The 270,030-nt window shown below is 45.4% G+C and overlaps 4 protein-coding genes across 12 annotated transcripts; 2 read left to right on the forward strand and 2 right to left on the reverse strand.

Annotated features, from left to right (window-relative positions):
• Positions 1 to 414: 414 nt before the first annotated feature.
• bet1l (Bet1 golgi vesicular membrane trafficking protein-like) lies at positions 415 to 38,053 on the forward strand. 4 transcript variants are annotated; one of them, XM_078220822.1, is made up of 5 exons: positions 453 to 500; positions 18,574 to 18,848; positions 30,017 to 30,108; positions 33,685 to 33,741; positions 35,651 to 38,053. In XM_078220822.1, the coding sequence occupies exons 3-5, from the start codon at positions 30,043 to 30,045 to the stop codon at positions 35,816 to 35,818; spliced, it is 291 nt and encodes a 96-aa protein (XP_078076948.1). In that variant the 5' UTR covers positions 453 to 500; positions 18,574 to 18,848; positions 30,017 to 30,042; the 3' UTR covers positions 35,819 to 38,053. The 4 variants fall into 4 exon arrangements, with proteins under 4 accessions (XP_078076946.1, XP_078076948.1, XP_078076947.1 ...); XM_078220821.1 differs by lacking the exon at positions 18,574 to 18,848 and adding an exon at positions 9,821 to 9,924 and having other exon boundaries at positions 454 to 500; XM_078220823.1 differs by lacking the exon at positions 18,574 to 18,848 and adding an exon at positions 25,933 to 26,020 and having other exon boundaries at positions 462 to 500.
• Positions 38,054 to 38,782: 729 nt separating this feature from the next.
• On the reverse strand, positions 38,783 to 63,849 carry LOC144498920 (ciliary microtubule associated protein 1A-like). 2 transcript variants are annotated; one of them, XM_078220825.1, is made up of 8 exons: positions 63,721 to 63,849; positions 52,100 to 52,303; positions 49,915 to 50,016; positions 49,070 to 49,191; positions 46,258 to 46,398; positions 43,541 to 44,010; positions 41,751 to 43,402; positions 38,783 to 41,706 (listed from the first exon to the last, which is right to left on the reverse strand). In XM_078220825.1, exons 1-6 carry the CDS (start codon positions 63,827 to 63,829, stop codon positions 43,921 to 43,923), a joined length of 768 nt encoding a protein of 255 aa, XP_078076951.1. In that variant the 5' UTR covers positions 63,830 to 63,849; the 3' UTR covers positions 38,783 to 41,706; positions 41,751 to 43,402; positions 43,541 to 43,920. The 2 variants fall into 2 exon arrangements, with proteins under 2 accessions (XP_078076951.1, XP_078076950.1); XM_078220824.1 differs by having other exon boundaries at positions 38,783 to 43,402.
• A 21,372-nt stretch (positions 63,850 to 85,221) lies between these two features.
• On the forward strand, positions 85,222 to 167,858 carry LOC144498921 (deformed epidermal autoregulatory factor 1 homolog). 4 transcript variants are annotated; one of them, XM_078220827.1, is made up of 14 exons: positions 85,224 to 85,492; positions 99,956 to 100,050; positions 117,326 to 117,455; positions 120,525 to 120,671; positions 121,432 to 121,571; positions 130,459 to 130,524; positions 133,023 to 133,149; positions 134,618 to 134,746; positions 152,619 to 152,771; positions 152,926 to 153,072; positions 153,334 to 153,587; positions 155,712 to 155,789; positions 162,968 to 163,057; positions 165,863 to 167,858. In XM_078220827.1, exons 1-14 carry the CDS (start codon positions 85,375 to 85,377, stop codon positions 165,965 to 165,967), a joined length of 1,779 nt encoding a protein of 592 aa, XP_078076953.1. In that variant the 5' UTR covers positions 85,224 to 85,374; the 3' UTR covers positions 165,968 to 167,858. The 4 variants fall into 4 exon arrangements, with proteins under 4 accessions (XP_078076955.1, XP_078076953.1, XP_078076954.1 ...); XM_078220828.1 differs by having other exon boundaries at positions 85,264 to 85,492; positions 152,926 to 153,048; XM_078220830.1 differs by lacking the exon at positions 117,326 to 117,455 and having other exon boundaries at positions 85,482 to 85,492.
• A 2,449-nt stretch (positions 167,859 to 170,307) lies between these two features.
• On the reverse strand, positions 170,308 to 218,909 carry LOC144499189 (D(4) dopamine receptor-like). 2 transcript variants are annotated; one of them, XM_078221291.1, is made up of 5 exons: positions 218,870 to 218,909; positions 212,757 to 212,944; positions 205,351 to 205,463; positions 188,553 to 189,127; positions 170,308 to 170,510 (listed from the first exon to the last, which is right to left on the reverse strand). In XM_078221291.1, exons 1-5 carry the CDS (start codon positions 218,907 to 218,909, stop codon positions 170,308 to 170,310), a joined length of 1,119 nt encoding a protein of 372 aa, XP_078077417.1. The 2 variants fall into 2 exon arrangements, with proteins under 2 accessions (XP_078077417.1, XP_078077416.1); XM_078221290.1 differs by lacking the exon at positions 218,870 to 218,909 and having other exon boundaries at positions 212,757 to 212,990.
• Positions 218,910 to 270,030: the final 51,121 nt, after the last annotated feature.

A 270,030-nucleotide genomic window follows, 5' to 3' on the forward strand; every position in this document is an offset into this window, starting at 1 on the left:
TGATTGACAGGAAGCCCCACCCTGAGGATATCCCCGCCCTATAATTTGATTGACAGGAAGCCCGCTCAACGGTTTGATTGCGGGAATCACGCCCCCATAGTTTGATTGACAGGAGGCTCCTCCCCACAGTGACGGGAAGCCTCGCCTCCATAGTTTGATTGACAGGAAACGTGGCCCCATGGTTTGATTGATAGTAAGCCCCACCCCCACAGTGACAGGAAGCTCCTCCCCTATCGTTTGACTGACATGAAGCCCCTCCCCCATTGTGTGATTGACAGGTAGCCACTCCCCCATTGTGTGATTGACATGAAGCCCCTCCCCCATTGTGTGATTGAGACAGGAAGCTCCTCCCCCATTGTGTGATTGACAGAAGCCCCTCTCCCATTGTGTGATTGACATGAAGCCCCTCCCCCATTGTGTGATTGACAGGAAGCCCCTCCCACCCTGGACGTGGCCTTCCCCCGGATCCAGCGGCGCAGAAATGGCGGAGAGAAACCGAGGTGAGTGAGAGAGAGAGGGGGGCTTGGTCCAGGGAATAGGGCCCGGGAGAAGCCGGGTCCTCGGGGAGAGTCGGGCTAGGGGAGCGGGGTCCCGGGCTGGGAGAAGCCGGCCCCCGGGGACTGGCAGTAAGTGTTGTCCAGGTGCTGAAGGCCGGTGTGTTTATTGTCCAGGCGCTGGGTGAGAGAATCCCGGATACCGAATAATCCTCCCGGATTGTGAGAAGGTCCTTTAAATACATTCATCAGCTGATAAATATAGACACAGAGTATAAACTACTGAAATTAAACCCTAAATCAGGCACTGTTTGGGCCCCAGTTGGGATATTGATGACATTGTGTTTATGCTGCACTGGTGACTCCTCTCTTCCATTCTATAAATTTTAAAGTTTATTTATTAGTCACAAGTAGGTTTACATTAACACTGCAATGAAGTTACTGTGAAAATCCCCTAGTCACCACACTCCGGCGCCTGTTCGGGTACACTGAGGGAGAATTTAACATAGCCAATGCACCCAACCAGCACGTCTTTCAGACTGCGGGAGGAAACCGGAGCACCCGGAGGAAACCCACACAGACACGGAGAGAAGGTGCAGACTCTGCACAGACAGTGACCCAAGCCGGGAATCGAATGCGAGTCCCTGGCTGCTGTAAGGCAGCAATGCTAACCACTGTGCCACCATGCATCCGTTTCCTTGTCCTGCATTTGTTTGTCTAGTTTCTCCTTAAATGAATCTATATTATTTGGCTTCAACCATTCCCTGTGGTAATGAGTTCCACTTCTCATCACTCATTGAGGAAATAAGTTTCTTCTGAATTCCTTATTGGATTTCTTGGTGACTATCTTACATTGATCTCCAAATAGGTTTTCCCCACAATAGGAATCTTTCTCTTTGAATCCACTCTTATCAAACCTTCCATAATTTTAAAAGCCTATATTAGGTCTCACCTCGGCTTTTTTGAGTAAAAGGAGGCCCAGCTTGTTAATTTTTTCTTTGTAATAATTTTCTTTTTGGTATTTTTGTCTTCTCTGCGCTTTCTTCAGTGTCTCTCCAGTATATCCCTTTTGTAATTTTGCAACCAAAAGTGTGTGGTCCAACCAAGGTTTGTTCCAGGTTAAGCATGTTGAAATTTCCCTACTTTTCAATCCTATCCTTCTAGAAATAAAACCCTGTGCTCGGTTTACATTTCTATGACCTTCCTCACTTGTGGAACATTTAATGATTGGTGTATTTCAAGATCCCTTTATTTCTCTACCACTTAGACTTGCATCTTCCAGATAAGGGACCTCTCTATTTCTACATCCACAATGCATTACCTCTCATTGATCTGTGTTGAATTTTATTTGTCAATTATTTGCTCATTTCCCCTCGTTGATGTGTGTTGAATTTTATTTGTCAATTATTTGCTCATTCTGCAAGTTTATTAATGTCCTTCTATAATTTGTTGCAGTCCTCCTCAGTATTGACTATTCCATCTATTTTCTCCTGACCTAAAATGTGTGAATTTGGAAATTATATTTTTAATTCCAAAGTCTGTATCATTAATGAAAGCTGGGAACAACAGTGGTCGCAACACAAATCCTTGGGAACACCACTTCCCACGTTCTGTCACCTTGAATCTCTCTTTTGTCAGGTAGCAAGCTCTAAGAGGGTATTGGTGACCATGGACTCCCTTGTGTTGGTCCATGAATTTACTTGGCCTTCTGCAGGCTCGAGGACTCTTCCACTCTTAATGCCTGCCATGAGCATATTAGAAGGACTCAACAAATTAATGCTGCCAAACAGGTTGAGCATCACAAATGTATCTTCCTTGACAACCAAGTTTCAGAATGGGACTTGAGCCTGGGTCCTCGGGCTCAGAGGCAGGGACACTACGCACTGCACCACAAGTCCTCCCACTCTGAATTACTAGATTGGTTTAGAAATAAGTCATGATATACATAGTAAGAATTCTATTCCATCATCCCCTTTACCGAGCCCTTCAGTAAACTATCAGGGTAATTGAAATTAGCTCATGATTATTCTGTGTTTTTTACTCTATTCTCTATTTTGTCTGTATATTTCTTCCGTCTCCCTTCTTCTATTAGCTGGTCTGTACAGCACAGATATTAGTGATCAATCCTTGTTATCTTTGTCCATATGGATTCTGTTTGTGTTTTGTTGATAGCTGTGTCCCTTTTATCTACTGCCATAATGTTATTCCAAATCAATACGGCGTCTCAGTTTCGCCAGATTCCTGCTCTATTTTTCTGTATATGCCCAGCAATATTTAGTTCGCAGTCTTGATTTAACTGTTCCTCACCAACCCCCACACCCCTGTCCAGACATTTTAACTAATTTTTAATTTACCGTCTTTTTAGACTCCTGTTCTATAGCTACTTATTTCATCACCATCTTCCTTACTTTATTCTTTCCTATGCGCTTCTACTCTATTATGTTTACATTAAGGCTGATTACATTTCTTGTAGATCTCCCCCTGTTTTTCTAGTTTTAAAGCCTTTGTCATCACCCTATTTACCCTTTACACCAGGACACTGATCCCATTGTAGCTCAGATGTCCATTTCATCAGTACAGCTCCTTCCTGTCCATTGTCAGTGTACCATGAAAAGGAACCCCTCTTTCCCACATTGGCTGTTTATCCACATATTAGTTAGGTGGGTTATTAGAATGGGACAAAAGATGAGGGTCTTCAATCACCGGGCCTTGGGCTCCTTCATGATCAACCGGCAGAACCTGGAGGGCCAGAGCCACCCGGCCGCTACCCCCAAAGCCCCGAGAGGGTGGGGGGGTGGGTGGGGGGCAGCCAGCCGCAGTGGAGAGCGGCCGCCGGGCCCAGAGCCAGGATGAAGAGTAGCCCGGCCTCGGTGAAGAAGAAGAAACCGTGAGAAGGCCGGAAGAAGGGAGCCGGCGGCAGGCGGAGGAAAAGTGCCAAAGCCACCGGCGTCCTGAAGCTTTGGAAAGCGGGCAAGGAGCTGGCACCAGGAGGGGATCTGGCCATCAGATAGGAAGGCGAAGAAGAGGCGGCAGCAACAGAGAGAAATCAAGGGAACAATCGGGTGGCAAAAAGACAAAACTGTGAAGGAGGAAAAATGAAGAAGGCAAAATTGTTTCCTCTGGTGGAGGGTTGGTAGTCATGATGTGGAGATGCCGGCGTTGGACTGGGGTGAACACAGTAAGAAGTCTCACAACACCAGGTTAGACAACAGAGCCCACTGGGTTGGTAACCAGAGGAAACAGATTTTAGATAACAGTGAAAAAACATTGGTAGAATGAGGAAACATAGTGGGCGGGATTTTCCAGTTCACCCACCTGAGACCAGAAATTCCCGTCCAGGGTCAACAAACCCTTAAATGATCCACCAAATTTTCTGGTTCCACCTGTTACGATTCCCATGGCAGGCGGGACTAGACTATTCACTCTGTTGTCTCTGCTGCAAGGGTGATGATTTGGAATGTGCTACCTGAAAGGATAATGGATGTAAATACAGGTAGTATTGAGGAAGCAGGGGGGCTACAGAAGGACTTGGACAGGTTAGGAGAGTGGGCAAAAAAGTGGCAGATGGAATACAATGTGGAAAAGGTTATGCACTTCGGAAGGAGGAATGGAGGCATAGACTATTTTCTAAATGGGAAAATGCTTAGGAATTCATTGTTCAAGATTTTTTTAAGGTTAACGGTGCAGGTTCAGTCGGCAGTTAGGAAGGCAAATGCAATGTTAGCATTCATGTCGAGAAGGCTAGAATACAAGAGCGGGTCTGTGCTTCTGAGGCTGTATAAGGCTCTGGTCAGACCCCATTTGGAGTATTGTGAGCAGTCTTCGGCCCCATATCTAAGGAAGGATGTGCTGGCCTTGGAAAGGGTCCAGAGGAAGTTCACAAGAATGATCCCTGGAATGAAGAGGTTGTCATATGATGAACGGTTGAGGACTCTGGGTCTGTACTCGTTGGAGTTTAGAAGGATATGGGGGGATCTTATTGAAACTTACAGGATACTGCGAGGCCTGGATAGAGTGGACGTAGAGAGGATGTTTCCACTAGTAGGAAAAACTAGAACCAGAGAGCACAACCTCAGGTTAAAGGAATGATCCTTTAAAACAGAAATGAGGAGGAATTTCTTCAGTCAGAGAGTGGTGAATCTGTGAAGCTCTTTGCTGCAGAATCTGTGAAGCTCTTTGCTGCAGAAGCTGTGGAGGCCAGGTCATTGAGTGTCTTTAAGACAGAGATAGATAGGTTCTTGATTAATAAGGGGATATGGGGTAATGGGAAAAAGGTAGGAGAACGGGGATGAGAAAAATATCAGCCATGATTGAATGGCGGAGCAGACTCGATGGGCCAAGTGGCCTTATTCTGATCCTATGTCTTGTGGTCTTATGGTCTAAATTCAATAATTTTTAAATCCAAAGTGCTGTGAATCTGTGGAATCCCCTGCCCAGTGAAGCAGTTGAGGCTACCTCATTGAATGTTTTTAAGGCAAGGATAGATACATTTTTGAATAGTAAAGCAATTAAGGGTTATGGTGAGCGGGCGGGTAAATGGAGCCAAGTCCATGAAAAGATCAGTCATGATCTTATTGAATGGCGGAGCCAGTGCAAGGGGCCAAATGGCCCACTCCTGTTCCTAGCTCTTATGTTCTTATTTGGCCCATCGAGCCTGCACCGACACCAATCCCAACCAGATCATTTCCCCGTAACCTCTTGTATTTACCCTGTTAATCTCCCTGACACTAACAGGCAATTTACCATGGCAAATCCACCTGACCTGCACATCTTTGTAGTGTGGGAGGAAACCGGAGCACCTGGAGGAAATCCACGCAAACACGGGGAGAACGTGCAAACTCCACGCATACAGTGACCTGAGGCCAGAATTGAACCTGGGCCCCTGATGCTGTGAGGCAGCAGTGCTAACCACTGTGCCACCGTGCTGGCAAACATGTGTGACACTTTATTAAATGCCTTTGGAAGTCCATATGCACCACATCAACCACATTACCTTTATCAGCCTTCTCGTGACAGAAGTGGCAATTTTCTTTAATTATTGCACATTTGTTCAAGCATTTAGTTGTTCTGGATTATCATTTCCAAAAGCTTTCCCACCACCAAGGTTCAAAATATAGGTTAAATATAAAAACAACATACTATACATGGGGGGACGGCGCTGAATGAGCAATAAGGAGGGGAAGAGCAGGTATAGATGGGATAGCGAAAATGGGTAAAGAGAACGAGATGGAGAAATGGGGTGGATGGAGTATGAAGGGGGGAATAATTATTCATGAGCAGAGGGAAGGAAAAATAGATGGAGAAAAAATGGGTGAGGGCAGAAAAAGAGGAAGGATAAATGGTAAGAGCTTAGCATAGAGAAGGGTGCTATAGGAAACTTAGCCAAAGGTGCCGGGGGGAAGGGGCAAGGGGTGTTGAGTGCGCTTAGAGGCAGAAACTGGAGGGGCAGAAAAGGTAATTTTTGGGACACAAAGGAAGTAGCCCTGCAATACTTCAATGCTTGTCTCAGCAGGTTATATCATTTACAATCCACTCGCATCCAAATTAATTTGAAATATGTCACTTCATATGACCTTTGTTTGTTTTATTTATTCTGAATTAATTGCTTCAAATTTTCTGAGCAGAATAACCTTGTTTTAATAGAGATTGATTTTGGACATACAGTTGTGTTAATGTGTAATGAGTAGATCTGTTTACTTGTATGATTTGATTGTGTCAACGTGGCAGCCTAGCCCGAGTGTTCCTGCACTTTCAGACACTAATTGCAACTGTTTGCACAAAGTTTGCTTAACTTCAGCATCGGAAAAGACAAGTATTTCTGAAACATGTTTCACACTCTCGGGAGATTCCTTGGCATTTTAGACCCCAGAATGTGCTTCTGAAATGTCATTTTTGAAAGGTGGAGAAAACAGCAGACAATTTGCCAGCTTCCATAAACAGTCGTGCAATAATGACCAGATAATTTTTTTGTGATGTTTTTTGAGGAATATATAATTGGGGAAATGACAGTTAACAGCTCCCCGTGGTCATCTTCATCTTGTGCTGTGGAATCGATTACCAATCTAAAAGGACCTTGGTTTAATTCTCATCTGAAAGATTGCACCTAAAATATTCCAGCATGATGTTCCCTCATGACAGGTCCCTAAAGATACAGTGCTCCCTCATGACAGTATCGCACTGCCTTGCAATGGCCCCTCCCAATAGCACAGCACTCCCTCGCAAAGGACCCTCCGGTATTCCATTGGACAGAATTAAATAATAAGTTATTAGAGCTTGTAATAAAGGCTTTGCAATTATTTTCATAAGCTGAGTTTGTAGAATGCGCTTGTGATAGTGTCATTAGACCAATTAAGGATAAAGCTCTTTTACACCTCGTGTTGTGCAATGAGGCAGCGTTAATTAGTAAACTTGTAGTAAAAGATCTGCTAGAAATAGTGATCATTACACAATTGAATTCCATAGTGTTTAAAAGTGGCATATGCCATTCACAAAACAATTTTAAAGCCAATTAAGGGGTATGGGGGGAGAGCTGGCTTGGTTGAATTGACAAATTTGCTGATAAATAAACTGAAATATTAAAAGTCTTCATCAAAAATACATTCCATTGATAAACAAAAACTCAGCCAAGCAATGGCCATCCTTGGCTTGCTAAGGAAGTTAAGAACAGTTGTAGATCAATAGAAGAAGCTTATTATGTTGCAAAGAATCATCGTAAGGATTTAAGAATGTTTTGGAAACCAGCAAAGGATCGCCAAAAAGTTGTTGATAAGGGGAAATATATATTTAAGAGTAAGCTAGTCAGGAGTATCAAAACAGATTGTAGAGGCTTTTACAAGTGTTGTAAAAAGTAGTGGCCAAAATACACATTGGTCCCTTAGAGGCAGAGACGAGAGAAGGAAATGGCAGCGACATTGAACAAATATTTAGTGTCTGTGTTCATGATAGAAGGCACAATTTGCAAGCAGAAATTGTAGGAGTATTAAGAGTGAGGAAACTTAAGGTGATTAATATTTACAGAGAATGAACTGGAGAAACTTAAGTGACTAAAATCTGATAAATCTTAGCATGTGATCTTCATTTTAGGATTCTAAAAGCTGCAGCGATAGTAGGTGCACTGGCTATGATTTTCCAAAATTCCCTCAATTCTAGAATGGTCCCAGCAGATCAGAAGTTAGCAATTGTGACCCTGCTATTCAAGAGAACTACAGGCCTGTTAACCTGACATCAGTCATTGGGAAATTGCTGGAATCTATCATTAAGGAAGTCTTAACAATACGCTTAGAAAATCATAGTATGATCAGACAAAGTCAACATGGTTTTACAAAAGGGAAATTGTACTTAACAGATTTATTAGAGCTTTCGGAGGATGTAACTAACAGGGTCTATAAAGGGAAATCAGTAAAGACAGTGTACTTGGATTTCCAATGGGTCTTCGCTAAGGTGCCACAGAAAAGGTTAATATGCAAGCTAAGGGCTTGTGGAATTTGATATAATGTATTAGCATGGCTAGAGATTAGTTAACGGGTGCGAAGCAAAGAGCTGAGAGAAATAGGACATTTTCAAGTTGGCAGGTTAGTGGAATGTCATAAGGATCAGTGCTGGGGCCTCAACTATTTATAATCTATGTTAATTACTTGAGAGTCAGTGAGATCAGTTGGCTAGATGGTTAGCGCATAGTTCTGAAAAATGCCAGCAGCGCAGGTTTGATTCCCGTTCCGGCTGAGGCAGACTTGGAACCACCTTCTTTGCCCTGCCTCAAGTATGGAAGGCTGTGGCAAACAACCACTGACAAAAATTGCATTCAAACAACTCAGGATAAAGTATCAGCAGGCAATGAGCCAAGCACCTGCCTTCAGGCAGAGTGCACATAAATGAATGAATTAGTGACTTAGACAAAGAGACAGAGTTATGTATCTAAGTTTGCTGACAATTACAGTATAAAGTTAGGTGGCAATGCAAGTTGTCAGGAGGACACGAGAGGTGTGTTTTATGGTAGCTGGAGGCTCTGCGCCGTTTGCTGATGGTGGGATCTTATGGTTTTCAACAGTTTTCTGTTGAATGCACCCCTTGCCGCTGGGAAACCCGTGATGGGCGTGCGCTGTTGGTGGGACCGTGAGATCCCGCCAGCATGAACAGCAGCAGGAATTTGCAGATTGTGTGCAGTTTTGGTCACCTTATTGAAGGAAGGATATGCATTGGAGGCTGAGCAGCAAAGGTTCACTAGCTTGCCCCTATGATTTGAGAGTTGTCCTATGATGAAAGGATGAGTAAATTGGGTCTGTCTTCTCTGGAGTTTAGTTGAAGGAGAGGTGATCATGTTGAAATATATAGGAGTTTGATGACGCTGACAGGGTAGTCATTAAGAGGTTGCCTGGGGAATCTGGAGTGAATGAGCAGCCTTGGGATAAGGGGCCATTCGTTCAGAACTAAGATGAGAAATTTCTTCACACAAAAGGTTGTGAATCTTTTAAAGTAAAGTAAAAGTAAAGTTTATTTATTAGTCACAAGTAAGGCTTACATTAACACTGCAATGACGTTACTGTGAAATTCCCCAAGTTGCCACACTCCAGCACTTGTTTGGATTAATGCCCCTAACCAGCATGTCTTTCAGAATGTGGGAGAAAACCAGAATACCCGGAGGAAACCCACGCAGACACGGGGAGGATGTGTAAACTCCATACAGACACTGACCCAAACTGGGAATCGAACCCGGGTCCCTGGTGCTGTGAAGGAGCAGTGCTACCCACTGTGCTACCGTGCCGCCCTTTGGAATTCTCTACCTCAGAGGGCTGTGGGTGCTCTATCATTGAATATATTTAAGGCTGAGATAGACAGGTTTTTGGTGCCTCAGAGAATCTAAGGATATGAAGAGTAATATGAGAAGATCAACCATGATCATGTTGAATGACAGAGCTGGCTTGCAGGTTGTATGATCTATTCATGCTTCTATCTCATGTTCAGTGCCATCACCTATCAGTGGGCTACCCCCATCAGTACCCACTCCCTCAGGACTGGACTGGGAGTGTCAACCTGGACTATGGGCTCAAGAGTTTGCTATGGAACTCTAATACACAATCTTTTGAATAAGGTGAGAGTGACGCTCGCTGATCCTTGGCTGACCATAGATGTCAGACGTAATGATAAAAAGAAGAATGGCCATTGTTTTGAAAGTAGCATTGTGTTTATAACAAACGGAATGAATATTACATGCTTCAATATTGATTCCACTCAAAGCTGCACTGCTGCCAACTTTTATTAGTCCTTCATGTTTTTAAAATCACCGAGCTCAGTAGTTTCACATCTATCTTGTTTCACATTCCCTCCAGGCCCAGATCTCATTTGGAGGGGATGTGTGGTGACATTCCTGGGCTTCCTCTGAGATCCTGTCCGACACTACTTGCAGAGCCTGCAGTGAGCATGTTGGCTTGAGGCAGGTGTGCTTGGTGCACAGGATCACTTATATACTCCAGACAGTGCATTCAGAAAGTAATTTCCAAATGAATAACCTATGAAGGGAATGGGAGAGAAGTGAAACGGGAGCCTTCAGCCAGACTCACCTGCGTTGCTCACTCTTGACAGAGAGGCAAAGGATTGGCTGTGAATCAGCCATGTTCACGGGTAGGTACCCCCGTAACATTCGCACTGCCATGGGCATCCACTCAGTATTTGAGTCCTGGTGTTTGGGTCGTGGTGAGATGTTGCGGGTGCGAAAGGCAGAACTGGAGAAAAGGTAGGAATTTCTTTTATAGAGTGAGTTGCTACTATCTGGAATACTCTGCCAGTAAAAGCAGATTTAATTATTTTCAAAAGGGAATTGGATAAACTCTTGAAGGGAGAACATTTGCAAGAATGTAGGAAAGAGCAATGGAGAAGGGCTATTGGCTGTAAACAGAGCTGTTTCAGAGTTCAGTTAAGAGTTTATGGAGAGCTGAAGCAATCAGCCTTTGATCAGTTTTCAGATTTACCAGCTAACCATGCAAATTAACTCAACAACTGAGCAATAAAGATGCATAGAAGACAGACAGATATGGTTTCCAAAATCCTGATTACTGTCTTCCTCCTCCTCCTCCTCATAAGGAAAATTAGCACACATTAATGGTAATTTTTCCAAATCTAATTCCCTTTGACAATTTGCAGATTTTTTTTCAGTAAAGCGTTGGCAGAAAGTTCCATATTCAAACTATACTCCACGTTTAAATAACAGCTTTTCTCACCACTGATTCTTAAATTTGGTTACTGTCTCATTGCCTTGGAGATATTATGTCACTGGTTACCTTATAACTTGAATCAGTCTGAAGCTAATAACATGATCGTGTTGGACACTGAAACACTTTTGTCAGCAACAAGTGTTCTCCTGGCTTCAGTAAGGATTGGCAACTTCATATTAATTTGTGCTGTGGCTATACAGAGTTTCACACACGGACTAGCTCAAGTAGAAAGCGGAGACTTTAATCCTAACAATTATCCTGGACTGCACCAAAATTTCAGAGTTGAAAGGACACTGTGTGATCACATCACATTATACCACCTCATTATTTATTTTTTCTCCAGAAGTAACCAATGCATTTTAGCTGAAAGTTGGTGGGAGTGCAGGATTCTGCGATTTATAATCTATACGTACGTTGTAATAGATGAGGTGGAGTTAATCAGTTAGCGTATTTGTGGTGCAAATAATCTCTGCTTTAAGAGACCATGATACAGTCTTCACAGATCAGTTTGGAACGCCCATAATTATTGTAGAGAGAGTGTTTTCTGTTGCTCAGTGACCAGGGAGTAAATGTAATTACACACAAGGTAATTCTCTCCATTGCCCTGCTTGAATAATTTAGCGAGGAGACAGTGATAATTGAACTTGGTATCCTGTTATGAACGATGGGAACGCTGCAGCTGATGCCCAAGAGCATTGACGGTGTCTGATTTAGTTGTGATCTGATGGAAGATTACTTTTGATTATTAGTCTCACTTTTCTTTCCCTGACGCACAGCATCGTGTGTGCTAGCCAGTGGCTGTCTTCATTCCATTCCCCCAAGGCAGCTTGTGGCAGTGCGAGCATGCGGGCTGCTAATTTTGCAACAGACTGACAGGCTGAAATAGCTGCACAACTGACAGTTCCTTACTTGTCAAAGTCCAGGTCAGGGGGCGGCACGGTGGCACAGTGGTTAGCACTGTTGTCTCACAGCGCCAGGGACCCGGGTTCAATTCCCAGCTTGGGTCAGTGTCTGTGTGCAGTCTGCACGTTCTTCCCGTGTCTGCGTGGGTTTCCTCCGGGTGCTCTGGTTTCCTCCCACAGTCGTGAAAGACGTGCTGGTTCGGTGCATTGACCCGAACAGGCGCCGGACTGTGGCAACTTCATTGCAGTGTTAATGTAAGTCTTTCTTGTGACCAGTAAATAAACTTCACTTGACAAGCAAAAACCATGCTTGTTATGCTTATTTAGAAAGACTGAGGGAGGACAAAGATGGGTGGGTTATTTGGGATGGATTAGAGCAGGAAAAGACAGCACAATGATTGGGAACAGAGTAAGACTGAGGGGTAAAGTTGTAAATATAGGGGCAGAGAGAGATGCCACATGCAGCAGAAACCCACTTCAGAGAGGAATGAGAGCCTAAGAAATCGTAATAGGAGTTGTCTACTCTGCCTCTCGAGCCTATTCTTGATTGTTCAGATTTCTCTGTAAATGAATGAGAAGAAACTCTGATAACTCAGAATGATTAATAATAGCAATATCAGTGTTCTCCCACAGAGGGCACCAGCTTCTTGCCTGCCTGTCTCCAACAACTATAAATGTCTAACTCAAGTTAGAATAACACAGCTAATCAAGCCTTATCTCAGCTCCCACACTGTGCTCACACCTTGGATGTAAAAGATCCCGTTACACTATTTCAGAGAGATGCAGTAAAGTTCACCCCGGTGATCTGGCCAATATTTATCCCTCAACTAATACCACTCAAAACAAAATTACTCCTTGCAAAGATGAAAGAATTGAGGACAAAAAAAGACTAGATCACTGCCCTATCCAGCTCAGATAAAGCAATCCCTCCATTGGTCAATCACTTGTAGATCACTTTGTCTCCAACATTCTTCTGTTAATAACGCAGTAGGAAATTCAGTGTGATTATAAACTCCTGCAAAGAATAGCTGGATGAACAGCTGTTCCATTCCACCTTGAATATGGAATCTGCTTGAACCATCTCAGTCCATCTTGCAGCTCAACTCGACCCTATTTAGCAACGGTGACTGTTGGGCACGACCCCCTTGTGTACAGGTGCAAGAGAGTGGAGAGAGACAATGAAGAAGCCTTCTATAGGGCAGACCTCTGTGTTCTCCGTATTTTCTGTTTTTACCTGAGATGTGGTTCTCAAACTGCATTCTGTACTCCAGATGAGTTCTCACTAAAGTCTCTGTATAACTGCGGCATCACTTCTGCCACTTGGTGTTCTAACTCCCTTGAAATAAATAAATTCCAGCAGCCTTTTTGATTACTTTTTGTACCAGTGCATGTATTTTTAGTGATTTGTGCACTCGGACACCCAAATCACTTTACTCTTCCACATCTCCTAATCATTTGCCATTAGGAAAGCATTCCAATGTCTTTCGTAGATCCAGAGTGCAGGATCTCACTCTTTCCCACAATCTACCACAACTTTTCTGACTCAATTGATTTTATCTTCTGTCCAATTATAACTTCCTTCTCACATCTGCACAGCTTAATGTGCCTTCTAACTTAGTATCATGCGTAAACTTGGATATATAACTCTCCTTTCATCCAAGATTGCCAAGTTTTGCCAGTTATCCCCACTCTCATTTTGCCAACTTATTACCAATTTGTGATATTAGATTACCTCCAATTCCAAGAACTCTCATTATTTTGAATAACTCTTTGTCATTAATCACTTTCCTTCTGGAAGCCCCGTAGACACTGCCCTGTCCACCATGTTCGTGAAAAAATTCAACATGATTAATCAGACATTTCCAGCCTGATAGAAATCCATGCTGATCAGGCTGTCATTGTTTTAAATGCTCAGTTACTTCAGATTCCAATAGCTACACTTTGTTTCCTTCCTCTTTCTTCTTTGGCAGCCTTCCATCTTGTGAGATGAAGGTTTGTGCCTTTGTGGTCAACTGTGTTAAACATTGTGTGGTCTGGTTCAGGGGCTCCACTATGTATGGCTCCCTCCCTCACTTAAATAATGGAATGATGCTTGCAATTTTCCCACCTGTTTTTTTTTAATGCAGAAAAATGGGAATGTCACTTCCAGGAGATTTATCTAAAGTACCATTACAGTATTTTCTTACTCTTTTTACTTGACTAAATCTATGAGATTCCACCTCCTTAACTTATTTTTAGGCTTCCTCTTCCTCTATTAAAACAGATGCAAAGCACTCATTTAACAAGTCTTTATTGTCTATTAACCTTCTCAGTCCCATCTCAGCCACCCTTTGGTTACCTCAAGACTCGACTATTCCAGCACACACTTGTCCAGCCTTCCATCCTCCATAACCTGAATTTAACCAATACTCTGCTATCTGTGACCTAACTCACACCAAGTCCTGTATACTGACCATACCTGTGCTCATTGACCTGCATTGTCTCCTGGACTGGCAGTGCCTCAATTTGCTTTCAAATCCTTCATGGCCTTGCCATCTCCCTATCTTTAATTTCTTCCAGCACTCCTGATTTTAATTGCCCCACATTGGAAGCTATGTCCTCTGCTTTCTAGGCCCCAAGCTCTGAAATTCCCTCTCAAACACCTCTGCCTGTATCTCTCCTGCTTTAAAATACTCATTAGATTTGACCTACCTATTTGACCAATCTTTTGGTTATTTGGCTCAATGTCACATTTTGTTTGATAATGCTCCTGTGCAGTGACTTGCAATGTTTTCAAAGAATGATAGAATAGAATCCTTACAGGGCAGAAGGAGGCCATTCGGCCCATCGAGTCTGCACCGAACGCAACCCCACTCAAGCTCTATTCCCAAAACCGCACAAATTTACCCTGCTAATCCCCTGACACTAGGGTCAATTTAGCATGGCCAATCAACCGCACATCTTTGGACTGTAGGAGGAAACCGGAGCACCCGAAGGAAACCCACGCAGACATGGAGAGAATGTGCAAACTCCACACAGACAGTGATCCGAGGCCGGAGTTGAACCCGGGTCCCTGGCACTGTGAGACAGCAGTGCTAATCATTATGTCACCCATTTATAAATGTGTTGGTGCTATCTAAATAGAGTATATGATACAAACTTCTGCTGTGAGTTTTGATATCACTTGCAAGCTTGTCCTTGCCCCTCCTTATTTTCTTTGTATCCCTCCATTGTCTTTTGTAGTGATTGTAGTCCATTGCATTTCTACTTCTGTAAGTCTTTTCTTTACACTTAATACTGTCTCTACCTTGTTTGTTGACCATGGTTGCCCAGCTACGTGAGTTAAGCTTCTACCTTTGAGAGGCAAATACTGGTTTTGAATTGGACCTAATGATCCTTCAATGTGTGCCACGTTTTACAGGTTCACTCATTAACAGGTCAGCTCAGCTTGCTGTAGGCAATTTATTTCTCACCCTTCAGAATTTGCTATTCTTGTATTTGGGCCCGTTGAAATTTTGAAGACTAATCTTTATATTCTTGTTGCAAACAGTAATAAGGGTTATGGAGTAAAGTTGGTAAATTAAAGTGGAGCACAAATTAACCATGTTCTAATTGAATACAGAACAGAACTAAGGGACTGAATGGCCTCTTCCTAGTCTTTGCCTTTTCTCACTGTCCTTGATCCTGATTGGTGCTCAGTAATTCTTTGACTCATGAGTGAACTGCAAATTCCTTGAAGTGAAACAGGCTTGCACTGAGGGTGTGGTGTGACCTGGCCACATTAATGGTGCATCTCTGTGTGGACAAGTGCATCAGTGGAACAGATTGGTCAGGAAAACCGGCCTCTACCTTATCATTCCCAAGAACAGAAACATAGAAAATTGAAGCAGGAGTTGGCCATTTAGCTCTTCGAGCCTGCTCCATCATTCATTTTGATCATGGCTGATCATATTCAATACCCTGATCCCGCCTTTTCCCCATATCGCTTGATCCCTTTATACCCAAGAGCTACATCTAATTTCTTCTCAAAATCACAACGTTTTGGCCTCAACTACTTTCTGTGATAGTGAATTCCACGCATTCACCACTGTCTGGGTGATGAAATTTCTCCTCACCTCAGCCCTAAATGTTTACCCCTTACCATCAAACTATGATCACTAGTTCTGGACTCTTCTTCTTTCATCCCCCCCGCCTCAATTGGGAACATTCTTTCTGAATCTACCCAGTCTAATCCTGCTAGAATTTTATAAGTTTCTATGAGATCCCCTCTCAATCTTCTAAACTGAATATAATCCTAACCGACTTAGCCTCTTCTCATATGATAGATCTGTCATCTGTCCATACCAGGCAACGTCCTGGTAAATCTTTTCTGTACCCTCTCCAAAGCCTCCACATCCTTCTGGTAGTGTGGCAACCAGAATTGAACACTATGTTCCAAGTGCGGCCTAACTAAGGTTCTATAAAGCTGCAACATGACTCGCCAATTTTAAAACTCAATTCCCCGACCAATGAAGGCAAGCATTCCATATGCTTTCTTGACTACCTTCTCCACCTGCATTGCCACTTTCAGTGACCTGTGTACCTGTATACCCAGATCCCTCTGCCTGTCAATACTCTTAAGGGTTCTGCTATTTACTAAATACTTCCTATCTGTATTAGACCTTCCTAAATGTATTACCTCATATTGTCCGGATTAAACTCCATCTGCCATCTCTCTGCCCAAGTCTCCAACCAATCTATATCTTGCTGTATCCTCTGAAGGTCCTCATTGCTATCCGCAAATCCACCAACCTTTGTGTCATCCGCAAGCTTACTAATCAAACCAGTTATATTTTCCTCCAAATCATTTATATATATATTAGAAACAGCAAAGGTCCCAGCACTGATCCCTGAGGAACACTACTTGTCACAGCCCTCCATTCAGAAACACACCCTTCCACTGCTATCTCTGACAGTTGACGAGCAGTGATTAGTGGAGTACCGCAGGGAACCGTGCTAGGACCCCAACTATTCACATTATATATTAATGATTTGGAAGAGGGAACTGAATATATTATTTCCAAATTTACAGATGATACAAAGTTGGGTGGGAGAGTAAGCTGTGACGAGGATGCAGAGATGCTTCAGCGTGATTTGGACGGACTGAGTGACCAGGCGTATGCATGGCAGACATAGTAATATGGATAAATGTGAGGTTATCCATTTTGGTAACAATAATAGGAAGGCAGATTATTATTTGAATGGGTGTAAATTGAGAGAGGTGGATACTCAGCCAGACCTTGGTGTCCTCGTGCATCAGTCACTGAAAGTAAATGCGCGGGTAGAGCAGGCAGTAAAGAAGCAAATGGTATGCTGGCCTTCATAGTGAGAGGATTGGCGTATAGGAAGAGGGATGTTTTGCTGCAATTGTATAGGGCGTTGGTGAGGCCACACCTGGAACATTGTGTGCAGTTTTGGTGTCCTTATCTGAGAAAGGATGTTCTTGCTATAAGAGGGAGTGCAACAAAGATTTACCAAGCTGATTCCTGGGGCAAGGTTTGAAGGAGATGTACGAGGCAAGTTTTTTTTACCCAGAAGGTGGTGGGTGCCTGGAAATCGCTGCCGGGGGAGGTAGTGGAAGCGGATACGGTAGTGACTGTTAAGGGGAGTCTTGACAAGTACATGAATAGGATGAGAATGGAGGGATATGGTCCCCAAAAGGGTAGGGAGTTTTAGTTAAGTTGAGCAGCATGGTCAGTGCAGGCTTGGAGGGCCAATGGGCCTGTTCCTGTGCTGTAATTTATTTTGTTCTTTGCCTGTGGGTCAATCCACAGAACATGGACTGCAGCGATTCAAGAAGGCAGCTCACCACCACCTTCTCAAGGGCACTAGGGATGGGCAATAAATGCTGACCAGCCGGCGACGCTCATGTCCCACAAATGAATTTTTAAAATCGGAAAAAGACCCATTTATATCAAATGTTTGCTTCCTATCTGCTAACCAGCTTTTTATCCTTCTCGACACTATCTGCAATTCCATGCGCTTTAACTTACTTTAACTGGTCTGTTATGTGAGACCTTGTTGAAAGTCTTCTGAAAGTCTAAGTAAACCACATCCACCGGTGCTCCTTGGTCAACTCTACTAGTTATATCCTCGAAGAATTCCAATAGATTAATAAAACATGATTTGCCCTTTGTAGATCTATGCTGACCTTGTCTGATTAAACTACTGCTTTCCAAATGCTGTGCTATAAAATCCTTGATAATGGACGCTATAGCAAGTTCCCCAGTATTGACATTAGGCCCACAGGTCTATAGTTCCCTGTTTTCTCTCTGCCTCCCTTTTTGAAGAGCGGGCTTACATTAACTACCCTCCGATTTGTAGGAACCAGTCCAGAGCCCAAAGAATTTTGGAAAATGACCACCAATGGATCTACTATTTCCAGGGAATTTTATTGTTCTAGTCACCAATATCATGCTCTGCTCAGTCAGTGGCTTTCTTCCAAGGCATTTTGTTAGAGAATAGGAACGGTTTGCATAACTAAAATAGCACCACAGTGCAGCAAGACTGAGAGACAGGAAATATCACAAATGTAGATGTGGCCTGTACTGCTTGAAGATTTCAATGGGATTGCTATTTATTTACGATTAGGAAAACAACAAAACATTATTCTGGATTAGTTAGCAGGTAAGAATATGTTTATTGGGGTTTGTATTCAAGGGAAGTCTGAGGATTGGGGCCTGTATTGAAAAGTGTCTGAGCTTAGGACGTGTGTTGAAGAGGAGGCTGAAGATTGGAGCCTATATCGAAGAAGAGGCAAGGATCATAGGAAGTTTATGGCACAGAAAAAGGCCTCTTGGACAATCATGGCTGTGATGGTTGAAAAATGAGCCACCTAGTCTAATCCCACTTTCCAACATTTTGGTCTGTAGCGCTGCATGTCACTGTGCTTAGATGCATGTCCAGACACCTTTTAAATCAGTTTGGGGTTTTCCTCCACCATCATTTCAGGCAGTGAGTTGAGGAGGAGGCATGAAGAGGACATTCAGGATCAGGCCTGCGTTAAAGAGGAGAGGCTGAGGATCGGGGTCCGCGTTGGAGAGGCTGAAGATCGAGGTCCGCGTTGGAGAGGCTGAAGATTGGGGTCCGCGTTGAAGAGGAAGCTGAGGATCAGGGTCTGCGTTGTAGAGAAGGCTAAGGATCGGGGTCTGCGTTGAAGAGGAGGCTGAGGATCGGAGCCTTTCCTGGCTTCAGTCTAACGTCAGTTGCAGTGTTTGATCCATCAGGTGAATCTTTGGACAGATTTGTAATGTTTCTCTGGGCGTTGGAAAAATAAACTGGACAGGGTGACTGCATTTGCTCGGAGCTGATCCTCTGGATTGTTAAAGAAAGACAGACAGTCCATGATGTAAGGGTGGATCCTTTCAGGAAAGTCTTTGATAAGTTGTTGTGAAATCACCCTTAGGAACTCCATGTAGTTCAATGTGCACTCGCCTAAATATTTTGTAATCGTTGAAGCTGCCTTGGGTGTAAAAATGAGGGGGACAACCAAATACAGTGTCAACTTGCAAGACTTTGAAACGTCCTCGCTATTTCCATCTAGGTGTAGTAACAAGCGAACTAGGTTGGAATGGGTTTGTCGGCACATATATGATTTGGGATCTCGAGTTCCACATTTGGCCAAGCTCCCGAATACCCGAAACGCCTCAGCCCTTACTTTATCACAGGTAAATTCAAAGAATGGTTTCATCCCACTGAGGATTTTGATTAGAAAAGGTTTGATAGTACTTGCTTTCAACAGATTCAAGTATATACCAAGGCAGGAGAGCACCTCAAACATTAATATCTCGTTGTCGTGCTCCTTGGATCCCATCATACAAATGAGCGAACAGAGCACTTGGTGAGAATATTTTTCGACGCAGTGAGAAGCTCCAGTTGTGACGTTATCCAGTCCCCTGATGGACAATAACTGAAGGACAGTAGAAGAATTTGCCAGACATTGAAGCAATTTGCTCATCAGGGCATCTGTGAGTTCCAGCTGTGAAACCAATGGAGATCTTAAAAGCTCTCCAAAGAATGCAGCCACTGTAACTTTCTGACACTCTTGTAGGGTGGGGATGAATTCCATGAGCTCACCTACAATCCCAGTCAAACTAGCACCAGCGAAACTGCTCATTGCTTTGGCCAACTGGACAACCCCCATGTGGCACTTTTGTAGATCCATCATTTGGTTCCAGCCTCCATTTTCCATCATGCAATTTAGCACTTTCTGATTCCCTGTCCGATCTAGCAAGTCCATTAGGGTCTCTGCACATTTTATACACATGTCTCCACTTCTAGTTGTTTGAGGCTGGACTGCAAATCCCATCTGCATCGCTTCAGAATTAGGAATAAAAACTTTGGGCAGGTGAACGTTGACAGAGGAGTTGAGATGGATGAGCAGAGTGCTGAATAACTGTGGAAACAATTTGGTTACGGCCTGTGCTGATTCAGGTGTGTTTATCATCTGCGACAAAGCGCAGAGAGCAGCCAGCATTTGGAGAGTCGGGTAGGGTGTCATAATCTCGCTAATGGGATAGGTTTTCTTCTCCCCAGATTGTAAATGTTTGTTCAGTGTGTCCAGAAGAGCTTTCATCGTACTAGGAGCACATTCTGTATGCTCAGCTAATGATTTCCACACATCAGTGGTGTATTTGTCTAAAGGGACAGGGAAAGTAAGGAGACATGATACAATTGCTGTTGTATTGTGCTCAGCCAGAATAGCGATACTCCGCAAAACTGAAAGTTTTACCTCTCTGCCAGGACTTAACTGCAGTTGACCCCTCAATGCTTGCAGTAAATCAGGGACCTCCTTCTGAAGTTCACTGCCATGCTTTTTAATGATGGTTTTAATGAGGATAGCAGCTGCACTGGAACAGCTGGGGAGTTGGTCAGACAGTCCGTTGAAGGCCATGATTAGAAGGTTGCCCAACTGATCATGGGGCAAATACGTTGAAATGACCTCTGTGATCTGGCAGCATGTTTGAAGGAGGACTGAAGTGTCAGGATTAACTAACTCTTCACTGATTGATTTCAGAACCTCTAGCTGCTCCTTATTGTGATCCCGATTGGCGCCTTCATGGGATAACTGAATGTTCAAAATGATGTACAAACTGTCCGTGGCCATCTGTCCAATGGATAGTGACGGGTCTACACAGCGTGGCATTAACCGTCCGATCAAATTCCCCATGTTACTTAATGGCACTGCATTACTGGCATCAAGTTTCTTCAAGTAATATTTCAGCAGTGTTAGAGTCATGTCCATAGCTCTCTCTCGTTCATAGTCCTTTGTTGAAATGATCCACTCTTCAAGCTGTTTAAACATAGCCTGTAGACCTTCAGAAGAAAGGTCCTGAAGTAATATTTGCTTTAGAAGCTCTTGCAGGGCAGTGATGGTTTGGATATAAAGTGTTATGATCTCTTTGTTGCTATCTGTGGCTTTGTTCTTGTCCAGTTTTGAAGGTAGAATGCCAAAAGTACTGGTCAGGCAGATATGAATTAATTGGGAGGTGTCCATTTGGTTTGATTCAGTGTGTAATTGTACAAGATGAAGACAGGCATTCATGGCTAACTGTCGAACAGGGCTGTCCAGCAGCTCTTGTGGTTCAGCCTTAATAAGATCTTGCATGTAGGTTAACAGCTCTCTCTTTCTAACAGAGTTGAAGGGAACACTCTTGTGACTTGAGTGTAGGGATTTGGCTATCATTGTTATGGCCTTTATTAGGCTGAGCTTTAGTGTGAAATCCTTAGGTTTGGCCTTTGTGCCATATTCACATGTAATGAATTGACTAACAGCTGGCAGAATATGGGTCTCAATTTTGGACAGCACTTGTTCTTCAGGTGCGTAGAGCGCCATGTTCCCATAGCACAGAATTAGTGTGCTCTTAGCTTGATCTAGATCTATATCAGGCTTGCTCCTATGTATATTAAAGAAACTGTCAGCACACCTAATTATGTTAGAATTAGCAAACTCCTCCAGACTACTGAGGGTCTCGCTGAAGTGGGTCATGGCACAGAAACCAATGGCAGTGGCTGCTCCCTCTCTCTCTGCACTCTCATTGTGCTGCACATTCAGCAATATTTGGTGAAGTTCCTCTTTTATGTTCTTACTGCGGACCTGACTGAGTGCTATCCCAAGAGCTTTATAAAGAAAACCCTTTTCCTGTGGGGAACAATTGTTTTTATCAATCTGTTGACACAGTTCGTCACAGAGTTGACTCGTCCATTCCTCGTCATCAATTATATTCAGTGTTTTGGACAGGAACAGCAACAGCTTCTCTTCCCATTCTTGCTCAAGTACAGACTCCACTGAATTATCTTGTAATTGGTCAACTAATGCTGGAAGTTCCTCGTCCCAGCCACACCCTATTGCTGGGTGGATATTAAAGCTCAAGACTTGCAATAGCCTCAGTGCTGCGGCTCCTCGGCTTCCTCCTTGAGAAGGGCAACAAGACACAAGGAGGAGCCGGGCCAGCAGTGCCTGGGCTTTAGGGAGACTGGTATCCCCATTGGGAAAGGTAAGGGAAAACCTTTCACTGCTGCCTTGCAATTTCTTCTTCCCCAGGTGTGCTAAACAGTTACAGATTGTTGTTAAAGCTTTGGTATACTGAGTGATAATGACACACTCCAATAAGAATGGCCAGAGAACATCCTCCATCGTCACAATATTTGTGATCATAAACATCACTGTTTCACAGACTGTGACTAAATCTTCATCTGTTACCTGCTCCTCTTGATAATTGGTTAGTACTGGTGTGACTGAATCAATGGATGCAGCACACTGTCGGATGAGGAATTCTACCATTGCTTTTCCTTCTTCTGGCTCAAGGTAACCATGCTGGGCCAGGGCACATATTACCTGGGCAACTATCTTCTTCTCCTGGTTGGTGCAATTATCCAGCAGCATTGGTTTTATAGCAGCCACAATCTGAGCCTTCTTCCCCTCTAAGTGTGAGGACACTGAGCTGATGAGGTGTCTCAGTATACTGAGAGTTCCCACTCTTATTTGCTCTTCTGTATTCTCTAACTTGGGTAAGAGGAAGTCCACCAATGTGTCTGCGTAAGTTGGGGCCAGAGCTGTGAAGCAGCGAAGGATCTCATTCTGGTTCTTCATGGCAAGATGGTTGTTAGGCTCCACTGAATGACACATCTGCTGGTGGAGATTGTTAAGAAGAATGTCCAGCTGTGCTTTCAACCTAGGGTACCTCATCTCAATGGCAGCTACCAGTAACCGCCGTAGACACTCTGTGATGGAAAAATGCCCAGGATGTTTCTTGTAGAGAGACAGGATGCCTGGAATTATTCTGGGAAGTTCTTTCTCTAACCTATCTTTGGGTAGCAGAGAACTGACATAGCCTAGAGCTTCCACTGTATGGATGTTCAATTTAGAGGGCTCCTTCTCAAGCCACACCTTGAAGAACAAACTATAGAGAGTGCTAATCTCAGAGGAGAAAGACTCTTTAGTCACTGTAGGGTCTGAAGCATTCTCCACATTTTCCAGGTACATCAGGATACTCTTACTAAAATTTCCCAGTGCTGCAGCAAATACAACTTTCAGCTCATCCTGTTTGACTCCAAAGAGAACTGGAATCATCATCCCTATAATAGATTTAAGAAAAGGCACCATGACGTATACGTTTTCTGTGGACATTTTACTCAAGGTCTTCACCATGTACGCATGTGGAAGACGCCCTTCCTTGAAATTCTCCATCATCAGTTGGACAACTTGATCCATAAACCTGAAGCTCATGGTAACCAGGAGATTGCTTGCAGCTTCCTGGCTATCAGTCTGTACTCCTGTTGACTTAGTGATCCACAGTGCAGCCAAAGAAATAACTTTCTGCGCTAGAGCTTCACTAATTTGATCATGAGTTTTTTTAATAATCTCTGCCATGCTGTCCAGTATTACAGCCGCCTGTGGGGCCATCAGTGTGGTGTGATGGGACAGATAGTCATGACAGACCCTTAACACTACCTCTGGGTGGTGATACCCCAGCGTGTGAAGACTACCCAGTATTTTCTGCTGAGAATCCTCATCTTCCTCAGTGGCCATCTTCACGAGGCTAGTTGAGAATAATTTCACGTTGCGATACATTTTAGAAATCCTTACACAGACTGAGACTCTAAAAGCTGAAATTCCTCCGTTCAGTACTCTAAAGATGATTAATGGTCTCTAACTAAAGATGAGACTTGACACGTTCACTTCAGCCTTCTGATGTACTGTATTTTACTTTAAGTTCTAATTAGTGTTTTTTTTTTTAAGAAACTTTTTAATCAAGTATTTTGCGGCTAATTGTCACTTAATGAAAATAATTGTTCACTCAATCTGATATGTGACTTCCTTCAATTTTGTCTCTCTTTTTGTCTAACAGGTTTTTTCTTTGATGATTAATGATGCTCCTTTGCTGTATTAATTTTTCCGGCAGTGATCTTCTGGGTTATTTTAACATTCTCTCTCTGGCTGTCTTGTGTATAAATGAACAATGTGTACCTCTTTGTTGTGTTTTGCCACTTATCTGTGTTGTCACGGTTTTCATTGTGATGCCAGATGACACAATCCTTCATTTGTGATGTAGAGTTTTGAATGGCGGCAGTTTAAGGTGGATGGGGGTGCTAGGTAGGCGTTAGTGATCTAGACATGAGATGCAAACCATTTTGACAAGGCAACCATCCTAACCCTTAGAAGCCATGTTGGATTGTGTTCCCAGTGGAAGTCCTATTGCACCAAACTCTTAAGAGTACTGGAGACAAAATATGGTGCTACGGAACAGACAGTTCTCGTAAAATGCCCAAAAACTAACTTGGATGTTTGCAATGGCATGAAATTAGAAATAAAAGATCTGACCTACCTAACCGTTCACTAGTTAGAATGTAAACGCATAATTCCAGCCCCTGACAGTGAGGGGCCTTCACCTTGGTAGGATAGTCTCAAAGAATATGGAGTGGGTCAGATGCCATTTTCATCTGGCGAGAATGTTCCTAAAGTTTTTATTTGTGCATTCACAGTGATAGAACTGTGGAAGTTGTTGTGCTATTAGAATGTATAAAATGGAATCCCAAGTTTGAGTCCAGGAATAGAAAGACTTGTATTTATTTAGCACCTGCTCCAGCACATCTCAAAGCACTGTATATCCAATGGAATTCTTTTAAAGTGTAGTCACATTTTGTAATGTAGGAAACACAGCAGTGGATTTACCTATAAGCAAACTCCCACAAATTGCAATGCCGATAATCTATTTTGGATCTTTTTTAGGGCTACATATTGGTCAGAACACTGGGAGAACACCCTTGATTCTTTTTGCATAATGTTATGGAATGTTTTACATCTACCTAGTAAGGTAGATGTGACCATGGTTCAGTGTCTCATTGGAAAGGTGGTACATCAGACAGTGCAGCAGAAAGTCAAAGTAGAATATAGGCTCAAGACTTGAGTGAGAATTGAACCCACAATTTTCAGACTCAGAGTGAGCTCAGACCTGAGCTCTGCCTGATATTTTACAGAGGAGAACAAAGGGCTTATTTCCTCTGTTATTCCGCCCCCCCCCCCCCCCTCCATCCCCCAATACCAAATGTGCCACATGGCTCTTTCAAACTACCAATATTTCTACATTTATTGATCCACTGGAGAACTTACCGACCTTGACACACTTATCCCACTAAAAACCATTTCACTTTCTCGTCTCTGGCATTCCTCTAGTCAAGCCCTACCTTTCATCCTTCAGATCCAAGGGGAATTTAAACTACCTGGCACACTACTGGTTTAGCCCATCTGGCTGGACCGGGCAATTCTATTTCTCCCCTTGGATTGGGAATATTGGGGTCTTGGAAATCCCCCATTTACATTTTTCTTTCTGACCTTCAGACCCAAAAAACTAACTTTTTAAAAGCAAAATCACAGTTTGAAAGCCCACCAGAAAACCACAAAGATACCTGAGTGCCCGGAACAACAGCTCCAACTCACAGCAACTGTGTCCCGATTTCTTGTTAAAGTCTGTCAATCATGAAGCTGCCCAAAGGTCTTTTCCCACTCTCCCTAACTGTCATTTTTTTTTCCAACCTTAACTATTAGTTAAACTGATACTTGCTGAGAGCAGGAACTAAAAGCAGAACAGTGGTTGGAGGAGTAGCAGGTACAGGAAAGACAGAACTGCTCCAGAAGCTGGTTGCTTCAGATCCTCCAATCGCAGGTTCCCCCTCTCTGGATTTTGCTACTCTGCCAGTGACACAGAGTGTGATTGGAGGAGCAGCAAGGGGCGGGAGAGAGAGAGAACCTGTGAACGGAGCAGCTGGAACAGTTAATTTGAACGATCCTGTTGGCCATCTTTCTTTCAGGTTGCTCTGAACGATTGGTGACAACATCCTCCAGGAGACTGAGGAGAAGCAGCAGAAATTGAAAGAACAGGAGTAGGGGCCTCCACCGGTAAGGAGGTTGGAGCAGGTCCAGGGGAGCTGTCACTTAGCCAGGTACCAGCTAGACCCAGCTGTCATCCACAGCATGGGGAACAGAAAAGGACTAACTTGGTACTTACCCCAAGTAAGCTAAGGCAGGGCTAGTCTGACTGACTTCCTAAATTGCATACTGCTTTAATTTTCCCATGGAGTTAATTGCTAATGGGTGCAAAATCGACAATGGCATGATGATAACTGTAAGGCAAGGTGTCCAGGAAATTGGGCTTCCGGACGCTCCACAAAATTTCATAGCCAGGCATGTTTTAAATTGGTTTCACAGTTGCAGCCAGTTAAATTGAACTGTTGGTCTGTCAGGCAGGCAGGTAACAGGAGAATGGAATGGAGGTGAGTTAGGCACTTTTTGGGAGGAGTGTGGAAATTGAACATTTTGACAACTGGAGTGAGTTGGGCACCTGACATTCGGGAGCAGAGGCAATAAGTTGAGAGTTGGAGGAATTGAATGTTAGACATTGGGGGTCGGAATGACCATTTGGACCAAAAACTAGTTGCTGGTGGTGTGGAACTATGCATCAGTTCAGTGCCTTTAGAAGAGGATTAAAGGAGGAAGTTCCGTAATGATAGAAACACTCCACACAATACGGGTTATTTCTATTTTTTGAAGCATTAATATAATTCCAAGCAATGTTTTCCCTTTTTTTAACCTTAAAGTTTACTGTTTTTTTTAACTATCTTAACAGTCTCGATGTTACATGAGATGTAAATGGTAAAATGGTATTATAGACTGCATTTATAAGCCACTTAAAGTTGCATCAAATTTCATTATTTCAAACATATAATTGATAATGGGAATCAGTAGCTTTAATTTAGCTTTTTCTGGACAGTTAAAATGATGCCTACTTTTACATATTTTCTTAAATGGGAAGAGAGGTTTGTGTGACTGTGGTGTGGTGGGGTGTGGTAGAAGGGCTGATTACAACGTATGTGGGGGGGTGTGGAAAGGAGAGGGACTTCACTGAGTCTTCTGTCATCATAGAACATGGAGAGTTTGGCTGAACCTACATGTGTATATAACATTTTTAAAAATTAAAAACAAATTTTCATATTTCTGTGATGTATTATTCTATTTTGATCAATAATATTTGAACTTTAATTATATATTAAATGTTACTGTGCTGTTTTTTGGGAGTTTTATTTTGGCTGCTGTCTAGGATCATGTTAATTTTCAACTTTTTTTAATGTATTCCTTCACGGACATCTGATCATCGCTGGCAAGGCCAGCTTTTATTGCCCATGCGAATGTGGTGGTGACTTCAAATGGGGTCACATTGGAAAATAGTTTGCAAGGCAATGCCATAGACTTCACATGTACATAATCCAGCAAGATCATGTTCTGTTGTTAGTATCGACTTCATCCTGCAGTACATGCACAAACTGCATTGAATTCTGAAATGCTCAGATCACTTTGGTGATTTGATACAAATGCATTGAGGCACTGTGTTGATAGTAATAGAAGGTAAACAAAGGGAAAACTAATGTTCTACCAATTTGAAATCTAATAATTTCACCTGTTGGAAATAACTTAGAAGCACTTGCATTTGACTACAAATCAAAGTGCTATAATCGCATGATTCCTTATCGCAAGAAAAACATTTTTGGCTTTGGCCACTCATTCTTGGTACTATATCCACTTCTTCGTCAGCCTCTTAACTGTTGCATCATATTGTCTGATTCCTCAGATTTAGTGATAGCTGATTAATAGTACTCTCTATTTTTCTCTTTCTTTTCTTTGCCTGGATTCACTTTGCTTTCTCATTTTCACTTCCTTGCTGGTGGCTTTAGACTCTGCTTTGTCCATTTTAGAAGTCCAAGATCCTCTTCGCTGTCTTGTCGCAAACTGCGGCAAGGATGTATCCTGTGTTACGTCAACAAGATGAAGGTGTTTGAGCCAAAGACATTATCTTGTGGATTTAACACAGTGATGTAGTACCTGTGTGACTTGGATGTTGTGGCGTTGTTAGTTTTCACCAATCTACTGGGTTATTTCATTTAATAGTGGTCAGTGAAACCTTGACCCTGTGGAATGTTTTAAGTACCAATCTCAGTTAATGTAATGTGGTACAACGTTTAAAAAAATATACAATGGCTCTCTTCTCTTATGGAGGCATGGATTAACGTGGAGCACAGTGATAAAGGAGCTGGCCTGTACCTTGCCCAAACACCTATTTATGCATGAACAGGTACGGTCTGAGTAATTTGAGACATGACGTGTGGTGTGTAGAGTGAGCTTGAGAGGAGCAGGTGACTGTGGATTTCAGGTTCCCAAAGTTCTCCACTGGTAGTTTTCCTCACACCATGTCCGAGTCTGCTGCTGACCTATTGACAGAGATCGGTTGCTGTGAATAATTAATAACTCCATTATTGTTGGATCATGTGACTACCAGGATGGCAGAAGGTGAACTAGGTGAACCTGGATTTTTTTTTGTGTGGAAAATCCTGTGGACTTGGGCAATGAGTTTACGTCAAGTATTTGATTAAAGGACACAATATAACTGAAGTTCACAGATTGACTCGTAATTGAGAACAGGTACCTCAACCAATTAGGTTCATTTCCCCTTCCCTCAATAGTCCAGGAACACCTGAGGGTAATTATAGTAGACAGGGCTATAGGTAAAGGGCAAGGTCATGGGACGGATTTTATAGCCAACAATGGGCTGAATGGCAGCCTCCTGTGGTCCTGTAAGATTTTATGATTTCTGCTGTCACCCTAAGATCAGCTTACTACATTCAGATACTTTCTTAAGATACTTATTTCCGTGTAGGCTATTTCAGTCTTTATTTTCTGAAGTATTCGTACTCTCAGCAATTTGCTGCATCTCTTTCTTATAATCTTGTAAAATAAATCTGATTTCGTTTTTCCTCTGGATAGAACAATCAGATGGTGGGGTTTTAACCACTTTTTGGCAGACAATGTGTTGGCCATTTCACTGTGGTGGGTCATCCATTATTCCCATTGCAGTCTATCCCATTCTCAGTACACACAAAGGATCAGATTTTAGTTCCTGACAGACTTGGTTTGCAGATGGAAACACTATTTTTGCCATAAACACGATTTCAAAGCAAGTTGAATTGCAACTCCTACACAAGCTGACATTTCTTAGAATCATACAAAACAGAAGGCTATTTACATTGTGTTAGGCAGTCTCGTCAAAGCAAAAAGATGAACAAGGCAGCTGCCCTGCTGCTCTTGTCTACAATTAAGAAAGTAATAAAATCTCCTTGGCCATCATTAGCTGGAATCCCCAACATGTTTCATTCTAACTGTATCCTTCAAAATTTAGTTCTCCTGAGATCTATGTTGTGGCACGAACCCTCTGTGATTAGTACTGTCAGCTTCTGCCTCATTAACTTTGGTGCTGAATCATTGTTTAACATTGTGCTTTCCCTGATTATTCAGTTGGGTATCTTTCAAGTAATGAGCATGTTGGGAACTGCATGTATACAGATATCCAGTAGTTCTTCCTTAACAGCTGGGTAATGAGGTACTTTAAGAAGAATATGCTGATAGGATGAGATGAAGTAAGGTGAAAGGATGTTAATATGGAGCATCAACACTGGCACAGACCCGTCGGACCATATGGCTAGTTTCTGGTCTCTATGTCATTAATTGTCATCAATAAGCGATCAGATCTGACCAGACACGAGATTCGAGGCAGAAATAGAGATGCTGTGGAAGCAAGGAGGGACTTGAATTTATACAGCAACTTCAAATCTCCTCAGGATATCCCAAAGTGCTTTACAGCTAATAAGTTACTTGAAATATGGACACTGTTTATAGCCAGACCTGGCAGCCGGTCTACACACAGCAAGACAGCAAAGAGAAGTGAGATAACGGAGAGGAATCAGTGTTAGCTGGGACACTGTTCAGGGTTAGCAGGGTCTCTAAAATCCATCCAACTGATCTGCAACCTGTACTCACATGCTTGTCATTTATTTTTGTTTCTCCCAGGCCTCGGTTCAAGTGCAGTGGACCAAATGCTCGATGAAGAAAATAAGCGAATGGCAGATAACTTGTCCAGCAAAGTGTCCCGGCTCAAATCGGTTCGTCACATTTCAATTTCTCATTTGTAAAGCCTCGTCTCAAAATCATCCTTAACTTTAATTTTATCTTTTAAAAATAATTTAGATAGTTACATGGGTACGATGGGTATAGAGGGATATGGGCCAAATGCGGGCAATTGGGATTAGCTTAGGGTTTTTTTTTAAAAAAGGGCGGCATGGACAAGTTGGGCCAAAGGGCCTGTTTCCATGCTGTAAACCTCTACGATTCTATGACTCTAAATTTAAAATGCTGGGCTTCCCTTCCCCTCATGGTCACATTAACCAATATCAATTGAACAATCTTGATCTGGAATTGTCATGCTAATTAACAGAACAAAGCAAACTTGTGTTTGGTGAAGCTCTTTCAAAAATAACCCAAACCTGGTTTCTAAAATGCTGCAGCGCAATAATCCTGAAAGCCCTCATTAGATTCAGCTGAGCAGACTAATCGGTGCCTGGGGGATCATGAATCAACTTCTTTAAAAACATGTGATGGTTATTATTCATCAATTTGTTTGATTAGCAAATGATGGATTTCGGGGATAACTAATAGCTAATGGAGCAGTTTAGATGTTGATCCATATTTTCGCTGGAATAATCATTACAATAATGATAATGAGATCCTCCGGAATAAGTTAAAGATACGATTCCAAAACAACAGGCTCTGAGGTGCGGCCTATCTGTTCCAATCAAATGCAAGAAAGATTAGTTCACGGAAAATTTAATATGTTAGCAAAAAAACAACAAGTTCTATTAATGTAGCAGATTGAACACAAGAAAATGTCACTAGGTACTTCACACCAATATGAGCAAACTGAATAAAAAAGTGAGGAGGCTAGTATGGGGAGATCAAAAGACTGGTCAGTGTGTTGGGGAGTGGGTTTAACTTGAGAGAGGGAGATGGAGAGACTTCAGGAGGAAATTCTATAGAGCAGCCCTTGTTAGTAAAGCCATGGCTGTCAGTGGTGGAATGAAAGGATTGGGGGTGCACGAGGCCAGAGTCAGAGGTACAAAGATCAAGTCTGGTTGTGTTAAAGACATGGAAGGGTTTGAATGGCAGGTGAGCTGAGTTAGGGGCCTGTTTTTAAAATTTATTTATTAGTCACAAGTAAGGCTTACATTAACACTGCAATGAAGTTATGTGAAATTCCCCTAGTCGCCACAGTCCGGCGCCTGTTCGTCTTTCAGCATGTGGGAGGAAACCGGAGGAAACCCATGCAGACATGGGGAGAACGTGCAGACTCCGCACAGACAGTGACCCAAGCCGGGAATCGAACACCAGTCCCTGGCGCTGTGAAGCAGCAGTACTAACCACTGTGCCACCATGCCTGTTTATCAGGATAGGGTGGGAAAGTGAGTTGATGTAGATAATCAGCCATGCTCTTACTGGATGGCAGAGCAGGCTCAATTTTATTGGGAATGAACTTGGAAATAGGTGATTTTGTGATGGACAAGATTTGGAAGCTAGAAACATAACTTGCGAATGAATAACTAATGATGCAATACAGTAAGTGGTGGTTGGGGAGAGGGATGGAATAGGTGAGCATGGTATAATTTGATGGGGATAAAGACAATATGTCAGTACAGAGTGAACACCGCATTGTCAGTGTGCCAGTGCAGCGGGAACGCCGCACTGTCAGTGCGCCAGTGCAGCGGGAACGCCGCATTGTCAGTGCGCCAGTGCAGCGGGAACGCCGCACTATCAGTGTGTCAGTGCAGCGGGAACGCCGCACTGTCAGTGTGTCAGTGCAGCGGGAACGCCGCACTGTCAGTGCAGCAGGAACAACGCACTGTCAGTGTGTCAGTGCAGCGGGAATGCCGCACTGTCAGTGCGTCAGTGCAGCGGGAACGCCGCACTGTCAGTGCAGCAGGAACAACGCACTCAGTGCAGCGGGAATGCCGCACTGTCAGTGCAGCGGGAACACCGCACTGTCAGTGCGTCAGTGCAGCGGGAACGCCGCACTGTCAGTGCGTCGGTGCAGTGGGAACGCCGCACTGTCAGTGCGTCGGTGCAGCGGGAACGCCGCACTGTCAGTGCGTCGGTGCAGCGGGAACGCCGCACTGTCAGTGCGTCGGTGCAGCGGGAACGCCGCACTGTCAGTGCGTCGGTGCAGCGGGAACGCCGCACTGTCAGTGCGTCGGTGCAGCGGGAACGCCGCACTGTCAGTGCGTCGGTGCAGCGGGAACGCCGCACTGTCAGTGCGTCGGTGCAGCGGGAACGCCGCACTGTCAGTGCGTCGGTGCAGCGGGAACGCCGCACTGTCAGTGCGTCGGTGCAGCGGGAACGCCGCACTGTCAGTGCGTCGGTGCAGCGGGAACGCCGCACTGTTGCAGGGTCAGTAAAGTTTTGTTTTTCTCAGAATTTAGTTAGAAGTTAATATTTATAGAAGGATGGATGTTGGGCAAGCAGTCTGGCAGCACTGAGGCAGTGGGTGTGGATCATAAAAGTGCCCCTGTGAAAGCTGAGCCATGCCTAAGAATAATATACCCTAGAGGAAACGTAGATGAGGAAGTGGGGCTGTGATGGATCTTTGGGGTCCTGCTGAGGCACCAGACTGAAATAAAGCAATTGACCAAGATGCTCTGGCTGTGTTGGACTGCATCAGAGGGCAGTCCCTAGTAGCTAGACAACAGGAACAGTGTTGGAGGTGATAAATGTGGTCAAATTTGTTGAAAGCTGCAGAGAGGTTGAGGAAAGATGATGCATCATAGTCAGAATGATGATTGTGACTTTCAGGGTGAATGTGAAAGCCGTTTTGAGCAAAGCCCTACAGAATGTTTTAAAGAAGGTACCTTTCACAGCCTCAATAAGTCTCAAACAACTTTAAAGCCAAAGAAGTACGAATGAGGTATAGTCACTGTCACCCTCAGTATTGCCCATCTGATGGTGTGGTCCTACCTCAGTACAGTCCCTCCAGCCATGCTGCACTCCCTCAGTACAGCCCCTCCAAATGTACTGTACTCCCTTAGTACTGACCCTACAACAGTGCGGCATTCCCGCTGTGCTGACGTTCTGACAGTGCAGCGTTTCCGCTGTACTGATGCTTTGACGGTGCGGTGTTCCTGCTGTACTGACGCTTGACGGTGTGCCGTTCCCGCAGTGATGTCCTGACACTGCAGCATTCTCGCTGTGCTGGTGTTCTGAGTGTGCAGCATTCCAGCCGTGCTGAGGCTCTGACAATGTGGCATTCCAGCTGTGCTGAGGTTCTGACAGTGCAACGTTCCAGCTGTGCCGACGCTCTGGCAGTGTGCCACTCCAACTGAACGGAGTCTGATAACATGGTGTTCCGGCTGTACTGACCTTCCAACAGTGCCATGCTCCCTCAATACTGACCCTCTGATAGTAAGGTTGTTCCCTCTGTCATGCACTGGTGTCACTGTCAAAATATGGGGCATGAATCCAGGACTTTCTGAAGAGAACATGTGACCACTTAACCATGGCGGACACCCATTGTGCATTGTAATTTGCAGTAATTGCAGATTTCTATCCTTGGATTTTATGATCCTCAGTGGTCTTGGTCCATGTAGGTTGTTCTGTTTTGTACCTTGTCAATTTTAATAATTTTTTTTAAGCAGATTGCTCTGGATATTGACCAGGAAGCAGATGATCAGAATAGATATCTGGATGGCATGGTGAGTATACAGCTTCATTGATTTTTTTTCGAAAGGGAAAATATCCACATTATTTTAATTAGCAAACTTGACAAAGCACTTGGAGATGGGATAAATGGATTAGTGAGAGGTGATCAGGCTCGGGTTTTGAAAACCTGTCAGTTGCAGACGGACTGGAAGATTGACTGTGTTAAGAGGATGTGTTGTTTTGAGAAAGGAAAGGATATGTTGAGGTCAGAGATACTTCACTGACTTCAACTGTGATGAAATGAATCAGGCAGCAACGCAAGTGCATAAATGTATGATCATCACCAAGAGGACAGAAGACGTTAGATGTCTTTCTTACATATGGTTATTAAGTCACTCTGGGAGAAGCAGGATCCAGCACAGTTCTTAAATGTAATGTGGATAAATATTTGGAAAGGAACATTTTCAAAGGTTATGGGGATAGGTACAGGAGAAAGGGACTAAGGAAGTAGTTCTTTCAGAGAACAAGTGAGTGCTTTTCTGGTTGACAGATGGTAACTAGTGGCATGCCGCAGGGATCGGTACTGGGGCCTCAGCTATTTACCATTTATATAGACGATCTGGAGGAGGGGACTGAGTGTAGGGTAACAAAGTTTGCAGACGATACAAAGATAAGTGGAAAAGTGAATCGTGTGGAGGGCGTAGAAGGTCTGCAGAGAGATTTGGACAGGCTGAGTGAGTGGGCGAGGATCTGGCAGATGGAGTATAACGTTGACAAATGCGAGGTTATTCACTTTGGAGGAAATAATAGCAAATTGGATTATTATCTAAATGGAAAAAAATTGCAACATGCTACTGTGCAAAGGGACCTGGGGGTCCTTGTGCATGAGACGCAAAAATCCAGTCTGCAGGTGCAACAGGTGATCAAGAAGGCAAATGGGATGTTGGCCTATATCGCAAGGGGGATAGAATATAAAAGCAGAGATGTCTTGCTGCATCTGTACAGGGCATTGGTGAAGCCGCAGCTGGAATACTGTGTGCAGTATTGGTCCCCTTATTTGCAGAAGGATATATTGGCCTTGGAGGGAGTGCAGAGAAGGTTCACCAGGTTGATACCAGAGATGAGGGGTGTTGATTATGAGGAGAGACTGAGCAGATTGGGTTTGTATTCGTTAGAATTTAGAAGGCTGAGGGGGGATCTTATAGAGACCTATAAGATAATGAAGGGGCTGGATAGGGTAGAGGTGGAGAGATTCTTTCCACTTAGAAAGGAAGCTAGAACTAGAGGGCACAGCCTCAAAATATAGGGGGCTCAGTTTAGGACAGAGTTGAGGAGGAACTTCTTCTCTCAGAGGGTGGTGAATCTCTGGAATTCTCTGCCCACTGAAGTAGTGGAGGCTACCTCGTTGAATATGTTTAAATCACGGATATATGGATTCCTGATCGGTAAGGGAATTAGGGGTTATAGGGATCAGGCTGATAAGTGGAACTGATCCACTTCAGATCAGCCATGATCTTATTGAATGGCGGGGCAGGCTCGAGAGGCGAGATGGCCGACTCCTGCTCCTATTTCTTATGTTCTTATGTTCTAAGTAGCCTACTTCTGTGTTGTAGTATTTAAGGAGACAGGGTGCTCAGTAGTATGGAGGAAAGCTGCCTGTGTTGGCATCAATTAAAGAGAGGATGGGGAAGTGAAGCTGAGTGAGTGAGAGATCAATCAGAAGAGAGAGGGGGAGAGAGCGAGAGACCGATCGAAAGTGAGAACGAGAGATCGATGAGGTCAGAGATGATTGGTGACAGAGGGTATGTCTTGTCTAATCATGTACTTAACACCTTGCCAGGGTATGAGTGCACTGAAGCCTCAGAAAGGGAGACATTGTTCCAATCTAGATTTGGTTTGAATTATTTAAATGTTCGAAGTTTGTCTTTTTAATATTGAAGGATCTTTTTAATTTTGTGCCAGGATTCTGATTTTATGAGTGCTACTGGACTTTTGACAGGCAGTGTGAAGAGATTTTCCACGATGGTGAAATCTGGCAAGGACAATAAGAAGTTGCTGTGCTACATGTCTGTTGGACTGGTCCTTCTTTTCTTCATCTTGTACTACCTTGTCACCAGAATTCAGACTTGATCTGTTTACAATCACGCAGTGTGATAAGGACATGTCCATTGACTGGAAAATACTTGCCAAGCTTCACCGGGACACAGCTGAGAAGGCTGACTGCTCTCACCTTTGCACCAAAGTTTTTACCTACAGTAAGTCTTCAAGAGGTTCCCTTAATTAGCCTGGGAATCAGTGATGAAGATGCACTTTATGGGATTGGTAAGGGAACATGATTTTACATGACACTATTAACCTTGTGCTGTTTCATATACAGTGCAGAAAATGGACCAATCTCCAGTGAGTTTTGTGCAATAATAAGCCTGTATTAGAGCCCCAATCAATCCCTCGAGGTAAGAGAAGGATAAATCGGGGCTCCCACATTTTCAAATAAATTCTTAACAAAAGGACAACTTTAGATTTATTCATGACATAATTTTAATTTTTCAAAGGATGTTTTGTAAGATTAGTTCCCAAAATGGTGATAATTGGATTAGTTCCCAAAATGGTGACAATTTACTGATTTAATCTTTTGAGTTAAAGGACTTAGTTTCCAAAATTCATTTTTTGTTGCTTAACTTAACAATAGTGAAGTATGATAATTTTGAATCGTAATATTTTCCTCATAATAAATACTGATCACCTGAACTGTTTTCAATTGTGATTGTGTGTGCAATTGATTTTCCATTTGGCTTACCTTCCTTGCATTGTTCAGTTGCTTGTGCTGACAACTGTGACATTGTTGCGTCCCTTGCCCAACAGCCATGCGTGAGCTTAGTATTGGCTTTATTGTACTCCCTCAAGGGAATTTTATTACTTCATTCACTAAGGAGACCAGAACTGTACACAATCCGCCACGTGTTCTCTAACCAAGGCCTTATACAATTGTTGTAAGACTTGTTTGCTCTTGTATTCCAATCCCTTTGTGATAAATGCTGACATATCTCTGCTTTGCTAATTGCTTGCTCTGCCTTTAGATTAATTTTGTGATTGTGTACAAAGTCCCTCTAATTAACAACTTCCATGGCGCTCATAATTTAAGAAATGCTCTGGTTTTCTACCTTCCTTACCAACACTGATAACTTCATGCATTATATTCTGTGTCATGTTCTTGCCCATTTGTTTAACCTATCCAGATCCCTTTAAAGTCTCTGCACCCTCCTCATTTTCTTTCCCACCTAACTTTTTATCGTTTGCAAACTTAGGAATACACTTACACTCAGCCCCTTCACCTAAGTCATTGACATAGATTGTAAATAACAGGCCCAAAATTTGATCTGTGCAGTATCCCACAAGTTATAATCTGCCAACCTGAAATTACCCATTTATATCTACTCTTACTGTTAACTGTTACCATCCCTATAGAGACTGAACTTTTTAAAAAAGAAATATGAATTTCCCAGTGACCAACACACAGAATCACACAACAAGGTTTCATGTTTTAAGACTTTACTGTAACAAGCAAACTAAAAATCAGCATCATTTAAGTGTTACTTAGGAGGCAACTAATACACAAAACTACAGAAAAGGTATTCCCTATTAATTTCCTAATGCAATCAAAATACCCATGCCATATTTAGACATTATATTGCACTCTCAGTAGAAATGTAGTCTCATGTCTAAAGTCCCCAAGCTCTTCCTGGTTTTAACAGGATCTGTCATCCCTGTCCCACCAGGGTAAATCCTCCTGGGTACTTTTAAACAAGGTTGCCTTCCTTCATTCTTCTGAGTATACTAAAGTAGACATTTTTAAAAATTAATTTGTTGGTCATGGACATCGCTTGCTGGCCAGCATTTATTACCCATCCCTAGTTGCCCTTGAGAAGGTGGCGGTGAGCTGCTGTAGCAAGGCACCCACTGACAACCACTGTTCCCTCTAAGCTGTGCAACAGTCCATCAAGTACAGCACACATCCTGATGCTTAAATGAGATTTACTGCCACTCCAGCTCATGATCAAAAAAAAAACTGGAAAACTCCCCCATGATAGGAAATTAAAGGATGAGAACAAAGCCCAGTATGATTAACCAGGGGATTTAATACCTAAAATCCACTCGTTCGTTCCTGGAGCCCAAAACTATGTGAGCACTTGTCTTTCCTATGGCCGGTTCATCTATCCTTCTGCTTGTCTTCCCTCCTGCTCACCAGTTCCCTCACCAACTCTCCCACTCATCACTACCTTCCCTGACCGTCCCACTCACTGTGCCTGCCTCTCATTCCCTTGTTCAATTACTCCCTCTCAACAAACCTCTTCTGGTCCCTCGCTCACAATGAGGGTTCGGGAGAGAGAAGTGGTGAGAGGGCGGGATGGCAAGGGTGGCAGTGAGCAGGGAGGATTGGGGAGGGAAGCAGGAGAAAGGCAATGAGTAGATGAATGAAGAGGGAGGCAGTGCGCAGAATAGAGGGTTGGGGACTTTAAACATGAGACTACATTTCTACTGAGAGTGCAATATAATGTCTAAATATGGCATGGGTATTTTGATTGCATTAGGAAATTAATAGGGAATACCTTTTCTGTGGTTTTGTGTATTAGTTGCCTCCTAAGTAACACTTAAATGATGCTGATTTTTAGTTTGCTTGTTACAGTAAAGTCTTAAAACATGAAACCTTGTTGTGTGATTCTGTGTGTTGGTCACTGGGAAATTCATATTTCTTTTTTAAAAAGTTGTCTCTATAGGGACGGCAACAGTTAACAGTAAGAGTAGATATAAATGGGTGATAAGAGGCAGTGACTGGGAGGGTTGGGGATGGAAGCAGTGAGTAGAGGAGAGGGACGAGAGGGACTAGCTGGGGCAAATGCATGGGTTATGGGGATGGGGCCTGGGTGGGATTGTGGTTGGTGCGGACTCGATGGGCCAAATGGCCTCCTCCTGCACTGTACGATTCCATGAAGCAGTAAGCAGGAGAGAGGTGACTAGTGGGAGGGGCAGTGAGAGAGATGATGAGCAGGGGAGAGGCAACAAGCATGAGGGTTGAGGAGGGAAGGGTTGCTGAGGTCTTTAAGCCTTCCATTTTGTTCTTATAACAAACTTGGCCAGCACTTAGCACAGCACTGACTCTGAAGCCAGGCTGGCTGCGATGCTTTTGGAAATGGGCTGCTTTAACTTTTTTCAGCACTAAAGCTTTTTAAAACTGCTCCTGACTTGGAACTGATCTTGCTCATTCCCGCTAGGTCCTTTGACTCTGCACTCTGTATTTACAGTAAACCTCATGAGCTCTTATGGAGCTCCCATCTCTACAGTGGAATCTTTCAGTTTCCAATTCTGCAATGGAGCTTCTTTCAGGCAATCTCTCTCTGTGCCTTTACTTCAGGTGCTTTTAATCAGGTCAGAATTCTGTTCCTTTAGTTTCCTAGCATTTGAGTTGCTGCTGCAGTTTCTGAAGTTCTATGTTCTCCCATTCACTGCCACCATGCTGCATGTTCAAGAGGTCTCAGGAGGAGGTTCTGAGTCTTGTGTGGTTGAACATTAACAGTTTGTTGATAATACATAACTGTGTATAAATGCAGGGTATAACCCAAGCTATGAACTAACTCCATGCTTGCTTTCACACAGCTCTCTTGACAAGTTCGCAACTGACTCCAGTCTCAGGTCACATGTGTCTCTCTACCTCACGCTATGGCGGTACTGTTTTAAAGACCCTTGCTAGCCCAGCTACCCTTGGACTACAGTGGTTCTCCCTATTCACCCTGCCCGTAACGCCCTCAATATACTCTTAGCAGATTTGTCAAACATAATTTCCCTTTTATAAATCTTTGTTAACTCTGTCCAATCATGTGATTTTCTGTGTGGTCTTGACATTGATTATTTTCTCTCCCTCCTGAACTTGAGCATTACATTTGCTATGCTTCAATTCACAAGGAGTTTTCTAGAACCCCCAGAATTCTGGAAGATCAAAACCAATGCATCCTCTATCTCTGCAGCCACTTGTTTTAAAAACCCTTGGGTGAAGGTCATAAGTTCCCCATTACGTTCTTCATTGTCGCTAGGTCCCTTGGTTTCCCACTATTTCTGGAATTCTTTCGTGCCTTCTGCCATGAATGTTGTTTAGCCACAGTTGGACCACTTTTCCCATAGCGTTCGGATTTCTTAACAGCTGCAAATTATGAATTACTTCTTTAAATGTTTGCCATTGCATATCTGCTGCCATCTTTTAATCTAGCTTTCCAGTTTACCATAGTTATGTGGTTGCTTGTGTGACATTACGAGTGGGCTATGTTGCTATTACAGAGAGCTGCATGGACTCAACTGACTGAATGGCCCCCTGTGCTGTAACTATTCTGATTCTACAAGGAATTGCATTCCTTGTGACTATGACTTAATTTCCTAAGACATTGTTATTTCAGATGTTTAGTTTTGAAGTTTATCAAATATTTGGGAGTTCAGAATTGAATGAAACATTTTCTCTTGCATACAAAAACATCTGGCCATTGACTTAACTATCCTAGATTTATCACGCATACAATAGAAGCAGTTCTCCCTCCTGCTCACTCTGATCCTTGTCAATTGACAATCTGTTGTCATCAGCAGCAGCACCACTCCCACATTGTTTCTATCCATGGTGTAGGAGATGGACCTCTGGGTGCGCTGAGCATTGGTTCAGGCTGCACATGAACACTAGGATGTTGGGAGACTGGCACTTGTGTTGGGATTCTCCTTTTCCATGAAACACTAGAGGCAATGGGTGGTTCAGACATTGATCCCCATCGCATTGCTGAGAGGTGGGGGAGTGGGCTGTGAATGAGGAGCATTGGCGCTGTGGGGAGGAATCTTGGGGCTGTAATGGAGATCTTGCCGCTGCCTGTATTTTAAGAACTCTCAGTGGTCCCAATGATGGTCCGAAGTAAAAGGAAGCAGATGATTGGTGCACCAAGTTGTATCTTGATTAATTTGATAGTTTGCTGCTGAATTGTGCTTCAAAAATCAAATAATTTAATACAAATATATACACATGGATTATTACAGAGAATTAAGCTCAGCTATGAAGCATTATAACTGAAGATTGCTTCAGAATCATTGATAGCTTATACTACCGTTTTTCGGTGGTATCTTTAACATTGAAGAGGTCACAATATCCTTGTATAGTAAAGAATCAGCTTGCATTTGTATAGCAGCTTGAAAAAACATCCTCTTGATATCTATTTATCACCTTAAATATTCCAGAGCCCTCGATGCTCAGCCACCCTCTAGGAAACTCTCTGGCCCAAACAATCTTCTATGTGTTCAGCCCTCCTCTTGTTCCTCTTTCTCTCCTACATCCTCTCTGATTAATAGAAACTCTCCAGCTCTGAAGTCCCTCACCCCAAATGAACCCTACAACCTTATCCATCCTGAGAATGTTCCGCTCCTTTGACTTTAGTACCTGTCCCCACCCTATCCTAATCTTAGTGACATAACTTTATGCTCTGGATTCCTTCATCTATACTTATCAGCCTGTCTATCTTTTAAAAGTGTTATCGAATCCCCACGGGTTGACCAACCTCCCAGTCGCCCCTGAATCTGTCCCTTCCTGTTTTGTGTTTCCTAAACTCTGTTTAGGGACAGCACAGTGGTTAGCACTGTTGCCTCACAGCGCCAGGGACCTGGGTTCCATTCTGGCCTTGGGTGACTGTGGAGTTTGCACATTCTCCCCGTGTCTGCGTGAGTGTCCTCTGGGTGCTCTGGTTTCCTCCCACAGTCCAACGATGTGCAGGTTAAGTGGATTAGCCATGTTAAATTGACTCTTGGTGTCAGGGGATTAGCAGGGTAAATACATGGGGGTTACAGGGATAGGTCCTGGGTGGGATTGTTGTTGGTGCAGCCTTGATGGGCCAAATGGCCTCCTTCTGCACTGTAGGGATTCTAGGATTCTATGTTCAGTTTCATTCACAATTCCCCTGGGGGAGCAGGATCTGGGCTACTGTTAGCATTAACCAAAGAAGCTTAACTGGTCCAGCCTTATCAACATCAGGCTGGACCAGTTAACCTAGTTACAGGAAGGATGTAAATAAGATTGAAAGAGTGCAGAGAAGGTTCACAAGGATGTTGCCGGGACTTGAGAAGCTGAGTTACAGAGAGAGATTGAATAGGTTGGGACTTTATTCCCTGGAGCGTAGAAGATTGAGGGGAGATTTGATAGAGGTGTATAAGATTTTGATGGGTATAGATAGAGTGAATGCAAGCAGGCTTTTTCCGCTGAGGCTAGGGGAGAAAAAAACCAGAGGGCATGGGTTAAGGGTGAAAGGAGAAAAGTTTAAAGGGAATATTAGGGGGGGCTTCTTCACACACAGAGTGGTGGGAGTGTGGAATGAGCTGCCGGATAAAGTGGTAAATGCGGGGTCACTTTTAACATTTAAGAAAAACTTGGACGGGTTCATGGATGAGAGGGGTGTGGAGGGATATGGTCCAAGTGCAGGTCAGTGGGACTAGGCATAAAATGGTTCGGCACAGACAAGAAGGGCCAAAAGGCCTGTTTCTGAGCTGTAATTTTCTATGGTTCTATAACTACAAGCCTCTGATATGCCAGTGGCAGACAAAGCTGGTGTCATATCTATAATGAGAGCTTTGGGCTTGCTGTTTGTTATCAAGCAGAGTCTTGTAATATCCATCACTGCCTTGTGAATTAACAGTTCTGGTCTCAATGCTGTTTTTATCAGATTTTCCTCTCTGGGACAATTTACATATCACTGCCTTCAAACCCACAAAAAAATAAATAAATGAGACAAAATATCTTACTAAATGATTTATTAAATAGCTCAAAGTACAATTAAACTATTCCTTTAATTCAGGGGTTTAATCTTACATTTGCAACCCAATACATTGCAGCTACCCAGAATAGAACTCTAGCAAATATTCTGACTGGTTTGATCTCAGTGAATGAACTTTGGGAGAAATCTTTAGACCAATGCAACTTGTGTTGATGTGTTAACTGAAATGTTGTTGCCTGAGAAATTGCAGTTTACCTTTACAGTGTTATTCTATTCTTTTTGGGGCAGTGCTGGATAATAATTTTTCTTGGACTAATTCACAGCCATTGAAGGCTGGAGCTCAGGCCCACTTTGGTTCAAAGGCCTCCGTGTGTGACCAGTGACAGACTACTCTGTGTGTCCTTTGCTTGGCTTGCCTGGCTGTGAGTTTGATCGAACTGGCGTTCATGGCTATTCTTCCCCTTTACTTGCTCACAGGAAGAAAGAAACATATATTCTGACTTCCATACAGTGAGCATCCGGGAGCTTTAAAACCTAACAATTTAAAAGTAAAATACTGCACGTACTGGAATTTTGAAATAAAAACAGAAAATGCTGGAAATACTTAACGTGTCAAGCAGTATCTATGTTTCACTCTCCAGAGTTAACCTTTCACATTGATGACTTTGGACGAAAGACCACGCACCTGAAACCTTTACCTAATTTATTGCAGTTCTTGATCCTAACATTTATTTGCCTTCTGTGAGAAAACATCCGACGATACTTTGCAGCACACAGCGATGCGACTGAAAGTTGGAGATGAATATATGTGTATCACGGACATGCACCCACTCCCATCACCGTGTGGAGAAATTATAGACACGCACTCGTCCCATCATCATGTGAGAGTATCACAGATATAGACCCATGTCCCATCACCATGCAAGGAAATCTCAGACCCATGTCCCATCAGTGTGTGGTGGGGACCACAGACCCATGTCCCATCACTGTGTGGTGGGGACCACAGACCCATGTCCCATCACTGTGTGGTGGGGACCACAGACCCATGTCCCATCACTGTGGTGGGGACCACAGACCCATGTCCCATCACTGTGTGGTGGGGACCACAGACCCATGTCCCATCACTGTGTGGTGGGGACCACAGACCCATCTACGTCCTACCACCAAGTGTGAAAATCTCTGAAATCCATGTCCCATCATTCTTGTTGGGGGATTCATAGGCACAGACCCCATTACCTGCTGGCTGATTTTTTTTAAAAAAATACATCACCTGGGATAAAAATACATCACCTGGGATGATTTCCACAGTAAGTTTGAAATATTAGACAGAAGCACAGCAACTTCTTAAATGATTCAGAAAAAAAAATCAAAGCAAAGGAACTTCAATCAGAAAATGGCAAATTGCATACACGTTTAAAACATCTTCTAAGTAACGAGGAATTTATGATGTTACACAGCATTGACGATTACTGGTGCCAGGTACTCTGAATGCCTGATGCCAAAGGAGAAAGCAGGAGCTATTTTGCGATTCACTACAACCTGTGTGTGAGTCAGAGAGAGGCATTGTAGTCAATTTCAGGCAAGTAAAATTAGCATTTCAACATTATTGTTAGTTTCATTATGAATAATTAAAAACAATAAGGATATTTAACTTTTTTACACAGACATGGTCTCAAAATATAAAGTGAATTAAAATGGCACTGCTTTACCAATCTCTGAAAACTGTTCAGTTTCTCACAAATTGCCTTTCAGACAGTATTTACGGTATAGGAGCAAGCCATTCTGTCCAATTGGTCTTTGCTGACATTTCTGATCCCTCACTCTTTTATAAATGCAGAGTTTATTTGGTAGGTAGCCTGTGTAGGGAAGCAGTCTGTGCATACACATTACCAAATGCTATACTCGCTTTGCACACTCAACGCTGCCCTGCGTTCGGTGCTCCCATCAAAAAATATAAATAGCAGACCAATGTATTTGAAAATCTCCAGCTGAACCAGTCACTTCTGAGACAGAGCTTGAGTACAACAGAAGATGCTTCAGATCATCATTTCCGACAGATTTATGTATATTTTCTAATGAATGTTTTTAAAATTAATTTCTTTGCAGAATCTTCAGATCCCTTAAACGACACCTGGGGCTTTCGGGAAATGAATGGGATTGCAGAACACAATCCCAAAAACACAGATGGAGACCTCTGTGATAAATATAAACACTTAACTAGTTTCAATCAATCGTGGAATGTAATTCCAAAACCACAAGTGCTTTCGGAATCCTAGTTATCGTGTATTCCAGATTGTCTAATTCTGAGTTTTATAAATTTGGCCTGCTTTTAATTTCTCGAGCTTTGGTTTGTAGAGTCTATGTTCTCCATTAGTTCCATTTAACATTAACTGGCAATACAGCATAAATTCCAATGTGCTATTTATTGTCATTGAGAATTGTGCAGGATTCACTCAGTGGCACAATTGCACACTTGGTCACTTATAAAGTATTTTGTTCCAAGTAAAACCAAGAACACCATTGCAGTGGTGGGCATTTAGAGCAATAGAACATTACAGTGAAACCTGTCAGCTCCTGCACAAATAATAGTATCTTTCAATTCTTCCCTTATGCATTTTATAGAATCATAGAATCCCTACAGTGCAGAAGGAAGCCATTCGGCCCATCGAGTCTGCACCGACCACAATCCCACCCAGGCCCTATCCTGTAACCCCTCATATTCACCCTGCTAATCCCCCTGACACTAGGGTTAATTTAGCATAGCCAATCAACCTAACTCGCACATCTTTGGTCTGTGGGAGGAAACTGGAGCACCTGGAGGCAACCCACCCAGACATGTTGAGAACTCCACACAGACAGTGACCCGAAGCCAGAATTGAACCTGGGTCCCTGGCACTGTGAGGCAGCAGTGTGAACGACAGAAAGTGCTGGAAATACGATTTAAATATTTTACTTGTGGAGCGAATGCTTGCTACTGAATCTGCTTCTGACTGACACTGAGGGCTCTTTCCTGTGATCTTGTGTGTGGAGATTAAGGAATGCCCAATGGCATCTACTTTAATACTATCTATTTGTCCTTCCACCCTGCTTCAAGAAATTGCTATGTAATTTTATTTTCACCAAATCAGTGCAGGATGAATAAGGCAGATTCTCCACGGTCCATGTGAACTGAGTGTGGAATGGCTGAAGAGAGAATAACCAAACCTGGTTCTGCAACAACTGTTTTTCTTGTTGGTACTAATTTTGTTTTTTTTAAAAACTTCCAAGACTGTTAGAATTCATCACAGGTTCTACATTTTCATTGTTACTGCTATTGCTGTTTTCCCGTCACAACCGAATTTAAACCTATGTTAAGTGATGTAACACGGAATAAGTCTTGAACGCATTACCATCGGTAATTAACCTCCATTGATATAGCCCGCTTGAGGTCGTGAAACTTCCCAAAACACTTTGCAGGAGCATTATTAAACAAAATTTGATACTAAGGCACTCGAGGAGATATTAGGACAGGTGCGGTCCAAGAGATGGATTTAAAAGAGCATCCTAAAGGAAGGAAGAGAGAAGCGGGCAAGTGTGGGGGAGGGAATTCCAAAGCTTAGGCACAGCCATCAATAGTGGAGTGTAAAACAAGTGAATAAAGTTGAGGCATTATTTGAACTACGTAGATGAGCAAGCACAGGGGTGATAGGGGAATGGGATTTGGTGTAAGTTGGCAGCAGAGTTTTGGATGAGCATAACAACCACACTGAGTAGGTCAGACAATTCTGGGGCATTCATATTTATTACCTTCTCTGGATTGTGACTCCCAGGCCCTGGTTTCCTTGTTGCATCACCAGGCAGCTGGTTCCTGCCTATTATGCTGTACTGAGGAGGTTTGTACTTGTATGTATTGGGATTGATAACTTTATATGCACCGGGTCCTGGAGTCTGAGGGGGAAAAAAAATCAAAATAGTATTTTGAAAAGGTCTCTTGACCCTATCCTCTACCAACATTCACTTCTGAGTGTGTCCCATGTAAAAGATGCACTGCAACAACTCACCAAGCCTCCTTCAGTAGCACCTTCCAAACAGCTAGGTTAACAAGGGCATATGACACATGGAAACACCATCATCTGCAAGTTTCCTTCCAAGTCACACACTATCCTGACTTGGAACTATATCACTGTTCCATCACTGTCACTGGGTCAAAAACCTGGAATTCACATCACATGGACTGCAGTTGTTCAAGAAGGTGGCTCACTACCTCTATCTCTGGGACAGTGAGGGATGGGCAATAAATGCTGGTGTTGCCAGCAATGCTCAATTCAATTAACAAATACATTTTAAATAATGTTATAGAGGTTTACAGAATGGAAACAGGGCCTTCGACCCAACTTGCCCATGCTGCCCAGTCTTTATCGCTAAGCTAGTCCCAATTGCCCACATTTGACCCATATCCCTCTATACCCATCTTACCCATGTAACTATCTAAATGCTTTTTAAAAGACAAAATTGTACCCGCCTCTACTACTGCCTCTGGCAGCTCGTTCCAGACACTCACCACCCTCTGTGTGAAAAAATTGCCCCTCCATACCCTTTCGTATCTCTCCCCTCTCACCTTAAACCTATGCCCTCTAGTTTTAGACTCCCATGTTGTCTTAATTGCGATGAAATTCCACACTCTTTGTAGAATGGACCAATCATAAAATTCAATAATTAATTCAAAAACAGATGTCTTTTAAGGTGCCAGTTGTAGCTCTCTGGGTAGCACTCATGCTTTTCAGAAAGAAAGCTATCTCCCCATGAGAACTGGTAGACAATCCACCATTCTCATAGCACACAACAGAACTGGGTTGCCTGGGTTGAAGCAGACCACAATCTCCACTCATCCATCCAGAATTTTGGAAAGTGAATTCCTGTCAGTGATGGCTCAGACAGCGCTAAAATACTTGTTCAAGGTCTCTGCCATTTTTTGTTTCCCCATTATGAATTTACCAGTCTCACCCCTAAGGGTTACTTTATCAACTCTCTTCCTTCTTATGTACTTACAGAAACTTTCACTGTCTGTCTTTATATTTGTTGCTGGTTATCTCTTTCACTCCAATTTCTTCCTTTTTTAGTCATCCTCTGCTGGTTTCAAAAATGTTCCCAATCTTCTGGTCTACCAATAATTTTTGCAGCATTACACATCTTTCTTTTCAATTTGATACCATGCTTAACTTCCTTAGTAAGCCATGGATGGTGCATTCTTGTAGCATCTTTCTTTCTCAAAGGAATACATATTTTTGCTGAGACTTATGGAATATCTCATTAAATATCTGCCATTGCTTCTCTACTGGCTTACTTTTTAACCTATTTTTGTCATTCTACTTCAGCCAATTCTGTCCTGTAATTGATCTAACTGAAGTTTAAGATACTAGTTTCAGACCACAATTTCTCACCCCCAAAACTGAATGGGAAATTCTATAATGTTATGATCACTCTTACCTAGAGGATTATTTTTTATGAGGTTATTAATCCTATCTCATTACACATTACTGTTGTAGAGCGTTGGATACAATTTGGTAGTCTTAAAGAAGTCCTCATAGCCTTAAGTAGGTGAACTGTAAGATAACAGCCATGGCTCAGTGCTGTCAGCTACCTGTTCTGTGTCAGTGTTTCTCTTCCCTTACTTCTTCAGCAGTGTCCTGGAAAGGACTGAATGATGACCTTGGGATGGAATGGTGAGACCTGTACAGGATGGGTTGGCTTGCCTCATTATCTGTAGAGAAGGACTGAAACGCGCCAGGCACTTTACCGTGTGTTGAGGCACTGGTATAGAATCTGTGGCCCATCACATAATGGCACAATAATATACATTATGTGATGCCAAAACCTTATCCACCGTGTGCAACAATCTCCAAAGTTACACATCTGTCACTTTGTAGTTTCAGAGCATTCTCACATATGGTGTCCAGTGCTTTTCTATGTTCCAGGCTCCATGTCAACCAGTTTAAGACTGGTTCAGGGCAGGACCTCGTAATATCATTTCATGATTGAACTGTATGTTGTGATGTGATGGCAACACCATCACCTCCAAGCCACATGCCATCCTGATTTGAAATTATATCACTGTTTCTTCACTGTTAATGGCTAAATATCCTAGAAGTCCCTCCCTAACAGCACTGTGGATGTACCTACATCACATGGACTGCAGTGGCTCAAGAAGGTGACTCCCCACCACCTTCTTAGTAGCAATAAGGGATGGGCAGTGCCTTGCCAGCGATAATCACATCCTGAGAACATATGAACTGGAAGAGGCCAACTGGCCCATCAAGCCTGTCATCAATGCGATCGTGACTGATCTATATCCTAACTCCATATACATGTCTTTGCCTCATATCTTGCTAAACTTGTATTCAAATAACATGGGGGGGAACCATTTGGTTTTTATGTGTGTGAACTTATACAGTTGGGAGCTTTGTGATCCCCCAAACCCAGAGTGGGTCTGTGCTGATACAAGTTTCTTTGGGAATTATAGAGCTGAGATTGCTGCTGGCAGACCAAGACACTCACACCAATAGTAACACATGTTACCGAGGCAAAAGTGCTGTTCGGAGCAGGTGTAGACAGATGTTACCTTCTGGAAGTCCTCATGAAAACTGCCAACTTTATTTCGTCCACTGAGTGAGAAATTGGCGGAGGAGGATTTGTTAACAACGTTCGGGCCTAGTACGGAAGGCAGCAGGTAGGCCGCTGGACCTGGAACAAGAAACAATCAAGACCCTGTTCATTGTCGGATTTGCTCTAGAGAAGAATTTATATAATAAGAAATTCTGCTGTGACATAATGATAAAATCTAACAAAAGTTGTCAGCAAATTAATCCGTTTCCATGGCAATTATATGCATGATGTGGAGACAGACAGACAGAGGTGTTATTCCTGTGAGAATCCACACTACTAAGTGACTCCATAAGACCATAAGACCATAAGACATAGGAGCGGAAGTAAGGCCATTCGGCCCATCGAGTCCACTCCACCATTCAATCATGGTTGATTTCAACTCCATTTACCCGCTCTCTCCCCATAGCCCTTAATTCCTCGAGAAATCAAGAATTTATCAATTTCTGTCTTGAAGACGCTCAACGTCTCGGCCTCCACAGCCCTCTGTGGCAATGAATTCCACAGACCCACCACTCTCTGGCTGAAGAAATTTCTCCTCATCTCTGTTCTAAAGTGACTCCCTTTTATTCTAAGGCTGTGCCCCCGCGTCCTAGTCTCCCCTGTTAATGGAAACAACTTCCCTACGTCCATCCTATCTAAGCCGTTCATTATCTTGTAAGTTTCTATCAGATCTCCCCTCAACCTCCTAAACTCCAATGAATATAATCCCACGATCCTCAGACGTTCATCGTATGTCAGGCCTACCATTCCTGGGATCATCCGTCCTGTTAATGGCGAACAAGACAAATAAAGTGACCGCACCTGGTGACCGGTCAGTCCTGAAACCTTGTGTCCTCCCGGCAATGGAAAATGAAGGAGACGCACTGAAGGCTGACTTCCCAGCCTTCTCCGGAGAATATGTACCTGTACAGAGACCAGACATGACAACATTCAACTCCTGCCAAAAATATAATTCCATTATTTATTATTTAACCGATGCAAATTCCTGAAGCAAAGCTCATTTGCTGAGTTTAAAGGGATTAGCCTGCCACTTAGTCTGTAGAGGGAACACTCCTCAGTAACGTGCAGCATTGTTTGTGCCTCTCCACAAATGAATTATCATTCCGTTGATACAGTTGGAGTCAGACCCAACGGCAGACAGTACTATAATGCGAGGGAGTCAGATGGGGTAAAGTCTGTGAAAGAGTGGGGTGTTGGATGGGTTAAGGTTGTGTGTGTTGAAAGGATGGAGAGTCGGGTAGGGTACTATGTGTGATTCATTTATTCATTCATGGGAAATGGGTGTCACTGGCTGGCCAGCATTTATTGCCCATCCCTAGTCGCCCTTGAGTGGCTTGCTAGGCCATTTCAGAGGGCAGTTGAGAGTCAACCACATTGCTGTGGCTCTGGAGTCATATGTAAGCCAGACCAGGTAAGGACGGCAGAGTTCCTTCACTAAAGGACATTAGTGAAGCAGTTGGGTTTTTCTGACAATGGTTTCATGGTCATCAGTAATTCCAGACATTTTTTATTGAATTCAAATTCCACCATCTGCCGTGGAGGGATTCGAACCTGGGTCCCTAGAACATTAGCTGAGTTTCTGGATTAATAGTCTAATGATAATACCACTAGGCCATCACCTTGGATGGGTCACAATGTGCGTGAGAAAGGGGAGTTACATACTGGAATGTGATTTACTGCGATACATTTTGGAGATGTGTGCCGCTTGGGTTTTATATTGAAATGAAACATTGTTTTTCGTTTCTTATGTTAAAAATGCGTTAATTATGAAATATAAGAGCGCCTAAAATTAAACATTAAAACATTCAGCATTTTTAGTGGGCTGGAAACTCTGGCTGCGATTCTCCCATTGCGAGCTGCAACTTTTCTGGCGGGTCGCAGTGGGAGATGCGCGTTGCCGGCCTTGTACCGGGACTTGCGCATGCGCCGGGAATGCATTGCACATCTCCCAGAGCCGGCGAACAGCCGCCGGTCAGACCACGCTGGAAACCGGCGGGAAGGCAGGTAAGTAGTTTGAATCTTTTTTAAATGTACCTTAAATATGTTTAGCAGATCATTATCAGGAACTTGCAGGTCCCGATCGAATCTCCCACCCCGCCAGGAGTACTTCATTCCGACGGGGTTTAGAGTGGCTCCCCACGTTTGGGAAACCAGCGGGAGACTCCGCCGGAATGAAGGGGGGCAATCAGGGGCCGCCCCCATGGGGTCGGGCAGCAGGGGGTGGTATCCCCTGGGCATGGGCACTCTGACAGTGCCAGCCTGTACTCCCTGGCACGGCCCAAGGGGAAAAGCGCCCATGCCCAGGGGACACCTTGGCATTGCCCATCGGGCATTGGGCAGTGCCAAGGAGGCGGGGCCTATTGTGGGCATGGCCTAGGGGCAATCGATGGGGGTGGGGTGTCCCATTGCCACTCTGCAGACAGGATCGGTCTGTGTTGGAGGGAGGGCAGTGATTGGGGCGGGCGAGCTGGGGGCAGTGGTCTGCTGGGTGAGGGAGGAGGGTCAGACCTCGGGGGGAGGTCAGCAGAGTCTGCCGGGGTGAGTGGGGTGGAGGGATCGCCACTGCTGGGAAGAGTGGGCTGTGCATGGGGGTGCTCCGGGATGGGGGTGGAATCAGGGCTGGCCCGGGAATTGTTGTGGCGGCCGCGATCGGGCCGTGGGGGGGGGCTGGAGGGGCAGCATTACGGTGGTCCCGGGCTGGCCAGCGAGTGGGCGTGAATGAGCCCCACACCCTGGGTTTTTAGTGATATTCACGGCTGGGACCTCTGCAGTGCACAGAATGTGGAGATTCAGGTGAGAAGCTGAACTGAGAAAACAGTTGGGATCTAGAACAGTTTTCCTGCCAATTCAGTGCTTTTGGGAGAATCGCAGCCTCTGTCTCATGTTCTACTCACACTGGCCTTATCATTCACTCTGCACAATCAATTATTTTCAAGCTGTTTAAAATCCTGCAACATGATCATATTCATGCTTCACTCTTGATTACCTGGACCCGGGGTCTGGAATGGATTGAGGTCCTTCGGCCTGCCGTAGAGGGAGTAGGCTGGTGTCCCGTCTTTGCCTCTCCTGGTGAGCAGTGACGGGATGAGGTAGGCTGGACCCGGTGAGCTGTCCATTGTGAATCTGGCATGTGTCACTCCAAAGCTGTATGCTGGAGACTTGTACTTGGTCGCATCATGCTGGATGAAACCTGGACAAGTAAGTATCGATAATATCAGAGACTGGTTGCTGGGAATAGAGAGAGAAAGTGAAGGGTGGAAAGTGAAGAGACAGTGAGGCAGGATGAATGGGAAGAGTGGAGGAGAGGTGGGGTGGAGGGAGACAGAGTGAAGAGCATGGAGGTAGAGAGAAAGGGTTTTAATGATACGATGAACAAGCTGGTTGCAGGGCGGCATGGTAGCACAGTGGTTAGCACTGCTGCCTCACAACGCCAGGGAGCCAGGTTCGATTCCCAGCTTGAGTCACTGTCTGTGTGGAGTTTGCACGATCTCCCACAGTCCAAAGATGTGCAGGTTCAGTGAAATGGTCATGCTAAATTCTCCCTTAGTGTATCCAAACAGGTGCCGTGGTGTGGCGACTAGGGGATTTTCACAGTAACTTCATTGCAGTGTGAATGTAAGCCTACTTATGACGCTAATAAATAAACTTTACTGTGGTGTATCTGATCCACTTCTCAATTGTCATTCTGCTCTATCTGCTACGAGACATTAACTGGGTGTTTCACAGCACTATGCACCTAGTGGATGAATGGATCACTTAACCTTTACAATGCCATGGTGGATTTATTCCCTGAATACGTTAACATTTTCAATCAGTTAGATTTTATTCCCATTGAAATCAATAATAATAAAAATGGAGACATATAAAGGGGATGTTGATTTACTATCATCCACATTCCACTCTTGCACATAATCATAATACGTGTTGTCCAAATAAAGTCATCTTCTTCAGTCCTCTGCCCGAAGGCACATCACTGCCTCCACCATTGGTAGAGCAAGGATGTTGGTTCCAAATCTGTAGTAGAGGGGTCTGATACCTGAAAGGTTAATGTGGGACGAAGTACAGTACTGCCCACACAATGATGTAAGAAGACACCTAACCGAGAGACAGGGTCAGCCTGGAGATGGATGCAGTTGGGTTAAGACTCAGCTCCATATCTGTACCTTCTACTGTACACATGTACATAATTATGAATTGTTAATAAACACTTGCTGTTAACCTACTCAGACTACTTCATGGTGTCCAAAGTAGGATTCTTTAAAATTCACACCAGCCAGAACAGGGTTTGAACTCTGTGCTGTTGCACCAATCTGATTCATTTCAGCCATCCAGCCCCTCAAGAGGTCCAAGTCACTGCAACTACATGCACATTGTAGCCTGGAGCTATGGTTAGTGATGATAGAGGCTCCAATTTTCTTTCCATCACATGTCTGACCAAGAATCTTCCCACTCTTACCATCTGCCCTATGTTGGTTGATACAAATTAATACTGGTTTGGCCGTGTTATAAACACACTTTTAAGTTAAAGTAAAAATTATTTATTAGTCACAAGTAAGGCTTACATTAACACTGTAATGAAATTCCCCGAGTCGCCACACTCCAGCGCCTGTTCGGGTCAATGCATCTAACCAGCACATCTTTCAGACTGTGGAGCACCCGGAGGAAACCCACGCAGACACGGGGAGAATGTACAGAGTCCACACAGACAGTGACCCAAGCCGGGAATTGAACCCGGGTCCCTGGCGCTGTGAGGCACCAGTGCTAACCACTGTACCACCGTGCCGCCCCATTTCCTTGGCCATCAAGTCCATGAGTGGGACTTGAACCTGGAGTTTTTAGCTGAGAGACAGGAGCACAACCAACTCCACCACATGACCTCCTTTCAACTAAACAGGAGGTGTTAAATGCTCATAACAACATGTTAACATTAGAATTTTTAAGAGTGCATTCATCATTTTGTGTTTTCTTTTGGTTCAGCTGATCTCCAAATCAATGTTTAAGAGTTGAATGAGTATTTTGCAGCAAAATTTGTCACATTCCTGGAGATGTGACTATATCACTGATATCCGATTCCAGGTCAATCTTTATTTGAGTTGCCATGATGTGGAGAAGCTGGTGTTGGACTGGGGTAAACACAGTAAGAAGTCTCGCAACACCAGGTTAAAGTCCAACAGGTTTATTTGGAATCACGAGCTTTCAGAGCACTGCTCCTTCATCAGGTAAGTCACTCACCTGATGAAGGAGCAGTGCTCCCAAAGCTCGTGATACCAGATAAACCTGTTGGACTTTAACCTGGTGTTGTGAGATGACTTACTTTATCTGATTTGAACATTGGTGACACAAAACATGGTGTATTTGTCCTCGAAACAGAGTCATAGGAGAGTCTCATAACAAAAAGTGACCATGATAAGTGAAAAGAGAGACGAGCAGAGAAGAGTGATGCTATATCCACAACATAATAGTTTAACACTAGACAGAAGTAGATAATAAGAGGAAAACATTTAGAATTTTTACCATCAATCCTTTTGATCTTTGATATTAGTAACTGTATCTTTCGTTTCCTCCATTGTTTAAACTAATAACTATACTCTCCATCCGATGCAGTTCCTATCTCTCACAATGCTCAATGGGCAGGATTTTCCAAAGTGATAGGAAGCCCCGTCGCTGAGGTTAAGTTTAAGTTGCATGGCTGCTGACTTTCTCAGCCTCCTTCAGCCGTGCCTTCTTCCTAAGGCTTATTGGCCTCCTCATTCTACCCACTGGGAACAGAACCTTTCTCCATTCCCTTGTCCCCTGCAGAAGCACTTCCAGGAGGACATAATGAAACTTTGGAGTCACCCTTCCTCTGACTCTAGCCATTCTGGCTCAACCTCCCTTGTTCTGTGTCCGTTCCGATGCACTCTGTGTGTGCAGCCTGTATGAAGGCTGCCGACTGCACTTTAAACATGCCACCTTCCTTTGACATGCTGGAACTTACTCTGCCCGCCAGCTGTTACTGACCAGCTCCCCTGCTGCCAAACATTAATTAGCTGTCGCCGGAAAATGCCCGAATATGTCCTACCACCCACCCATGCGACTGCATGGATTTGACCTCATCATTGAGACATCCTCTCATAGAATCATAGAATCACTACAGTGCAGAAGGAGGCCATTCGGCCCATCGAGTCTGCGCCGACCACAATCCCACCCAGGCCCTATTCCCCCTGTTAATCCCCGACACTAGGTCAATTTAGTGTGGCCAATCAACCTAACCCACATATCTTTGGACTACTCAATTAGAAAGATTCTGCCCATGAACAGCAGGAGGCTATCTAGCCTGTTATTTCTCTTTGAAAATAATCCCACTAAGCACTCTCCCCTCCTCTTGCTCCTTCCTCATAGTCCTATATTTTCTTTTCCTTTTCAAGTACTTAACCAACTTTGCTTTCAAAGTTACCAAGAAATCTGTTTCCACTGCCCTTTCAGACAGTGCATTCCAGATCATAACAACCCCCTGTGTAAAAATATTTCTCCTCATCTCCCCCACGGCCTTTGCCAATTACCCTGGATCTGTGACCCCGGTTACCAACCTTCCTGCCTGCCACTGGAAACAGTTTCTCCCCAGTAATTCTATAGAAAATGGGAAATATAACAAAATCTGTTCAAGAGGTGGTTTTTCTATTTTACAATGGATCAGCTTCAACCAATCGAGGTTGACTGGCTTAAATAACGTACTGGGATAAACACAGTTGCTGCATCACAATCGGATCCATAAATCTGTCCCATAAGGATGTGTAATCACCATGTTGAATAGGAGCTTTTGTCAGTATCCTGAGTGAGCTCCCAAAGGAGGTGATTAGTGACTCTTTACACAGAGATGCAGTCATCACTCAGTAACAGACTGCCAGCTATATAAGTGTGTCCTGGAGAGATTCTTTCCTTGACTCTTCACATCTCTTTTAACCCCCACATCCCCTTTACTTAGAATCCATAGAATCCCTACAATGCAAAAGGAGGCCATTCGGCCCATCGAGCCTGCTCCGAGCACAAGCCCACCCAAGCCCTATCCCCTCAACCACACTTATTTACCCTGTTAATCCCCCCAACACTAAGGGCAATTTAACATGGCCAATCAACCTAACCTGCACATCTTTGGGCTATGGGAGCAAACCGGAGCACCTGGAGGAAACCCATGCAGACACGGGGAGAATGTGCAAAGTCCACACAGACAGTGACCCGAGGCCGGAATTGAACCTGGGTCCCTGGTGCTAACCACTGTGCCAGCCTCTCTGAAATTCGAATAGTAGGTTCTTATTCAGTCTGTTAAATTGCACACAGTTGTAATGAGATTTGCTGATTTTGTTCAAGCATGATCGATTGCATGATATCTCAGGTTAAAGTTTTTCTTGTTAGTCACAAGTAGGCTTACATTAACACTGCAATGAAGTTATTGTGAAAATCCTCTGGGCACCACACTCTGGTGCCTGTTCGGGTATACTGAGAGAGAATTTAGCATGGCCAATCCACCTAACCAGCACGTCTTTCCGACTGTGGAAGGAAACCGGAGCACCCGGAGGAAACCCATGCAGACAGGGGGAGAATGTGCAAACTCCATACAGACAGTCACCCAAGCCGGGAATCGAACCCGGGTCCTTGGTGCTGTGAAGCAGCAGTGCTAACCACTGTGCCGCTCATTATGTGTTAACTGGATTTGCAGCAATTTCCATTCTCTTGGATCGTAAATCTCATTCTTGCTTCCCATGTGTTGATGAGCCTTCCAGCAAAGGGGAAAACTTGACGTTTGAAGAATGCTGTGCAAATCTATGTCCCAACATGCCACAGCCCAGTTTATTGCATCTCCTAAATTATCCCAAGTGTTTTGCACAGCAACTGGCACTTATACAGCTCATTTAACAAAGTAAAATGTCCCAATCCATCTCAAGGGAGTGTTATCAAACTGAGCCACATGAGCAGATATTAGGACAGGTGACTAAAAGCTTGGCTAAATTGTAAGGACTGTCAAAGGGCGAGAGAGATAGAGGGGCTCTAATGGTAGAGCAACTAACGGCGTGGATACTAAAGAGGCCAAAATTGAAGGAGTACAGAGATTTGTGAGGGTTGTTGGACTGGAGGAGGTTATAGAGACAGGGAATTGTGAAGGAAATAAGTGAATAAATAGCTGGAATTCACATGTATTTAAGATATTATACTTTAGAATTGAGTAAGTGGACACATATTCAGGTATAGCCTTTTTTTAACCAAAGCCTTAAAGCATATACATGGGCAGCACGAACTGACAGCTTTAATCTCAACAGGTGTTAAATAGACGTCTGTACCACGCATCAAGTAACATCAGGGCCTTTCAAGTTCTCTTCACTCCAAGGAAAGATAAGAAAATGTTCTAAAGACATTCTTAAAGGAACCTTCAAAGCTTTTATGTAGGTGTTGTCTCTCCTTATCACTTCTGAAGCATTTACCTCAGAAAATTAAAAAGACTTTAAAAAATCTATTCCTCTATTAAAAGTTTAAAAAAACTTGTAAAAAATAAAAATAATTGGAGGGAAACAGGAAAGGTATTAAGAATATATTTGAGAACACGATGAGCATATATCAGGCCCACAGCGTGGATAATAAAACCACTTTAATGATTAAGTGACAGTGAATAATAAGGACACAGGTAAGAGAAGGACGTAATCCAAGAGATGACACCACTTGCTGCTAAAGAATGGTGTAATCTGGTTTAGAAAGGTATAACTCTTCCAGTTTCCCTTCAAAAAAATCAGGAATTTTTTTTTAAATACTTTTCCAATTCAATCAAATCAAATCCAATTCAGAGTCTCAACAAGTTGAGACATTTCAGATCCAGGCTGACAAGACAGGACGGGAGACCAAAACCACCCTGTCCTGGGCCTGATCTACATGAGTCAAGCTGATTGGAGAAGGGGGAGGTTCCTCCTCCAAGACTTGAGCTCATTTGCATCTTAGCCAAAAGGCCGAGATGCCGCTTTTAAAAAATCAGGAATACTGCAGAAAGGTACTGCGAGCACCCCCTCATTTCTCCGGTTGTCAAGGGGCTGGATATCAGAAAGCAGACAGCTTTTGTGTCCAGCTGCCCGACAACTGATTCACTCGGGGATTAATGTAAAACATCACTTTGAGTATTGATGGGTATTCTTAAATTGAAATTAGCTGTGGCATTGTATTTTCAAAGTTTTATTGGATTTTTGCATTAGAACTAAGGCTATGTTTTTTTATCTTTGTGATGTATTTATCCACTTTGAAGTGGATTACATATTAAATAGTTCGGTAATAAATTTGTAAATTGGTAAAACATAATGTCTCTTGTACTCTTCTGCATGCAGTAGGAGAACCCATCTCTCTTGTATTTTCTTAAAGTAGGAAGATACAATTTTTAAAATGAGACCCACGGACCCTTATAATATCCAGGTAGTTATAACATGGCCAACAAATTATTTAACAGGCTATAAGGGAAAAGGTAATATCTCTCGATAGTTGTTTTCCTTGAAGAATGATGTAGGTCACCTTCTCAGAATCAAAATAAGCGTTTGTGTGAAGTTGCTGCCTTGAACTCAGGTGAGGGTGATTGTTGAGGGAGTATTCCAGATCTAGGGTAGTGTATATTTGGGGCTAGAGTTATAATTCACTTCAGAGGGACAAGATTATGGATGTTGAGGATTAGAATTTTAAAGCCAAACATTTACTATAGGCATGAAATCTATGGAGGTCAACAGGCACAGGCCTAATGGTGGAATGAAACGGGAGCATATAATCCAAGCTGATACTTTAGTTCAGTACTGAAGGCATGCTACACTCTCAGGAGGGGCAGAGGTAAAGGACTGCCTCGCTGTCAGAGGAGCAGTATTGACGAAGCACTGCCCTGTCGGAGGGGGCAGTACTGAGGGTGTACTGCACTGTCAGAGGGGCAGTACTGAGGGTGTACTGAACCATTGGAGGAGGCAGCACACACAGAGCCCTGCACTGTCAGATGGCAGCACTATCCGGAGAGGCAGTATTGAGGGAGCACTGCACTGCCAGATTGTTAGTACCAAGGCTGTGTTGCACTCTCAGAAGGCAGTAGCGAGGAACTTCTACACTGTTAGAGGGCAGTAGGGAGGGAGCACTGCACTGTCAGAGGAGCAGTACTAATGGAGCACTGTGTTGTCAGAGAGCAATAGAAAGCGAGCATTGCACTGTTGAATGAGATGTTGGAGCGTTGCAGCTTAAGGATTGCTGCACTGTCAGCAGGACAATGGTTAGATAGCACTGCACTGCCAGGGAGGCAGTACTGAGAGAGTGCTGCACTATTGAATGAGATGTTGAACAAGGCCCCGTCTGCCCTCTCAGATGGCAGTAAAAGGCCCTGTGGCACTTTTTGAAGGAGGACAGAGGGTTCCTCCCCAGAATCCTGAACAATCTTTATAACACACCTAAAAACAGAAACAAAAACAGAAAATGCTGGAAATTCTCAGCAGGTCTGACAGCATCTGTGGAGAGAGAATAGAGATGATGTTTTGAGACAGGATCCAGGATTCTTTCAAGAACAGTTTGTTATAAATCAGTTGTGTGAAGGAATTAAAGATGATTTTACTAATGAGAGAGGGAACCATGTCCATTGTCATAGTACCTTTTCAGTATCAGACTGAGGGTGTGGGAGCCATACAGTTCAAACCGCACTGTGGGTTAAAGAATCTGTCTGGACACTGATGAATAAACATTGTCAAAGGGAGTGAAGAGCTATGCAGTGAAGCAATCATGCTTTCTACTCCTTATTCCTCACACCGATCTGCAGGAATTCGGGCCAGCGCTCCTGATGTTTGTTGCTGAGGTTTAATTATTATCCATACTGAAAATTGTCACTTGGAGCTAAATACTTTTGACTATATTTTCACAGGATGTGGGTGTTGCTTGCTCGGCCTGCATTTATTACCCATTCCTAATTGCCCTTGAGAAGGTGAATACGAGCCTTCTTTGTGAACCCGCTGCCGTTTGTGTGGTGTGGGTACACCCATAGTGCTGTTAGGAAGGAAGTTCCAGGATTTTGACCCAGCGACAGTGAAGGAATGGCAATATATTTCCAAGTCAGGATGATGTGTTGCTTGCAAGGAAATTTGAAGGGGGTGGTGTCCCCATGCACCTGCTGCCCTTGGCCTTCTTGGTGGTAGAGTTTGTGGGTTTGGAAGGTGGTGTCAAAAGAGCTTTGCTAAGTTGTTGCAGTATATTTTGGTACACACTGCTGCCACTGTGCATAGATGGTAGAGGGAGAAAATGCTTATTGTAGTGGATGGGGCGCCAATCAAGTTGGTAGCTTTGTGAAGCTTCTTGAGTATTAGAATCATAGAATCCCTACAGTGCAGAAAATAGCCATTCAGCCCTTCAAAACTGCACTGAACAACAATCCCACCCGTCCCTATCCCTGTAACCCCGTGTATTTACACTGCTAATCCTCGCAACACTAAGGGGCAATTTAGCATAGCCAATCCACCTAACCTGCACATCTTTGGACTATGGGAGGAACACAGTAAGAGTTTTAACAACACCAGGTTAAAGTCCAACAGGTTTATTTGGTAGCAAACACCATTAGCTATGGGAGGAAACCAGAGCACCCGGAAGAAACCCACGCAGACACGGGGAGAACGTGCAAACTCCACACAGACAGTCACCGGAGGCTGGAATTGAACCCGGGTCCCTGTGAGGCAGCAGTGCTAACCACTGTGCCACCATGCCACAATATACTGGATGGGTTATGATCAGCTGCTTTCACTTTGTTGGGAAGTTCAAAAGTCCAAGACTTGGTCATTCACAATGCCGAAACCAGGCATTATAATCCATAAGTAAGAACGTGCTTGAATTCTATGAAGAGGCTGAAGCATTGTAGGAGTGTGGTTGTACGGTAATCCATTCTGCATAAAAATATATGGGGCAATATTGAATGGAGGTTGTTGGAGCTGCACTCATCTAAGCAAGTGGGGAGTATTCCACCGCACTCCTGACTTGAGCCTTGTATATGGTGATCAAACTTTGGGAAGTCAGGAAGTGAGTTAATCACCACAGTATTCCTAGACTTTGACATGCTCTTGTAGACACAGTGGGGCCGATTCTGCCAGCAGCGCAGTGAGCCAGGAGACTCAAGTGGAGGCCGTTTAGCAGGCTTCCCGCTGGGCGAGACTGCCTTCACAAGTCTCCAAGCACCTGATTTTCGGCGGCGTCAGCTCCATGCCAGAAATTGGCACAGAGCTGTATAATTTATTTAAATGCTAATTTTAATATCGTTTCCATGTAATTAGCAGGCTCAGGACTGAAGTCTCCGGGCCTGTTAGCATCCCCCCCCCCCCCCCCCACACACCACCCCGCCCCCCCACCCATCAGGAATGATTCACTCCAGCGGGGTTTGCAATAGCTCCCCACTAACAGGGTGCTGCAGCTCGACCCTGCTGGAGTGAAGGGAGGCCATCGAGGCCCCCCAGGTTGTCGGTGGTAAGGAGGGTGCCAGCTAGGCATTGCCAGCTTGGCCCCCTGGCACTGCCCAAGGGCCAAAGTGGCAACTGGACATCGGGCAGTGCCAAGGGGGTGGGGCCTTATGGGGGCAGGAGGGGTCCCGCTGCCACTCTGCAGTTGGGCTAGGTGACAGAGGGATGGAGGCCAGCAACCGGGACTGGCCTTCAGGCGTGGGGTGGGGGTAGGGGGTCGGCCTGCCGGGGCAGCGATGCAGGGTCGCGGGGCTGGCCAGCGATCGGGAGGCCGGCAGTGTGGGAAAAGGCAATATCTTTTAATGGTTGGTTTCCTTGGGGGAGATGTATGTTCATCTCTCGGCGCTGACAGATCGGCGCACGCGCAATGGCCCACTCAGCGCCGGCCTCTCCAGCGGGAAACGCCCCGCCCACTGATTTTCAACGTGAATCATGCTGGTGCACTCTGCAGTGCAGACTGTGGGAGATGCAGTTTGAAAATCACACTCAAAAAACCAGCGTGTTTCACTCCAGTTTTTACGCGAATTCGACACTCTGAATTTTTTTGGGAGAGTCCCACCCAGTATTTATATAGCACAGTCGGTATGACTTGGTGATCGGTTACATGATTGATTGGAGTTTAATTATACACTGTTGAGTTGGTCTTAAAGCACGCTGAGGAATCCAGAGGAGGCCATTGTTAACAAGTCTCATTGTAATTTAATCAATGTGGTTCAGTGCCTGGCATCGAGATGCCTGAGTCACAAACCTTGTTCCAGCACCAAAGCACCTGGGTGAGGCTGGTACTGGAGCGCTGGAGTGCAAGCTGAATAAACTCACCGTTGCTCTGGAGATTAGGTAAAGAGCAGGAAGCTCTCCCTATGCCCTGGCCAACGTTCTTCCCTCAATCATTACCACTCAAAACAAGACAAACAAACAATTTGTATTTGTATAGCGCCTGTAATGCAATAAAATGGCACGGGAGCTTCACAGGATCAGAACCAGACAGAATTTAACACTGAGCTACATGAGGCGATATTGGGACAGGTGGCTAAAAGCTTGATGAGAGGTAGGAGCATCTTAAACTAGGAAAGAGGGGCAGAGAGGTTTCAGAGTCATAGAAACCCTACAGTGCAGAAGGAGGCCATTTGGCCCATCGAGTCTGCACCGACTCTCCGACAGAGCATCCCACCCAGGCCCCTTAACCCCACAGGTGTTTAATCCACTAATCCTCTTAACCACATCCTCGGACACTAAGGAGCAATTTAGCATGGCCAATCCACCTAGCGTGCACATCTTGTGGGAGGAAGCCAAAGCAGCCGGGGGATGGAAAGGAGCAGTCATTATTTTGATTTCTGCTCATATAATCTCACAATATCTTCTAACACTAATTGCTCTTTGAGACTTGCTGAGGCTGGAACTAGAGTTCCATAAATGCAAGTCCTTTTCCAATAGAGAAGGTATGAACTACTCGGATTTCACCCTGGCCAGGAGCACGGTGACTTTTTCACTGTGCACTGTCCCGGACTGACACACGGTACAGTATATTAAATAAAAACATGTAGCAGTAAGATTATTTATTACCACTCAAAAAAACCTCACATTAATTTCCTACTCAGCTCATCTTTGCTTTTGTTTCCTTCTCTCTCTTAGGAACCTCAACCCAGCTCTCAATCTATTTATTTGTCACAAGTAGGCTTACATTAACACTGCAATGAAGTTACTGTGAAAATCCCCGAGGTGCCACACTCCGGCACCTGTTCGGGTACACTGAGGGAGAATTTAGCAAGGCCAATGCACCTAAGCAGCACGTCTTTCGGACAGTGGGAGGAAACCCGGAGCAAACCCATGCAGACACGGGGAGAACGTGCAGACTCCACATAGGAGTCAAGCTGGGAATCGAACTCAGGTCCCTGGCGCTGTGAGGCAGCCGTGCTAACCACTGTGCCAATGTGCCACCTGGACTGTAGAATGGGAGTGTTAGCTGCCAGCACCAGTCTGAATTTCTTTTCCTGGAGCGCCTACAGCGCCGTCTCTGCTAAGTTGCTAAGCTTCTGAAATAAAGCTGGGCGCAGCACTGCAGCTTGCAGATAATGTGCCGTTGGGATGGTCCGTGGGCTGGAGCAGCTCTCAGCTGGAGGTTGTGTGTTTTAGCACCTACCTGTGGAGCCCGGGAGTCCATACTTGGGCCCGGGGCTTCTATAGAAAGCTGCAATCGGTCCTCTGGGCCGATGTGGTCTCCAGTTTCCTGTCCACACCCCGTCACCCATCGCTGCAGCTTAAACTGACAGGACCTTCAGGAGAGAAACGATTTATCACTAATTCAACAAAGCCACAAGATTCACACAGGACATAGCAAAAATACAAGGGAAGCAATGTGGGTTAGAGAATAAAAATGATCTCAATGCGATATCTGTCCATTAATGTGTATTTCAGAGATTTGAGAAAGGCTCTGGGTTTGCAAAGGACAATGTGGATTGGGGAGGAGAGGCAGTGGGTTTGGGCGGGGAGAGGCAGCGGGTTTGCGGGGGAGAGGCAGTGGGTTCGGGGGGGAGAGGCAGCGGGTTTGGGGTGTGAGAGGCAGTGGGTTCGGGGGGGAGAGGCAGCAGGTTTGGGGGGGAGAGGCAGTGGGTTTGGGCGGGGAGAGGCAGCGGGTTTGGGGGGAGAGGCAGTGGGTTCGGGGGGGAGAGGCAGTGGCTTCGGGGGGGAGAGGCAGCGGGTTTGGGGTGTGAGAGGCAGTGGGTTTGGGAGGTGAGAGGCAGTGGGTTTGGTGGGGGGAGAGGCAGTGGGTTTGGGGGAGGAGAGGCAGTGGGTTTTGGGGGAGGAGAGGCAGTGGATTTTGGGGGAGGAGAGGCAGTGGGTTTTGTGGGGGGAGAGGCAGTGGGTTTGGGGGGGAGAGGCAGAGGGTTTAGGGGAGAGGCAGTGGGTTTGGGGGAGGAGAGGCAGTGGGTTTTGGGGGGGGGGAGAGGCAGTGGGTTCGGGGGGAGAGACACTGGGTTTGGGGGGGAGAGGCAGTGGGTTTGGGGGGGGGAGAGGCAGTGGGCTTGGGGGGGAGAGGCAGTGGATTTGGGGGGGAGAGGCAGTGGGTTGGGGGGAGAGGCAGTGGGTTTGGGGGGGGGAGAGGCAGTGGGTTTGGGGGGGGGGAGAGGCAGTGGGTTTGGGGGGGGGAGAGGCAGTGGGCTTGGGGGGGAGAGGCAGTGGATTTGGGGGGGAGAGGCAGTGGGTTGGGGGGAGAGGCAGTGGGTTTGGGGGGAGAGGCAGCGGGTTTGGGGAAGAGACAGTGGGCTGGGGGGGAGAGGCAGTGGGTTGGGGAAGGGGCGGTGGTTGGGGAAGGGGCAGTGGGTTGGGGGGAGAGGCAATGGGTTTGGGGAAGAGACAGTGGGTTGGGGGGAGAGGCAGTGGGTTGGGGGAAGGGGCGGTGCGTTGGGGGAAGGGGCAGTGGGTTGGGGGGAGAGGCAGTGGCTTGGGGAACAGACAGTGCTTCATGTTCTTACCGACGGTATATTGTGGCGCTGCCCGAGACTCGGAGCCGTGTCCCGTGGAGGCTCTCTGATCTCTGAGTTCAAATTAAATCCAACAAACAAACTCTGCCTTGAACTTCCCATCTCCATGGAGACTGTATACAATCTCCATAGCAATCCTCTCCACCCCAGGATACAGCAACAACTCCGGGGATTACTCCGAATGGGCGCCGCTCGGCGGCTGTAACTCTGGTTTAGAATCCGGATCGGCTCCGGCCCCGAGAGTTGGAAGCAGTGCCGGTCCCAGGAGTTACTCCGGATTAGCCTGGACTTCAGCAGCTTATTCCAAATCAGAGTCGGGCCCCGGAGTGAATCTGTCCGCGGCTCCAGACAAATCCACTGTCCATGGAGTGTGTTTGGGGATCTGGAGAAGGGCCGGTGTCTCTCTGATATATTGTGTATGTGTGAGACCTGATCTCTTAAAAAACTTAGAATCACAGACTCATACAGTACAGAAGGGGGCCATTCGGTCCATCACATGTTGGCTCTTTTGAAAGAGAATGTGTTCTAATTATTTATTTCTATTTGTGCCCCCAGTTCATCTATCTTAATTCGAACGCTTCATGTATTCCAATAAAGAGGCTTTCATTTTATTGTTGTTCTTACTTGCATGAACCTTATTCGTTGTTACCACGAAACCCTTTGTCCCTTCTCGTCTTCTCTGCTATAGACACTGCTTGTGTTTACCCAAATGCCTCCAAACAGGCTAGATTATAACTAGATCTGCTATAAATGCAGTTATAATGTTTACTTCCCCTCAAGAGCCCCTAATACATTACAAGAATCTTGAAAGCCTACTTGCTTAGTGATTTAATAACATCAGGAATAACCATATGCTCCTTGTCCTACAGATGGTTCTCAACTCCACTTGATCCAAGCTGACCTCTTCCAGCTAACTACTTGTTTCCTGTAAGCAAAACACCCACAAGCCCATCTCCATGTAATGTGGCAAACGTTCCAGGTGTTCTGAACAGAAGTGGATACTTACCCCTTTAATGAATAATTTATACCTTTAACTTTATATAATTGCTCTCTTTCCAGACTCACTGATCCTACCAAAATTTCCAAGACAGATCATCCAAGGTTTAAGGTGCTCCCCCCACCCCCCTTTCTAACTTATTGAATAAACACAGGTAACCACTTCACTGTAATTAACTCAGTGCTTGATGATTTGCATTTACATTGCGCTTACCTGTTTTTTATCTACATTAAGAATTCCAATCTCAAACCGCAAGTTATTTTCTGAAACATGAATTATGAAATTAGGTATTCACAACACAAGGCACAAGTCAGGAGTGTGATGGAATACTCTCCACTGGCCTGGATGAGTGCAGCTCCAAAAACACTCAAGAAGTTCGACAACATCCTATTTAAAGCAGCCCAGTTGATTAGCACCCGTTCATCTCCTTAAATATTCATTCCTTCCATGAATGGCCTGGAGTGTGCACCATCTACAAAATGCACAGCATCATTTCACCATCGACAAAATGCACTGCATCATTTCACCAAGGCTCCTTCAACAGTACCTTCCAAACCTGTGATCCCTACCACCTAGAGGAACAAGATAGTAGATGCATGGGAACACATGAATCTGCTGCATTGTCATTCTAGATGTAGTAGTCTTGTGTTTGCAGGGTGCTGTCTAAGGACTCTTGGTGAGTTCTTGCAATGCATCTTGTAGACGGTAAACATTCCAGGCACTTTGTGCCATTCATGGAAGGAATGAACATTTAAGGTGATGGATGGGTGCTAATCAACTGGGCTGCTTTAGGTAGGATGATGTTGAACCTCTTGCGTGTTGTTGGAGCTGTACTCATTCCGGGCAAGTGGAGAACATTCCATCATGCTCTTGACTTGTGTCTTGTAGATGGTTGACTGAATTAAAACTGCTATAAAAATACAAGAAGTGGTTGATAAATCTTCTTGTTGACTGGGCATCTACAGATGAAAGATTACAATCTGGCAGGTGGGTTTTAGATGATTCTTATCTTCCCTAATAACTAAGTCAGTCAGAAACATAGAAACTAGAAGCAGGAGTAGGCCATTTGGCCCTTCAAGCCTGCTCCACCATTCATTTTGATCGTGGCTGATCATCGAATTCAATATCCTGACCCCCCTTCCTTTGGCTTCTAGGGCTATATCTAATTTCTTCTTGAAATGTTTTTGCCTCAACTACATTCTGTGATAGTGAATTCCACACATTCACCACCCTCTGGGTGAAGAAATTTCTCCTCACCTCATTTCTAAAAGGTTTACCCCTTATCCTCAAACTATGACCCCCAGTTTTACACTCCCCCACCATTGGGAACATTCTTTCTGAATCTACTCTATCTAACCCTGTTAGAATTTTATAAGTTTCTATGAGATCCCTTCTCACTCTCCTAAACTCCAATGAATATAATCCTAAATGATTTTGTCTCTCCTCATATGACAGACCTGTCACCCCACAGATCAGCCTGGTAAACTTTTGCTGTACTCCCTTTATAGCAAGGACATCCTTCCTCAGATAAGGACACCAAACCGCACACCATACTCCAGGTGTGGCCTCACCAACGTCCTATACAATTGCACCAAAACATCCCCATCCCTATATACAAATCCGCTTACTATGAAGGCCAACATACCATTTGCCTTCTTTGCTGTCTGCTGTATCTACGCGCTTACTTTCAGCGACTGATGCACGAGGACATCAAGGTCTCGTTGAGTATCCAGCTCTCTCAATTTACACCCATTCAAGTAATAATCTGTCTTCCTATTATTGCTACCAAAGTGGATAACCTCACATTTATCCGCATTATATTGCATCTGCGATGCATATGACCACACACAGCCTATCCAAATCACACTGCAGCATCTCTGCATCCTCCACACAGCTCACCCTCCCACCCAACTTTGTATCATCTACAAATTTGGAGATAATACATTCAGTTCCCTCTTCCAAATCATTAATATATAATGTGAACAGTTGTGGTCCTAGCACAGATCCCTGCGGAACCCCACTAGTCACTGACTGACAATCAGAAAAAGACCCACTTATGCCAACTCTTTGTTTCCAATCTGCTAAACAGCTTTCTATCCATCGCAAGACATTACCTACAATCCCATGTGCTTCAACTTTACACAGTAGTCTGTTACGTGAGACCTTGTCATAAGCCTTCTGAAAGTCTAAATAAACCACATCCACTGGTTCTCCTCGGTCAACTCTACCAGTTACATCCTCAAAGAATTCAATAGATTTGTCAAGCATGATATCCCTTTTGTAAATCCATGCTGACTTTGTCTGACTATATCACTATCTTCCAAATGCTGAGTTATGAAATCCTTGGTAATGGACTCTAGCAACTTCGCCAGTACTGACGTTAGGCTCACAGGTCTATAGTTCCCCGTTTTCTCTCTACCTCCCTTTTTGAATAGTGGGCTTACGTTAGCTACCCTCCAATCTGTAGGAACAAGTCCAGAATTCAAAGAATTTTGGAAAACAACCACCAATGGATCGACTATTTCCAGGGCCACTTCCTTAAGTCCTCTGGGATGAAGATTATCAGGACCTGGAGATTTATCCACCTTCAATCCCATCAATTTCCCTAAATGCATTTCCCTACTATTGCTGATTCCTTCAGCTCCTCACTAAAACTTGTTTCTCTCAGAACTTCATTATAAAGTATTATGTAGATCTGGCGCATTGTCACATGTTGTTAATATGATGCCAGTTGAATCCAATACTATATCTCCTTTTCTGCTTCTGTATAAAAGGAGGGCAATGGATATAATTGAGAGACTCCCTTAGCATCTCTGGATCTTAATTCTCTTCCCTTCCAGTTGATTGAATGGTGGAGTGGACTCGATGGGCCGAATGGCCTTACTTCCGCTCCTATGTCTTATGGTCTTATGATGCTAATAGGGTCCTATTGAAGGATTGTACCCACGTACTTTACCACCAGGCTTTGTGGATTATTGGATTGCTGAGGAAAACTCCAGGTTTTTGCACTTTTTAAGTGGTTTATCTATCATATAAGTTTGATTACAGGTTATTGCTATGCATTTTGTGGAAATTCCTTTGTATTCTTTTCTCTATAAATATATTTGGCCAAATAGTTTAGCCCATGCACATTGGTCTAACAATGTGATACTTTCTGTTTTTGGAGGTGGTACAAAGTGTTGGTGGACATCCCAATTTTTTGTCAGTTAATAATTCATTATGAAGGCAAGTTAATTGTTAAGAAGGCTGACACTAACCTGAAGAAGATGGTAAAGGTCACAGCTTGATTGGAAAAGGTGTAGTCTAGCTGTAAATGTCAAATCAAACGTTAGGAAAACTGCAGCAGTGAATTGAAGATTATTCTTGACGATGATCTTCTACTCCATTCTTACTTTGTTCTTTCGAACGCCTTCACAGAACTAAAATATTTTCTGTTCTTCTAATCAATCTCCATGTTTTTAAGGACCGGGTATTATGGCCATTTCTTCACCTGTTGTAATTGATGCTTTGCAGAAAATTCCTTTCATGCACTCGTGCAATGAAATTTTAAACCTCCTCTTTACAAAGAAGTTTAAATCTAATTACATGGAGCTTGTGTAACGAGGTGTCAATGAGACTCAGTAGGTAACACCCCTATCTCTGAGTCAGAAGATCATGGGTTCAAGTCTCACTCCAAGGACCTAAGCACATAACAGCGGCTGACATTCCCAGTACAGTGCTCAGGGAGAGATGCACTGTCAGAGTTAGAGATTTATTTAGTCTTTGCAGCAGTGAAAGAGGTCATTCAGCCCATTGATTTCATGCCTGTTCTCTAGGAAGCAATCAAGTCAGTCCCATTCCCCTGCTTTACTCCAGTATCCCCTCATTCTCTCAAATTTCTATCCAATCTCCTTTTGAAATCATTGATCGCCCCTGTTTCCACCTCCTTCATATTCAGTGAGTTCCAGGCTGTTACAACCCGCTGCGTAAAAAAGTTCTCCCTCCCATTCCCTCTGCATTTCTTACTCAAAATCTTACAGTTGTGTGCCACAGTGATAGTACCTTAAGCTAATGGAACAGCGTTACTTCTATCTTATCTAAGGCTGTCATAATCGTACTCACCTCTATAAAATTTCTCCTCAATCCCCTTTGCTCCAAGGAGAACAACTCCAGCTTCTCCAAGCTAAGCTTGTAGCTAAACTTCCTCATCCTGAAACCATTCTGTTAAATCTTCTCTGCACCCTCCAAAGGACCATCACATCCTTCCTAAAGTGTGGTGACCAGAACTGGATGCAATACTTCAGTTGTGGCCTAACCAGGGCTTTGTATAAGTTCAGCATTACTTCTGTGCCTTTGTACTCATTATTTCCATTTATCAAGCTCAAAATCCCATATGTTTTGCTAATTACTCTTTCAATGTGTTCTGCCACCTTCAAAGATTAATGCTTATAAACTTCCAGATCTCTCGGTTCCTGAACACTCTTCAGAACTGTACGATTTAAACTATAATTCTTCCTCCCATCCCTTCTGGCAAAATACTTAATGCATTCTTCTCTGCCCATTCTGCTAGCCCATTTATTCAGGTTAACCTCTCACTCAAAAGACTACTTTTCCTCAGTACTACCCCTCCAACCGTGCAACACTCTTTCAATACAGACCCTGCAACAGTGTGGCACTCCCTCAGTAGTTTCCTTGGACAGTGCAGTCCTTCATCAATCCTGTTCCTTGGACAGTGCAGCGGAGATAGTAGATCCATTGGTTATAATATTCCAAAATCTCCTGGATGCAGGAAAGGCTCCAGTGGTTTGGAAAAATGCTAATATAATGTCCGTATTCAAAAAGGGAGGAAGGCAGAAAGTAGGAAACAACTATAATATCTGTTGTTGAGAAATTGTTAGAATCCATTATTAAGGGAGTAATAACAGGACACTTGGAGAGTCAAAACGCAATCCATCAGAGTCAGCATAGTTTTACGATAGGTAAATTGTGTTTGCCTAATTTTCTAGAGTTCTTCAAAGATGTAACAAGCAGAGCAGTAATGGGGATTCTGTAGATGTAATATATCTGGATTTCCAAAGTAATTTCATAAGGTGCTGCACAATAGGTTAATGTGCAAGGTAATATACATTAGGGGTTATTGGTAATTTATTAGCTTGGATAGAGGACTGGCTAACCAACAGAAAGCTGAGAGTTGGGATAAATGGGTCTTTTTCTGGTTGGCAAGATGTAACTAATGAGGTGCCACAGGGTTCGGTTCTCAGGCCCCAACTATTTACAATCTATATTAATGACATGGATGTAGGGATAGAAGGTACTCTCGCTAAATTTGCAGATGACACTAAAATAGTTGGGATAGTAAAGAAATAAGCAATTTACAAATGGATAAGGATAGGTTAGGTGAGTGAGCCAAAATGTGGCAGATGGACTTTAACCTGGATAAGTGTGAGGTTATCCATTTTGGTCAGAAAGATAGAAAGGCAACTTATTATCTAAATGGAGAGAAACTTCAGAGTGCTTCGGTGCAGAGGGATCTAGGTGTCCTCATGCATGAATCGCAGAAAACTAGTATGCAAGTACAGCAGGTAATAAGGAAGTCAAATAGAATTTTGACATGTATTGCTAAAGGAATCGAGTATAAAAGTAGTGAAGTGCTGTTGCAACTGTACAAAGCATTAGTGAGACAGTACCTGGAGTATTGTGCACAGTTTTGGCCCCCTTGATGAGGGATACAGTGGATTGATTCCAGAAATGAAGGGTTTATCTTATGAAGAGAGATTGAGCAGTTTAGGCCTATACTGTCTGGAGTTTAGAAGAATGAGAGGAGATCTAATTGAGGTATATAATGCTAAAGGGGATTAGCAGTGGAGATGTAGAGAAAATGTTTCCTCTTGTGGGGCAATCTAGAACGAGAGGTCATAGTTTTAGGAGAAGGGGTATCAGATTTAAAACAAAGATGAAGAGAAATTTCTTCTCTCAAAGGGTTGTGAGTCTGTGGAATACATTACCCCAGAGCGTGGTGGATACTGGGACATTGAGTAAATTTAGGGAGCAGATAGACAGATTTTAATTAGTAATGGGGTGAAGGCTTTTGGAAACGGGCAGGAAAATTGAGTTGACACTGATACAAGATTAACCATGATCATATTGAATGGAGTAGCAGGCTTCAGGGGCTGAATTGCCTATTCCTGCTCCTAGTTATGAGCTTATATTAATAATTGTTGGAGGTAGAACTGTTGGTTGTTGCTGTGTTTTTCCCTCTAAGCTGTTCCCTGTTTGAGCTTTAATGAAGTGAAACATTCTGGAGGCTATTTTACATGATAATTATTTTGTACACTCAGCTGAATCCATTGGCAGAAGGGTCAGTAAGCAGATGACACAAATTTAAGATAATTGGAAAAAAAAACCGAGGAAAGAGGATAATCTTTTTATTTTGAGGTCATCCAAAACTCAGCTGCCCGTGACTTAACTCGCACCATATCCTGTTCTTCCACCACCCTGGTGTTTGCTGACTTACCTTGGCTCCTGGTCAAACAATGGGCAGGATTTTCTAGCCGCATTCGCTCCAAAACCAGAAAATCCTGCCCGAGGTCAACAGAACTTTGCATGATCCTCCCCCCTGCCCACTACGATGCCCCTGGTGGGCAGGATGGGAAACTTCCCCCCAATGTCCTCCCAAGCCCTCCATGATATCTCCCCTCTCCAGCTTTGTAACCTGCAGCACCACAAGCCTCAGAGGCACCTTCACCCTCTAATTCTGGCCTCTTTGCATCATTCATTTTAATTGCTCTACTGTGAATTGATTTGATTTGATTTGATTTATTATTATCACATGTACTGGGATAAAGTGAAAAGTATTGTTTCTGGTGAGCTGTACAGACAAAACATATATCATTCATAGATCAGTGGTAGGGAAATTATTGGAGAGGATTCTTCGAGACAGGATTTATTCCCACTTGGAAATAAGTGGACGTATTAGTGAGAGGCAACATGGTTTTGTGAAGGGGAGGTCGTGTCTCATGAACTTGATCGTGTTTTTCGAGGAAGTGACGAAGGTGATTGATGAGGGTAGGGCAGTGGATGTTGTCTACATGGACTTCAGTAAGGCCTTTGACAAAGTCCCTCATGGCAGACTGGTGCAGAAGATGAGGTCGCATGGGATCAGAGGTGAGCTGGCAAGGTGGATACTAAACTGGCTCGGTCAAAGAAGACAGAGGGTAGCAGTGGAAGGGTGCGTTTCTGAATGGAGGGCTGTGACAAGTGGTGTTCCTCAGGGATCAGTGCTGGGACCTTTGCTGTTTCTAATATATATAAATGATTTGGAGGAAAATGTAACTGGATTGATTAGTAAGTTTGCGGACGACACAAAGGTTGGTGGATTTGCGGATCGCAATGAGGACCATCAGAGGATGCAGCAGGATATAGATCAGTTGGAGACTTGGGCAGAGAGATGGCAGATGGAGTTTAATCTGGACAAATGTGAGATAATGCATTTTGGAAGGTCTAATACAGATAGGAAATATACAGTAAATAGCAGAACCCTTAAGAGTATTGATAGGCAAAGGGATCTGGGTGTACAGGTACACAGGTCACTGAAAGTGGCAATGCAGGTGGAGAAGGTAGTCAAGAAGGCATACGGCATGCTTGCCTCCATTGGCTGGGGTACTGAGTTTAAAAATTGGCAAGTCATGTTGCAGCTTTATAGAACCTTAGTTAGGCTGCACTTGGAATATAGTGTTCAATTCTGGTTGCCACACTACCAGAAGGATGTGGAGGCTTTGGAGAGGATACAGAAAAGATTTACCAGGATGATGCCTGGTATGGAGGGCATTAGCTATGAGGAGAGGTTGGAGAAACTTGGTTTGTTCTCAATGGAGAGACAGAGGTTGAGGGGAGACCTGATAGAAGTCTACAAGATTATGAGAGGCATGGACAGAGTGGATAGTCAGAAGCTTTTTCCCTGGGTGGAAGAGTCAATTACTAGGGGGCATAGGTTTACGGTACGAGGGTCAAAGTTTAAAGGAGATATACGAGGCAGATTTTTTACCCGGAGAGTAGTGGGTGCCTGGAACTCGTTGCCGGGGAAGGTAGTGCAAGTGGATACAGTGGTGACTTTTAAGGGGTGTCTTGACAAGTACATGAATAGGATGGGAATAGAGGGATATGGTCCCCGGAAGGGTATGGGGTTTTAGTTAAGTCGGGCAGCATGGTCGGTGCAGGCTTGGAGGGCCGAAGAGCCTGTTCCTGTGCTATAATTTATTTTATTCTTTGTTCTTTGTTCTTTGTACAGAGGGAAGAAGGAAAGGATAGGGCGCAGAATATAGTGTTACAATTACCAATAGTGTGAAGCGAAAGACCAGCTTAATATGTGATACTACCATTCAAAAGTCTGACAACAGCAGAGTAGAAGCTGTTCTTGAGTTGGTTGGTCCATATTTTCAGACTTTTGTATCTTTTTCACGACAGAAGAAGGTGGAAGAGACTATGTCCAGGATTTGTGGGGTCCTTAATTATGCTGGCTACTTTTCCGAGGCAGCGGGAAGTATAGATGGAGTCAAAGGATGGGAGGCTGGTTTGCGTGGTGGACTGGGCTACGTTTACAACTCTTTGTAGTTTCTTGTGGTCTTGGTCAGAGCAGGAGCCATACCAAGCTGTGATGCATCCAGAAAGGATACTTTCTGTGATGCAGCTGTAAAAATTGGTGAGAGTGTTAGCGGACATGCCGAATTTCCTTAGCCTTTTGAGAATGTAGAGGCGTTGGTGGGCTTTCTTAACTATAGCATAGGCGTGGAGGGACCAGGACAGATTGTTGGTGATCTGAACACCTAGATACTTACAGCTCTCTCCACTTCATCACCTTTGATGTGGACAGGGACATGCCCTCCACTACATTTCCTGAAGTCGATGACTATCTCCTTCATTTTACTGACAATGAGCGAGAGATTACTATCATCATACCATTTCACCAGATTCTCTATCTCCTTCCTGTACTCCATTTCATCATTGTTTGAGATCCGACTCACTACGGTGGCATCATCAGCAAACTTGAAAATGGAGTTGATGGGGAATTTGCTCATGCAGTCAGGTGTACAAGGAGTATAGTAAGGGTCTGAGGACACAGCCTTGCTGGGCACCAGTGTTGAGGATAATCGTGGAGGAGGTGTTATTACCTATCCTTACTGATTGTGGTCTGTAGGTTAGAAAGTCTAGGATCCAGTCGCGGAGGGAGGAGCCGAGCCCTAGGCCACGGCGTTTGGAGATGAGTTTTGTTGGGATAATGGTGGTCATGACTTCAGGTACCTTGACTCCAAGCTCTGGAATTCCCTCTCTACCTCTCTCTATCCTTCTACCTCACTTTCTTAATAAAGAAATTCCTTAAAATCCTACCTCTTTGATCAAGCTTTCGGTCATCCTTTTAAAAATCTGCTGAAGTGGCTCAGTGTCATATTTTGCTTCATAATACTGCGATTGGGATGCATTGGGATGTTTCTTTATGTTGAAGACACTACATATATATATAAGATGGGGATGGCAGTAGTAGAAAATATGCATTGCCTGCCTGGAATGGCAGTGGGAGCAGAATCAATAGCAACTTTCAAAAGGGATTGGATAAATATGCAAAGGAGCTAAATTTGCTTGGGTATTGGTGAAGCACAGGGAGTGAAACTAATTGGATAGCTCTTCAAAGAGCGGGCACAGGCTGGCCTTCTTCTGTGTTGTTTCACTGTATGAAATGTTAAAAAGGTAATTAAAATACTAATGCAATCATTATACAGCAATAGCAAGCATAGTAGAATGTTTACGCCACACACCTAAAGAAAATGGTACAATCTTGGAATCATTGATTAAATACAGCACAGAAGGAAGCCATTGGGCCCACTGTATCCATCCCAGCTCTCCACGAGAGCAACTCAATTAATCCCACTCTTGCGCCTTTTCCCCCATAGCCCTGCAAATATTTTTCTTTTTAGATAATTATGTAATTCTCTTATGAATTGAATTTGCCTCCTGTGAGGTCACAGGCAGTGGTGAAATCTGCAGAGTGTGAGCTGTTGCCTGAACCGGCTTTGGAAAAGGCTGTATCTTTTGAGGCATTCCTTAAATGGAAAAATAAACTGAAACTTATTTTTTCTGGGAAGGGGGGATTGTAAATTGGCATTCTGGCTGTGGCATCGTTTGGGGAATCAGCTGGTAACTCTAGGTTGTTAGGGAAATGCAAAATGATTGGGGGAATAAAAATGAAAAGCCAGGAGTCAGTTTCCAGAAGGAACAGTACAGGCTAACAGTGAAGTGTTGTGTGAAGCTGATAAGATTGAAACCTGAAGAATGTCCTGAATTGAGCTAAGGAGGTTCTGCAGAAGAGAATCTTTTTGCTGAAAGGACTTTCTGTGGAACTCAGATAGATTAAAGCTGTTGTTGAATGGTACATAATGGGCAAATGCTACGTGAGGGAAAGAAGTTGAACTCTACTTGAGGAATCCAGAGTTGTTAAGGACTTTGGGACTACATTTGGTGGCATATGTGCTGGGGGAACTGCCAGTTAATCAGTGAGATCTAACTCTGTTGTATCAGATATTCAAAGTGTAATTTATAATTTCTATCATAAAATCCCTACAATGCAGGTGGAGACCATTCGGCCCATTGAGTCTGCACCGACCCTCTGACAGAGCAGCTCATCCAGGCCCTACCCCTGTAACCCTACATATTTACCCCACTAATCCCCATAACCTACACATCTTGGGACACTAAGGGGCAATTTACTGTGACTAATTCACCTAACCTGCATATCTTTGCACTTTGGGAGGAAACCGGAGTAACCCACGCAGACACGGGGAGAATGTGCAAACTCCACATAGAGAGTCACCCAAGGTTAGAATTGAACCCAGGTCCCTGGAGCTGTGAGGCAGCAATGCTAACCACTGTGCCACCATGCCACCCATATGGAAACAATTTTCCTGTTAATTTATGCTTAATTTATGCTGATTTTGGCTTGATTGTTAAAGTAAAGGATATAAAAAGTGAAATTGTGTCCATTAACTTTGTCCGTTGGAGTGATTTGGGAAGTTTGATTCTTTTAGTTTATTAGTCTCTTTGGGGTTGTGTATCCAGATCCTAACTACTCACTACAATACGGAAAAAAGATTTTCCTCATGTCACTGTCGTTTCATTTGCCAATCACCTTAACTCAGTGTTCTATCCTTTCTCTCATTCTACTCTGTCCAGAGCCCTCATGGTGTTGAAAACTTCTATCGTAACTCCTCTTAATTTTTCTCTTCTCCAGGGAACAGACTCAATTTCTCCAGCTTATCCACATGACTGAAAATTCTTTATCCCCAAAACCATTCTCATGACTCTTTTCCATATCCTCTCTAATGTCTTCACATCCTTACTGAAGGGTGGTGCCAGTTGAAGCCAATGTTTTATACAAGTTTATTAGTACTTCCTTGTCTTTGTACCCTATCCCCTATTTATAAAACCCAGGATCCTGTGCACTTCATTAACTGTTTTCTCAATCTTCCCTGCCACCTTCAAGGATATGTGAACAAATTATTTCCAGATCCCTCGGCTCCTGCACCCCTTTTGAATTGTACCCTGTATTTTATATCGTCTCTCCTCGTTCTTGCTGCCAAAGTCATTGAATCATAGAATCATGCAGTGTAAAAGGAGGCCATTCGGCCCATCGATTCTGCACCGACCACAATCCCACCCAGGCCCTATCCCCATAACCCCGTACATTTACCCTAGCTAGTCCCCCTGACATTAAGGGGCAATTTAGCATGGCCAATTCACCTAACCCGCACATCTTTGGACTGTGGGAGGAAACTGGAGCACCCGGACGAAACCCACACAGACACGGGGAGAATGTGTAAACTCCACACAGACAGTGACCCAAGCCGGGAATCGAACCTGGGTCCCAGGCGCTGTGAGGCAGCAGTGCTAACCACTGTGCCACCGTGCCACCCCATGAATCACTTCACATTTCTCTGCGTTAAATTTCATCTGTCATGTGTCCTGTAATAAGTCCTCGGAGGCAGAAGTCCCTTCACCTAAATCCCTTTACTTAAAAGTCTGACCACAGCATACAGAGTGCTTTCCGTTAGCAGCCCACACTCGGAGTCCCAGAGGAACTGACACTCCTGGTTAAGTACAAAACAAGAGGCTCCCTGATTGGCCCATCAATTTGGCCCTTATTCAGGGAGTTCCTATTCTAACAGGCCCACCTCAATTGCCTGATTCAAGTCATTACAGTCCAACAGCTTGTCTATCTCCTCTTGAAGTTTTCTCTTCACAGTTCACAATACTCCCACATTTTCCGTCATCTGCAAATGTTGAAATTGTGCTCTGTAAAGCTAAGTCGATTAATATATAACAAAAAAATCAGGGTCTGACCTCCGGGGATCCTCACTATATATCATTCTCTCGTCCAGACAACAACCATACACAACTACTCTCTGTTTCTTATCATTCAGTCAATTTTGTATCCATGCTGCTACCCTCTCATTCCATGAACTTTAACTTTTCTAACGAGCCTATGACACTGTATCAAATGTCCCATCACCCCACTATAAAAGCTATATCTGTTGACTCATGTAAAAACTCAAGTTAGTTAGGCGCAATTTGTCCTTAATAGCTGAGCTTATCATTACACCCTTTGTTGTACAATAGTGCATCATTTGCAATTCTAGAACCCTCTCATGGGCAATCACCGAGGGTGGCAAACTCTCAGGGGGCAACAAAAAAACTGCTGGCTTTTTAAGAATCGGAATTGAACCACAAAGCTGCCTGAATGTCGTTCGGGCTCCCAGAAACTGTCAGGGCCTTTTTTTCACACAAATGTTGACTGTCAGTTGAACTGCCAGGTGCTGCGAGCTGGAACTGACTGCAGAGTTGTGTTTGGAGGAGTAGTGAGTGTGGGGGAGCTGGAGCTGCTGCTCCAATCACAGATACTGTCTCTCCTATGCTTGCTGTTCCAGCTCCCCCAATCACGGATTCCCACTCCCCCTCCCCATTGCTGTTCCTTCGTTATCTGAGAGGGAATCTCTCAGGGAGGGAGCTGGAACAGAGAGCATAGGAGAGACAGAATCTGTGTTTGGAAAAGCTGTTCTTTCTCACTTGCACTCTTTGCTCCTCTAGTTGCAACTCTGGCCAGTCACAGGAGACTTTAAGCTTGTCCTCCATCGCTGGGAGGCAGACCTAGGCAGTGGCTGAAGTGCGGATGTCGCTGTCCCACTCTCCGTTCCTCTGCCTCTGGGGAACCTTGCCCATGTTGTGTGCAGCAGTCTCACAATTGGGAGCCACATTTCAGTACTCATCCCAGTGTAGAAGGCCACCCGGTACTTGTTCTTGGAGTGAGATCTTTTGTTAATATTGAAGCTACTCTCCAGGTGGACAGAGCTCTTGGGAGGACCCGAATCACTTTGAACTATCAGTTATTAGTTGGTTATCTGCAATTTTGGTCATTATTCTTATTAATATTTAGATTTCAGCTTCCTCGCTGTTCTGTTAAAGTCATAGTCACAGAGTCATATAGTGCAGGAAAGGCCCTTCAGCACACCAGGTCTGCACCATTAGTAGTTACTTTTAAAGGCACTTTAATCCCATTTTCCTGCACTTGTTAATATTGGTGGGAAATTTGGTTTATGAGTGAGACTAAAACTAAAGGCATTATTCATATATGGTTTTTGAAAACCACTTTTCCAGTCTGCTAATACCACTGGCCTAGAGGATCTACATGGTGGGAGTTGGCAGCACTGGCACAGTATAAATGTGGTGTTAAGATCTGAATCAATAAGCAAAGAACAAAGAACAAAGAACAATACAGCACAGGAACAGGCCCTTCGGCCCTCCAAGCCCGCGCCGCTCCCTGGTCCAAACTAGACCATTCTTTTGTATCCCTCCATTCTCACTCCGTTCATGTGGCTATCTAGATAGGTCTTAAACATTCCCAGTGTGTCCGCCTCCACCACCTTGCCTGGCAGCGCATTCCAGGCCCCCACCATCCTCTGCGTAAAATACGTCCTTCTGATATCCGTGTTAAAGCATGATCCACTTCATTTCAAGTGAAGTTTAATAACTTCTTTCATCAATATTCCCATCCCATTGTAGTGCTGGTCAATGATTCCCTTTAAAGTTAATTTATTAGTCACAGGTAAGGCTTACATGAACACTGCAATGACATTACTGTGAAATTCCCCTAGTCGTCACATTCCAGCACCTGTTTGGGTCAATGTACCTCACCAGCACGTCTTTCAGAATGTGGGAAGAAACCGGAGCACCCGGAGGAAACCCACACAGACATGGGGAGAATGTGCAAACTCCACATAGACAGTGACCCAAGCCAGGAATTGAACCTGGGTCCTTGGCGCTGTGAGGCAGCAGTGCTAACCACTGTGCCACCGTGCTGCCTTGCTACATAGAATAATTCTGGAGAAAATTATAGTGCTTAATTGCAAATGTCGCATGCTCTGCCTTTTTGTTACGAAAGGAACCTCACGTATTTCCACATCTGGGCGGTTTGTGCTTGTGTGTGCTTGTTTGTTCATGCAAAGTCCCTGATAAGTAAACCAACAGGTCATGTGGCATGGTTTAGTGGTGTGTGGGTGAGGGGGAGGGGGAGGGGGCAAGGAGGAAGGTTTCCCCAGGGAGTCTAACACTCTTGCATTGGCACTGGTTGCTCTGGCACCACCCCTGTGTCCAAGGAGAGAAACGTGCAAACACTAAAAAGCAATCTCACAGTTAAACTAATTTCAGAGAAAATAAAAGTGAAATACTCTTTGTGCTGAAGACCTGAGGTCAGAACAGCAAATGCTGGGTTTCTCTCAGTGCCGAAGCTGTCTGAGAGGTTGAGTATTTCTGATATTCTCTGTACAAATCAAGAAAGATTATTCCAAAGGTTGGTCATGGTGACTATATTTCCCAGGATTCTTAGTGCTTCTGCACGCAAGATCACCAGATGAAGGGCTGAACTAATCCTGCATTATGTACATATTAAATATACAAAAGTACAATAATACATTGCCCATTAACGAATATAAATCTATCTGAAAAAAAAAATGACAATTTCATCACTAAATGTCAGATACATTAAAATTTTATTTGAATATGTGAGGTGCAGGTCATTTATAAATTATAGATTTTAAGCATAAATGTGTAATCTGCTGATCAGTGGGAGTTCTCCTGGGTTGCACTAGATTGAGTTAATTTTCAAAGTTTAAAGATTTTTTTACAAGAGGTCCCAATGGAGGGATTCCTGGTAACAATATTCATAGTAAGAAGTCTAACAACACCAGGTTAAAGTCCAACAGGTTTATTTGGTAGCAAAAGCCACACAAGCTTTCGGAGCTCCAAGGGAAGAAGGGGCTTGGAGCTCCGAAAGCTTGTGTGGCTTTTGCTACCAAATAAACCTGTTGGACTTTAACCTGGTGTTGTTAGACTCCTCACTGTGTTTACCCCAGTCCAACGCCGGCATCTCCACATCACAATATTCATAGACAATGGCCGGAATTTTACCAGCACGCTCGCCTTAATTCCAGGAATTGGTGAGGCTCGGAGAACAGCATTCTCCGTAGGCCTCGGGTAGGATCGTACGAACCTCGGGCGGATGTGCTGGTAAAATTCCGCCCAATGAATCCACATGTCCTGATTCCAGTGCTCTGTCTGCTATTGTAGCAGAGGTCCAACTGAGTCTGGTTTATGCCCAAATTCCCACATTCCGCAATGGAATGGGACACAAATTTGGGATCCAAGTAGCAAGATAGAATGGTTACAGCACAGAAAGAGGCCATTTGACCCATCATACCAGCTCTCTTAACAGCAACTCAGCTAGTCCCACTCCATGTGTCTTTCCCTATAGTCCTGCATTTACTTTCTCTTCAGGTACTTACACAACCCTCTTTTGAAAACCATGGTTGAATCTCTTTCCACTACACATCCAATCAGTGCAATCCAGATCCTAACCACTCACAGCGTTAAAATGATTTTCCTCATGTTGCCTTTGGCTTCTCAATCACCTTAAATCAGTGTCCTCTGGTTCTCCACCTTTTACCAACGGGAACAGTTTCTCCCTATCTACTCTGTCCAGACCCTTCATGATTTTGAACACCTCTAATGAATCTCCTATCAACCTCTAGGGTGGCACGGTATCACAGTGGTTAGCACTGTTGCCTCCCAGTGCCAGGGATATGGGTTTGATTCCTGGTTTGGGTCACTGTCTGTGTGGGTTTCCTCCAAGTGCTCCGGTTTCCCCCCTCAGTGTGAAAGACATGCTGGTTAGGTGAATTGGTCATGCTAAATTCTCGCTCAGTGTACCTGAACAGATGCTGCAGTGTGGCGACTAGGGGATTTTCACAGTAGCTTCATTGCAGTGTTAATGTAAGCTACTTGTAACACTAATAAATAAACTTTAAAAAACTTTTCCAATCTATCCACATAACTGAAGTCCATTATCCCCGGAACCTCTCTCATAATCTTTTATTCAATGTCTTCATGTCCTTCTCAAGGTGTGGTGCCTAGAATTGTTCACAACACTCCAACTGAAGTACTGGGACTGTATGAGATGCATCCAAGAATACTAAGGGAAGGGAGAGTAGAGGCATTGGTCAGAATTTTTCGGTCTTCCAGTTTCTTAGACTCAGGGGTGGTGCATAAGGACTGTAAAATTGCAAAAGATAGGGTGACGATAAGCTCAGCTACTACAGGCCTGTCAGCTTAATTTTGGTGGTCGGAAGACTTCTAGAATCTATAATTTGGGACAGAATTAATCATTACATGGACAAATGTGCATTAATTACGAAGAGACCATGTGGACCTCTTAATAGAAAATCATGTCTAACTAACTTGTTGGAGTTTTTCAAAGAGGTAGCAGAGAGGGTTGATGAGGGCAATGCTGTCGATGTGGGGTACATGGATTACATATCAGACTTGTGCAAAAAGTAATAAAATGGACAGTATCAACATGGATACAAAATTGGCTGATTGACAGGAAATGGAAAGTAATGGTAATTGGACGTTTTTCGGGTTGTTGAAAGTTTTGTTGTGGACTTTGTCAGGGGTTAGTCTTGGCACCCTTGCTTTTCCTAATATGTATTAATGATCTAGACCTTTGTGTCCAGGGAACAATTTTAAAATTTGTAGACGAGACAACAATTTGAAGCATTGTAAATTGTGAGGATGACAAGTTGGTAGAAAGAGAGGATAGGTAGCTGATGAAGTTCACTGCAGACAAATATGACGTTATACATTTTGGTTGGAAAAACATGAAAAGACATTCTAAAATAAAGGATACAACTCTCAAGGGAGTGCAGAAGCAGAGAGACCTGGGTGCATATGTCCATAGGTTATCTGAGGTGGCAGGGCAGGTGGAGAGAGCGATTAATAAAGCATATAGTATCTGGGCTTTACTGATAGGGGCATAGACTACAAGAGCAAGGAGGTTATGTTGAGCTTGTATAAGACACTAGTTAGACCTCAACTGGCATATTCTGTATGGTTCTGGGCACTGCACTTTAGGAAGGAGGGAAAGGCATTGGACTGAGTGCAGAAGAGGTTTGTGAGAATGACTCCAGAATGATAAACTCCAGTTATGAAATAGATTGGAGAAGTTTAACTCTTTTCCTTGGAGAAAGGAATGTTGAGAGGAGATTTGATAGAAGAATTTGATTTGATTTATTTGATTTTGATTTGATTTATTATTGTCACATTAACATAGTGAGAAGTATTATTTCTTGCGCGCGATACAGACAAAGCATACTTTTCATAGAGAAGGAAATGAGAGAGTGCAGAATATAGTGTTACAGTTATAGCTAGGATGTAGAGAAAGATCAATCAGATTAATGTGAGGTAAGTCCATTCAAAAGTCTGACAGCAGCAGGGAAGATGTTCTTGAGTCGGTTGGTACGTGACCTCAGAGTTTTGTATCTTTTTTCCGACAGAAGAAGGTGGAAGAGAGAATGTCCGGGGCGCGTGGAGTCCTTAATTATGCTGGCTGCTTTTCCGAGGCACCTGGAAGTGTAGACAGAGTTAATAAAAGAATGGGAAGCTGGTTTGCGTGATGGATTGGGCTACATTCACAACCCTTTGTAGTTTTTTGCGGTCTTGGGCAGAGCAGGAGCCATACCAAGCTGTGATACAACCAGAAAGAATGCTTTCTATGGTGCATCTGTAAAATTTGGTGAGAGTCGTAGCTGAAATGCCAAATTTCCTTAGTCTTCTGAGAAAGTAGAGGCGTTGGTGGGCCTTCTTAACTATAGTGATGGCATTGGGGGTGAGGGGGGGGGGGGGGGGAGGCAGGACAGGTTGTGGACACCTAAAAACCTGAAGTTCTCAACCCTTTCTACTTCATCCCCATTGATGTTGACAGGGGGATATTCTCCTCTACTCTTCCAAAACCATGAGGGGCCATTCAAAACCATGAGTGGCCTGGACAGGGTTGATAGGGAGAAACTGTTCCCATTGGTTGAAGAACCAGAGGGCACAGGTTTAAGGGAATTGGTAAAATAAGCAAAACCGAGAAAGAAAAAACTTTTTCACACAGCGAGTGGCTAGGGTCTGAAATACATTGCCCAAGAGAGTGGCGGATGCAGGTTCAATGGAGGCATTCAAGAGGGAATTAGCTGATTATTTGAAAAGTAACAACATGCACGGTGATGGGGAGGATAATGGCACCAGGTGAAATGCTCAGAGAACCAGTGCAGACATCATTGGCAGAATGGCCTCTTCCTGCACTGTGCTTCCGAGATTAAAACCCAGTTTTACTTTGTAAATTAACTTCACAAAACAGATTGGCATCTGATTGTTCTGATGAAAGGTCACCGACCTGGAATGTTAACTCTTTTCTCTCAGGGATGCTTCCTGCCCTAGTCAGAATTTCCAGCATTTTCTGCATTATTTCAGATTTCTGGCATATTTTGCTTTTATATTTTGGCCTCTGACTGTGTATTTGTTCCTTTTTTAATGCAGTTAGTAAAATGCTCCTTGCTGAATTATTTTGATTAAAATTTAAGGGCGGTTAAAGAGGAGAAACAAGTTTACAGAGAACTCAAATTGGCCATGACTTGATGCGCAAAGAAGTCGCACCCACGCCTTCTCAAGTTCGGCAAAGATCGGCATCACTCGGGCCGGGGAGAGGGTTTCGGAATCATTCGGGCCGGGGGGAGGGTTTCGGAATCACTCGGGCCGGCGGGAGGGATCGGGATCGCGATCACTCGGGCCGGCGGGAGGCATCGGGATCACTCGGGCCGGCGGGAGGCATCGGGATCACTCGGGCCGGCGGGAGGCATCGGGATCACTCGGGCCGGCGGGTGAGTTCGGCAACGGCCGGTCGCCGCTCGGCGAAGAGGCGATGGAAGCGAAGGGAATCGGCATGGAGTCGCCTGAAGTGACGGCGGTTTCGGTGATGGGGGAAGAGCAGATCGACATCGCCGAGCAGCTGCCGAGTGCGGACGAGGGCGGCTTCGCAGGCGAGTGCGGCCGGGGAGGGTGAGGGGAGCATCAGCTGGATGTGAAAAATAAAGGGAATCGGGCGGGCCCTGCGGCAGATAAAACAATAAATAAAATTAAATGAAACGAGGGAGCGCCGACCACCCAGCGGGTTGAGGCTCGGGAGGTGACAGGAAAAGCCGAATGGAGCCGAGCAGGCCCGAAGGGCTTCGGCTGCAGCTTTCGTTCCCGGCCCGATCCAATCGGAATTATTTTACTGCCGACCGATATTGGGTGTTTAAAGGCGGTGGAATGGCCACGCCCGGGAACACAAAGCACTGAGGGCGGGAATCATAGAAACCCGACAGTGCAGAAAGAGGCCATTTGGCCCATCGAGTCTGCACCAACCACAATCCCACCCAGGCCCTACCCCCATATCCCTACATATTTACCCGCTAATACCTCTAATCTATCTAGGAATCTAAGGGGCAATTTTAGCATGGCCAATCAACCTAACCCGCACACCTTTGGACTGTGGGAGGAAACCGGAGCACCCGGAGGAAACCCATGCAGACACGGGGAGAATGTGCAAACTCCACACAGACAGTGACCCAAGCCGGGAATCGAACCCAGGACCCTAGAGCTGTGAAGCAGCAGTACTAGAGGGAAGAGGGCAATGTGGTTGGGAAATTATTGCAAAGATTTGGAGGGAGGCATGAATGAGGGAAGGGGTAGAAGATTTGGAGGGGAGAAGATTGGAGGGAAAAGATTAGGGGAAGGGCTGGGGGAAGATATGGGAGGGGCGAAGATTGGGGAAGGGAAGGGGTGGGGGGTGAAGATGAGGGAAGGGGTGGGGGCGAAGATTGGGGAAGGGGTGGGGGGCGAAGATTGGGGAAGGGGTGGGGGGGCGAAGATTGGGGAAGGGGTGGGGGGGCGAAGATTGGGGAAGGGGTGGGGGGGCGAAGATTGGGGAAGGGGTGGGGGGGCGAAGATTGGGGAAGGGGTGGGGGGGCGAAGATTGGGGAAGGGGTGGGGGGGCGAAGATTGGGGAAGGGGTGGGGGGGCGAAGATTGGGGAAGGGGTGGGGGGGCGAAGATTGGGGAAGGGGTGGGGGGGCGAAGATTGGGGAAGGGGTGGGGGGGCGAAGATTGGGGAAGGGGTGGGGGGGCGAAGATTGGGGAAGGGGTGGGGGGGCGAAGATTGGGGAAGGGGTGGGGGGGCGAAGATTGGGGAAGGGGTGGGGGGGCGAAGATTGGGGAAGGGGTGGGGGGGCGAAGATTGGGGAAGGGGTGGGGGGGCGAAGATTGGGAAAGGGGTGGGGGGCGAAGATTGGGGAAGGGGTGGGGGGCGAAGATTGGGGAAGGGATGGGGGGCGAAGATTGGGGAAGGGGTGGGGGGCGAAGATTGGGGAAGGGGTGGGGGGGCGAAGATTGGGGAAGGGGTGGGGGGGCGAAGATTGGGGAAGGGGTGGGGGGGCGAAGATTGGGGAAGGGGTGGGGGGGCGAAGATTGGGGAAGGGGTGGGGGGGCGAAGATTGGGGAAGGGGTGGGGGGGCGAAGTTGGGGAAGGGGTGGGGGGGCGAAGTTGGGGAAGGGGTGGGGGGGCGAAGATTGGGGAAGGGGTGGGGGGGCGAAGATTGGGGAAGGGGTGGGGGGCGAAGATTGGGGAAGGGGTGGGGGGGCGAAGATTGGGGAAGGGGTGGGGGGGCGAAGATTGGGGAAGGGGTGGGGGGGCGAAGATTGGGGAAGGGGTGGGGGGGCGAAGATTGGGGAAGGGGTGGGGGGGCGAAGATTGGGGAAGGGGTGGGGGGGCGAAGATTGGGGAAGGGGTGGAGGGGCGAAGATTGGGGAAGGGGTGGGGGGGCGAAGATTGGGGAAGGGGTGGGGGGGCGAAGATTGGGGAAGGGGTGGGGGGGCGAAGATTGGGGAAGGGGTGGGGGGGCGAAGATTGGGGAAGGGGTGGGGGGGCGAAGATTGGGGAAGGGGTGGCGGGGCGAAGATTGGGGAAGGGGTGGGGGGGCGAAGATTGAGGAAGGGGTGGGGGGCGAAGACTGGGGAAGGGGTGGGGGGGCGAAGACTGGGGAAGGGGTGGGGGGGCGAAGACTGGGGAAGGGGTGGGGGGGCGAAGATTGGGGAAGGGGTGGGGGGGCGAAGATTGGGGAAGGGGTGGGGGGGAGAAGATTGGGGAAGGGGTGGGGGGCCGAAGATTGGGGAAGGGGTGGGGGGGCGAAGACTGGGGAAGGGGTGGGGGGGCGAAGACTGGGGAAGGGGTGGGGGGGGCGAAGACTGGGGAAGGGGTGGGGGGGCGAAGACTGGGGAAGGGGTGGGGGGGCGAAGATTGGGGAAGGGGTGGGGGGGCGAAGATTGGGGAAGGGGTGGGGGGGCGAAGATTGGGGAAGGGGTGGGGGGGCGAAGATTGGGGAAGGGGTGGGGGGGCGAAGATTGGGGAAGGGGTGGGGGGGCGAAGATTGGGGAAGGGGTGGGGGGGCGAAGATTGGGGAAGGGGTGGGGGGGCGAAGATTGGGGAAGGGGTGGGGGGGCGAAGACTGGGGAAGGGGTGGGGGGGCGAAGACTGGGGAAGGGGTGGGGGGGCGAAGACTGGGGAAGGGGTGGGGGGGCGAAGATTGGGGAAGGGGTGGGGGGGGCGAAGATTGGGGAAGGGGTGGGGGGGCGAAGATTGGGGAAGGGGTGGGGGGGCGAAGATTGGCGGAGGGGTGGGGGGGCGAAGATTGGCGGAGGGGTGGGGGGGCGAAGATTGGCGGAGGGGTGGGGGGGCGACGATTGGGGGAGGGGTGGGGGGGCGAAGATTGGGGGAGGGGTGGGGGGGCGAAGATTGGGGGAGGGGAGGGGGGGCGAAGATTGGGGGAGGGGAGGGGGGGCGAAGATTGGGGGAGGGGTGGGGGGGCGAAGATTGGGGGAGGGGTGGGGGGGCAAAGATTGGGGGAGGGGGGGCGAAGATTGGGGGAGGGGGGGCGAAGATTGGGGAAGGGGTGGGGGGGCGAACATTGGGTGAGGGGGGCGAAGATTGGGGGAGGGGGGGCGAAGATTGGGGGAGGGGGGGCGAGGATTGGGGAAGGGGTGGGGGGGCGAAGATTGGGGAAGGGGTGGGGGGGCGAAGATTGGCGAAGGGGTGGGGGGGTGAAGATTGGGGAAGGGGTGGGGGGGCGAAGATTGGCGAAGGGGTGGGGGGGTGAAGATTGGGGAAGGGGTGGGGGGGCGAAGATTGGGGAAGGGGTGGGGGGGCGAAGATTGGGGAAGGGGTGGGGGGGCGAAGATTGGGGAAGGGGTGGGGGGGCGAAGATTGGGGAAGGGGTGGGGGGGCGAAGATTGGGGAAGGGGTGGGGGGGCGAAGATTGGGGAAGGGGTGGGGGGGCGAAGATTGGGGAAGGGGTGGGGGGGCGAAGATTGGGGAAGGGGTGGGGGGGCGAAGATTGGGGAAGGGGTGGGGGGGCGAAGATTGGGGAAGGGGTGGGGGGGCGAAGATTGGGGAAGGGGTGGGGGGGCGAAGATTGGGGAAGGGGTGGGGGGGCGAAGATTGGGAAAGGGGTGGGGGGCGAAGATTGGGGAAGGGGTGGGGGGCGAAGATTGGGGAAGGGGTGGGGGGCGAAGATTGGGGAAGGGGTGGGGGGCGAAGATTGGGGAAGGGGTAGGGGGGCGAAGATTGGGGAAGGGGTGGGGGGGCGAAGGTTGGGGAAGGGGTGGGGGGGCGAAGATTGGGGAAGGGGTGGGGGGGCGAAGATTGGGGAAGGGGTGGGGGGGCGAAGATTGGGGAAGGGGTGGGGGGGCGAAGATTGGGGAAGGGGTGGGGGGGCGAAGATTGGGGAAGGGGTGGGGGGCGAAGATTGGGGAAGGGGTGGGGGGGCGAAGATTGGGGAAGGGGTGGGGGGGCGAAGATTGGGGAAGGGGTGGGGGGGCGAAGATTGGGGAAGGGGTGGGGGGGCGAAGATTGGGGAAGGGGTGGGGGGGCGAAGATTGGGGAAGGGGTGGGGGGGCGAAGATTGGGGAAGGGGTGGGGGGCGAAGATTGGGGAAGGGGTGGGGGGGCGAAGATTGGGGAAGGGGTGGGGGGGCGAATATTGGGGAAGGGGTGGGGGGGCGAAGATTGGGGAAGGGGTGGGGGGGCGAAGATTGGGGAAGGGGTGGGGGGGCGAAGATTGGGGAAGGGGTGGGGGGCGAAGACTGGGGAAGTGGTGGGGGGGCGAAGACTGGGGAAGGGGTGGGGGGGCGAAGACTGGGGAAGGGGTGGGGGGGCGAAGATTGGGGAAGGGGTGGGGGGGCGAAGATTGGGGAAGGGGTGGGGGGGCGAAGATTGGGGAAGGGGTGGGGGGGCGAAGACTGGGGAAGGGGTGGGGGGGCGAAGACTGGGGAAGGGGTGGGGGGGCGAAGACTGGGGAAGGGGTGGGGGGGCGAAGACTGGGGAAGGGGTGGGGGGGCGAAGACTGGGGAAGGGGTGGGGGGGCGAAGACTGGGGAAGGGGTGGGGGGGCGAAGATTGGGGAAGGGGTGGGGGGGCGAAGATTGGGGAAGGGGTGGGGGGGCGAAGATTGGGGAAGGGGTGGGGGGGGGCGAAGATTGGGGAAGGGGTGGGGGGGCGAAGATTGGGGAAGGGGTGGGGGGGCGAAGATTGGGGAAGGGGTGGGGGGGCGAAGATTGGGGAAGGGGTGGGGGGGCGAAGATTGGGGAAGGGGTGGGGGGGCGAAGACTGGGGAAGGGGTGGGGGGGCGAAGACTGGGGAAGGGGTGGGGGGGCGAAGATTGGGGAAGGGGTGGGGGGGCGAAGATTGGGGAAGGGGTGGGGGGGCGAAGATTGGGGAAGGGGTGGGGGGGCGAAGATTGGGGAAGGGGTGGGGGGGCGAAGATTGGGGAAGGGGTGGGGGGGCGAAGATTGGCGAAGGGGTGGGGGGGCGAAGATTGGCGGAGGGGTGGGGGGGCGAAGATTGGGGGAGGGGTGGGGGGGCGAAGATTGGGGGAGGGGTGGGGGGGCGAAGATTGGGGGAGGGGAGGGGGGGCGAAGATTGGGGGAGGGGTGGGGGGGCGAAGATTGGGGGAGGGGTGGGGGGGCGAAGATTGGGGGAGGGGTGGGGGGGGGAAGATTGGGGGAGGGGGGGCGAAGATTGGGGGAGGGTGGGCGAAGATTGGGGAAGGGGTGGGGGGGCGAACATTGGGTGAGGGGGGCGAAGATTGGGGGAGGGGGGGCGAAGATTGGGGGAGGGGGGGCGAAGATTGGGGAAGGGGTGGGGGGGCGAAGATTGGGGAAGGGGTGGGGGGGCGAAGATTGGCGAAGGGGTGGGGGGGTGAAGATTGGGGAAGGGGTGGGGGGGCGAAGATTGGCGAAGGGGTGGGGGGGGTGAAGATTGGGGAAGGGGTGGGGGGGCGAAGATTGGGGAAGGGGTGGGGGGCGAAGATTGGGGGAGGGTGGGGGGGCGAAGATTGGGGGAGGGGTGGGGGGGCGAAGATTGGGGAAGGGGTGGGGGGGCGAAGATTGGGGAAGGGGTGGGGGGGCGAAGATTGGGGAAGGGGTGGGGGGGCGAAGATTGGGGAAGGGGTGGGGGGGCGAAGATTGGGGAAGGGGTGGGGGGCGAAGATTGGGGAAGGGGTGGGGGGGCGAAGACTGGGGAAGGGGTGGGGGGGCGAAGACTGGGGAAGGGGTGGGGGGGCGAAGACTGGGGAAGGGGTGGGGGGGCGAAGACTGGGGAAGGGGTGGGGGGGCGAAGATTGGGGAAGGGGTGGGGGGGCGAAGATTGGGGAAGGGGTGGGGGGGCGAAGATTGGGGAAGGGGTGGGGGGGCGAAGATTGGGGAAGGGGTGGGGGGGCAAAGATTGGGGAAGGGGTGGGGGGGCGAAGATTGGGGAAGGGGTGGGGGGGCGAAGATTGGGGAAGGGGTGGGGGGGCGAAGATTGGGGAAGGGGTGGGGGGGCGAAGACTGGGGAAGGGGTGGGGGGCGAAGACTGGGGAAGGGGTGGGGGGGCGAAGATTGGGGAAGGGGTGGGGGGGCGAAGATTGGGGAAGGGGTGGGGGGGCGAAGATTGGGGAAGGGGTGGGGGGGGCGAAGATTGGGGAAGGGGTGGGGGGGCGAAGATTGGGGAAGGGGTGGGGGGGCGAAGATTGGGGAAGGGGTGGGGGGGCGAAGATTGGCGAAGGGGTGGGGGGGCGAAGATTGGCGAAGGGGTGGGGGGGCGAAGATTGGCGGAGGGGTGGGGGGGCGAAGATTGGGGGAGGGGTGGGGGGGCGAAGATTGGGGGAGGGGTGGGGGGGCGAAGATTGGGGGAGGGGTGGGGGGGCGAAGATTGGGGGAGGGGTGGGGGGGCGAAGATTGGGGGAGGGGTGGGGGGGCGAAGATTGGGGGAGGGGGGGCGAAGATTGGGGGAGGGGGGGCGAAGATTGGGGAAGGGGTGGGGGGGCGAACATTGGGGGAGGGGGGCGAAGATTGGGGGAGGGGGGGCGAAGATTGGGGAAGGGGTGGGGGGGCGAAGATTGGGGAAGGGGTGGGGGGGCGAAGATTGGCGAAGGGGTGGGGGGGTGAAGATTGGGGAAGGGGTGGGGGGCGAAGATTGGCGAAGGGGTGGGGGGGCGAAGATTGGCGAAGGGGTGGGGGGGCGAAGATTGGGGAAGGGGTGTGGGGGCGAAGATTGGGGGAGGGGTGGGGGGGCGAAGATTGGGGGAGGGGGGCGAAGATTGGGGGAGGGGGGACGAAGATTGGGGAAGGGGTGGGGGGGCGAAGATTGGGGAAGGGGTGGGGGACGAACATTGGGGGAGGGGGGGTTAAGATTGGGGGAGGGGGGGCGAAGATTGGGGGGGGGCGAAGATTGGGGGAGTGGGGGTCAAGATTGGGGAAGGGGTGGGAGGGTCAAAGATTGGGGAAGGGGTGGGGGGGGCGAAGATTGGGGAAGGGGTGGGGGCAAAGATTGAGGAAGGGGTGGGGGGAGAAGATTGGGGAAGGGGTGGGGGGAGAAGATTGGGGGGAGTGGTAGGGGTGGGTGAGATTTTGTGGGCAGATGTTAGGGAGATTTTGAGTGGAGGGGTGGGGACATTTTCGGGGGAAGTGTTTAAGGGGAGATTTTGGGAAGAGGATGAAGCGATGGGGGAGATTTTGTGGGGAAAGGCTGGGGGGGTTAAATTTGGCAGGATGGGAAGTGTGGGGGATAGACTTATTGAGAGGGAAGGGGTGGGTGATGATTTGGCCTTGTGGCTTGAATGATTGGGGGGGCGGGGTGAATGGGTGGGTATGGTGGGGAAAGGTTGCTATCGGAGATAATGAGGTGAAAATATAGTTGGGGGTGAGGGGTAACTGGGTTGAGGTCTAACTGGGGGTTGGGGATAAGGTATTGTTGAGGTGGGGGGGAAATCAGGATCGAAATGTACTGAACTAAGGGACACCAGGTGGAAGGACAGTGTGGGGCAGTGAATGTACAGAGGGGGAATGGCAGACTGGGATCAATGCTGCAAACCTTCAGCCTGAGTTCAGGTTCCAATGCATAGAGTGATAATTGATGCCATAGCATGCTATCTTGTGTGATAGTGCTGGCAACCAAATAAAGAACAAAGAAAAGTACAGTACAAGAACAGTCTTCAGCCCTCCAAGCCAGTGCCGATCATGATGCCCTAACTAAATAAAAAACCTCCTGCCCTTACTGGGTCCATATCCCTCTATTTCCTCCCTATTCATGGACCCATCCAGATGCCTCTTAATTGTTGCAAATATGCCTGCTTCCACCACATCCTCTGGCAGCGTGTTGCAGGTACCCACCACTCTGAAAAACTTTCCCCACACATCTCCCTTAAACTTTCCCTCTCTCATCTTGAACCTGTGCCCCTTGTAATTGACACTTCCACCCTGGGAAAAAGCCTCTGACTATCCACCCTGTCTATGCCTCTCATAATTTTGTAGACCTCTATCAGGTCTCCCCTAAGCCTCTGTCTTTCCAGTGAAAACAATCCTAGTTGATTCAATTTCTCCTCCTAGCCAACACCCTTGAGATAGGCAACATCCTGGTGAACCTTCTTTGCACTCTCCCCAAAGCTTCCACATCCTTCTGATAATGCGGTGACAAGCTAACAACCAAATTCCAAGCATTGTTGGAAAGCTAAGGATTTTATAGGAGAATTCTTTTGCGACAGGTAACAACAGTAAGCTTTGAGAATATGAGCTGAAATATGTTGAAGTGTCACAGTTTTCTCACTCGGCTCGGTCACTGCAGTAGGGCTTGGTGGGGGGGACAGTGTCAGGCAGGTTTGCTGTGACACATTGGCCCAGATCAGGTAAGGCTGGTAGGTTTCCTCACAAGAAGGACATTAGTATTGCGTTTTTGGTGTCAACATGCATTGAAATTATCTGATGGTTGTAATTCACCACCTCCAAATATTTCCGTAAGTCACAGCTAATTGCAGCTATCTCATTCTTTGGTTCAAAGTCTTCACTTCCGATCCCTAATTTGGAGCCAAAGAATCTAGAGTTTCAATTTTTGATTTGCCAACTAACGTCTAACCAGAAATGTCCCTGCTTAGCTTTCAAGATTGGCTTTGGCCAAATGAATCCTCTGCTTGGGGTGGACACCAAACGCGAGACCACGGGGTCACTGAAGGCACCTTCTGGTCTACATAGATTTGAAGACTGGTCTGCTTCACTCCGACTACCAAACTCACGAACCAGTCTCTTGCCATTTTGATTGTTAAATTGATTGAGAAAGCTTCAACTGTGCATCATATTTTACCAGCACATAGTCACCCTAGTTTTCTCAATCTGTTGAATTGATTGGGACCTCTGCTAACCATCAGACAAATATCCCCAGTGTCTGGCTCTTGAGTTCTCTGATATTGGTTCACTAATGTCCTTTTTGAAAGGAAACCAACCATTCATACCTGGTTTGGACCTATATGTGATTCTTCACTGCCCACTGAAGCGATTGAGCCAGCTGCTCAGTTGTGTCAAATTCACATGTAACATTTGCTCCACACAAGCGTCAGGCAATAACCATTTCCAACAAGAGAGTATCTTAACCATCATTCCTTGACAGTCAATGGCATTACCATTGCCATATTCCCCACTATCAACATCCCGAGGGTAACCATTGACCAGAAACTGAACTGGATGAGCCAGATAAATACTGTGGCTACAAAAGCAGGTCAGATACTCAGATTCTTGTGGTAAGTAACTCCCCTCCTGACTCTCCAAAGCCTGTTGATCTATGAGCCATACATCAGGATTGATGAAATACTCTCCACTTGCCTGGATGAGTGCAGCTCCAACCACACTCAAAAAGGACAAAGCAGCCTGATTGATTGGCTGTCATTCCACAAACATTCCCTCCCTCCACCACCGACTCACAGTGGCAGCAGTGTGTACTATTTAAAAGACGCACGTAAGGAACTCACCAAGACTTGGTAGCATTTTTGGAACCCACAACCACTATCATCTAGAAGTATGAGGGCATCAGAAACATGGAAACAGCACCAACTGGAAATACCCCAACAAGTCACACACCGTCCTGACTTGGAAATATATCACCATTTCTTCAGTATTGTGAGGCCAAAAGCCTTCCTCTTGAATCGCTGCAGTCCATGTGGACTGCAGCGATTCAAGAAGGCAGCTCTTCACCACCTTCTGGAGGGCAATTAATAATAGGCAATAAATGCTGGCCGAGGCAGGGCCACCCGCATCCCACAAATCCGTGCATAGTCCTCAGTAACATTTTGGGACTTGTGCCAAAGTTAGGAGGTCTGTGCCACAGATCAGTCAATCAACGGGCTGATATTGGTACACTCAAATAATTGTATTTATTTGCTAATATCCCAGATGTTGTCTTCACCACTCCTGGGTAGACAAATAGTCATTTGGTGGTACAGAACTTGAGTATTCGTGAAAAGACACACTGTCAAAGCTTTTTGTCTTGCACTCATCGGGATAATTCTCAAGAATATCAAATTGTAAAGGGGTCAAAAATTTATACTGCACAAGAAGATAGTGCTGATTGGTTGTTAAGTAAACTCTGGTAGAGGCTTTACCATGGAGAATGCACCAGTGAACAAATAACTGACAGTTAACTGCAAAGCTTTGTTTAGCTCCCAATGTGCCTCACTTAAGCTACATATATTAATATGCACGGCCTGTCCTTTGCAGACTGAAAGACCATATACATGTATTATGCCTTTTTCAACTAAACAAAATGGTTCATTTCCCAGGGCAATGCTTTGATCAATCAGGGTCAACCCGTTTGGTTTGAATTTGAACCTAGGGCCCCAGAACAGGGGCAGCAGAGTGGCACAGCGGTTAGCACTGTTGCCTCACAGCGCCAGGGACCCGGGTTCGATTCCCGGCTTGGGTGACTGGTCTGTGTGAAGTTTGCACATTCTCCCCGTGTCTGCGTGGGTTTCCTCCAGGTGCTCCGGTTTCCTCCCACAGTCCAAAGATGTGCAGGTTAGGTGGATTGACCATGCTGAAATGCCCCTTAGTGTCAGGGGAACTAGCTGGGGCAAATGCATGGGGTTATGGGGATAGAACCTGGGTGGGATTGTTCTTCGGTGCAGACTCAATGGGCCGCATGGCCTCCTGTTCTGTACGATTCTATGGTTACCCTGGATCTCTAGATTACTGGTCCAGTAACAATACCACTGTGTCACCATCTCCCCTTAATTGTATTCAAACACAATCTGCAACCTTATGGCTCAGCATTTCCCCAATTCTACTGTTATTATCAAGCCAGGGAACTAACCCTGGTTCAATGAGGAGCGGATGCGAGGAGCAGCACCCGACAGACCTGACAGTGATTTGCCAAGTTACAACACAGGACAATGTGCATGCTAAACTGGAAGCAGTATGCGGCAGACAGAACAATGCGATAATCACGGGATCAAATAAAAACTCTGCAGTGCTGCTATATTCACATGTGAATGGTGATGGACAATGAAACAACTAACAAGGAGGAGGCTCCACAAACAACCCATTACCAATGCTGTTGGAAACCAACAAGAGGCCAAAAAGCAAGACTGAAATGTTTACGATCATCTGCAGCAGTTGTGGAAGGCGGCTCACCATCACTTAGAGTCATAGAGGTTTACAGCATGGAAACAGGCTCTTCGGCCCAACTTGTCCATGCCACCCTTTTTTTTAAACCCCTAAGCTAACTCCAGTTGTCCGCGTTTGGCCCATATCCCTCTATACCCATTTTACCCATGTAACTGTCTAAATGCTTTTTAAAAGACAAAATTGTACCCGCCTCTACTACTACCTCTGGCAGCTTGTTCCAGTCACTCACCACCCTCTGTGTGAAAAGAATTGCCCCTCTGGACACTTTTGTACCTCTCCCGTCTCACCTTAAACCTATGCCCTTTGGTTTTAGACTCCCCTACCTTTGGGAAAAGATATTGACAATCTAGCTGATCTGTGCCCCTCATTATTTTATAGACCTCTATAAGATCACCCCTCAGCCTCCTATGCTCCAGAGAAAAAAGCCCCAGTCTATCAAACCTCTCCTTATAACTCAAACCATCAAGTCCGGGTAGCATCCTAGTAAATCTTTTCTGCACTCTTTTCTAGTTTAATAATATCCTTTCTATAATAGGGTGACCAGAACTGTACACAGTATTCCAAATGTGGCCTGACCAATGTCTTATACAACTTCAACAACACGTCCCAACTCCTGTATTCAATGTTCTGACCGATGAAACCAAGCATGCCGAACGCCTTCTTCACCCTCTGTCCACCTGTGACTCCACTTTCAAGGAGCTATGAAAATGTACCCCTAGATCTCTTTGTTCTGTAACTCTCCCCAACGCCCTACCATTAACTGAGTAAGTCCTGCCGTGGTTCAATCTACCAAAATGCATCACCTCGCATTTGTCTAAATTAAACTCCATTTGCCATTCGCCAGCCCACTGGCCCAATTGATCAAGATCCCGTTGCAATCGGAGATAACTTTCTTCACTGTCCACTATGCCACCAATCTTGGTGTCATCTGCAAACTTACTAACCATGCCTCCTATGTTCTCATCCAAATCATTAATATAAATGACAAATAACAGTGGGCCCAGCACTGATCCCTGAGGCACACCACTGGTCACAGGCCTCCAGTTTGAAAAGCAACCCTCTACAACCACCCTCTGGCTTCTGTCAAAAAGCCAATTTTGTATCCATTTAGATACCTCACCCTGGATCCCATGAAATTTAACCTTATGCAACAAACGATGTGGTACCTTGTCAAAGGCCTTGCTAAAGTCCATGTAGACAACATCAACTGCACTATCCTCATTTACCTTCTTGGTTACCCCTTCAAAAAACTCAATCAAATTTGTGAGACATGATTTTCCACTCACAAAGCCATGCTGACTGTCCCTAATCAGTCCTTGCGTCTCTAAATGCCTGTAGATCCTGTCTCTCAAAATACCTTCCAACAATTTACCCACCACAGATGTGAGGCTCCCTGGCCTGTAGTTCCCAGGCTTTTCCCTGCAGCCCTTTTTAAACAAAGGCACAACATTTGCCACTCTCCAATCATCAGGCACCTAACTATCGATGATTCAAATATCTCGGCTCGGGGACCCGCAATTTCCTCCCTAGCCTCCCACAATGTCCTGGGATACACTTCATCAGGTCCCGGGGATTTATCTACCTTGATGCACTTTAAGACTTCCAGCACCTCTTTCTCTGTGATATGTACACTCCTCAAGACATCACTATTTATTTTCCCAAGTTCCTTAACATCCATGCTTTTCTCAACAGTAAATACTGATGAGAAATATTCATTTAGGATCTCACCCATCCCTTGTGGATCCGCACATAGATGACCTTGTTGATCCTGAAGAGGCCCTACACTCTCCCTTGTTACTCTTTTGCCCTTTATGTATTTGTAGAAGCTCTTTGGATTCTCCTTTGCCTTATCTGCCCAAACAATCTCGTATCCCCTTTTTGCCCTCCTGATTTCTCTCTTAACTCTACTCCTACACTCCCTATACTCTTCAAGGGATTCACTTGAGCCCAGGCTGCCTATGCGTGTCATGTGCCTTTTTCTTCTTCTTGACCAGGGCCTCAATATCCCGAGTCATCCAGGATTCCCTACTTCTGCCAGCCTTGCCCTTCACTCTAAGAGGAATGTGCTTACCCTGAACCCTGGTTAACACACTTTTGAAAGCGTGCCACTTACCAGACGTCCCTTTGCCTTCCCACAGATTCCCCCAATTAACTTTTGAAAGTTCCTGCTTGATACCATCAAAATTGGCCTTGCCCCAATTTAGAATTTTAACTTTTGGGCCAGACCTATCATTCTCCATAGCTATCTTAAAACTAATAGAATTATGGTCACTGGTCCCAAAGTGATCTCTCACTAACACTTCTGTCACCTGCCCTTCCTTATTTCCCAAGAGGAGGTCAAGCTTTGCCCCCTCTCTAGTCGGGCCATCCACATACTGAATGAGAAATTCCTCCTGAATACTTTCTCAAGGGCAACGAGGATGGCCTTGCCAGCGATGCCCTTGTCCCAATAATTAATTTTTAAAAATTGTATGGTCACCTGCAGTGAATCATGGATAAAAACGTGCTACCGTTTTCAGATCCTGCACCCACCTTTGATCTCAAATGGATACCAGCATTCAAATTTCACAAAGAGATGGAAATAGTCCAGAGGATGCAACCCTCATTTGCGCTTTATTATTATCAACCTGTCCAATTACGGATGGGATTATTCAGGAATGCAGGGTACAGAGGTGGGAAAGTTTGTGGAGGAGGGATATGAGAGAATGTTCTATTCAATTCACCTATATGTTCTTTTTATAAATTAAAAATTAATACAGATATGACTTTCAGGTGACTGGTACACATATAAATTAGCTACAGAGAAGGTCTTTGGCCTTAATATACAGCATTCCTATGGTGGTACCAGATGGGTGTTAGCATTCCCAAGGAATCTGGGAAAGTGGCAGTATTACTGAGAGGGGAGGTCCTAGGAGTGTGTTAGTATTGTCTGCTGGGGGCAGGAGATTCAGTATTTCCAGGGGTTTTTGAGGGGTGGGGGTGCATGGTGGAAACACATCAGTATTCTGGTAGGGAGGGTGTCTGTATTCCTGGGAGGTGATCTCAGGAGTTTGTCAGTGTTCCCAATTCCCAGGGAGCCCTGGGAGTGTGTCAGTATTCCGGAGGGGCGAAGGGGCCACATCTTGAGACTGTGTGTATATTCTGGTAGTTCCGGGGATGGTCCCAGGAATTTGTCAGTCATCTTTGGGTTGGGGGTGGGGTGCTCGGGAATGTGTCAGTATTCTGGGAGGAGGAGGGCAGGTATGCGTGGCTCCTGGAACTGTGTCAATCTTTCAAGGGAGGTGATGGGAGTATGACAATATTCCACTTCACACTGACCTGGCAGTTTAGCAAGGAACAAAATCAATCACAGCCTTTTACACCTTGTGCAACAGCACAAATTTGTACGACCTGATTGTACTATTGATGCACAGAACAGGTAAGCACATTGTTTTTAATGGTGAAACACAGTTAATAGTTTTTTTCTGCTGGTTTCTGGGTTCCAGAAGTGACGACAGTGACCGTGGGGAATATGACTGGACCTGCGGACAATGTTTTTACAACATCTGTCGCAAATGCCTCTATATCAGAACACGTGTTGGTAAGTGGTTTCATTTAATCTCGCTTAGGCTCATACACCCTGTGCCCTTTATCAGTTTATATTTATTTTGCACCGATCATGGTCATGTTCTCAGCTATGTCTGCTGTGTCGGTACAGTATACGCAGCAGTGATTCTATTGCAGAGAATCAGATTTCTATCAATGTTAGTCAGGCAGTGCATTCACTTCAGAGTTAGAAGCCCATGGCTTCAAGTCCCACTGGTGCCATCATCTCACGTGAGAACACCATCCACTAGGTACACGATACATACTCTTGCAACTCGGCCAACGTTGTCTACCTGATACGCTGCAGGAAAGGATGTCCCGAGGCATGGTACATTGGAGAGACCATGCAGACGCTACGACAATGGATGAATGAACACCGCTCGACAATCACCAGGCAAGAGTGTTCTCTTCCTGTGGGGGAGCATTTCAGCGGTCACGGACATTCGGCCTCTGATCTTCGGGTAAGCGTTCTCCAAGGCGGTCTTCAGGACACACGACAACGCAGAGTCGCTGAGCAGAGACTGATAGCCAAGTTCCGCACACATGAGGACGGCCTCAACTGGGATCTTGGGTTCATGTCACACTATCTGTAACCCCCACAGCTTGCCTGGGCTTGCAAAATCTCACTAACTGTCCTGTCTGGAGACAATACACACCTCTTTAACCTGTGCTTAACCCTCTCTCCACTCACATTGTCTGTACCTTTAAAACTTGATTACCTGTAAAGACTCGCATTCCAACCATTATTTTATAAATTGAGTTTGTGTCTTTATATGCCCTGTTTGTGAACAGAACTCCCACTCACCTGATGAAGGAGCAGCGCTCCGAAAGCTAGTGGCTTTTGCTACCAAATAAACCTGTTGGACTTTAACCTGGTGTTGTGAGACTTCTTACTGTGTTCAAGTCCCACTTCACAGACAAGGGCTAGATTTTCATGGAATCGGAGAGACTCTGGAAGTAAGAAAATAGTCGGCAGGATCTGGATCTGAAGGTCCTGCCGCCATTCTCAGCATTTCTGATTTTCACAACTGTGTGACGTAAAGCACACACGCGGCAGTCACAAATCAGCCAGACCGTTTAGCGTGATAGGAGGGTACGGGAAGTTGGGATTTCCACTCCCAAAATGCCCTCGACCTGCAGTGTCTGTTCCAGAACGTAGTGTTAAAGATGTGAGCGGGCCTGAGGCAAAGGTTTCGAAGCCTTATGTAAAGTATCACATTAAAAGCTGCACTTGTCTCTGAGATAGAGGCCGCCCTCTGACCTCAGGGAAAGTAAAGGGTGGAATGGATGGAAAAGAGCAAGGACACATATGGATGGGCTCCTGCTCATCCTTCCTTGAATCGTCAACCAAGTGAGTGATATTACAGACTGCTGGCCTTGTTGGGTGAGGAGTGTGTTGGCCACAAAGGAAGGAAGGTTGAATGAATGGGCCGAGGACCTCACCATATGCAGTATACTGGGGAACGACATCAGCAGCAGCATGCAGCTTCTGTCAGAAAGCTTGCCTTGCCTGAGTTCAGCAGGTTGTCCCTTGTGGCACTGTATCCAAATCTTTCATATCCGCCTTTTGTGCTCACTGTGGCTGCTATTGCCTCCAAAGCTCCCTTCATACAACTGGAAGGTTCTTCCTATCTGCCAGATATGGGATATTCCTCTGGCCTTTGTTCTCTTCACCAGGGTTTTTAGGTCCTGATCACCGAACCTGGGTGCAGCTACACCATGAGACACTCTCTCACTGCTCCTCTGGGACATCCTGCTATGACAATTAAGAAATCCACATGGGTGATAATGGATTCTCATTTTCTGCAGGGCTACTCAATGTGTTATCACGTGCTGGAACCTTAATCTCGAGTTCTGCATAGATTGCTCTTATCTTGGCCTAGGTTGGTTATACTGTGCTTGGATGTAAGCACCCCAGATTGTGTGTTCTAGATCTGGACTGCTCCGTTGGAGTCACACTTACTTGTGAGGGCAGTGTGGTAACGTACAGGTCATTGCGAGGTACTTTTGGGTGACCACACTTGAAAATGTGATGGGTGAAAAGGTATGTGGTCGGACATTAGGCATCTGCTTGTGGTGAACTGATACCACCCTCTGAGGTGTAATGCTTATTTCACTTGCTGTCCAAGTGCTGTGGCCTGCTGCAAGCAGCTCCAAAGATGCAGACATCTACATGTGAATCTTTGTCATCAGTAAATGACTGTTGCGTGGACATTTCCTTACACAGGATAGGAAATAGGCAGACTTCACAATTTAAAGTTTCCTACAGAAGGTTATCTTTTGCAGTATTAGTATTTCATACAGAATACTATCTTTTGCAATATTAGTAACCAGTTGGCCAATATTTACAACTATTACTCATAAAATGGAATTCTGAAGTCTCCCATGCAGTCTTCCTGAAGTCTTTGACTCCTGTTGCAAACCTCAAAGCAGAAAACACAGGCAATAATCCAAAATCCAGACTGACACTCCCATTACAGTACGGAGTGAGTGTTGCACTGTTGAAGCGGCAATACTGAGAGAGTGCTGCAGATGGGATCTTTTTCATGAGTCTTAAAACTTAGATCCCATTTGCTCTCTCAAGTGGATATAAAATAATGCATGGCACCAATTGAATGAGAGCAGACTCCCTGATACCCTGGTCAATATTTATTCTCGAACCAACATCACGAAAAACAGTTTATCTGGTCAATTGTTATGGTGAGGCAGATGGTAAGTGCTGAGCTGCCCAAATCCCAAAGGGAAACTTAAAACAGCTGCTAGAACGGTTCTGCAATTTGTGTATTATGAGGAGGTTTTCTGAAATCAGTGAAGAACTTCTCAGACCAAGTGTGATGAATTTATATTAAAGTGAAATATTTTTTAAAATATAGAAATAGAAAAAAATTACACTTAAATCACAAGAGTACCTTGACACAATTAACGGTGGTTTTAAAAACATTTCCAAACAGATCTTGGCTTAAAGCTAAACCCTCCTTTTGATGACAACAGTCCTTATAGTTTTCTTAATGTATAAAAATCCAGTAACCTTATCACACAATGCCTTGCTGTTTTACAGATCTCTGAGAGTGATAGAAAACTGTTTTTCCCAGGTCTGGCTTGTCCCCATTCTCCGAGATCTCACCAACGACCACACACATGCACACGCACACTCTTCAATGTTTTCTTAAAACTGCTTTCCTTCTATTGTTTCTTGCTATACTATAGAAGTTCCCTTTTCCTAGAATTGATCAGCACCCTTTTTCACTTTATGGCTACTATATTTTAAAAGTAAAGCTACACTATTTGGCTTAATCTATTTACAATCTTCCAATTGTATATGTTCCCTTTGAAATGCAACAGCCAACTTCAAACCACTTATTTTAGAAATATAGAAAATAGGAGCAGGAGTAGGCCATTCAGCCCTTTGAGCCTGCTTTGCCATTCATTATGATCACGGCTGATTATCCAACTCAGTAACCTGTTCCCATTTTCCCCCCATAGCGTTGATCTCTTTAGCCCCAAGAGCCACATCTAACTCCTTCTTAAAAACATACAATCGACAGAATTCCACTGCCCCGCCCGCCACAGAATTAGAGTGGGCAAGGGGCGGATAATGAAAATGTCCGTTGATTCGAGCAAGGTCATAAAATCCCGCCCAATGTCTTCTATGTCTACCTTGTCTGGTCCCGTTATAGCTTTGTAGGTTTCTAAGAAATTCTTCCTCATTCACCTAAACTCCAGTGAACTCACCCTAACCGACTCAACCTCTCCTCATTCGAGAGTCACGCTATCCCAGGAATCAGTCTAGTAAACCTTTGCTGCACTTGCTCCATAGCAAGATCATCCTTCCTCAGATAAGGAGATCAAAACTGCACATAATATTCTAGGTGTGGTCTCATCAATGCCCTGTATAACTGCAGCAAAACATCCCTGCTCCTGTACTTGAATCCTCTTGCTATGAAGGTCAACATACCATTTGCCTTCTTCCCTATCTCATGCTTGCATTCATCGACTGGTGTACGAGGACACCCAGGTCTTGTTGTACATTCCCCTCTCAGTCTATAGCTATTCATATAAGAATCTGCCTTCCTGTTTTTGCGAACAAAACAAATAACCTCACATGTATCCATATTACACTGCACCTGGCTTGCATTTACCCACTCACTCTCAACTTTTCCAAATCCCACTGAAGCATTTCTGCATCTTCACAGCTCACCCTCCCATCCAGCTTTGTGTCATCCGCAAATTTGGAGATACTACATTTATTTCACTCATCTAAATATATATTATGAATAACTGGGCTCCTACCTAGCACTGATCCTTGTGGTACCCCACTAGTCACTGCCTGCCACTTGTAAAAAGATCTTTTCATTCCTACTCTTTGTTTCCTGTCTGCCACCCAGTTTTCTGTCCATCTCAATACACTACTTCCAATCCATGCACTTTAATTTTATACGCCAATCTCTTATGTGGGGCCTTGTTGAAAGTCCAAACAAAACACATCCACTGGCTCCCCCTCATCAACTCTACTAGTTACATCCTTGAAGAATTCCAGTAGATTTGTCAAGCATGGGTTTCCCTTTCGTAAATCCGTGCTGGCTCTGTCTGATCCTGCCATTGTTTTCTAAGTGCTCTGCTATTAAATCTTTTATAATGGACTCTAGCATTTTCCCCACTACCAGTGTTCGGCTGACTGGCCTATAATTCCCTGTTTTCTCTGTACCTCCGCTTGTAAATAGTGGGACCATATTGGCTACCCTCCATCCATAAATACTATTCCGGAGTCTGTAGAATCTTGGAAAATGACCACCAATGCAGCCACTATTTCCAGGGCCACTTCTTTAAGTACAGTGGGATGTAAATGATTGGGCCCAGGGGATTTTTTGGCCTTCAAACCCATCAATTTCCCCAATACCATTTCCCTACTAATATTGATTTCTTTCAGTTCCTCCCCCTCATTAAACCCTGTGTTCCCCTAAATTTCTGGTACATTATTTGTGTCCTTCTTTGCGAAGACAGAACCAAAATATGTGTTTAGTTGGTCAGGCATTTCTTTATTCCCCATTATAAATTGCCCAACTTTTGACTGTAAGGAACCTACATTTGTCTTCACCAATCTTTTTCTCTTAACATACCTATAGAAGCTTTTACAGTCAGTTTGTAAATTCCCCGCAAGCTTACTCTTGGATTCAATATTTTCCCTTTCTTAATCAATCCCTTTGTCCTCCTCTCCTGAATTCTGAACTGCTCCAATCCTCAGGTCTGTTTTTGCTGGCCAATTTGCATGTACCTTCCTTGAATCTAGTACTATCTCTAGTTTCCCATGTAAGCCAACTCTCCCATTTTATTTTTGCGCCAGACAGGAATGAACAATTGTTGTAGTTCACCCAGTGCCTCTTTGAATGTTTGCCATTGCCTATCCACCATCATCCCTTCAAGTGACATTCCCCAATCCATCATAGACAACTCCTACTCATACCATCGTAGTTTCCTTTATTTAGATTCAGGACCCTAATCTCAGAATCAATGACATCACGCTCCATCTTGATGAAGAATTCTATCATATTATGGTCGCTCATCCCCAAGGAGCCTGGCACAACTAGATTGCCAGTCATTCCTTTCTCATTACACAATACCAAGTCTAGGATGGCCTGTTCTCTAGTTGGTTCCTCAATGTACTGGTCCAGAAAACCATCTCTACATGCTCCAGGAATTCGTCCTCTACGGTATTGTGACTAATTTGATTTGATTTGATTTATTATTGTCACATGTATTCACATATGGTGAAAAGTATTGTTTCTTGCGCACTATACAGACAAAGCATACCATTCATAGCGAAGGAAACGAGAGAGTGCAGAATGTAGTGTTACAGTCATAGCTAGGGTGCAGAGAAAGATCAACTTGATGCAAGGTAAGTCCATTCAAAAGTCTGACAGCAGCAGGGAAGAACCTGTTCTTGAGTCAGTTGGTACGTGACCTCAGACTTTTGTGTCTTTTTCCCGACAGAAGAAGGTGGAAGAGAGAATGCCCGGGGTGTGTGAGGTCCTTAATTATGCTGGCTGCTTTGCCAAGGCAGCGGGAAGTGTAGACAGAGTCAATGGATGGGAGTCAGGAGAATTTATAATAGGGAACAAGGAAATGGCAGAGAAACTAAACAAGTACTTCCCAGAAATAATGGATAATCTCGGCACCGGTGTAAACAAGGAACTGCAATATATTAATATTCGTAAAAAATAGTACTAGAGAAATTAATGGGACTTAAAGTAGATAAGACCCCTCAGCCTGAGGATTTACATCTCAGAGTGTTGAAAGAAGTGGCTGTAGAGTTAGTAGATGTATCGATGGTTATCTCAGGGGGTGGTGAATCTTCAGAATTCTCTGCCCCAGAGGGCTGTAGAAGCTCAGTCGTTGACTTAGTTCAAGACTGAGATTGATAGATTTCTAGATAAACATCAAGGGATATGGGGATTGTGCAGGAAAATGGTGTTGAAGTAGATGATCAGCCACGATCTCATTGAATGGCCAAGTGGACCCTATTCCTGTCCTATTTCTTATGTTTTCAAACACTTTGAAATACTTCGCAAAATTCTGAAGACATGAAGGGATCTACAAAAATGCCCGAGGAGACTCGAGATGCAGAGAAAGTTCAGTGGAAATTTGACAGAAGAGTTCAAAATATGGTGGGTTTTGACATAGTTAATAAGGAGAAACAGTTTCCAGTGGTAGGAGGGTCACTAACCAGATGATACAGACTTAGGATAATTTGCAAAAGGGCGATGAGGATTTTTAAATTCCACAGCGAGTTATGATGACCTGGATTGTGCTGCCTGAGAGAACGGTGGAAGCAGATTCAAGAATATCTTTTAAAAGGGGATTGAATGGATGCCTAAAGAGAAGAATTTTGCAACATCAGGGCAGCTAGGGATGGGCAATAAATACAGTGAAACTGACATGCTGAGAATGAATAATTTAAAAAGAAATACTGTAACTAAATGGCATTAATATAAAAACATATTTTTACACAGAAGTTTGTTAGGTCATGGAATTTCCAACCAGAAACTGAGGGAAGAAAATTTAGAATAGCTTTTGAAAAAGATAAATATTTAACAAATAAAAATGTTGAAGTGTATAGGGCAAAGATGGAGGAATGGACTTGGTGGGTCGAATGGCCTCTTTCCGCACTGCAAAATTCTATGGTGGATGACTGAAAATTTCTGAACTGGAAATATCCAAGAGACAATGGGGATGTCTGACGTGAGAGCAAGGAAAATTACTCCAGGTGTAGTTAGGATCCCCTGGAGAAAAGCAGAAAGAGCTTTGTTGTAACTCGTGAATGCCTTATACTGATGCTGGAAGTTTCTCATTGGTAGGCGTTACTTAATTGTTCCACTGTAATGCAGTAGAAGCACCATTAGAGAGCATCAATGTTCAGCTTTTCATCCCAGCATCTGGACTGTCACACTGAGGGGCTGGCTGTGAAGCATCAGTATTCTCATCAGAATGCTGTCAGGTTCAGGATTTCTGTCTTCTCTCCTACTTCCACTTTATAGAACGTTAGATGTTGGGATTAGAGATTGCACCTGAGAGGTTTCATAAAATACATTTTAGAAATTACACTCTAGTAATTACACAGGGGCAAATATCTAAATATTGTGTAGAACAAATAGTTTACTATTTGCATAGAGTTAATAGAATAGAAATTATATGGAGGTTGCAGGTTAGAGATGACATGGTGTTTGCAGTCTAGAATTACATATATTGTATCCTAAAATTGCGTAGAATTTAAAGGCTACAAAGTAGACAGGATTGCAGCCTCGATTACTGTTGAAGTATTATATCTGGGTTACACCATATGGTATTACATGATTATAGTGTAGAAATTACAGTCCCAAAATAAGTTACTGAAGCTCTAACACTTTCATGTGGCAGTCATCTGCTTTCAGGTTCTTTGGGAGTGTTTACCCATTTATAACAAGTAAAGTAGTGCCTATGTTAAAGCAATGAAGAATATTATACCGGTGGGCCTAACACAGTACTGGGGAAGTTGCTTGAGTCTATTATCAAGGATTTCATAACTTGGCATTTGGAAGACAGTGGGTATTGTGGTGAACCATCGTTGGTTCACCACTGGGGGTTGTTACTATGTTACTGTTGGGCTAGGGTGTTGTTACTGTGGGGGTTGTACTATGTTGTTGGGTTAGGGTGTTTACCTGTTATAAGAGTTATCATGGCACATTCCAGTGGGGTCCCGCCTCCGGTGGCGAGGTATAAGACCCCCTGCTCCGGCAGGACCCCTTCAGTCTGAACTGGTGTATTCGTGTTAGTAGTTCCATTGTTACTCTATTAAAGCCTTCAATACCGAAGCCTTGGTTCCATGTGCTTATTGTCGCGCATCAATTTAATAGAGTAAACAGAAAACTCACAGCTGTACAACAAGAAGAAAAAAAAACAGAGAGTATGGAACAGATTCTAAAACTGGATCGTCTGACACTGGACCCACGTGCGGTCGGTGCAGCTAACACATTCGACCATTGGTGGAAGTGCTTTGAGGACTACCTGGCAGCCTCGGTAGCTATCACTACAGACAGTGATAAACTCCAGGTCCTCCACGCAAGGGTAAGCGACACGATTTACCTAGCCATTCGTGCAGCTCCCACTTACCAGGGTGCCGTCGAGCTCCTAAAAAAAAAGATACACTATGCCACCCAACGAGATACATGCTCGTTACCTCCTCGCTACACGACGTCGGCAGTCGGGCGAAACCATGGAGGACTATGCCAATGAGCTCCTGCAGCTTGCCAGGGGTTGCGACTGTAAGGACGTATCCGCCGAACAGTATATGTACGACCTCGCCCGAGACGCGTTCGTAGCAGGGGTAGGGTCCTCGTACATCAGGCTTAAATTGCTAGAAAAGGGGAAACTCAACTTGACCCAGGCAATGGAGATGGCCGTGAGGTTGGAGGCGGCGTCGAAGAGCTTGGCGCTGTACCCCGAGGACCACGTGCAGTCAACGTGGTTGGAGCAAGCTCAGCCCCCTCCTCGCCCCGCTAACCCGCGCTCCCAGATCGATTCGACGACGGCGGCAGCTCCAGGTGGCCAGCGATGCTATTTTTGTGGAGGGGCCAAGCATCCACGGCAACAGTGTCCGGCAAGAACGGCAATCTGCAGCCAGTGCGGTAAAAAAGGCCACTACGGCAAAGTCTGCAGGTCCAAGCCTAAAAACGGCAGTGTAGCTTGGTCTAAGTCTAAAAACGGCAGTGCAGCTTGTAACCCTCCAGAACGGAGACAATCTCCTTCGGCATCGCAGTACCCACGAGGTCCGACCACGTGCGAATCCAGGACGGCGCCATTGTGGCTGACGGAGGAGGAGGAAGACCACCAGGAGTCGCTGCGCTTGGCGCCCTCGCCCACATGCGATTCATGGGGGCGGCCATCATGGTCCACGACGACTAGGAGCGACCAGCAGGGGTCCTCAGCATCCACATCGGCAGCATGCAGCAGCGACCAGCAGGGGTCCTCAGCATCCACATCGGCAGCATGCAGTGGCGCCCAGGGGCCAACGGTGGCGTCGATCTCTCTGGATCAGACCAGGCACTACAGACTCGAACATTCTATGATGGATGTAAAGGTTAGTGGTAGAACTGTGAATTGTCTGTTTGACAGTGGGAGCACCGAAAGTTTCATACACCCTGAAACTGCTAAAAGGTGTGGACTCCGGGTTCTCCCTGCCAAGCAGACAATTTCCATGGCATCACGGTCCCGGTCTGTACCGATCCAAGGACGATGTATGGTAACTCTTGAGGTACAGGGCACAATTTACGAGCAATACCGGCTCCTTGTGTTACCTCACCTTTGCGCGCCAATTCTCCTCGGACTAAACTTTATGGCCCACATGAGGAGTGTGATCCTACAGTACGGTGGGCCACTCCCTTCACTGGCAGTAGGGAATCAGCCGCAGCCTCCAAATTGCCCAAAGCGCCCCGCATGCAATCTATCCACCCTGAAAATTACTACACCATCCCTTTTTAAAAATCTGGTTCCTGGCTGCAAGCCCATCGCTACTAAAAGTAGGCGTTACAGCGCTGAGGACCGGATCTTTATTAGATCTGAGGTTCAGCGGCTCCTCAAGGAAGGGATCATACAGGCCAGTGCTAGTCCGTGGAGAGCGCAGGTCGTGGTAGTCAAAAGCGGGAACAAACCTCGGATGGTCATCGACTATAGTCAGACCATTAATCGTTATACGCAGCTGGATGCGTATCCTCTCCCGCGCATTTCTGATATGGTCAATCAGATTGCGCAGTACCGAGTGTTTTCTACCATAGACCTTAAGTCCGCCTACCATCAACTCCCCATCCGCCCAGAGGACCGACAATATACGGCTTTTGAGGCGGATGGTCGTCTATACCAATTCCTCAGGGTTCCATTTGGTGTCACCAATGGGGTCTCGGTCTTCCAGCGTGCTATGGACCGAATGGTGGACCAGAACGGGTTGCGGGCTACCTTCCCGTACCTGGATAACGTCACCATCTGCGGCCATGACCAGCAGGACCACGACACGAATCTCCAACACTTTCTGCGCACTGCATCTCGCCTGAATCTGACCTATAACAGGGAGAAGTGCGTATTCCGTACGCGTAGGTTAGCCATCCTCGGATACGTGGTGGAAAACGGGGTCATTGGCCCTGATCCAGACCGTATGCGCCCACTCACTGAACTTCCCTTGCCCGCTAGCACGAAAGCACTGAGGAGATGCCTCGGGTTCTTTTCGTATTATGCACAGTGGGTCCCCAACTACGCGGACAAAGCTCGTCCGCTCATTAAGTCCACGACCTTTCCACTTACGCCGGAGGCCCAATTGGCCTTCAAGGTTTTGAAGAGCGACATCTCGAAAGCCACGATGCACGCGGTGGATGAATCCATTCCTTTCCAGGTGGAGAGTGATGCATCTGACTTCGCCCTAGCCGCCACACTAAACCAGGCAGGCAGGCCCGTCGCGTTCTTTTCCCGCACCCTTCAAGGCCCAGAAATTCGGCACTCAGCGGTGGAGAAGGAGGCTCAGGCCATTGTGGAGGCAGTCAGACACTGGCGCCATTACCTGGCAGGGAAGCGGTTCACCCTGATCACGGATCAACCATCCGTGGCGTTTATGTTCAGTAACACGCAGAGGGGCAAGATCAAGAACGATAAGATCTTGCGGTGGAGAATTGAGCTCTCCACCTATAATTACGATATTATGTATCGTCCAGGGAAGCTCAATGAGCCCTCGGGTGCCCTCTCGCGCGGAACATGCGCCATCATGCAGGAGGACCGCTTGAAGGCTCTCCACAATGATCTGTGTCATCCTGGAGTCACCAGACTCTACCACTTCGTCAAAGCCCGTAACCTGCCTTACTCGGTGGAGGATGTCAGGTCAGTGACTAGAAGCTGTCGGATTTGCGCAGAATGCAAACCACACTTTTATCGACCAGACCGGGCACAATTGGTCAAGGCCACTCGCCCTTTTGAGAGGCTGAGTGTGGATTTTAAGGGCCCCCTTCCCTCAACGGACCGGAATGTCTATTTCCTCAATATAATAGACGAGTATTCCCGGTTTCCGTTTGTTTTCCCCTGTGCGGACACGTCGACTGCCACCGTCATCAAGGTTTTCAGTGAACTTTTTACCCTGTTCGGGTACCCCTGCTACATTCATAGCGACAGGGGCTCGTCGTTCATGAGCAACGACTTGAGGCAATTCCTGCTCTCATTCGGGATTGCCTCTAGTAGAACCACGAGCTACAACCCTAGGGGTAACGGACAGGTGGAAAGGGAGAATGCTACAGTCTGGAAGGCTGTCCTACTGGCACTGAAATCCAGGGGCCTTCCAGTCTCCCGTTGGCAGGAGGTCCTTCCAAATGCGCTCCATTCTATCCGCTCCCTCCTGTGTATGGCAACCAATGCTACTCCCTACGAGAGGATGTTCTCATTCCCTCGGAAGTCGTCCTCGGGGACCTCATTGCCAGCCTGGTTGACGTACCCAGGACCCGTCCTTCTGCGGCGACATGTGAGGGCTCGCAAGTCCGACCCCTTGGTCGAACCGGTCCAACTCCTCCACGCCAACCCTCAGTATGCCTATGTGGCATATCCTGACGGGCGAGAGGACACTGTCTCCATTAGAGACCTGGCGCCCGCAGGGGACGTAGCAACTCCTGTCGCTCCTATTCCCCCAGTCACGAATCCACTACTCCTCATTACTTCCCCAGACGTGGCGCGGTCAGCACCGGGACCAGTGCATAACACTTTTACTCCCATGTACAGCTTGCCTGAGACTCGGAGATCGGCGCCACCATCATCACCACCACCACTACCACCAAACGTTCCAGGATCCCCTGCACCATCGCCTCACCAGGGCCGGCCGGCCCGGGAGTCCTTGAGGGGACAGCCAGACGTTGCTTTGGAAAGAGCGCCACCACAAGCACCTGCTCCGGTTTCGCAACCGGTGTTGAGGAGATCGCAGCGTCGGTGCGGTCCTCCAGACCGTCTGGACTTGTGAATCCTGTGATTTGTCTGTTTATATGACCTGTTTTTCGTGCACCCCGCCACCTTTTGTTCTTAAAGGAGGGGTGAATGTGGTGAACCATCGTTGGTTCACCACTGGGGGTTGTTACTATGTTACTGTTGGGCTAGGGTGTTGTTACTGTGGGGGTTGTACTATGTTGTTGGGTTAGGGTGTTTACCTGTTATAAGAGTTATCATGGCACATTCCAGTGGGGTCCCGCCTCCGGTGGCGAGGTATAAGACCCCCTGCTCCGGCAGGACCCCTTCAGTCTGAACTGGTGTATTCGTGTTAGTAGTTCCATTGTTACTCTATTAAAGCCTTCAATACTGAAGCCTTGGTTCCATGTGCTTATTGTCGCGCATCAGGTATAATCAGACAAAGTCAGCATGGATTTACAGAAGGGAAATCATGGGAGGGTGAGGTGTGAGGAGGATGCAGAGATGCTTCAGCATGATTTGGTCAGGCTGAGTGTGTGGGCATCTGCATGGCGGATGCCGTATAATGTGGACGAATGTAAGGCTTTCCACTTTGGTAGCAATAATGGGAAGACAGATTATTACTTGAATGGGTGTAAATTGAGAGAGGTGGATATTCAATGAAACCTTGGAGTCCTCATGCATCTGTTGCTAAAAGTAAGTGCGCAAGTACAGCAGTCAGTACAGAAGGTAAATGGTATGTAGGCCTTCATAGCGAGAGGATTTGAGTATAGGGATAGGGATGTTTTGCTGCAATTGTATAGGGCGTTGGTGAGGCCACACCTGGAGTATTGTGTGCAGTTTTGGTGTCCTGGTGTCTGAGGAAGGATGTCCTTGCTATGGAGGGAGTACGGCAACTGTTTATCAGGCTGATTCCTGGGATGGCAAATCTGTCAAATGAGGAGAGACTAAGTCGGTTAGGATTATATTCACTGGGGTTTAGAAGAGTGAGAGGAGATCCCATAGAAACTTATAAAATTCTAACAGGTAGCTCTTGGGGCTAAAGAGATCAGGGGATAGCGGGGAAGCGGGGGCATCGGGTTATTGAATTCGATGATCAGCCATGATCAAAATGGATGGTGTGGAGCAGGCTCGAAGGGCGGAATGGCCTACTCCTGCTTCTAGTTTCTATACCAGAAATTTGATTCATTCACTGATACTGCATGTAGTAATTTTTAACTATCCTTGTTAGTTTGAGAAAAAGTTTATTCTTTTTCTATGACTCTACTGTGTTCATCACTGTTGGGTATGTTATGACAATGGTTTACTTTTCGAGCATCTCCATGTGTCACAATCAAGAGTTCCCCCCCCCCCCCGCCTCCAACCCCCTGTTCGCACCTAGAAGCATGAATCCATTAATGGGTCAGAACGAAGAGGAGAAAAGAATAATTGAAACAGTCGCTGGTGTTGGGGAAATATGAAGGGGAACCTTTTAGTGCAGGAAGAGAGGCTCAGATTGTGAAACCTGGTCAATAGATGTGAGGTGCATTAATATAGAGCACATTGTGAAACCTGATTGTAGCCATTGTTAAAAAATATTGGAAATGCATAGCAGGCCTAGCAGTATCTGTAGTGAGAGAAACAGAGTTAACGTTTCAGGTCGATACCCTTTGATCAAAACTGGGAAAAGTTTGAAATGTATGAGATTTTAAACAAGCGAAAGAAGGGAGGGTGGGAAGAAGAACAAAATAGAAGATCAGATCGCGGGCTGGAGAAAATAAACGACAAAAGGGTTGGTGGTGCAAGTCCAGAGGCAGTGGTTAATGACACAAGAAACTAAAGATGTGTCTAGAGGAGCTGTGAATGGCAGAATGATGAACAGCTGCTGTCTGAAAGTAAAGTGGAAAACAAGGCAGTAAAATTAAAACTTGCAAAGAGAGAAGAAACAAAATAGGGGCTGAGATTTTGGATGAGTGTAGTTCTGAATAATGTGAATATTGTGTGAAATTAATTGCAAATACACAGAAAATTTGCATTTAAAGGTCAGAGTTTCAGTCATACCCCCCCCCCCCCCCGAGCACCCTCACAGTGTGAGTCTGTTTTTTTTCAGCTGCTGTCTTTCTCAATTTTCAGTTTAAATGTTTGTACAGACAGTCCCCGACTTATGATATACGAGTTACGACGAACGGCGCCTACGACATTTACAAATTGACACCCAGTTTTAATTTTGCATGTCGGCTTAGACTTTAAAGTTTATTTATTAGTGGCACAAGTAAGCTTGAAGTTACTGTGAAACTTCCCTTGTCGCCACACTGAGCCATCTGTTTCTTTGCACATAATGATGGTGGAAAAGAGTAAATCTGGTGCACGTGATGTTTCTTCTTCTCAGAGATCAGGAAACAAAAATGGAAATAATTAAGAAGTCTGAAAAGTTGAGAGTCGCTGAAATTGGTAGAACTTTAGATATTCCCCGAATGACTACCGTGACCATCCTGAAAGACAAGCTAGGAATTCAGGAACATGTTAAGGGCTTGGCTCCTATGCATTCAACTGTGATAACTAAGCTGTGTGTTGGACTTGTGGCTCAGGTTGAGAAACCGTCAATCATTTGAATGGACACTGAGTTTAGGCATAATTCAGGAAAAGGCTGGGAGTCTTTATGATGATATAAAATAACAACACGGGGTGAGTTCTAACACTTAATGCAAGTCATGTGTTTTATGTGTTTTAAAGCTGGGGCCAATTTGCATAGCATTAAGGTCTTGGGTGAAGCTACCAGTGCTGATGAGGAGGCAGCTTATGATTTTCCTGAGATATTGGCTGAAATCATTGAAGAGCATGGGTATCGTGCTCAGCACATTTTTAATGTTGATGAAATTAGACTATTTTGGAGGAAACAATTGCAGTTGAATACATTGTCAATGAGGAAAAATCCATGTATAAAACTGTTAAAGATAGGCTCACCATTTTGCTCGGCGCCATGTGCCAGTGACATTAATCTTAAACCTTTGCTTCTGCACCATTCAGTAAGCCCCAGGGTTTTCAAGGGATATTCTCCCAGTGATATGAAAATCCAATAGTAAAGTGTGAGTCAACAGGAATATCTCTGAGGATCGGTTCAATCATCATTTTGTGCCAAGTGTCAGGGATTACTGCAGCAAAAGCAACCTTGCATTTAAAACATGGTTAACCCTCGACAATTCTCCTGGTCATCCAAAAAATCTTTGATGACATGCATCCTGACATCAAAGTGGTATTTCTTCCCCCAACGCTATCTCACTGTTGCAACCTATGGGCTGGGGATACTTGTGTCCTTTAAGGCCTACTATCTTAGGTGCACATTTTCCTAGGCCATCAAGGCAACTGAGAAGGAAGATGGACCAACTCTGAAGGAATTCTAGAAGGCTACAACATTTACCATTTGCTTAAGAACATAGATGAGGCATGGAATGAAGTCGCACAATCAAATTTGTACGGTGTTTGGAGAAAACCCCTGAGTTTGTGTCTGACTTCCAAGGCTTTGCAGGCACTGTTGAAGAGGTAACCAGAAATGTTGTTGAAATAAACAAAGAACTCGACTTAGATGTTGCATCAGAGGATGTTGATGAGCTCCTGGCATCACATTCTAAATAATTGATTAATGAGGACCTAATTCATAGAATCCCTACAGTGCAGAAGGAGGCCATTCGGCCCATTGAGTCTGCCCCAACCACAATCCCACCCAGGCCCTATTCCCGTAACCCCTCATACTTACCCTGCTAACCCCCCTGACTCTAGGGTCAAGTTAGCATGGCCAATCAATCTAACCCGCACATCTTTGGACTGTGGGAGGAAACCAGAGCACCCAGAGAAAACCCACACAGACATGGGGAGAATGTGCAAACTCCACACAGGTAGTGACCAGAGGCTGGAATTGAACCCGGGTCCCTGGCACTGTGAGGCAGCAGTGCTAACCCACTGTGCCACCCACACGGCAAATGGAATTGAAACAACAAAAAGTGCCGAAGGCAGAAGATGCACCCACCCACTGTTGAAAACGTCCCTATTCATAAAGTCTTGACAGCACAAGTGTTGGCTGAGGCATTTCAAGATTTAGAAGCTGCCATGTTCCTGTTTATGAAACATGACCCCAACATTCGAGGCAATGCATCAGTGATTAGGGGCATACACAAAATGAATAGTTTCTAGAGAGAGATTTATAAGGAAAAGAGAACCTTTGTCCAAACCTTCTTGGACACATTCCTAAAGAAAGCAGACAAGATTCCAAAAAAATCTGCAGCCAAGTAGCCTGAGACACCCGCCAGGGATCCTTCAACACGACCAACCAAGAGCCCATCCAAAAGTCCAGAAAAGTCACCACAAAAAAGACTTTCCAAATCACCTCAAAATCCCCAGAAAACCTCACCCAGTCAGACCCAACCATCAGCTCAAGAATTAAGAAAATTTAAAGCTATAAAACTTGTCTTTGCTTTTTAGATCATTTGTAGATAATGTACAGTGTATCGTACTATGATTTTAGACGTGAATAAATACCTTAATGTTTCTATATTACTCACCTATAATTGAATGAGTACAAAATTCTGGATTATTTTGATGAAAATAGGGTATCATGTCTTGGTTCAGGAACCAATTCCCCATTTATTATGTTGTTCTTAGTGGAAAATTGGTTCCAATCTACAATGTTTTGATTTGAGACGTGGTTTTCGCAAAGGACAGCCTGTAATTCGACTTTTTATTCAGTTAGTTTGATACTTGAGATTGGGGTCCTGACTTTCTGTGGGTGGCCTCACAATTTGAAGATTTCTTGCTCAGATGGTGCTTATTTTGATCTTTCTCAGTCGGGAAGAACCACACTTCAGATTGGAGAAGGACTCCCCACTGATAAAGCAACGCTGATAGTAGTTCACACAGACGGGAGCATTGTGGAAACGACTGGATTGAAAACACCCAGTGCACCCATAACTCCAGGTACTGTCTTGCGCTGATCACTTCTTGGTACAATCATGGGGCAGGAGAGTTGGCAGGGGGATTGATTCATGAGAACCACTGGAAGGAGTGTTCACTGGCTGCTGCGGGGGTGTGGCAGGGGGAGAGTGGGGGGGCGGGGGGGGGGGGAGGGGAGGGGGGAGGTTGTTGAGTGAATGTAGTTGCAATGCTGTAAGGTTATCTCAGATTGATGCTCCAGTCATGCCAATTACAATCTAAAGCACCAACCAGTGCCTATTTGTCATTAAACAATGCAAATTTCAGCTGCTCCTCCTCACAATCACTCCGAGCTAGCACTGTATCCCAGTCCCCTTCATAACAAGCCAACAACAATATCAATAGCAAAGCATCCCTTGGTGGCTCACGAGCATTATTGAATGAAAGATTCACAAGACACACAAAGAAGTACTAGGACAGGTGACCAAAAGCTCGATCAAATATATGGATTTTGAGAAGCACCTTAAAATGGGAGAGAACTGTGGACAGGTTTAGGGAGCAATTTCCATTGCTTAAGGCCTAGGCAACTGAAGACATGGTGCCAGTGGCGGAGCAATTAAAATCAAGGGCATGCATAAGACCAGAATTGGAGCAATGGGGGTATCTTGGCAGGTTTTAGGGCTGGAGAAGGTAACAAAAATGGGGAAAAGCAATACCATGGGAGGATTTGAAAATGAGTCTCATCAAAACCTTCTACAATTGTAGCAAGGCATCTTTATTCTTATACTTTAAACCCTGTGTGGCATTTGCTTTCCTAATGCTTGCTCTATCTGAGTGCTAACTTCTTGTGTTCTTCGTATAAATGCACCCAAGTCACTTCGAACATCAGCATTTTAGAAGTTTTACAGCTTTAAAAAAAATTCTGCTTTTCCATTCTTACAACTGAAGTGAATAACCTCACACTTCCCATCTTAGATTCCATCTGCCACCTTGTTGCTCACTCGTTTGACTTGTCTACATCTCTTTGCAGCCTCATTGTGTGCTCCTCACAGCTTATATTCTTATCTAGCTTTTTGTTGTCAGCAAACTTAGCTGAAGAGATTGAGCAATGTGTCCAAGTCACAAATACAGATGTAACAGCTGAGGCCCGGCACTGATCATTGCAGCCTGCCAACTTGAAAATGCCATGTTTACTCTTATTCTCTGCTTTCTGTCTATTAGTCAATCCTCCATCCATGCTAATATATCAACTCCCAACTCCACGAGTCCTTATCTTGCACATCAAGCTTTTGTGTGGCACATTGCTGAATGCTTTTTGAGAATCCCAAGTATATTACATCCACTGGTTCCCAACTCCAACGGATCCTCCAAGAGCGGGATTTTCCGGCCTCACCAGTGGCACACATTGATGTGGATGGGACAGGAAAATTTGGAGAATGGCCAAAAGTCTATTCAAATATTCAATTTGAAAACATATATTGAGTTTTGAATCCACTGATTCTCATAAGTCTTTGTTAACTGCACTTCCAAGTTTTCCTCCTCAAACTCTAAGCTTGCCAACACACCCCTCTTCCTCCCCAATGGTTTAAAATCAAGATTCATCACTCCCATGAATAGAAGGATATCATGAGGAATCAATAAATGGTGTTGGAGTGCAATGTGTATCTTTGGGTGTCTTGTTATAGAAAAGTCACATAAAGGGTGTGAAGTAGCATGATAGGTGTGAAAACATTTAGGTGAGATGGGGGACATGGCTTTACAAAAGGGGAATTGTGTGTGATATTAGCGCTTTTTGAGGGTGCAACTATCAGGGTCGATAAAGGAGGACCAGTAGATGTAGTATAGTTGGATTCCCAAAAGACATTCAGTAAAAGGCTGATGTGCAAGATAAGAACTCGTGGAATTGGGAGTTGACATTTTAGCATGGACAGAGGATTGGCTAATAGAAAGCATCTGGTCATGATCTTTGTGAATCCTACTGTACGTAGATTAGCTGCCACTTTTATTTAATTATAATATTGACTACACTTTGAAAGTACTTCATTGGCTGCAGAGTTTTAGAATCCCTACATTGCAGAAAGAGGCTATTCAGCTCATTGAGTCTGCACCAAATCTCCCGACAGAGCATCTTATCCAGGCCCATCTCCTGCCCTATTCCCATAATCCCATGCATTTATCCCACCAATTCCCCTAATCTACACACCTTTGGACACTAAGGTGCAATTTCGCATGGCCAGTCCACCTAACTTGCACATTTTTGGACCGGATCACCCAGAGGAAACCCACACGGGGAGATCATGAAAACTCCACACAGACCTAAGTCACCCAAGGTTGGAATTGAACCTGGGTTCCTGGTCTGTGAGGCAGCAGTGCTAACCACTGTGCCATGCCCCTTTAGGATGTTCAAAGGCTATGAAAGGCACTATCCAAATGCAAGTCTTTTCGTATTGTGTTTACTGTCTACTGCGTGAAACAAGCAATACAAATGGACACAGTGGTTTGGTTTTCCACAGAGTTGTGAAAGCTCTGGGGACCTTCCAGAATGGTGGGTGGATCCAGAAATTCCACTCCCATTACCAACCCATCCTATTTTCATCTTGTGGATGGGAGTGGGGTGTGGGTGGGCGGGGGGGGGGGGGGGGGGTGGCAGGGCATGACTCCCACTTATGGGAATCCTGAACTCAGCTGGGCCATTTAAACTTAGTGCTGAATTCAAACAGGCCCCATTTTCGCTGGAGCAAGGGCCTTATCCCACAATGTGGGAGTTATGAATCTTTAGAAAAATTGTAAATGCTTTTGATGTATGGACAAGGTCTGTAGAACTGTCAAGTTATTTAAATGTACATCCCTTAAAAATGGGGGGAAAAAAACTGCCTGCCTGTCTCTGAGAGCTGAAATATATGTTTGAGCAATTTCAATAGCTGTTTGTTGACATAACATCAAGTGCTACCCGGTTCCTAGGAATTCCAGACAAGAACTGGTTGAATCCCTTGGGGTTTCCTTCATTCTGGGACTGAGAGGCTATGAAATGTCCTCTGAAACTTATTGTCTGATCACTGCATCATCTTTTTTATTTGTTAATGTTTAATATTGTTTCTGTTGCATTTTTACCAGGTCCGCAGATATCTTCAACTCCTCTGACACAAGGCCCCGACAAGGAGGGCACAAAATATAACTGGGATCCTTCTGTGTATGAGAACGAGCTGCCAGTCAGATGCCGGAATACGAGTGGAATTTTGTTCAAAAATAAACTGGGTTCAGGTGGGACATTCACAATTTTCTAGGCCTCGTCTTGGCGCAGACTAATTGATAGAGATTGATCACTGTGATCAGTCAGCCTCGTGATCCAGCCAATCAGACTCATAGAAGGTGAACTAGATGGGCCTTCAACCATGTTCCTTGGATCCAAGCCAGTAGTCCTGATGTGTCTCTGCCAAAGGAGAACCAAAATGCAATATTTTTCCACAATGGATATTTCTAAAATGTGTCCTTGTTATTTGTGCAGGCTTCGAATTAGATCAATCAATTCACCACGTAACTGAAGCCCCTCATCCCTGCTACTATTCTCGTCAATCTCCATTGCACCCTTTCTAATGCCTTGACATCCTTCCTAGAATATGGTGCCTAGAATTGGATACAGTACTCCAGCTGGGGCTTAACCAGTGCTTTATAAAGGTTTTGTTTAATTTGCTTGCTTTTATAAAAAAGAAAACCTGAAATGTCATGACCTCTTAGGGTAAGCAAAAGATAGCCTTTCGGAAAATCTATCTGTTATCATCTAATTCTTCTCTTCACTGTCTCTGAAGTCCAGCTGTGAGGTTCACTAGACTTGTTGTCATGGCGAAGGAAGTTTGTTATCCTAAGTGCATTTTATGACAAGATTGGAGATGTTTAATTGGCTCTTTTAGATGGAAGTGAATGTTCATATTGAGTTACTTTCCCTTCAAGCTTTATCTTTAATAGCTGGGCCAGACATGTGGGCTTAAAAGGAAGTGTGAATGACCTGTGGTCTTATTCCCAGGAGGACGGGGGCGTTGCATTAAACATGGAGAGAACTGGTTCACTCCCACAGAGTTTGAAGGCATGGCAGGGCGAGCTAGTAGCAAAGACTGGAAAAGGAGCATTCGATATGCTGGGCGGCCCCTCCAGTGTCTGATACAAGTAAGGGTGCTATAATCATTGTGAATGTCAGTGATAATGATTTAGTAATCATTGCCGCTTTAGAACACTCTGTATATTTTGCTGTTGTGTGAATCTGCATCATAAGTTGTTGAGAGGGTAGAGTTCAGTATTATTCTTGCTACACTCAGTTTGCATATTGTTCAAAAGCAACGGAATATACAATGATAGGCAACACAAAAGATGACAGATAAAATGCCAGCTTTTTAATGTTGGTTGATTGTGACATGTAGCTTGAAAGTTACAAACTTTTTACAATATACAAGCTTTTGTGGAATTATAGAAACTTACAGCATAGAAGGAGGTAATTTGGTCCATCGTGTCTATGCTGGCTGTTTGCAAGAGTCATTGTGCATAACATTTTTGTCTGTCACCCTGCAAGATCTCAATCCTCAAGTATCTCAATGGTCCGGTTGCCCTTTCAAAATTATTTATGGAATCAGCTTCCATCACCTTTTCAGGTAGAATTTCCAGATCCTGATAATTCTGAGTGAAAACATTTCTACATATCTCCATTCTAAATCCTTTTTGAATTATTTTAAATCTGTGACCTTTGGTTCTTGATCCACTTACCCGAGGCAATGGTTTGTCTCTATCTACTCTATCTTTCATCATCTTGAAAACCTTATATCTTTTTCTCTTCGATGAAAAAGAGTTCTACCTTTTCAATCTCTCTTCATGGTTGAAGTTCACCATCTTGGACAGCACCGTGGTAAACTTCCTCTATCCGCTTTCTAAGGCCTTTACGTATTTCCTGAAGTGTGGTGCCCAGAATTGTTCATGATACTCCAACTGAGGCTGAATCAATGATTTACAAAGTTCTGCCCTGTTTGTTTTTAAATTCTCTGTATTTATAAGCCCAAATAACCGATTTGCTTTTTAACCACATTTTTAACATGGCCTGCCATCTAAGGCCTCTTTGCTCATCTCCCTTTTCAAAATCATGACATTTATAGTACCATCTTTCCCAAGTAATCCTCCCAAAATACGTTACTTTTCCACATTGAATTCCATTTAACCATCTTGTCATCCTGAAGTCTACCAGCAGTTCTCATCATCTGTAACGTTGTCAAGTGTTTTATCATCTGCAAACTTTATAATGCTGCTCCCTACACCCAAGTCTAGGTTTATTTAATAAATATTAAGAGGAGTACAGGATGCATAACTGACCCTTGGGAAACACCAGTCGAAAATCACTTCCCAGTCTGAACAGCATCCAGCCACCTCAATCCTTTGTTTCCTGCAACTGAACCAATTCCATATCCATACTGCCATTTTGCCTTAATCCCGTTGACGACCGTTTTTCTTATCAGTCTCCCTTGTGGCACTTTATTGAATGCCTTCTGAAAGTCCCTATATATGACATCTACTACATTACCTTGATCAACTTTCTCAATCATCAATCAAACTATTCAGACATGATTTATCTTTTAACAAATCCAGGTAGGCGCTCTATGATTAACCCATGCCTTTCCAAATTAAAGTTCATTTTGTCCCTGATAATAGTTTCCAGTAACTTTTCCATAGGTGATGTTTGGCTGGTTGCCCTGCAGCTTCCTGATTTATCCTTCTTCCCTTTTTTGAATAATGATATATCATTAGCAAACCTCCAGTCCTTTGATAATACTCCTGCAAGCCATGAGGATTAAAATATGGTATCAAATGCTTCAGCTGTTTCTACAAAGATCCTACTCTTTTAGCAGAGTAGGATCATTCCACTTGGACAAGGTGAGTTTCCAACTTTAAATAATGGTGATCTTTTAGTATGTCTTTTCTATCTATTACTATTCTACATAATTAAATTCTAAATAACCTCAAACTGTGCTTGCTCAGCAACAATTAGACTTTGTTGCTTAAAAGGCATGGCCCCTTTACACCTAACCACTCACCAGTCCTTGAAAAGGCTGGCAATTATATAGCTACCTTTCATTGTATTCCAGTCAGCCAAAACACAACACAGCCAATGAAATACTGGGTGCAGTCATTGTTGCAATGTAGGAAAGGCAGCAACCAATTTGGGCACAGCAAGAACCCACAAGCAGCAGTATGATAATGAACAAGCTTGTGTTGTAGTGTTTTCAAAGAGATCAATGTTGACTAAAGCACATGGAAGAACTCCAATGCTCTTTCTGGGAATATCTGTTTGAGAGGGCAGACAGAGCTTCAGTTCAATGTTTCATTTCAAAGATGATGTGTCACGGGGCAAAACTGAAGGAATGCTTCATTATTGGTGGGTAGGGTGGCCATTTCCAAATTTCTACAAAGGAGGACAAAGATGGCAGCTGCACATGCACACTGCTGCACATGGCCCCACGAAAGATGGCCACTGCGCGTGCGCACCGCTGCATATCGCATCCAATTAAGATGGCGGCCATTAATGCGGAGCTGAACATTGGAGCTGTGGCCTGGCTCGGTGCAAACATGACATCGGGAAACTCTTTTTCAGGGTTTGAGCTTGTACAACATGCTTATAAAGCCTTCCTCATCACCCTCCAGATTCATCGCTCCCTGATCTCCGCCATTTTTCTCTTACCGTTTGTCAATACGAGAGATAAACCCTGATCTGCCTCCCCATGACTCGCACTGCGCATGCTTAAATCGACGCGCAGCTCTGCCTTCCCTCATTCGATCCAATTGGCAGTCCCACTCCTCTTCCTATTGGCCCGGTGCTGCCGTCAATCAGTATCCGGGCATTGTGACCCAAAAAAGGAGGACAAATTAATGTCCGGCTTGAGGTTGCGCCGGACGGAGGACAGAGTGCTCAAAAGCCAGACTGTCCAGCCTAAAGCCGGACTTCTGGCCTCCCTATTGGTGGGGCAGTGAGGGAGTAGTGTACTGTCAGAGGGCCACCACTGAGAAAGTGCTGTACTGTTGGACATGCAGTACTGAAGAAGTGCTGCATTGTTGGACAGGCAGTACTGAGTAAATGCTGCATCATGGGCTGGGCAGCTCCAAGGGGCCACTGCCTTCTTGAAGGTCAGTATTAAAGGAGTACAGCACAGTCTGAGGGTTGTTACTGAGGGAGCACTATTATCACAGGGTCAGTACTAAGGGAATACAGCACTTATGAGTGAGTGCTGTATAGTTGGTGGGGATGATGTGGAGATGCCGGCGTTGGACTGGGGTGAACACAGTAAGAAGTCTGGTGTTGTGAGACTTCTTACTAGTTGGTGGGGGCCAGTTCTGAACAAGCAGTGCACTGTTGAAAGTATAGTGTTGAAGGAGAGTAGCACTGTCGAAGTGATGATAATTGATGGAGGGACAGTACTGCGTGAGTGCTGCACTGTTGGTGGGGGCCAGTTCTGAGAGTGTGCAGTGCTGTCAGAGGGGCAGTATTGAGGGAGCATAAAGGCAGTACTAAGAGGGCTGCATGTCTGAAGGTCAGTACTGAGGAGGTGTTTCCTTGTCAGATGGGCAGTACCGAGGGAACTCTGCACTATTGAAGAGTCATTACTGAGGGAGCACTGCACTTTGGAGGGACAATACTGACGGAGTGCTAACTTGTTGGTGACGCGATCCTTTGGATGAGATATTAAATCGAGGGCCCCCTCTGTCCTCTCAGGTTGATTGACCACTATTTGAAAATGGGCAATTGATGTCCCAAAGTGTTTTGTAGCCAGGTAAAATACTTTTAAATTTTGGTCACTCTTATCACTTAGAGAAACTTGCATACAACGTGACCTCATATTTGCATACAACATGGTCTCATAAACAATGTTGTGTTGTGTGATCAGACAGTCCATTTTAGTGATATTGGTTGAGGGATAAATATTGACCAGGACACCTCCCCTGCATAATCCCACAGGAGCTTTTACTTCCTTCAGAGAGGGCAGATGGATAACAAAGAATAAAGAAAATTACAGCACAGGAACAGGCCCTTCGGCCCTCCAAGCCTGCACCGACCATGCTCCCCGACTTAACTAAAACCCCCTACGCTTCCGGGGACCATATCCCTCTATTCCCATCTCATTCATGTACTTGTCAAGATGCCCCTTAAAAGGCACTACCGCATCCGCTTCCACTACCTCCCCTGGCAACGAGTTCCAGGCACCCACCACTCTCTGTGTAAAAACTCTGCCTCGTACATCTCTTTTAAAACTTGCCCCTCGCACCTTAAACCTAGTAATTGACTCTTCCACCCTGGGAAAAAGCTTCTGACTATCCACTCTGTCCATGCCTCTCATAATCTTGTAGACTTCTATCAGGTCTCCCTTCAACCTCTGTCGCTCCAGTGAGAACAAACCAAGTTTCTCCAACCTCTCCTCATAGCTAATGCCCTCCATACCAGGCAACATCCTGGTAAATCTTTTCTGTACCCTCTCCAAAGCCTCCACATCCTTCTGGTAGTGTGGCGACCAGGATTGAACACTATATTCCAAGTGCGGCCTAACTAAGGTTCTATAAAGCTGCAACATGACTTGCCAATTTTTAAACTCAATACCCCGGCCGATGAAGGCAAGCATGCCCTATGCCTTCTTGACTACCTTCTCCACCTGCATTGCCACTTTCAGTGACCTGTGTACCTGTACACCCAGATCCCTTTGCCTATCAATACCCTTAAGGGTTCTGCCATTTACTGTATATTTCCTATCTGTATTAGACCTTCCAAAATGCATTACCTCACATTTGTCCGGATAAAACTCCAAATCTTTGCTTTAATTTCTCATCTGAAGGATGGCATCTACACAAATAATGCACTCAAGTCTCTAGAATGGGACTTGAACTCAGGAATATGTGACTCAGAGTGCTACACACAGCCACAGCTGGTTAGAAGATCAAAGAGAAAGACAGAGTGAGACAAAAGAGAATTAAGAGAGTACAGTAGTTGAAGAGCAGAGAGATAGATACAGGATTAGAAGAACAGCAGAAGGAAGATCAAATAATACGATAAACCTTCTCGCAAGCATGCCACAGAGAGGTGAGTAAACACCAGTCTTTGTGGGGAATAAAGGTATAAGTTGTATTGGCTTTTAAAAGAAGGATGAAAGATAAAAGTGTGTTTATATAATGTCTTCCCAGGGATCCTAAAGCACTTTATAACCAGTGAAATACTTTTGAAGTGTAGTCGCTTTCATAATGTAGGAAATGCATTATTGAGACAAATTGCATTCTGTTTTCTGAGCACACTTCACTGGAAGCTAATTACTGCGAATTGTTATATCCGTTGTTCGTTAGTGGTTTAAAATCTACAAACATGCAGTGGTACATTTATGAAACTGCAGGGACCGTATCACAATAAGGGAATCGTTCAACACTTCTGCTCCTCTTGACTATTGGCAATAGTAATTGAAGACCATCCACATTAAGTGCAATGTACTTGTCTCCACTTTTGAATCTTCTGCAATGTTTTGACCTCTGACAATTATCTTTGTAACATACCACAGGGAGAACATTAAGTGCACCTTGAGGAACACTGTATTGACTCGGAATCAATCCAGGACAAATTGTTCTTCTGGGAGTTAACCGCATCATTCTAAATATTCATTTCAAATCTTACAATATGTACAAGATCAGCGTATAGGCCTAACAGTCTCTGAGCTGCTGATGTTCCTGGGGAATGCTGTCACACCACTTTCCACTGCAGCTGATTGATTCACTGGCCGCTTCACACCTTGCACACAAGCATAAGATAATTGTTCTTTGTTTACTTCTGATAATCTTAGGTTTCAAACAAACTTTCTCAAACCATAGCTGAATATCACTGAATGCAGTGATGTCATTTGGAATAATTCTCCCCTCTAACTGATAATGGGAAATAGGCCTCGTAAATACTGGAATGATGTCCTTTAATATCCCACTCATGTTTAACCCTCCTCTCCTGTGTGCTCTCCATGCCTTTTAATGTCCCATCCAGTCTGATCCCATTCTCCTGCTGTCCTATAATATTCCATCAAGTCTAATTCTACTTTCCTGCTCACTTCCCGTACCTTTTAATATCCCACAAACTGCCCTCGACCTGGAACTCTGTGCCTCAGTCCCAACCCTGAACCCTGACTGGGCTCACGTATGATACCAGTTATAATACTGAACTTTCCATTTTATGAAGCCCAATTGTTCAGTCTGACTCCTGACGGTCCGAATCCAATTCTCCACATTACTGCTTCCAACATGATCAACCACTTCTGCTTGTTTTCTCTCCAAGAATTCTGGCAATTGCTCCATTATTTCCTTTACTCTGGCATGTGCGTGTGTTGGCAGGGTGGGGAGGGGGGTGGGGGTGGGGTGGGAGTGGGGGTGGGGGGGGTCGCACACACGATTCAAAATGCATGCTTGCATCCATAGAGGGCGGCACGGTAGCACAGTGGTTAGCACTGCTGCTTCACAGCTCCAGGGTCCCGGGTTCGATTCCCGGCTCGGGTCACTGTCTGTGTGGAGTTTGCACATTCTCCTCGTGTCTGCGTGGGTTTCCTCTGGGTGCTCCGGTTTCCTCCCACAGTCCAAAGATGTGCGGGTTAGGTTGATTGGCCAGGTTAAAAATTGCCCCTTAGAGTCCTGCGATGCGTAGGTTAGTGGGATTAGCGGGTAAATATGTGGGGGTAGGGCCTGGGTGGGATTGTGGTCGGTGCAGACTCAATGGGCCGAATGGCCTCATTCTGCACTGTAGGGTTTCTATGATCTATGACTGCCCCTCCCACTGTCCGATCTCTCACCAACACTGTGCTCGTGGACTACTACACTGGCATGACCTTGTTCACCTTTCACTCTTCACTCTATTAAAACACTTCTTAATTTTAGAAACTTCCAGTAAATTTTCTCTGCCCCAGTGGAAACAGTCCCAGTGTTCTCAGTATTTGTTCATAGTTCTAGTTTCATCCGTGGCATTATCCGAGTGAATCTACGACGTTCGCTCTTTGCGAGATATGTGGAAACATTGGATTCACCCACTCTGGCTTCAGGCATTCGGAGGCTAGTGGATGTGAATTAGATCCCTTTGAGTAGCTTCTGTGAGCTTGGATGCAGTAACACTAATGTTACAATCTCAGTTAGTGTTATAATTGGACAGGAAGATCCCAGAATGGAACTCTGGCTCAAAATTATCAAATGTGGAGGAACAAAGTCACAGGACTGCTAATAGGTTTTCACAACAAGGATAAAGCATTTATTAAGCATGAACATTTTGGATTATAATACAATACTCCTTTAATCCACCCCCCCCGCCCCTGCCCCACTCAGACTAACAATTACACACAGATTCTAAAATAAACATGGGATTACAAAGCACATTTAAGCTACAATGGTCTCATTAACACAAAGTTCATTTTAAGCCCACAGATGGACAGTGGTCAAATACACGCCCTCCACTCTGAATCCAAATTAGTGTCTGTGTTTTTCAGAATCTCCCCAAATGATTGTCACATGAGGGTTTCCAAACTCTGCTCCCAAAAACACACTTTAAAATCTTCTCTCAAAATAATGCTTTCTCACTTGCATTCAATCCAGGATTTTCAAATGACAGGTCTAAACAAAACTTCCACTCTACTTTTAACAGTGAATCCACTCCAGGATTTCCGTCTCTCCCTTCTGGATTCCTTTGTTTCGACTGACTTCCACTGTTACACAGTGTCTGATATCCAACCAATACCTTCTTCCTAATTACTTTAAAATTTGTTTTCCAGACTGCAGTAAGACACCCCAAACTTTAGGACTACTTTAGAAACCTTTCTCTAACTTCTCACCAGCCAATTCCTTCTCAGCCTTGTCTATGATGTCAATGAACAATATCCTGTTCTATTTCCAGTTTCCCCTGGCTACTTTAACTTCAGAACTTTTGGAAGACTTCTGTTCCATTTCCTGGTTTCTATAACTAACCACCCTTTAGTTCCCCCAGAGCTTGCTTTCTTGCACATTACTCCATTATACAGCTTTAAGCAGAGCCATGAGGGCTGCCTTCTTGCTACTCCCTGTCTCTCACTGCTCTAGCTTCCAGTTAAAAACTAAGAACAAGAGAAATTTTTCTCTCCCTGGGAAGAGGCCTCCTGTTGCTAACCAACACCTGCTGGTTTATTTATTCTTCATGCCGTACTCTCTCTGAGCACAATAGAAACACAGTTGGAACTTAAACCAACTCCCACGCATACAAACACCTTTGTCCGGCATGAATCTAACTATAGTTTCCTTTCAGGCATAGAAACATTGGCCAGAATTCTCCCAAAAAGATTCTCAGTGTATTCTAAGTCGAAGAGACTCCAGTCCTAGGCCCGCTAATTGCATTTAAATTATATGAAAATTATATGAAAATACTTAACCTGCCTCCCCGCCAATTTCCAGCACGGAGCAGACACCGCTGGAAATTCGGCGCTGGGAGACACTATCGCGGCTGGAACACGTGTGAATCCTGCACACTGCTTGCCGCGGAATTCTCCTAAAATATTCTCCTAAAATATTAGCGCAGCGGGATAGGAGAATCGACCCCATTATATTAAATCCGCATAAAACTATACATTATTTCTAATGTTTACCAATACAAATATAAATCTCTTAAAACTATCTTTGGTTCTCTAACGTTAACAATGCCTTGCATTTATGTGGTGCCTTTAACTGAGTAAATTGTGCGTACTTTACAGGAAAGTCATAAGACAATGTTTGACACCGAATCACGTGAGGGTAGGTGAATGAAAACACGATTAATAAGAAAAATGATAAGGACTGTCTTAAAGGAGGACGTGGGACAGAGACGCTGAGGAAGAGAATTCCCTGAATAGAACCTGAAATTGTTACGAGCAAAATCTAATTTTATGCAGAAGGTTAGAAGTTCGGTTCAGTGCAACATTTAGCATGTATGGAATGATAGCTGGATCCTTATCTCTTCCCAGCCTAGGATTGATTCTATGACTATCTGTTTTCATATTTCTGTGGTCTTGTTTTTCAGGACGGCATCCTAAATCCCCATGCAGCCTCGTGCACCTGTGCTGCTTGCTGTGACGACATGTCTTTGGTAAGTTACAAGTTAGGAATTAGTGGTTATAGTGATGTTGTTAATGTTTAGAGTCACTGACTATCCAGTTTTTGATTTGATTTGATTTGATTTATTATTGTCACATGTATTAACATACAGTGAAAAGTATTGTTTCTTGCACGCTATACAGACAAAACATACCGTTCATAGAGAAGGAAACGAGAGAGTGCAGAATGTAGTGTTACAGTCATAGCTAGGGTGTAGAGAAAGACCAACTTAATGCAAGGTAAGTCCATTCAAAAGTCTGACAGCAGCAGGGAAGAAGCTGTTCTTGAGATGGTTGGTACGTGACCTCAGACTTTTGTATCTTTTTCCCTAAGGAAGAAGTTGGAAGAGAGAATGTCCGGGGTGCGTGGGGTCCTTAATTATGCTGGCTGCTTTGCCTATGTGCCTTCACACATGTATTGCATGAATACAGTCTGTATGGCCCAATATCTCTACGAGCTGCTAAGCAAAAGAGACATATACATGTTAATTATGTGCTCCCGGCTGTGAAGCCACGGTACATTGCAAGTCAGAGATAGAAGCTGGAATTTCCTCAACACTATGGAGGTTGGAAAGTCTGTAAATTCAGAAAGCAGTGTGTTGGACTGGTCCCTGCCTCTGGACTAATTTTCTGGGGAATCAACTGCCATCCACTGGAGTTGTGCAGGCGATTAAACCAGGTAATGGCATCAATTAACGGCCATTTTCATAGAAGGAGATTAACTTCCCGGCATCGTTGGTGAATTGGAGGTGACTTGACAGTAAGAGGTCAAGGTATGAAATAATTGAGGTATTTTAATAATTTGCAGGCAGTAATTCTCAATGCTCATGTTTCACAGTGCAGGAGGTTGCAAACAGTTCATGGAAATCGGAGATCTCTCCAAAATATTTTTGAATTGGAATGCAGAAATTTGTACAGTATTGTCCCACAATGCTACCTACCATGTTCTCTATCTTACTTCTTAATGAAACCTTTGCACCAGATGTTGAATCCCGAAGGATGGGGAGCAATTCAGAATCCAGCAAAGGGTGACCAAAAAACTGATAAGAAACAGGAAAGAGAATATGGATGCAAGCTAATAACATAAAGGTGGACCAAAAAAACTGCTTTGGTATTTCAAAAGGAAATGATTAGCCAGGATAATGTGGGCCCATGGGTGGAAACAGGAGAATCCATGATGGACAATAGGGAAATGGCAGAGAAGGTAAACAATTATTTTGTGTCCATCTTCACAGAGGAAGGTACAGAAAATTTCCCAGAAACACCCGGGATCCGAGGGATTAGTGAAAATGAGGAACTGAAAGAAATTAATATTAATGAAGAGGTAGTACACAAAAAATTAATTGGATTGAATGTTGCTAGATCTCCTGGACCAGATGAGCAGAATAAGAGGTGATTAAAGAGTGGATGGATTCACGGCTACCTTTCAAAATTCGATAGATTCTGGAAAGGTTCCTGCACACTGGAAAGTGGCAAATATAACCCCACTATTTAGGATAGGACGGAGAGAGAAACAGAACTACAGACCTGTTAGTTTGATATCGGCAGTGGAGAAAATGTTAGAATCTATTGCAAAGCGTGTGATAAGCAGACACTTGGAAAATAATGATATAATTGAGCAGAACCAATATGCATTTATGAAAGGGAAATTATGTTTGACAAACCTTGTGAGTTTTTGAAGCATAAATAAAGGAGAAACAGTGGATGTGGTGTATTTGGAGTTTCAGAAGGCTCAGGAACCATGTGATTGGGAGTAATATACTGCTATGGATCGAGAATTCGTTAGCAGACAGAAAACAAGAGTTGAAATAAATCGGTCATTCTCAGAATGGCAAGCAGTTACTAGTGGGGGACCACAAAAATCTCCTTGGGCCACCACAGTTCACAATCCATATAAATGATTGGATATGGAGACCAAATGTAATCTGTTATTGATGACCCAGAATTGGGTGGTAATGTGTGTCGCAAGGAGGCTTCAAGGGGATTTAGACAGGCTAAGTGAATGGGTAAGAACATGGCAGATGCAACATCATGTGAATAAGTGTGCAGTTACCCAACATAACTCCTCACTGAAATCATTGCAGAGTAAAATGCTTTCGGAACTAGGAGAAGCCTGAATATTGCTCCAGATCCCAACAGCTCTCCAGTGATCAGCTCGGCTTGGTAGAATTTAGTGACCACCTTTGTACTGACTGGTTATTTCTTGGCTCGGGGGTGGGGGGGATGGCGGGGGTAAGGGTGAGACACTGGTAGTCTGGAAGAGTTGAGCAATGATGGCTGGGAGTGCCTTGTTATGGCAAAGCAAGGGAAATGGAACAATATTGAGGGGTTTTACTGTTTACATTTGATATTTTGTGCCTTCAATCTTTAAAGTGTAAAGATGATGTTGCTGAAGGTGATGTGAAATGTTCTGATAGGAAGGGGAACATGTTGGTTACGATGGAGAGAGGAGTGGAGGATATAATCCGAGCCCTTTGCTTTTTGCACGCAGACTGGTCCGGTCAGACTCTTTGTCCCTTACAAAAGACGCAAAAAGGAAAATGAACAAAGTACGACCCCAGTCAAGAAGGAATCTCCCAAGAATATCACTTTACTGCCTGCAACAACTGGAACAACCTGTACGTCAAAAGACATAAAAGTATCTGACTGTCATCTTCTGAACTATAGATCAGCCAGGGTGTGTGCTTTAATGTGTCTACAGCATACACTGCCTGTCCAACAATTGTCATTCTTGGTAATCAGTGGAGTGCGTCTTCAGATTGAGCTTGAATTCCAGACAAATGGAATGTGAAATATTCTTACGGAACAATTTGACCTTATTGCTTTGAACATTTGTTAAAAATTGATTCACTTTTCTCTCTGTCTCTGCTCCCTTTAATGCCTCGCTGTTCAAAGGTGGGAACTAATCTAAGACCATAAGACCTGGGAGCAGAAGTAGGCCATTTGGTCCATCGAGTCTGCTCCATCATTCAATGTGATCGTGACTAATCTGATACGATAATCCTCAACTCCATTTTCCCATTTTATCTACATAACCCCAGATTCCCTGATTAAAAATCTGCCTACCTCAGCTTTGAACATACTTATTGACCCAGCCTCTAGTCTACAGCCCTCTGCGGTAAAGAATTCCACAGATTCACTACTGTCTGAGAGAAGAATTCCTCCTCATCCCTGTCTTAATGGGCGACCCCTTACTCTGAGATTATGCCCTCTGGTCCTAGACTCTCCCTCAAGGGGAAACAACCTCCCAGCATCTACCCTGTCAAGCCCCCCGAGAATCCTATCTGTCTCAATAAGATGCAGATCCTGCAGAAGTGCGGATCTCCTGGTGTCTTTGTCATGTCTGAGTCGAGTGCATATTGGCCGGAAGGGATACTCACTGACATCTCATTGTGTCCTTGCTATGTGCTTGCTCACTTGATTGGCTCCTAATCCACCAATGGCTCAATTTTAAAATTCACATCTTGTTTTCAAGTCCCTCCTTGGCCTTGCCTGTCCCTATCTCTGTAACCTTCGGCAGCTCTGCAATCCTCTGAAGTCTTTGCACTGCACCAATTTCAGCCTCTCGAGCATCCCCAATTTCTATCACTCCACCATTGACAGCTGTGCCTTTGGCTCCCTGGGCCCTAAGCTCTGGAATTTCCTCTCTAAACCTCTCTGAGTTTCTCTACCTCTCTCTCTCTTCCCTTTAAGACTTTCCTTAAAACCTACCACTTCAATGGAACTTTGGTCTTCAACCCTAATATTTCTTTATGGCCAAACTCCTGGGTCCATCATAACCTGATATAATAAGCTGTTAGAATTCTTTGTGTTGGGATCCTGTCTGAGGATAGCTATGTGAGAGAGGTATATGAGGGCTATGGGTGGGTGTGCAAGAATGTCTTTGCTTGGTGTCATTCTTTATAGAGGAGGAAATTATTGATACGTTCCTGTATTAACCTTAGAAATGATTGGGGCTGCATCAAGCAGTAGTGAATTACTGTTAAACACATTTAATAACTGGGAGAGTTAGAGATTGAATTCTAACACTTTATAGAGATTGATGAAAGTCCAATGTTTTAAAATATTTAACTGATTGATTTCCAGTTACAATGACACCGGCTGGGCAGATCACTCCTTCTGGGACGCTGGCCTTTGATCGAGCCTCCACAGCAGATGCGACTGCCATTATTTCAGATAGTGCAGCACAGGGAGATGTCTTCACCAATACCACAGGTAAATAGCACGGCTTGCTCCACACTAGCACCAGAGATGTGATCTAAAAAGTTGAGAAAAGGGTGGCATGGTTGCACAGTGGTTAGCACTGCTGCTTCACAGTGCCAGGGACCCAGGTTTGATTCCCGGCTTGTGTCACTGTCTGTGCATCTGTACATTCTCCCGTGTCTGCGAGGGATTCCTCTGGGTGCTCTAGTTTTCTCCCACAGTCCGAAGGATGTGCTGGCTAAGTGCATTGGCCATGCAAAATTCTCTCTCAGTCTACCTGAACAGGCGCCTGAGTGTGGTGACTAGGAGATTTTTCACAGTAACTTCATTGGAGTGTTAATGTAAGCCTACTTGTGCTATTTTTTAAAAAAGCTTTCAAACACTCAAAACTACATGCTTGTCCTTCACCAGCCACAGTGTCGACCTAGTTCAGTGCCCAACATTACCAGGCCAGCGGCCCATCTATAGCCTGTTCCTTGGGCATGGGTGACACTTTAACAGTTCCTGGATTTCTAATTCTTCTCGTGCCACATTGGCATTTGAATTGATGATGTCTGGATTACCTGTTCAGTACAGTAAACACTAGGCTATTGTGCCCCTCATGTCTTCTGTTCTGCTGTCGCAGTGTGAACATTATTATTCAGCACGGAGGCACAGTGGTTAGCACAGCTGCCTCACAGATACCCGGCTTGGGTCACTGTCTGTGCGGAGTCTGCACGTTCTTCCCGTGTCTGCATGGGTTTCCTCCGGGTGCTCCGGTTTCCTCCCACAGTCCGAAAGACGTGCTGGTTAGGTGCATTGATCATGCTAAATTCTCCCTCAGTGAACCAGAACAGGCGCCGGAGTGTGGCAACTAGAAGATTTTCACAGTAACTTATTGCAGTGTTAATAAATAAACTTCAAACTAAAACTAAACTTTGAGTGAATAGAGCTTTTAACTACAATCCTGTGCAAATTCCATTTTCAATCATTTATGCAATGTCCTTCTAAAGCATTAACCCGACGAGCTTCAAATCATATTCTGGATTTAGTTCATCTACTTCTGTGTGATTGTCCTCAGCCACTTCCCATCTAAACCAGAGAGCCTTTCCGATTTTTCCATAAGATTTATCTAAAGCTAAACTCTGTCTTGAGCTGCTGGGATGTGAAGGCGACTGTGAGTTGGTTAACTGCCTCATTTATATTGTGTCCTGAAAGCTGTGACACACACTGAACACAATTTCTCCAGGTGGGTGTTCTTCACGCAACCTTAGCAGTGAGGATCAGCAGGCCATTTGACCTCAGAAGGCATCTCAACTAAGGTGTTGCCTGGTGCCCGCACACAATTTACAGCAATGGTCAGTGGATAGTCACCATCTGATAGTGATCAGCAGGAAAGCTGATTGATGTCTTGGGGAACATGTTCTATCACCTCCACTGCAGCTCAGAGAATTCAATGCAACCCAGACATGAAGCTTGGTGGCTTTCTGCACTGTTCACTACTGCGGTTCAAGTGCATCTGTACACCCGGTAAATTGCAATCCATAAATAAATTAATTAACATGAAAGGCAGCTGTTGTTAACATTTATATGTCTAACTAAAAGCATGTAGGGAATGTGCTTTCTGTCTGAATGCTAGCTGAAGGAGATGGGTTGTAGTCAGAATGGTTTCCTGTTCTAGAACATGTGTGTTGTATCTTCTACAGTAAAACAAGAGCAGTAGCTAGGACTTAACTGGAGATGACTTCGGTAAAATGCTCTTGAGGGAGTTGCTGTTGATTGAACAAGAGGGAGCAAGTGTACCAAATCACGTACTGGTTCAAATTAGCAGTTACTTACAGTTTTCTGTTTCCAAAATCCTGCTGAGAGATTATTTTTTGGAAAGGTGATGCCTAGTATTTGCCTGACTGAAGGGGGCCCACAACTCCTTGAGGAACAAAACAAGAGGTCATGTCCACAGATCCTTGAAGGTAGTTGGACAGGTGATTAGAAAGACACACAGGACACTTAATTCTATTAGCTGAGGTATTAATCAAAAGAGCTGGTTTGATACTCTAGAACTGTATAAAACACTTGTTAGACCACAGCTAGACTATTACTTGTAGTTCTGGTCACTACTTTACAGGAAGAATGTGATCACACAAAAAGGGTACAGAGGAGTTTGTATAAATTTATGTTCCTTGCTGTACCGACTGCAGAAATTGAACACTTTCTTCCAATGGGGAGAAAAGAATAGGTTGAAAAGAAATCTTAAACTGGGCTAGCAGAGGCTGATGGTGTGGACATGTTAGGCAGAGGGATGGCAAGGTAGTCAAGCTTGTGGGGGATGGGATGGATTAGCAAGGGTGGGTGGCATTTATTATTCAGTCAGTGTTCGCAGTGCCGCGTCTGGATGGGTGGGTCTGATGGTTCAGGCAGACCTTTTTCATCCTCCTATGTATTTTTGTCTCTATTTTGTTCACTCTTCCTTTCTCACATATATACTGATGAAGAGTGAGGGCGGAGCGGGTTTGAAGCCCTTCCTGGGAATCTCTGCCGCTCCTTGGTTGACCAACTCTAAAACTGGCCTGGTGGTATTTGATGGCTTTTCTCATCCAAGTAGTGACCAAAGAGATTTGTAAGATCACTCAGGAAATGGAAAGTGCAAATTTAGAATCTTATTTGAAGTTAACTTATGAGTGTAGGACATGGGTTCAAACTAATAAAAGGCAAGTTCAAGATTGATGGTAAGAAATTCTTCTTCATGCTCAGACTGTTGGAATGGACTTTGGACATTGTGGTACAGGGGAAAGCCACAGAATCTATTACAAAACATTTGGATGCTACAGTGCACGGATGTAGGGTCTCTCTGGGTGGTTGAACTTAGATGGTCTAAATAACCCTCTTCACCCATTACTAGCTTGAGTGATGCAGGAAGAGCTCCCTTTATGCCGATTACAGGGCAAGCAGGAGGGAAATGGAAATTCAGAACTCTCAGAAACCTTGTTCAATTCGCAAGCTGGCACATAGCAAACCCCTGCAGTTAACCCGTTGCCTGTGACGTACCGAGGCGCTATGTGGAGGGTGTATCGTGTGGCAGTTCTGTAATTACCTCTAGTTTAAATAAATTATCTAATCTCCAAGACTGCGGAAGTCCCATGGCTGCCATCTGTGCACTGACAGCTTCATACCTCCTGTTCCCTACAAGTGTGAACCATGACTTTCTGATGGAATTTGAAATGCATGATCCTATTGTTTATGAAGTAAACATTTGGTATTAAAAATCACAGAGAACTGGAGAGAAATTATGTTGAAAAAGAGAAGAAAGAGACACACACCAATACTGGGTCCTTTATTGGAGAGTGATTTGATAATTAGTGATCATAGAATCATAGAATCCCTACAGTGCAGAAGGAGGCCTTTCGGCCCATTGAGCCTGCACCGACAACAATCCCACCCAGGCCCTATCCCCGTAACCCCACATATTTACCCTGCTAATCCCCCTGACACTAAGGGACAATTTAGCATGGCCAATCAACCTAACCCACATGTCTTTGGACTGTGGGAGTAAACCAGGGCACCCAGAGGAAACCCATACAGACACGGAAAATGTGGAAACTCCACACAAACCCAAGGCCAGAATCGAACCCGGGTCCCTGGAGCTGTGAGGCAGTGGTGCTAACCACTGTGCCAACCTCTGTGCACCATGCCGTTATACTCAGTCAGTGTATAATGGGTGATTGAGGTGGAGGATGTTGATTTTGAGGCTAGTTGATGAAATGCTGATGGTTTTGTCCTGTTGATGATGTCTCGCTTCTTGAGTGTTGTTGGAGATTCACTCATCCAAGTAACCAGGAAATATTCCTTCCATCATGTTTCCAACTTGTGCCTTGCATATGGTAGACAGGGAAGTCAGGAGATGAGTTATTTGCTGCAGAATTTCTGGCACTAACCCATTGTAATAGCCATGACATTTATAACAGCCATAATTGGTGCAGTGGAGTTGACGCCGGTTAATGTTCATTTCAACAAATTCTAGCTCCCTTTTTTGCTGGCAGTAGTAAAAAGTAAGCATCATCCCAGCAGCCTAGACCGAAGGCCAAAATATGAACAATCTAACGTACAGAAATAACAGATATTAATCGTGATACTAACCTTATGTATTTTCCTCCTTGCTGTATACAAATAGATCTGTGAGAGGGAGATTTTAATAGAATGTTTGAATGCAGAATAAATTTTACTGTTGTGTTGAATTAAGATTTTTTTAACAAGGTTACATAGAATTTATAACACAGTCATCCTCTGTCTCTTCCTCTTGTTTTTCACACCCTCCCGTTCACACCAAGAAGCATGAAACCATTGATGGGACAGAACAAACAGATAAAATAATAATTGAAACAGTCGCTGGTGTTGGTGAAATATGAAGGGCGATCTTTGAGAGCAGGAGGAGAACCTGAGATTGTGAAACTTGTTCAGTAGATGTGAGGTGCATTAATATAGAGCACATTTTGAAACCTGAGTGTAGCCATTGCTAAAAAATATTGGGGAAATACATAGCAGGCCTAGCAGTATCTGTAGTGAGCGAAACAGAGTTAACGTTTCAGGTCGATACCCTTTGATCAAAACTGGGAAAAGTTTGAAATGTATCTGATTTTAAACGAGTGAAAGAAGGGAGGGTGGGAAGAAGAGCAAAATGGAAGATCAGATCACAGGCAGGAGAAAATAAACGACAAAAGGGTTGGTGGTGCAAGTCACGAGACAGTGGTTAATGACACAAGAAACTAAAGATGTGTCTAGAGGAGCTGTGAATGGCAGAATGATGAACAGCTGCTGTCTGAAAGTAAAGTGGAAAACAAGGCAGTAAAATTAAAACCTGCAAAGAGAAAAGAAACAAAATGGGGGATGAGATTTTGGATGAGTGTACTTCTGAATAATGTGAATATTGTGTGAAATTAATTGCAAATACACAGAAAGTTTGTTGAGCAGCATTTGGAGGTTAGAATTTCAGTCATATCCCCTGAGCACTCTCACGGTGTGTGTCTGTTCTTTTTCAGCTACTGTCTTTCTCAATTTTCAGTTTAAATGTTTGTACAGACAGTGCCCGACTTATGAAGTTTGAGTTACGACAAAAGGCACCTACAGTGTTTACAAATTGACACCCAGTTTCAACTTTGCCGAGTCGGATTAGACTTTAAAGTTTAAAGTTTATTTATTAATGGGCTTGAAGTTATACTCTGGCGCCTGTTCAGGTACGAGACTAGTCATTTGGCTCAGCCGGACGTGTGTTGGTGTTTATCCTCACTTGGACAGTACTGTTAATCCTGTGTGCTCACCCCATTGCCAGGGCGGCACGGTGGCACTGTGGTTAGCACTGCTGCCTGACAGCGCCAGGGATCCGGGTTCGATTCCCAGCCTTGGGTCACTGTCTGTACGGAGTCTGCACATTCCCCTCGTGTCTGCATGGGTTTCCTCCGGGTGCTCCGGTTTCCTCCCACAGTCAGAAAGACGTGCTGGTTAGGTGCATTGGCCATGCTAAATTCTCCCTCAGTGTACCCGAACAGACACTGGAGTGTGGTGACAAGGGGATTTTCACGGTAGTGGTGGTGGAGGCAAACTCGATAGGGTCTTTTAAGAGACTTCTGGATGAGTACATGGGACTTAATAAGATTGAGGGTTAGAGGTAAGCCTATATATAGGCCTAGGTAGGTAGGGACATGACCGGCGCAACTTGTGAGCCGAAGGGCCTGTTTGTGCTGTAGTTTTTCTATGTTCTAATTGCTGCATCTATTGAACTGATTTTTAAATGTTTAAAAGGCCTCTGATTCATCACTGACTCATTGGTGGATTCACTGGAAAAGCTTTGCTTTCTGGCCCAGTGGCGAGCTGCTTCAGTGAGTTTGATCTGTAATTTTTGCCAGGCTGGGGAGAGTGACAGGTAGACAGCAGATCAGAGAGAGCTGCCTTTCAGGAGCTATACTCTTCCTGGGCGCTGCTGAAGTGGCTGAGAGATTGTAGTTCATCACCATTCTACTAATAAACAGCAGCTTTTTATAAACCGCAGAGTTCAAACCCTCAAAGAAAAGAGTGAAATTGTCTAAATCATTTTCTGGCATCATTCGCTGTGTTAATTGCTCTCTTATCTTCTGCTAATTTTCAGTCTAAAGTTAGCAATTGTAAATGTTTTGTAATTATCACGGATGAAAGGCACCATATGTGCACCAGGATTTTATCGAGCAAATTACAATCTATGAGGGCTGGAACAAATGACTTCAGATAGCTTTACTGCAGATTGTTCATATCCCCCCTGAATTTCTGTGCTCAGTGATGCATTTCAATTTCTGCCGAGTCTAGTGAGTAAGTGCAGTACACAGAGTGATTTTCAGTTATATACAGAGGAAGCTTCCTGTTTCAATCACAGAAACTAGAGGCAGGAGGAGGCCATATGGCCCTTCGAGCCTGCTCCACCATTCATTTTGATCATGGCTGATCATCAAATTCAATATCCTGATCCCCCCTTCCTCCCATATCCCTTGACCCTTTAGCCCCAAGAGCTAGATCTAATTTCTTCTTGAAATCAGATGAAATCAACTACATTCTGTGGTAGTGAATTCCACACATTCATCACCCTCTGGATGAAGAAATTTCTCCTCACCTCAGTTCTAAAAGGTTTACCTCTTATCTTCAAACTATGACCCCTAGTTCTGGACCACTATTGGGAACATTCTTTCTGAACCTACCCTGTCTAACTCTGTTAGAATTTTATAAGTTTCTATGAGATCCCCTTTCACTCTTCTAAACTCCAATAATCCTAACCAACTTAGTTCTCCTCATATGACAGACCTGCCATCCCAGGAATCAGCCTGGTAAACCTTTGCTGTACTCCCTCTATAGCAAGGAAATCCTTCCTCAGATAGGGACACCAAAACTGCGCACCATACTCCCTGTGTGGGCTCACCAATGGCCTATACAATTGCAGCAAAACATCCCTATCCCTATACTCACATCCTGTTGCTATGAAGGCCAACATACCATTTGCCCGATGCACTTGCATGCTTGCTTTCAGCGACTGATGCACGAGGACTCCAAGGTCTCGTTGAGTATCTACCTCTCTCAATTTACATCCATTCAAGTAATAATCTGTCTTCTTATTTTTGCTACCAAAGTGGATAACCTCACATTTATCCACATTATACTGCATCTGCCATGCACATGCCCACACACTCAGCCTGTCTAAATCACGCTGAAGCATCTCTGCATCCTCCTCACAGCTTACCCTCCCACCCAACTTTGTATCATCTGCAACTTTGGAGATAATACATTCAGTTCCCTCTTCCAAATCATTAATATATAATGTGAACAGCTGGGGTCCTAGCACAGATCCCTGCGGAACCCCAGTAGTCACTGACTACCAATCTGCTTCCTATCTGCTAACCAGCTTTCTATCCATCTCAAGACTTTACCTACAGTCCCATGTGCTTTAACTTTACATAGTGGTCTGTTTTGTGAGACTTTGTCGAAAGCCTTCTGAAAGTCTAAATAAACCACATCCACTTGATCTCCTTGGTCAACTCTACTAGTTACATCCTCAAAGAATTCCAGTAAGACAAAAAAACATTGGAGCAGAATTAGGCCACTCGGCCCATTGAGTCTGCTCCGCCATTCAATCATGGCTGATATTTTTCTCATCCCCATTCTCCTGCCTTTTCCCATAACCCCTGATCCCCTTATTAATCAAGAACCTATCTATCTCTGTCTTAATAACACTTCATGACCTGGCCTCCACAGCCTTCTGCGGCAAAGAGTTCCACAGATTCACCACTCTCTGGCTGAAGAAATTCCTCCTCTTAAAGGATCGTCCCTTAAGCCTGAGGTTGTGCCCTCTGGTTCTAGTTTTTCCTACTAGTGGAAACATCCTCTCCACGTCCACTCTATCCAGGCCTTGCAGTATCCTGTAAGTTTCAATAAGATCCCCCCCTCATCCTTCTAAACTCCAACGAGTACAGACCCAGAGTCCTCAACGTTCCTCATACGACAAGCTCTTCATTCCAGGGATCATTCTTGTGAACCTCCCCTGGACCCTTTCCAATAGATTCGTCAAGCATGATTTCTCTATTGTAAATTCATGCTGACTTTGTCTGATTATACCATTGCCTTCCAAATGTTGAGTTTGAAACCCTTGATAATAGACTCTAACAACTTCTCCAGTACCAACTTTAGGCTGACTGGCCTATAGTTTCCTGTTTTCTCTCTACATCCCTTTTTGAATAGTGGGCTTACATTAGCTACCCTGCAATCTATAGGAGCTATTCCAGAGTCCAAAGAATTTTGGAAAATAACCACCAATGGATCTACTATTTCCCTGGCCACTTCGTTAAGTACTCTGGGATGAAGATTATCAGGACCTGGAGATTTATCCACCCTCAGTCCCATTAATTTCCCCAAAACCACTTCTCTACTAATGCTGATTTCCTTCAGCTCCTCTCTAAAACTTGTTCCTCTCAGCACTTCTGGTACATTATTCATGCCTTCCTTTGTGAAGACTGAAGCAAAGTACAAATTTAATTCCTCAGCCATTTCTTTATTTCCTGTTATGAATTCTCCCGTTTCTGACTGTAAGGGGCCTACATTAGTTTTTGCCAATCTATTTCTCTTAACATGCCTATAGAAACTTTTACAGTCAGTTTTTATGTTCCCTGCTGGCTTACTTTCATACTCTCTTTTTCACCTCTTAATCAATCTCTTTTGCTGAATTTTAAACTGCTCCAAATCCTCAGGCCTATTGCTTTTTCTTGCCAATTTGTATGCTTCTTCCTTGAATCTGATACTATTTCTAATTTCCTTTGTAAGCCATGGTTTGGCCACAATTGCCTTACCTTCCCTGACCACACTCATGCCAAACAGGAATAAACAACTTCTGGAGTTCACCTATTCGTTCTTTAAATGCCTGCCATTGCCTGTCCACTGTCTTTCCTTTCAGTAATGTTTCCCAGTCCACCATGGCCAATTCATGCCGCATACCATCATAGTTACCTTTATTGAGATTCAGGACCCTTGTCTCAAAATCAACTACATCACCATCCACCTTGACAAAGAATTTTACCGTATTGTGGTCACTCGTCTCCAAGGGCTCTCATAACTAGATTGCCAACTAATCCTTTCAGTGTACAACACCCAGTCCAAGATGGCCTGTTCCCTTGTTGGTTCCTCAACATATTGCTCCAGAAAACCACCCCTTATGCATTCCATAAATTCCTCCTCTATTGTACTGTGACTAATTTGACTCTCCCAATCTATATGCAGATTAAAGTCACGCATAATCACAGATGTTCCTTTAACACATCCATCTCTGAGTTCCTGTCTAATACTTTTCCCAATGTTACCACTGCAGTTTGGTGGTCTGTATACCACCCACACCAATGTTTTTTGCCCCTTGTTGTTTCTTAATTCGACCCATACAGATTCCACATCACCAATGCTAATATCTTTCCTCAATATCATATCAATACCATCTTTAATCAACAATGCAACTCCACCACCTTTTCCTTTATGTCTGTCCTACCTAAACACTGAATAGACCTCAATGTTTAGTTCCTATCCTTGCTCACCTTGGAGCCATGTCTCTATAATGCCAACTATATCAGACCCCTTTATATCTATCTGTGCAACTAATTCATCCATTTTGTTTTGAATGCTCTGAGCATTCAGGTAGAAAACCTTAAGGTGGGCACTTTTAACATTTTTTTCCTTTTCCTACTATTTTTTACTCGGCCCTTATCTGACTCTGGCCCTTGATTTCTCTGCCTATCACTTTCCTTATGCTCCTTACTGTCTTTTCCTCTTGTTCTCAATTTCCCCTGCTCTGAATCCTTGCAATGGTTCCCATCCCTCTGCCATATTAGTTTAAACCCCCCTAACCACTCTAGCCAAGTACCCCCCAAGGACATCAGTCCCGATCCTGCCCAGGTGTAACCTGTCCAGTTTGTACAGGTCCCACCTCCCCCAGAACCAATCCCAATACCCTAGAAATCTGAAACCCTCCCCCTCACACCATCTATTCATCCACATATTCATCCCATGTGTCCTGCTGTTTCTACCCTGACTAGCACGTGGCACAGGTAGTAACCCTGAGATCATTCCATTTGAGGTTCTACTTTCCAGCTTGCTTCCTAGCTCCCTGTATTCTGCTTTTAGGACCTTTATTTTACCTATGTTGTTTGTACCAACATAAACTATGACCACTGGCTGTTTGCCTTTCCCCTTCAGAATGTCCTGCAACCTCTCCAAGATATCCTTGATCCCAGCACCAGGGAGGCAACATACCATCCTGGAGTCCCATTTGTGGCCACAGAAACGCCTGTCTATTCCCCTTACAATTGAATCCTCTATAACTATTACATTCCCACACTTTTTACTCCTCCCCTCTGCAGCAGAACCAACCGTGGTGCAATGAATTTGGCCATTGTTGTTTTCCCCTGAAAGGTCATTCCCTCAATAGTATCCAAAATGGTACATCTGTTTTGTAGGGGAATGGCCACAGGAGATTCCTGCATTGCCTGCCTAGCTCTCTTGCTCTGCCTGGTGGTCACCCACTCCTTTCCTGTCTGTGGAGTCTGAGCCTGCGGTGTGACCACCTCTCTATATGTGCTATCCACGATACTCGCCACCTCGCGGATACTCCCAGCCGTCACTCCAGCTCCGAAACGCAAGCTTCCAGAAGCTGCAGCTAGAGGCGCTTCCTGCATTCATGCTGGCCCCGGGCACTGGAAACGTTCCCGGCCTCCCACATAGAGCATGAAGAGCAGACTACGGCTTGGCGCTCTCCTGTCATGACTTACCCCTTTAAATTAAAATTTTGAAAGATATTTTGTTTCAAATTGTATCCAATTCTCGAGGGCCCTTCTTTCCTGGTCCTCATTACTACCAAATATAACTGTTACAACCTATAAACCACAGAAATTACCTCTGAGTAAGGAGTAAAATTATTAAATACTTGCCCGACCTTTCTACTTACCAATCAGTTCTTTCCCTTGTGTCCTGCACTGCTGCAGTAGAGCAAGACCACACCTTGCTTTTACCTTGCTTGTCCTCCTCACAGTGAGTTTTTTTTTCGGTTAGAGGATGAGATAGGGAGGGAAACACTCATGTCGTGTCTTGGGCTTAACCGCTCCTTGACACCAGTCCTTCCTCTACCTACTATACAGCCAAGGTGACTGCAGTGCCTTCTTCCAGAATGCTCCTCGCTAAAGTCTCTCTGCCACCTCTTCCCAATCATCTGCTTTTGCCAAGTTAGATCATTTTAGACTCCAAAACAGTCGTGCATACGATAGCTGCTCAAGAGTAATTTGCTTTTATTATACAATAACTGACCTTGATCCTCCAAGCCTGGCAAGGGAGGATGTTTAACATTAGCTCTCTCTGTTTCTCCCCACTGCCCCCACACCGATTTCCCTGACTCAGACTCTCTCTCTTTCTCTCCCTCTCTTCCCACCTTTGCCAATCACTTCCTGCATTCATTCTTAGCTCTTTCAATCATCCCCATAAACCCTCTCCTCCTCCCCTTTCTTCCTTTCCCTTTCTCCCCCTCCCTTTCTCCCGCCTCTCTTTCTCCCGCCTCCCCTTCTCCCGCCTCCCCTTCTCCCGCCTCCCCTTCTCCCGCCTCCCCTTCTCCCGCCTCCCCTTCTCCCCCCTCCCCTTCTCCCCCCTCCCTTTCTCCCGCCTCCCCTTCTCCCGCCTCCCCTTCTCCCGCCTCCCCTTCTCCCGCCTCCCCTTCTCCCGCCTCCCCTTCTCCCGCCTCCCCTTTCTACCGCCTCCCTTTCTCCCGCCTCCCTTTCTCCCGCCTCCCCTTCTCCCGCCTCCCCTTCTCCCGCCTCCCCTTCTCCCGCCTCCCCTTCTCCCGCCTCCCCTCCTCCCGCCTCCCCTCCTCCCGCCTCCCCTCCTCCCGCCTCCCCTCCTCCCGCCTCCCCTCCTCCCGCCTCCCCTCCTCCCGCCTCCCCTCCTCCCGCCTCCCCTCCTCCCGCCTCCCCTCCTCCCGCCTCCCCTCCTCCCGCCTCCCCTCCTCCCGCCTCCCCTCCTCCCGCCTCCCCTCCTCCCGCCTCCCCTCCTCCCGCCTCCCCTCCTCCCGCCTCCCCTCCTCCCGCCTCCCCTCCTCCCGCCTCCCCTCCTCCCGCCTCCCCTCCTCCCGCCTCCCCTCCTCCCGCCTCCCTTTCTCCCCCCTCCCTTTGTCCCTCCCTCCCTTTGTCCCTCCCTCTCCTTCTCCCCCCTCTCACTTACCCCTCTCTCCCTTCCCCCCCTCTTTTTCCCTTCCCTCCCCCTCTGTCTCCCAATACCTGCTCCATGGGGCCCCTCTGTCCACTCCCGCTCCCCATGCCCTCTCCCTCTTCCCATGCTCTCTCCCTGCTCCACGTGCCACCTCCCTGCACTCTCCTCCCCACACTGCTCCCCCTCCCCTTCCCAAACCCCACACCCTCTCCCACTGTGGAGGAGGGCAACGAGCTCAGTGTAGAGCAGCGCAGGAGGAGAGCAATGGACTCAGTGTGGAGGCAGCGTGTGAGGAGAGTTGTGAACGCAGTGTAGAGCAGCGTGGTGGACCGAGTGTAGACAGTGCAGGAGGAAAGCAGTGGACCCAGTTTGGAGGAGGGCGGGAAGAGAGCAGCGGCGGACCCAATGTGAAGGAGGGCTGGAGGAGGGCGGCGGACCCAGTTTGGAGGAAGATGGGAGGAGGGCAGCAGACCCAATGTGGAGGAGCACTAGAGGAGGAGGGAGGCGGATCTAGTGTGGAGGAGGATGGGAGGAGGGCGGAGGACCCAGTGTGGAGGAGGATAGGAGGAGGGTGGCAGACCCAGTGTGGAGGAGGATGGGAGGAGGGCGGAGGACCCAGTGTAGAGGAGGATGGGAGGAGGGCGGAGGACCCAGTGTGGAGGAGGACTGGAGGAGGGCGGCAGACCTAGTGTGGAGGAGGATGGGTGGAGGGCGGAGGACCCAGTGTAAAGTGGCACTCAGGCTGCTGCATGCCGAATGGAATCAAATTTTTCCAAACGGATCCACAGGTAGGTGCCACCCTCATAGTCATAGAGGTTTACAGCATGGAAACAGGCCCTTCGGCCCAACTTGTCCATGCCGCCCTTTTTTTAAAAAACCCCTAAGCTAATCCCAATTGCCCGCATTTGGCCCATATCCCTCTATACCCATCGTACCCATGTAACTATCTAAATGCTTTTTAAAAGCCAAAATTGTACCCGCCTCTACTACTGCCTCTGGCAGCTTGTTCCAGTCACTCACCACCTTCTGTGTGAAAAAATTGCCCCTCTGGACACTTTTGTATCTCTCCCCTCTCACCTTAAACCTATGCTCTCTAGTTTTAGACTCCCCTACCTTTGGGAAAAGATATTGACTATCTAGCTGATCTGTGCCCCTCATTACTTTATAGACCTCTATAAGATCATCCCTCAGCCTCCTACGCTCCAGCGAAAAAAGTACCAGTCTATCCAGCCTCTCCTTATAACTCAATCCATCAAGTCCGGGTAGCATCCTAGTAAATCTTTTCTGCACTCTTTCTAGTTTAATAATATCCTTTCTATAATAGGGTGACCAGAATTGCACACAATATTCCAAGTGTGGCCTTACCAATGTCTTGTACAACTTCAACAAGACATTCCAACTCCTGTATTCAATGTTCTGACCGATGAAACCAAGCATGCCGAATGTCGTCTTCACCACTCTGTCCACCTGTGACTCCACTTTCAAGGAGTTATGAACATGTACCCCTAGATCTCTTTGTTCTGTAACTCTCCCCAATGCCCTACCATTAACTGAGTAAGTCCTGCCCTGGTTCAATCTACCAAAATGCATCACCTCGCATTTGTCTAAATTAAACTCCATCTGCCATTCGTCAGCCCACTGGCCCAATTGATCAAGATCCCATTGCAATTGGAGATAACTTTCTTCACTGTCCACTGTGCCACCAATCTTAGTGTCATCTGCAAACTTACTAACCATGCCTCCTATATTCTCATCCAAATCATTAATATAAATGACAAATAACAGTGGACCTAGCACTGACCCCTGAGGCACACCACTGGTCACAGGCCTCCAGTTTGGAAAACAACTCTCTCCAACCACCCTCTGGCTTCTGTCAAGAAGCCAATTTTGTATCTATTTAGATACCTCACCCTGGATCCCGTGAGATTTAACCTTATGTAACAACCTACCATGCGGTACCTTGTCAAAGGCCTTGCTAAAGTCCATGTAGACAACATCAACATGGATCTCATCTGCCTTCTTGGTTACCCCTTCAGAAAACTCAGTCAAATTTGTGAGACATGATTTTCCATTCACAAAGCCATGCTGACTGTCCCTAATCAATAGTTGCGTCTCTAAATGCCTGTAGATCCTGTCTCTCAAAATACCTTCCAACAATTTACCCACCACAGATGTGAGGCTCCCTGGCCTGTAGTTCCCAGGCTTTTCCCTGCAGCCCTTTTTAAACAAAGGCACAACATTTGCCACTCTCCAATCTTCAGGCACCTCACCCGTGACTATCAATGATTCAAATATCACAGCTAGGAGACCCGCAATTTCCTCCCTAGCCTCCCACAATGTCCTGGGATACACTTCATCAGGTCCCGGGGATTTATCTACCTTGATGCGCTGTAAGACTTCCAGCACCTCCTTCTCTGTGATATGTACACTCCTCAAGACATCACTATTTATTTTCCCAAGTTCCCTAACATCCATGCTTTTCTCAACACTAAATACTGATGAGAAATATTCATTTAGGATCTCACCCATCTCTTGTGGATCCGCACATAGATGACCTTGTTGATCCTTAAGGGGCCCTATTCTCTCCCTTGTTACTCTTTTGCCCTTTATGTATTTGTAGAAGCTCTTTGGATTCTCCTTTGTCTTATCTGCCAAAACAATCTCGTGTCCCCTTTTTGCCCTCCTGATTTCTCTCTCAACTCTACTCCTACACTCCCTATACTCTTCAAGGGATTCACTTGATCCCAGCTGCCTATGCGTGTCATGTGCCTTTTTCTTCTTCTTGACCAGGGCCTCAATATCCCGAGTCATCCAGGATTCCCTACTTCTGCCAGCCTTGCCCTTCACTCTAAGAGGAATGTGCTTACCCTGAACCCTAGTTAACACACTTTTCAAAGCGTGCCACTTACCAGACGTCCCTTTGCCTTCCCACAGATTCCCCCAATTAACTTTTGAAAGTTCCTGCCTGATACCATCAAAATTAGCCTTGCCCCAATTTAGAATTTTAACTTTTGGGCCAGACCTATCATTCTCCATAGCTATCTTAAAACCAATAGAATTATGGTCACTGGTCTCAAAGTGATCCCTCACTAACACTTCTGTCACCTGCCCTTCCTTATTTCCCAAGAGGAGGTCAAGTTTTGCCCCCTCTCTAGTCGGGCCATCCACATACTGAATGAGAAATTCCTCCTGAATACACTCAACAAATTTCTCTCCATCCAACCCTCTAATACTATGGCTGTCCCAGAGCTTGACTCTGAGCTCGATTCATGAGCTCAGAGTCGACCACCACCCTTTATGAATCCCAGGGAAATAGGTCCTGTGAGAGGAGAAAGGAGGACAGTAGGAGTATGTGTGCTTGTATGTCACAGGCCTATACAATGGAGCCTTGTCTCCAGAACTCTTGAACGCCCTTGCCATTGGACTGAGGCCTTGGTCCGTCAAGCCTGTATGGTAGCTAGTATACAACAGCCACACTATGTTAAAAGAACTCGTGCAGGCATCTTCCATCACTTAAAATTAAGTTTGGGACCTGGAACGTTAGGACCCTCATGTGACAGACCAAAATGGCGTACTGCTATCATTGCTTGGGAGCTCAGGCGTTTTGACATTGACCTCTCCACTCTAAGCGAGACCAGCCGGCAGGGGAAGGCCAACCTGGGGAGCAGGGTGGCCGTTACACCTTCCCCTGGAAAGGTAAAGCAGAAAAGATTGCCGTCTGCATGGAGTTGGCTTTGTCATTAAAAACAAAGGCAGAGAGATGTTGGCTGAGTAAGGCTCTCTTATCAAGGTCTTTAGTGCCTCAGTGTTGATTTTCCTGCGGCATTGTTTCTGCTGACATTGCTGCTTTCGGGCTACGTTGATTTTTTTGGAAGTCTACATTAAGCGCATTTAACTCATTAAGACTGCTTAGTGTTCGGTACAGAACTAAGGTCAAAACAGATTGAATTTAAAAAATTCTTGGCATTGGAAGAAGATTTCACAGACTCCTGAGCATGTCGCCTCTGAGCTTCCCAGCAACAAGAACATTAATGAACTTTGGTGCTCAGTCACTCAATGACTGAAATTATCCTGGTTGAACAATTTTCTTTAAAGGTGTCCACACAATCCACTGGATCTCAGACATAGCTTAGCATTAATTAAAATGATTTGTAATGTTTTATCATAAAATAGTGCACATGCCAGGGAGTTGTTAATTTGTATATTTTGGCCATGAGTCTGTGCTGTCTGTATAGGAGCAGACAGAGTGAATCCTCAGGTTATTCTTAATTATTACTCAGTTCCAGATTGTTCCACCATAACAGTGTACAAACAGGGCATCAGAAGCCGAAAGTACTCGGCACCTGTAAAGAGAGGAGCAGGTTATATTTGGGGTAAAGAACTAAGTTCAATCAATGCTTGGAAAGGAAAAAAATTCAAGGCTACAGGGAAAGAGCAGGAAATTGGGAATCTTTGATCAGGTCTTTCGAAGTATTGGCACTTTGGGCAAATGGCCTCCTGTTCTCTATCGTTGTGTGACAGACACTGAAAGCCCCATACGTTTCCAGTGTTCTCTGTTTTTATTTTGGAAGCTGGTTGATTGTCTATAGAATCCCAATAGTGCAGAAGAGGCTATTTGGCCCATCAAGCCTGCACTGACCCTCTGAAAGAGCACCCTACCTAGGCCCAATCCCGCACTCTTTGCCCATAACACCACGCATTAATCGTGGCCAATCCACCGAACCTGCACATCTTTGGACACTCTGGGGCAATTTAGTATGGCCGATCCACCTAACCTGCATATCTTGGACACTTAGGAGCAACTTTGGGCTGTGGGAGGAAACCAGAGCACCCAGAGGAAACTCATGCAGACATGGGGAGAAAGTGCAAACTTCACACAGACAGTGACCAAAGGCTGGAATCGAACCTGGGTCCCTGGCGCTGTGAGGCAGCAGTGCTAATCGCTGTGCCACCGTGCCACCACTATGGTCTTAATTTTGTTTATTGTCTGATTTTCTTACAAAGCTTACAGTTTTTAAAATCTAAATCATTGATGCCAACCACACCAGGGCCTCCATTACCAGGGCCAATGTTACCTTGACCTATAGCACCAAGATTTTTAATAGGTGCAGCTTTGTTGGAGAGAACCCTGAACCATGGTCTCTGTTGGTACAGGAGACAAATTTTATTCTAAGCTGATGGTCTCTCACTGTCGTGCACCGACAAGAACGCGTATCATTCGAATACCCGTAAAGAACCGCAGTCATAAATCTCTCTACCACAGATGTTTCTTTTTCTTCTATGCACGCCTGTTCCATCTCCCCTGCCTCTGTACTTGTTTAAAGTCTGTAAATTTTTAAAGTCATCGACTTGAAACATTAGCTGTTTTCATGTCCCTAGATGCTGTCTGAGCTGCTGAATATTTCTGGTATTTTCTGGTAATATTTCAGATTTCAAGCAACCACAGTCGTTTGCTTTTGTTTCCGAAAAGGCAAAGCTGATGAATGTTAACTGGGACTAATTGCTGGTTAACTGAGCAAAGCAAGTCCAACAGAAGTACACTCACCCTGTTTCCCCATTTTCAGCTACAAGAGGCATTTTGTGCTTCATTCCGACACACATGAGGGTTTACACTGAGTTACAGGATATTCATCATTCTCAGGCAATGCATTCTGTTCTTTCTGTGCAGAGGATGGCCTTCACCAGACACAGCCCTGTCGAGATTGGTGGTGGGACGCAGCAAATAAAACCCCTTACCCCCTACAAGGGCACGAGGCTCACAGGCAGGGAGGCCGTACGGGGCTGGGGGTTTCTGAAGTCTGTGGAGACGACGGTACTCAAGGTAGGCAGAGTGATTGGCAACATGATTGCGACTTACACTTTTGTTTGGTACAACGTAAAACACAGCAAGTTCTGTCATTGTATGGACAATGTGCAAGGTGTCCGTTTTGACGCTGTGAGCTTAAAGTCTATAACAGGAGCTCATCTCTTCACAGGACGATCACAAACACAGGTGGAAACGAATACAACAGGACCCTCACGGTCATCTCCACAGTCTGTCTCACCGACATCACTGGGAGCAGCTGCCAGCCCAGATACACACACTTCAAAGAGCATCAGTGAGTTTGAGGAGGGAACACAGGGTGAGTCATGAGTAAGGAAGGGGCAATGGTGATGGGCTAAGAAGGGCAGGGTGTTGCTGTGCAAGGGTACAGGATGGACACAGACCTGTTGAGTGGTTCTGTGATTCCATCCACATTGAGTATTGGTTGATACAAGTCACTAGGCTCAGGGCATGGTCAGACTGTTGCGCTCAATTTTGAAACACTGTAATGACTTCATATCTCTGGATAATGATGTCTGAGAGGTTTGATTTACCATCTTCTTCCTTTTGCTTTCCATAGTGTTAACCTCGCTCCCTGCCCTTGCAGTGCCAACTCCTTCCACCCCGACCAAAGCCATCTCACCCACAGCCTTGAATGGGTTGGAGGTAGCTGAGCAGCGTAGCTGGCTCTACCTAGAAGAAATGGTCAACTCATTGATGGCCACAGCCCAGCAGCTGAAGACACTGATTGAGCAAGCAAAGCAAGCCAGCATCGCTTCAAAAGACGGAGCCATTGCACAAGCCAAGCTCCAGGCAGAACGTGAGAGGAAAGGGGTGAGTGGTGTCAACATTGCTTCATGGCAAGTGAAGTACGTGATACAGCAGCCAGGACAATCTCTGTAAACACAGACCCCAATGTTAATCAGAGGATTCGACTGTACCATGTGGCCAGAGAATCTGGGGGATGTAGAAGCCTGGAGCTAATCCACGATCCTGCCTCAATCAGAGACACCAGTTCAAGACCGAGGACACCAACCCCCACCCAACCCATGACTAGATCTCTGCTGCAATCCCAACCCAACTGACCAGCAAGAACTGAGGTTTGGTGGGGGTGGGGAATCTTCATTGCTCCCCACTATCCCACTCCTCTGGCCCTCTCCCTCTTGCCCCACTCTGCTAGACTGATGATTTCTAGCTTTGTAGCATTATTTCCTTTGCCCTGTAACACCTCCACTGCTGCTGAAAGCCTTCAACATCTTCTCATCACCTCCAGACATGGCTTCTTGTAATGTCTTCCCTCTTAGCTCCCTCAACTCTGGTATCCTTCTGCAACCTCCAAGTCATCCAGAATAGGTCCCAGCATCTGATTGCCCCTAAGGTCCATTCACCAATTTGCTGTCTCTTATTGTATCTTTGGTCCACTCCTATTTCTCATTCACATGCTGTCATAGAAACATAGAAGATAGGAGCAGGAGGAGGCCATTTGGCCCTTTGAGCATGCTACACCATTCATTACGATCATGGCTGATCATCCAACTCAATAGCCTAATCCTGCTTTTTCCCCATAACCTTTAATCTAGTTCAGCCCAAGTGCTATAACTAGCCACCTCTTGAGTACATTCAATGTTTTGGCATCAACTACTTCCTGTGGTAGTGAATTCCACAGGCTCATCACTCTTTGGGTGAAGAAATGTCTCCTCACCTCCATCCTAAATGGTCTACCCTGTATCCCCAGACTGTGACCCCTGGTTCTGGACTCCTCCACCATCGGGAACATCCTCCCTGCATCTACCCTGTGTAGTCCTGTTAGATTTCGATAAGTCTCTATGAGATCCCCCTTATTCGTCTGAACTCCAGCGAAAACAATCCGAACCTAGTCAATCTCTCCTCATACATCAGCCCCATCATTCCCGGAATCAGCCTGGTAAACCCTCGCTGCACGCCTTCGAGAGCAAGAACATCTTTTCTCAGAAAAGGAGACCAAAACTGCAAACAATGTCACACTATCTGTAATCCCCATGACTTGCCTGGGCTTGCAAAATCTCACTAACTGTCCTGGCTGGAGACAATACACATCTCTTTAACCTGTGCTTAACCCTCTCTCCACTCACATTGTCTGTACTTTTAAGACTTGATTACCTGTAAAGACTCGCATTCCAACCATTATTTTGTAAATTGAGTTTGTGTCTTTATATGCCCTGTTTGTGAACAGAACTCCCACTTACCTGACGAAGGAGCAGCGCTCCGAAAGCTCGTGGCTTTTGCTACCAAATAAACCTGTTGGACTTTAACCTGGTGTTGTGAGACTTCTTACTGTGTTTATCCCAGTCCAACGCCGGCATCTCCACATCATGACCTCCAAATCATCCAGAATAGATCCCAGCATCTGATTGCCCCTAAGATCCATTCACCAACTTGCTGTCCCTCACTGCTCTACACTAGCTGATGGTGCTCAAATGTTCAAATATAAAATCCTCCTCCATCTCCTTCTGTGGCCTCCTGTGAATCCCCATTCTCCTGTATCCATTCAGTGACAAAGCTTTCACCTTTGCTGGCCTTAATATCTCCTAACATTTGCCTCTGTTAAGACATAACTTCCCCACTCTCTGCCACCTTTTGCCTCGATAAACCTACGGGCCTGCTCTTGCTCTTTGGTGGGCTAAATAATTAATAGGGCAAGTTGCCTCCCATCAGTAATTTTAGTGGGGAAAAAAAATCAGCCCAAAATGTCGACCTTCTGTTTTGTACTTTTCCACTAAAGTGATTGGAAGGGGGAGGGGAGGGGAATGTCAGCCCCTGAGTCACCAGGTTAACCAGAGGGGATGGAGATAACAAGGTGGTGAAGTTAATGAGGAATGTGTATGACATGGGATGTTTAAAACCATGTTTCAAAGGTTTGGCTCAAAGTTGACATTAAGTGAGGTGTTTCTCTGATGGTCTGTTTTCTGTAAAATGTAGAGTCTAAACCAGTACCAGAACCAGGTGCCATTTCATTCTGCTGAGGATGTGGATGGGAAAACTGAGATCATTATTAAGGTGAGTGAGAGGAGAGTGATCTCACATTTACCTGACTTACTGCTTCCAGATGGGAATGGTGGGATGGAGCCATGAGATGACGACCATTAGCCTTTATAGAAACACAAGCATCTAATCACGGTGCTGCCACTGGGGTTATATCCTGCTATACAAGAGCGACTGCACTTCAAAAATCAGCACACCATTGGCTGAAAAGTGTGTTGTGACATCTTGAAGTTTTGAAAAGTGCTGGAGAAATGTTTCCTTTGCATCATTTTCCAACATTTGTAACTATTGGTGTTATGTTGTAATGACAGCAATGACCAACTATTCCTGCTGATCCTGAGCTGCTGCCTAAATTGTCCAGATATCATTGACTTTTACATCATCAAAGCATCAATTACAATGCCTTACAGACTTAAATTGTATTGAACACGCTGACTATTTTGGGCAGTTCCATAAGTATTTGCCTGTAATTGCCCCTCGCTCGACTATTTAAGAAGCTCTACTCCTTTCTGGAAAAGTTGGATCTTTGAGCATTTTTAATTAACTATTTGCACAAGGATTATGTGATTATCTGAGTGGTGGGTGGCACGATGGCACAGTGGTTAGCACTGCTGTCTCACAGTGCCAGGGACCCAGGTTCGACTCCCGGCTTGGGTCACTGTCTGTGTGGAGTTTGCACGTTCTCTCCGTGTCTGCGTGGGTTTCCTCCGGGTGCTCCGGTTTCCTCCCACAGTCCAAAGATGTGCGGGTTAGGTGGATTGGTCATGCTAAATTGACCCTTAGTGTCAGGGGGACTATCTAGGGTAAATGCATGGGGTTATGGAGATAGGGCCTGGGTGGGATTGGGGTCAGTGCAGACTCGATGGACCAAATGGCCTACTTCTGTACTGTAGGGTTCTATGATTCTATGCATTTCTGTGTGTACATAAACAAATAGGAGAGGCAAAAGCTAACTGAAATTTCCTGTTTTTAAAAAGAAATGTTGCTTACTTTGTTACTTGGTTTCATCATTCACTGGGGATGGCAGGAAAATCACTATCACTGGGAACAGCAGAGAAATCGCATTAACATTACTGGGAATAATGGGAAATTTGCATTCACATCACTGGGAGTAACAGGAAAATCATATTAACATCACCAGGGACATCAAAGAAATTGTATTAGCATCACCAGGAACAGTGGGAAATTTGCATTAATATCACTGGGAATAGTGGAGACTTCATTACCATCACTAAGAATAGCTGTGAAATCGCATTAACGTCACTGGGAATGGATAATTATTCAACTGCTCTATGAAAATCCTGTTGAATCTGCTTCCTCCACACGCTGAGTGCATTCCCAATTCTAACCACTCGCTGCGTAAAAAAAGTTGTTCCTTGTATAACTGTTGTTTTTAACCAATCACCTTATATCAGTCTCCTCTGGTTCTCGATGCTTCTGCCAATTGGAACAGTTTTTCCCTATCTACTTAGTCTACATCCCACCTTATTTTGAACACTTTTTAACCTTCTCTGAAGCCCAAGCTTCTCCAATCTCTCCACGTAACTGATGTCTCTCTTCACTGAAATCATTCTTGTAAATATTTTCTGCCATCACACCTTTTTGAAAGTGTTGTGGCCAGAATTGGTCAGAATGCTCTGTTTAAAGCTGAACCAGGGTTTAATGAAGATTCATCATAACTTGCCTTTGTACTTATTGCTCTATGAAGCCCAAGATCCCATATGTCTTTTTATCCACTATCTCAGCCTATTCCCCCATCTTCAACAATTTTGCACAAAGGGGATTCCCCATACCACCAACCTGTAGATGTCCTCTTGAAATCTAACACTGTACTCCTCTCCGTGCACAGTACTCCTAAGTTTTGTATCTTCTGCAGATTTTGGAATTGTGCCCTGCATAGCCAAGTCTAGGTCATTAATATAGATCAAGAAAAGCAGTTGGCTATCGTGCCACTGTGGTGACTTCAGCCAGGCTATTGACGTTGGCTTGCTAGAGTATGAACTACCTGATGAGTTTTGCGCAGTTGACGCCTTCCGCGCCCGCTGGGCACCGCAGGGGCTGGGGGTATTATCAACCCCGATAATCACATTATAATTTGGTGTTTTAAGTTTCCTTTGTGATTTGTTTTTTGGTTCAGGCTGTTCCCCCTCCTTTTTGGGGAGCTGCCCCTTTTCATTTGTCCCTTAATTAATTTAAGTTCGTTTATTTGGTTGGTATGAGAAGAACTACCTGATGAGTCTTAGCCATCAATAGATCCAGACAGCGGGCGATTGACAGGATCGTCCACCCTGACTGTCTGCCCCTCTAACCTGGCTATATTCACGGCCAGGTGTCCCTAGAGAGGGAGCATGCGGTGTCCACGGACACAGTTGACTCCTTCCGTGCCTGCTGGGCACTGCAGGAGCTGGGGTGTATTATCGACCCCAATAACCACATTTTAATTTGATGTTTAAGTTTCCTTTCTACTTTGCTTTTTGGTTCAGGCGGGTCCCCCTCCTTTTGGGGAGCTGCCCCTTTTAAGTTGTCCCTCAGTTAATTTGATTTAGTTTATTTGGTTGGTACACAAAAAGAAGTATCTGATGAGTCTTATTTGATGGTTAAATCAGGAAGCCTCATGGAAGCTCCCTATTTAAAGCAGGTATGCCAGACTCCCAGTCTGCATTCAGCAGGGAGCAACTGGAGAGCTGGCTGTGAATAGATGTATGGTGTAAATAAAGTAACTTGGTGACAGGACTTTCACCTCCGTGGAGTTATTACAGCCCCCCACTCCCGGGAAACCCCAGTCTGAAAAGCAACTGTTCAACTACTCTCTGTTTCCTGTCACTCTGCCACTTTCCCTTTTATTGCATGGCTTCCACATTGCTGGCAAGCCTATTACGTGGCTCTTTATCAAATGCCTTTTGGAAGCCCATATCGACTTCATCGACCATCTCTGTTACCACATCAATGAAGTTAGTTAAACATGATTTGCCTTTGACAAATCTGTGCTGGCGTTCCTTAATTAATTGGCCTCAATTTCCAAGCGACTGTTAATTTTGTTCCTGATTGTTGTTTCTAAAAGCTATCCCATCACCAAGGTTAAACAGACGGGCTTGTGTATTGCTCTATCCTTGCACTGTTTTTTTGAAGAAGGATATAACATTTGCAATTCTCCAGTTTCTGGCACGATTCCTGTATCTAACAAGGTTTGCAAGATTATGCCAGTGCCTCTCCAATTTCCTCCCTCACTTCCCTTAGCATTCTAGGATTAATCTTATTCAGTCTTGGTGAATTAGCAACTTTAAGTATAGTCAGCTTTTATAATATCCCTTTTTTATCAATTTGTAGCCCATCTAGTCTCTCAACCTCTTCTTTCACTGTGACTTGGTGAAGACAGATGCAAAGTACTCAGTATCTCAGTCACTGCTCCTTGCAGTGACCCTCTTTTTGGCCCTTAAGCAGACCCATTCCACATAGAGGTTTACAGCATGGAAACAGGCCCTTCGGCCCAACTTGTCTATGCCGCCCTTTTTTTCTTAAACCCCTAAGCTTGTCCCAATTGCCCGCATTTGGCCCATATCCCTCGATAACCATCTTAGCCATGTAACTGATATTACCCCCTGTTACCGTCTTTGTTACTATTTATAAAAAGAACAAAGAACAAATAAAATTACAGCACAGGAACAGGCCTTTCAGCCCTCCAAGCCTGCACCGACCATGCTGCCCGACTTAACTAAAACCCCCTACCCTTCCAGGGACCATATCTCGCCATTCCCAACCTATTCATGTATTTGTCAAGATGCCCCTTAAAAGTCACTATCGTATCTGCTTCCACTACCTCCCCTGGCAACGAGTTCCAGGCACCCACCACCCTCTGTGTGAAAAACCTGCCTCATACATCTCCTTTAAACCTTACCCCTCGCACCTTAAACCAGTGCCCCCTAGTAATTGATTCTTCCACCCTGGGAAAAAGCTTCTGACTATCCACTCTGTCCATGCCTCTCATAATCTTGTAGACTTCTATCAGGTCTCCCCTCAACCTCCATCGTTCCAGTGAGAACAAACCAAGTTTCTCCAACCTCTCCTCGGAGATAATGCCCTCCATGCCAGGCAACATCCTGGTAAATCTTTTCTGTACCCTCTCCAAAGCCTCCATATCCTTCTGGTAGTGTGGTAACCAGAATTGAACACTATATTCCAAGTGCGGCTTAACTAAGGTTCTATAAAGCTGCAACATGACTTACCAATTTTTGAAGTCAATTCTCCGGCCGATGAAGGCAAGCATGCCGTATGCCTTCTTGACTACCTTCTCCACCTGTGTTGCCACTTTCAGTGACCTGTGTACCTGTACACTCAGATCCTTCTGCCTATCAATACTCTTAAGGCTTCTGCCATTTACTGCATATTTCCTATCTGTATTAGACCTTCCAAAATGCATTACCTCACATTTGTCCGGATTAAACTCCATCTACCATCTCTCCGCCCAAGTCTCCAGCTGATCTATATCCTGCTGTATCCTCTGATAGTCCTCATCACTATGCTCAAATCCACCAATCTTTGTGTCGTCTGCAAACTTACTAATAAAATCAGTTACATTTTCCTCCAATTCATTTATATATATTACAAACAGCAAAAGTCCCAGCACTGATCCCTGAGGAATGCCACTTGTCACAGCCCTCCATTCAGAAGCACACCCTTCCACTGCTACCCTCTGTCTTCTATGACTGAGCCAGTTTTGTATCCACCTTGCCAGCTCACCTTTGATCCCATGCGACTTCACCTTCTGCACCAGTCTGCCATGAGGGACCTTGTCAAAGGCCTTACTGAAGTCCATGTAGACAACATCCACTGCCCTACCCTCATCAATCATCTTCGTCACTTCCTCAAAAAACACGATCAAGTTAGTGAGACATGACCTCCTCTTCACAAAACCATGTTGCCTCTCACTAATACGTCCACTTATTTCCAAGTGGGAGTAAATCCTGTCTCGAAGAATCCTCTCCAATAATTTCCCTACCACTGATGTAAGGCTCACTGGCCTGTAATTACCTGAATTATTCTTGCTACCCTTCTTAAACAAATGAACAACACTGGCTATTCTCCAATCCTCTGCGACCTCCCCTGTAGCCAGTGAGGATACAAAGATTTCTCTCAAGGCCCCAGCAATTTGCTCCTTTGTCTCATTCAGTATTCTGGGGTATATCCCATCAGGCCCTGGGGACTTGTCTATCTTAATGTTTCTCGAGAACCCCAATACCTCCTCCTTTTTGATCTCAACATGACTCAAACTATCTACACACCCTTTCCCAGACTCATCATCCACCAAGACCTTCTCTTTGGTGAATACTGACGCAAAGTACTCATTTAATACCTCCCCACTCACCTGACGAAGGAGCAACGCTCCAAAAGCTCATGCTACCAAATTAGCTTTAACCTGGTGTTGCGAGACTTCTTACTATGTTAGGATGATATAGTCCTCTGTCAGCTACTGCTAACTGCTGTGGGCTTCCAGTATTGTCTGGTTTACTTTGAAATTGTTCAATTAATTATAGGAAACAATATGATACTGAGCTATCACTAAGTCGCCTTTAACTTCTAGTCAATGTTTGTCCAGTCAAATTTGGAATTCTATGCTGCCTTATACAAACTCAGGATAGCACAAGTCTGGTCACTATTTTAATGTTGGAAATGCAACAGCAATTAAATAACTGATAAAACAATATTTTTTTTATTGATTTTGATTGAGAGTTAATACACTCCTTTTTTGTATTGTGCTGTTGGATCTTCTATGTGCACTTGAGACGGCAGACCATTCCAAAAGAAGGCAACTCCAACAGTGCAGCACTCTCTCAGTACTGTACTCCAGGACAGTGGAGCACTCCCACGCTTTGATTCTCCCGCCCTGTGTTTGGTTTCCTCCTCCCCACTGTGTCATTCTCCTGTCGTGCACTCTGTGCTTCCCACCCTGGGCTCAGCTTCTCCCCCTTCTCAGCACGTCACTGATATTCCCTCCATGAATTAAAGTCCAGCCAGCAATCACTGTTAAGGCTCACATACAGAAAGTGGCTACCCGGGTGGACGTGCTATGGGATGGGGGTGGCAAACACCAACAATTATTGCCCTGGCTGTGTTCATTCTTTCAGTAGAGGAGGACTGAGGAGCCACAAAAGCAGTGTAAGCCAGTGCTAATCTGTACTTACATTGCAATTGCAAGTGGTTGACAAGATTTCAGTTCAATCAAAATATCTCAATCAATCAATCTCAAGTCTCAATCAATCTCAATCAAAATATCAGGGCGGCACGGTAGCACAGTGGTTAGCACTGCTGCTTCACAGCTCCAGGGACCTGGGTTCGATTACCGGCTTGGGTCACTGTCTGTGTGGCGTTTGCACATTCTCCTCGTGTCTGTGTGGGTTTCCCGTTCGGGTGCTCCGGTTTCCTCCCACAGTCCAAAGATGTGCGGGTTACGTTGATTGGCTATGCTAAAAATTGCCCTTAGTGTCCTGAGATGCGTAGGTTAGAGGGATTAGTGGGTAAATATATAGGGATATGGGGGTAGGGCCTGGGTGGGATTGTGGTCGGTGCAGACTCGATGGGCCAAATGGCCTCTTTCTGTACTGTAGGATTTCTATGATCTCTATGATGTACAGCCCTTAAACGGGCATCTTTAAATCGCCCTTTCAATGCTTTATTCAGTGTTTGAATATTAAGAGGAAGCTAGGGACTCACCTATGGAAAGAAATAGATGGGGTTGATGGGGTTTGGTGATTTGGAGGTAGTGGAGGTTTGGTGGAGTAGAGGTCGTAGAACTCATGTTGAGCATAAACATTGGTACAGACCAGTTCGCCCCAAACAGTCTGCTTCAATGTTGTTAATTCTATGTAATGCTTTGTAAAATCTACTTTGTTATTGTGGAGCATTTGGCAAAATTAATTGGTGTCTGCCAATTTGTAACACAGAACCCATGTCACTCTACTCACCCCTAAGTACTTGCTGATGTGTAAATAACTGGACGTGTTTATTGTCCATCTTCTGAAGAAGCTTGTTTGGTTTTCATGGTTTGTATCTCTTGTATATTGCATTCCATTTACCTGTTAATTTTTAAAAAAGTATTTTTGCCAAAATTCAGATAATAGTTTGACCAATTATAAAAAAATCAAAGCCCCCCCGGAATACCTGTAACTCATCTTTTTCCTAATCACAATTCTTTATAGCAAACCTGTGTGAACTGTGGGCGCGAAGCAATGAATGAGTGCACCGGATGCCACAAGGTCCATTACTGTTCAACATTCTGTCAGCGAAAGGTGAGAAAGAAAGAACTTCCATTTCTGGACACATTTTCCAACCTCAGGATGTCCCAAACCATTTTGCAGCCAATTAAATATTTTTGAATTGTAGTCACTGTTGTAATGTAGGAATCTTGGCAGCCAATTTGCACACAGCCAACTCCTACAAATAACAATGTGATAATGACTGAATAATCTGATTTGAGTGATATTGATTGAGGGACAAATAGTTGCCTCAGAATAATGGGGAAAATTCCCTTCTCTTTCAAATACTGCAATGGGATTGTTTAAATGCATCTAAGAGAGCAGGTGAGACAATTTAATATCTGATCTGAAAGATAACATCTCCAATAGTGCAGTGCTCCATTTGCACTGCCCTCTAACAGTGCGACACTCTCCCAATACTGTTCCTCTGAGGGCAGTGCTCCCTCAGTACTACCCCTTGATTAGGGCAGCACTTCCTCATTACTGCCCCTCCTGTCAGGACCATGCACCCTCAATGCTGACAGACTCCCCCCCCCACTCAGCACTGCTGCTCTTATAGTTCAGTACCCCCTCAGCACTGCCACTCTTGTTATAATATAACCAATGATAACATTAGAATCTGTTATAACGTAATCAATGGTAACATGCTGTGAGGGTTAGCTGACCCAGTGTAAATAGAAAGCAGATGGGGATTGTGGGGAGCTTGTGAAGCCAGGGCATGGCTTGAGTAATGGTGTCATAAAGTTTCTTTATTAAACCTTTTTCTTAGATTTACTTTTTGATGTTAGTTCTTTTATTACTTGCAACTGAAGTATCCTGACTGCCGGATGAACAACCCTGATGATGCAGCACCCCCTCAGCACTGACACTGTGATGGTGCAGCACCCCCTCAGCACCATCACTCTGCTGGTGCAGCACCCCCTCAGCACCATCGCTCTGCTGGGGCAGCACCATCACTCTGCTGGTGCAGCACCCCCTCAGCACCATCTCTCTGCTGGTGCAGCACCCCCTCAGCACTGACACTGTGATGGGGCAGCACCCCCTCAGCACTGACACTGTGATGGGGCAGCACCCCCTCGGCACCATCACTCTGCTGGTGCAGCACCCCCTCAGCACCATCACTCTGCTGGTGCAGCACCCCCTCAGCACCATCACTCTGCTGGTGCAGCACCCCCTCAATACCATCACTCTGATGGTGCAGCACCCCCTCAATACCATCACTCTGATGGGGCAGCACTCCCTCAATACCATCACTCTGATGGTGCAGCACCCCCTCAGCACCATCGCTCTGCTGGTGCAGCACCCCCTCAATACCATCACTCTGATGGGGCAGTACCCCCTCGGCACCATCACTCTGATGGGGCAGCACCCCCTCGGCACCATCACTCTGATGGGGCAGCACCTCCTCGGCACCATCACTCTGATGGGGCAGCACCCCCTCGGCACCATCACTCTGATGGGGCAGCACCCCCTCAGCACCATCATTCTGATGGGGCAGCACCCCCTCGGCACCATCACTCTGATGGGGCAGCACCCCCTCGGCACCATCACTCTGATGGGGCAGCACCCCCTCAGCACCATCACTCTGATGGGGCAGCACCCCCTCGGCACTGGCACCCCAGCAGTGCAGCTTTTCCACAGTACTACAATACGAGGGTTAGTTTTGATTATGTGCCCAGGTCTCTAGAGTGTGAGTTGAATCCAAAACCTCTGCATCAGAGATGAGAATTCTACTCACTGAGTCATGGCAGATACTTTGTGATTTCTTTTTTTTTTAGCCATCGTACGTGTTGGAATAATGTCAACACCAACTGCTTAAGATCAGCTACAAGTTCAATATGGACTGGGTGGCACAGTGGTTAGCACTGCTGCCACACCGTGCCAGGGACCTGGGTTCAATTCCGGCCTCAGGTCACTGTCTGTGTGGAATTTGCACATTCTCCCCCTGTCTGTGTGTTCTCCAGGTGCTCAGGTTTCCTCCCACAGTGCAGATTAGATTGATTGGCCATGTAAATTACCCCTTAGTGTCAGCGGGACTAGGTGGGTAACTAGGTGAGGTTAAGGAGATAGAGCCTGGGTAGGATTGTGGTCTGTGCAGACTTGAAGGGCCAAATGGCCTCCTTCTGCACTGTAGACATTCTATTATTCTAATCTATCCCATCCCATGGTACACACCCAGAGCAGGAAAAATGGCCTGGGTACACTTTCTCTACACTGTCATCAAACACTCACTACAGGTATTGTACAGCATCAGTTAGAAACAGCATAAAGCTCTTTCTACTCTGATCCATCGAACACTTCCAGGGTACATGGAGTGTAGATTAGATGCCAAATAATGCTCCCTTGTACACTGCCCTGTCAGTGTGTCATGACCCAACTTCGGTGGACTATCTCCTCTTCAGGGTGACATTCTATTGTTTGTTATAATAGCTTTGCTCAGTGCTAAATCAGACTGAAAATCAGTTCTGGATGGATGTGGGTGTTGCTAGCAAGGCCAGTATTTGTTGCTCATCCCCTAATTGCCCTTGCGGTCTGTGGCTTGCTAAGCCATTTCAGAGGACAGTTAAAGGTAAACCCCGCATTGCTTTGGTAAGTACAGCAGAATTCTTTCACTTTTGCAACAGGGAAGGTGAACGGCCAGTGTCTAACTCATGCTGTATGGCTAAACTTTCAGAATGCAGCAATTTTATTATTTTTGAATAGCGTAGACCGGCTAAGTGGCTTTCCTTGTTTCAGTGCAATAAATAATGAGCTTCAGACCAGGGTTATAGGCTGCTGACTGTGCCCATCAATTTGTGACTGTTTGAAAAGGATTTTTTGGCATCATTTTTTTTCCAGGACTGGAAGGATCATCAGCACGTGTGTGGACAACCGACAGCACTGACTGTGCAGGCAGAGGAGGTGCAGGTGACAGAGGTCGATGTGGAGAAAGTCAAAGTCTGAATGTCCTCTCGAAGAATTCAGTGCACCAACTTGAGTGAGTGCTGGGGACATGGAGTTCGACACTGATCCGTGCTGTGAGGACACATGATCTTACCTTGCAGGCTGGACCTTATATTGTCCGGGTACGCCGCAGTTTGATGGGAGGTTGATTTCCGAGTGACGAGCACCCAGGGAAGCAGATTTAGGATTACTCCTATATCACACAAACTCACTCGATGTCTGACTGCAGAAAATTCCCTGTAGAAATGTCGCAAACTGAGCCTTGACTCACAACTCAGCCAGCACTCCCTGTTCCTGTTTGTTTTCACTCCTTGACCTTATACAGAGACCATATTACTGCTCATTGCACTTGCTCACACAGTCACTCATACTCATACACTTTCATACCCACACACACTCATTCACACACACATTTTCCACACCCTTGCTCGCTCACTCACTCACTCACTCACTTACTCACTCACCCTCAATGCACATATTCATACACACACCCCCCCTCATACACAACCTCACACACACTCTCATGCCCGCCCTCACGCATGCCTTCATGCACACCCACACACCTCTCATACTCATAGCTGCACATACACTCATGCCCTCTCACATCCAAACACCCTCCCACACACCTTCATCTGCTTCAAGTAAGGTGGCCTAAGGGAGAGCAGCAATTTGGTTCGGGCAAGGGCCGTTGGGTTGGGGGTGGGGTGTGAAATCTGGTTGCTTGTGTTCTCTGTAGATTTCAAGAGCTCTATTCTGCACACCATGCCTCATCCAGTGAGGACTGTGAACTCTTGTCACTTTCCTGACTTTAACCTGCAGACCAGTCACATTGCGTCCCTGTAGTTTACCTGCAGGAGGCAGCCTTCTGGGGAAAAGAGCAATTAAAAGGCATGTCCTTGTTGCAATGACTGTGTGTTTAGTGATGTTGAACTTGCAGCTTTGGGACAGAATTGCAGCATTCCCATTGAGTCAGTCCTAGAACTTTCAGTGCCCCTTCGTACATGAAGCATTGTTCAGACGTATTAAACAAATGGAAATCAGAGGTTTTAACAGCAGCAGCCCGACTGATCCCTCGTCTTAATGAGTTTACACCGTCACTGTGGTCCTGGATTGAGGAGGTTACAGATCGTATCTCAAATTTAGCAGACCAAAAGTTTAAATGTCACTTGTTTTGTCACTGGAAGGATTTGAATTTTGTAATGAACTATATTTTTAATTCAAATGAATGCTCATGGCTGAGCAAGTCAAGGAATGAAGAAACACTGTGTAATTTACTGGCACAAAATGTATCGTAATAACCGGGCAAGAGACTGTGATCAGACAGGGATGCGGAGAAGGTTCAATGAAATTAGGAGCCGTTTTCATGGGAGATTAATCACTGCTGATTAAACATTTGTTGTAGCTGCAACTTCACACTTGAAGGATTACAGCAATATTTGTGTGTGTGTGTGTGTGTGGATTATTTTGGCAGTCCAGACATCAGCTGTGGACGATCTTTTTCCTTCAATTTGGGAAACTGTGTTTCCGAATTGCTTCTTGCAAGGAGCTATTAAATTCATAATGAATGGAATGTCTCTGAGAGATTAAATTGAATTCCTCCTTTCTGGGAGGGTGAACCTATTTTACCAGTGGAAGTGGATGCTTGTAAATAATGGTGTAAGTTGCTGTGAGGGGTGTTTATACATATAGGGGAAATTGCAAGTTACGGTAACGGATGCCCTTCCGACTGAGTATTACTTTTGATAAGAGCAAGCTTAGCCGATGTACTTTATATAATTTCTTGCAATCCCATTATCAAGTTATCCTTGTATTTTGTGAGTTTTCTGTATTTTTGATTGTCATAAAGCATGCTTTGCTGCACATGTTCAGTAAATGATGATAGTGTTTATAGAAACGTTCTCAGTGTCAAATAGTTTCTTATCTGAGAGGTGGTTCCAGTACCTGGAGAGTGGTCAAATGGGTGTACTTGGTGAGTCGGAGATCATGAGCTTTGTACGCCAAAGTGCATTCCCTGTAAATTCCACATCACAGAATCAGAACTTGCTCTCTCCAGCAGCATTGCTTCAATTCCAATGACTTCACTGCATACCATAGAAAAACTTTTATTGAATGGGTACAGAAATATTATTATGCAGATACCACCTGAACACAGAAGGCCAACAGGACCTGGCCCTCTGCAATGCAGAACCTCACTGATTTAGACTGCTAAGCCTTCCTGGACATTGAAAGAAGACACACACCATCCAGGATGTGGGTGCTACACAAACCACCCATAAATGTAATTTGTGGCACCTGGAGGGTAGATGCCCAACTCCTGCACTTTACAACACTCCCAGAAAAAGTTCATTGAGCTCATCAGGTCTGACAAGGTAGCATACTCAACATCTGTTCTTCCTTGCCAGTCCTGGGCAGCCGCACAGTCCTCCTCCTTATAGCAACAGTGTCCTCTTCGACAACTTGGCAGCACCTCTGGACAAATGAGACACAGACTGTGCAAGAGCTGTGAGTGAGCCACAGTCTCTTGATGGTGAGCAAAGAAGCTGGAGACAGTGCAAAAATTCTAGGTGAAATTTGAAACCGTCAAACTAGCAGTTTCATGGTTTTCACTTTAATCACACAGCTTCTTGATGTAAAATAAACTTTCAGATTGTTATGGATGTGGTTAATGAAACTAAAAATTGAACAATAGCATTTAATCGGAAGAGTGAGATGTTAACATGGCTGTCAGTCATATCAACACTGGTGAGAATGAGGGTTGGTCAGTCATATCAACACTCGTGAAGAACAGTCAGTTATGTTGCACTGGAGGGATGGTCAGTCATATTGCAGTGTAGTGAGGGGCAGTCAGTCACGCCACACTATAGTAGGTGCAGTCAGTCATATCACATTGTCGTGAAGGATTGTCAGTCATATCACACTGTAGTAGGGGCAATTATATCACATTGTAGTGAGGTACTTTCAGTCATATTGCACTGTAGTGAAGGACAGTCAGTCATATTGCACTGTAGTGAGGTACTTTCAGTCATATAGCACTTTACTGAAGGGCAGTCGGTTATATTGCAGTGTAGTGAGGGACAGACAATCAGTTATATTGTACTGTAGTGAGGTACAGTCAGTCATATCACACTAGTGAAGGACGGTCAGTCATATCACACCATAACAGGGGACAATTATATCACATTGTAGTGAGGGATGGTCAGTCTTATTGCACTATTGTGAAGGGTGGTCAGTCAATATCACACTGTAGTGAGGGAAGTCAGTCATGTCACACTATAGTGGGTGACCCACAATCATGCCACATTGTATTGAAATAGTTTAATTGTTGAGCTGTGTAAAAAGATTTTTGCATTGTGTGGTGAACTCCAGACACTGTGAAAGGTTTTTGCTGAATTACCACTCAGCTGTTAACTGCCATGTCTTGATTTCATGGTGTATATTCCAAGCAACTGAGCGACCATATCAGTCATGAAACACCGTGACAACCATCAGGCCTTTTGAATAAGCTGCGACTCAGTGGGTAGCTCGTCTGTGTCCAAGTCAGAAGGTCATAGATTCAAGACTCACTCCAAAAATCTGAGCCCCTAATCCAGGCTGAAACTCCCAGTGTAGTATTGAGGGAGCACGGCATTGTCAGAGGGGCAATACTGAGGGAGCACCGCACTGTCGGAATGCTAGTACTGAGGGAGTGCTGCACTGTCAAAGGGGCAGTAATGAGGGAGTGCTTCACTATTGAAGGGGCATTGCTGAGGAAGCGCTGCACTATTGAAGGGGCGGTACTGAGGGAGCATTGCACTGTCAAGGGTGCTGTCTTTCAGATGAGACAATAAACTGAGACGCATTCTGCCTTTCTAAATGGATGTCAAAGATCTCATAGTTACTATCTGAAGAAGAGTCAATACTTATTCCTCAAACATCAACATTAAAAACAGACTACCTGCTCATTGCAGGAGCTTGCTGTGTGCAAATTGGCTGCCTCTTTTCCCACATTCTATCAGTGATGAAACTTCAAAAGCGCTTGCGTAGCTCTGAAGTGCTTCGGTGCACGCTGAAGTTGTAAGAGGTTCTCCATCGGTGCACATTTTTGTAAATTATCACATTTTTTAAAAACAGCATATTCCTTTTAGTTTGTTGCATGGACTGTATCCAGGTGCTGATTATCACGGCTCATTGGGATGCTTGGACTGATTCATTTCCCTCCAATAATCTCCAAATGTTGAAATCCCCGACATTTATGGTTAGCAAAAGGTAAGAGAACGTCACAGCAGGAAACTGAACTTCAGTCACCTGTACAAAATGAGGAGACACCACTATATATCATTTCAATGTTTCAGAATTTCATGTCAGCAACAGGGGTGCATAACCTTCCTGAAGAAGTTCCTGAATTCCATGTTGAAGATGGTGTAGATGATGGGATTGACAGCACTATTGACATATCCGAGCCACGTTACGATGCTGAGGAGATGAGGTGAGATGTGGCAGGACTCACAAGTTGCTCTTGTTATGTGAACCACAAAAAACGGAGTCCAACAAAAGAGAAAAGCACCTGAAATGAGAAGGAGAACAATTGAAAGCTTGGAAATGCTGGCAAATCATCCATGCCATTTGCTGACAGTAAATTGAGACACGATTTACAAAGACAGGAACATCAGATTAGGGAATGACCATTATCCCTGCTTAGAAATTAAGTGTTCATTGTGTGCTTTCTTTCTCATTATCACACATGGCCCATTGTTGTGTCATCTGCAAATTCTTTAATCATACCTCCCTACATCAAAGTCTAACTCTTTCATGTGAAAAAGAAGGGATCCAGTACAGAGCGCTGTGGAACCCCACTGGAAACAGCCTTTCACATCATTATTACACTTTCCTTCCTATCACTGAGCCAATTTTGGATCCAACTTGTCCTTGGATCCCATGAGCTTCTAATTTTCTGACTAGTCTGACAAGTGACCTTGTCAAAAGCCTTGCAAGTATCCATATAGACTGCATCAAACACACTACCCTCAACAATCTTCATTGTTAATTCCTCAAATATGAATCAGACACAACATTATCTAAACAAATCCATGCTGACTGGTGGCACCGTGGTTAGCACTGCTGCCTCACAGCACCAGGGACCAGGGTTCAATTCCGGCCTCCGGTTACTGTGTGGAGTTTGCACGTTCTCCTCGTGTCTGCGTGCGTGGGTTTCCTCCAGATGTTCCGGTTTCCTCCCACACTCCAAAGATGTGCGGGTTAGGTTGATCAGCCATGCTAAATTACCCTTTAGTGTTAGTGGGACGAGCAAGGTAAATATGTGGGGTTACAGGGATAGGGCCTGGGTGGAATTGATCGCCTTCTGCACTGTAGGGAGTCTATGATTCTATGACTATCCTTGATTAAACTGTCTTCCTTTAAATCATGACTTGTACCAGTACTGAGGTTTGATTGGTTGGCCTGTAATTACTCTATCTATCCCTTTCTAAACAATGGTACAATGTTCGCAGTTTTCGAGTCCTTTGGCACCATACCCATGTGAAAACCGTGTAAGCCAGGAATGGTGAGCTGTTCCTTTTTATTTTTGGCTGTTTGATATTCTAAAATGTGTAATCTCATGTAATCCAGTGAACTGGGACAAAAACATATTCAATTACTGAAAGTTTATCAGAATCCAGCTTGAAAATTCATATACTTTTATTTTTCATTTTGTAAATGAAATGGGGTGGCACAGTGGTTAGCACTGCTGCCTCACAGCACCAGGGACCCCGGTTCGATTCCCGGCTTGGGTCACTTTCTGTGTAGAGTTTGCACGTTCTACCCGTGTCTGCGTGGGTTTCCTCCGGGTGCTCTGGTTTCCTCCCACAGTCTGAAAGACGTGCTGGTTAGGTGCATTGGCCCTGCTAAATTCTCCCTCAGTGTACCCGAACAGGCGCTGGACTGTGGTGACCAGGGGATTTTCACAGTAACTTCATTGCAATGTTAATGTAAGCCTTATTTGTGACTAATAAATTAACTTTAACTTTAAAATTGACAAAGATAAATTGCATAAATAGGAATACATAGAATGGTAGAATCGCACCACAGAGGAAAGACATTTGGAGCTATCCAATTAATTACACTATGACTCTATTCTGTCCTCATAGACTAATCATTTTTCTGTGCAAGTCCTTGTCCAGTTCCCTTTTGAAAATCATCTCCCCAACTTGCTCAGAATTTAACCTTTCTCAGTTTTGATCAACATTCGCACCAGAAACATTAACTCTCTTTCTCTCTCCACAGCTGTTACCAGTCCTGCTGAGTTTTTCTCACTTACCATTTCAAAGTAGAGGTGTTTTGTTCGGGTAAGCAAGGCCAAAATGTTTCCAGTGGCAGGATGGTCTGTACACAGTACACAGATTAAAGGTGATTGACAAAAGAACCATGAAGAGGTCCTGATTAGCAACATTTGACTTCATTTTCTGATTGCAGCTAGGGAGGAGAACGGAACAAAACGGAGAGGACGGAATGCTCTCACCTCCCTTATCAGATTTTGTGAGGTCCAGAAAACTCAGCTTAAAATGGAGATTAAATATAAATATGAGCCTTATTGTAACATTTATTTAAAGAACCAACCCCTGGGAGGGGGTCTGACTGTCCATCCCTCCCCCAATCCTGAGGGGTGGGGGAAGCCCAGCACAGGGAGAGATTGGTAGTGGGTCCCAATGTCCGTAGGAGGGGGTGGGGGAGTGACAGGAGATCTCCCCAGTACACTGGGAGATCAGTGCACTTGCGCAAAGGTGCCCCTCGAGCACAGCAGCCGGCTTCCCGGCGAGAGTAGGCTCCACTTACTCCGCCTACTGGCAAGAATCGCATCCTGGCACTTCTTTTTGACTAAGTGCCATAGATTGCATTTTCAACTCGCCAAAAAAATGAGTCTGAAACTCCTGTTTTCTTGCTCGCTCAGCACTTAGAATATTTTTGGAATGATTGCCCCCTCACATTTTTAAGTTCCACTTGACCCAGCCTCCCATTTTGGGGGTTAAAATCATTTCCAATAAGCCTGTGTTTGTGAGATTTAAGCTAATTTTACAAATCACTTTTCAGGGGACAATAATAGATTCAACTCTAAAATGGGAATGCCTCAATATGACTTTTCTCTGAATTACAGTCATTGAACCTTACAGTACAGTCAGTTAGCTCAGTTGGCTATAGACGGCTGGTGATGCAGAGTGACACCAATAGCATGGGTTCAATTCCCCTACCAACTGAGATTATCTATGAGCCTTCTCAACTTTGCCCCTCTCCTGAGGTGTGATGACCCTCAGGTTAAAACACTACCAGTCAGCTCTTTCTCTCAAAGGGGAGAGCAACCTATGGTCCTCTAGGAATATGGCGACTTTCACTTTTATAGTCATTGTAAAATCTCTGTTCCTGCACCCTCTTCAACATTGTGCCATTTAATATATATTCTCTCTCCTTGTTATTCCTTCCAAAATGTATCACTTCAATATAACATTTCACTTGTCATGTACGTATCCATTTCAGCAGTCCGTCTATGTCCTCCTGAGATCTGACACTATCCTCCTCATTGTTTCCTACATTTCTAAGTTTTGTGTCATCTTTGAAAGTAAGCCCTGTATACCCAAAGCCCAGATTATCAATACATATCAAAGAGAAGTGGTCTCAATACTGATCCCTGGGGAACACCCCTATATACTTCCCTCCAATCTGAAAAAGAACCATCACCACTAGTCTCTACTTTCTGTCCCTGAGCCAATTGGGTATCCATGCTGCCTCTGTCCATTTGATCCCATAAACTTTAGTTTTGCTAACACATCTACCACGTGGTACTTTGAAAATCCATATGCACATCAATAAGACCACCGTCATGAACCCTCTCAAAGAGAAAACTTATCAAGGATTCAGTCAAGTTAATCAGGTGCAATGGGCGGGATTTTACGGCCTTGCTTGGGCAAGACCGGAAATTCCCACCCGAGGTCAACAGAGATTTCTGTTGTCGGACCCTCACCCGCTCCGATTCCGTGGTGGGTGAGGTGGTAGAGTTCCGGCCAATTAGTCTTTATGGACTGCAATTTATTAACCCTATGACCTTTTACCCACAATCAGCGCTTAGCTATCAAAATGGGTTTAAAGTTTATTTATTAGTGTCACAAGTAAGTCTTACATTAACACTGCAATGAAACCACTGTGAAATTCCCCTCGTCGCCACACTCCGGTGCCCGTACAGGTCAATGCACCTAACCAGCATGTCTTTCAGACTGTGGGAGGAAACCGGAGCACCCGGAGGAAACCCACGCAGACACGGGGAGAACGTGCAGACTCCACACAGACAGTGACCCAAGCCGGGAATCAAACCCGGCTAACCACTGTGCCACCATGCTGCCCACATACTATTCCAAAATATCCTTGCTCTCCCTACTTTAGTGGTCAAGAGCCTGGAGTACCTGAGTAACTCATGAAGGATTGGACAGTAAAGTGAAGTTGAGGTGAAGATCAGCCATGATTTTATTGAATGGTGGAGCAGACTTGAGAATCTGACTGTGGCAAGTTGATCTAACACCAAATCTGAGCTGAGATTTTATCTAATGTTGGAGAGTTGATGAAAGCAAAGTTCCTTCAGATAATTAATTATACTCAACTGTGCAGAGGTTGGCATTTACCAATATGTCACTATTTTTAAACCAATATTAATGGAGTGATTTATTGGTGGAGTGAAATGTCCATAGATTAGGAGCTATTACAGAGCATGAGGAAGGATTGAGACAAAACTGTAGGGATTACTGAACAAATAATACTGCAGGAGAGGTTTTAAAACGACATTTATAAAATCAAGTGTACAAGTAGAAAATCTACTGTAATGCAAGGGGCATTAAGTCATTTGTTACCTAGTTACAAAACTAGTTTTGCATGAACTGTTAAATATACAAAATATCATGGAGAGTGGGACATGTTTCCAGCTCTGTTTCCTGTGTTGGAATCCCAGTCTCAGACACTGATTGTGGGAGAAACAATATTAGGCTTTTGGTTTCAGCAACTGCAGCTTGGATCTGTAAAGGGTAGAACATGCCTGATTAACCTGAATTTTTTGAAGAGATGACTAAAGTAGTGGACAGGGGAATGTCTACAATGTTATTCTTATGGACCTCCAGAAAGCGTTAGATAAAATCCCTCATAAGGGAGAATGAGCTAAAATTGAATCTCGTTTGAGATTCATTTGAAGACAAATTATTCACCTGGTTAGGAAATTGGCTGAGTGGCAGGAAACACGGGCCGGAATTTTACCGGCACACCCGTCCTGATTCCAGGGGCGGGCGAGGCTCGGAGAACAGCATTCTCCGTTGGCCTCGGGTGGGATCGTACAGACCTTGGACGAACGTGTCGGTAAAATTCCGCCCTGAGTAAGGATTATGACAGGCAGAGTGAGACTATAGTGTGTCCTGAAAGGATCTACACTGGGGCCTCAACAACTCACTGCATTTTTGACAACTTAGATGATGGAAAAGAAAGCCATCTATTTTAGCTTACCAATGACACAAAGATAGGTGGCATTGTAAGCAGTGAAGATGGAAGCAAAAAATTGCAGTGAGAGATATTGATAGAATCACTGAAATGAGAAATGGATTTGAAGGCAGATAAATGCGAGGTCAGCCCCTTTGGACCTAAAAAAGATAGAATAGACTACTTTTTAAATGGTGGAAAGCTAGAAATAGTGGAGGTTCAAAGAGTCTTGGGCATCCAGGTACATATAGATCATTAAAAGTTAGACTTCAAGACTGGAATACAAAGGGATAGAAGTTATGCTTCAGTTATATAAATCCCTGGTTAGACCACACCAGGAGCACTGTTAGCAGTTCTGGACATCACATATCAGGGAAGGTGTGCAGTGTAGATTTACTAGAATGGCATCTGGACTCCGAGGGATAAATTACAAAGAGAGATTACACATTCAAATTCCAGCCTTGGGTGTTTTGTGGAGTTTGCACATTCTCCCAGTGTCTGCATAGGTTTCCTCCGAGTGCTCCAGTTTCCTCCCACAGTCCAAAGATGTGCGGGTTAGGTTGATTGGTAAATTGCCCCTTAGTGTCAGGGGGATTAGCAGGGTAAATACTTGAGGTTATGTGGATAGAGCCTGGGTGGGATTGTGGTTGGTGCAGGCTCGATGGATAGAATGGCTTCCTTTTCTGCACTGTAGAGATTCTATGATTTAGAGGGTTGTATTTCCTGGAATTTAGAAGGTTATGGGGTGATTTGATCAAAGTTTTCAAGATGTTAAGGGGAACTGCTAGAGTAGGTAGAGAGCACTGCAGTAGTTGCAGAATCTAGGACAGGGAACATAGAGACATACACCAATATCTTGCTGCTGTTCACACCGACGGGATCTTACAGTCCTGCCAACGGCGCACCTCGCTGCAGGTTTCCTGGCAGAGAGAGGTGCGTTTAACAGTAAACCCTGTTGAGAACAATGGGACCATAAAATCCCACTGCCAGCAAATGCGAGCTGCCTCCCACCTCTGTGAAACACGCTGCAGAGGGGAGGAAAATCCCATCCATAGACTCATCACAGCACAGAAGGAGACCATTCAGTCCACTGAGTTCATGCCAGCTCTCTGAGAAGCAATCCAGTCAGCCCCATTCACCCACTCTATCTCCGTAGCCCTGCAAGTTAATTTCCCTCAAGTGCCCATCCAATTTCCTTTTCAAATCATTGATCACCTCTGTAACCAACACCCTGGAGATATCAAGTTCCAGGCACATAGTCTAACAATTAGAAAAAGTAAAGTATATCTATTAGTGTCACAAGTAGGCTTACATTAACGCTACAATGAAGTTACTGTGAAATTCCCCTAGTTGCCACATTCCAGCGCCTGTTCGGGTCAATGCACCTGACCAGCACGTCTTTCATACTGTGGGAGGAAACCAGAGCATCCGGAGGAAACCCACGCAGATATAGGGAGAACGTGCAAACTCCACATAGGCCGGGAACTGAACCCGGGTCCCTGGTGCTGTGAGGCAGCAGTGCTAACCACTGTGCCACCATGCCACCAGAGCTTTCAGGGTTGAAATTAGGAAATGCTTTCACAGACAAAGGGTGGCTGGAGTTTGGAAGTCTCTAATGCAAATGGAAATTGGTGCTAGATCAGTTGTTAAATTAAAACGGTGATCGATAGATTTTTGTTATCCAATGCTACTAAAGGATATCGGGCAAAGTGGGTATTTGGAGATAAGGAGCAGACCAGCCGTCATCTCATTGAATGGTAGAACAGGTCTGAGAGATTGAATGGCCTCCCTTTTTTCCTGTGTTGCTATGTTGACCCACTGACCGTATACCTCATTTATAAAACAGTTCACGTTACTACAGAATTTCACGGGCAAATGAACCGAAGCAAATCAGAGAAATAAGTGTGGGAGGAGTGATCAGAATATAATACAGTTTGAGGTAATAATTCAGAATTAGAGGCAATGCAATAACCAAAGTAACGAATTAGGGAAAAATAGCCAACTCGATGTTAATGTGATGAAGTGAGAGGAGGTGAACCATAGCAAAATATTTTCAAACAATAAGAATATTTTTTTTTATTATTCATTCGTGGGACATGGGCATCGCTGGCTGGCCAGCATTTATTGCCCATCCCTATTTGCCCATGAGTAGGTGGTGGTGAGCTGCCTTCTTGAAACTTTACAGTCCAAGTGCTGTGGGTTGGTCCACAATGCCATTCGGGAGGGAATTCCAGGATTTTGACCCAGCAACTGCGAAGGAACGGCGATATATTTCCCAAGTCAGGATGGTGAGTGGCTTGGAGGGGAACTTGCAGGTGATGGTGTTCCCATTTATCTGCTGCCCTTGTCCTTCTAGATAGAAGTGGTTGTGGGTTTGGAAGCTGCTGTCCAAGGATCTTTGGTGAATTGCTGCAGTGCATCTTGTAGATAGTACACACTGCTGCTACTGAGCGCCAGTAGTGGAGGGAGTGAATGTGGTGCCAATCAAGCGGGCTGCTTTGTCCTGGATGGTGACAAGCTTCTTGTGTGTTGTTGGAGCTGCATCCATCCAGGCAAGTGGGGAATATTCCATCACACTCCTGACTTGTGCCTTGTAGATGGCGGATAGGCTTTGGGGAGTCAGGAGGTGAGTTACTCGCTGGAGTATTCCTAGCCTCTGACCTGTTCTTGTAGCCACTGTGTTTATGTGGTGAGTCCAGTTGAGTTTCTGGTCAATGGTAATCCCAAGGATATTGACAGTGGGGGATTCAGTGATGGTTACACCATTGAATGTCAAGAGACAGTGGTTAGAGTGTCTCTCATTGGTGATGGTCATTGCCTGGCATTTGTGTGGTGCGAATGTTACTTGCCACTTGTCAGCCCAAGCCTGGATATTGTCCAGATCTTGTTGCATTTGAACATGGATTGCTTCAGCAACTGAGGAGTCGCAAATGGTGTTGAACATTGTGCAATCATCGGCAAACATCCCTGACCTTTTGACGGAGGGAAGGTCATTGATGAAGCAGCTGAAGATTGTTGGGCCTAGGACACTACCCTGAGGGACTCCTCTGCAAAGATGTCCTGGAGCTGAAATGACTAACTCTCCACAACCACACCCATCTTCCTATGAATCAGGTATGACTCCAACCAGTGGAGAGTTTTCCCCCCTGATACCCATTGATTCCAGTTTCGCTAGGGCTCCTTGATGCCACACTCAGTCGAATGTGGCCTTGATGTCAAGGACTGTCACTCTCACCTCGCCTCTGGAATTCAGTTCTTTTGCCCATGTTTGAACCAAGGCTGTAATGAGGTCAGGAGCTGAGTGACCATGGCGAAACCCAAACTGGGCGTCACTGAGCAAGTTATTGCTGAGCAGGTGCTGCTTGATAGCACTGTTGATGACCCTTCCATCACTTTGCTGATGATCGAGAGTAGACTGATTGGGTGGTAATTGGCCGGGTTGGATTTGTCCTGCTTTCTGTGCACAGGACCTACCTGGGCAATTTTCCACATTGTTGGATACATGCCAGTGTTGTAATTATACTGGAAGAGCCTTGGCTAGGGGAGCAGCAAGTTCTGGAGCATAAGTCATCAGCACTATTGCCAGAATGTTATCAGGGCCCATTGCCTTTGCGGTATCCAGTGCCACCTACCGGTTTTAAAAGGACAAATCAACAGAGTTCAAGAAAAATATCTGAACGAACTAGCCAAGAGTAAGACACCCATCTCTAAACAAACTTCCTTTAATATCCTGCCTAGTAAAGTCTTACTGTCCTGTTATAGAATCATAGAATCATAGAAACCCTACAGTGCAGAAGGAGGCCATTCGGCCCATCGAGTCTGCACCGACCACAATCCCACCCAGGCCCTAACCCCACATATTTTACCCGCTAATCCCTCTAACCTACGCATCTCAGGACTTTAAGGGACAATTTTTAACCCGGCCAATCAACCTAACCCGCACATCTTTGGACTGTGGGAGGAAACCGGAGCACCCGGAGGAAACCCACGCAGACACGAGGAAAATGTGCAAACTCCACACAGACAGTGACCCGAGCCGGGAATCGAACCCAGGACCCTGGAGCTGTGAAGCAGCAGTGCTAACCACTGTGCTACCGTGCCGCCCCTCACTCTATCCATTAATCTCCCACCCAATCTGATCCTTCTCCCCCCTCACTGCCCGTACACTTTAATATCCCACTCACTGTCATTCCGTTCTCTCTTTTAGTTCCCTTTAATATCCCACTGATTCCACTCTCTCACTGGCCCTGAAGCCAATCCAGATTCCCAATCAAAATGTTGTGCTTTTTTGTGGTGGCCCATTTCCACACACCAGGATACCACAAACAGGTGAGAAAATGATCAGATAATCAGATAGAGGTACAGGAGCATCGTTGCTACATTACTGGACTACTGGATGCCTTGACGAAAGATTGAGAGACATGAGTTCAAATCCCATTGGCTAACTGGGGAATTTAAAATCAGTCAATTGAAAAAAAAGGTAGCATCACAATGGTGACCATGAATCCTTAGATTATTATAAAAACCCATCTGGTTTACTACTGTCCTTACCTGGCCTGGCCCACAGGTGACTCCAGACCGACAGCAATGTGGTTGACTCTGCACTGACTGTTGAACTGGTCTGCCATTCAACTGTATTCAAGAAGGCGGCCTATCACTTTCCCAAGGGTAATTTAGGTAGGGCAATAGTTTCTGGTTTTACCAGCAACATGTACACACAGTGACTGAATAAAAAGAACTGGTTTTAGATGTTTCAGGAGCAGCATGGTGGCACAGTGGTTAGCACAGCTGCCTCACAGCACCAGGGACTTGGGTTCAATTCCCGGCTTGGGTCACTGTGCGGAGTCTGCACGTTCTCCCTGCATCTGCGTGGGTTTCCTCCCACATCCAAAGATGTGCAGGTTAGGTGGATTGGCCATGCTAAATTGTTCCTTAGTGTCCCAAGATGTGTAGGTTAGGGGGATTAGTGGGGTAACTATGTGAGGTTACGGGGATAGGGCAAGGATCTGGGCATGGGTAAGATGCTCTGTCGAATAGTCGGTGCAGACTCGATGGGCCAAACAACCTCCTTCTGCACTGTAGGGATTCTGTGTTGGTTGAGGAAATCAATATTGGTATTTATTCCCTGGTACCTGGGAGAACACCACAGCTCTATTTTGAAATAGTGTAATGGGAACTTTTATATTCACCAGGGTAGGGGGAACAGAGCCGTCATTTGCTATCTCACCCCAAAGGTAACACATCAAACAGTGCGGGGTTCCTTCAGCACTGACCTTTTAGCAGTACAGTCCTCCCTCATTACTTGCCCATCCACAGTCTGATGACACTCCTTCATTACTGCCCTTCAGACTGTGCAGCACTCCCTCAGAAGAGTCCCTCCAACAATGCAATACTCCTTCAATACTAGCCCTCTGTAATAAGTCCTCAGGAGCAGAAGTCCCTTCACCAAAAATCCCATTATTTACAAGTCTGATAACAGCACACAGAGTGCTTTCAGTTTGCAGTCTACACTCAGAGTCCCAGAGGAACTGACACTCCTGGTTAAATACAAAGCAAGAGGCTCCCTGATTGGCCCATCAATTTGGCCCTTAATCAGGGAATTCATATTGTAACAGGCCCATCTCAATTGCCTAATTAAAGTCATTACACCCTCCAACAATATACTCCTCCTTCGACAGTACATCTCTCCTTCAGTACTGATTCTCCAACAGTGCAGGGCTCCCACAGTACCATCTTTCTGACATCAGCCTGAATTTCTAAGCTCAAGCCCTGGTGTGGGACTGGAACAAAGAACAATACAGCACAGGAACAGGCCCTTCGGCCCTCCAAGCCCGCGCCGCTCCCTGGTCCAAACTAGACCATTCTTTTGTATCCCTCCATTCCCACTCCGTTCATGTGGCTATCTAGATAAGTCTTAAGCGTTCCCAGTGTGTCTGCCTCCACCACCTTGCCCGGCAGCACATTCCAGGCCCCCAGCACCCTCTGTGTAAAATACCTCCTTCTGATATCCGTGTTAAACCTCCCCCCCTCACCTTGAACCTATGGAAGCTGGGATTTGTGACTCAAGACAGGTGTGCTACTTGGTGAGCCATAGCCACAACCTCAATCTTACATTTATCAATAAAATGAAGTTGTTCAGATAATGTGTGGCATGAGTCTAGAGGGAGGTTGTGGAACCGGAGGGATCAGGTCCACATTTCACAAAGTGATTCCCACTTTGCAAGTGGCTCTGGTTTAACCCCACTTAGAGTCTGGGTCGAGTTCTGAGAGAGACTATGGCAGTGGAGGAGTGTGCAGTGAGCGACTGAGTGACCAAACTGAGAGCTGAGGATTGGGAATAAACAATGCATTATAAGGAGAGGCTGCAGAAACTGAAGAAGGAATAATTATATAGAAAATCTCAAGGACAGAACAAAAATAAATATCAAGATGTTTCATGGTCACAATTTCCACAAAAGTTAAAGTTAATTTATTAGTCATAAGTAAGGCTTACATTAATACTGCAATGAAGTGATATTCCCCCAGTCGCCAAAGTCCGGCACCTGTTCGGGTCAATGCACCTAACCAGCACACCTTTGGAGTGTAGGAGGAAACCAGAGCACCTGAAGGAAACCCATGCAGACACGGGGAGAATGTGCAAACTCCACACAGACAGTGACCCAAGCCGGGAATCGAACCCGGGTCCCTGGTGCTGTGAAACAGCAGTGCTAACCACTGTGTCAGTAGAGGATAGAGTTTGAAAGGTAGCGAGTGAAGATGTAAATTGAACTCAGAGGCTGGGGAGTGCTTAGAATGGAAGGTCCATAGTAAGGAGGAGGGCTGAGTGTTTCAGCAAATTCAGGAGATGTGGATGAACATCTAGAGAGACTTTTTAGCAGGTGTGATGTGATAGTTCCTGGGTACCAGGACATGAGCATTTTTTCATTTAAACACTTCCTTGTGTCACTGTAAAAAGCAAGCCATCAGTGTGGCTGTAATTTTCATTAACCTGCCATATCCCTCCTTTTCATATTCATTGTCGGATGTGGGTGTTGCTGGCAAGGCCAGAGTTTATTGTCTATCCCTAATCGCCCTTGAGAAGGTAATAGTGAGCAAACTTCTTGACCCGCTGTAATCCACAGTACTGTTAGGGAAGGAGTTGCAGTTTTTGACCCAATGACAATGAAGGAACGGTGATATAGTTCCAAGTCAGGATGTGATTTGAATAAAACTTGGAGCTACCATTGACCAGAAACTCAACTGGACTTACCACATAAACACAATGACTACAAGAGCAGGTCAGAGGCTAGGAATACTGCGATGAGTAACTCATCGCCTATCTACCATCTACAAGGCACAAGTCGGGAGTGTGATGGAATACCCTCCACTTGCCTGGATGGGTGCAGCTCCAACAACACTCAAGAAGCTTCATTCTATCCAGGACAAAGCAGCCCGCTTGATTGGCAACAAACATCCACTCCCTCCACCACCGATGCTCATTGGCAGCAGTGTGTACTATCTACAAGGTGCACTGCAACAGTTCACCAAAGATCCTTAGACAGCACCTTCCAAATCCACGACCATTTCCATCTAGAAGGACAAGGGCAGCAGATAAATGGGAACACCACCACCTGCACGTTCCTCTCCAAGTCACCCACTATCACGACTTGGAAATATACCACCGCTCCTTCACAGTCGCTGGGTCAAAATCCTGGAATTCCCTCCCTAACGCCATTGTGGGTCAACCCACAGCACGTGGACTGCAGCGATTCCAGAAGGCGGCTCACCACCACCTTCTCAAGGGCAACTAGGGATGGGCAATAAATGCTGGCCAGCCAGCGACGCCCATGTCCCATGAATGAAAAAATAATGTGATGCTTGTGAAATACTATTGATAATTTAAGTTGATAATCTATTGGGTAGATTTCCATATCTAGTGCTGGGCATTAATCTAGCTAAGTGACATCCTATCTATAAATTAATAGTTATGAAAGGTGCCATTTCACCCAAGTGTGAATTTCCCCAGAGTGGCTCCTGTCCTACTGCCAAATCTTTGGCATAAATTTGTTGGGAAACTATTTACATGTCAGAGTGGGAGAGCCCTCGAGAGACCTCACCCCAGTTGTGCATTTGTCATCATAACTTAAATCTAATACAACACTGCACTGCTGTCAAACTGATCATTTGTAATAACAGGGAAAAAAATCTGCTCTCCTGTCCCTCTCATCTTCTCAAGGTATTTGTTGGTCTCTGGGGATCAGTCTCTGAAAGAATCACAGTTCAACAAACATTCAACAAATAATTTAATTGTTCACAGCTCCTCACCTTCACAGAGAATTCATTATTTAAGAAGGGTTACTGAGGACTTGATCTTAATTCAGTCCTACAGGATAGAAATAAGCTGCAATGTCCTTTGAAAGGTAAATATGGAATAATGTGGGATGTTCGGGAATTCTAGCCTCATAAACCACATAATGTCCTATTTTTCCCCTTAAAACTCTGCCTATATTACTAATTTAAATGCCTTCCAAAATGATTAAACCACCATTCTGCTTCAAATGACCACTTTCAATCGTTAATAGCCTTGCACTTAGAAAGCTCTTTAATGAGATTTCCCCAGCTCAGCCTAATGCAGCCTGGTATCTTGAGAAGGATCATCTCATGTGACAGAGTAAGGAACAGGCATGTGATTAACCGTTGGGTACTCATGGGAAGTTGCTGATTAGTCTGATTTGATTGGCATCCAGCAACACGGGTCAGTCCTTTTTGTCTCATTTCGTGTGGGGCGGTACGGTGGCACGGTGGTGAGCATTGCTAGCTCACAGCACCAGGAACCTGGGTTCAATTCCAGCCTCGAGTGACTATCTATATGGAGTTTGCACGTTCTTCCCGTGTCTGCGTGGGTTTCCTCCGGGTGCTCTGGTTTCCTCTCACAGTCCAAAGATGTGTGGGTTAGTTTGATTGGCCATGCTAAATCGCCCCTCAGTGTCAGGGGGATTAGTAGGGTAAATAAGTGGGGTTACGAGGATAGAGCTTGGGTGGCATTGTTGTCAGTGCAGGCTCGATGGGCTGAATGGCCTCCTTCTGCATTGTAGGGATTCTATGATTCTATTAAACAGCCAATCTCAGCCACTCTGCTTTGTGAAGAGGCTGAATTTTGAACAACCACTTCCCTGATTTGGAATAAGAGCCTTTTCCCAGTTGCCCTTTCTTATCTCCCGATGCGACAGATGAAACCAGCGACCTCAATCACAGTGAGAACGCATCAACCGATGTTTGCAGATTCTACAAGGGAGGATTGGCTGGGTGGTATAGTTTTGTTTCACCTTTTTTGACCTTTGAGGAAGATCAAAGAACGGAGGAGCAAAAATAAATTTACACCCACAGTAAACTGTAGAAATCAGTGTCCAGATTTGACCGTGAGCTAAGTTTCCAAATGCACTTCCTCTCCGTCACTGAGACCCACATATTTCCACCTCCATAACATCGCCCATCTTGCATGTCTCAGCTCATCATCCTGCTGAAACTCTCATGCCTTCATTACTCTTTAGACTCAGATATTCCAATGCATGAATGGCTGGTCTCCAACATTCTAGTCTCTGTAAACTTGAGGTCACCCAAACCTCTGCGAGCTGTGTCCTAACTCGCACCAAGCCCCTTTCACCCTTTTCACCCATTGACCGGTATTGGCTCTTGGTTATGCATCACCTCGATTTTGAAAATTCTTATCCTTTTTTTAAAATCCCTCATGGTCTCGCCCCTCCCTATCTCTGTAACCTCCTTCAGCCCTACGAGCCTCCAAGATCTCTGTGCTCCTCCAATTCTAACCTCATGCCCATTCCCAATTTCAGTTGCTCCACCATTGGCAGCCATTCATTCAATTGCCTGGGCTCCAAGAACTGGGATTCCCATCCCAAACCTTTCTCTCTCCTTCAAGATGTTCAAGTTTTTGAATACTTTCCCCAATAACTCCTTCCTGGTTCAGTAGCAAATACTGCTTTGATAACACTCCTGAAACTTCAAGGGACTGTTTCTTAAAGGCATTAAAGGCACTATCAAAATGCAAGCTGCTGTTGTTGTTGTGATCTATATTTTTATGATCTGTTTTGCGGGCAGGGGGGGTGTTGGTTCCATGAGGTGGTGAATCTGACACTGGCTGCCAGATCCCCTGGGATTCCTTTCCCAATAGATTTACGATTGGGAAATTCCACCACAAGTGAGAGTTGTGAGGGATGGGGTTATGTTTGTCATTGGGCACAACTCAGCAGTTGTTTTTTATTTGTCCATGAGATGTGAAGTGTTGACAGAATTGTGAGAGACGGTGAAGACAGTGCTGCCCCGAGGAGGTAAAGGGTGGGGAATTTGGTGGTGGCAGATATCATTCAGTAAATATTAAAAATGTGACGGCCAATTTCCACACAGCAAGATCCACAAACAGCCCTGACCAGATAATCTGCTTCAGTGATGTTGGTGGTGAATAAATATTGGCCCCTGGATCTTGGGAAGAACTCGCCCTGCTCTTTTTCAAATACTAGCTGTGGAACATTTTACAACTGCCTGAAACATCTCATCCAAAAGATGACACTTCCAACAGAGCAATGCCATCGCAATGCTCCCCTTTTGACAGTGTAGAACTCCCTCAGTATTGTCCCTAATGGTGAGGTGCTCTCTCATAGAAACCATAGAAACACGACAGTACAGAAAGAGGCCATTCGGCCCATCAAGTCTGCACCGACCACAATCCCACCCAGGCCAAACCCCCATACCCCTATATATTTACCCACTGATCCCTCTAACCTACACATCTCAGGACACTAAGGGCAATTTTTAGCATGGCCTATCAACCTAACCCGCACATCTTTGGACTGTGGGAGGAAACCGGAGCACCCGGAGGAAACCCATGCAGACACGAGGAGAATGCGCAAACTCCACACAGACAGTGACCCAAGCCGGGAATCGAACCCGGGTCCCTGAAGCTGTGAAGCAGCAGTGCTAACCACTGTGCTACCGTGCCGCCTCTCAGTGCTGTGCCCGGGATTTCAGGGCTACATCAATTCTGAGCTTCCAATTGTGCAGTGCACCATCAGCACTGACCCTTTGACAGTGCAGCCCTCCCTCAGTACTGTTCCACCTGGAGCAAAGCACTTCCTGAGTGTTGAATTTCCAGCACTGCAGCACACCTTCAGTACTGCCCTCCCACTAAGCAGCACTGCCCCTCCAACAATGCAGCATTCCCTCAGTACTGATCTTCCAACAGTTCAGCAGTCCCTTAAAACTGATTCACCCGAACATTATAACATTCAAGGATATGGGGCAAGTGCAGGAAAATGGGATTAGCACGCTTTTAGTGGTAGCTATTGTCGGTGCAGACTCGATGGGCCAAAGGGTTTTTTCTGCGCTGTATGACTCTATGACGCTCAATGCTACCCCATCTAGACAGTGCAGCGTGGCACCTCATGAAATTCAGCCCCTCTGGAACAGGACCTGAACCTGTCATCTGCTTGATACAAAGTCTTTGCAGGTGGGGAGAGGTGGGAGGGAAATCCCTCCTAAATTAACACGCAAGGTCTGAGTCAATGATCCTGAGCAAATACATCTCTCGGTGAACAGCACTCAGTACAGAGACTAGCCTTTTCTGGCTTAATACCCCAAACTGTTAAAGGCTAGCCCTGTGCCCTCAGCATGCTGCTACTGAGTATAGCACACATCCTATCTGCTGGGATTATTGGATCAGATGCAAGATTAGTCTGAACTCTTGAGCATCACCGGCTCCCTGCGTGCAGTGCGTTGACTCTGTTGACTGGGGATTAAACCTGACCTGCCACCTCATCACTTTAAGCTATTCGGTAACAGAAAGAAAATATTAAACTAACTCCTCACCATGTGCCAGAAAGCACGGACGTTTGTCTGCACTGGATGTTTTTATTGGTAAAACATTGACTAAAGATGTCAACGGTAGCTGATATCTTTAACACCTACTGTCTGGAAGTTTATACATAGATTTCATCCAGAAACTGGGTCATCAAATTCACACTAACATATCCAATTATCACCCTGTGTTCATTCAAACAGGCATGTTACTGCATTTGAAAAACGTGTCACTGAGATTCCACTAACTTCTAGAAGCTTGAGAAACCTGGTGAGAATATTCAAATCAGTGTTTCTTTTTATTCATTCGTGGGTCATGGGCGTCGTTGGCTGGCCAGCATTTATTGCCCATCCCTAGTTGCCCGAGGGCTGCTGAGAGTCAACCACATGACTGTGGCTCTGGAGTCACATGTAGGCCAGACCGGGTAAGGACGGCAGATTTCCTTCCCTAAAGGACATTAGTGAACCAAATGGGTTTTTCCGAAAATTGACAATAGTTTTATGGTCATCAGTAGGTCCTAAATTCCAGATACTTTTTACTGAATTCAAATTTCACCTGCCGTAGCGGGATTCGAACCTGGGTCCCCAGAATATTAGCTGAGTAGCTGTTACAAATATTTGATAGAATAGATTAATTAAAGATGCATTTAATAAATTACTGGCTGATCCCCAGCTGGAGTACTATGTCCAATTCTTCATGGGCACCAGACTTTAGGAAGGTTGTCATGGCCTTAAAGAGGTGCAGACTAGATTTTGTAAGGGAAGATAGATTTCAATTAGGTGGACAGACGGAAAATACTATGATTGCTTTAGAGCAGAGAAAGTTAAAGGGAGAGTTAATGGAGGTGTTCCAAACCATGAAAGGCTTTGAGAGAGAAGATAAGGAGAAACTGGCAGGAGAGTCAACAGGGGACACAGATGTAAGGCAATTGCTAAAAGAAGCAAAGGGAAGATTAAGATAAATTTTTAATTTTGTTGCGATGCATCATCTGAAAGGGCAGTGGAAACAGATTCAACAGTAAAATCCAAAAGGAACTTGGGTAAATACTCAAAGGAGAAAATCTCACAGGGTTATGGTCATAGAGCAGGGGATTGTGGGACTAATTGGATAGCTCTATCAAAGAGCTATCATATGCATACATATGATGGGCTGAGTGATCTCCTGTGCTGTAAGATTCTACTTTTAATGCAATACTGGAAGTAGCATTGGAGTGAAAATGAATTGGTGACAGACGCAAAGTCAGACAGGACAGAGACTTACCTACAACAATGGGCAAGACTTTCATTGCTTTGCGCTCTCTCCCATTAATCTTTGCACGCTTCCTCCTGTTGGCTGGGCGTGACTGAACGTACTTGACTTCTGAAAAAGTTACAGTCTGTATGGACCGGTCCACGAACTGTCTCGATAAATCACAATCTGACTTTGGAAAGAGATGCAGTTCTTCACGTTTGACATGTGCCGGACTTCGTTCTATTAGAGGAGGAGGACTCTGCGGCTCTGCGGGGTCCCCGTTAATCTTCCTGAACCCGTGCAAGTTATGTCTTAGCTTGCGTTTCCGTGCTTCCTCCCATCGCTTGAGGCCCCGGAACATTCCACAGTATAAGAGCAGCATAATTGGGCAGGGGAGGAAGAAGGAGCAGACAGAAGAGTAAATTATATAATTGTCATCCTCTAATCGACACACGGTCTGATCCCTGCCGGGAACATTGTTCAGACCAAAGACAATTGGTGAGGCAACAGCAAACGCCAAGATCCAAGTCATGGAGATCAGGACAATCTGCCGGAGATCAACGTGCTTCCTGTTGTAATTCAATGGGATCAACACAGCGATAAACCTGAGAGAGGGGGAGAGAGAAACAGTCCTGTTGAGTGAAGCTGGTAGTACACAGGGTCCTTATTCATGCTCAGAAGGTGTGAAACTGACAGGAATTCGAGTGCTGATATTATCTAAGTGAAACATTCCCCATGTATTAAAACAGGTTAATTAAAATAATGCTATGCTATATGAATGGTATCATCACTGGTGGTGACCATGGGGTGAGGTATATGATGGCAGCCTGATTTCTCAAGGTGAATCTTATTCCCAGGTGTCTTTCTAGCTACAGACATATTGGGATATCAGAGTATTGGGAGTGAATGAGCACAACATTGTACGCATCTGCTACTGAAACTCTCATTCATTTCTTTGTTACCTCTTGACTTGACTTTTCCAACACTTTCCTGGCCGATCTCCCATATTCCACTCACTGTAGACTTCAGCTCATCCAAGCTCCCATCTTTCACCAATCACTCCCAAGCTCACTGACCTACATCGGATCCTGGTCCAGCAGCCATCTGTCACTTGCTCAGAGGTTTTGCTTTCACTGAGCATTGACCTTTAAGGGGAGGCAGTGGCATAGTGGTATTGTCACTGGACTAGTAATTCAAAAACCCAGGGCAAGATCTGGGGACCTGGGTTCAAATCTCACCATGGCAGATGGTGAAATTTGATTCAATAAAAGAACAAAATCTGGAATTAAAAGTCTAACAATAACCATGAAACCATTGTTGTAAAAATCCATCTGGTTTTAGGGAAGGAAATCTGTCATCCTTACCTGGTCTGGCCTGTATGTGACTTCAGACCCAAAGCAATGCAGTTGACTCTTAAATGCCCTCAGAAATGGAGGCCAGTTAGGGATCAGCAATAAATGCTGGCCCAGTCAGCAATGCTCACATTCCATCAGTGAATTCAAAAAAACATTTATTCTCTTATTAACATATTCTGATATTTACCTTTATGCTACTGATAGCATTTTCTCCTGTCATTAACGCCTTTTCTGTTTAGTAATCTATTGAATTCGCTGCTCTCCTCTACATTGGGAAGACTAAAAGCAGACTGGTTGACCGCTTTGTGGAATGCCTTCTCTCAGTCCACAAGAACACCAACCTTCCTGCCATTTGCCATTTTAACTCAGCATCTTACTCTCATGCTTACATGTCTATCCACGGCCAACTGCATAGCGCCAGTGAAGCCCAGTGCAACTGGAACAGCACCTCATCTTCCGATTAGACATGTCACAGCCCTCAGGACTCAACATTGAATTCAATGACTTTAGAAAGTGAACTTTCTCTTCCATCTTTACCCCTTCTTTTTATATATCCAAAATATTTTTATCCCAAAGCAAAATTCCCTTCCCCCACTGGGCCATCTGTCACTTGTTCTTAAGTTTTGCTTTCACTGAGCACTGACCTTTATTCTCACATTCTGATATCTTTATGCAACTACCAGCACCTTCTCCTGTCATTAACGCTTCTTCTGTTTCATAACTTACACATCTTTGTTACAATCTCTTCAAGCTTCCACTGACCTTCTACTCTTCTCCAGCTGCCCCTGTCCCTGTATATCATTCATCACAATTCTATCTCTCTATAGCTCTGATGAGTCATACGGACTCAAAATGTTAACTCCAATTTCTCTCTCCATAGATGCTGCCAGACCTGCTGAGTTATTCCAGCATTGTCTGTTTCTATTCACTGGCCTTACTGCTCTGTGCAAGCTGATGCTAGGAACATGATTTAAATGGATAATAAGCAGCTTGATAAGGGGTTGTTATTACATGTTCTTGCTTTTTAAATAAGCCACGTTGAATACGGATAATGTCCATTGATGTAATATTTTTTTGGTACAGATATTGCAGTTGACAAACTGATATATCTTGCTTCTGTTTTTCTTTTCAAAGGGAAGAGGAATGATTTGATTTTTGAGAATGATAATTACTGAGTATCGCAGCCTCGAAGCCCTTATTTCATACTTCTGTTGGTCGGAGGTAGTTGGGCAAGTTCCATTAGCACATGTTCGACTCTTAACTCTTGTACTGAGTCCTCACTTCAGACAGAGTTTTACTCTGCACTGGGACGGGGCGATTCCTCCAGATAGATCCTGGGATAGGTTATGGCTCCCGTTTTCCCACCCTCATACACTCACAGCACAGAGAGACCCATCCCAACAACATTCACACACACAAACATTAAAGAGGGACGCCACTTGGTACTGTAGTTCCTATCACTCTACTGAAAGGAGACAAGGCCATCAACTGTGTTCTGCCAACATTCTCCCTCAGTTAACACCACCACCAACATATTAACCGATCATTCATTCACTGAGTGTGAGCAATCTGAATTCTAAACGCAGTATGCTTGTCATAAATCTTATTGGGCTGTACAGGAGACATGTTCAGGTGTTACTTAGATGTAACAGCTTTCTTTGGAGTCTGTTTCATAGAATAGAATCCCTACAGTACAGAAGGAGGCCACTCAGCCCATCGAGTCTGCACCGACCTCTGTCCCACCCAAGCACTATTCCTGTAACCCCACATATTTACCCTGCTAATCCCCTGACACTAGGGTCAATTTAGCGTGGCCAATCAACCTAATCCGCACATCTTTGGACTGTGGGAGGAAACCGGAGCACCCGGAGGAAACCCACGTAGACACGAGGAGAATGTGCAAACTCCACACACATTTAGTGACCTGAAGCCGGAAATGAATCCTGGTCCCTGGCGCTGTGAGACAGCAGTGCTAACCACTGTGCCACCATGCTGCCCTGTTCATTGGCTCATACCTATATTTTGAGGGGAGACGGTGGCATGTTGGTAATATCACTGGATTTGGATGCCCAGTGGACATGGGTTCAAAACCCATCATGTCAACGGATGGAATTTTAATTTAATTAAAAAACGGAATTGAAACTATTGCTGTAAAGATCCACCTGGTTCACTAATGCCTTTTAGGGTAGGAAATCTGCCGTCCTTACGGGGTCTGGTTTATGTGTAACTCCAGACCCACAGCAATGTGGTTGACTTATAACTGCCCTGTGAAATGGTTGCACAAGCCACTCACCTCAAGGGCAATTAGAGATGGACAACAATGCTGGCCCAGCCAATGAGGCGCACATGCCTTGAAAGAATAAAAAAACTATTGACATTGTGCACTCAATGTGTTCATATTGAATACACTGGAAATGGTTGTACTGCACTATCTACCTTCCTGTTAGATTTTGCTGTCACTAAGGCTACTGTGAAACTCCTGGATTAATTTGTGCATCCAGAGTTAACAGGCTGGATTCTTTTCGATAGAAAATAATAGCCTGAGGGATGACCTGAGAGAGATCTTAAACATTGTGAAAGGGTTTGATAGAGTAGATGTCGAACAAATATTTCCATTTGTGTCTGGAGACCAGAACTAGTGGCCTAAATGTAAGATAGTCACTATTGCATCCAATTAGAAGAAACCTCTTTTTAAAAAATTCACTTATGGGACATGGGCATCGCTGGCTGGCCAGCATTTATTGCCCATCCCTAGTTGCCTTTGGAGAGCAGTTGAGAGTCAACCACTGTGGCTCTGGAGTCACATGTAGGCCAGACCAGGTAAGGACGGCAGATTTCCTTCCCTAAAGGACATTAGTGAACCAGATGGGTTTTTACAACAATTGACAATGGTTATCAGCACGGGCGGCACAGTGGCAAGTACTGCTGCCTCACAGCTGCCAGGGACCTGGGTTCAGTTCCCGACTTGGGTCACTGTCTGTGTGGAGTTTACATATTGTCCGCATGGGTGTGCTCCGGTTTCCTCCCACGGTCTGAAAGATGTGCTGACTGGGTGCATTGGCCATGCTAAATTCTCCCTCCATGTACCTGAACAGGCACTGGAGTGTGGCGACTGGGGGATTTTCACAGTAACTGCATTGTTAATGAAAGCCTACCTGTGACTAATAAATGAACTTCAAATTCTTAATTCCAGGTATATTTTATTGAATCCAAATTGTACCATCTGCCATGGTGGGATTTGAACCCAGGTCCCCAGAACATTAGCTGGGTTTCTGGATTAATAGTCAAGCGATAATACCACCAGGCCATTGCCTCCCCTTTACCCAGAGAGTGGCGAGAATGTGGACCTCACAGCCACAGGGTGTATCCGAGGTGAGTGGCAGAGATACATTTCACTTCAAGAAACTGTAAATGTGATCAATTTGGATTTTGTCCAGAATTCCTTTTTGCTACTCGATCAGAACATCAGAAACCTGGTGCTTCTATAACACGTCATCTCAAGCCAGATGGTGAAGCATGAAACCAGATACAGATCTTTTATTGTTAGTTGGTTTATTCACAGGGTGCAGCATTTTGCTCCTAACTGCCAACTCAGTATCCCAGCTGACTCTCTTTATACTCTTTTGAATAAAATAAAAAGATCAATAAATTAAACAAAAATGAGAGGGGAGACTGGTGGGGCAATGTAACAAAAACAAAATGTCGAAAGGAAGTTTTAGTTAACTAAACTAAAATATTTTACCTGGGGGTAATGATGCACCCCAACCTCTGAGCTGCCCACCACTTGCAAAAGGCTTGAAGCGTACGAGTGGACACCGCATGCTCCCTCTCCAAGGCCACCCAGTCGATAATGTAACCATTGTAGAGGGACAGACTGTCGGGTCAGACAACCCCTCAAACACCCCCTGGGTGGCACGGAGGCACAGTGGTCAGCACTGCTGCCTCACAGCTCCAACAACCTGGGTTCGATTCCCGGCTTGGGTCACTGTCTGTGTGGAGTTTGCACATTCTCCCCGTGTCCGCGTGGGTTTCCTCCGGGTGCTCCAGTTTCCTCCCACAGTCCAAAGATGTGTGGGTTAGGTTGATTGGCCATGCTGAATTGTCCCTCAGTGTCCCAGGATGTGTAGTTAGGGGGATTAGTGGGGTAATGTGGGGATAGGGCCTGGGATAAGATTGTTGTTGGTGCAGACTCGATAGGCCAAATGGCCTCCTTCTGCACTGTAGGTTTTCTGTGATAATGGCCCAGACTCTCTTTATGTGGGCTCTCGGTCCTTAATCAGTCAATGCCCATCACCTGTGTATTGTTAACAACATAATTCAACCATTAACAGATTCCCCTTTCTTTTTAAACAAAAAATCTATAACATAATTAATTTCAAAACAATCAAAAGAAAAAAAATTGGTTTCCATTTTGTTAATCGCAAGGCGACCATTAGATGCCCATCCCTAAATTTTAAGAGTTAACCACATTGCTGTGGGTTTGCAGTCACATGTAGGTCAGAGCCTAGGTAAGGACTGCAGATTTCCAGACATTATGGACATTAGTTTCATGGTCACCATTAGACTTCTAATACCAGATTTTAAAAATTAAATTCAAATTTCGCTATCTGCTGTGGTGGAACTTGAACCTGGTGGCCTTATGTTGGGTCTCTGGATTATCAGTCCAGTGACAATATCACTGTGCCATCCACATCTCTTACTACTGATCAGAGCACAAGATGTCCCGCTTCTAGGGTCTCCAATAATTTCTTGGGGCAAGCATTCCTCTTTGTAAAACAACCTGATAATCGGTGACTTGTGTTGACCCATTTTCTTTTAGAGATCTCTTTTCTTTCCAATATTTCCTTTAAACCACCAAGGTTCAATCTGTTCTCAGTGACAATCTTTATTAAATGAGCGTTATCCCAAAGAGAACATTTACTCAGAGAGCATTTTATGAGCAAACTTTCTCTCAGAATGTCGCTGTATTGGAGTTTCTTCATACAAACATGCAAATTAGAAGCAGGAATAGGCCACTTGGGCCCTGGATCCATCTCTGCTATTCAATAAAATCATGGCTGATCTGATTGTTACCTCACTCCTGCCTACCCCCAATAACCTTTCACCCCCTTGCTTATCAAGAATTTATCTATCGTTGCCTTACATATAATCAAAGATTTTGTTTCCGCCACCTCTTGAGGAATAAAGTGCCAAGGACTCAGAGAGAAAAAAATATCATGTTCGCTGTTTTCTGCCATGCCCTATTGTCTTGGCAGGTGTCCTCTGGAGGTCCAAGACCTGGAGGGCCCTGGCCTGTTTTTGGGGAGCTGGTATGCGATGGTGTCACCCTCCTCGGTGTGTGGGGCTGGAGATATTTCAGTCACAGGAAGAGGGGAGTGAGATGGACAGAACACTCCCAGAGTCTCCTGGGTGGTAGGCCCCACCCACTCATGCACCGGCTTCCCCTCCTCCCTATGGCTGCTCGAGCTCGAGCCCCTGACTTCCACCTTGGGATAGAGGGGCAGCTAGCCTGAAGGCGTGAAGCCCCGCCATCCTCTGGCTTTGGCACTCCTGGATGCCCACAAATGCGTGAACCATGGAGTTAAAACCCTGCACCATAGGGTTCACTTTATGTACCATAGAGTTCATGCCCTCCGCCAGTACAGGGCACAAGTCTTGCACCAAGGGGCGGGATTTTCTGACTGCACGCGCCCCAAGACCAGAAATTCCCACCTGAGCTCAACGGACCTTTCAATGGTCCGCCAAATTTTCTGTCCCACACGCTACGATTTCCCTAGTGGGCGGAGTGGGAAATTTTCGGCCCAGGTCTCTACCACATCCGCCACCATGTGGTGTTGACCTGCCTACTTTGGAGTGCCGGCACAATCTGCTCCGACAGAAGGTGTTGGGGCTCCTCCATTCGGCCTTTCAACCCGAGGAGTGTAGCTCTTCCGGATGTTCCCAACTTTTCTTTTGGAGCTTCAGCAACTGAGGCATGTCCAGAGGCACGTCACCTGACTGGGGTTCAGCAGAGTCCCGGCCTCCAGCATTCCTCCGAGTGCCGGCTCCTTGGGATGCTCCTGCCTCCGCCTGCTGTGGAGCAAAGCCTCTCTACTACTAAGTCCCACCATGGTTTGTGTGTCTGTGATGGGGGAGGGTGTCAGTGAAAGGTGCGATGCCTGTCCTATCTCCATGTCCGAGAATTCTTTCTCGCTGGTGGACTCTAGTGCCTGGCTGGCGGGGGAATAGGGCTGCTTTCCTGATGTGCCTGCAAGAGAAGGGAGATAACATTAGTGCGTGGCAGAGGCATAAGGAAAGAAGAGACAAAACTCACATTAAGTTGGTGTGATGGATGACAGTGTTGTGGGTCCTCATTTTGTCTTTTCACACCCGTCTCACCCTTGGCCAGCTGGAGGGCTCCCTCCTCAAATGCCGAGAGGATTTTTAACTTGGGTGTCCCTCCACCCACCTGGCGTTTCTCTTTTTTATTATGTGCCAGCTTGTCTTGCAGGAAAAGGGATGGGAAGAGTGTAAACAGGCCCCATGCCAGGGCAGATGGTAAGGAGGACTGCCATGTGTGGTGTATGAGAGAGAGAGCAGGGAGTTGATGGGGAGACAAGCTGCAGGGGACTTGAGGAAGTGCGTGGGAGAGCGAGTGATGGCGTCCCTTGAGTTGGCAGTGGATGCGTGATGGGCATGTGAATGGGTAAGTGGTGACAGATGAGAAGAGTGGCTTACCCTGGTTGAACGGAGTTCATTCATCCTCTCCCAGCACTGGAGGCCCATCCTGCTCTGCAGGGAGCTGGTGATTCCCAGCAGTGCTGCTGCCTCCCGTGCGGGCTTGGTCACCTCGTTTGATTGTCGCGTCCGCCTCTGCGGGTACAAGATGTGGCGCCTCTCCTCCCATGGCACTCAGCATGCTGATGAGGGTACCCTCTGAAAATCTTGGTGCAGACTTCCTTGTAGCCATTCTCCATGTTGGATTTGGAACAAGTGCTGGGGAGCACTGGGGCGCGCTTTAAGTAGAACCACCACCTCCCTGCCCAACCCCCACCCTGCTGATTAAGGAATCCGCCTGCCACAGAAGTGGCATGAAACCCATGGGAATGTTTTTAAAATTGAGTAAATAAATGGCGGGAAAACCCATCAATTCCACCGTAGGACCATGCACCACTTTTCTCACCCAAGTTGACATGTAGACAAAAAACCCCAGAAAATTCTGCACACTGCCTCCAGCCAATGCGAGATGGCCACGAATATGGCCATTGCTGTCAATCTGCACATGTGCACTGGTCAGTATATGCACAACAACCAATGACACTGCGCCCCATGTACGTATCTTTAATTGTTCACAGAAAATTAATTCAAAGAGGCTGGCTTCCCTGCCTGTACATTATTCCCAAAAGTTAATGTTTATCCAGCCCAAACTCAGTAAGACCATTGGATGGTCACTTTGGTAATGTTTTGATGAGCACATCCCCCCAGCCAATAGCAGACTCTGGCTGAAAGTGGACTGATGACAATAATCACATAAAAAGCGGCTGTTTTGGAAAGAAAGACATCAAAGTTAGGTGCAACACTTGGACTTCAGTCTGCGATCAGACAAAGCAAACTCGCTAAAGATCAAATCAAGATCCCAGTTGCCGTGAGTAAATTTTAAACACGCTATTATTTTTTGTTGGTTAATTGTCTGTTTGCATTTTTAAAAGCTATAAATTGGAGAAATATGCCGTCTACATCACAGTCATTTTCAACTGATTGTTTGACCAAGTACCCAGTTTAATCTGACAATTGTGATCAGGTTGACTGTGGCGTGGCAATGATGTCCAGCGTAAAACAGTATCGAGGTGGCACAGTGGCACAGTGATTAGCACCGCTGCCTCACAGCATCAGGGGCCTGGGTTCGATTCCCGGCTCGGGTCACTGTCTGTGTGGAGTTTGCACGTTCTCCCCGTGTCTGCGTGGGTTTCCTCCAGGCGCTCCAGTTTCTGCCCACGGTCCAAAAGACGTGTTGGTTAGGTGCATTGGCCATGCTAAATTCACCCTCAGTGTACCCGAACAGGCGCCAGAATGTTGCGACTAGGGGATTTTCACAGTGACTTCATTGCAGAAAGCCTACTTGTGACACTAAATAAAATGAACTTTAAAAAAAAAACTGTATGCATGTCATTGGCAGTAAATGCAGCCTTGTGACAATTTGCTTTTTTCCTCTCACACTCAACTGCCTATTACTTGATGCCATTAACAGTTGCTTGACATTCTGAAAGGAGATGATCTTGTTAATAAGTTGCAACTATGTCCCGATTGGGTAAATGGCAAACCTACTGACTTTCTAAAGACAATTGCTTCATTGCATTCCATGTCTAATTTCATTTGCGCCTTTTTCATGGATGGCTGGATCAGCAGCAAGAGTATCTAACGAGATACTACACCTATTCTAATAAAGTGGCCTGCTGCAATAATTCAGCATGGAATCACCACTCTTTGCAGTTAACTTTAAAGCATTGTCAACCTTGAACCTTGAAGTAAGTAGAACTTTCATATTCCTTAATCCTACTCTTACGATCCCAATTAGAGTTATAACTGGACGGGAGGATCCCAGAATGGAACCCTACCTCAAAAGGTCATAACGATTATTTTTATTCCTGGTGTTAATAAATGTGGAGGAAGTGGAGTCACAGGACCACTAATTAGTTTTTAACAAGAGAAAACATTTATTAAACATTTTTAAAAATGGATTATAATACAACACTCCTCTACTCCTCCTTATCTTAGCACTTACACACAGGTTTACGGTTACTACGGATGGCAAAATATATTTGAAGCTCCAATCGTCTCATCGACACTAAAAGTCAATACTTGTGGATTTCTCCTCAGAATGCCCCCAAGATGATTGTCATTTGAGAGGGTCTAAATTCCACTCCCAGTAAAAGGCTTCAAACTCTACTCATGTAGCAAAAACATTCACTTTGCATTTCAAAAACCGATTCATGTTTTCCAAAAGCCCAGTTGATCAGAGCTCCACCTTTAACATTGACCTATGCCAGGATTTTGAGCCAGCTTTGTCCCTTCCACACTGTTCAACCATCTTTTAGATCTTAGTCGCTATTTTACAATTCATTCACACACAGTAGCAAAACAATTACTAGAGTTACTTTTAGAAAAATCCTTTTCTAGTATTTTTCATCAACCAATCTCTTTTTATCTTTATTTGGTTTTCTGAAACAGAGGTCTGTTCTCCAGTAGTCTCTGATCACTGAGTTTCAGATGTTCAGAAATTTTCTTGTTACAGCTTTCTGGATCTCTGGACCTTCCACCAGGTTCTCTCTGTGAAACTCTAGCCCTGGCTGGATTACTCCGTTCTAAGATACCAGCTTCAAGCAGACCTGAGAGACCCATTCTATCTCCCTTCCAGCCTCCAACTCCACTGACTAGAATTTTTTTCTAGGACCAAAGTCTGCTCCTCCCACAGTTTACTAGGCAATATTTGAGAGTCTGCATTCCGAAACTCTGAAACACAAATCTCAACTGGATATTGAAATGAAACCCCCACACAAACAAACATTGTTTGCTCAGCCTGGAAACTAATCACAGCTTCCCTTTAAGCATAGAAACATTAAATTAAACCTACCTAAGACTATACCCTATTTCTAATGTTTACCCATACAAATATAAATCCTGAGATCTCCTATCACTTACTTTGGTCCTTACAATGGAGTGAATCTAAATAACATTTCAATCAATCCATTTAACATACCGTGGATGTGCAACCCCCACCGTCAAACATAGTGCAGTTAAATGAATCTGCAACTAATACACTCATGGCCGAACTGAAGCTTCTTGTGACCATTACAATTCTCTCAGATCGATCGACAATTTTCCCTTCTGAATGTTTTGTGTCACGCGATGCCTCAAAAACTCTGTTGTTCCTTCTTGGACAATTTACCCTGTAATGATATTTCGAATCACATCCAAAACATCCATTAGTAATTCTCCAGATTTTCCTGGGGTTCACCCTTCCGTAATTATTGCTCCATTCCAGTTGTTTGCCAGATCTGACAAAGGTCTCCATCCTCATTGCGTTTGTCTGTGATTCTTCTCTTGTATTGATGATGCCCCATATCTGAACGGTCTCAAAATGCTGCGGGCACTGAATCCTCCAACTTTTGCGCCAGCGCCAACAGTCCCATTTGTGCCATGAAAGTGGCTGGAAATTATTACTTTCCCGGGAAGTTTTTTGAAGCTTCAGACACCTGATTCAAAAGCATGTCTCTTTCTGGCAATCTAACTCCGGTTAAGATCAGGAGCCTATCCATGCGCAACACTCCACCAATTTGAAAGCAATCACTGAAGCAGGAATTTCCAAAAAGAATTTCTGCAATCTAGTATATAGTCTGTTAAATTGCATGATATATCCCTCCGTGGAATAATCATCCGTCTTTCCAAATTTATCAAAGTCTGATGTTACGGACAGGAAGGGAGTCAATTTAGACTGTCCTGATTTCCCCATTCAGTACTGGTCCATAAACAGAAAGGTACTTTTAAAATTTTGCTGTATTTTAAATTTAAATTTTAAATTTTGCTGTATTTTCCCCAACCCTTATTTGGAATGCTCCGATCTTCTGTGGATAATTCACACAGCAAACTCAAGGTAAGATTAAACAAAAAGGGTTGGCTTATTTTTACAAACACTCACACGTCCAGCAATTGTCCATTTTGAAAAGCATGGAAACAAAATGACTTTATAAAGTAGTCCAGCTGACGAAGATACGTATATATTTTCCTTCACATCGTGACCATGACACTGACCACACCTTGTATGCATTTAATAGATCATCTTTCTTACAAGTTTTATCCATTAACGTTATGAGACTATCCAAACCTTCCTCAATGTCCAACTAATAAAGTCTCAAGCCGGAATTTTACCACCACGCCAGCCCCGGAATTGGAGCTGGGGCGGCTCGCAGAACAGAATTCCCTGTTGGCCTTGGGCGGGATTTTATGACCTCGCTTACTTTGTATCAGATTCTGCTTTTGTTAGGAAGGAACAGTGCCGAGGTATACCTTGCTTTTTGTTTGGTAAGGACGTAACCGGTGTTCACATATTTAGTTTTCTATTGTTCATAAGGTTCAGATTCAGAGAGCATTGGTGGGAAATCAAAACCCTGACACCTTTTCACTTGGCTTCAGCCATTCTTCTCCAAAGTAACCCTGATTACAATCTTCTGTCTGTGAAGAAATTTTTTTTAGTTTTCAATCATCACATTTGGGCAACAATCCTCTGCTCTCATGGATGGACCCAAGCCATACGGTGAAGTGTGAAACATGATACAGACCTTTTCCTTGCTGGTAGATTTATTCACAGGAGGCTGCGTTACAGATTCTTGCCTCCTAACCACCAACTCAGCCTCCTAGCTGGGTCTCTTTATGTGTATTCTCAGTCCTTAATCAAACAATACTCATCGCCTATATTTCTTTAACAACATAATCAACCATTCATTAACACTCAGGATATCCCAAAGAGCTTCACATCTGTTATAGAGTGTTATAGGGGAGCCGGTTAGCTCAGTTGGCTGGATGGCAGGGGGCGGTTCTCCCATCCCGCTGGGAGAATGTCATGGTGGGCGATGCATGGGTTTCACGCATACATTCCCGCCATGATAGCATCTCCCAGCGCCGGATTTCCAGCGGCATCTGCTCCACACTGGAAATCAGCGGGGTGGTGCGGAAATGATTTATATGCCAATTTTAATATATTTTAAATACAATTAGCGGGCCAAGGACTGATGTCTCCGGGCCCGCTAGCATCTCCCACCCACCTCCTCCCCCCCCGCAACCACACTGCCAGACTGGTTCACTCCAGCAGGGATTACACCAGCTCCCAACTAACTAGTGGTCCGACCCGCTGGAGTGAAGGGGGTCAATCGGGGTGGTGCCCCCTGGGCATTGGCACCTTGACCGTGCCAGCCTGTGCCCCCGGCACTGCCCGAGGGGCAAAGTGCCAATGCCCAGGGGGCACCTTGGTGCCACCCACTGGACATGGGACAGTGCCAAGAGAGTGGGGCATATGGGGGTGGGGCCTAGGGATGAATGGTGCGGATGGAGTGTACTGCTACCATTCTGCAGTTGGGATCAGAGGGGGAAGGAGGGAGGCCAGTGATCGGGGCAAGAGAGGTGGGGGGGGTTGCGGCCTGGTCTGGGAATGGTCAGGGGCCAGCGATTGGGCCGTGGTGGGGAGGGGGGGCTGGCATTGCGAGGATTGTGGGGCTGGTCAGTGATTGAGCTGGCCAGCATTCGGGAGGTTGTCAATGCAGGGCCACTGCACGTGCGCCGATCTTGGCACTGACAGCGGGCTGATTTCAGCCTCTCCAGGGGGAATAGGCCCCACCCCCTGGAATTTAACGATATTCGCACTAGTGGCCTCTGCAGTGCACAGATTGTGGGAGATTCTTTTCTGAACTCCCACTGAAAAAACCAGCGTGAATTACTCCAATTTTCACGCGAATTCAACATTTAGGCCGGAATTTTACCGGCACGCCCCGCCCCGATTCTGGGGGTGGGTGAGGCTTGGAGAATGGCATTCTCCGTTGGCCTCTGGCGGGGTATGAACCTTGGGCGGACGTGTCGGTAAAATTCCACCCTTAGAATTTTTGTGGGAGAATTCTGGCCCTGGTTCTTGATGCAGGCTGATGTCAACAACACAGGCTCAGTTCCTGTACTGGCTGAGGTTGTTCATGATGACCTACAACCTTGCACCTCACCTGAGGCGTGGTGATCCTCAGGTTAAAATGTCCACCGGTTAGCTCTCCCCCTCAAAGGGGAGAGCAGCCTGCAGTCATCTGGGACAATGGTGATTTTCGAGTGTTATAGTAAGCATCTTTTTTGTACTGATGTATTATAGCGCAAGCTATAATCTTGCCCCGAGGGACCTGTGTAATCAGGTGCCCCCAGTTCTGAGTCCATGCTGTACTGTACTTCGATATTTTTATCAGTAAAGAAAATTGAATATCACAATGCGTTCAACTAGTCTTTCAGTGGACAAGTTATCACAATAGCCAAAGGAAAACATTTCACCTACGCTCACTGTTATAATGCAGCAGATGCAACAACCAATTTATGCACACCACGCTCTCACAAACAGAAATGTGCAAATAACCAGTTAAACTGATAGAGCAGTATTGGTTACCAACATAACTAAAATAATAATATGCTTCAGGCTGCAATTGATGTGCTTTTAATACATAAAGGAACTTGACATCATCATTAACCGCCCTAATGTGATATTCAGAATATAAATCTCAGTGCAGTGGAACACAGATTCTATCTGAAACTTCAGGGTGTGAAATTACAAAATAGTCACTGCTCACAACTTAATAATAAGGCACAAAACAACAGTCCTTAATAAACACTAAACTTTCTGCTAGATTTACAGAGCCTTCCAAAAGCACTTAGGGAGAAACCCTAATGATTGTCTCTTGCTGACAGGTATTGCAAATTCCATTTGAATTCCTGTTCATGGAAACAGGGTGGCATGGTGGCACAGTGGTTAGCACTGCTGCCTCACAGCGCCAGGGACCTGGGTTCGATTCCCGGCTTGGGTCACTGTCTGTGTGGAGTTTGCACATCCTCCCTGTGTCTGCGTGGGTTTCCCCGGGTGCTCTGGTTTCCTCCCACAGTCCAAAGATGTGCGGATTAGGTGGATTGGTCATGCTAAATTGTCCTTCAGTGTTAAGGGGGGACTAGCTTGGGGAAGTGCATGGGGTTATGAGGATAGGGTCTGAGTGGGATTGTGGTTGGTGCAGACTCGATGGGCCGAATGGCCTCCTTCTGCACTGTAGGGATTCTATGAAACCACTCAGTACAAATCTGAACTTTCTCCATTCCATGTCTGACAGACCCAAAAGTTTTTTTCTTTGTTCTGGCAAGGCCAGCGTTTATTGCCCTTGAGAACCTGGAGAACTGACTGGCTGTGGTGAGGTTGGTGGCAAGGCAGGCTGCTTGGAACTGCAGCATTCCACAAAATACTTCCATTTGCTACACTTGTTACAGCGTTTACCAAATACCAGACACGTATTTCTGTTCTGTGAGCGATAGTCGCGGCTGTTAACTGGGGCAGGGTCTACCCTGTACTGTGAAAACTTCAGTTTCCCGCCTTCACTCTTTGCTGCTTCTTTCTGACTGCTCATTCAGCACACAGATGCGACTGGCAGGTTCCAAGGTTGAAGCTTGCTCGTGCAGAAGCTGCTTGTGGACAAGGTCAGTACGGATCCCACACACTATGCAGTCTCTCACCAACTTGTCATGCCACCCAAGGGAGGGAGGTCTGCAAGGGGTGGGTCACAGTGGGGGCATGTCAGGGGTCCACCAGGAGGCTCATTGGGAGGGTCCTGATACCCCAATGATGTCGAAATGTGTGTGAGTGCCAATGCTACCAAAGATGGAGGGGGTATCTGATGTCTGCTGGGGGTGGGGGTGGGGGGAGAAATCTCCCGGTTCAGGCAGATTGGTGTGCCCTGCACAGTGGCATCCTGAAACTGGCTTCGCTGGCATACTTAGGCTCTGCCCCCCACCCCACATACGTGCAAAAGCTCCCAGTTGTCAAAGACACTGACAGAGTGCTGGAAGGTTGCAGAGCCGAGCTCACCCAAAAGACCGGCATGGAGGACTCCCGTTTTCACTCTGTTATGACACAGAAGCCTTTTGGGAAAATTCCACCCGTGATGTTTATTAACAGTAGCTGAGCAGTTCTTACTTGCTTTGTCTCTTGCCGCTATCCGGGAGAACTCACGCGCTGCCGACATATGACCCCTTTCGTACCTGTGTCATCCCAACATGCACTACAGTGAAGATTCTCTCTAGTTGCAGATGGCCATTGCCTGGCAATTGTGCGCCATGAGTGTCACTGATCAGCCCAAGCCTGAATATCATCCAAATCATGCTGGGTGGAGGCATTCTGTGCCTCAATGTCTCAGGAGTTACAAATGCGTCTGAACATTTTCCTTTCACTGCTGTCAGACCTGGAACATTCTGCATTTCAGCGCTGATGACTCGGGGGTGGGAATTCATCTCTGACCAATTTGCTAAATTTGGCAGGTCAATTGCCATCTCTGGCTGGAGATATTCCCAGAGATTCCATTACGGAGGCCCCCTATTTCTAACCGTCCAAAGTGGTCAAACCGCTTTTTATCCCATCTCCAATATTCTTACAATTATTGAATATAAATGTCAGAGAACATGAAAGGAAACACCATTTCTTTTAACATCCCAATGATTGTTCTTTCGCATTTTGATCGTAGCACTGCACTTAAGATGAATCTTTAATTACTGGAGACTTCAACTTGCAAGTTTAGAACCTCCAAGAGATTATTTAATTTTCAATATGGCCCTTCTGTCAATATTTCATCAGATCTCAAGGTTGCTCTGTGAGGTCATTTCTAGGCCGCTTTCCATCCGAAAGTTAGGATGCAATGATTTAGAATTTGGTAGGTACTCACCTATCCACACTGATGGAACACAGATTGAAAATCGATGCTGTGCACAGCATCACATCCATAGTCATGAGATAATCACAGAGACCCGGGCCGAGGGTCCAGACTCCGCCCTGGAACTAAAAAAAAAACATTTGTTCACAACCAGTCTGTCATAACATTGACACAATCATGCCCATAATGTAAACAACAACAATGGGTGGGATTCTCTAGCCTCCGAACCACATGTTTCTCAAAGATGGCATACCCCTCACCAGTGGTGGGATCTTAGAATAGAATAGAGACCCTACAGTGCCAGAAGGAGGCCCATCGAATCTGCACTGACTTTGGGAAAGGGCATCTTCCCCAGGCTCTATCCCCATAACCCCATGTATTTACCCCACTAATCTCCCTAACTTACACATCTTTGGACACTCAGAGGCAATTTAGCATGGCCAATCCACCTAACCTGCACATCTTTGTATTGTGGGAGGAAACCGGAGCACCTGGAGGAAATCCACGCAGACATGAGGAGAACATGCAAACTCCACACAGACAGTGGCCCAAGGCTAGAAGCGAACCCAGGTTTTTTTGATTTGATTTATTATAGTCATATGTGTTGGGATTAAGTGCAAAGTGTTAGTTCTAGCGTGCTATACAGAGCATACTGTTGATAGAGTACATAGGGGAGAAGGAAAGGAGAGGATGCAGAATGTAGTGTTACGGTCATAGCTAGGGTGTAGGGAAAGATCACCAGGTCCCTGGCACTGTGAGACAGCAGTGCTAACCACTGTGCCACCCTGGTCCCTGATCTTCTGGTCCTGCCACTGTCAATGGGATTTCCCATTGATTCCATCCTATGCTGCTGGGAAACCCGTGGCTGAGGTCCGCTGTCAGTGGGACAGGAATATCCCGCCAGCATGAACAGCCAGAGAATTCTGGCCAATGTTTTATACTTAGAAAGCATTATAAAGCATTTTATAATGTTTCGTAGCAGCATTGTAAAACAAAGTACGACAATGAGCCACATTGATAAAGGGATATCAGGCCAGGTGTCCAAAAGCTTGGTCATGGAGGAAAGTTTGAAGCAGTGTCTTCAAGGAAGAAAACATGGCTGAGAGGGCGAGATATAGGGAGGCAATTCCATAGGCTTCTGAAGACACGGCCACCACCGGTGGAGCAATTGTAACTGGAAATGCGCAAGAGGCCACCGTTAGAGAAGCACTGACATGTAGGAGAGTTCTGGGGCTGGAGGTGGTTCCAGAGATAGGGAGAGGCAAGGTCATGGAGGGATTTAGACCAAGGATGAAAACTTTAAATTCAAGACATTGCTTGGCCAGAAATCAATATAATTCACCAACCACCCAAGGCTTGCTGAGAGTTAAGACACAGACAGCAGAATATTAGATGACCTCAGTTTACAGAGTGTAGAATGTGGAAGGCCAGCCAGGAATGCATTAGAATGGTCACGTCCAGAGAGAACCAAGGCACGTTTCAGCAGCAGGCTCACTGAGACGGTGGGGGCAAAGTCTGGTGTTATAAAGGAGGTGGAAATAGGCAGTCTGAATGTAAGGTTAAGAGCTCATATTGGGATCGAATGTGACAGCAACATTGCAGACAGACGGGCATCATCTTAGACTGGAGCCAGAGAGGGGTGGATTTGGTAGCTAGGGAGATTGAGGATCAAAACTAATGGTTTCAGTCCTCCTAATACCTAACTGGAGGAAATTTCTGCTGATCAGGTACTGGATATCAGATAAGCAGTCTGATAATTTAGCAACGATAGAGGAATTGAAAGGGCATTGAGGAGATAGAACTGGTTGTTGTCTGCATCCATGTGGAAGCTAATGCTGTGTCTTTTGATGATGGCACTATGGAGCAGCAGGTAGATTAGAAATAGCAGGAGTCCAAGGGTAAAACTGGGAGGGGACACCAGAGACAATGGTGCAGGAACAGGAAGGGAAGCCATTGTAAATGTTCTCTGGCTATGAATTAGATAGATAAAAATGGAACCATGTGAAAGTAGTCCCAACCAGCTAGATAACAGTGGAGAGGCATTGGAGGGGGATGGTGAGGTTAACCGTGTCAAAGGCTGCAAACAGGTCGAGCAGGACAAGGAGGGAAGGTTTACCTTTGTCACAGTCATATAGAGAGCCACTTTCTCGCTACTGTGGCAGGGCAGAAAATCTGATTTAGGGGATTCAAAATGGAGGTAGGGGTTGTGGGGTTGGAGATTGGGGTGGGTGGGGTCAGAGGTCAGGGTGAGGGTAGGTCAGAGGTCGGATGACAGGTTTCGGGTGTTGGAAATCCCTCGAGGTGGGGATGGAGTGTAGGAGGTCAGGGGTTCGGGCATTTGAACAGTTTGCCAACCTATTTGGCCTATTTACCCTGTTTCCTGTTAGTTAGTCAATCTTCTATCCCTTAGATATATTGACCTCAACACCATAAGGTCTTAGCTTATACAGTAACCTTTTAGATAGCACTTTACTGAATGCCATTTGGAAATCCAAATAGACTACATAAAGATTTCCCTTTCTCTACTCATTACATCCTCAAAGAACTCTAATACATTTGTCAAATATCCTTTCTTCTTTGTAAAACCATGTTGACTCTGCTTTGATTTCATTGTAATTTTCTAAATGTCCTGCCACTACTTCCTTTAGAATGGATCCCAGCATTTCCCAATGACACTCTTTAGTTTCCTGCTTTCTGTCTCCCTCCATTTTTGAATTGCGGATATTACATATGCAGTTTTCCAGTGGATCATTGCAGAATCTAGGGAATTTTGAAAGCTTACAACCAACGCATGCACTATCTCTACAGCCACTTCCTTTCAGACGTAGGATGCCATGTCCAGGGGACCTTTCATCAGCCTTTTGTCCCATTTTCCTCCCGCTTACTGTCTAATGATAGTGATTGATTCATTACTCCCTCCTATTTTGCTCCTTGAGTTTCTACTGTCATTGGAATGCTTTTAGTGTTGCCCACCATGAAGATAGATACTTGCTCAAAGTCTCTGCCATTTCCTTGTTTCCCAAGTAATGATGGTCTCACCCACTAAGAGACCAGTATTTATTTAACAACCCTCTACATATACTTAGAATCATAAAATCATACAATCCCTACAGTGCAGAAGGAGGCCATTCTGCCCATCGAGTCTGCACCGACAACAATCCCATCCAGGCCCTATCCCCGTAACCCCACTAATCCCTCTAATTTACGCATCCCGGGACACTAAGGGGCAATTTAGCTTGTAGGAGCTTGCTGTCTGTTTTTATATTTGCTGCCGCTTTACTTTCATATTCTAATTTATTCTCTTTATTTTATATCTCATCCTTTGCCAGTTTCTAAAACATTTCCAATTCTTTGGCTTCCCAGTAATCTTCACATTGTTGAATACCTTTGTTTTCAATATGATTCCACGCTTAATTTCTTCAATTAACCACAGATGCTTCATCCCTTTTATATTCTCTCTTTCTCAGGGGAATATATCTTTGTTGATAGTTATGAAATATTTCCGCCATGTCATAGAATAGAATCACAGAATCTCTACATGGCAGAAGGGGGCCATTCGGCCCATCGAGCCTGCACTGACAACAATCCCTCCCAGGCCCTATCCCTGTAACCCCACGTATTTACCCTACGAATTCCTCTGACACTAAGGGTCAATGTAGCGTGGACAATCCACCTAACCTGCACATCTTTCGGACTGTGGGAGGAAATCAGAGCACCCGGGGGAAATGCACGCAGACACAGGGAGAATGTGCAGAATCCGCACAGACAGTGACCCTGACGCTGTGAGGCAGCAGTGCTAACCACATGCCACCATTCTTTCTTTCTCAGGGGAATATATCTTTGTTGATAATTATGAAATATTTTCTCCATGTCTGCCACTCTTTATCCACTGACTTACCTGTTAACCGGTTTTCCCAGTTAGCCAACTCTGTCTGCAAATCTTACTTGCGTTTAAGACATTAGTCTCAGAAATTATGGGAATGATCTTTGTTTGGCGAAATTGTCCTGTTTATGTTTTTTTTTTAATCCTAGAAGACTTTTTAGAAATTTCATCACTTAATGCATCTGCTTGGCCGTTGCTGCAAACAGCTTCTGTGCTCTTTGCATTCAATCAATCAGTTCAGGGTTAATTTTGGATTCACTTGAATATTTTATTTAAGTCAGAGGATGTGTTGCTTATACTGTCACGGGAACAGTACATTGAGGCTTCTTGGCGATGTTGTGCACGTCTTGGATTAGCCTCCTGGGTCTGGGCACCACTGTAGATGTAACTGGCACCATCTGGAAGGATGGGCACTGACACAAAGACCAATTAATAGCCAGGGGATTAAGGAGGCAGTGTTGGCACGGATGGAGACTTGGCTGAGGGACAGATAGCAGACAGAAATCGTGAACAATTATTTTTCAAACTGGAGGGAAATCTACTTAGGTGTCCGCCAGGGGTTTGTGTTGTGACCACTGCTCTTCTTGATATATATTAATGATCTAGATAGTAACTTCAAGAGAATGAAGGCAGGCTGGTGGAATGGGCAGACAGATGGGAGGTGAAATTTAACACACAGAAGTGTGAAGTGAATCATTTCAGTCGGGAGAATGAGGAGAGTCAATATAAACTAAATGGTATAATTTTTAAAGGGGGTGCAGAAACCGAGATCATTCTACAAATCTTTGAAGGTGGCAGGACAAGTTGAGAAGTTTATTGAAAAGACATTTGATGAGAGCCTTAACTTTATAATTGAAGAAATAACATTTTTTTAAATTCATTTGTGGGACATGGGCGTCGCTGGCTGGGCAGCATTTATTGCCCATCCCTAGTCACCCTTGAACTGAATGGCTTGCTAGGCCATTTCATTCAGCAGTTTAGAGTCAACTACATTGCTGTGGCTCTGGAGTCACATGTAGTAAGAAGTCTCACAACACCAGGTTAAAGTCCAACAGGTTTATTTGGTAGCAAATACCATAAGCTTTCGGAGCACAGCTCCTTCGTCAGATGGAGTGGATATCTGTTCTCCAACAGTCACATGTAGGCCAGACCAGGTAAGGATGGCAGATTTCCTTCCCTAAAGGACATTAATGAACCAGACGGGTTTTTCTGACAATCGTCAATGGTTTCATGGTCATCAGTAGATTCTTAATTCCAGATTCCAAAATGTTATACCAAGCCTTAGTCCCCACCTGGAATTTTGTGGTCAATTCTAGCCACTAGACTTTAGGACTAACCTCAATGCCTGAGAGGGGGGATAGAGGAGATTTATTGGAATGATACCAGAGAAGAAGGATTTCAGTTATGTGAAGTGCCGGGAGAAGTTGGGATTTCTCTCCTTAGAGCAGTGAAGGTTAAGGGGCAATTGGATAGAGGCAGTCGGTTCAATCATTCAGTATTTTCACAGAGTAAATAAGGAGAAACTGATTCCAGTGGCAGGCAGATCAACAGACAGAGTCATAGAAGTCTACAACACAGAGAAAGGCCTTCTGGCCCATTGCGTCTGCACCACTCAAAGACAAACCGCCTAATTATTCTAATCTGATTAACCAGCACTTGGTCCGTAGCTTTGTATGTCCTGGCATTGTAAGTGTACATTTAAATACTTCTTAAATGTTATGAGGGTCTCTGCTTCCACCACCCTTTCAGGCAGCGAGTTCCAGAGTCCGACAACCTTCTGGGTGAACAGGTTTTTCCTCCCATCCCCTCGAAGCCTCCTGCCCCTGACCTTAAATCTATGCTCCCTAGTCATTGACCTCTCCACCAAAGGAAGAAGTTTCTTCCTGTCTACTCTATCTATGCCCTTCTTAAGTTTATACATCTCAATCCCGCCCCCCTCAGTCTCCTCTGCTCCAAGGAAAACAACCACAGTCTATCCAATCTCTCTTCATTATGAGCACTCTCCAGCCCAGACAACATCCTGGAAAATCTCTTCTGAACACTTTCCAATGCGATACACCCCTCCTATAATGTTTGATTTCTGATCTGTGCACAATACTCCCACTGTGGCCGAACCAATGTTTTATGTAGTTCCAGCCTAAATTCCCTGCTCAGAGTGAAATAAAGTAAATAGGAATAGAACTGTGGAGGAGAATAAATATTTGTCTGCAGTGAGCTGGTTAGCAAAACATCACAGAGGGTGGGAATAAGAAGGATAGTGACTGACATCCTGACTATACCTGAGAGAATCAGAGTTCCTGACTCTATAACAGTCACAGTTCCTGACCCTATAACTGAGTCAGAGTTCCTGACCCTATAACAGACAGTCACAGTTCCTGACCCTATAACTGAGAGAGTCAGAGTTCCTGACCCTATAACAGAGACAGTCAGAGTCCCTGACCCTATAACTGAGAGAGATTCACTGCTCCTTGTCTGTACACTCACTGTTGAGCGATTCTGCAGCCAGTTTATCTGTGAATGGATGTACCGCTGTGCGAGGAGCTGGAACTAAACTCGGATTCATAATGTCCTTTCTGCTTGTTAGAAAATCTGTTCTCCCAGGTCGTGTCCCCCATTAGGAACCCAATTCAGCAATCTAAAGTGGACAAATATTTCCAGCGGAAATCCTGGAAAGACAGGACCTATTGGGGTTCCCATACAAACTCAGTTCCTTCACAACAGCGCTTTAGTTATGGACAACTGCCAGTTAATTGTGCTAGAATGTGAATTAAATGAATTGATCTCACTATTGGATCATGCAATAAATCGCCTCTCAGCCTTTTGGCTAATATCAAGCCCAAGATGGGCTGCAATGCCTTTTCTTGTCTGCTTGGATCTTGTTCGTCTCTCTTCTGGGGACCATGAACTGGATTCAGTTTGAATTTGGTTTTTGCAGCAAGCAAGGAGATGGATTAAAGGTTTGCCTGGTCCACGCTGTACATTTGCTTTGTAACTTTAAAAAATTAAAAATTAATCCGCTCAGCTCTGTTTCTTTTTGCTGGAGATTGGTTAAACTCGTCTTAAAAACTTTAAATAAGACCCTACCCCGTTTGGGATCCCCCTCCCCCCTCTCTTACTGTCCACTTCACCTATACAGGTCCTCCCCTCGGGAAGAGACCCCTACCTTAGGGTATCTCCACCCACACATCACCAGGGAGGTCCCCAACCCTCCCTGACCCCAGGATCTCTACCCCCATTCCTGGGGGTCTCTACCGCCCCCCCCCCCATCCCCATGGGTACTTACCCCCATTCTCGGGCATCTCTACCCTCCATCTCCATGGGTCTCTCCCCCCCCCCCCATCCTTGGGGGTCTCTCCCCCCCATCCCCGGGGGTCACTATCCCCCATCCCCGGGGGTCACTATCCTTATTCGCGGGGGTCTCTACCCCTCATCCCGGGGGTCTCTACCCCTCATCCCGGGGGTCTCTCCCATTCCCGGGGGTCTCTCTCCCCCATTCCCGGGGGTCTCTCCCCCCACCCATTCCCGGGGGTCTCACCTCCGAGTAGACATAGAGCGGGAGGACGAGGACGGCGAGCAGGAGGTCAGACGCGGCCAGACTGACGATGAAGAAGTTGGTTGTTGTCTGGAGCTGTTTCTCGGTCCAGACACTGAGGCAAACCAATAAATTCCCGGCCGTGATCAGGAGGATGAGGAAAGTGCCGAGAATCAGAGCCGGGAAGTCATGTCCCAGGGGATCCGGCTCCGTCTCATTGCCGCTCACATTGTTCATGTCTCCAGCTCCGGGATCCCCGGAGCAGAGCCCGGTCCCGGTATCTACCTCCCCTGGGAACCCCTCAGAGCCGCACTCAAACACCCCCACATCCCACTGGGGAGGAGCCCCGCCCAGAGACCCCCAACCCGGAGACCCCCAGCCCAGACCCTCAGACCCAGAGACCCCCAACCTGGAGACCCCCAGCCCAGACCCTCAAACCCAGAGACCCCCAACCTGGAGACCCCCAACCTGGAGACCCCCAACCCACAGACCCCCAACCCACAGACCCCCAACCCCCAGACCCCCAACCCAGAGACCCCAGACTCGACCCTCAAAGTCAAAGACCTCGTACAGACTTCGCAAAACACGATCTAGAGATCTCAGAAGCAGCCAGCCTCCAAACCCAAACCAGAGACATCGGACAGCTCCGACCTTAAACCCCAAATTTAAAAGCCGGAGATCTCCCTCAAACCAGAGACAGACCACCAAGAAAATCTAGCCCAGCCTCATTCTTAAACCAAGAGACCCCCAGATCTAACCTAACGAGAGACTCCAAAATCCAGAGACCCCCCCAAGAAACACTGTAATCCAGAGACCCCCAGAAACTATCCTCTAACCCAGAGACCCCCATAAACAACCCTCTAACCCAGAAACCCCCCAAACAATCCTCTAACCCAGAGACCCCCCCCAGAAACAACTCTCTAACCCAGAGACCCCCAGAAACAAACCTCTAACCCAGAGACCCCCAGAAACAAACCTCTAACCCAGAGACCCCCAGAAACAACCCTCTAACCCAGAGACCCCCAGAAACAACTCTCTAACCCAGAGACCCCCCCCAGAAACAACTCTCTAACCCAGAGACCCCCCCCCCCAGAAACAACCCTCTAACCCAGAGACCCCCCCCAGAAACAACTCTCTAACCCAGAGACCCCCCCCAGAAACAAACCTCTAACCCAGAGACCCCCAGAAACAATCCTCTAACCCAGAGACCCCCAGAAACAACCCTCTAACCCAGAGACCCCCAGAAACAACCCTCTAACCCAGAGACCCCCCCCAGAAACAACTCTCTAACCCAGAGACCCCCCCCAGAAACAACCCTCTAACCCAGAGACCCCCCCCAGAAACAACCCTCTAACCCAGAGACCCCCCCCAGAAACAACCCTCTAACCCAGAGACCTTCCCAGGAATAACGTCCAGTAATTGCCCTCTCAACCAGAGATTCCAAGAGCCTTTACCGCAGTTGGCGAGCTCTCAAACCTCTGCCCTGCTATTCGGAGCTCTGGCCGGTCGCTGTGGGAAGTTTCCCGGCTGAATTGTGCGGAGCTGCTTCGCCCTGATCCCCCCGCTCCGCTCTGGGACAGGCGGAATTGCGGCTCCCGGTGCCGATACAGCTCCTTCCCCGCCCGGTGAAACTCTGACTGGCGGCTCCCAGCGCTCCAGCGAACTCCGCTAATGCTCCGAATTTGGAAAGCGTGTTGCGAATCCTGCTCCGCTTTGGGATCAGCCTGAATCCGGACACGTACACACACACAGGCAGCTCACACTGCCAATATATCTACATTCTGTACTTATTATACAGATATCCTCCCAGATAAAATATCCCAGGGTTACTACTTGGAAGAAGAGCAGGGAAGATCTGTCCGAAGTCCTGGACAACATTTATCCCTTAATAGACGTCAGTAAATATTATCTGCTCATTAGTGCCTTGCTGCCGCTGGGATCTTGCTGTGTACAAACTGTTTGCTGCATTTTCTACATTACAACAGCGACTGCATTTCAATAGTACTTTGACTCTCAAAGCTCTTGTGGACATCCTGAGGTTGGGAAGATCCAAATTGTTGTTTTTAAGGCTGTGGAAATAGCCATTTAAAGGTTTATGTGTATACATACAGCTACCAGTTGGACATTCACGGATACATACAGCTTTGCTATGTTAGTTGTGCATAGGGCTATGTATGCTGTCTGTTAGCTGTGTTAGGTGATCAGGTATGTGCCGTGCATTGGAGCAATGGCCATGGAAAGAGTGGTCTAATTCTGGTGAGCATAACTGCTCTATAAGAGAGTTAGTAAAGACACAATGGGCTGAAAGGTCTCCTTTGTGCTGTAAGTTGTAGCAGATAAAACGTGTGCAGGCTAAAGGATTGCACCTAAACCCAACCAGGACCAATTTCCTTGTGATTTGCTGGTGATATTGGGGTGGGTGAATCAGGTGGTTAAAATGAGAGAGGAAAACTAAGCTGTAGAGACAGATCTCACTACAGTCAGAGCAAGAGGAAATGTAACAACGCCTAAATTAAGCACTTTACAACAATCTGAATTCAACAACACACAAACCAGCCTCCCATCCATTGACTCTGTCTACGCTTCCCGCTGCCTTGGCAAAGCAGCCAACATAATTAAGGACCCCTCCCACCCCGGACATTCTCTCTTCTCCCTTCCGTCGGGAAAAAGATATAGAAGTTTGAGGTCACGTACCAACTGACTCAAGAACAGCTTCTTCCCTGCTGCCATCAGACTTTTGAATGGACCTACCTTGCATTAAATTGATCTTCCTCTACACCCTAGTTATAACTGTAACACTATATTCTGCACTCTCTCGTTTCCTTCTCTATGAATGGTATGCTTTGTCTGTATAGCGCACAAGAAACAATACTTTACACTGTATACTAATACATGTGACAATAACAAATCAAATTAAATCAAATCAATTTCAGACCATGAACTCTTCCCCCATGCCGATTCTGTTTTGTTTTTAACCATGTGCTGGTCTTAATCTTGCTTTTCGGATTTTTACTTTCAGACAGAGCTGTTTATTATTCTGCCATTCACTCTGGGCTAATGCTTTGTTTCTTCACTGCAACCATCACCATTTACTTTGCCTTTTGTCATTAAATTTCTCCCACTCTATCCGATCACAGACTTTCCCTTTTGTTCTTCCGCCCCCTCCACCCTTTTGACAGCATGAAGCCCATTTCTATCTCCATTCAGTTCTGAAGAGCCATATTCAACTCAGAACATTAACTCTTTCTCTTTCTGCAGATGCTGCCACACCTGCTGAGTACTTTCAGCACATAATTATTTTTTATTTCTAAAGTAGGTTTTCCGACTATGTATGTCAACGTGCAGAGTTCTAAAAAGATTCATTCGTGGGACATGGTTGGCCAGCATTTATTGCCCATTCCTAGTTCCCCTTGCAGAACAGTTGAGTGTCAACCACATTGCTTTGGCTCTGGAGTCACATGTAGGCCAGACCAGGTAAGGAAGGCAGATTTCCTCCCCTAAAGGACATTAGTGAACCAGATGGGTTTTCCGACAATCAACAATAATTTCAAGGTCATCAGCAGATTCTTAATTCCAGATAACTTTTTTTATTGAATTCAAATCTGCTGTGGCGGGATTCAAACCCGGGTCCCCAGAACATTAGCTGAGTTTCTGGATTAATAGTCAAGCGATAATACCACTAGGCCAACACCTCCCTACGTGTGGGGTTGGTGAGCTGATTGCGTGCAGATTGCCACATGGAAGTGTGATGTTGTGGCAATGACAGAGATTTGGATCAAATATTGAATCGATCGGATTGATTTATTATTGTCACATGTATTGGAATACAGTGTAAAGTATTGTTTCTTGCGCGCTATACAGGCAAAACATACCATTCATAGAGCACATAGGGGAGAAGGAAAGGGTAGGGTGCAGAATATAGTGTTGCAGTTACCAATAGGGTGAAGAGGAAGATCAGAAGTAGGGTAAGACTGGCTAATCAATATTCCTGGATACAAGCTGTTCAGGAATAAAATGGGAAAGGAAGGAAATGAGAGGGGATGGCAGCATTGATGATAAAAACAATTGCAATGTTGGAGAAAGGATACCCCAGAGAGGCCGAGGGCACAATTTATTTGGCTAGAGCTATGAAACAGTGAAGTTATCATTACATTGTGGGTGCAATCTATAGTCCGTCAACTAGTGAGAGAGATGCAGAAGAACAAATCTGCAGGGGAATTACAGAGAAGTGTAATAATTATAGAATAATTGTAACGAGGGTCTTTAATTATCCTAATGTAGACTGGAATAATAGTGTAAAGGGGAAAGAGTTCTTATAATGTGTTCATTAGAATTTTCTACAGCTGTGTTTTTCCAGTTCAGTGAATGAGGAAGTATCGCTAGACTTGGTTTCATAGAATCTGGCACAGTGGTTAGCACTGCTGCCTCACAGTGCCAGGGACCCGGGTTCGATTCCCGGCTTGGGTCACTGTCTGTGTGGAGTCTGCACGTTCTCCCGATGTCTGCGTGGGTTTCTTCCGAGTGCTCCGGTTTCCTCCCACAGTCCAAAAGACGTGTTGGTTAGGTGCATTGGCCATGCTAAATTCTCCCTCAGTGCATCTGAACAGGCGCCGGAGTGTGGCAACTAGGGGATTTTCAGAGTAACTTCATTGCAGTGTTAATGTAAGCCGACCTGTGACACTAATAAATAAACTTAAAATTAATTTCATAGAATCCCTACAGTACAGAAGGAGGCCATTCAGTCCATCGAATCTGCACCAACTCCCCAACAGAGCATCCCATCCAGACCCTAAACCTGTAACCCTATATATTTACCTCACTAATCCCACTAACCTACACATCTTTGGATACTAAAGGACAATTTAGCATGGCCAATCCACTTAACCTGCACATCTTCAGACTGTGGGAGGAAACCAGAGCACCCAGAGGAAACCCACGCAGACACAGGAAGGATGTGCAAACTCCACACAGACAGTCACCCAAGGCTGGAATTGAACACCGGTCCTAGCGCTGTACTAACCACTGTGGCACCCTAAATCTTGGAAGTGGGGTGGGCCACTTGAATCAAGTGTCAGACAGGGAACATTTAAGGCAAGGGATAATGAACATTGTATCATATGTTTTAGATTGGCTAAGGAAAAGGCCAAGGATTAATCCCCTGTAAGAATTATGAATTGGCGGTGGACAAACTTCAATGGGATGAGAATGATCTGGCCCAGATAAATTGGGATCAAAGATTGGCAGGCCAAACTGCAAGTGAGCAATGGACTGCCTTTAAAGAGGAGATACTTGAGGTGTAGTCAATATACTCACTGGCTGATGTATGAGTTAAAAGGTAAGATCAAGCAGAAAAAGGGTGCATTTGACAGATATCAGGTAGATAATGCACTTGAGAGTCAGCCTCAATATATGATGTTAAGAAGGAATTGATAAAGCTTTTAAGAGCAGCAGAGAGAGAGAGAGAATATGAGAATTGACTAGCAAATAATATAAAAGGGAATTCAAAAGTCTGCTATTATTTTATATAATAATTATAAAAGGATGGTAAATGGGATCCAAAAGGGGATTTACGCAGAGGGGCAGTGGGCTTAGTGAACGTACCCAATGAATTTTTTGCATGTCTTTCCCAAGAAGATACAGCCCAAGTCATGGTGAATGAGGAGGTATTGGAGACACTCGTTGGGTTAAAAGTTGATAAGGAAGAGGAATTGGAAAGGATGGCTGCATTGAAGTAGGACCAGATGAGATGCATCCAAAAGTACTGAGGGAAGTAAGGGTAGAAATTGCCGAGGCATTTGCCATAATTTTCCAATCCTCTTTAGATTCAGGGCTGATGCCAGAGGACACTAGAATTACAAATGTTGCACCCTTGTTTGAAAAGGGTGCAGGGATAAGTCCAACGGTAACATAGGCCAGTCAGTTCAAGCTCAGTAGTGGGAAAGCTTTTAGAAATTATAACATGGGGCAAAATTAACATTGGACAAATGTGGGTTAACTAAGGAAGGCCAGCATGGATGTTTGAAGGATAAATCACATTTAATAATTTGCTTGAGATTTATGATGAGTTAAATCAGAGGGTGGATCGAGTTTGCGGTGTACATGGACTCCTAAAAGGCAGTTGGTAAAATGCTGCAGCCTTGTGAGCAATGCTGGCATGCATGGAATAAAAGTGACAGTCACAACACAGATGAGACAGTGATTGACAGTGGTGAACAGTTGTTTTTCAGACTGAATTTTATGTTGGGATTCCCCGATGGATGGTGTGAGGACCCCTATTCTTCCAGATGTATATTAATAGGGGAGTCAATGGTGTAGTGGCATTGTCACTGCACTACTAATCTAGGAATCCAGGGTAATGCTCTGCGGACCCGAGTTCGAATCCCACCATGACAGATGGTGACATTTGAATTCAACAAAAATCTGGAATGAAAAGTCTGATGAAGACCATGAAACCATTGTTGATTGTCGTCAAAACCCATCTGGTTCACTAATGTCCTTTAGGGAAGGAAATCTGTCGTCCTTACCTGGTCTGGTCTACATGCAATTCCAGAACCACAGCAATGTGGTTGACTCTTAAATGCCCTCAAGGATGGGCATTCTCAGACAGCAACCCCCACATCCCAAGAATGAATATGAATAAACCAGACTTTTATAGGGCACAATTTCAAAATTTGCAGGGCACAGAACATGAAAAGTATTATGAACCATGATGAGGATAGTGTTAAAATTCAAAAGAACATAGGGAGGAAGAAGGGCGGACAAGTGGTAGATGGAATTTAATGCAGAGAAGTGTGAAATGATTCACTTTAGTAGGACAAACAAAGAGAGGCTATATAAAACAAAGGGTCCACCTCTAAAGTGGGTGTAGGAGCAGAGGGACCTGGGGATATTTGCGCATAAATCATTGAAGTTGGCAGGACAAGTTTAAAAAATATGGTTAATAAAACAAATAGAATCCTGGGCTTTGTAAATGGGGGTATAGAGTTTTTAATTCAGATTTCCAGCATTTGAGTTCCACTGCCCGCAAACGTAATCTGGTTCCCATCCAGTAAGGGTGGACATCAGAGCAGCATATTTAAATGAGTATTTAAATATGCTTACTGGAATTTTACCACCTCACCCGCCCGAGGTTCGTAAGATCCCACCCAGGAGAATGCCGTTCTGCGAGCCTCGGGCATGCCAGTATAATTCTGGGGGCTGAGTCCATTCGAGGCCAGATCTTCCCTGCGCCTGGGATTTTCTGACCCCTGGGCCCAGAGGGAGCCAGATGGGAATCACTACTGGTCTTCGCCAGCAGAGACCATATATGATGGTTGGGGGAGGGCGGGGGGTATGGGGGGGATACTTGCTTGGAGGCCATTGAAGCCCCCATGGTCAGGAAAATGGCTGGGTATTGTTCATCTGGCAGTGCCAACTGGCACCCTTGCACTGCCAGGCGGACACTGCAATGTGGGCACTGCCAGGGTGCTGGGGCATTGGGAGGTGGGTGGAGCCTGAGGTGGGTGGAGCCTGAAGGGGTTGAGGCATGAGGGAGGGTTCATGAAGTGAGGTCATGAAGGGGGCATGAAGTGGGGGGTCATGAAAGGGGCCATGAAAGTTGACCAATTGGGACAGCCCCAATGCCCTAATACCGGCGATCTTGGTTGGGGAGGAGGGGTGGATATACATCCCTTCAAAGAGGGGAGGGGGTGGGTCCCAGACGTCTGTATCAGGAGGGAGGGGGTCCTCAATTTCAATTTGAGATTGGGCGCCCTTTCTCTGTGGTCGGGCTTATCGGAGCGATTAGGCCCCGCCCCGCTCGGAACCAGTGCAAAACTCACCACTCTCCCAAAAAATGACTAAGTATGGGAAGATTGTGATCTGATTCAAGCCGGCATGTCTGGCCCGAATCACACCGGTTTTCTCATCCGAAGTGACACTTAATCATTTTTTGGGAGCATTCCACCCGTAGTTAGTGTCATAAGTCTATTCTATTCATTGTATGGCAAAAGCACAATGGAATAAAATGACTAAATTTCATGCAATGCAACCCATTTATTCCTGTGTGTCACCAAATTCCAGTCCAAGACATGTGTTATATAACTGACAGAGCTTGCAAACAATTGAAGCAAGTAGCCTGGAATGATTTGTATCTTCCCCTCTTGCATTGATTGAGAATTGGAACATACAGACCAGCATAGAGTGCTTCAGGTAAGAGAGAACATCACATCAGTGCTAACATCTGCCTCTCTGTTCAGCATTCAGCTTGTTTCTTCAGAGTTTGTGAAACGCATTGGGAATATTTCCCAACTTTACATCATCTCTTATTGGAAACATAACTTACTCTTATTGCTACTGCCATTGTTCTTCATTGTCCAAAGCATTGGTCAGACCCAATTTGGCCTATTGCCTTTCATATCTTGAGTGCAGTATTTACATCTGGAGGGTTACCTTCACATCCAGAGTATTGCATTCACATCTGGACTATTGTATTCACTCCTGGACCAATTATTCACACCTGGAACATATCCACTTTTGGAGTGTTGCACTCTCATCTTGAGTATTGTATTCATATCTGAAGCATTTAATTTATTTCATGAGCACTGCATTCAGTTGGCACAGTGGTTAGCACTGCTACCCCAAAGCGCCAAGGATCCAGGTCTGATTCCTGGCTTGGGTCACTGTCTGTGCGGAGTCTGCACGTTCTCCCCGTGACTGTGTGGGTTTCCTCCGGGTGCTCCGGTCTCCTTCCACAGTCCGAACAACGTGCCGGTCAGGTGCATCGGCCGTGCTAAATTCTCCCTCAGTGTACCTGAACAGGTGCCGGAGTGCGGCAACTGGGGGATTCTCACAGTAGCTTCATTGCAGTGTTAATGTAAGCCTACTTGTAACACTAATAAAATAAAGTATAAACATTTGGAGTACTGAAAACTGGAGAACTGCATTCACACGCTGAATATTACATTGAGAACGTGAGTACTGCATTCACTCCTGGAGTAGCGTATTCACATCTGGGTCACTGTATTGGCATTGAGGATACTGTATTTACTTCTGGAGTATTGCACTTACACCTGGAGTTTTGCATTCACATGTGGAGTAAATACATTCACATCTGGAGTAGCTGGAGTATCTGATACCCTTTTTCAGGAAGAATTATTGTCTTTGTAGGGACCAACAGCAAAGATTCCCTAGGCTTATACAGGAGCTAAAAGGGATACGTTATGAGGACAGGTTGCAGACACTGGGCTGATATACCACGAGTCTCGAGCATTAAGGGGCAATGTAACTGAAGTGTTTAAGATGATTGAAGGAGTTGACAGGGTTAATAAAGAGAAATTATTTCCTGGGGTGGGGGGGAGAGAGGGGGGTGGAGTCCAAAAACAAGGTAGCAGAACATTCACATTGGAGCTTTTTGCAGATCCTCTGTTCCCCAACCTCTCTGCTGACTGATGTTGGATTACTTCTTTAATCAATTCTCCATTTCTAAACCGTAAAAACTTATTTGAATTGAGATGTCTCTGTCCTAAAGGCATGTGTTCGATTGTTGCTTCTCTGGGTATTTGTCTATTTGTGTGAAAGAAGAAGATAAAAAGAAAGCCTTTCTAAACGCCTCTCAAAAACCCCTCAGAATGCCACATACACCAATGACATGCAGTCGCTTGGAGCTTAGCTGGAGCATTGAGATTTACATAGAATTACACAGTCTCTATAGCACAGATACACACCATTTGGACCATTCGCTCTAGGCCAGTGTTTATGCTCCATACCAGCCTCCTCCCTCCCTACTTCACCTCATCCCATCAGTTTATTCATTCTTCTCTCTTGTGTTTATCCAACTTTCCATTCAATGCATACATACTATTCACCTCAGCCACTTCCTGTGATAGCGAGTTTTACCTTCTTACCCCTACTCTCTGGGCAAAGAAATTTCTCCGGAATTCCCTATTGGAGTTATTGACGAGTATTCTATATTTCTCATCCCGATTCTGCACAACCCCCAAGCCGCAAATAGAAACATCGGGGCAAATTTTCCTGTTCCGCCCGTCAAGGGAATTGGAGTGGACGAAGGGCGGACCATGGAAAGGTCCGTTGACCTAGAGCAGGATTTTCCGGTTTCGGGGCAAGCGCAGCTGGAAAATCCCACCCATCTTCTTTACACCTGCTCTTTCAAAATTCTTTTTATAATCTGAAGGGCGTCTATTGGGTGGCCCCTTCACTTTTTTTTAGAAGCCCCTTTATCTGTCACTTTGCCTGTTGACTATTCTCGTTATTTCTACATCCATTTCTCTGCCTCTTATTGCCTTTCATGGTCTGTGTGGCTAATGCTGCAGTGTCTCTCTCTCAGGTTGGAAGAGGCTGACTGGACAGTGTTGAAGTGCGTGCAGGTTAATTCAGAAGGTGGGCCTTTCCATGGCATTGTGAATAGAGGGAAGCAGGGAGTAGAGACAGGATTGGGAAATGGACTGGAGCAATCTAAGGGCAGCGAAGGTAAATGGGGTCCTCCTGGATAACCTCCTGAATAATCTGCCACTTACCTGCCCATTTGACCATTCTGTCTATATCTTCTTGTAGCCCAAGACGCTCTGCCTCACTGTTAACCACCCGTGCAATCTTTGTGTCATCCACAGATTCACTAATCCTATCCGCCATATAGTCATCAATGTCATTTATATAAATGATGAACAATGGGGGCCCAGCACAGTTCCCTGTGGTACGCCACTGGACACTGTCTCCAATCACTAAAACAGCCTTCTGTCATCACTCTCTGTCTTCTACAACTGAGCCAATTTTGAATCCACTTTATCAAATTACCCTGTAGCCCATGTGAATTTACCTCCTTTACAATTCTTCCATGTGGGACCTTGTCAAAGACTTTCCTGAAACCCAAATAAACTACATCGACTGTACTACCCTCGTCTACACACCTGCTCACCTCCTCTAAAACTTCAATCAAATTTGTTAGGCATGACCTCCCCCTGATGCAGCCATGCTGACCCTTGATCAAGCTTTGCCTCTCCAAGTGGAAATAGATGCTCTCCTTCAGAAGTTTCTCTAATAGTTTCCCTACCACTGACGTGAGACTCACCAGTCTGTAGATCCCTGGTTTATCCCTGATGTACAAGATGAGAGGTACATGGGGCAGATGCATGGAAGAAAGGAGATACATGGGGCAGGTATGTGGGAAAGAAGAGTACATGGGCAGGCACATGAAGCAGGTACATGGGAATGAACATTTACTTGGCAGGTACATGTCGAAAATACATAGGACAGGGACATGGAGCAGTATGTGACAGAGGTGAGGTATGTAATCTGGATTTCTGATCCGTGTTCTCCTGATTCAGCGAGGCCAGTTCAATTCCGACATGGATTCTTCACCATGGGGCCAATTATAGAGGTGTGATTCTCTCAGCTTCCTCTCCTGTTTCTTTAACAAGTACACGATGAAAAGTGTTCATGAATTAAATTAACCAGCCTCCCAGACATTTGATTCTTGAGAATCAATGGTGTCTGCTTGATTTACATTGATTTATTTCAGAGATTTATGATGCAGTTCTGCTCGTCATTTATCGTTCGCCACAGTCTAACTCCCGAATCATTCTCTGACTGAGTCTGAAGCCTAAGGTCTGGATTTCAACTTTCCTGATTCACTGAGGGTGGTTGTGTGTTGTGGGGAATGGTCAAACAGACACTCAATCCTTACTTCTGATCTTATCATTTAATAGTTGAACATTTTTGTATCTATAGATATCTACCTGGCAATATGGAAAATTGCCTTCATACGTCCTGTACACATAAAGCAGGACAATTCCAACTTGGCCAATTGCCACCCCATCAGTCCACTCTCAGTCCATGTGGTGGAAGGGGTCATCAACAGCGCTATCAAGGACCCAAGTTCGATTCCTGCTTGGGTCGCTGTCTGTGCGGAGTTTGCACATTTTCCCCGTGTCTGCGTGGGTTTCCTCCGGGTGCTCTTGGTTTCCTCCCACACTCCAAAGATGTGCAGGTTAGGTGGATTGGCCATGCTAAATTGCCCCTTACTGTCAAGGGGACTAGCTAGGGTAAATGCATGGGGTTATGGGGATAGGGCCTGGGTGGGATTGTTGTCGGTGCAGATTCGATGGGCCGAATGGTCTCCTTCTGCACTGTAGAGTTCTATGATTCTAAGTGCCACTTGCTTAACAATAATCTGCTCACTGATGCTCAGTTTGGGTTCCATCAGGGTCACTCAGCTCTTCACCTCATTACAGCCTTGATTCAAACATGGACAAAAGAGGCGAGGTGAAAATGACTGCCTTTGATATCAAAGCAGCATCAAGGAGGCCGAGGAAAACTGGAGTCAATGGGAATCGGGGGGAAACCCTCCACTGGTTGGAGTTATATCTGGCACAAAGGGAAATGGTTGTGGTTTTTGGGGATCAATCATCTCTGTTCCAGGACATCACTGCAGGAGTTCCCAGCCCAGCCATCTTCAGCTGCTTCATCAATGACCTTCCTTTCAATTTTTATAGAATCCTACAGTGCAGAAAGAGGCCATTTGGCCCATCGAGTCTGCACCAACCACAATCCCACCCAGGCCCTATCCACATATCCCTACATATTTACCCACTAGCCCCTCTAACCTTTGCATCCCGGGACACTAAGGGGCAATTTAGAATGGCCAATCAACCTAGCCCGCACATCTTTGGACTGTGAGAGGAAGCCGGAGCACCCGGAGGAAATCCACGCAGACACGGGGAGAATGTGCAAACTCCACACAGACAGCGACCCGAGCTGGGATTCGAACCCAGGTCCCTGGAGCTTTGAAGCAGCAGTACTAACCACTGTGCTACCGTGCCGCCCCTCTGCATTTTTGTCTCTGCATCTTTGAGAGCTTTTGCGTTTTTCCACAAGCTGCCACCATGTCGTAGGGGTATTGGTTATTCAATTGATTCGAAGAAGGCTTTGTAGTTGTACATAGATTAACTATTGACTCTTAGAACAATTTACAAATATACAGTAAAGGGTACAGGCTAGGTTCAGCACTCGGGTGCTGCCCCTGGGTGAGGATCATGTGCTCTCTCCTGTATGTAGTACTGGACTGAGTTCCACATTAACCCTATATATGCCAGACCCTTATACTACATTTAGTCTGACACCCAGGACATTGTCAGCACCCACAGGGGTTGTTGTATGCAGTGTGTCCAGTTGTTTCTTGATATCACGAGGAGCGATTGAATTGGCTGATGTCTATGATGCTGGGGACCTCAAATGCAGGCTGAGATGAGTCACTTGGCTGAAGATGGTTGTAAGTATTTCAGCCTTGTCTTTTGCACTGATTTGCTCAATTCCCCCCTCACCCTCCCATCATTGAGGATGGGGACATTTATAGATCCTCCTTCTTTCACTAGCTGTTTAATTGTGTGCCACCATTTGCAACTGGATGTGGCAGGATCATAGAGAATTGATTTGATCATATTTTGAGCTTTGACAAAGGGTCGCCTGGACTGGAAACTTCAGCTCTTTTCTCTCCTTACAGATGGGCGGCACGGTAGCACAGTGGTTAGCACTGCTGCTTCACAGCTCCAGGGTCTCGGGTTCGATTCCCGGCTCGGGTCACTGTCTGTGTGGAGTTTGCACATTCTCCTCGTGTCTGCGTGGGTTTCCTCCGGGTGCTCCGGTTTCCTCCCACAGTCCAAAGATGTGCGGGTTAGGTTGATTGGCCAGGTTAAAAAAAGAAATTGCCCCTTAGAGTCCTGGGATGCGTAGGTTAGAGGGATCAGTGGGTAAATATGTGGGGGTAGGGCCTGGGTGGGATTGTGGTCGGTGCAGACTCAATGGGCTGAATGGCCTCCTTCTGCACTGTAGGGTTTCTATGATTTCTATGAGATGCTGCCAGACCTGCTGAGATTTTCCAGCGTTTTCCTTTTTGGTTTGATTTTATCGATTGGTTGGATGATTGCTTAGTTCTGTCCATAGAATGCTGCTTTTTCTGCATCGCATTATAGTCCAGCAGCCTCACCAGGTTGACAAGTCATTTTTTAGGTACGCCTGGTGATGCTGCTGGCATGTTCTCCCTCACTCTTCTTTGAGCCATGGTTGATCCCCTGGCTTGGTGGTAATGGTAGAGTCGGGGTTATGCGGGCCATGAGATTGTGATTGAGTACAATTCGACTGCTGCTGATGATCCATAGTGCCACATTGATCCCAGCTTTGAGCTGAAAGAGGTTTTCTGGATCAATCTGATTTAGTACAATGGCAGTGTCACTTGTTAGTTCAGCTTTGCACTCTGCTGCACTCAGTTTGCACTCTGCACTCTCACTGAAATCATAGAAATCATAGAAACCCTACAGTACAGAAAGAGGCCATTCGGCCCATCGAGTCTGCACCGACCATAATCCCACCCAGGCCCTACCCCCATGTCCCTACATATTTACCCACTAATCCCTCTAACCTATGCATCCCAGGACACTAAGGGCACTTTTTAGCATGGCCAATCAACCTAACCCGCACATCTTTGGACTGTTACAACACTTGTCTCCAGCGAGACAGAGAGAGAAAGGGGTAGAAATTCTGTGTTTTCCAACAGTGTTCTTAGAAGACTGTCCTGTTTCTTGACCTCTATTTTCCTTGAAGGCATTTATTTTCAGCGAGGGAGAGGGAGGTCCTTCTTGGTGTTCTTAGAAGGCTGTCATGTTTCTTCTCTGTCAAGCACTGGTCTCCAGACACTTTAACTTGTTTCTCTGTGTATTCCCGGGAGAGGGAAATGGACAGATCTCATATCCCAAAGTCTATTTTATTTTCACCTCAGAAACATTTTGACACATTCTGAGACATTAATCAACAGGAGGTGGTATGTAAATGTCTGAGAGTGCTGACTGGGGAAATAAGTTCATAGAATAGAATCCCTACAGTGCAGAAGGAGGCCATTCGGCCCATCAAGCTTGCACTGACAACAATCCCACCCAGGCTCTGCCCCTGCAACCCCATGTATTTACCCTGCTAATCCCCCTGACACTAAGGGGCAATTTAGCATAGCTAATGAACCTAACTCATCTTTGGACTGTGGGAGGAAACTGGAGGAAACTCATACAAATCAGAGGAGAACGTGCAGACTCCACACAGACAAGGTCGGAATTGAACCCGGATCCCTGGTGCTGTGGGGCAGCAGTGCTAACCACTGTGCCACCGTGCCGCCCAGTTCCATTGTCTTCACAAACACAGTAGATTATAGTCCAGTCTTTTGCATGTTCCATGCTTTCCTTTCAATTATCTTGATTTGAAGTGGACGTTGACACCTCTTCATGTGTGAAGTTCCCTCTAAGGACAGGTGTGTCAGTGTAATCCACATAGGAATTTTCCAGAAAGTGGTCAATTTACAGTATCTGATCAGTGTCATTTCTTCTATTTCTTTTAAAAATTCCAATTTTTTTTTAAATCGCAGGTCTTCTCCAAAAAATTTGATATGCCTGTAGTTAATTAGTGAAGTTGCAGCCCACTTTCATGAAGACATTTAAAAAGTAAAAGTAAAGTCAAGTTTATTTATTAGTGTCACAAGTCAGCTTACATTAACACTGCAATGAAGTTACTGTGAAAATCCCCTAGTCTCTACACTCTGGCGCCTGTTTGGGTACACTGAGGGAGAATTTAACCTGGCCAATTCACCTAACCTGCACAGCTTTGGACTGTGGGAGGAAATCGGAGCACCCGGAGGAAACCCACGCAGACACGGAGAGGACGTGCAAACTCCACACAGACAGTGACCCAAGCCGGGAATCAAGCCCGGGTCGCTGTGTGGCAGTAGTGCTAACCACTGTGCCACCCGGTTTACCACACATTGAGCAGGATCCAGCACTGGGAAAGTGGTTGGGGAATTGGTGGAGATATCAGTAAAATGGTTTGCACTAGACATGGCAGAGACGAAGAAAGTTAATGGGACCTTGAGTTAAATTGGCGGGAATAGGACACATCTCACAAGGTGTGAGACAGACTGGGCGGGACACGGGTTCCTCCATCTGCATTGTGATCAGTTGTGGAGAATGGAAAGAATAGATAGAATACTGATACACTGGGCGGGGGGGCCTGGTTTATTTACTTACGTACTCCTGGCCCAATAGTCATCCAGCTGCTGTTAAAAGGAACTCATTGATCCCTTGGCAGCTTTGAATGAAAGTCTGTTGCTCAAATGGGATTCTGAATAATTCAGTAACCCACAAGATTGATCATTCTTTAGTTGACAGGACAGGCGTGGAAATTTGTGAGTGCATCAATCAGAACATTAGATTTTATCTTAACCTCTGGGAAATAAATTATTATTATAATTAGAGTTCTGCACAAGTTCACGTGGCAGGGGTTGGTTGTTAGGAAGATGTGTATCACTGCCAGCTCTTCAACAAATACAGGAATTGGGACTAGTCTACAGACGCTATCACCTCCTTAATTACCAAAACACCACATTTGAGCAAAGTGAAGATTCTATTTCAATCCCCATTTGCCTCGAGGTTGTGTTAGTTTCAATGCATAATTAGAATAAAATAAATCTGAAACCAAAGCTGTTTTGAACATTGCTTCCATTAACACTCAAATTCAACTGTAAATGCTGGGACTTGCCCACAACTGGTTAAATGGGTGATACGGGGGGGTACGCATTGGATTCAAAACATTTCCCACTTTTACTGTTAGTGGTTCTGCTGGGGCGGCACAGTGGCACAGTTTGTAGCACTGCTGCCTTGCAGGGATCCGGATTCGATTCCCGGCTTGGGGTCACTGTCTGTGCGGAGTCTACACATTCTCCCCATGTCTGCGTGGGTTTCCTCCGGGTGCTCCGGTTTCCTCCCACAGTCTGAAAGACTTGCTGGTTAGGTGCATTGGCCATGCTAAATTCTCCCTCGGTGTTCCCGAAGAGACGCTGGAGTGTGTTGACTAGGGGATTTTCACAGTAACTTTGCTGCAGTGTTAATGTAAGCCTACTTGTGACCCTAATAAATAAACTAAACCATTTCTAGTATCTGTTGCAGTGTGTAGAGTTTAGTCTGCTGAAGTGGATAATAATCTCTTGGTATGAAGTTGGAAGTGTTTTGGAGTCATTCATATCACAGTTGATTGTGGAGAAAAAAGACCCGCATGTCTCATTAGAGTTTGGATCCTGTTTTGGGGGCAGTTTCCTTGACTGTTGCCTCCTTTCCGATATTGCAAAGCCAGAGGTGCCGTCATTCTGATGTTACATTGAACAGCGAGTGGCCCTGTTTTTCTCCTCAGGTGGACATAGCCGATTCTATGGCTCTACTCAAAGACAGGGAAGGTCTCTCCTGTGTCCTGGACTAATATTTATGCCTCAACCAAAACTTTGTTCATTATCACATTGCTGTTTGTGGGATGCAGAGGGTGCACAAATGGCTACTACATTTCCTACATTATAACAGTGACCGCAATTTACAAGTGCTCCATGGGACATCCTAAGGTCCTGATAGGTGTGATTTAACTGAAAACGTGGAATTGTACGGCCCATCCCGCCAGTGGGATCTTCCAGTCCCACCAAAGTCGATGGGCTTTTGAAGTGCTCGCCACATTTCTGGCTCTGGCCCTACCCCCGCTGTAAAATTCCACCTTAAATCTTTCTTCCATTTAAAATGGTGAGCATTGTGACTGAATCGCTTTGGGTTAGCTTGATCTGCAGTATCTGGGATGACGTCAAGTCAAGGATTTGCAGTAACGTTGAGCGAGAATTCCTGAAAACTTTATGAAATCAGGAAACTGTGTGGTAAATATAAGGTAGGGTTGTGAGCGAAGACATAATAGCTGTGTGATTTTAGCTGACAGAGCTCATTGGCAACGCAAGCAGGATTCCCTTTAATTCGAGTGTGCTTGCTACGCATTCATTAATCCTCATTAGAATAGATTAGAGGAGCTGCAGGCACAGATTGTGTTTTGCTGTAGATTCTGTGCATGTTTCCCAGGACTATTAACGATCCATGACATGAACATCTTCACCTGCATTTTCGATTCTGTGCAAATCAATTTCAGATATTTTGAGAACTCAGTTGTTAGTGATGGCTGTTACTGGCATTGAAACAGTCCAGATCAGCAGACTGATCCAAGATGGGTACACGTACAATTCTGTGACTGGCCGTAGAATGCCCTAGTGACTTTTACTCTCTGCCCTCACTCCATACAATAGTGAACACCCTCACCATCCCATCTTAAGCATGCTGCTCCCTTCCTTCTCCCTTCCACTGCTTAATACCCACTCTGATGTATGAGTCCTGCTAGGTATTCCAGTGTTCTCCTGGTTGACCACCCTGTCTCCCCCCCTCCCCACCCACAATAAACACCAGTCCATCTGAAACTCTTCCCCATGTTTCTTTTGTGATATCCGTGACCTCTAACCCTGGCCTTTTGTGCGTCGTCAATTTCAAACACTTCAGCATTGGGTCATGAGTCCTTTATGATGATCGGGCGATAGTCATGTTGGAACTCTCTCTGTGAACACATAGCTAACCTGGTTCTCCTTGCTGTGGAGCGACAGATCACAGCACCCTGAAGATTAATCTCATCCTGGGCACTCAGTGTAAGGATGAGGCCTGAACACTGTTTGTACATGAGAGATGGCCTTTGGAGAAATGTGCTGTCCAGACTTAGATCCATCCTCAGATGGTCAAGCAATAGCCATGGCTGATGATTGTTCTCTTTGAGGTGCCTTGTTTCTACGCAAACTGCCATTGATGTTTCTGGCATTCCTTCTCTTGAAGGCTGCCATATGCACAATGTTTGAAAAGATGGTACCATGTCTGCTTGCTATAGATTTTTGAGCACTGTTGGAGTCGTTATCCCATTATTAAATGGTCACATGCTCCCAAGGCTGCTTAGCCTTCCAAGGATGAGGCCATCATTACACCAGATTGTAACAATTCATTCTGAGCTTGATGTTCTTTATTGAGATGTTGAAGACAGCAAAGAAGATGTCAATGTCGTTTCATTCAATGAGCCAGTCTTCTTCATTGCCATGGAATCTTGTCACTATAAGGATCTCATGGGCATGTATGCTGTTTCTGGCCTGTGCAATGGCCTCTGGACGCCATCATTCTCGCCCTCTTTGATGTCCTGACTTTTGGCATCCTGTTCATCAGAGGAGACGTGGAGCTCCTCTCTCTCTCTCCAAGTGGCAACTCACCCCCCCCCCTTGAAGCGGCAGGTTACACAATGCTTAACAAACAACGGTGATACGGGACACCCTTTGTGCTCAGTGCTGGAGAGTGCCACCTGATTGGCCCAGACATCTGAAATGCATCTTCAACATGCCAATGGTCTGCTCAATTAAGGAGTGTGTTGAGGAATGAGCCACATTGAACCTCTCCTCTGAAGCACTCTGTGGCCGCCACATAGGTGTCTTTTGGGACTGTATCACGAATGTGCCAATCCTGAATGTGCTGAGGGCCCTTGAAGATCTGTATGTCTGACCACAGTAAGCCCATTGGTTTACAGGGGCTGTACATTTACTGAAATTGTTATAGCCTAAGATATATTTTGTGACCTGTGTTATCCTTAAAATATGAGTACATTTGTGAAGATAAGTGGGAGTGAAGGAGTATTGTATTATAGTCAAACTTTTCATGTTTAATAAATATTTTTTTCTGTTGTTAAAAGCTAATTGGCAGCCCGGTGACTCTGCTTATCAAGGCCAGGGTTCCATTCTAGGGTTCTCCTGTCCAGTCATAACATCAACTGGGATTGTAACAAAAGTGGGGGCTTTTGCAGGATTCAAAACACGGTGAAGGTGTTATTGAGTGCTGATTAGTAATAACTTGTAAGGAGATTTTGAAATGTGGGTAACAAGTTATTGGATGCCAAAGAATAAAGCTCGATCAGTCATTTATTCTTAAAAGGTGGGATATGTGAATCCTTAAAGAGTTAATAGAGCCACTGGGGTACAGAACTTCGAAATTGGGGTTGTTGTAAGGTAAGTTGTACAGATTGGAGTCCAAAATGGCATTGGAAATTGCTAAAAATGCATCTAATGACTGAAGATATAACTGTAACTGTTTACAAAAAGTAACCAAGAGTCAGTTATCTGAATTGGCAGATAAATTGTAATTAGGATTCCCTGCAGGAGTAAGGAGAGCGGATATAATTGAAAGTATAGCGAAGCATTTCAAATTGCAATGGATGCCTCAGAGACCATGTTCTCCAAAAGGTGAGGCAATTGCATTGGCTAGACTCCAGTTGTTAATGAAAATAATTGAATTGGAGGGAAAGGGAAAAGAAAAACAAGAGAAAAGTGAAAATGAGGAAGCCTGAAGTGGAAATGAAAAAGTTAGCAAGGGAAGAACTGGCAGCTAAAAATGCTGGCAGGTTAAAAAAGAGACACTGGTCGAAGGTAAGGAAAAACTTAATTCTAGACAAGAACCTAATGGGAAAATCTTTAAATTTATGCAAGCTCTTCCAAAATTTGTGGATGTGGAAGTATTCTTTATTTCTTTTGAAAAGGTAGTTAAATAGATGAAATGGCAAAACGAACTTTGGATTTTGCTTATACAAAATAGACTGGTAGGTAATTAATCTTGATTAATAAGGGGATCAGGGGTTATGTGGAACAGGCAGGAGAATGGGGATGAGAAAAAAATCAGCCATGATTGAGTGGCGGAGCAGGCTCGATGGGCCGAGTGGCCTAATTCTGCTCCTATGTCTTATGGTCTTAAGATAGGGCTTGTGAGGTGCACGCATCTTTTTCAGAAGAGGTATCAGTAGAGTATGATGCAGTAAAGAAAGTCCTGAGTGCATATGAGGTGTGTCCTGCGTCATACAGGCGGAAATTTCAAAATTCATTAAAAGAGCTTGGACAGGCCTACATTGAATTTGAGAGGATGAAGCAGAATAATTTTGACCATTGGATACATGCATTGACTGTAGGGGGAACCTGTGAAACCTTTTAGAGAGGTGATTATTTGAGAAGAATTTAAAGAGTCACTTCCTTTGGTTATTAGAATTCACGTTCAGGAACAAAAAGTTAAAACTGCAATGCAGGCAGCAGAACTAGTAGATGATTATGAACTGGTCCACAGGACAAAACCTTTTCCTGTCATCCTTTTAAACCTGGGAAGGATAGAAGGTGGGAAGGAGAAAGGAAAACAAATAATCAAGGAAGAGATGGGATAGTTGGGAATGGTCAGGAAATTTCACCTCAGATCGGAATGGAAATTGCTGAGGTGAAAGTGACATTTGGAAGCATAAGTAACAAGGTGGAAGATATTTGGGCAGATTGTTGAAAACTAAATAGGAAACCGGTTGCAGTAGTAGGAAATATAGCACAGGAGGGAAAAAATGGCTTTTAAAACTATAGCAGCAGCACAGGCGAAACTTGAATCAATGAGAAATGGGGACAGGGCTCAAGATAGTTCAGAGAATTATTTGAAGTCAGACTATTGGAGGTTCTGGATGTTTTGTTTCAAAGGGAGAAGTTCTTGTCCAACAAAATAAGTAAACAAATTAAAATTTTGTGATATAAGAACAGATTCATCATTGATGGTGTTTGATGGTAAAAATTTGTGTACCAGATAGTTTATGAAGGAAAACATGTTAATAAGGGATATTAATGGAAGGAAAGTTAATTTAAGAAATAACTTTGTAAATATAATTGCCACGGTGAGCATTATTCCTACATTAACTATTGGAGGGATAGATTTAATTCTTAGTAATGATTGGCCTGTGGGAAACAGTAACGCGATGAGAACTGTATTGCATGCAGTTGATCAAGTCGATCTTCACAAACTTTTGAAAACTGCTGTGGCCAAAAATCAGACACTTATTGCAAGTAACAAGCAACTGAAGGAAAATGTAGAAAATCAACTTTCAAAAATGAAAGAGGGGGCTTGCTAATTAGCAAAGAGAATTGGTGAAAACAATTGAGAATCAGTCATGGAAAACAGAACACTTGACTGATGACCTGAACTGTTTAAAGGAGAAACTTGAAAAAGCAAAAGTTGACCTTCAGTTAAAACTTGATGAATTTCAAGCATCAGAACTATTTATGAAGTATCTGGGGAAATGCTTTGAACAGGAAGAGGAATGGCTGGTAAATCAGAATAATTAGTTGAATGTTGAATTAAAAAGCAAAGCTAATGAACTGTTAGAACTTTGTCACAAAGCGAACAGTGAGATTATTGAACTTGGAAGTAAACTGGTGAAAGTGAAGGAGGAGGTGGATAGTTTGGAATGTTACAATTAGTGCATTTGCTGTCGGAATTAAGCTTCTCCAATTCTATTTTGTGACCAGCTTCCAACCCCCTTCTGTTATTGCCCCAGTCCCTGCTATCCTCCTCAATGCTCATCATGTGCCAATTTCCATTTTCTCCTGCTTCCCCTTTCACCCTGGAGTCACTGTTGCTGATATTACATCTGTTTTCTGTCAATGGCCCCATATCACCCCTCTCCATCTTGCAGTCGCTCCAAACTCCAGGACCAAAGAAGTGAAGGACTGACCACACCCTGCACAAATGACATTGCACAGACAGGTCCTCCCACTCCCTGGGTATGAACCAATACATGCATGCCAGGCATGGCCCGAGATTCCCGTGGTAGATGGGGGTTGGCATGTTCTGTGCCTAAAGGTACAACTTATTGGATGAAATGTTAAACCGAAGCGCCTTCTTCCCTCTCTGGTGAATGGAAATGACCCCACTACACTATTCTGAAGCAAAGCTGGAGAGCCCACCTCCTGCCCAAAATTTATTGCTCAATTAACATCAGGAAAATGCATTACCACACTCCTGTTTGTGGGAGCTTACTGCGCAAAGATTGGCAGCTGTGTATCCTACATTACAGCAGCGGCGACACCTCCAAAGCAACTCACTGGTTGTGAAGCACTTTGGGGCACCCTGAGACAGTACAGCAAAGGGAACTTTCCTCTTCTTTCAATGTATTACCGAGGGCTCTGTCTCAGCAACTCTGTGATTATCAGTGGAAAGGTCATCCCTTATGTCACTGGCTGAGAATAGGAGATAAGTAAATTAAGCCGTAGCTTTGGTTGACTTGAGTAACCGAAGGGAAAGCACATCTCAGCTGTTCATTGCCCGTATGTCCTTCAGGTTAGCGGTCATTCAAACAAAGCTGCTTAATATGTGTTGGTGTCTTGCACTGATCCTACATCTTAGAGATTGCGGGAGACTTTTCTTCAACAGAAACAAGCAGAAGGGTGTGATTTTACGGTCCCTCCTAAACGCCAGTGGCATTATACGGTCCCGCCACAGTCAATAAAACTTTTGAAGTGCCCACAACGTTTGACGGCACCACATTCACCACAACAGGGGCTGTAAAGGGCTGTAGGTCCTGTGGTTTGATTTTCCACTCTGTACATGTGCAGCAACTTCTATTTTCTCACATTGATATCCAGACCGGAAGCAGGAGTCGAATAAACCATTCTTCAGGAACCTGCCTAATTTCATTGCTCCATCTCTCACACAACCTGAATACCAAAGCCACTGCTTGGTGAACAGGCAAGTTACTGACACCTTACATGGCAATAATTACATCTTACATCCCTCAGTGCAATGGGGCACTTGTGCAGTATCAGAACCCTAAATACACTGAGCAGTTTTGGAGGCTAGCACGAGCAACACCTCCCAAACAAAATCCCAGAGCTTTATACCAAACAGAAACAAGCTTAGCCTAGATCTTCCGAGGAGCGACAATCATCATTGGTTTGGCACTTTGCTTGAATATTCCCTTGACTTGACGCAATTCCACATTTGCACTGGAACCTTCTGAGCGTGGCTTTTCCAGAAGTGTTTAAATATCCATTTTGAATGATAGTGAAGGAGCAAGTGGATGAATTGTTAGGAAATTGGAAATGAGAAGTAAAGAGTTGGATTAAAAAAAAGAAACAGATAAGGATTTAGCTGCACTGAGGACTTGTGAGATTCAGATTAGCCTGGTAACAGGGTGAAATAGGTAGACGAGCAGTCTGGAGACCTAGACCATAGCCATGTCCAGTTGAAAAGCAGAACTCTTATGGAAAGAATCAAACTGTTATGTAGAAAATAAAGCAGAAGGAGTCCGTTTGGGTCAGACCCCAAAAACCCATAATTTCCACTCTAAACTAGAAGGAAGGTTTTCCAAAAGAAAGCTCCAGGTTCTGCGTGGTAATTACTCACTGGATTTAGCTCATTGTCTTAAAACCTATGGGATGTTGTTTTGGGGAATGTAAATTCTCAGAGGTTAGGGAAGTAGTTAGATTTGGATTGGGAGGTAATTTAAGTTCGGTAACCATTATTGTAGTTAATTGTGAATGTTGTTCTTTACTGTTACCTTTCTTGCTGTGTGTTTTGAAGTTTAACAAACATTATGTTATTTGAATAATTTATAATGATAATACTGACCCCTTTCATCACTGGGTTTCATCACTTTTCTCACATTTTCCCAAATCGCAAAAATAAGTAGTTAAGAACCAGTGTTCCAAGTTTCTCTTCTGGGATTTGGGATGCCCTTGCTTTGAGTATTAGTAAGGTCCGTAACAGAATGAATGGGTAGGGTGAGGTAACTGGGTATGGTGGGTGAAGTGGGTAGGATGAGGTGGGTAAGTGGGTAGTTGGATGAGTTGGTAGGTGGGTAGATGGGTGAAATGGCAGTTGGGTGGGGTGGCTTTGTGGGTAAGTGAATAGGGATGAGGTGGTAGGTATGTGATTTGGTATTTGGGTCTGGGGGGTGGTTGGTTTGGGGGTAATCAGGTTAGCTCAGATGGTGGTTAGGTCAGTGGACAGTCGGATGGTCAGGAAGTAATTGGGTGATTGTGGGGGTAGTTGGGTTGGATTGGGGTAGTCAGGTTGGGTTCGGCGGTTAGTCAAGAAGAGGCCAGTGTGGTCAGTATTGGAGGGTCATGAGACCATAAGACATAGGAGCAGAATTAGGCCCATTGAGTCTGCTCTGCCATTCAATCATGGCTGATATTTTTATCATCCCCATTCTCCTGCCTTTTCTCCATAACCTCTGATCCCCTTATTGATCAAGAACCTATCTATCTCTGTCTTAAAGACACTCAATGTGTCTGCGGCAAAGAGTTCCACAGATTCACCACTCTGGCTGAAGAAATTCCTCCTCATCTCTGTTTTAAAGCATCATCCCTTTAGCCTGAGGTTGTGCCCTCTGGTTCTAGTTTTTCCTACTACTGGAAACATCCTCTCCACGTCCACTCTATCCAGGCCTCGCAGTATCCTGTAGGTTTCAATAAGATCCCCCCCTCATCCTTCTAAACTCCAATGAGTACAGACCTAGAGTCCTCAATCGTTCCTCATACGACAAGCTCTTCATTCCAGGGATCATTCTTGTGGACCTCCTCTGGACCCTTTCCAAGGCCAGCACATCCTTCTTTAGATATGGGGCCCAAAACTACTCACAATACTCCAAATGGGGTCTGACCAGAGCCTTATGCAGCTGGCACCTTTATACTGACTTTCTGCAATTCATGAATATAGAGACACAGATCCCTCTGCCCGGAATTGAATCTGCTTTCTATTTAAGTAATAATTTGCCTTTCTATTTTTTCTGCCAAAATGGATAGTCTCTCATTTATCTACATTAAACTCCCTCTGCCAAATTTTGACCCATTCCCCTAGCTTATCCGTATCTGTCTGTAAAATCTTTATATCCTCTTCACTGCTTGCTTTCCCACCTATTTTAGTATCATCCGCAAATTTTGCTTGCAGATCATCTATATAGATTGTAAACACAAAGTCGCCATACCCTGGCACCTGTTCGGGTAAACCGAGGAAGAATTTAGCATGGCCAATGCAGCTAACCAAAGGCAAATCAAGGTCTGGGCACAAAAGGACCCCAGTCTTATCTAAATTAAAATACATAATATTACCAGGGCTTTCAGAGGATAGCCCTCAGATCAAATGAAACATTACTGGGTGACGATAGACTAGCTCAGTGTTGAGGAAGGCATCATCCTCTGGGGTTCCTCACGCAGGGAGACGTCCGATACTGATGGAATTACACCATTGCCACTGTGGGATTTCAAAAGATAAGAGTGTTAGCCAGGAGCTACATATGGCGGCCTTGACGTTACTGACTTGATTGGACAGTGTGAGTCGTGCCAAGAGATTACCCGACCCTCAGACTCCCTACATGCATGGGAGTAGCCTGCTAGGCCCTGGATGTGAGTGCATGTGGACTTCACTGGGCCTTTATTGGGCTCCATGTTCTTAATTATGGTTGATACATAATCCGAATGTTTGGAGATAGATTGCACGGGTTCCACCACTTCCCATGCTACCATTGAGAAACTACGACAAAGGATACCTGAAGTCCTGGTCTCTGACAATAACACTGGCTTTACTGGCACTGAGTTTCACATGCTTTCCAACGGAAGCAAACACATTAGGACAGCACCCTATCACCCGTCAGCAAACGGATTGGCTAAACGAGTGGTTCAGACTAAGCTTGGCAGGAAAAAGCAACCCGCAGCATCCAGGGAGACCAAACTGGCGCGATTTTTATTCGGCCACGGGACTACCCCTCACACAACGATAGGAATCACCCCAGTGGAATGATTAAAGGAACAGAAGCTTTGGACAAGGTTAAGCCTACTGTTCCCAAACCTGGCAGAGAGGGTGGAGTCCCAACAAGAGAACCAGAAGAAGAACCATGATTCTGTAAGGCAGAATGTTCAAAACCGGCAACCCAGTCCACGGGAGTAACATTGGAGACAGTTTCAGTTGAGTCCCCAGGATCATAACGCAAAAACTAGAGCCAGTGTTTTATAAGGTCCAAGTGCAAGGCAAAACAGTTAGGAAGCACTCAGACCATCTCAGGAGTAGAGAGCCCGTGCCAGTGCAGGTCCCATTACCAGCCATGGGGATGATGATGACTGCCAGCGTCAAGCCACGACTGGTAGTTCACTCCATGTCTGCCGCTCCTAGCGATGAGGACATGGATTCCGAGATAGAAGCTGAAGATACCGGTGCCCGACAGAAATAAAACCACTTTACAATGCTCCCATCGGAAGTGAAGGCCATGGTGGGGGTATAGGGGAAGAAACGGACTTGAGCGGGAGGGATGTTATGATGGCCACAAGAAGTCATCGATAGATCTCCCCTGGTAGAATATGAGCTCCCCTATTAGCCAAGTGGAGGGTCGCCCAATAGGGAAGGAGCGGTTGGGGCGTCGGGGTGGGGGGAGGTGGTTTAAAACCAGCTGGCTCCACTCAAGCCGGCAGTCGATAGACTGGGGTCTGAGCTGCACTCTGTACCTGCTGAACGGCATCCCGAATGAGATGTAAATAAAGGGTCATTGGTGATAAAAGACAGGCCTTGGTAAGTTTATTACACCGGCCTTGCCCACACTACTCAGATCGAGAGATTGGTGATAGAAAAGTAGTTCGAAATAATGCAGCCCTCAGATTTTGAAATGGAACGCGAGGTGCCATTTCTCGATTGTGATAACAGGTCGTATGGTCAGCTATTTCACTCACTCACTACTTGTCATTGCCAGTCACTATAAAGGAGATTATTGGACCAATGATTCTGTTGGTGAAAACCTTTCAGAAGATGAGCTTCTGTTTCAGTTGGAGCAGAACTGTGAGACAGTTGGCTTCTCGGATTCACAGCATAGTTTGTTTTTAGTAATAATGAGAGTAGGAGGATTTTGACAATGAAATAAGGGCTTGACAGTCAGACTGAGAGCTACTTTCCATACTGGAGACCTGCTATCTCCCACAGAATTGCTGCATTGCTTTGACATGAAGGTTTTCATAAGATCAAAAAAAAATGCGCAAAGCTCACTTGCTAAGTTTCGCCTACATAATGTTCTCTTCACTTAAAGGGAATTCATGAGCAAGATGCTTTGATTCATTTTGATGATGTAGTGGGGTGTTAAACAAATGCGAATCTTTCTTGTGTCCCTGTCACGATCTGCTCAGTCAAATGCATCATTGAATAAATATCCACGTGTGTCATCTGGCAATAAGCTTGTTCCGAAAGAGCCTACCACATATGGAAGAAATTCCCAGTTACGGAAATCCGTTCTGTGCCACTAATATTGCGACTGGGCCTCCAAAATCCAGTGTGCACAATCTGGATCGGAAGTGCTCTGATATGTTGTGTGTTTTTTAGTCGTTTCGACCCCCTGTCTCAAATAGGCATTATGCTTCCTGAATATGTCAATCAGGGTCCTACGCCAATCTTAGGGTCAAGTATGAGAGGGGATGTGCTGGGAGAATGTCTGGTAGAACCATAAAATCGATGACCTGCTGTGAGTCTCGCCACCCACATCAGCAACACGTCAGAAGCACAAACCATATTGCCGTCAGGTATAGACTGTAAGTACGAATTCACTGGCAGGGTGGGGCAGATCCCTTTCTTTAACCGGAATAGCGTTCTCTCCATCATTTCACTCCCCGAGGAACCAAGAGCAGAAATATGTTTGTGATGACACAGTTGACCAGCCATTGAGATTGTACCTCCAGTAATACTGGTCAGCATCTGCTTAATAAACCCTGTCAAACAGTCAATCATCCCAGTAGCTCCTTAAAGAACAAAGAACAGGACAGCACAGGGACAGGCCCTTCGGCCCTCCAAGCCTGCACCGATCATGATGCCTGCGTAAACTAAAACCGTATGCACTTATAGAATCCGTATCCTTCCATTCCCATCCTAATCGTGCATTCATCTAGTTGCCTCTTAAATGCCACTATCGCATCTGCTCCCACCGCCTCCCCAGGCAGTGCGTTCCAGACATTCACCACCCTCTGTCCACCCTCTGTGTAAAAAAACTTGCCTCGCACATCTCCTCTAAACTTTTCCCCACGTACCTTAAACCTATATGAAGAAGGTAACAAATGTGCTTTATTATCAGGCATAAAGCTTCTGGTGAAATGCAGAGTGAAAGCACTGTGTCAAGGCTTCTATGATGCCAGTTACCCCGCATTGTTGTGAATTTATAGTTTTTTAGTGATTCCTTACCAGTAGCTTTGCAGCTGAACAGGGGCACTTTAAGAGAATGATTGCATGCTGTCATCGGAGATGATGCCATAGGCCATTTGTGGGAGTTACTGGGCAGAGTAATTCCGCAGTCTGTAGTATTAATATCTCTTGAATAAAGTTCTTAGTTTTTGTTGAAGCTTCACAGCCTCCTAAAGTCAATCCTGTGAACAATCCCGCCCCCACAAAAAACTGGCGACGAGGATGCTGGACAATGATTGCAGCCACTCAAAGGAAACACAGGAAAGAATATAATAAAAATCGTCACCTCGCAGAAGCTGCAATGAGAGAGTCGAACAACAGTTACAGCCACCCGGAGAAAGGTAAAGAACACCGAAAATTCAAAGAAAATAGCTTTGGAGAGAAGTTGGCCACGTGCTGTGCCCGAAACGAACTCAGTAGCCGTGAGTAGCATTGATCTTGCAACAACAAATTTAACGCTGGGGTTGTTGTGAGACACAAAGGAGAACCGGCGGAGCTCAGATTCTGGGAGAAAGGAAACAAACTAAAAGTTCGAGGCACATTATGCACCTGCAGTCCACTCCACAGAGGAAAGTAACAGGAGCTTTTGGCATCTTGGGACTGTTTGATGAGAATACAGAGTGATGGAGCTCATATACAGAATGTTCAAGCTAACAAGATATCAGCAGGTCTAAAAGTCCCAACATTCCTGAGCATAATGGGAGATAGCATTTAACCTCCTTGGGAGTCTGGTACAGCTGAAAAGCCAGGCACAAAAACATAGAAGAAATAGTCGGAATTTTGCAGGGCCACTGTTCACCAAAATCTTTGGTCGTTGCAGAAAGGTTTAGGTTTCAGCTACATTGAAAAGATTGGTTGAACGCTGCGAATTTGGGGATGTTTTAAACGATACCATCCGAGATAGACTAGACTATGGGTTGAGGAATGAGGCAATTCAATGGCGGCTGTTAACAGAAAGCAACCTGACTTTAAAAAAAACTTTGGCTGTCTCAAAGAAGCTCAACAGTTGAGTACAAACATATGAATTCGCAAGACGTCGGCTGAAAACGCAGACTCGCAGTGCCATAGGTGCGCAAAAACTGGGCACTCAGCAGCAGATTGTTGGCGCAAAGACATCATGTGCAGAAATTGTGAGAGAAAGGGCCATATTGAATGCATGTGTTGGAAAAAGAGACAAGCTTCAGGCAAAAGTTGCAAAAAGCAAGAGCTCATTAAAACAAATAACAAACAGAATAAAGGAAAAGGTGTCTATGTAGCACAAAAAGAACATGAGGAGAGACTCAATTTACAGTCCAAAGACAAGTTGTCATTCAATGTATTAGCTATCGCTGGTGCTACAAATTGGTACTGGGTCACTCCACTATAGGATGGACAGCCAGTAAGGATGGAGGTGGACATTGGAGCCACCATCTCGCTGATGTCAGAGACTGTTTATAAAGAAAAGCTCTGACATAACTCTCGGAAACCCTTGAAGATAATGTTAAAAAATTATCCGGCACTAATGAGAAGAACTTGGTTGGAAAGGAGCCAGTTATATTAGACTGAAGTAAACCTCATGACAGATTCCGAATCAGGCCTAACCAAAATCCTGAAGAAACATGCTATTGTTTTCATCAGTGATCTGGGAAATATGTTTAAAGGCAAAATGTTTAAAGGCTAGCCTGGTGCCTTACACAATCAGACCTAACGTATTATTGATGGACCATCATCCATTAATGTACTTGGGCAGGAATTGACTGAAGCGTTTGGTCAATGAACATTGCTTTCTGGTCACCTTTAATGTTTTCATCGTTTATACAAAACTTTCCGCCAGTCCATTCCTGACAGGATGGTCCGGTGCGGATACCAGGATTCCATCACTGACAGTATGCAGAATACAGAGAGGGGCATTGCTGTTGTCAGCACATAATGTATCTATCAAGTATCGTCAGTCAAGCCTTCGTGGTAACGCAGATGGGCTTTCCTGAATGCCCTTACCAACTCGTACATAGTTTTTGTGTGGGAACATTTTCCACTTTGAGCAGGTGGATAATACTCCTGTCACCGCAGGACAAGTGAAGAAGCACATGCAGGGTGATCCAGTACTTTCCAATGTAATGGATGTGGCGCCTCGAGGTGAGATATCAGGAGTAAACCCTGAGTTAAAGCTGTATTGCACTCAAACACTTGAGTTATCCATACAGGCAGGTTGTCTCTGCTGGGGAAAGAGAGTCATCATTCCACCACTACTGAGAAAACATGTACTGAACCAATTACACGAAAGCCATTGCAGTATTGTGAGAATGAAGGAGACAGCGAGGAGCTATTTCTGGTGGCCTGATTTAGATGTCGTAGTAGAGTAGAAGATGGGAATGTGTTTGTCTTGTGTGAAACCTGCCATCATTAGCTCCATTACACCCATTGCAATGGCCCAAGGTTGCCATGATGAAGTCTACGTCATTGGAAAGACAGTTGAGAGATTGGGAGAAATCTTCAGCAGATTGGTGGGTGATAATGGACCACAGTTCAAATCTCAAGAGTTTCCAAACTTCTTGAAAGAGAACGGAATACAACACACCAGGTCCGCACCGGACCTTCCTGCCAGGAATGGACTGGCGGAAAGTTTTGTTGTTTTGTGTAAACGATGAAAACATTAAAGGTGACCAGAAAGCAATGTGCATTGACCAAACGCTTCAGTCAATTCCTGCCCAAGTACAGGAATTGACTGAACAACCCAACAGCCAACTCAACAACTCAAGTCTCTCCGACATTGCTAATGATTAAATGTCAACACGTACAGCATTTGACTTACTAAAATCACCAGAGACAAAACAAATCATCCAGAGAAGGCAACAGCATCAGGTCAGAGGGTAGGAAAATAAAACAAAATGCTGTATCTTTCTCCAGGGACAAAATGTTCTGGCAAGAAACTGTACTACAGGCGAAAAATGGATTCCTGCCACCGTCATAGGGGTAGGTGATGGCCTAGTGGTATTATCACTAGACTATTAATCCAAAAACTCAGCTAATGTTCTGGGGACCCGGGTTAGAATCCCGCCACAGCAGATGGTGGAATTTGAATTCAATAAAAAATATCTGGAAGTAAGAATCTACTGATGACCATGAAAGCATTGTTGATTGTCGGAAAAACCCATCTAGTCCCCTAATGTTCTTCAGGGAAGGAAATCTCCCGTCCTTACCTGGTCTGGCCTACATGTGACTCCAGAGCCACGGCAATGTGGTTGACTTTCAACTGCCCTCAGAAACTAGGGATGGGTAATAAATGCTGGCCAGCCAACGACGCCCATGTCCCATGAATGAATAAAAAAAAATCATAGCACAGACTGGACTGACCGCCTACAGTGTCCAAACCCAAGACGATGAAACCTGGAAGGGGCACGTGAATCAACTTCTAGCGACAAGAACCAATCCACCAGAGGCAGAACCGACAAGAGTCCAAATCCAACTGTGCCAAGTGATGACCTGGACTTTCCAGAGACCTCAACACTAACAGACTGGAGGAAACAGCACCTCAATTGCCGGTCAGACACCGAGGCAACCTCAGATCATAATGCGACTCTGGTTAACACAAACACCGACAATGTTCACACCAAGCTAAAGAGGCCAGAGGTTGCAGCAAGTACTAAGACACCTGAGGATCGCTGACAACCATTCAGAGAGTGCTGAGCTCCAAGATGTCTGACTTACTGACTGTTGTGATGAATTGATTGTTTGTGTTATACTGTTCAGTGTGTTAGGGAACGCTTGATTTGAAGGGGGAGGACATGCTGTGTATTACTAGGATTTTTACTCGTTCCTTGCAGCTGAGCAGGGGCACTTTAAGAGAACACTTGCATTGGGGATGACATCTTCAACCCTTTGCGCAGGTAACTGGGCAGCCTAACATCGCAGCCTGTGGTGTTAACATCTCCGGAATAAATCTCTTAGTTTTTCTTGAACTTTCACAGCCTCCTAAAGTCAATCTTGCAAACACCACACACATCGTTTCACTAGTCTGGCAAATACAGCAGCTCGGAGCAAAAGTGTGAGAAGCGTAACATAAATGTGTCAGGGGCAGCTTCACAAGAAGAGATCAGATCTTCAAAAGTTCACAAAGTTAATTAATAAATATTAATGAGGACACACATCTGCTATAAATAGAGGTGGAAGGACACCTTCGCTGGGGCACTTGTCATCCTGGATTACTTATCCCTGAGCTGCAATTGTGAGGAACTTTAGGAGGCAGCAAGGTGACTAAGGGAACAGGTCACATACCGAACACAAATGTGTAGGTTAGGGGGATTAGCCATGTTAACTGCGTGGGGTTATGGGGATAGAGCAGGGGGTGGGCCTGGGTAAGATGCTCTTTTGGAGAGTCAGTACAGATTCGATGGGCCGAATGGCTTCCTCCTCCTGCACTGTAGGGATTCTATGATTCTAATTAGAACATGAGCCGTTAAAGACTGAGGTGAATAAGGAAACCTCTGACATCTGCTCCAACAGGAGCTGTTCGGGTTAGATTCGACACTGCTATCTCAGTTTGTTTTATTAAAGCTAAATGCCAGATATAATTGGCTGTTTTGATCTTCACAGTCACATCACCGGCCCCTCCTCCCTTTATAAGCACTTTCCGAGACATCGCTATGGCAACACTCCTCACTGACTTCTAAGACATGAGTCAACTGCTAAGTGCCTGTCACAGCATCGACTCCTCGGATTCAGTGACTGGCCTTGCCGCTGGTAACTGAGAAAGCTGGGAGTTTAGAGTTCTGACTGTACAGTGCTCTGACAATGCGGGTTAGTGAGGATTGCCCGCGTCTGATACCTGAAGTCATGGACCATGGGGATATTGTCCTCAGGTCCTCATCCTCAGTTTGGAAGCCCTAATGGAGATGTACCATGGATATTGGAGTGAGTTCTGTGTACAGCCTAGTGGGAGGCAGCCATTTATCGGCTCACAATTAGTCCTGAACCTACACCTAAAATGCAGTTTGTGGGCTGCGGTTCAGTCAGTTCAACCTCCTCCTGAAATGTAACAATCTCCGTCTCAATGTCCCTTCCAGAACATTGGATCAGTCGTGGAGCTGGAGGCTGAATACCCTCCCGGAGGTGGATTCTGCTGTGCCTGGGGCTCACAGCACTGTCCACACAGTGCACCACCTTGAGTAGGGAGCTTGCTGAATTTGTGTTATATTGCTAGTTGAGACAGAGACTGTTACATTTCAGGAGGAGATTAAGGTGTGGGGGGTGGAGGGGGGCGCTTGGGGTTGCACTTGGATAAACCACGGTAACAAAAAAAAGCAAACAAAAGGGGTAAAGATGGAAGGGAAAGTTCCCAATCTGAAGTGTTGAACTCAATGGTGAGTCTAGATGTCTGTAAGGTGCCTTACTGGAAGATGAGGTGTTCTTCCAGTTTGCGGGACGGGACGGCACGGTGGCACAGTGGTCGGGGCGGCATGGTAGCACAGTGGTTAGCACTGCTGCCTCACAGCACCAGGGACCCGGATTCGATTCCTGGCTTGGGTCACTGTCTGTGTGGAGGTTGCACATTCTCCCCGTGTCAGCGTGGGTTTCCTCCGGGTAGTCCGGTTTCCTCCCACATTCTGAATGACGTCTGGTTAGGTGCATTGGCCTGAACAGGCACCGGACTGTGGCGACTAGGGGAATTTCACAGGGAGCATTGGGAAAGTCAAGTCTGGAGGAAGGAAAGGCATGGATGAGGGTTTTAGCAGCATGTGAGCTAGGGCAGAAGTGGAGTCAGTGCCCGAAATGGAAATAGGTGATCTTAGTGATGGAAATGGGTTAGAATCTCAGCTTGAGGATAGATGGCACATCAAGGTTGCCAAGAGCCGGGTCGGGGGGAGGGGTGGGGGGGGGGGGGGGGCGGAGATACAGTGAAGTAAAACTGGGAGTTCAATGATGTAGCCTTTTTACAGTTTCTGAAATAGGTCCCTGCCTATACTTTTCAGTATGTTGTGAAGTTTTATTTGGAGTTGGTGAACTGAATCATGACCATTACCTTTTTGGGTAAGTCATGCTTTCACCAGCTTCCTGACTTACATTGATCTGATTAGCCAGGAGCTGATGGTGTTGTGATTGTTGCAATGAGCCAAGCAGGAAGCCTCACCCAAGATTACTGAAAATCACAGAACTCATCAGAGGCAGCACGGTGGCACAGTGGTTGGCACTGCTGCTTCACAGCGCCAGGGACCTAGGTTCGATTCCGGACTTGGGTGACCTTGCAGAGTTTGCACGTTCTTCCTGTGTCTGTATGGCTTTCCTCCACATGCTCCGGTTTCCTCCCACACTCCAAAGATGTGCAGGTTAGGTGGATTGGCCACGTTAAATTGTCCCTTAATGTCCGAAGATGTTTATGTAAGGTGGATTGGCCATGGTAAATGTGCAAAGTTACAGGGATAGGGCAGAGGGGAGGGCCTGAATGGAAAATCCTTTTGGAGAGTCAGTGCAGACTCAATGGGCCGAATGGTCTCTTTAGGGATTCTATGGTTATGGCTTTGGAGGAGGTATTGGAAATTTGGGTGAAGCTGTGTTCTTTGATATGGCTGGAGTAACTTTGCGCCCTCTCTGAGTCCTGCTGCCCTCTGCTCCTGGCTTTCTTTGGGAACTGGTTTCTGCTGCTCGGTGGATGGCTGCATTCACTTTCACACACGGGTCGCTGCAGAGTGAGGAAAGCACACTGCTGCCTTCACACTATTCAGCTTTCTTCATGCAAGCTAATGAGCTGACTCCCCCTGCTGTCCAGGTCCACCATTAGCAGCTGAATCAATCAAGTCCATTTGTAAACTACTAACAGACCCCAACCTCTCAAACCAAGAGTCACCAGACAGAACTGCAGGACAAACACTCTGAAACTACCAGAGATAAATTCTTGTTCTAAGAAGTTCTATTTGTCTCCTCAAGATCAGTTGGCCAGTCATTCCCTGATGATGATCTAATGTCATGGAATATGATCACATGGTGCCTTGAACTTTTGTTTGTTTTTTTATTGATTGACAAAAGATCCAGTGGTAACGTGAGGATTTTCTTTCAGTGACTGGTTAGGATCTGGAACACATTGCCTGAGAATGTGGAGTAGGCAGTTTTAATTGGAGCTTTTTAAAAATGACTTGGATAATTATTTGAGCAGAAAGGGCTATGGGAGGAGGAGTCAGGGAAGTGAGACTCACTGAGTTGCACTCACAGAGAACCATCACCATTACGATGGGCTGAATGGGTTTCTTCTATATTGTTACCGTTCAGTGACCTCTATGGTTCCATGAATTACCAACTCGCACTCGTGAAGAAAGGAACATTTAGAGTCATAGAGGTTTACAGCATGGAAACAGGTCCTTTGGCCCAACTTGTCCATGCCGCCCCTTTTTTTCAACCAGTAAACTAGTCCCAATTGCCCGCATTTGGCCCTGTATAGCCATCTTACCCATATAACTGTCTAAACGCTTTTTAAAAGACAAAATTGTACCAGCCTCTACTACTACCTCTGGCAGCTTGTTCCAGTCACTCACCACCCTGTGTGAAAAAATTGCCCCGCTGGACCCTTTTGTATCTCTCCCATCTCAGTGCCTTTCATGACCCTCGCGTGTCCCAAAGTGTTATACAGCCAATGAAGTACTTTTAAAGTGCGATCATTGTTAGAATTCAGGAACACTGCAGACATATTGTGACATATAGCAATGCCATAATGACCACATATTCTTCCTCTTAATGATCTTGATTGAGGAATAAGTGTCTACCGGTGTGAAAAACTCCCCTGCTCTTCTCCAAAATAATGCCATGTATACACCTGAGAGTGCAGAGGGCAAAAGCAAATTAAGTTAAATTTATTTATTAGTGTCACAAGTAGGCTTACATTAACACTGCAATGAAGTTACTGTGAAAATCCCCCAGTCGCCACACTCCGGCGCCTATTCGGGTACACGGAGGGAGAATTTAGCATGGCCAATGCATCTAACCAGCACGTCTTTCAGACTGTGGGAGGAAACCAGAGCACCCAGAGGAAGCCCTTGCAGACACGGGGAGAACGTGCAAACTCCGCACAGACAGTGACCCAAGCTGGGAACCAAACCTGGCTCCCTGGTGCTGTGAGGCAGCAAAGCAAACAACTGTACCACTCTGCCACTGCGCCGCCCCTTTTACTGGGGATGCTGGAATCTGGAACAAAAACAGAAAATGCTGGTAAATCTCAGCAGGTCTGATAGCATCTGTGGAAAAAGAATAGAACTAAACGTTTCAAGTCGGGATGACCCTTCGTCAGCGCTTAGAGTGGTGCAGAATGCAGACAGTGCCCTGGTTCAATGTCACACCCAAAAGACAGCAACAAAGAAAAAGAACAGGATAGCACAGGAACAGGCCCTTCGGCCCTCCAAGCCTGCACTGATCACGTTTATCTACCTAAGCCAACAGCTTTTATCCTTCTATTTCCCCCTTTGTTCACATGCCTGTTGAGGTGCTTCTTCAGTGCTCCCGCTCTGACTTTGCAGCGCTCCTTCAGTACAGCCCTTCTGATAGTGCAGTGCTTCCTGAGCACTCATTGAAGTTTCAGACTGAATTGTCTACTCACATCTCTGAAATGTGACTTAAACCCACGACATTCTGCCTCGGAGAGGAGAAGGCGGTGACCCACTGTGTGACAGGTGACACCACGACCAACTCTGCCAGGCCTAAGTTTCTGTGTTTTCTTTGAGAAATACTCCAAGTGGCCCGGGAACATTGCCTCTCACAGGTTAGTCCTAGCAATTAAACAATTAAAAGATTAAAAATTCATTGTAGAAAAAGACCAAATCTTATCGCCAGCACATTGAACTGAAATCTATTTAACTTTGTAAAGTAAAGTGATGGGATTGGTGATGATCATAAGAAACACAAGATTAAAATTGGGCTGCCAGGTAGAAGGAGGTGAGAAAAGTTGGATGCATGAAGCAAGCGTATTCTCGGCATTGCTTCGGAGTCGGGGAGGGCGGGAGTGTTACCCCTGGGTGAACAAGCTCATTTGCTTCCAGCTCCACATGTGATGATTTTCCCCAACCCCACAGAATCAGTATGGATGGAGATCAGGAATATCACAAATCGGAAAATGCCGATGGGAGTAGTTTAAAGGCTCCTAATGGCGGCTATACCATTGAAAAGAGGATTAAGCAAGCAATTATTGGAGCTTATAGCAAAGGCACTGTAATAACTGTGGAGGGCTTAACTGTTCTTAACTGTTCAAATTAAGTGGGCAAAGATGATCTGGAAAATGAATTTGTGGAATGCTTTTGCAACATCTTCCTGGAGCAATTGTAGAACTACGGAGGGATGAAGCAAAAACACAGAAACTGCTGGGAAAAACTCATAACATCTGTTGGGAGAGAAAACAGTTAACGTTTTGAGTCTGTCTGACTCTTCATCAGAACTGAAGAAAGGGAAATGTGTTGGCTATTAAACTGTATAAGAGGTTTGGAACCACAATGATTAGAAAGATTGCAACTTAAGAACAAGTGACAGAGGGCCCAGTGATGGATGGGAGAAGGGAGGGTTTTTGCATAGGAACAAAAAACATATGGGTTATTTAAAAAAGGTTTGGATGGAGAAGAAATATCACAGTTTCAAGCTGTTGAACGCAATCTTGAGTCCTGAGGGCTGTAACGTGCCTAATCAGAAGATGAGACACTGCTCCTCCAGCTTGCATTTCACTTGCACATCCTTCAGTTTGGGCTACGGTATTCGCTGCTCCCCATGCGGGCTCCTCTACATTGGGGAGACTAGACGCAGACTGGATAACCACTCTGCCCAGCAAGCGTGACCCCCAATCTCGCTGTTGCTTGTCACCTCAGCATCTTGCTCTCACGCCCACATGTCCACCCTTCTCCTGCCGCATTGCTCCAGTGAAGCCCAATGCAAACTGGAAGAGCAGCACCTTTATCTGTTGTCAATCTCCAAGCCATGCTGCTTCTCAGATGGAATGAATCTTAGAATCATAGAACCCCTATAGTGCGGCAGGAGGCCATTCGGCCCATCGGGTCTGCACCGGCCACAATCCTATCCAGACCCTATCCCCACAACCCCATGCATTTACCCTAGCTAATCACCCTGACACCAAGGAGCAATTTAGCTTGGTCAATTCACCTAACCCACACATCTTTGGACTGTGGGAGGAAACCGGAGCACCCGGAGGAAACCTACGCAGATGCGGGGAGAACGTGCAGACTCCGCACAGTCACCCAAGCTGGGAATTGAACCCGGGTCCCTGGTACCGTGAGACAGCAGTGCTAACCACTGTGCCACCGTGCCGCCCTCAGAATGCCTATGAGTACGCCCATATCCGCGAGCAACGGATTTGTATAGAGGCCTTGCTGTCTGCAAAAGGTCCTTCAGCAGCTGTTTACTGCACTCCCTGAAGAATTTTGCACTGTGAAAGAACTAAGGCAAGCACCAAACACTTATCGAGTCACAGCCAGTAGAAATCAACCTGCAACTAGGTAGCTAATGGTCTCTTGAAAAAGCGCTTGTACAGGGCCCTCCCTGCTTTTCACCATGCTTTCAGCCGTGTGAGCTTAACAGAGGGTGTCAGCCAGAGCGTTGAGTTCCAACTTGACACCTCTAGTGTCAAGTCAATGTTGCAAGCTGGTTAATGTCATATTCGGCTGTCTCTGCACACGAGCAGTGGATGATGGCTCTGTGTTCACCAGGGTGATGTCCTGCCACCATTCCTGGCAGAAGTGTGCATGTGCCATTACAGCCACGGGTAGCATCTCTCGTGCTCATACAAGGGGGCTAATGAGTCCCATTTCGCCCGCTGGTTCTTTAATTAAAGGTAGGACTCTGCTGCTCCACTTGGGAATTATCTTCACTTATCGTTAGTTAGTGACAGGTCGAAAATTGCTGGAATAGAACTGCAATCAATTAGACAAATCCCAGGAGCTGAGAAGAAACAGCAGTCTGCAGGCACGTTGACTGATTAACTTTAATTTGGACATTGAACAGGCCTGTTGCTGTTAATTGTCTATAAGTACATCACCAATTGGCTCATTCCAGACAGTCTCGACTGAATGATTTCAATATTAATCCCCTGTGATATATTAAGAAAATGGAAGATCTGTTAAATAATAAACCCTCCTTTTTGAAAAAATATAAACCCTCCTCCATCTGCCAGACACCTTTGTTGAATAATTTAAGGTTGGCATCATTTCAATGTCAAACAGTAGCCAATTGTAGAATATATTAACTCATTCATTACTGTCAGTGTTGAATGCCAGAATTACACTGCCTATAAATCCCTCTAAAATACCACTGAATAATTTAATTCAAACCCAATGAGAGCTGTTTCAAATGTTGTTCAAATTCAACAAAATCTCAGTTTGCAAATTGGATTCTAACTTAGTGAAAACACTACTCAAACTTTATTCAATTTAAAAAACATGTTACTCCTTTCTTAGAGTTACAAAGTCAATGAGCAGAGTGGAACGGGTAAGCCCTTAATCCATCACCTTGCTGTAATGACTTCAACGAGACCCATAAGGTTGGCCTCTTGGAGTATGAGCTCCCTGATCAGGGAGTTTCACCTGTATATAAATATGGGAGTGTCAGGTCCACTGACACTCCGGATTCTGACTTTGTACCTGAAGCACTTTAGGAGTGGATTTAAGTTTGAAAATAATGGGAATCTGGTGAAGGGACACAGCCTCTGAGGAGTTATTTCACCTGCTTGGTCCTCAAACCAATTCAAATTCAAATTGAATCCAATTCATGGTTCCCACAAAAGAAACATACAAGATCCAAGCTGACAAGAGCAGGCATTACGCCTGATCTCATGCTTGATCCTGCACTTGATCTTAGTTAAAAGGCAGAGGTTTTTATTTGAAAAAAAAAGCTTTATTTGTAACATATCTGAAAGAACATTACAAACATTTTAAAATGGCCGTCACACGCACTGTAATAACATTCAGGTTTTCTACATTGATCATGCACTCTGAGGTGCTTCCATACAATTGTGATACATGTAATACTCACTGTATACATTCAATGTGAGTTATATAGCCCCAGGGGCTCTATACAATTCCACTCTCCTCAGTTCACTATGGCTGAAAGGTCTTAGACAGCGGCCTTCCCCCATTGCTTCTCTGCAGTGGCTGCCCCAAGCTTTAGTGCATCCCTCAGCACGCAGTCCTGGGCTTTGGAATGTTTGTCTTTGGAGTGTCAGCCCGTAAAGCACAGAATTCTGCATCTCTGGGAACAGCCCATAGAGCCCAGAGTCTCCGTCCCCGGGAACAGCCCGTAGAGCACAGAGTCCTACATCCCGGGGAACAGCCCGTAGAGCACAGAGTCCCTGTCCCTGGGAACAGCCCGTAGAGCACAGAGTCCTGCATCACGGAGCTGCTTGGGGTGAACTTCGACACAAACCACCTCATCTCTCTCCAGACCTACTTTGCAAAGACACCTTCCACAATGAGGTGGGCAACTCTTTCTTCCCCACCAGTCACATTGAGGGCAACGTGCAGATGGGGTGAGACTCCGGGCATGTAGGAAGGATCTGACGGGGGGAGGGGGGAGGCGGTTTGCCCTTATTCACTACCAGTCAAGCTATATCTTGCTGCTTGTTTGAAAGTTCTGGTGATGAGGCATTCTGCCAAGTGACCTTAACAATCTGCTCAGGGAATCCGACAGGATTCACCATCTCTCCTTCCTGTAGGGAGGATGCAAATGTTACTCAAACTTAATGAAACCTTTACTCAGACTTTAACTCAGAAGGCTTGACTTCAAGTGAACTCCTTCCTGGCAAGAGTGGGACAGGGACAGGAAAAGCCCCCTGAAGCTGAGTCCACCATTCAGCCAGATTGTTGTTGACCTACTTTTTCTCTAAACCCCTTTTAGACTCCAGGTTGGCAAAAAAAAAATACATTTTAACTCCTTTCCCTGCGCAGTATTGATGTTTCCATGGTGAATTCTGATGTTTACACTCGTGACCTTGGCAATTCAGCAGATAAAAATTCGCAGTAACTAAGGAGATAAATCACAAAGGTCAAAACTGGTTGATCGCAACAGTTCCCAGAGCCTCAATTCATACACCCGAATTTCTTCCTGTCCTTCCCATTAGTGTTGAGGGGCTTTGCTGTGATGCGGTGTCTGCTGGGGGTGAGAGCCTGGGACACATTGTATGTTTGTGTGGGTGGGATTGAGAGGCACTGCTGGAATACAGTTTGGGCTGGGGTTTTCTGTCCCCGGCCATGTTAATATTAATGGATAAGGACAGATTGTTCATGGCACCATGTGTCTCAGCAATATGACAATGAGGGATGGATGGAGATACTGCTCACTCTCCTTGCTCTATTATAGTCTCACTGTTTAAGTTTTAATGACAATACAGTCATTATATATCCACAGAATCTGATGCGGCCAAATTATCTTTAATGCCAAAATCCCTGACAGATGTTTCTTCTCTCTCTCACCGTTAAATATTCATGTGTTATCCACCCTAAGAATCTCTCTATCCCTGTCTCTCTCTCTTTCTCTATCTCTCACCCTCCCTCTGTAATTCCATCCACTCTTCATCTTCAGAATTGTGTTGCCTTCCCTTTCTCACACTCACCCAACCACCGAATCATAGAATCCCTACAGTGCAGAAGGAGGCCATTCAGCCCATCGAGTCTGCACCAACTCTCCGAAAGAGCATCTTACCCAGGCCCAACCCTCCACCCCACCCTATCCCCGTAACCCGGGCACTTACCATGGATAATCCACCTAATCGTCACATCTTTGGACAGTAAGGGGCAATTTAGCATGGTCAATCCACCTCAGTCGCACACCTATGGACTGTGGGAGGAAACCGCAGCACCTGGAGGAAACCCACGCAGACACGGGGAGAACGTGCAGATTCTGCACAGACAGTTACCCAAGTCTGGAATTGAACCCGGGTCCCTGGAATTGTGAGGCAGCAGTGCTAACAACTGCGCAACCATCTCCCCCCGCTTAAACCCATATCTCACTGTTCCATTCCCTGCATCTCTCCATCACCCTGTCAACTTGCTGCATACTCCTTTTGTCGCCCACTCTGCCCATTGCTCGCCATGCCATCCCCTCCATCCTCCTGCCTAAATTGCAATGTTGTCTTGGTCTGTCCAGGCATCTGCACCCCGTCCATTTCTCCATTTCATCCGTCTTTCTCTCTCCGCTAACCCATTCTGCACTGCCCAACTCCACCCCCCCCCACCCCTGCTCCCCCAGAGCTCCCCATTCCCAATCTGCCTGTGACTCCCGCAATACCCTGCACAGCCCTACACCTTCATTTGGTTCTATTAACATTGTTCAGCATCATTCAATTTGTGGCTCTGCCAAAATCATTTCCATTCATGGAAAATGACAATAATACAGCCCTCCCTCGGTACTGCCCCTCCAACAGTGTAGCTACCCCTCAGTTTTTGTGTGAGGGTGTGGCTGGGGTGAATCCAGAATGTGCCACACGCTATGCTGTAATTTCCTGTTTCTCTGCTCTGAATGTGGAGGCTGGGATGCCCAGTTTGGACCAATGTGGGGGGGTTGGGGGGGGGGGGGGGGGGTGACTAGAAATTGTTTTTTTGATAGGCGCTGAGCGATGGGGTACATTCCTATGCTGGAGTCTGGGCTGACTGATTCTGATTATCAGGCTCAGGGAGTAAGTAAAAATGCTGGAAATTAGTGGCAGGTTTTGCAACATCAGGGGAGAGGGAAAAAGAGTTAATAATTCGGACCCTTTCATCAAACTTGAACAAGATAACTGTGATGAGGTTTGATTTGATTTGATTTGAGTTATTATTGTCACATGTATTAGCATACAGTGAAAAGTATTGTTTCTTGCACATTATACAGACAAAGCATACCATTCATCGAGAAGGAAAGGAGAGAGTGCAGAATGTAGTGTTACAGTCATAGCTAGGGTGTAGAGAAAGATCAACTTAATGCAAGGTAGGTCCATTCAAAAGTCTGACAGTAGCAAGGAAGAAGCCGTTCTTGAGTCAGTTGGTATATGACCACAGACGTGGGGTCCTTAATTATGTTGGCTGCTTTGCCGAGGCAGCGGGAATTGTAGACAGAGTCAATGGATGGGAGACTGGTTTGTGTGATGGATTGGGCTACATTCATGACCTGGTAGTCTTGGGCAGAGCAGGAGTCATACTAAGCTGTGATACAACCAGAAATAATCTTTTCTGTGGTGCATCTGTAAAAGTTGGTGAGAGTTGTAGCTGACATGCCAAATTTCCTTAGTCTTCTGAAAAAGTAGAGGCGTTGGTGGGCTTTCTTAACTATAGTGTCGGCATAGGGGGACCAGGACAGGTTGATGGTGATCTGGATACCTAAAAGCTTGAAGCAGGACAGGTTAAACAGCAAGACGTTTTCTGTCGCAGGGCCAAAGGGAAAGGCAATGAGTGAAATATAGAAATGCACAAAAAAATCCAGATGAGGGATGAATAGCTGGATAACTGCTGCCTAAAATAAAGGAGATGAGAGAGGAGAAACACCAACCAGCAAAAACATGAAATGAAATGGGCTCAAAGGTTTAAAATTGTTGATTTCAATGCTGAAGACTGTAAGGGGTGAGTCAAATGATGAGGTACTATTTCACGACTTTGTGTTGACCTTTATTGGAATATTGTAGGGAGGCAAAGTTAGAACACAGAACATAGAACATTACAGCGCAGAACAGGCCCTTCGGCCCACGATGTTGCACCGACCAGTTAAAAAAAAACTGTGACCCTCCAACCTAAACCAATTTCTTTTCGTCCATGAACCTATCTACGGATCTCTTAAACGCCCCCAAACTAGGCGCATTTACTACTGATGCTGGCAGGGCATTCCAATCCCTCACCACCCTCTGGGTAAAGAACCTACCCCTGACATCGGTTCTATAACTACCCCCCCTCAATTTAAAGCCATGCCCCCTCGTGCTGGATTTCTCCATCAGAGGAAAAAGGCTATCACTATCCACCCTATCTAAACCTCTAATCATCTTATATGTTTCAATAAGATCCCCTCTTAGCCGCCGCCTTTCCAGCGAAAACAATCCCAAATCCCTCAGCCTCTCCTCATAGGATCTCCCCTCCATACCAGGCAACATCCTGGTAAACCTCCTCTGCACCCTCTCCAAAGCCTCCACATCCTTCCTGTAATGTGGGGACCAGAACTGCACACAGTACTCCAAGTGCGGCCGCACCAGAGTTGTGTACAGTTGCAACATAACGCTACGACTCCTAAATTCAATCCCCCTACCAATAAACGCCAAGACACCATATGCCTTCTTAACAACCTTATCTACCTGATTCCCAACTTTCAGGGATCTATGCACACATACACCTAGATCCCTCTGCTCCTCCACACTATTCAAAGTCCTCCCGTTAGCCCTATACTCAACACATCTGTTATTCCTACCAAAGTGAATTACCTCACACTTCTCCGCATTAAACTCCATCCGCCACCTCTCGGCCCAACTTTGCAACCTGTCTAAGTCTTCCTGCAAACTACGACACCCTTCCTCACTGTCTACCACACCACCGACTTTGGTGTCATCAGCAAATTTGCTAATCCACCCAACTATACCCTCATCCAGATCATTAATAAATATTACAAACAGCAGTGGCCCCAAAACAGATCCTTGAGGTACACCACTTGTAACCGCACTCCATGATGAATATTTACTATCAACCACCACCCTCTGTTTCCTATCCGCTAGCCAATTCCTGATCCAATTTCCTAGATCACCCCCAATCCCATACATCTGCATTTTCTGCAGAAGCCTACCATGGTGAACCTTATCAAACGCCTTACTAAAATCCATATATACCACGTCCACTGCCTTGCCCCCATCCACCTCCTTGGTCACTTTCTCAAAAAACTCAATAAGGTTAGTAAGGCACGACCTACCTGCCACAAAACCATGCTGACTATCACCTATCAATTCATTACTCTCCAAATAACTATAAATCCTAGTTAGTAAGGTTAGAGTGACAGCGAGGTCTTGGAGTTACTGAGGCTGCAGAGATTTGGGTGTCGAACTGGATGTGGGCATCAGTTACAGAGAGATGCTGTTGATGTGAGATAAAAATAAAGGAAAGATTAATCTGGAAAAAGTAATGTCAATTTGATTGATAGAAAAAAGTGGAGAAATGTCTCAGAAGATGGGATCTATAGGCAGCATGGTGGCACAGTGGCTAGCACAGCTGCCCCACCGCGCTAGGGACACGGGTTCAATTCCAGCTTTGGGTGAATGTCTGTGTGGAGTTTGCATGTTCTCCGCGTGTCTGCATGGGTTTCCTCCGGGTGCTCCAGTTTCCTCCGACTGTCCAAAGATGTGCGGGTTAGGTTGACTGGCCATGTTAAATTGACCCTCAGTGTCAAGGGGACGAGTAGAGTAAATACGTGGAGTTACAGGGATAGGGCCTGGGTGGAATTGTTGCTGGGGTGGGCTCGGTGGACCGAGTGGCCTCCTTTTGCACAGTTGGGGTTCTGTGATTCTATGAAATAATGAATGTTGTTCCCCTCCTGCATGGATGCCTTACAGTGGGCTGAATGGCCTTTTCTCTGATCCTGTGTGTAACCTATTGCAGGAGGAAGGGGGAGGCTTCAGACTTCACTGTCGTCTTGTCTAATGAATTGGAATGAATAGAAAGTTGATGAGTAATAATCAACTCAGAGAATGACGCAAATTCTATGATGGGCCAGTGTGCATCTCAAAGAGGAAGACTTAATGTTCCTTGAACCATGCTCTAGAACTGATTTCCATTCATTTATCTTGGGGAAGCAATCAGATGAAGATATTTGGGAAGGAATATCGCAGTATCCATCAATGGATGGAACAAACGTCTTGGTCGTTATTCCGCCCTTAATGAAATGAGCAGTCTCCTTCTCAAACCTTGTCTTCTTTGAAGCTGTGTGCAACCCAAGGCGAAAATTCCTATTCTTGTCATATTGAGACAACCACAAATAACAAAATCGGTGCACTAATTGTTAACGATGTTCAGTTTCACAATTGCTAACTGTCAGCTTTCCACCCATCAGCCTGCGGCCATCAGCGTGAATTATTCCTCAATTATAAATCATTATCAGGCCTGCAGATTGAGATGCTAGATACATTATAGATGCAGAAGCATTCTAATTAAAATTAATCTCAGTTCTTTGACTCTTTGTTAAAGCCATGAAATGCTCATGCTGAGATACTCAATGATAAATCAATTGAAATATCACATGCCTTGGATGAGCGCAGCTCCCACTACACTGAAAAAAAACCCCAAAACCATCCAGAACAAAGTAATCCGACGTAATTGCGTAGTTGGTCTAAGATTTTATCCTGATGTTCTTAACAAATGGGCAGAAGCCAGAGATGTGACTGTCTCGCATCATCGGCAGGTTTTTATGGTGAAGAGTCTTCCTCCTCTTAGAGATGCCCTCGTGGGGTATAGGTTGCACCGTAGGAGCAAAGTTTGATTGACACCCCATCCACGACTTTAACCACTCACTCCCTCCACCACCGACACATTGGACGGGATTTTATGGCCTCGCTCGTCCCGAAACTGTAAAATTCCCACCCGGGGTCAACGGACCTTCCTATTGTCCGCCCCTCGCCCGCTCCGATTCCCGTGGCAGGCGGTGCAGCAAAATTCCGGCCATTGTGGCTGCACGGGGAAATGAGTTTCCAAGAGGAATTTGAACAACTTGACAAAAATGCCCACCATGCAGTTAGAGTGCAGAAACTGAAGAGCATTTTCCAGGTCACTGCTGTGTGTGATATGAGGGTACTGATTACAGGAGAGTGTGTGATATGAGGGTACTGATTACAGGAGAGTGTGTGATATCAGTGCCGTGATTACAGGAGAGTGTGTGATATTAGGACAGTGATTACAAGAGTGTTTGATATCAGGGCAGTGATTACAGGAGAGTGTGTAATATCAGGGTAACAATTACAGGAGAGTGTGTGAAATCAGGGTAACAATTACAGGACAGTGTGTGATATCAGGACAGTGATTACAGGAGAGTGTGTGATATCAGGAAAGTGAATACAGGAGAGTGTGTGATATCGGGGCAGTGATTACAGGAGAGTGTGTGATATCGGGGCAGTGATTGCAGGACAGTGTGTAATATTAGGACAGTGATTACAGGAGAGTGTGTGATATCAGGACAGTGATTACAGGAGAGTGTGTGATATCAGGACAGTGATTATAGGAGAGTGTGTGATATCAGGACAGTGATTACAGGAGAGTGTGTGATATCAAAACAGTGATTACAGGAGAGTGTGTGATATGAGGGCAGTGATTACAGGAGAGTGTGTGATATGAGGGCAGTGATTACAGGAGAGTGTGTGATATCAGGACAGTGATGATAGGAGAGTGTGTGATATCAGGACAGTGATTACAGGAGAGTGTGTGATATCAGGACAGTGATTATAGGAGAGTGTGTGATATTAGGACAGTGATTATAGGAGAGTGTGTGGTATCAGGACAGTGATTATAGGAGAGTGTGTGATATCAGGACAGTGATTATAGGAGAGTGTGTGATATCAGGACAGTGATTATAGGAGAGTGTGTGATATCAGGACAGTGATTATAGGAGAGTGTGTGATATCAGGACAGTGATTACAGGAGAGTGTGTGATATCAGGACAGTGATTATAGGAGAGTGTGTGATATCGCAGGTATCACAGATGATAAATATAAATGGGATGACTGAACCCTGGCCTGCTCACCCTGAGCAGTGTAATATCCGTGAGAATAGATTATCCCTCGGGGGAGAGGGAGGGAGGGAGCCTGATTTTCAACTTTTGAATGTCTGTTGGTTCTTACGTTATTATTTATTCATTGTTCTTTGTGTTAGAAGATGTCCAGCTTTACCATCCGAGTTCTCTTCTGCATCGTAATGCTCACTGCTCTTGTGGCAGCTGTCAACCTGGAAGCACTGGGGAGGTAATATGAGAGATTTGAAGCCATGATAGTTTCCTGCGATGCCTCTACACTTTATGATGATGCTAAACATTGCTGCCTTAGTTTGGCATCAAATTCACACACACGGGAAGGTGGAATAAATGTAATGCAAAAAAAAAACAGGCTATTAATCAGAGATTGGCTATTGTTCGTGCTGCAGTTTCTCATCATTGGCTCCAGTTGAAGTTCTTGATTGAGCTTTGGACATTGTCTCAGGGGGGAACCATCATTTGGAGAAGCCCTGTATCCCAGGCATTGTCTGACTTTGCAGTGCACTGGCAAACTTCCCTTGCTAGTACAGGAAGAGCAGCAGAGGACACAGGTCTTGGCCAAAATTTATTACTCGTGGAACATTAAAAGAATCAATTTTCTGTTCATTTTTTTGCATTGCTATTTGTACTAGCTTGCTGAGCACAATTGGCTGCTATGTTTCCCACATTACAACGGAATTTATATTACAGATCATTGGGCCCAGCTAGGCAGTGCCAATATTAATTCTCAACATTAACCTTTTCTCACCCTTTTTCATCTCACCCTGTCAGCATAATCTTTTATTTCTTTTTCCCTTATAACGTTATCCAGTTTTCACTTAAATGTACCTATGGCAGCACTGTTGCCTCGCAGCACCAGGGACCTGGGCTCGATTCCCGGTTTGGGTCACTGTCTGTGCGGAGTCTGCTCGTTCTCCCCGTGTCAGCGTGGGTTCCCTCTGGGTGCTCTGGTTTCCTCCCACAGTGGTTAAGTACATTGGCCATGTTAAATTCTCCCTCAGTGTACCCAAACAGGCGCCGGAGTGTGGGCGACCACGAGATTTTCACAGTATCTTCATTGCAGTGTTAATGTAAGCCTACTTGTGACACTAATAAATAAATAAATTATGCTATTCACCTTAACCGCTCCCTGTGGTAGCAACTTCCACATTCTCACCACACGCTAAGTAGTTTCTCCTGATTATCATATATTTCTAGGTACTAGTCTCCCCCGCAGGTTGCGGGGGGAGCGATTCTCTCAAAAGTGTTGAATTGGTGGGAAAACTGTTCCAGATCCCGTTTGTTTTGTCAGTTCACATTCTTATTCGAATCTTCCCACTCTGTGCACTGCAGAGGTTGCAATGGTGAATCTCATTAAAAACCCAGGGGGCGGGGCCTATTCGCACCGGAGTCTGACAGTTCTGGAACTCTACGCGTGCGCAGTGGCCCCGATCTGTCAGTCTCCCCATTTGCTGGCCAGCCCGGGACCCCCGCAGTGCTGCACCCCCCAACAGCCCTATCGCGGCCCCTCACAACAATTCCCCAGCCAGCTCCGATTTCCCCCCCCACCCTGGAGAGTCCCGATGTCCAGCCCCCGCACCCAGCAGTGGCGCTCCCCCCACCCCCCTCACCCCAGCAGATTCCCCCCTCCCCCTCGCTGACCACCCCTTCCTCCCCCCGGGGTCAGACCGCCTGCCCCCCCCCCCCCCCCCCCCAGTCTGCCCCGATTACTGGCCTCCCTCCAGCCCAGACCGATCCCCATGCAGAGTTGCAGCAGGACCCCCCTATACCCCCACTGATCACCCCTAGGCCCCACCCACAATAGGCCCCACTCCCTTGGCACAGCCTGATGCCCGGTGGGCAGTGCCATAGTGCCCCCTGGGCATGGGCACTTTGCCCCTTGGGCAGTGCCAGGTGGCACTGGGGGGGGCCCCGATTGCCCCCCCTTCATTCCGGCAGGGTCTCCCGCTAGTTCCCCGAATGTGGGGAGCTATTCTAAACTCTGCCGGAATGAAGTACTCCTGGCGGGGTGGGAGATTTAATCGGGACCAGAAAGTTCCCGAAAATGAAATGTAAAATACATTTAAAATACATTTTAAAAAATTCAAATGACTTACCTGTCTTCCTGCCGGTTTCCAGCGCGGTCTGGACTCTGACTGTTCCCCGGCTCTGGGAGATGCGCATGCATTCCCGGCACATGCGCAAATCCCGGAAAAAGGCCGGCAACGTGCATCTCCCAGCCTGACCCGCCAGAAAAGTTGCGGGTCGCGGTGGGAGAATCGCCCCCATCTTCACTATGTTTACCCTAAACAAACTCCTTTGGTAATCTTAAAAACCTTTCAGTTCATTTCGCTCTTTTCTACAAGACTCCCAACCCATTCTGTCTTTCCTATTCTAGTGTTACCCTCGTGAAATCTTATTTGCTCCTTTTCCAGGGTAACTTTAATCCTTTTTGCTCTCTGGAGAGAATGGTTGCTAAACCTCACCGGTGACTAGCTGCTTGTAAAGTGTCCTGAGGCTGTGAAAGTCACTCTCTGAACACAAGCCTGTCCTTTTATTTCCAGCTGTCAATCAAGAGGTAAATCTTTGAACATTGGCAATGCGTTGCTGGGAGAGTGAGCTGTGTGCTGACATCCAGCAGACCATTTCATTGCGCCTGTGTAACATTCCAGCTCCCTCTATTGGTAGGCATTGGGGAGGGGGTGGGAACAAGGTTTGTCAGAATTCATTTATCTGTGCCTGACACTCACACTTGTTATAGCTTCAAAGGCGACAGACATGAGTCCTGCATAAAATCTCCTTGTCTCTTTTCCTTTTTTTGCTAGAAGGAAAGACTAAAGGGTTAGGATGTGTTTCTAAAGTAACCACCAATCTCCAATGTGTCGCTATAAAGCTTCATCAATGAATCGTAGAATCCCTACAGTGCAGAAGGAGGCCATTCGGCCCATCAAGTCTGTACAGACCACAATCCCACCCGGGCCCTATTCCCGTAACCCCATACTAGGGTCAATTTAGCATGGCCAATCCACCTAGCCTGCACATCTTTGGACTGTGGGAGGAAACCGGTCCACCAGAGGAAACCCACGCAGACACGAGGAAAATGTGCAAACTCCACACAGGCAGTGACCCGAGGCTGGAATTTTACCCGGATCCCTGGCGCTGTGAGGCAGCAGTGCTAACCACTGCGCCACCGTGCCGCCCTTGCTAATTGATAAGAAAGTTTTTGACAACAGTAGAAGTTAGTGGAACTCATGGCATGAGCGATTGTTTCCTCCCTCTCCCTGGATTACATAAAAACGTACCCATTCTGCAACTTCCAATTGTTTACTCATAACATCCAGAGTCCACTCATTGGGCAAGATTTTACAACCACCCTCGCCCCCCCCCCCCCCCCCCCCCCGTCCCGGGAACACAAATTCCCACCGAGGTCAACCGGCCGTTTGCTTGCCCATCAAGTTATCCGTCCTGCCCACAGTATTAATCCAGAAACTCAGCTAATGTTCTGGGGACCCGGGTTCGAATCCCGCCAAGGCAGGTGGTGGAATTTGTATTCAATAATAAAAATCTGGAATTAAGAATCTTCTGATGCCCATGAAACCATTGTCGATTGTTGGAAAAACCCATCTGGTTCACTAATGTCCTTTAGGGAAGGAAATCTGCTGTCCTTACCCAGTCTGGCTCACATGTGAGTCCAGAACCACAGCAATGTGGTTGACTCTGAGCTGTCCTCGGGCAACTAGGGATGGGCAATAAATGCTGGCCAGCCAGCATCGCCTACGTCCCACAAACAAATGAAAAAAATGAACCATGTTGGTCGGCAGGACTGCAGGATTTAGGCCAATCTCTCGATTATAGGGGCTAAGTAAATATTTAGTGGCAGTCACCATTTCTGAAATGCACCCAAGCATTCCAGTTCAGCAGGTACCATAGATGGGCAATAAATTCAATAAACACACACCCGAAGGAGGAAAAAATAACTTTGGAAAGTCAGGAGGGCATAGAGTAAGACTGGATGCATCATGACATTGGATGCAATACGATCACCTCCATCTAGATGATTTGTTGAATTAATTCTTTCATGGGATGTGGGCATCACTAGCCAGGACTGCATTTGTTATCTATCCCTAATTGCTGAGCGTGGAATTTCAGGGTCAACCACGTTACTGTGGAGCTGGAGCCAGATGTAGGCCAGACCAGGTAAGGGTGGCAGATTTCCCTCCCTGATGGACATTAGTGAAAAGTCAGCAGGAAGCAAGCTTTCAATTCCAGGTTTATGTATGAATTGAACTTTAATTTCAACAGCTGCCATTGTGGGATTTGAACCCACATCCCAAGAACATTAGCCCGGGCCACTGGAACACTTGCCCAGCAACATTACCACTCTGCCATCTTCTCCCCACTCCATCCATGTTGGATGTAGCTAGCTCCTCCTGCTATTCCCCTAATTGTCAGGGCAACTATCTTTCGCTTGGTCGAGCGTTCCATCAACGACAGGTAGAAATGCAACAAAGGGATTGTGGTGACAATTGTTTTCAATATGTTTTCTTCCTGACAGGGATAAGAAACATGTCGATGGAACCTTCACCGATGCATACAGCACCTACCTAAATAAGAAGGCTACGAACGAGTATCTGAGGAAGGTGCTTAATGGCACTAGAACCTAAGCTGCCTAGTGAGACCGGCAGATGCAGTTTTCAAGATGCCGGTGAGTGAGGTGGACAGTTTTGAGAGGAACTGCTCCTTCAATTACAAGCCCTTTCTTTCACTTCCTCAGAGATCACAATTGCAAGTTTTGTGTCATTTGCAAATTTTGAAATTGTATCCTGTACACAAGTGTAGGTCACTGATGCATATCAAGAGAAACAAGGATCCTAACACTGTCCCTGGGGAACCCCACTATATACTTTCTTCTTATCCAAAAAACAGCCACGTGTGGAACTCACTACCACAGGGGAGTGATTGAAGCTAATAGTATAGAGGCATTGAAGGTGAAACTGAATAAGCATGTGAGGTTAGAATGGGAGATTTAGATGTGGAAAGATGGAAGGGAACTTGAGTAAATCATAAATGTTGGCATGAGCTGGTCGGGCCAAATGGCCTGTTTCTGTGCAATATCCCCCATGAGGCTGATCGGATTGCAACTTCAGCTCTACATTCCTGCCTACCTCCCGATAATGTATCAATCCTTTGCTTATCTATCTCTGCCTTAAAAATATTCAAAACTTCTTCTTCTGTTGCCTTTTGAGGAAGAGAGTTCCAAAGACCTGCGACCTACTGAGAGAAAACATTTCTCCTCATCCATTACTTAAATGAGCGACTCTTTATTTTGAAACTGTGGCTCCTAGTTCTAGATTCTTGCACAGGAGGAAACATTCACCCTGCCAAGGCCCCTCAGAATCTTTCAGAATTCAATCAAGTCGCCTCTTACTCTCCTAAAATCCAGCCATTACAAATCTAGCCTGTCCAACCTCTCCATAGAATCCTTACAGTACAGAAGAAGGTTGTTCGGTCCATTGAGTTTGCACCGACTCGCCGAAAGAGCATCTTAGTATGGCCAATTCACCTAGCCTGCACATCTTTGGACAGTGGGAGGAAACCAGAGCAACCAAAGGAAACCCACGCAGACACAAGGAGAATGTGCAAACTCCACACAGTCACTCAAGGCTGGAATTGAACCTGGGTCACTGGCGTTGTGAGGCAGCAGTGCTAACCACTGTGCCCCGTGCAGCCCCAACAACCCTCCCATTCCAGGTATTAGTCTGGTAAACTGCCTCCAACTTATTTACATCCGTTCACAAATATGGAGGCCAATACTGCATACATTAGTGCAGATGTGGCCCTGTATGACTGAAGCTTTTGCATTTAATACTTTTATATTCAATTCCCCTTGCAACAATCAATAACATTCTATTAGCTTTCCTAATTACTTGCTGCAACTTTGCAGTTCATGCACTAGGACATCCAGATCCTTCTCCTAAGAACTCTGCAACCTCTCACCATTTGGATAATACATTGCCTTTTCATTCTTCCTCCCAAAATGGACCATTGCACATTTTTCCAAATTATACTCCATTCGCCAGACCTTTGCCCATGCACTTAACGCATCTACATCCTTTTGTAGCTTCACTTACGTTCCCCCCATCTTTGGGTCATCAGCAAATTTAACCACCAGTCCCTTAATCCAACACATTTACATAAACTGTAAAATGCTGTCTGTCCTCAGTTGCATAATCTCAGAAATCTGTACCAATTGCCCCATTTATCATTGTCCCTCTCAACAGTCAGACACACAAACAATTTCTTGCCCAATGTTCTGTACTGCAACTGCTGCTAAAACAACCATCCACCTTCCACTGGTTCCAACACTCTATCGTCACTGCTATTGCCACATCTGGCAAACTCCCTTCCAACTTCCAATCTTCTCATGCACAACTCCCAGAGATCTCAGACCCAGGAATTCCCTCCCATATGACCATAAGAGATAAGAGCAGGAGTAGAGCTCCTCCACCATTTAATAAGATCATGGCTGATCTAAACACTCATTAAGTCCATTTTTCTGCCTTCTCTCTGTTATCCTTAATTCCCTTAGTGATTAAAAATCTATTGATTTCTGCCTTAAGAATGTTCAAGGACTCAGACTCCATAGCTTCCTGGGGTAAATAATTCCAAAGATTCACCATTTGAGAAAATAAATTCTTCCTCAAATATGTTTTAAATGAGCACCCCCTTGTTTTGCGACGATGTCCTCTGGTCCTATACTCTTCCATGAGGTGATCATCCTCCCAATTTACTGTGTCTAATCCCCTAAGAGTCTTGTAAGTTTCAATCTAATTCTTCTGAACACCAAGGAATACAGACTGAACCTGTTTAATCTTTCCTCATATGGCAGTCCCTCCATACCCGGGATCCTCCTAGTAAACCTCCTCTGTACTGCCTCCAATGATAATATATGTTTCCTTAAATAAGGGGATCAAATCTGGACACAGTATTTTAAATGTGGCCTCACTAGTACCTTGTACAGTTGAAGCGACACCTCTTTACTTTTATACTCCAACCCCCTTGAAATAAAAGTCAACATTCAATTTGCCTTCCCTATTACCTTCTGCACCTATATACCAGCTGTCTGGATTTCATGAACAAGGACCTTGTTGCATTCTGCAGTCTCTCTCCATTTAAATAATAAACCGCCTTCTCATTCTTTCTTCCAAAATGAACAATCTCACATTTTCCCACATTAAATCCCCATTGTCAATTTTCTGCCCATTCATCTAACCTGTCAATATCTCTCTGTAAACTATTTACATCCTCCTTACAACCTGCCTTCCCTCCCATCCTTTGAATCATCCACAAATTTGGCCACAGTACAATGTTTCTTCCTGCAAATCAGTAATAGATATTATGAAGAGTTGTGGTCCCACCACTGATCCCTGTGGCACTCCATTGGCTCCAACCTGAGAAAGACCCCCTTTTCACTATTCACTGCTTCCGATCAGTTAGCCAACTCCCTATCCATGCCAGTCACCACACCCCGTCGCCTGTTCGGGTACACTGAGGGAGAATTTAGCATGGCCAATGCACCTAACCAGCACGTCTTTCGGACTGTGGGAGGAAATTGGAGCACCCGGAGGAAACCCACGCAGACATGGGGAGAACATGCAGACTCTGCACAGCAGTGACCCAAGCCAGGAATTGAACCTGGGTCCCTGGCACTGTGAGGCAGCTGTGCTAACCACTGTGCCACCGTGCAAGGATATATTAGGATCTTTATCCTTGGATGCAGCCCACTCGACACAAGACACTTCAATGATAAAAACTGGGAGACAATGGGCTCATCTCTTCTTCCCTCGTGAGCGATTCAAGGATCTTGTACATAGATTTTGAACTTTCCCTGAGGCAGAAGCCCATGAATGAACACCAAGATTGCTGGACTGTTTCTGCGTTTATATTCATTGCTGTTACAGAGGGGGACAACTCTAAAACATTCTCTTCATTTCTCCACAGATCGAAGATGCGACTGAGAGAAATAGATCGGCTGCTTGGCGTGCCTCTGTACCCTGCTTTCACATGATGATCGAAGATATGCAATCAGAATGCTCAAGTTAACAAAGGCTAATCATTCCTGAATCTTGTATGGAGTTGTTAATTTCTCTGTCTGTTTCAAGGCCAATCATTCATTCTTAATCATTTTAATTGTTGCATGCCAAACAACAGATTACATCCTTTTGAAAGGTGATTTTAATTTGATTCTTTAATATTTGATTAATATTGCCATTTAGCTGAATACTTCTGTATACCAGGATTTCTTTTCTTCCTACTGAATGCAAACAATGAAATAAAAATTGAACTATTGTTTGCAGAATTTGTTTGGTTTCTGATTTGTAGCAAATGCCAAGTTTAGCACATCATAATAGCAACCATGAGATGGGACAATAAGCAGTCTGGGATCTGGGATTGTTTTCACATATATTGCAGAAGGAACACTTATTTTCAAATTCCAAATGATTCAACATTAGCAGAATTCTCAAAACATTGAGGATCACGGTGGTAGCCTAGATCATGCACAGGACCTCACACCCAGAAATCTGTACCCATTTTCCACTTACCAAACACATTCCAATTATTAGCCCTGGCGCCTCTGGATGTTCCCGATTAACTTTCCCAGTACACGTTATAATGTCCACATTTGGGGGAGGCGATGGCCGAGT

Source organism: Mustelus asterias, chromosome 9, assembly GCF_964213995.1.
Source record: "Mustelus asterias chromosome 9, sMusAst1.hap1.1, whole genome shotgun sequence".
NCBI classification, from domain to species: Eukaryota; Metazoa; Chordata; class Chondrichthyes; order Carcharhiniformes; family Triakidae; genus Mustelus; species Mustelus asterias.

Excerpts from the sequence above, each read along its gene's own strand:
- bet1l (XM_078220820.1), top strand. Across the intron at positions 30,109-33,684 it reads AAGTGTCCCGGCTCAAATCG|ATTGCTCTGGATATTGACCA; the intron begins GTTCGTCACATT and ends TTTTTTAAGCAG. Across the intron at positions 33,742-35,650 it reads ATAGATATCTGGATGGCATG|GATTCTGATTTTATGAGTGC; the intron begins GTGAGTATACAG and ends ATTTTGTGCCAG.
- LOC144498920 (XM_078220825.1), bottom strand. The coding sequence starts at position 63,829 with ATGGGTGACGGGGTGTGGACAGGAAACTGGAGACCACATCGGCCCAGA. Across the intron at positions 50,017-52,099 it reads ATTCCAGACCCCGGGTCCAG|GTACATATTCTCCGGAGAAG; the intron begins GTAATCAAGAGT and ends GTCTCTGTACAG. Across the intron at positions 49,192-49,914 it reads CAGGACTGACCGGTCACCAG|GTCCAGCGGCCTACCTGCTG; the intron begins GTGCGGTCACTT and ends TTCTTGTTCCAG.
- LOC144498921 (XM_078220827.1), top strand. The coding sequence starts at position 85,375 with ATGGAAGCGAAGGGAATCGGCATGGAGTCGCCTGAAGTGACGGCGGTT. Across the intron at positions 120,672-121,431 it reads CAAAAATAAACTGGGTTCAG|GAGGACGGGGGCGTTGCATT; the intron begins GTGGGACATTCA and ends TCTTATTCCCAG. Across the intron at positions 133,150-134,617 it reads TGCAACAACTGGAACAACCT|TTACAATGACACCGGCTGGG; the intron begins GTACGTCAAAAG and ends ATTGATTTCCAG.
- LOC144499189 (XM_078221290.1), bottom strand. The coding sequence starts at position 212,990 with ATGAACAATGTGAGCGGCAATGAGACGGAGCCGGATCCCCTGGGACAT. Across the intron at positions 205,464-212,756 it reads CGCTCTATGTCTACTCGGAG|TTCCAGGGCGGAGTCTGGAC; the intron begins GTGAGACCCCCG and ends TTTTTTTTTTAG. Across the intron at positions 189,128-205,350 it reads TGTTCCATCAGTGTGGATAG|GTTTATCGCTGTGTTGATCC; the intron begins GTGAGTACCTAC and ends CCCCTCTCTCAG.